General features: G+C 37.8%; 1 protein-coding gene and 1 long non-coding RNA gene across 2 annotated transcripts; both read right to left on the bottom strand.

Annotated features, from left to right (window-relative positions):
* Positions 1-36,963: 36,963 nt before the first annotated feature.
* Positions 36,964-104,617, bottom strand: SLC7A11 (solute carrier family 7 member 11). Its single transcript, XM_070949119.1, has 12 exons — positions 104,305-104,617; positions 100,634-100,760; positions 97,655-97,770; positions 85,526-85,651; positions 83,813-83,912; positions 80,689-80,733; positions 47,555-47,678; positions 47,293-47,396; positions 46,223-46,319; positions 44,510-44,659; positions 41,515-41,692; positions 36,964-37,178 (listed from the first exon to the last, which is right to left on the bottom strand). The coding sequence occupies exons 1-12, from the start codon at positions 104,573-104,575 to the stop codon at positions 37,111-37,113; spliced, it is 1,506 nt and encodes a 501-aa protein (XP_070805220.1). The 5' UTR covers positions 104,576-104,617; the 3' UTR covers positions 36,964-37,110.
* A 5,007-nt stretch (positions 104,618-109,624) lies between these two features.
* LOC139320676 (uncharacterized) lies at positions 109,625-229,931 on the bottom strand. The gene is made up of 3 exons (XR_011600716.1): positions 229,874-229,931; positions 115,650-115,683; positions 109,625-110,065 (listed from the first exon to the last, which is right to left on the bottom strand). It is a non-coding gene; the product is annotated as an uncharacterized lncRNA (long non-coding RNA).
* Positions 229,932-288,358: the final 58,427 nt, after the last annotated feature.

Consider the following 288,358-nt stretch of genomic DNA (forward strand, 5'->3'; position numbering starts at 1 on the left):
CACTCACCGGGGCGCATTCAAATGCAACCGCCTCCAATTTGGAGCCAGCGCTGCCCCAGGCATCTTCCAATCAATGATGGAACACCTTCTGCAAGGCATTCCAGGGGTGGTGCCATACTTCGATGACATCTTGGTCTCCGGCCACTCGGAAGCCCAACTACTGGAACGGCTCAGGCTTGCCCTGCAGCGGTTTCAGGTGAAGGGTTTAAGAGTCAGGAGAGACAAGTGCATCATTGGGGTCCAGGAGGTCGAGTTCCTGGGCTACCTAATTGATAGCAAAGGCATCCACCCCAGCAAAAGTAAAGTAAAAGCAATTCATGAAGCTCCAGCCCCCAAAAACAAAGCAGAGCTTCAGGCTTTCTTGGGACTACTGAACTTTTACAGTGTCTTTTTAAAACAGAAAGCTACAGTTGCTGAGCTGCTCCATTGACTTTTAGGGAAGGCGACCCCTTGGAAATGGGGAGAGGAAGTAGAGTCAGCTTTCCAGAACATCAAAAGACTACTCTCTTCAGAAAGCGTCCTCATGCAGTACCATGAGACACTACCCCTGTTTCTGACCTGTGATGCCTCGCCATATGGAGTTGGGGCTGTCCTCAGCCACCAACTTCCCAACGGATCAGAAGCTCCCATTGTGTTCTTTTCTAAAACAATGTCCATGACTGAGCGCAACTACAGTCAGCTGGACAAGAAAGCCTTGGTCATCGTAGCTGGCATCAAGTGCTTCCATGAATACCTATTCGGAAGAGCGTTCACCATCATGACAGACCACAAGCCGCTGCTGGGACTCCTCGCAGGAGACAAACAAACACCCACCTACATGTCGCCCAGGATAACATGCTGGGCCATCTTCCTCTCTGGCTACTCGTATAAACTGATACACAGACCAGGCAAGACCATCTGCAACGCCAATGCCCTCAGCAGATGCCCCATCCAAGAGCCAGTGGAAGACCCGGCACCAACTCTCGGACTGTTCCATATTGATGATGACCAGTTGTGCCCAGTTTCATCCACCACCATGGCGAAGCATACCCAAAGAGAAAAAACCCTCAAGCAAGTCATGTCCCGGATCTTGAGGGGCTGGCCAACTGGGAGAGTGGGCGAAGAGTTCAGTCTGTTCCTTCAGAAACAACAAGAACTCTCCACAATGAAAGGATGCCTCCTCTGGGGCGACAGGGTGGTGATTCCCCACACCCTACAGAAGAAGACCTTAGAGACACTGCACAGCGGGCATCCTGGCATCGTCAGGATGAAGGCCCTAGCACGGAGCTATGTCTGGTGGCCAACGCTGGACAAGGACATTGAGGAATGGATCGCCAGATGTGACCTGTGCCAGGAGGTGAGACTGGCGCCACCGCAAGCTCAGCCAACAGAGTGGGAGACGCTCAGCAGCCCCTGGTCGAGAATACACATTGATTTTACAGGATCAATAGATGGCAAGTCTCTCCTTATCGTGGTGGATGCTTTCTCAAAATGGCTGGAAGTAATCGCTTTGCCCACCAACACGACAGAGTCCACCATCAGGGCACTCCGCTGGCTGTTCGCCATGCACGGCCTTCCAGACATCCTGGTCTCGGACAACAGCCCCCAGCTCACTTCCAAGACCATGGAAGCCTTCTTAGCAGAATTGGGCATTAGGCACACCCTCATCGCCCCTTACAGGCCGGCAGGAAACGGGCAAGCAGAGAAAACGATGAGACTCACCAAAGACACTCGCCAAAATGGGTGCAGGAGACTGGCAGGAGAAAATTGATAAGTTCCTGTTCGCCCAGCACATCACTCCACACATCACCACAAAGAAGAGCCCGGCAGAGCTCCTGATGGGGAGAAGCCTACGATCACCTTTGGATCGGCTACACCCCCAGTACAATCCGCAGTGCCAACAAAACAATTCCCAGCCACCGCGGACTCTCGAAATCGGAGATCCGGTCTTCGCGCTAAATTTCCAGGGCCCTCCGAGGTGGCTGAAAGGACTGATTGGGAGAGTGACTGGCCCGAGGTCATATGGAATGGAGCTGGACGACGGATGAACCTGCAGACGTCACATCGATCAGCTCCAGAAAAGTTTGAGGGGAGTTAAAGAAGACCAGCCAGACGAGGTAGGTCTACACAACCCCGGCGAGGTAGACTTCCACCACCCCAGCGAGGTAGACTGCCACCACCCTGACGAAGTAGGCCTACACCACCCGACCGAGTCAACCCTTGCCAACCCGATGAGGAGGGCCGCCTCTGCAGTGAGAGGGACCTGCACCCGCCAGGCGAGGGAAACCCGCACACCACCCCAAGGACACCAGCGACCACCGCCAAAGCGAAGAGAGTCCCCACCACCCCCATGAGGGTGGCCACCACCACCCAGACGAGGTAGGCCTATGCCACCTCAACAGGGTCGGCCACCGCCACCCAGACGAGGTAGGCCTACACCACCCCAGCAGGGTCAACCACCACTACCACAGCAGGGTTGGCCAGCAACAAACACCACATCAACCATAACCACAGCCGCAAGGATGACCCGCCACGACAGTCCGCCAGGGGCCCAGAGCTCAAGCCGAAGAAAGGAAAGAACCCAAGGACCTATCGCGGTTCAGCTGCCCAGCCCAGGTCCAAGGCAAACTTCAGCGGCCGAGTCTCCATCATCCTGGCCAGGGACAGGGACTTTGCCACCCGCAGGACAATCCAACAAACCCAGCCGGAAGCGCTAGGCAGGACCCAGCGCACTCGATGGCCAAGTTCCAGGCAATTCCACGTCGGAAACTGGAGAGGGCAGGAGCCTGATCCATCCGGATCAATAACGAAGCAAGAACTGAACTGTGCAGGTCAAGAAGGGCCTACCTGCGCGACTACGTGATCTACGTCAGCCATGGATTGACAGACTGAGAACTAGGAGGGAAGGGGTGTTGTGTCCTTATATGGGCATCCACCGGTGGTTGGCTAATCCACCGGCGGGAAGTTTAAATGGATGTCATTGGCCAGCTAGCTTGCCGGAGCTGTGTAGAAGGAGGGCTTGGCAGCTCAGCCAGCAATTCCGCATGAGATGAATAAAGTGCTGAACGGACCTCTGCTGAGTCGCGTCTTCTTTTCCCTGCGCCAATCAAACACAATCTACATAGCATATGGCAATCAAATATATCAAATATTTCTGTCAGGCCCAAAATGATCAGTACTCTGCTACTGTGAAGAATTGTAGGAAGGATGTGAATAGGTCACTAGAAATACGCAATGAAGACATAGAAGAACAGTCCACTGGCAGTTTATCTTATATATAAACACTCAACCCAAATGGCAAGAAATCTGGTATGATACTTTTTATATCATTCAAAGAGACTCCTCGTTAATGAGCTCATTATAAATGAGAGTTGGAAATTCTTCTTGCAGTTTCCAATGCCCTATAATGCTAGACAGATTAAGGAAGAAAGAATTACACAGGCTTCAGTAACATATTTTTAATGCTAGTCCTGGGGTAAATTCAGATTTTTTTAAAAAAAAATGAAAGACACAACAGGTGCTTTGAAGATAGCATTATAAAGTCTGCAAAGACTTCACCTTAGGAAACACTTTCAGTTATAAACATATTTTCCACTTCCTTTTAAGACCTTAATAATTTTCTCCTCAAACTCATGCTATAGCATTCAACTTTATTCATCCAAAGCAGCTGTAAAAGCAAGCTTCAAAACTGCAAAATTCAGGCTACAAACACAACCAATTATCAGCAGCAACTGAAATAAAATTCTAAACTGAAAATAGTCTTCAACAAGAGGTTGAAAAAAAGTCCAGACTCAAATAATTTGTATGTGATAAATGAAAAAAATAAAAGGACTATAACAAGATAGATTCATAGCCTTCCTCATTGCTACGCTATGAGGAAGGTTTCCTCATTACGGAAGTGTTACTTTAGAGAAATCAGATTACCACTCTGAATGGTGCAACTTGCTTACTTTATAAGAATGGAATCCATTAAAGTACCTATTCTTCATCAGTACTCAGATAGTAATGGTGATGGTTATAATTATGAAGATCTGTTAGATTTATATCTTGTCTTTCCTCAGGTAAGCCAGGTGGCACCTACTTTCACTTTATTGTAAGGACAGACCTGAGAAGTAGATTGGACTGAGAAAATGCCTTCAGGCCAAAGAGCTTCAATTAGTTTCTATGGAATAAGTGTTGGATTTCTAAGACCTAGTACAACATATTAACCATTACATCAAGTCTATTATGAATAGACTAAGCATATACGAATAACACATAAACATCTAAACTCTGTTTTTTTACTGCACAATATACTAAATAGACACATCATAGTAGAACAACTCAAACTGAAGTATCTGTCACAGAATTTAAATCTTTTGAAAACTCTTCTATCTGAAACATACACATCATAGTAAGTATGCCATTGTAAAAGTAAACAAAGAAATAAGTCATGCATCTGAAACCATGGTCTCTTACAGCAATAGCTAATAAAAAGGGAAAAATCAATTGAAACAGGTGTACCAGCCACATATTCCCATTGTAGGAAGAAATTATAGATTTAAGGCTTCTATCTCCATCAGCCCATTCACTGTGGGAAAAATACAATTTGCAGTCCAGGCAGCCTTCATGCTTCACTCCTCTTGTTATTCCTCAAACAAATGTATTTTGTGGATCAAGGCAATATACCTCCATCACTGCTTTTAACTCCGACCGCTCAGCATGCAGTTTGCACAAAGACAAGTTTCACTAGAAATTTAGCAATTTTAGCCGTTTATTGAATAATATCTTGAACTGCAATAGCATGACACATGACCAATTAAGCATCTTCTCTGCAACAGTCATTGAAAGAGAAACTCAATATGACAACAAAAGGTTGAGTTTTAAAATCAATATTAACCTTGACCTTATGTTTGTCTTTGCCTACTTAAAATTTGTGGCAGTGAACTGAAAAATGGTCCCTGTGCTGAATCAGCAAACTGTGCTTGTACTGTGGGAAGAAGACTGCTTGGGTTATTCTTGAAAAAAGAGCATGTCATCTTCATTAATACAATCAAATTGCCTCATGGGTCTTTTCAACAGCTTTATTATGCCGTGCTACAGGAAAGACCAACGTTCAATATTTTGTTGATGTTAATACAGTGGTCCCCAACCTTTGCAGCTTGGCGGTCTGTCAGGTGGAGAGGGAAACAGGGACACATGAGTGGTGGGCTGGCACACATGTGAATACAGCTCAATTTGCATGAGCAGTGGGCCACTGTGCATGTGCATACACGCAAAGTTTGACTTGCAAGTTGAGCTGCCATTCACAGGCGTGCATGCCGGCCCACTTCTCGCACAGCCTGATTGCGAATAGGCCACGGCCGGGTAATGGCCATGGCCCAGGGGTTGGGGACCCTTGTTTTAATAGCTTGGTTCATTAACTTGGAGCTTCAATCATTTTCTGAGTTCAGCTATAATGAGAGCCAGATTAAGACTTTGTCTCTAGAGCGTCTTATCCTGGCCTGTTATAAAATTGAGGAAATTCTTCTAGAGGACTGAAATTTAAGTTGCATAAAACCAGGCAAGCTAGCCACAACCAACTTTATTAGCAAAAATATTTCCAATTCTATGTTACTAATAAAAAGCATGAATAACAATTAATAACATTAATCATACACAAGGGAAACATCATCAAGCTCCACATTGGCATAAAAATAAGGATATTTATAGTCAAAGCAAAAGAAAAGGTCTCACCTGTTTTCATGAAAGTAGATGAGTCTATCATTAAACTGTATGTTGTGCAAGAGGCCATTCTGCAGGTGCTGAACTCCAAATGAAATATATTCAAATTGTGGAATAGCTGGCAATTGACTAGTCAACCAAGCACCTAGTTTTATTCTAGAAATAGCAGAATGGGAAGCTATTGATATTTAATGACTTGGTCAAGAAAGCTGGCACTGGTGTATTGGAATTGGCAGGTAGGAATTGGCATCTCTACTACTAGGAATATTTTTTATAGTTGTAAGACAATTCATTTCTGTTTATAATGCTAGCACAAATTAGAAGACTGATGAGGATGATCACTGTATGTTTGTATCATTTAGTAACAAATAAATTCTGGGCAATAATTAGTTAAAATGTATAAAATAATACAAGTGTAAAAAGAACCAATATTTATCAGTGTCATATACACTGTAAGATAAGTTTCATTTATCCAAATGGATTCATTTTGAATAGTTCTATGCATTTTTCTTAGTAACAGAATGAAAGTCTTCCTCTGGGCTATTAGAATTAAAAAGAATAAAAATCATATAACAACATTGTGAACAGTACCCTGCCCTAAGTTGATATAAGACTCCAAGTCACTTGAGGCTCCAATAATAGTACCAGATCCAAAAGAACCCAATCTATACTTCAGATCATTTTGGAGTACTGCAGCCCCCTTAAAAAAGCATTAATTTAATTAGGATTTCATTTGACAAATATACCATTTGAGTACTTCTCGTAACTTCTATTCAAGTAACATTTTCATCTCCCAGGCTTACAAAACTAATTAAAGCCAAACAACTTCAACAACTTCAACATTATTTGTAGACAACTTGATTTCAGAATGCAGAGAATACTTTTTTTCTAACCTGTTGACCAATAGAAGAGTTCATTTTCATTCAAATGCCATTTCACTAAAAGCTATCAAAAAAAGTTCTCCTACCTTCATTCTACAAAATACAATTCAATAAGTTGATCACAACACTTCCATGTTGTTCATATGTATACATATTTATATACATATACAGTCTTGAAAAAATACTTATTGTTTTTAAAAATATAAAGAAAAGCACTGAAATCTCCAGAAATTTTCTTTAAAGCTCTAGTGGTACTTAAAATTAAAATGATAGCATACAATCAATTTTGCACCCATGCGTATTTCCCAATAGCATATCTATTATGTGTTGCTATGGAATATGGATTTGCAAGGAGGTAAAGAATAAGATGCTGAGAGAAAATGAGTAATAGCTAGTATGAGCCTAGAAGCAGGAATTCTCACCAATGGAAAAAGAGACCAGTTGTAAGAACTGCAGAATTGCAAGGCTTTTAAATCATAGCGTCCATTTCAAAAAGACAGCAGAATCAGAAATCTGCTAAATCTCTTTGGTTCTTATCTAATCCATCACTATCTTAACTGATCAGGAAAATTAGGCAGTGATTAGAGAGAGCAGCAATGAGATACAAAATTCTACATTACCATCTATTGGTTATCCAGCTTTCAAGTGCCTGAACTGGGATTTCCAGAGAAGAGCGGGCATGAGTGATGTGTTGTGGCCCACCGGGGGCCAGCAGAGCTGCCAGCAGAGTCAGACAGTGAGGAGGTTGGGGAGGAACATGGGCCAGTCCTGAGGATTGGGGAAAGCTCGGACAGGGGCTCTGCATCAGAGGCAGAGAGGGAGATAGACAGCAGTGCGGCAGAGGAAAAGCTGGAGCTTGTTCCTAGTGTGCGCATGCGCAGAGCTGCCAGGAGACAAGAACAACTCAGAAAGTAGGGTCGACTTGGGAGTAAAGCCACACCTTGTAGATGATTGGCCCCTCCCATAGGAAACCAAAGAGGAGAAAATGGTCATGGGTCTTTTGCAAGAAACAATTTGTTCGGTTGGTCGGTCGTTTCAAGAGTGGAAAGTTCTGTTCGTGACTCTAAGAGACTCCGTGCCAAGTTTTGCTTTACTCTGCGTTTGGAAACAAGTAACGTAGCAGCTTGCCAAGCGAGATAAGGTGTGTTGATAAATATTCCTTTGAAAAACTGTTTGGACAAGGCTTGCTGACTGTGAATGAAAGTAATTCATAGTTGTGTAAATAAAAGAGGTTTTGGGACTAAAACCCTGCTTCCTGCTTTTTAAGGTAGCCTAGGTCAGAACATGATGCTTGCATGTGCAGCTATGTTTTGATGGAGTGAAATGGTGAAGGACAATATACTTTAGGTCAGGGGTCTCCAACCTTGGCAACTTTAAAACCTGTGGACTTCAAGTCCCAAAATTCTGGGAGTTGGAGACCACAAGTCTTAAAGTTGCCAAGGTTGGAGCCCCCTGCTTTAGGTGACTGAGGAATTTCAGGGAGTTTTGCAAGATGCAGGCCTGTGTTTAGCCCTCCTTTTTCTTTTATTTGCTTGCCCATCTGAGAGATTTACCTCAGTACCTGAAGAACTCTACTGTCACACCAGTTTCTTTTTTCGTGTATGCAATTTATAGCTTATTTAGAGTGCATTCTGTTAAGTTTGTTTACTGACAGGATTACTTAGATCAGGGGTGGGCAAATGTGGCCCTTTTACAACCTGTGGACTTCAACTCTGTCTCAGGAATTCTGGGAGTTGAAGTCCACAGGTTGTAAAAAGGGCCACATTTGCTCACCCCGGCTTAGATACAAAGGACCTAAAAATCCCAAAATTCCTAACAACATGTTTCTGCCTCCATGAAGTGAAAGAGTTAAGATCAAGTTCAATATTGTGGTTAAGGCACCAGGTTAGAGACCAGGAGGCCCACTTTAAGCACAAAACCAGCTGGGTGATCTTGAGCCAGTCATTCTTTCTCAGTCCTGGGAAGAAAGCAATGGCAAATCCCTTCTGAAATCTTGTGAAGAAAACTGCAAGGATTCTTTACAGTTAAATTAAAGTAGTATTGAGATTATTTAGCAAAGAAAAGAAATCCTGGAAATTATTCTTAAGAATTTATGCCAATAAATATGGATATATTGGAAACACAGAGAGAACATGAATAAATATTACCAGGTTTTCTGACCCCTATCAGATGAATATGAATTCCTTTTGAAAACCTACTAATGTGACACTTGATTATTTATAGCAAAATCAGCTGCAATAGAGTTGCTGTAATCAATACCTACAATAACAGTCTCATAAATCAAAACGAAAGCAAATCAAGGCTATGTTTTGTTAATAAAGAGAATGACGTTTCTACAATATAGAATGTTAATGTAAAATCCATAACAAACTTACTTCACAAGCCACTTTTACAGGAAGAGAATCTGTGGATATATTTAATATGCAGGAAAAGTGGGAAATGCAACTTATCTTTACACTAAAATCTGTTACTGAAAACACTGCTAGACTATTATAATTGTTGCTTTAGTATTTTGTTCCTTATTATCAGAATCAGTATTATGTATACTTAGTAAAGGAAGATTTTAGAACATATTTGCCATAATCTTCATTAGCCAAAGCTATTAGCAATAACATCTGACAGGATATAAAATTCTAATCAGGCAGATTATCTTGTCTGCAATTCACCCACTGATGTGGATCACCAAATCCCATAGAAAGGGGTAGGATTCTTGGCCACTTTGCCAGACTCATAAACATAATACCAAACTCTCTTACCTGATTCCATCCAACCAGCTATGTTGAAGTATAAGAAATTAAAAAGTTTAAATAATTTTATACTAGTATTTTAAAGAATAAAAACAAAAACAAAATATTAACATGTTGTTCTTTCTGTATGTTTTTCCCTATATTCCTCCCTTATAGACATATGAAATTAGAACAATAGGCAAGAAAATATTACATGCCAAAGTGCTTTCACTTGTGTTAGATGTGGACACATAAAGAAATTATGCAGTCAAAAGTATAAAAGAATCAAAAATAACCATTAACCATGAAAATTGAATTGAAAACTTCTCACCAGAAACTTGCAGCACCTTTATCATTTCTTTCTTTCTTTAATTAATACTAAATTTATTCAAATTTAGTATTTAAATTCAATTTATACTAAAAGTATAAATCACTGGTGAAGAAATAACTAAGGAAACCTATTCAAAATCAGCGTACTGAGGATATTTTCAGAAGATGTTTCAAGAATAGGATCCTTCCATAGAAATATGATGTGTTTGTGTGTGTGTGTGTATGTGTGTATTACATTCTAAAACAACTTGAGTGAATGTAAATATATTGATTTTAACTACAACATTATCTACATGTTGGGAAGCAGTTTTCACCTTAAAAATAATGCACAAATATTAATATGTGCAGTCAGTTAAACTATGTTTACATATGCATGTTCTGTGAGAAAAAAAGGATATTAATACTGGATTATACACAAAGATACCTGGTGGTAAATCCCAATGAGCGTAATGTGATTAACTTTTAAGTAGGTATACATAAAATGAATAGAAAAATTTATTGCACATTATGGAAGAAATGAGATAAAACAAACTTATCAACATATGCAAAATTGACACACTGGGAAAAAATGATCCATCATATCTGCTGTTACTGAATTTTGCATATGGAAAATGATATAACCTTCCTTTTTTTCTTTTCTTTTTTCTTTCTTTTTGTCAAAAACTGTTAGTAGTTCCTATCTAATATATACAGGCTGAATATACATAGAAGTTTTGAGAGAGCAGTATTTGTTCATTAGGCAAACATAAATTAAAAGTAACAGTTTTACTTACTAAAATACATTAAATAAAACAATTCTAGTTCAAAATAAACATACTATTCTGACTTCTTCATCTTATCCAACATTTCATTTACTCTTTGTTCTTTTTCAGTTTTGCTTACTTTCAATCCTGCCGAAGAATATTGATGAACTCTGAAGCTTGCCAACTTCTTTATAACCTTTTCTTAGTGTGCAGATCTAGTTTCACCCAAGAGTTCAAGAGGTCATGTGTTAATTTTTCCACTAAAAAGAATAACTGACTTCAGCAGTGCCATCTCAGAAGCCACAGAAGAATCTCAGAAGCAAATTCATTGATAATAGAGCTTTCAGATGAAAGTTAGATGGTGCAGTTCTCTAGCGAGATGCCATTATTCATTCCCTTTAGAGAATAGCTTTCAGCCTAGAATTAGTGTATGCAATGTTATTCATTGTACATTTACCTCACCAGAGAACTATTTTCTCCTGTCTATATATTCTATTCTGCTAGAGAAAGATGTTTTATAACTCATTGGAGAGTTCTATTTTATTTTTGAATGTTGGCAGTCCTGCTTCTAAAATATCCATATAATCTAGAAAAAGAGACATTTTAATGCAAAAGCATATTTCAGCTTCCCAAATAACATTTCTCCTTTCCCTGCAGAAATTGTTTTTATTGATTCTGAATCTCAGAGAGCTTAGTATTCATAAAAAGAGGCCAAACAGCTACTTGTGAGGACTAAAGGCCCGCACTTAAGTACATAACATATTTAGGGCAGGCAGGACGAAGTAATAATTCCCAATGCTGTCCATTCTCCAAATACGCCTCCTCTATCTTTTCTTTTATAGTCTGGTAAGAGGAAAAATCCTCCAAACAGTGTTTTGACAATGAATATGGTCTTCTTCAATAACTTCAATCATCCCTGGAAAAATAAAAGGAAGATAGCCAGGATTATGAATGTTTGTTGTGTGTAAAAATAAAAGCTCCTGAACAATTTTATGTGTGCTGTAGTATGCACAGAATTCTCATTCAGACAACTCTTTTGTGCATTCAACGTTAGGATAAGCAACAGACTCACATTGTCCCCGAAGGACTTTAAATCATCTTTTATGAAAAGCAAACTTCTGCAGCTCCCATCTCTTACAGAAGTAGATCTATTAAGACCAATAAAAAGTTTCTTCTTTGGGGCAGCTCCTTCCTTATGGAATAATCTTCCCCAGAGATAAGAATGTCCCCCAACCTTGATACTTTTGTGGAAGGTCTGAAGATATGGTTCCGTCAGCAGGCACCCCAAGTTGATGTGAAGCCGATCAAATGCTTGGTGGGATGGTATTTGTTGTCACTATGGAGGGATGGGAGAGTCTATGGGTTACTCTAATGTGAATATTTAGTTTTTGAGCCATCCAGAATCACCTTATGTGAATTGGATGGGCATATGAATTTGTTTAATTAATAAAATGAATAAATAGAGTCAAGACAATGTTGGTTGTTATGTGTATGAAATATTCTTTCATTTGTTGGATCTGCTCAGAGGAAGAGTGAGACTATTCTCTATGAGTCTATTAAACATGCAAGCTAAATTCTTCAGTAAAGCCACAGCCAAAATTTGTACTGTCACTAATTGTCTCAGAACAGGACATTCCTATTCCACAAACCTTATAGTCAAACTAGATAAAATGTAGATAACAAATCAACAGCACTTTGACTTAGTTTAGTGTTTAGTCTTGACTGCCACGGAGATGACTCAGGTTCAAGTCCATTCTCTGCCATGGAAATTTACAGATGACTTGGATTACTGTATTTTTCCAAGTATAAGATGCTACTTTTTCTTAAAAATATTTACTTGAAAATGGAGGGGAGTCTTATACATAGGAGGCAGAGGCAGAGAAGAAAAGGCTATACCGGATGAGCATCTATCTTATATGCAGCTCTATCATTCCTCTCTATTGTATTTATTTATTTATTTATTTTATTGGACTTATATGCCGCCCTTTCTCTACAAGGACTCAGGGCGGCTCACAACAATAAGCAGCAACAAGTCCAGATTAAAATTCAAACAATCAAAGAAACTAAAATTCCCATTAAAACCCCATTCGGTCCAAGCCAGCCTAGCGAAACAACCATGTTTTAAGGTCACGGAGGAAAGAGCGAAGGTTAGGGGCCAGCCGGAGCTCCAAGGGGAGCTGATTCCAGAGAGTAGGTGCACCTACAGAGAAGGCTCGCTCTCTAGGGGCCGTCAGCCGGCATTGCTTGGCCGATGGGACCCCAAGTAGGCCCTCTCTGTGTGAGCGCACTGGGCGATGGGGAGCTGTTGCTGGCTGCAGATGATCCACCAAATACCCCGGGCCTAAGCCATGTAGGGCTTTATAGGTGATCACCAACACCTTGAACCTCACCCGGAGGGCAACCGGTAGCCAATGCAGGTCACGCAGGAGGGGTGTGACATGGGAACATCGGGACATTCCCATCCCATCACGCAGCCGCATTCTGCACCAGCTGAAGCCTCCAAGTGGTTTTCAAGGGCAGCCCCATGTAGAGAGTGTTGCAACAGTCGATCTGGGAAGTGATGAGTGCAGGGGTGATCATGCATAAGGCATCTCAGTCCAGGTAGGGGTGCAACTGGCACACCAGATGAATCTAGGAAAATGCCCCCCCGGTCACGGTCGTGACATGGTCTTCTAAGTGCATCCAGGAGGACACCTAAGTTGCGCGCCCTATCCACAGGAGGCAACACCTCTCCCCCTATGACCAAAGATGTAATATTCCCTTGGAACCGAGACGCCGGTACCCACAGCCACTCCGTCTTGGCAGGGTTGAGTCGGAGCCTGTTCCTCCCCATCCAAAGCCGCACCGCCTCCAGGCATCGGGACATCACGTCGAGGGCATCACTGGGCTGATTCGGGGTGGATATAAAAAGTTGGGTATCATCAGCATACTGATGATACCCCAGCCCAAAACCACGGATGATCTCCCCCAGCAGCTTCATATAGATGTTAAACAGCAGGGGAGAGAGAACTGACCCCTGGGGAACCCCACATGTGAGGGGCCTCGGGGTCGACCTCTGCCCCCCCCACCAACACCGCTTGCGAGCATCCAGAGAGGTAGGAGGAGAACCACCATAAAACAGTGCCTCCCACTCCCAACCTCTCAAGGCACCGCAGCAAGATACCATGGTCGATGGTATCAAAAGCCACCAAGAGATCTAACAGGACCAGGGCAGAGGAATATCTTCTGTCCCTAGCCCTCCAGAGATCATCCACCAGTGCGACCAATGCAGTCTCTGTGCTGTACCCGGGCCTGAAGCCCGACTGGTACGGGTCTAGGTATGATGCTTCATCCAGGACCAGCGAGAGCTGATGTGCCACCACACTCTCAACAACCTTCGCAATAAAGCGAAGGTTGGAGACAGGACAAAAATTGTTTAAAATAACTGGATCCAACTGTAGTTGTTTCCTGTATCACATTGCCACTCTAGATTTCATCTCTATTGTTCCTGTAGTGCATTTACTGTTCTTGTTATATTAGTCACCCTAACAAGATGGCTTTTGCACAGTGATGGCTTGTAATGTGCTTACTACAAGAAACTACCCGTGTTTTCCCCAAAATAAGACCCTGTCTTATATTTTTTGATCCCCGAAATAAGCGCTTGGCCTTATTTTCGGGGAGGTCTTATTATATTGGGGCGCGTTGAGCAAGACAGGACTCCTCTTGCCATCTTACCTGATTTCCAGCTCTGTCTCCCTAACCCTAACCAGAGGAAATGGCGGGGACCGGCTGCGCATGCATTTAAATATTTTCGGGGAAGGCTTATTTTCAGGGAGAGCTTATTTTAAAGCATGCACTCAAAAGCCCAACTGGGCTTATTATCAGGGGATGTCTTATTTTCAGGGAAACAGAGTACATAAAACATGGAGGCGTCTTATAAATGGAAAAATGTGGCACTTACTCTTCCTTAACCCAAACTACCTCAGAGTGGCTGTGAGACATAACAGGTGAAGGAAATTGTATCTATTCCACTTTGAACTCCAGAATGAAAAGTGTGATGCAAATATAAATCTATAAACAAATACTTTAATTTAATTTAATTATTCAATTACTTATAAAATTTATGCAGCTGTCCACCTTAAAACCAACTTTGGGCAACCTACAACTAATAAAACAGTATAAAACAGTATAAAATCAACAACAATGCTAGAAATAGGAAAAACCTTGCAAACAGCCACTCTTCTCTAAGGCCCTAACTTTCTGTCCTGTCCTGGTCTCATTCACTCTTTGCCAATGCCTAAGATATATAGATTTGTATAGCAGGAGAAAGGCCATTTTGATTATTCTGGCTGGGATGATGGCAGTACTGAAGTACTCAACTCCCCAAATCTTCCCAGTGAGAAACATTGTCCCAACAAAATTATTTCTTAAGTGGCAAAACATATCAATATTTTTAAGACTGCATCACCTCTAACTTAGTTCTTAAGTAGAATGGCCAGGAGCGATAGGCAGAAAAATCATCTATCTGGGAACTGCAAATTATAATTTATTCTCTTTCACAAAAACTTTCATATCAATTTTTATGATCACAAGTCAGTAAATGCTTTTATTGTCAATTCTTCGTGGCTTTTTTAATGCTTCGTGATGATATATCCTAGACCAAAACAGATTTAATATTAAACATAGCTTTGTGTACAGAATGGAAATAAAAAAAAACCCAAGGATCTAATAATGAATGCTCAGAAAATAATGATGAATGTCAATCATTATTTTTCAGCCTAGCATACCTTGTTTATAAGTTCCGATGATAAAATGAGGTAGGGGAAGAAGCAGAGTTCCTGGAGGGAAGGCTGGATATAAATCTAAAAATAAATATCTGAACTGTCAAAATTTCACAGATGAAGAAACAGTATTTAATAGTAAACTTGTGCAGATTCTTCAGCAAGATGAAGCATCCTTCTGGATCCACATCATAAAGCTTCAAAGCAGCTGCATGGAGATTTTGGGTGGTTGCTCCAAGGCACTCCCGAGACCCTGCATGATAAGCAGAAGTCACTTTCAGTCTAGACAGCTATGGCAGAAATGTGTTCCCAATGCATACAGATATACGCATATACAAAAACCTAAGCTTCAAAATAACCACACAAAACCTGAATGATAGATGTGAAGTTTTCTCCTTCTTCGTGGGGTGAATCCACAGGGACAAAGCTTTCACATTCACATAACTCTATGTAATAGGAATTAAATGTAGGATTATTTCAACATAAGCTTAAGCTGAACCATGGTTCACTGAATTAATTCAATTGCCTGAATTCACACATCATTTTTGACCTTAAATTACTCAGTTGGAGTCACAAATCAAGGTAGCCAAATTCATCCTAGGATGCTGTGTAGAGCCACTCACAGTCACATAGAAATCAAATTATCTTTTATATTAACTACTTATAAATTAGTAAATACACACATAGGAAAAGGGCAGAAAAATAGTGTAGATTAACCTGAAAATGCTTAAAGGAAATATTAGAGAAGTGAGTAGTTAACTGTTTTCATACTGTTAGTATGAAAAACATATTAACAATACAACCTTCACACACTGAATTTCCAAAAGAAAAAAATATCATGTAAAAAATACAAGCTACTTTGCATGTTTATAATTCCATGTGGCCTTCCAGGAAACACGTCCAAAACTATGCATAGGTACTTAACGTTAAAAGTATTTGAGTGACAATTACAGTCTAAACTGCCCATCTTTCTTCCCATACTGTTATCATTTTATTCCTTTAACCTCCATCTGCCCTTTTCTGGTTGCTAATGGAAAATGTCTCTGACTGAGTAATGAATGAGCCATAGAGGAATATAAGATTTTCAGAACTTATTCATGAAATGAATGAAACAAATAATCCTCATTGGTTTCAATTTTTCGTTTGTTATAAAGTGAAGGCGTATTCCTGATTACCATTAAACCATCACTTACTGAATTCAAGCTTCAAACAGTTACTGGCACTGACGAAATATATAATAGGATTCAGTGCAGATTTTCAACATTCTTCATGCATATAATATCAGGGACTTCCTTTAGCCATAAATTTATTTATGTATTTATTTGCTCATATGACTTATATCTGATATAATAATTCTTGGCAGTTAAAGATCTGATGATCTGCATTGCAAGTTCTATCAAGTTTATACATAAACATGCATATACTGTACATAGCATGTTTCTCTTGATAAACTTCCTTAATTCTTATGTCTCTTTTCACTCAGAGAAATCAGAGACTCAGAGAAGTCAGAGGTTGAAGAATATGCTTCAGCAGATTGCCAGCCTTGGGATTTGGTCAATCACCTGAGGCTGACAACTGGAGCAGGTGCAAGAAAAATCAGATGACAAGGACCCTGATTCTGAATATCAACCCAACCTGACATATTTCAAGAACTCCAAAGAGTTTTTATAAGATATGATTGCATATAGGCATGTCTGCAGAAAAAGCCCAAAACTGAAGGTGGTGAACACAACCACGCAAAGACCTGTCCTTTTATTTTTATATGTATATGTATTAGTGGAAAAAAAATTCTGCTACAAGACTCTTAGTGAAGTATGAAGGAATTTCTAATGCTAGAAACTGGACTTATCCTTGGTAATGGGAAGTAACATGTGTTCCTTATAAATCACCTTTTTCATGTAGGTCAAAGCTGAATCCAATAGTATGTCACTTTGCTTCTTCAGTATTGTTGTGTCATAAATGAATAACATGATATAATATATATAATACAAGTCAGGGTCTTTCTACTACAGGATAATCTCTGACCTGAACTTGATTTTGTGTTCCATCAGATTTCAGTTTTGGTTCTCTTCCATTGTTGCTGTATTCATAGCTTCTATTCCATATTTCCTAACCCAAGAAGTCAAGAGAGACCATCAAACAAAGAAATGTCATTAAGGAACAATCACTTCAAAAGCTCAGGTTACTTCCTATTGCCAGTGGAACATTAGTCCAACAACAGAACTGGCTAATGATCAATGGGAAATTCTCCAAATTGCCACCAGAATCCCACCTGATTCCATAAGATGCTTAAGGAAGAGCACCATAATGGCCTAGTCATCCACAGAAGGGACAAGCAATAGTCAGTATAATTGTCTTATCATAGAAAGGGCTTAGTGTAATAATCCTCCATATGCATATCATAAAACAATTACTTTGGGCAAAACCCAAGGTGTAATGTATGACTGATTGCATGTGTTAGGCCATGAGCTCCTGAGCTGTTCCAGGCTCTCAGGGAATAGGAGGTTCAAATTTCCTAGTGACAATTGAAGAATAATTTTAATACCACCCTGAGATTATTTATTTATCCATTCAATTTCCAGGCCACACAACTCCCAAAATTAAAAAGATTTTTAAAAACTATTAAAAATCACAATTACCTCAAAGAAATAATAAAGAAGAAACAACCTTCCACATAACTCTAACCTAGAGGAGACAAGTGTGAGAGAAAGCCTATGTTTTGGGTAGGGTAGAACTCAAGCAAATCTCTGGGAAGATCGTGTTCCAGAGAGCAGAACCCCCAAAAAAGCATATCTACAAAAGACACTATTTATCATATTTAGATAGTTTTTTGCTTGTACCTAGCTGAAGTAGGCCAAATCTCTATGGTCATCAACCACCAGTTTGGATACTAGCAAGTTTTATTACAAGCAGATCTGGCAATAACCAGAGACCAAGGTCACCAATGAACTGGACATTAGTATCCAGGACATCACTTGAGGTCAGGGCTATCTCCCTGCTTCACATTCAGATAAGCCAGCAAGCCAGGCACTTTATGGAGAAATAAGATAGTCCTGGATCAGGTTCTAGTGTTTCAGGCACCAGGCTAGAAAACAGGAAACCATATGTACAAGTTCCACCTTAGCTGCGAAAGCTGCCTGGGTGACTTTGGGTTGGTCATTGTCTCTCAGCCCAACTCACCTCACAGGATTGTTATTGTAAGGAAAATAAAAGGGGGAAGATGTGTTGGATATGTTCGCCTCCTTGGGATATTTGTCAACATAATAAAAATGGAAAATAAACAAATAAACTCTGGTCATTCAAATCAGAATCAATTTACTCAAGCTTTCTCACACTACTCAAGCTTTCTCACACTACTTTCTCACCCTACTAGCTTTCTCACCCTACTAGCATCAGTACTGTATGGCAGGGGTCGCCAACCTCCAGACTGTGTACCGGCCCCAGGACGCAGCATGCCAGAAACTGGGCCATGCAAACAAGCGAAACCCCATCCACAGGATACAGGCAGCATGCAAAACCACACCCTCTCCAGTCCATGGAAAAATGTCTTTCCATGGAACCAGTCCCTAATGCCCAAAAGATTGGGAGCCACTACTCTACGAACTGCCTTGCAAGTCAACATGCTGCATCCAACAGTTAGTAGGTATAGACACTATACTAATAACATTAAGGGTCAGTAAATAAAAGTAACTTTTCTATATAGTAAATATGTATTTAAAGCAAAAGCAAAGTCACTATCTTTTTAGGAAATACATCAACAACCCTTCTGAAGAAATTTTCTACAAAGTTATTCTCACAAAAGCTTTTTTTATCCTTTCTACTACATTTTAATCAATGCATTTTTACAACCATGATAATCCCTTCTTTCAATTGCACATCCAATTTAATGGATAATCCCTGCAGAAGGACTGTTTGGTGTGTGTGTGTGTGTGTGTGTGTGTGTGTGTGTGTGTGTGTGTGTGTGTGTTTTAAAAAAAGAATTATAACCTATGTTTGTTTATTGTATATTGGATCGGCTTTTCTTTTGTGCTTAAGCATTCATTTATTTATTTCAGTATTGCTGTGAAGCACTTGCTATAATTGAACAAATCATCAAAAATTAAGATAGAGAAAATATTTGAAGCTATAATTCCTCTTCTAGCCATTCCAGTAGAGAGCAAAATGCTGCTTTATCTTTTAAGTGCTTAATTCTGGAGAAGGCGTCAATGCTAGCAATCAAACAGCAATATAATAAAACCTAATTGCATATTTATTGCACAGTTACAGGCAGAAAAATTGATCCCATCAGAATTAGGAAGCATGTTTCATCCATCTGTTGAACCACTGAATTAGGCTGTTCTTTCGTTAAATTAGAAATTCTACAGGCCTGAATATTACCTGAATATTTCATTACATTTTATATATTTACTTTAATTCTCATGCTTGGGAAAGAGATCTTTACCAAGTTCTTATTTAACTTAGGGTTAAAAAAAAAAAGAAATGGGGTGAATGATTACTTGTATAATATAATTATCATCAGAAGTTTCTAAAAGTGATGCAGGGTACTTATATATTGCTCAAGTGAACAACTTTCATTAGTAGAAAACAAACAACTGCAATCAATTGTGATAATGAGTAGGGATTATTCCATCAATAGAAGTTTATATTTCTTTAAGAAGCTTCAGAATTCATTATCAAGTTTATAATTTTTAAAATGTGCATAGTGTTACAGCGCTGTCATGAAAATCAGATGGATTTTAACTTTTGTGCAATACTTCCCTAGCCATGTATCTCCTAGATGTGTTGTTTACACTTGACTACTGCAGACTTATTTCTTCTTTATTTTTCCCTCTCTTTGCTTTTTGTAGTATCTTGCATTATAAGGAAAGCTAAAGATCAGAAATATTCAGCCACACCATTGTATATTTATTTATTTTATTTATTTATTTTATTTTTGAATTTGTATACCGCCCTTCTCCCTGAGGACTCAGGGCGGTGAACAGCCAGATAAAAACATCAGATACAAATATTAAAACACATTTAAAAATATATATAGATTTGGCCCCATTAATTAAAACGATAAGCAAAACAGAACAATTAAAAAAACCCTTAAAAAGAAATTAAGCCAGCCCGGCTTGTTGAAAAAAGAAAGTTTTAAGGGCACGGCGGAAGGCACTGAGGTCATGGATTCTCCTTATCTCAGGGGGCAACTGATTCCAGAGGGTAGGTGCCCCCACAGAGAAGGCCCTCCCCCTGGGGGTCACCAGCCTGCATTGTTTGGCTGATGGCACCCCGAGGAGGCCCTCTCTGTGGGAGCGCACGGGTCGGTGGGAGGTCGTCGGTGGCAGTAGGCGGTCTCGAAGATAGCTAGGCCCTATGCCATGGAGCGCTTTAAAGGTGATAACCAACACCTTGAAGCGCACCCGGAAGACCACCGGGAGCCAGTGCAGTTCACGCAGGAGCGGTGTTACATGGGAGCGCCACGCTGCTCCCGTCACTACCCGCGCTGCTGCGTTCTGGACCAGTTGGAGCCTCCGGGTGCTCCTCAAGGGGAGCCCCATGTAGAGAGCATTGCAGTAATCAAGGCGAGAGGTTACGAGGGCATGAGTGACTGTGCACAAGGAATCCCGATCAAGAAAGGGCCGCAACTGGCGGATCAGGCGAACCTGATAAAAGGTCCCCCTGGTTACAGCCGTCAGATGTTCCTCCAAGGACAGCTGCGTATCCAGGAGGACTCCCAGATTGCGAGCCCTCTCTGTGGGGGCCAAAGACTCGCCCCCAATAGTCAGTGATGGAGTCAACTGACTATATCGGGATGCCGGGAACCACAGCCACTCAGTCTTGGAAGGGTTGAGCTTGAGCCTGTTCCTCCCCATCCAGATCCGTACAGCCTCCAGGCACTGGGACATCACTTCAAGGGCATCGTTGGGGTGGCCTGGGGTGGAGATGTACAGCTGAGTATCATCAGCGTACTGATGGTATCTCACCCCAAAGCCACGGATGATCTCGCCCAGCAGCTTCACATAAATGTTGAACAGGAGGGACGAGAGGACTGACCCCTGAGGCACTCCACAGACGAGAGGCCTCGAGGTCGACCTCTGCCCCCCTGCCAACACGAACTGCGACCGGTCGGAGAGAAAGGAGGAGAACCACCGTAACACGGTGCCCCCCATCCCCAACTCTTCCAACCGGTGCAGCATGATACCATGGTCGATGGTATCAAAAGCCGCTGAGAGGTCTAACAGGACCAGAACAGAGGAGCAACCCCTGTCCCAAGCCCTCCAGAGATCATCAACCAACGCGACCAATGCCGTTTCCGTGCTGTGCCCAGGCCTGAAACCAGACTGGAACGGATCCAGATAGGATGTTTCCTCCAGGAATTGCGGGAACTGTCGCGCGACCACACTCTCAACAACCTTCGCCAGGAAGCGAAGGTTGGAGACAGGACGGTAGTTGGCCAATATTGCTGGATCCAGGGATGGCTTCTTGAGGAGAGGCCTCACCACCGCCTCCTTCAAGGCCGCGGGGAAGTAACCCTCACTCAACGAAGCGTTGATAACACCCTGGAGCCAGCCTCGTGTAACCTCCCGGGAGGCAAGTACCAACCAGGAGGGACACGGGTCCAGTAAACATGTGGCCGCACTAAGTCTCCCCAAAATCCTGTCCACATCATCGGGAGTCACAGCATCAAACTCCTCCCAGATAACATTCTCAAGACTATTCCTCGTCACCCTGCCCTGATCTACCCAGTCAGAGTCCAAGTCCCCCCGGATCTGAGCAATTTTGTCATGCAGGTATTGTCCGAAATCCTCCGCCCTGCCTTCCAAGGGATCCTCCCGCGCTCCCAGATGGAGCAGGGAGCGGGTTACCCTGAACAGGGCGGCCGGATGATTCCCTGATGACGCAATAGAGGCGGAAAAGTAATTAAACTTTGCCGTCTTTATCGCCACTAGGTAGGTCTTAATATGCGACCTTACCAGTGTTCGGTCAGATTCAGCGCGACTGGCCCTCCAACCGCTCTCTAGGCGTCTTTTCCGGCGTTTCATCTCCCTCAGTTCTTCGGTGAACCAAGGAGCCGCGAGGGATCGACACCGGGTCAGAGGCCGCAAAGGCACGACTCGATCCAAGGCTCCACCAGCCGCCCGGTCCCAGGCAGCTACTAGGTCCTCGGCCGAGTCGTGTGCCAGATCATCAGGAATTGGCCCAAGCTCCGTCTGGAACCTATCAGGATCCATCAGGCGCCTGGGGCGGACCCATCTAATTGGGTCCGCCTCCCTGCGGCGGGGTGTAGCGGTACGAAGGTCCAGACGAAGGAGTGAGTGATCTGACCATGACAAGGGTTCCATATCTATATCCCCTATAACAAGATCACTCAACCACTGGCCAGAGACAAAAATCAAGTCTAGAATGTGTCCCCCCCCGTGAGTGGGGCCATGAACTAACTGGGTCAGGTCCATGGCCGTCATGGAAGCCATGAACTCCCGAGCCATCCCAGACGTTTCACCAACGGATGGCAAGTTGAAATCACCCATGACCATAAGCCTGGGTGTATCAACTGCCACCGCGGCTATCACGTCGAGTAGCTCAGGCAGGGCTGCTGCCACGCGGCAGGGAGCCAGGTACGCAAGCAGCAAGCCCATCTGAACCCCATGACCCCATCTCACGAAGAGGGACTCACATCCGACAATCTGAGGCACAGTGGTCTCCCTCGAACCAAGACCTTCTTTAATAATAACCGCCACCCCCCCCCCGCCCCTCCCCTGGGCTCTCGGTTGATGGTATGCTCTGAAACCTGGTGGGCACATCTCGACCAGAGGGACACTTCCCTCCAGTCCCAACCAGGTCTCCGTAATACCTGCCAGGTCCGCTCCCCCCTCCTGGATAAGATCGTGAATGAGGGGGGCCTTATTTACCACAGACCTAGCGTTGCACAGCATCAATCGCAGGCCCAGGTCCTGAGTATCTAAGCCACCTAGTATCCGAGGGGAGCCTTGGGGGCCGGGGCGCGCAATTGCTCTCAGACAGCGAGTGCGCGTCCCCAACACATGATGTGGCCCCCTGCTCCCGCCATATCTGCCCCTCCCAGCCACCGTGCAGATGGTATTTCCCTCCGCTCCCTCCCCATTCCCTCGTGCAATGTCCTCCAAACCGTTACCCAGTGCCGGGCTCGGCTCTGACCTTGGTGGATTACCCCCCCATCCCCTTTGGTCGTCCTCCCGGTTCCCCTTAAAAAATTATTAAAAACCCTAATTAAAAAACCCCTTAATCCCCACTTTGAAACATGCCACCTCTCAGGGCTCCAAAGCCTGTCCTTAAGGTAGGCCTTTGATAATGTGGAAGGCCATCGCCGCGAGAGGGGGGCATCTCGCAGCGCAAGCAGGTTTGTCGTGGTATAAGCCATACATAGATGAGAGGTAAAAAAGTCTGGTCAGGAGTTTGATAAATAGTCTAAGATGTTGGAGCAAGATGGATCTCAAAGCCGGTAGCTGGACTCCACTGCCCTCTCACTGCAGTGGGAGGAGTCCCGTGTCGTTTCATCAAGATTGGAGGTAAGAATCCAAGCCACCCTCTCACGGTGGCTAGCCCAGATGGAAAGGGCTTAGGAAAGTTAGATGGTCTATTCCTCCATTGGTGAAAGGCAGCAACTCCCTCAGCTCCCGCATGACAATTGCCCAGACACCCTCCAGCTTGGGGCTCAAGATGAAAAAGGAGCCAGACCATAGAGGCATGATGTTATTAAACCCGAGGGAGAGAAGATGTTCAAAGGGAGGGATAACATACAGCTGGATACAATCTGGAGGCGGGGAGCCGAAGACCAAGTCAAGGGCATGGGGGAGGGGGGGAGAGATCAATCGAGGCGACCAGATGACCAGTTTTTTGGTCGCACTGCAGCCTCTCCAACCCCCAGGACTTCATAACACCCCCTGATTGTATCTCCCGCCTCCAGTCTCCAGCCCCCAGGTCAGATAGTCTATTCCAGATATTAATGGTAAGGCCAGAAACAAAGCGGCCATATCTCCCCCCCTTCTTCGCTGCTAAGCAACAGGCCGCTGCCGCCATCGTCTCGCCATCGAGCCACAGCCGCCATTGCCGCCTCAGCTGCCATCGTCGATGCCGTCTGGAACCCGGCCCCTCGGCACATCCCAGGACCACCGGGACAACATCCAGGGCCTGGGAGGGGAGGGCCTGCTCCATGCCACCACCGCCGCGCCCACAGCCGCCGCCGCTCCGGCCTCCGCGGCCTCCGGCGCAGAAGAAGGCTGCCATCCTCCGGCGGCGCCTCCCGCGTCGGCTCCGCCCAGCCGCAATATTCCGGAGGGCGAAAAAAGCCCTCAGCAGGCTGGGCAGGGCTCCCACGACTGGGGCCGGGGCCGCCCCGGCCTCCGCGGCCTCCGCCGAAGAAGACTGCTGTACCCAGGCCGCCATCCTCCCGCAGCGCCTCTCGCGTCGGCTCCGCCCAGCCGCAATGCTCCGGAGGGCGAAAAAGCCCTCAACAGGCTGGGCAGAGGCTCCCACAGCTGGGGCTGGGGCTGCAGATGGTCAAGTCAGCTCCCCAGACCCCCAAATGACCAGAAACCGTCCCATCATCAGGCGGATCTCACACGGACAGCACCATCTTGGGGCATGCGCAGAAGATCAAATCTTTTAAACCATCCTGGCTGGGGAATGGGGTATATACTGATTAGTCCCACTAAAGATATTGCTAGATTGTAAATTTGTAAATTTTGAAATCAGATTCAATAACTTGTTCTCAGATATGGTTAAATCCTTAAAAATAATATGTTCTAATGTCAATGGACAGAAAATAAATTTCACACTGTTGTAAAGTAAGGATAGTTTTCAAAATAGTTTGATTTTTATAATATGGTTAGAGTTTTAAGATGATATAGAAGCTACTTTTAATAAAATAATTATCACCTCCATTTAAATTTACTTGTTCTAATGTCATTGTTTACTATGCTTTCTGAGGTGTAAGAGGTGTAAATATATTCCTATTTAATATCACATTTTATGTATCTAATTAAATGGATGTAACCTGTGAAAGTATATGTTATAATAAATGTGTTAGCCCTAAAAGTTCCACAAAACCCTGAAGGTGTTTCCAGTGCCTAACTCCAAAACTACTATTCAAATAGCACCTTAAAGATATTCCATCATTTTCTCCTTAATGTATTTTTCTGAAAAGAAAATACCCTGAAAGAAGATTAAAAGTGGTGGACCTTGGGTAATGAATAACTAAGAGTGATGGTTTCAAAATGGATTACACTTCGCTAAATACACAGATGACCCCCTACAAACGATAACACAGTAAAGTGGTATCTCCACTTTTTCCCTGCTTTGCAATATTTTCTAATATTTTTTTCCTCAACCATTTTCTTTAAAAATATGGAAAATCAAGCAAGCAGTCACAAAGGTTTATATGAAAGAAAAATGAAAGCAGATATCCCAGTATACCATCAAGAGTTGTGTGTCAGAAAGACTAATGGAGAAAACTCTGCTGGAACCTTAGTATAATGATGATGATTGGATAAGGGACTTTGTTTATAGGACATAAAAATACAGTTGTCAATATCTGTCATCTGCACAAAGTTCAATTTTATTTGTAAAATAGATAAAGAAACAATATTATTTTATCTCCTATTTATATAATAAGTGTGTGTGTGTGTGTGTGTGTGTGTGTGTGCGTGTGTTGTAAAATCAACATTTCTTAACAGCCTAATAATTGTCTTTTCTATTCTTTTCTTTGACCCAAGCTAATTCTTCCTGAGCAGCCACATGATAGGGATAATGCAGCACATAATCTGCTGAAGCATATGATCTTCCTCCATTCCATTGTAAGGGCTATGCAAATTTCATGATTTACTCTGGTCAGCATTTTGCCTAAGGCAATGTATTACTTCAGAACAGTTTCAGTTGAAACTGACAGAATCAAAAATGGCTGAAATGCAAGTATCTTGAGAAATACAGTATTTTGCAATGATTTTAAAATTATAAATTTTATAAATTATTATAATACTATATAGTTGATTCCATTGACCTGTATAGACCTACACAAATATAAAATTGTAATGAAAATTGCAATATGTACAGTATTTTCATATGTATAAAACACACAGTTCTTTCAATAATTCCATTTGATTTTAAAATTATATGGTTGATATCGTTGAGCTGTACAGACCTACACAAATATAAAATTGTATTTTATTCTATGTATTTTATCATAAGTATATAATATATATAACTACACACAGAACATATGCAAAATACATAATTAACATTAATTTTAGCTTAATTTGTAATGTACCAAATGTACTTTATCTAATGTATGAATGTAATGTACTTTAAAGTTAGGAAGAATTGCTTTTGATCATAGAAAAGTGTATTCTCTATTCTTCATTAGAGTAATCCCTTCTTTTTCATGCTTCTTTATCATCCTGGTACAGTTTTAAGAATCATATTATCTTTGGTTAATTGAGACTGAAAGTATCTACCACCAATCCATGCTATCTCACAATCTGAAAAAAAAATGAGTAGTAGAGACTGGCTACTTATGCATCTTCTAAATCATTTTCGAAGTACAGTATATGGCAGCTGGTGTGGTTTAAATCTGAAGAGTCAGATTTAATCTTTCCTTATTCACGAAGACTGACTAGGTATCTTTGCACCAGTCGTTCTTAACCCTAGGGAGGAAGTTAAAAAAAACCTTATATCTACCAAACCACACCGGTCCATAATCTTCAGTCATACCTTCCTCCTGCAGTGAATTAATTCAAGCTGAATATACAGTATATGCATATACATGTGGACACAGACTTTATATTAAGGGGAGTTAATTTTTCAACAAATTTCTTTTAAATCAATACATAAACTGATTAATAGTTTATCCATTCTGTATAAGATCTGTATACTGTAAACTTATACATTATAATTGTCCTATAATTAAAATCCAATACATATTTTCCATGGGAGAAAAGTGTGCAGGATTTAGATCTGTCCTAGGTTCCTCTTAAAACCCAATAATAGCCATTTAGCCATTAACACTTGTAGCTAATATTCACAGAAGTGGTGAAATCCAATTTTTTTTACTCCTGGTTCTGTGGGCGTAGCTTGGTGGGCGTGGTGTGGCTTGGTGGGCATGTCTTGGTGGGCGTGGCAGGAGAAGGATACTGCAAAATCTCCATTCCCACCTCACTCCAGGGGAAAGATTCTGCAAAATCTCCATGCTCTCCCCACTCCTGGGGGAAGGATACTACAAAATCTCCTTTCCCATCCCACTCTGGGGCCAGCAAGATGTGGTATTTGCTGGTTCTCTGAACTACTGAAAATTACCGCTATCAGTTCTCTGAACTGCTCAAAATTTCTGTTACCAGTTCTCCAGAACCTGTCAGAACCTGCTGGATTTCACCCCTGATTCACAGTCTAACTTTTATAATTATGTAATCCCAACAGGGTTAGTTTTGTACCAATGCTTTATGTAGAGTTTTTGGAAAAAAAAAAGCAAATATATATCTGAAGAAAATTAGTCAAAGAAGTTGTTGAGACTTCATCTTGGTAGTGGAAGATAATTCCAGTGGTGATTTGATTCAATAAAATCACCATTGGTGATTTAAAATGTATGTGTGTGTTATGTGTTGTGCATGCACGTACATATGCACACTGTGTAATACAAAGTATATAGAAAAGAATCATTAGTAGATAGCATTGTCAGTTCTTACCACACTTATTCAGAAAACAATTTCTAGCAGATTGGACTCTAAGGCCATGTCAATACAAACTGTAGCTTCTTCTTGCCTTAGGAAGATTATATCTCTATTTACTTAGTTCTAAGTAAAATGTGACATAAAATGAGGAACAACAGATGAGAGAGTGCAACTAATTGGTTATTCTCCTCCCGCCTCAGCATAATAGAAAAGGCTACTAAGTCCTACCAAGACTGATCAGGTGTAAAGAACAAGAAGGGCATTGTAAGTGTTGCATACACTGCACCTCACCATACCATCCTTCCTTCTTAAATCACATCTTTTGCATCTTCAATCTTCATGCCAGTAGCAGAGTAATCCATGCTGCATTGTGTTGCAATAGTTAGAGATCTGGACCTTTTGTCTTTAGTCAGTGGTCGTCACTATCCATTTATTTACCAGACAATGTTATTTATCTCTTGGGTTTCATTCAGCTATACATATCTTTGCAAACTATTCTCCTTTGGTACCTCATTAATATAGTTTTGTATTATTATGATGATTGTAAATTTTCATGTGATGGAATTATTAATTAGAATAATAAGCCTCCTGTGTGCCTTTCTAAAAGTCACACTATTACTTTACAAATAATTCAATGTGCGCAGAATATAAAAGTGCATAATTAATGAAGAAGGGAATCTCTCTAAGGACATAGAGACTGTTTTGGGACCACTAACCTTACATAAAAAAAGTGTTGCCTGAAACTATTTTTCTTAATGCAGTGTTGCTAAATGAAAAAAAAAACAGAAAGATATCGAACAGAATGCTATCAACTTCAATAAAGTTGCCTTGAACAACTTCCTGTTTCAAATATTAAAGCAAAGAAAGGAAAAGACAAAAGAGCCAGCCAGAATCGTTGAGATTTACAACTTTAGAAAATTTTGAATAAATAAAAATTTTGCTACCAACCTGCCTTCCATTGAAAATCTGTATACTACATGAGTCAAAAAGTGGGCTGAGAAAATATCTACGGACCCCTCACATCCTGGATATAAATTGTTTCAACTTCTACTCTCAAAATGACGCTATAGGGCACTGCACACCAGAACAACTAGACACAAGGACATTTTTTCCTGAATGCCATCACTCTGCTAAACAACTAATTCCCATGACACTGGCAAACTATTTACTAAGACTGTATTACTATTATTCTTCCCTTCCTTCCTATTACCTATCTCCTCCCACTTATGACTAATAACCATGTTGCTTGTATTTTTACGATTTATATTGTTCTGTTTGTTTCCTAGTATGATTTGATTGCTTATTAGTAAGCAACATTAGTAACTTATGACTAAGTGTTGTATCTTATGATTCTTGATTAATGTTTTTTTTTCCTTTTATGTACACTGAGAGCATATGAACCAAAGACAAATTCCTTGTGTGTCCAATCTTGGCCAATAAAGAATTCTGTTGTGTTGTGTTGTGTTGTGTTGTGTTGTGTTGTGTTCTGTTCTGTTCTGTTCTGTTCTGTTCTGTTCTGTTCTGTTTTATAAATGAGGACTCAGATTGTTGAAAGCAAAATGCTGATGTTGTAAACCAGAGAGTGCTGTAAAGCACTAGGGGGCAGTATATAAGCCTAAATACTATTGCTACTATTGCTAATGTACCAACAATAGTAGATTTGCCATACTATTTTAAATGGTTTAGTGCAGAGCTGTCAAACTCTCAGCCCATGGGCCAGATACATCACATACTGGCCATGTCCACACCCAGTTTAGAGAAGCGGGGAAAAGTTCCAATACTTCATGTGACACAGCCATGACAATGTGAGTTTGACACTCCTGGCTTAGTGTATTGAAAGCATACTTATTGCAAAGTTATTTTTAACTTTTTCTCCATTAAAAACAATATTTGACTGTGGAACACACTAGTTTAAAACCTCTTCAGATGCTCATAATTAAGATTTTGGGTCCTGGACAAAATTCCAAGTTTTTTTTTGAATGCTAAAGAACTAAAGCTTATTTCCAGCCATGATGGCACAGTGGCTTAATGATAATGGATCTGCTGTCCAGAAATGGTCTGCACTCCAGGAGTTTCAGCCCAGCTCTGCAGACAGAACTCCCATAGCTTAGTTTCTAGTTCCGGCCCACCCTGCAGTTCAAAAGCATGTAATATTGCAAGTAGATAAATGGATCGCACTTTGGTGGGGAAAAAAAACTAACTGCTTTTGTGGGTGCAGAAAGTGGAAGCTGGTGCTAGACCTGGCTGGACATGAGGCAACACAACATGAAGCGAGACAAGACCAGCAGAGGAGCCTGGAAGAGCCAGCAAGCTGAGCGTTGTTAGTCAGCTAGTGTAAGCTAGTTTTCCCCCTGCAGTGCACCAAGTGTTAGGATATGGTTTGAGCCTAACTATGTTGTCCAGGCAATATAAGTGTACTGTTACTTTATCTGTACATGTATTCTGTGGCTTTAATGCTGAGTCATGCTGTAATCACATAATTACTGATTGTAAGAATATTTAAGCAAAGCTTCTGCAACGTGTTCAGTTGCTGCTATGATATGCTGTTGAGAGGTTGCTGCTATGATGCTGCCATTGTGTATGAAGCTGTGATGATAAGCTATCATTGAGAGAAGTTGTTATCTGCTAATTATCATTGGATGGATCTGCAACCATCGTGGTTTGTGAACCAGAGTGAGTTTGTTATTCTAACCAACTACTGTTTGTTGAGTAAGAAGATTCTGTAACTACTGGACTGATTTACTGGCAAAGACTTGGAATTTGTTTAAAGACTATGAGACTGTTTTTCCACTATAAAGTAAGCTTTTGATAAACCAGTTTGCATATCTCTTATTCATTGCTCTCAGCAACGTTTCTCTGTGCAATCCACTCTGCTGGTTGGTAACACAACAACAATAACCTTAACACCAAGAATGGGCATGCAAGTGCTGAACAGAATGAACTAGCAGTTTAGACTGTCAGGACTGCATTACATCTAGCATTTGCAGATTTCCCTATCCTAAATAATAATAATAACTGAAGCTTTGATAGGAAATATACAGTTAGGCTAAACAGCATTAGATAACAGCAATGAATGTATTCTGGAGGAAATAAACCCTTCCCTCCTTCTACAGTAGGAGGAGTGGGATTGCCCATATCTGCTTTGGTTGATTTAAAAGTACCATCAACAATTCAAAATACTTCTAGATACACAGTACTTAGGACTACCAATAGCAATAGCATTTAGACTTATATACTGCTTCACAGTGCTTTATTGCTCTCTCTAAGAGGTTTACAGAGTCAGCATTTTGTTCCCAACAATCTGTGTCCTCATTTTACCGACCTCAGAAGGTTGGAAGGTTGAGTCAACTTGAGCCTGGTGAGATTTGAACTGCCAAATTGCAGGCAGCCAGCAGTCAACAGAAGTAACCTGCAGTACTGCATTCTAACCACTGCACCACCACGGCTCAGTTAAGAAGATATTGTAGAATTCCTTCTATTTCAAATATTTTTGTGGAAAAATAATAGAAAAGTAGAGGGAAAACACAAAAGCCATAAACTTTCTATAGTACCTAAGTAGAAGATAATGTATCTGTCTGCCCATTTTTGTAAAACAGGGTAGAGTAACTCCATCATGAGAGCTGGAGTAGATAACATGATGTCCAGATTTTTTAAATAAAACCCTTACAAGCCCTTATCATTTGCCAGAACAGTTGATTTGAGTTTTAATACAAAATTCCTAGCCCAAATCATATTGCTTTTTACCAGGAGTCGACACAGAATTTAGATAGGGCACCCGTCCCTTTAGAGAAGGCCAATTTCATGTGTGATGACACCTCAAGCCATTGCAACAACCATACAACTTCGCTTTGTATAAATCAAATTTCCTGATGAGATGCAAAAGAGGATCCCATCTCCATCATAACCTGGAATATAGCAGGTTGGACTGTTCCATCAAAAGACCAACTTTTTTTGGACTATGTATCACAATTTGACATTCTCTTCTTACAGGAAACCTGGGCCTCCACAGAGATACAGGGTTTTTGTTTTTGTTTTTGTTTTTTTGCTTTAATTTATATGCCGCCCTTCTCCGGAGACTCAGGGCGGCTTACAATGCGTTAAGCAATAGCCTTCATACTTTTGTATAGTTATATACAAAGTCAGCTTATTGCCTCCACAATCTGGGTCCTTATTTCACCTACCTTTGAAAGGATGGAAGGCTGAGTCAACCTTGAGCCTGGTGAGATTTGAATTTGCAGTAATTGCAAGCAGCAGATGTTAATCTGTTAATAACAGTGCTTTAGTCCACTGTACAGTTAGATGGTTATCGGGTTAACTCTATCCCAGCTGTCCCAAGTAAGGTGGGTGGGAGAGCTAAAGGGGTATTGCGACATTAGTGAATACATCCTTGCAATTTAAATGTGTATCACTGCCATTTTTGCAGCCATGGGTTGTGACTACCCTACTCCTATTTAAACAGGTGGAGATTTTGCTTTTTAATACCTACATTCCCCCACTCAATACGAATAATTTGATCAACAAGATTTGGGACGGCATAGAAGATTTTATCCTGGGCTGCTTAGATAAATACCCTACAGCAGCAATAATTATTGGGGGGGGGACTTAAATGCTAGGATGGGCCCAAACGATCAAGCATTATTTAATCAATTTAAGATCCATTATGATGAGAATGTACCAGGAGAACCCCTGCATCCCAGACAATTTAAAGATACTAAGGCAAATTGGGCAGCACTATGTATAAGACAGATGACTGTAAGGCTTGGACCTTTGTATCCTGAACGGTTCCACTTGGGGTGACTACCCAGCAGACTATACTTATCAGGGAGCAGGAAGAAAATCCACAGTTGATTATTGGATAATATCATACGACCTCCTGAAGTTCTTGCAGAAGATGGAGGTAGACTCGCGACTGGAAAGTGATCACGATTCACTTATCCTTACTCTTACATTACATCTTAGTAAATTACTAAGGGTTGGCTCACTCTACCTACCCAGATTAGAGACCCAAAATACCCAGGTAAAAATTAAATGGACCGAGAAAAATGCAAAGGAATTTACTAAATGGATGTTAGTTCCAGAAACCATAGAATTACATACATCTCTACTAAGAAATAAGATTGAAGGACCATACTTAGAGGAGTTTTAAACTTTAATTTCAAATCTGAAATTGGTTCTCACTAACAGAATACTAGCTCGCTACAAAAAGCCGGTTTTAAAGAACAAAAAATGGTTTGATAGAGATTGCGTGCAATTAAAAAGGATATATAATAACGAGTACAGAAGAAGTAAAAATGACCCTTCTGAGGATCACACTCACTTCGTAAAACAGTTGAAGGCACAATATAAGACCCTCCTAAAAGAAAAGAAAAGTGCAGCTTTGAAAGATTCTTGGCAGAGATTAATTACATCAATCAGGACAAAAAATACATCCCTTTTTTGGTACATTACCAGAGGATTGGGGAAATCCCCCCTACCCCCAATTAATCAGGTACCGATTCAGGCCTGGCAAGAATATTTTAGAGAGTTATATACAGACACCAACTATGTAACTAAGGAGAGCCAAATTAGTTTGGACCAAACTGCTTACTGGGCCCCTGTTACACCAGAAGATCCTGGTTGATCAGAGCCCTGGTGCTAATAATGTCCTTCCAGAAATAATCAAAAAGAACACCAGTTTGTGGGCCCCACTTTTAGCATCGCTGTTTACATTTATAGATAAAACGGGCCATATGCCAAGAGATTGGGGATTAGCAATTATTATACCAATCTATTAAAAGGGTAATAGAAATGATCCAGGAAATTACAGACCCATTAGTCTTCTGAGTGTTATTAGTAAATTGTATGCTAAACACCTAAACTATAAATTCCAGGTTTGGATAATTTCAGGGGAGATAATCAAAGATGAACAAGCCAGCTTTAGAGAAGGAAGCTCTATGGTGGATCATATCCTGATACTTCACCATCTGATGCAAAAATATACGTACAAAAAAAATTCTCTCTCTATGTGGCTTTCCTTGAATTTAAGCAGGCCTTTGATTCAATATCCAGGAACACCCTATGGGAGAAATTAAAATGCACTACAATCAATAAACATCTCCTTTTCCTCATACAAAAATTGTATGCCAATTCCACCTTGAAAGTGAGGTGTAATCCTCCAAGGACTTTAACCGGCCCAGTAAGGGTTCAAAAAGGGTATGGCAGGGCTACATCCTGTCCCCCTCCCTTTTTAACTTCTATATTAACCCCCTGATTGATCTCTTATAGAACCCTGATCTACATCCTCCTAAAACTTTTTGAGGCCAAAACCTTGGTGCAAATTCTTTATGGGGCACAAACAGGAATCCTTGCAAAGAAAAACTTGCTGGAAACTACACAAGCCAAATTCCTGCAAGCCATCTTAGCTGCACCCAAAGGAACTCCAAATGCCCAGCTAAGAATTGTGACAGGTATGCCTTAGGTAAAAGCCTGGAAGATGATGATCATTTATTGGCTAAAACTTCATTTCTTTCCAGAGGGACTGTCCCTGCTAGTGCTGACTGACAACTTCCCCTGCCCCTCGAAACAGGCGATAGATCACAAGCTGGGCTCTTATGGGCTGTCATCGGTATTCTTAATGTCCCTCGGCTTTGACAAAGCAAAGCAAGTAGTAATTGATAGAATGAAGGACACGGAGTTCCAAGAAGAACTACCATATTTTTCGGAGTATAAGACGCACCTTTTTATGCCCCAAAAGGGGGTGAAAATTTAGGTGTGTCTTATACACCGAATGTAACCCTGCCCACCCACTGGCCCCCACCCTTTGGCCTGTGCCTCGCAGCAGTTACCTTCTTGCAAGCAAACAGCAAGAAAAAACAGCCCCTTTCAGCTTCAGCATAGGTTAATTAGCACAAGTTGATTAGATCGGCCTCCTGGCTCTCAGCTGATTTGCTCTCAGCTGTTTTGTGCAGGTCTATCCTGCTTGCTGCAGAGTGCTGGAGCAGATTTTTTTTTCCTAGCTATGCTGAAAAAATAAAACTGTAAGTAAAGGCTCTTTGCTGCAACGTGACAAAATGAGGCAGAGAGAGATTTCATTTTCTTTTTCCTCACCAAAAAAGGTAGGTGCAAACAATGGGAAATTTAGGGCAAAAGAGGAGAGTTCAAGATTTTAAAACACAAAAGAAAAAAAGCTCTATTTAACTAGGGAATTGTAATAATTGAGATACTATTAATTGTATATTGTGTTGAAAGCAGAAATGGTTAAATTGTGGTTTGGAGGAATATATGGGGAAAATTATTTGGTTTATTATTATTGGTAAATATAATTAATTGATTTGTAAGAAATTGGATTGCATGGAAATAATTGGAATATTCATGTTCATATTTATTAATATACAAAAAAGATAGTTATAACTAATTTATTTATATAAAAATGTTGAATTTGTATTAAACAATTGTAATACTAAATAATTAACCAATGTGAGGATGGATATAAAAATAGATGACAATGGGAAGGGGTATAATATAGAATAGAAGGGAAAAATTGAATTTGATTAAGATTAGAGATGAGAATGAAGGGTAATATTGGTTTTTTTTAAAAAAATAGATGAGGAATAAATATGGCAAAAAGGAAATATAGAAATTGTAAATTTAATTGAAATGACTAAACACTGTTTAAATTTGTAAACCAGCCAAATACTCTGTTCAAAGAAAATACATTGTATGTTTGTATGTGTGTTTGTCTAAAAAATAAAAAATAAACTTAAAAAAAAACAACCAAAAAAGGTAGGTGCATCTTATACTCCGGTGCATCTTATACTCCAAAAAATACGGTAAATAGGTTGCCTCTCCACAGGAGGGACAGAATCAAGCAGGGTGTGTGGGAATCAGCAAGATATCTAAATGATCTGATCTTCCCAAAACAAAGAATAGCTTTCTTCAGAGCCAGATTTAATATTCTCCCCTCAGCACTTCTCCAGGGTAGGTACAAGAGAACACCAATAGCAGAATGGGTATGCAAATGTGGAAAAGAAGAAGTCGAAGATATTTTACATGTTTTATTGTACTGTGAGTTATACAGAGTATGTAGGTCAATATACATTCTCCCTTACTAGAGAGATTGCCAGGGAGGACAGACAACTTTTATGTAGGCTTTCTCCTCCAAGATTCAAATCCGGCTACCACGCGGGCAGTGGCAAAATTCTGTGCCGCTGCAATGTCCACAAGAAAAAAACTGGTTACAGAATTATAGATGTCAACTGGTGCCAATTTTTTGGAGATATCTATAACAATTATTGGAAAAATACATTTACTCACATATTTATCGGCTCTCCACTCATGTAAATTAGGGAGTGACCTTAATGGTTTGAGATTAAGTATTTTCTTAACAGGGATCTTATTATTCATGATTAGTGTCAGTATTATTTTTAATTTATTGTATGTCTATTGCTGGTCGATGACCGTAATAAAGTTTTTATTCATTCATTCATGTTGCTTTTCCTTGATCAAATGCTAATCTGGAAGCTCTTCAAATGAATGGTGTATTCATGCTGATTTTCAATAACAAGACTGTAAAATGGAGAACCTCAAATAAATAGTGAATTTGGGTTGATTTGCAATAAAGAGACAGTAAAATGAAGCAAACCTGCCTAAAGCACTTAGAATGGAAGTTACATTTGTTATGTGTAAGTATTGACAAAGAATGTTCCCTGTCCATCATTTAGTATATTTTTTAGTATGTCAGAACAATTCAGCAGTCTTAACCACAACTGATTAAAGGGAAATAAGAGTTGTTTTTAATGCAGTAGTGTCCCCAATGAACCATAAAGTGTTGCTTTAAAAAAAGAATAAATAATGAAATAATTTTGTATTAATACAATTCTTTTACTGTTGTTTTACATCAGGTCCAGCATGGAGAATTCACATATAATCCACTCTAATATTTCCAGCTATGATGAACATTTTTAAAACAAATGTTCTTAGTAAATATCAGTATGAAAAATTGGACATTTATACATTTAAAATATAGAAAATACCATATCAACTCCATTTGCAAAGCAGAAGATAAACACTATTTTACAACAGTTTTAAGACAGTTGCCTACAAAACTGTTGATACAGTATCAGATAACTTTTTTGTGTATGTATATACATACATACATAACAATTCTATTTAAAGTTTTCATCAAGTATCAGGTTAAAACTGATGCCCCAATATAACTTCTTCCAGTAAAACTTTTTTAAAAGCCATTTTGGCAGAAAAAAAAAAAAGTTCATTCAATCAATGAAGAACTTGGGTGTTTGTCCAACAATGCAGATTCATCTAGCTGAAGATCACAAATCTGGATTATCTTCTGTTGGAACAACTTCTAAGATTATTTGCAATGTTGATGTCATGTTGCCTGTGAAAGAACAATATATGAGAGTCAGTTCATGTTTACTCAGATGTAGGGTTTTTTTTCAGAACATTTGGAATAGGACTATAGACAGAGAAAGAGATAATAGAGACATAGAAATTCAAATGAAGCAATTGACAGTTTGATTCAAATCCAAAATATGTGTTGCATAAAATGTATATAAAATCAGTCTGGTGATTCATTTTTTGAATCTTATTAAAAGTTTTAAGAAGATTGCCTTTACAAAGTAATAGAAAAATAAATTAAATAAATTAAAAAATAACCTGGCAAATTCTTACTCTCAACAGTACATTAGATGTATTGCAATTATAATTACCTGTTCCTGTTAGATTTATTTCATATGTAGTGTCTTTGGGACAGTTGTTTTCTCTCATTCTAAACTACCACATAGGATTGTTCTTAGAATAAAAAATAGTATTGTCCCTACATACTATTTGGCATTCCTTAAAGCAAAAGTAAGATGTAAATGTAAACAAATATTTTTTTAAAAAAAAGCTGTTATTGGAATTTAGGGCAGAACTTCCTACTCTATCTGTCTAATAGCTCCTTCTGTTCCTTAAAATCAGATTTTTACATGCATACACTAAAAATCCAATGCAAAAAAAGCATTAAAGTATGCCAAGGCATTTCAATATATTTTGGTTCTATCATGTTCATTTGGTTTTAAAGTTGAAATAAATTTATTTACCGTATATTGCAATTTTGCATCTGTGAATGGTTTTAAAGTTGAAATAAATTGATTTATATTGCAATTTTGCATCTGTGAATGTCCCACTCAACTAGTTCATTCTCTTCCTTACTTAAAACCATTTAATTATTCCTAAAAACTATGTTTTAGAAAAATCAGGAAACCTTTTTGACCAAATTAATTTACCCTACAGAAGGGAGTGATGACTATCTGTTTTTAAATAATATATCTTGAGATCAAAACCACTGATGCCTTAAGAAGGAACAAATGTTTATGGTTGCTTCATATAAGATTATTGATATCTATGAATATATACACACACACACACACACACACACACACACACACACACACATAGTGTTTACCGAGACACCTGGTCTACACCAACATGTGGGAGGGGGCATTCTGCTCCCTTTTGCCTTTCAGCTCCAATCCAGGAGCCCTCAAGCAGTCACATTCACGACAAACCATTTTATACCAAATTTATATTTTGCTGATAAAGAAATAAAGGGAGACTAGTATAGATCTATTTCAAGCTTTTTAGCTTTCATCAGTTAGCCATACCCTTACTTGGATTCGAACTTGGGCTTCCTGCATGTTAGGTAGTTGAATTAATCTTTTGAGCCACAAGTTCTCCTCCCTTCATCAGCTTGAACCAGGGGAAAGATTAAGTGTTTACCGAGACACCTGGTCTACCCCGACATGTGGGAGGGGGCATTCTGCTTCAAGCTGCACGCGCACACACACACACACACACACACACACACACATTGTTTTCTCCTTAACTGTTAGATTGCCAAAGATGATGTCCATGAGATGGAAGCATAGCATTCTAATTACAAACTATTTTGTATAACGAATTTAAACTGGGTTTTCAGAGTCTGTGTGTTTCATTTATGGTACTTATATTTTCTCCTGCCAGGAAACAATAATAGTCACAGCGCTCAAAATATCACTGCATTGAGCAGAAATCTCAAAAGTATTGTGCTTTTTACTTAAATGTAATGGTTCAACACTGGCATCCTGTGGCCAAACTGATTTATGAAACTACAACTCAACAGCTTGTGAAATTGTAACTACCTGATGAAAGAATAAAATACAAAGACTCTTCTGAGGCAGAGAGAAATAACTACAGAATCCTATAGACATAAGGTTAGATAAGTAACAGTGATTCCCAACACACAAGTTTTGTTTTATATTTCTTATGTTTATATCAATTCTTTGAAGAAAACAATACTTGTGAAGACATATACAGTAAGTAGATAAATAAAGCAATAAAGAAAAAAAAACGATTAAGATATTTTGACTATCATACAGTGATTTATTTATTGTAGGTATTGAAAACATTAAAAAGATGCAACTTTAGACATATATTTATATATAATAACTTTATACATTGATATAATTTAGTAACTATCTTTTAATTATCATTTTTGATATATGGTAAATATTCCATTTCATATTCTTGAAAAATAGCGTGTTAGCCTGTATACTCCCCACCCTCTCTCTCTCACACACACACACGTGCAAAAACACCATTACACAGATTGTAGATTTTTCTTTCTGCAGAAGCAGCAACAACTGTGTGTGTTAAAGCATAGCTAATTAAAATTAATTGCAGCTACATTAAGGGATTTCTTTTTAGAAGAATCACAGGTACTGGGATTTTCATTAGGACTGCAATACATAGGAAGAAATGATATGGATTATACATTCCTACCCATTATAAATCTGACATTGTCCCCCAGGCCAAAATTAGCTTTGTGGTATAAAAGATTCCTAATGGTCTCAGCTGAAAATGTTTCCTAAAATTAATTGAAATGCTAGACGCTGAGATTTTCACAGGAATTTCAATTGAAAAGATAAAGCCCTTCAAGCCCAACATCCTCTTCTGTGCAGGAGTGCAAATTAAAGGATCCCTGACAGAAGACTACCTGGCTTCTGTCTCAGCCCAGGTAAAAGGAATTTACCTTTCTTGGAAACTGGCTGTATAGAACTGACATTCTGCTCCTAAAAATTTCTTTTTAATGTTCAACTAGCATCTGTGCTCATCAACTTAAACATAATGCCATAACCTACACCAAAAAGGTCTTAACATAAAACTAGAGAGAGAGTTTTGAACTAATTAAAATGTACCTGCTAAGTTTCAATTATGACCAAAGGGTCCTGCACTGAGTAAGATATATAAACCACAGAAATCTATACTGAAATAGTCTTCTATCTTGGTGGCATTATCATGGAATTAAGAGTCCAGAAAAATTAGTACATACTTATAGATTGTCTATATCAGGGGTGTCAAACTGGATTTCTTCGAGTGTCAGATCTGCATTGTAGTCCTCCTCTGGGGGCAGGAAGCAGGGGGGGGAGACGGAACAGATGCTTCCTGCAGCACCCTGGCCAAAATGGGGCGTGGGGGAGGCGCCATTTTCAGCATTAATGGCCTCCTGCAACACATTACCAGCCAAAAGGGGGCGCGAGGGCACTTCTGCCCTCCATGGCCTCCTGCAACACTCTGCTGGCCAAATATGGGCCACATAGAGGCCCCACATGGCCTGTACATGGCCCATTTTCAGCCTCCCTGGCATCCAGTAGCACTCTGCCAGCCAAAAATGGGCCGGGCAGGGGCCGGATGTGGCCCGCAGGCCTTCAGTTTGATATTTTCAGGCCAGCTCCATGGGCCAGATTTAAGAACCCAGCAGGCCGGATGTGGCCCGCAGGCCTTCAGTTTTACACCCCTGGCCTATATCCTTACTGTCAGTCTTTGGCAACCAATGTCATTGTTGTTTATAAAATCTGGAGCATTACATAAAATCATTGGACTAACTCCCAATAGTGGGTTTTGAACTCCATAAGATCTGATATTAATATAATGGCTATCTGTACCTGACAAATCCTAGTAAGGCTGAAGTTATTTGTAGATTTATTCCTGGTGGCCAATAATACATAAAGCCACTGATATTAATTCAAAAATCAATTATATTATTAACAGGCAGAAAAGGAATTGTGAGTTTGAAGTCATAAATGTGAGGAAATGTCTGGTTTGTTCTCTACAATTCATATAAAAATAATGTATTGCTATAGACTCAAAAGAAATTTCCATACAATTATTTAGTTGTTGTCATATTATAATCTCTTATATACTTGGGAAAAGACACTATCTTTGAGAAAGTGCAGAAGAATTCTTACAGGAACATGTACCTACCAAATGAATTGTCTCCTTTCTCAACAAATTTTAGGAATTACCAGCCAGCATTCATATTTCATTTGGTAGACACACATGAAGATGGTTTCATGGGCATAGGACAGACAACTAGAGAGCCACATTTTTTTATGGAAAGAGAATTAGAAAGGGGAATGTAGTTGTGTTCCAAATTATAAATTGTGTGATGAGTTCTATTACTAAAACCTACTCTCTGATTAAACTAGTGCAACAATTTATCCAGTACATCAGATTAAAAAAGATGATGACTTGTGTGATATAAGAATAGCAAAGTATGAAAAAATTAAGTTCTCTGCTGTAAAGTTATACTTTTTATATAAAAATAACATAAAAATAAGAGTTACCTTGAGGTAAGATGGGCAGCTTATAAATAAAAATACAAAAAAAATCAGTTTTGCTCAAAATTCACTCACCTAAAAATCGCCTAAACCATGTTGGCTTCTTGTCCCAAATAATAAAGAGGTAATAGGCAGGGACTCCTGTCATTGTAATTGCAAAACCAATGCCAGTATTAATTGGATCAGCATAAAGTGACAGTGCAACCATGAAGAGACAAGTGAAGGAAAACAGAGCAGGAATAAACAGCGGCACCTGGAAAACATTCCAAACAATTTCTATTATAATCTAAATTTAGCTATTAAATGTCAGTAGTATTCAACATTCCATAACAATTAAAATATAGTGACACTCTATAACTTTGAAAAAACGTGGATATTCAGGAAGGCCAATGCAAATGCAAGTGGCTATTAAAAGAAAAGGAAATTAAATGCATTTTTATTCAACATGCATCCAAGTGGTGGTTTAATTAATAACAAGTTCTACACCATTGTCACTTTTCTTAGTGGAAGTAGTTGATGTGGTTAAAAATCAGAAGGATATCTTTAAACCGGTAAATGGTACATCTATGTAAACAAATACTTTCAAAGCTATGCTGGCCATCAACCGCTGAATACAATTCCAGGTACTGGTAGTCATCTATAAAGCCTTCCATGATAGAGGATCTAGGTATTTGCAAGACCTTCTCTTTTCAATTGTCTATTTAAGACTTGTCTGAGTTGGCATGTTCTGGATCCCATTGATTAAAGCAATGTCATCTCACATGACTGAAAGTATTCTTTGTAGTTACATCTGCCTTTTGGAACAGCATTTGCCCTGAAATCTATATGTCTTTGACCTTGCTGTCTTTCAGGAAGGCATTTCAGACCAAGGTGTTCACACAGGGACTGGGCTAGGCAAAGTGTGGCACCACTGATTGCTATGTAATTGTAACGGTTTATGTATTGTATATTTTGGTTTTTTCTTCATGGTGCAGTTCTCTTTTAATATTGTTTTGAATGAACTTAAGTCACTTACAGTCATTTATGGGTGAACAATCTTAGAAATTGGTTAAATAAATAAAAAATAAAAGGGAATTGCATCAATTTATGAAGACCAGTTCTGTCAATGGCTATTAGTTTTGAGACTCTGTGTTATCTCTACACCTGAAGCCACAAGTTCAACGGTGTGATAGAAACAACAGTGGAAGAGAGGTTGCTTGCTCGCAAACACCACAAAGGCATCTGCATTGTGAAAAACAAAATGCTTAGTCCCATACAGTAAAGCCAATCAGATGATTTCACAAATCTGTGCAGACTGTACCTTGAGAGGCTTGTATAATTTTTTTCCCAGCATTTTTTTTTTTTTGCTTTGCTAGTCTACCATCATTTTAAATGATAATGCACAAGCAATGGCAATCAGAATGTAATATTTTAGAATTGTCTATTTGAATCAGTCTTATTATGAAACAAGATTTTCAGGGTATGGTCTATGATTTAAAACTCTTCACTATATATTGATTAACTTCCCAGCTTCCCCAAATCAATAAATAATCAGGCAAAAGACTGCCAGGTTAAATGACATTTTAGAAATGAATAACAAGTTCTGATAGCAAGGTGTGCTTGTAATATTCCATACTTCTTTATTCACAGAAATAAAAAATATTTTAAAATTTAAAAAAAAACGGAATTTATTTTAAAATAAAGCAAAACCTACAATATGTAATTAAACACTTCAGTTTTCAAGAATGATACAGTGCTCCTTATTGGCAAAACAAAAACAATTTTTTAAGATTTTATTTTAGCATTTTTTAATTTTTTTAGCTTATTTTTTTATTTTTATGTTTAGCTTTATTATTTTTATAAATAACTCAAGGCTGAAAACATACCTAATATTTCTTCCTCCTATTTTCTTCACAACAACCACCTGTAAGGTGAGTTGGACTGACAGAGAGTGATTGGCCCAAAGTAACCCAGCTGGCTTTCATGCCTATGGCAGGATTTATATTCTCTTAACTTCTAATCTTGTGATGTACCACTAGACCATTAACAATAAAATCCCAATGAACTACTGAAAATAAAACTAAAATTAAATTAAGGGGAAAATAATTCCTGTATCATGGAGCAATATAAAACAATGATCAAGATATTACTGTATCAAGTACCGTGTTTCCCCGAAAATAAGACCCTGTCTAATATTTTTTTGAATCCTGAAATAAGCGCTTGGTCTTATTGCCTTGTGCTCAAAAGCCCGATTGGGCTTATTATCAGGGGATGTCTTATTTTGGGGAAAACAGGGTAATATTGAGCAAAATATATTCTTTGACTGGAAGGACTGCAAGCTGTGTTCTTTAACCAACACTGAAATCATTTAAGGTCTAGCTGTGATACATAATCCCTAAAAGAAGCAGAACCAATTCAGGCAACTGCCATATGACACAATGACTGAAGAACTGTCAATATTTTTTAACAACTGAGTTCCTCAGTTTGATGTTGAAGAATGTGGCTACATTTGCCACAAAACCTGTTTGGCTCCCAAACTTGATTTCTACCATAATTGTGTTGGACACTGTTGAAGATAAGAAAGTATTGTGCTGTTGGATTGGTGACATAAGGCCTCAGAACAGTGGTGGAATTCAATTTTTTTTACTACCAGTTCTGTGGGTATGGCTTGGTAGGCATGGTGTGGCTTGGTAAACTTGGCTTGGTGGGCATGGCAGGGGAAGGATACTGTAAAATCTCCATTCCCACCCCACTCCAGGAGAAGGATACTGCAAAATCCCCATTCCCTCTCCACTCCTGGGGGAAGGATATTACAAAACCTCTATTTCCACCCCACTCTAGGGCCAGCCAGAGGTGGTATTTGCCGATTCTCCGAACTATTCAAAATTTCCGCTACCGGTTCTCCAGAATCTGTCAGAAACTGCTGAATCTCACCCCTGTCTCAGGAGATATTTTCAGAGAACAGATAAATTCATATAAATGTATGAGCAACCAGAAAAGAGGATAATTTCACTAGGTGATCTCTTTTTAAATACAGGGCTTGGTTTGAACAAAACCTGTTTATGGAAAACAGTCATGTAACCATGGTTACCTTGAAAGGACGAGGCATATCAGGACGTTTATATCTGAGATAGATCATCCCGGCAACTGCCAATCCTATAAAAAGCCATCTGGCAAAACTGAGGAAATTCAAGAGGCTGTAGAGATCACTGGTGAAGAGCATGACCATAGTGAGCGGGTACTGAAAAACAATTTAAAAATTAAAAAGCTTCATTGGTGCACAAGTTGTTGCTTATTACATTGTATTGGATACACCATAAACCACATTGAATTTTCTCTCCCCCCCCCATTTTACTGAGAAAAAAAATCAGTTAATCCACTTCTTTGAGACACTTGTAGTTGGAGTTCTAACATTTTCTCCAAAATCTTTGCCACAGAAGGACTATTGTACACTAGACAATTGGTATCCGAAATGACTGGATATAGAGATGGCTTCACGAAGAGAAGAGCATTAGCAATCTCACTGAACTTGATCCAATCATCCCAAAGGAGACTGGCTGAGTGTGAATACAGCCCATACATGATGAAACTCATACTGTCCAGCACCCAATCCAAGTCCTTAGAATTCATGAAATAAAATTGATGCCACATAAGTTTGCAAGATTCTATCTTTGTCATGTCTCATATACTGCCCATATGGAGTCTAAACCTCAGTAAATTTGATCAATGATATTAGTGAAAAGTTGTCAAATTATTCAATGGCCTGTAGATAGCTCTTGTTTGTCACTTTCTAATAGGGAATAAATCACACTAAAATGACTCGTGAGGCACAGACTACTGATGTAAAGAACAGAAATATTTACTGGCCTAATCACAATATACACTTGGGTGTGAGCTTGTACCCATGTCCATTTCTGATCTCTCTCCACTGACTAGAAATGAATAATTAATTTTCTAATATTATACTGTTTCTGCAATGAGATGCCATACAGTGGGTATAAGAGCATCTGACCCTATTCTCTTCAGTCAATTCACTCTCTCTTTATAAAGTCATGAAAGAAGACATTTGTGCTACAACCTGATTAACTTATACATAAAGTATAAGTGCTTATTAAATTGACCAAAACTATTGTATTAGTGAAAGGTTAGAGCTATCCAGCTTGACAGGACTTTTGTATTGTTCATTGGATTTTATAGTTGTGACAGTGAGAAAACAGTGTGTGTTCCTCCACTTTATCCAATTGCAGGTTCTGTAATACATTTTCATTGTCATCAATAAAATTGCGGTCCTTTATCCAACGTGCCACCTCATTTCAGCATTGCAGATTGGTGATATAAAAAAGGCAGTTATATACATATGTATATAAATTACCTAGAATTAGCACCATGAGAGGAGGGGTAATGCTGTTTATCTATCACTGCTGTTTACATTTTTCTTCAAAATATTTAGAATGTAACTTCAGCTGTTCAAAGCAGCACATTAGCATATAGTCTGTTTTTAGAATTTCACTGGTCTGCCTCCTATCTAGGAAGAATCATTCCATTGAGAGTTTAACTAATCACTCTCATTCAACCTTCAAATAAAATACAGCAGCCTGATTTAAATGCTAGCCATGAGAGTTAAGGGCAACTAGCAGAAAGTTCTTGAATACATCATCTCATTATTTATTTTCCACCCCTCCAAACATAGTGAAACAGAAATAAATAACCACATTTCAAGTAGTGTTTAAGTTACATCTGAATGCTTCCGAGCAGGACCATGTTATACAGTGTTGATAAAGAGCCATTTGTTTATATGATTTACCAAAACAATGACAGCTGGTAGAGGAGTGTGCTTGCGAACATGAATCATGGAGAGAATTTCTGGAAGGTGACCCTCACGGGATGCAACGTAGAACATCCTGATGGGAAAATAAATTTGGACAGCTTTTAAAGATGCTCATTACCAAGATTAATTGAAGCAGTTCACCAGAGATGCACAATACGTTCAAAGTTATCCTCAATAGTACTATTTGTTTCTATGCAATGCAAGCATCAGAAGCTGAATTAAAGAATTTTAGAAAGCACATTTAGAAGCTTATGAAAAAAACCTTCTAAAACCTATTTTGAACCTACATCTTTGTCAGCGTTCAAAAATAGGAATAGTTTTAGCATTGCTTTATTTTACTTTTGCAGTTAATTTGTACAAGTATCAGTGAAATTGTACCAGGCAATGGGAACAATAATAATAAAAAATCTATTTAAAATACTGTATTTTTCGGAGTATAAGACACACTTTTTCCCTCCTAAAAGAGGCTGAAAATTTGGGTGCGTCTTGTATTCTGAATGTAGCTTTTTCAAAGCTTTGTTTCAGACTAACGAGGTGCTAACGACTGAAGCGATCTCTGTTGTTTGCCTGCTTTTCTCATTGCTTCTCTCTCCAAAGATCAGTTGTGCTTTAGAAACTGTTATTTATCCCCAAGCAGGAAATAAAAACCAGCAAACTAATGTGCTGAAGCTGACCAGACTAAGGATGCTAGCCAGATGAATACCTGGTAGACAGATTTTTTTTCCTATTTTCCTCCCCAAAAACTAAGCTGCGTCTTATACTCTGGTGTGTCTTATACTCTGAAAAATATGGTAGATTTTCTGCAATATTGTACAATGTTCTATTGCTTTCACTCATTTTACTATTAGACTGTGTTCAATGTCAGCTAAAAACTAAAGGAAAAGTACAATATTTTCTCTGTATTTATTCAATTATTAGACTGTCAGTGGTATTTACATATGAAGAAATAAATCTAGTAAGTATGCATGTGTGTATATGAATATACAGTATATTTCTATGTTCCATTCACTTGTATTTTACCTTTCATTAGCAAAAGAATAACTTACCTTGATACTGCAAATATACCACCATTCATAGATCCAAAGCAAGAAAGTGCAACAAAAATAGGAACAGCTAAGGAAAAATTTCCCAGTAGACGTTCAGAAAAAGTCTAACAAAAAAAACAGAAAACATTACTAATATATATATATTCTTTAATATAAAAATATAGATCCTATAAATTCAGTTCTTCCCTTATAGTCAAAGGATTCATTTTCAATATATTATAAGGCTCCCTAATTTCCTATATGCATTTTTACCACTACTTACCACTGCCACTGCCTTGGAGATTAGCATATCCTCAGGGCTGAGAGTTGTAAAATAGGCCACGTTAGTTAAGACGTAGCCAAGTGTGACAATAACCATTGATGAGCAAATGGCGAGTGGCACATTTCTGAAAAACAGAAAGGAACTGAGCATTATCCATCTGCACATAAAATTAAATCAATTTGGTTAGGAAATATATATGATTCATGCTATATTGTTTTCATTGTAACTACTGCTTTTATACATAAGATAAATCTTGTTACATGAAACCTGATTGCTTACAATATTATACCTCAGGTCAGAGTAACTTATCTCTTGCATTATAAATAATTGCTAACTAGGTAAATTGCAAACAGTAGGAAAGTTCTGTCCCATCCCTGTTTACAAAGTGAAAAATGATGCCTCCATTGCTTACATTAAAAAAAAAAAAGAACTATTTTAAGCCAATATTGTAAGCAAGCTTTATTAGCCAAGGCATTTACTATTCAAACATATGCTGAAATGCTGAAAGTTGAATTTATCCTCTCCACTTTCTAATTTCCAGTTGCATAGAATTTGTTTGAGTCAGTGGGATACACTATATTCTGAGCCATTCTGGAGAATTATCATCAAATTGTAACTTAACATATATTCTGAGATCAATGTGGATCACTGGTTTTTCTTAGGCAAAAGAGTGATGGGTGGAAATCTAGATAATCCAAGATAGATTGTCACCACAAATCTGAATATAACCTATTCAAATAAGGAATTACAATTTGACACGTTCTTTTGTGATCATCAGTATCTCACAGGTAGATATTACAAGACACTATTATCTTAAGAGATAAAAGGGAATGTAACTGGGAATGTTTCCAAACAAATAGAATTCTAGCCTCTTATTTTTGAAATGAATAAATTAATTTCATATATGAAATTTTTGAAAGAAAGGTAAATGTATTCTTTAAATACATTTAAAGAAACATTTTTAGACATAGCATGCCCCATTTTAATGGCTCAGAAGAGTGACAATGATATTTTAAAAACAGGGTGATATCAATCAACCATTAGATCTTTTTTTTAGTCTTTCAATTCACCAAATTCTCAGTCAGTGTTGTCTTGCTTCATAGTACATTTTGGGGTTTATATTTCACACACACCTGGTTGTAGAGAGTCACCCTACCAAATACCGTAATTAAAACTTAATTATTATGATTCACACCACAAGAGCTAGCCTTTAATAATGGCATAATTACACCGATTAGAATTGTTAAATTACAATCTGATTGAGAGAGCAGAAAAACAAATGCTGTACCTCCTTACTTGTCCTAACTGGTAATTTTTCCCTTCTTCATCCAACTTGCTGTAATAAAATTCTAGCTAAATCCAGCAGGAGATGAAAAAGGATAAACAGCTGAAGGGATTGATACATAGGATAGTTTTTCTACCCTAGATAGCGTGGGTAGATAGGGTGAGGTATGAGAGTGGAAAGGCTGATAGATAGGGTAGCCTAACCCTAACCCAGTTTCCTCAGAGATTAGAACAATCATAACAAGATTATTCAATCATTTTCAGGTGTAGGCTTTTTGAGTGAGTAGTAAATATTCACTTGCCTGGAAAATACTCTTTGGCGATCTCACAACAAATCCAATACAATGTCTTGAAATATTTCACTTGAAAAAAGACAAGAGAAAAATGGCTATAAAATATCTTTTTACTCCATTAGTTAAAAGTTAGCCCCCTCTTCAAGAGAGTCCAGATTCAAGAATCACCTTTTTTCCTGGATATTGGGCAAGCAGTAGCAAGAACAAAGAAAAAAGGATATGCTGCCGCTATCCAGTTTAGTACTTAATAACATTGCTATTTATCTATGGAGATTCTCAGTCATCCAGGTCATGGTTGTCCCAAAGGTGCTTTTTTCAAGATGCAACTGGACTTTCTGGTTTTTCTTTCTTTTCTTTTCTTTCTTTTCTTTGGAGACATTTTGCTTCTCATCCAAGAAGCTTCATCTTCACTTCAGAAAAGTGAAACGTTTTCAAAGCACCCTGTTATTAAGCTTATTAAGACCAGCTGCCTGCAATTACTGCAGGGTTCGAATCTCGCCAAGGCTCAAGGTTGACTCAGCCTTCCATCCTTTCTAAGGTAGGTGAAATGAGGACCCAGTTGTGGGGGCAATAAGCTGACTTTGTATAAATATACAAAAGGATGAAGGCTATTGCTGAGCACATTGTAAGCCGCCCTGAGTCTTCGGAGAAGGGCGGCATATAAATCAAATTAAAAAAAAAAAGAAAAAAGAAAAATCAAAGACTCCAGCTGCCTCTTGAAAAGGCACCTTTGAAATTGCTATTTATCATCACTCTCATCCAGTAAATTTACTAAGGCTTTGGAAATGAGTGGCACCATTTCCACTTTAAAAGGCCTAACACATCCCAGATATTAACAGGCATCAAGCTGGTCACATATATCCCAATTCCAAAGTAGCACTGCAGATAAATGCTACACTGAGATAGAGCCCAAAGACATTTAAGTATTTAGCTTTCACAGCTAAATACTTTTTCTGTCCATATGCTATCACTAAACTTGTCCATCTTCAAGACACATGTCTACTGATCATTTGATAGCAATAGCCACCTAAAGTTTACTAAGGCTATCCTTTTAGCTTCATCATCACAGGCCCTGTGCTCTGCCTTGATAGTATTTTTAAAAAATCCAAGGCATCTCTTATATATAAATTAATGTACTCTTTTATAAAACCAAATGTGAATATATAAGCCAACCAGTGAGAAAGCATTCTTAAGCCTATATGTATCTGGCAGGTGAAATACTGTCATATTATGCTAAGCTGCATGTCCCTTTGAGGACAATAAAAATAATAATGATAAAAATAAATTGCTGCTCTACACTGTCATGCATACAGCCAAGATATCATAAATGAAATTAGGACTGGACAAATGTGTCACTATCAAACAGGAAAAATAGTGAAAAACTGTAGGAATCAAAATGCCCTTTGGAAATAACATTGAGAGTCTGGATGAAGAAGATCACTACAAATACATAGATATCCTTTAAACTGACAACATCAAGCACACTGAAGTCAAGAAAAGGGTTAGAAATGAATGCATCATCATGAGAGTAAAGATGATCTAAAAGTTCAAACTCAATGCAGGAAATATGATCAAGGCAATTAACACTTGGGCAATTCCTGTCATTAGATACACTACTAGAATAGAAAGCAGAACTAAAAGCACAGGATAGGCAAACCAGAAAAATAATGACAATGAATCATGCCCTTCGTCTACGTAGTGATGTTGATAGACTCTACTTGCCAAGGAAAATAGGTGGGCACAGAATGTTGCAAGTATATCAGAGAGTTGCAAAAGTAAAAAGGGCATTGGAAAAATATCTGATGGGTAGTGAAGGCAATACACTGAAGCTAGTATACCAGGAAGGTGTTTGTGGTCTGCCAGCAGCCTGCAGAGCTGGCAGCGGAGTCGGACAGTAAGAAGGCTGGGGAAGAACATGGGCCAGTCCTAGAGTCTGGGGAAGATTCTGACGAGGACTCTGCATCGGAAGCAGAGATGGGGCCAGGGCCATCTGGGAGTTATGCACGGATTCCGGAGCCTCCAGAGTCAGACATCAGAGAGGCAAAGGAACAGGAGGAGCCTGTTCCTAGTGCACGCATGCGCAGGACTGCCAGAAGGCAAGAACAGTTAAAACTAGAGGGATGACTCAGGAGTAAGGCCTGGAGATGATTGGCCCCTCCCATAAGGCTTAAAAGAGGAGCAAAGCCACATCAGCCCTTTGCAGGAAAGCAACATTGTTAATTCTGTTCCCAGTCAGCATCTCTGTTTGATTCTGGACTCCGTGTGGCTTTGCCAAGTAGGTCTTTGGCAGCGTGTCAAGGGAGATAAAGGTTGGTGATTATCCCGAAGGACTTTTCCCGAAGGACTTTTTGCAACTAATTGGGACTCACTTGTGAATGAATGTAATTCACAGCTGTTGCAATAAAAGAGGTTTTTGGGACTACTCGTGTGTTTTAATGACTCAGGCAGCCTAGGTCACAACAGAAGGTTTACTGAGTACTGAAAAAACCAAACAGGCCTACATGAAAAACCAAACAGAGAACAGAAAACAGACAAAGGGAGAACAGAAAGGGAAGACAAAGTATTATTTGGCCAGTACATTAAATTTAAAAAAAATGGCAAAGCAGAAAATAACAAGGTCTGTCAATGGCTAAGAGCAGGAAAACTGTAGAAAGAAACAGAGGTGTCAATTCAAATGCATATTAAAGCTAAACGAGGTCAAGCCTTAAGAACAAATGCATACAAAGCCAGAATTGAGAAGACAGTGACAGACAGCAAGTGCTGCCTCTAAAAAGATGCTGAAGAAACAGTGGACCGCCTGGTTAGCTGCTGCAAAAAGATTGCACAGACTGACTACAAACAACAGCACAACTAAATAGCAACAATGCAAGAAATACCATTTGCCTGCAAGCAAGAATTGGTAGGACCATAAAATATAGAAAATAAATAAGCTAAAGTACTCTGGGACTTTAGAATTCAAACTGACAGGTATCTGCCACATTATACCTCAGATTTAACAATTATCGATAAGAAAGAAAAAAAAGGCTGGGTCGTGGATGTGACAGTACTTGGAGATGGCAGAATAGAAAAGAAAGTGCTGGAGGACAAAATACAAAGACCTGCAAATAGATGTCTATAGAGATTCTCAGTCATCCAGGTCATGGTTGTCCCAAAGGTGCTTTTTCAAGAGACAACTGAACTTTCTTGTTTTTCTTTGAAGACGTTTTGTTTCTCATCCAAGAAGCTTCTTCAGCTGACTGGATGGTGGGAAATGGAAGGATTTATACTCCTTGCAGACAACTGGTCATCTGCAATCTTTTAGAGAGTCATTGAGAACATCATCTATCTGCAGTCTACAACACAATCCTTTCAACAGTTTGGAGAAGGCTCCACAGCCATTTGCACTACTTCAAGTGACCCTCAAGACACAGATAAACCTCCAGGTGGCCTCAACAAGTCTTTAAAAGAATGCAGATAACCATCTGTCTGCAAGGAGTATGAATCCATTTCAGAGCTGAAGAAGCTTCTTGGATGAGAAGCGAAATGTCTTCAAAGAAAAACAAGACAGTCCAGTTGCCTCTTGTAAAAGCACCTTTGGAACCTATAGAAAGTCTGTGGAAATAGAAAGCAAAGGTAGTAACAATAGCAATAAGTGTCTTGGATGCAATCCCAAAACAACTGGAGCATCACTTGTACACCACTGGCATTGACAAAAACAACACCAGTCAATTGCAAAAGGCAGCTTTACTCTGAACACCTAAGACAATACTTTTAATATCATCAAATATCCATATCTGCCTATTCCAGGTCCTTTGGAAGGACTTGATAGGTGGATAAAAATGCTAAATCCAGTCGGAACATCTGGCTGCCTATGTGACAAACTATAATAGTAATAATAATAAAAACTAGCAGATACTATTCATTACCTTGCTGAAAGCTTGGAACTCTCCATGATCCTAGAAGCCTGAAGCAGAATAAGAGGTTTTCTGTCATCCCCCCAAGTACAATTGGCCCCTTAGGGAACTGCAATCCATTAGCATGTAACACCAGCAAGTGTTACTTGTTAGTTGATGGCTTGCAGTGACAAGAGTTCACATAAAATGAAAAAAACACCATATGAAATATCTGGTTTAATGATTCCAGCAATAAGCTATTCAATCCATATCCATTTTTAACCAAAAAGTTAGATTTTCTGCTATCACTGTGCAGCACGTAAGCCCACAGTTCACACCTTTTGCTACATTGCCATCTAACACTTAGAAACAGAAACACAATTTCGTTCTCTGAGGCAGTAAATTAGGTTTTTTGCTATAAATTAATTGGCACATATAAACTTCATGTATTGATATGGCTATTGCAACTGAGAAACCCTTTTCTATTGAATGACTCCTAAATTAATTATTCATAAAGTCATGTTTGAAAATGGAAAAACTCCAAAATACATAGTAAGAAAGAGACCTGTATTTTATTATTATTAAAAATTGAACATATTTTCTAAGCTGTAAAAAAAAGCTGATGAGAAGAAAGGTGAAAAAAAAATTCTAAGGTTGAAGAAGGATATATGGAATTCTCTTTATAAAAGGTGGAAAGACTAAAAAGTTAGGATTATCAAACTGAAAGTCCAAGCCAAGAAAAGGTAACTGTTAGGTAATTGCAAATCACATTGAAATCAGTGGACTAAATAACAGTTTAGTCCACTGATTTCAATGTGATTTGCAATTATTTTCTACTTAAATACACTGAAGTTTTCAAAAGCCTTAATGTATGCTTCTTTTCTGTAGTAATTTCCTCATTTGCACATTTTTTTCTTATTTCTTAGATGTACAGTAGTGGCCAAAATTGTGGAAACCTTTTGTGAAAAATGTATTTTTGAGATTTGATGACTAATAACACCACTTTTCTTTGGAGTTTCAAATTAATCATACTCCACTGCTGGAATGTCCTGGGAATAGCCCAGTCCTTAACCCAATTGAAAATCTATGGAGCCGACTAAAGAAACTTGTTAGTCAGAAGTGACCCAGCAATAAAACCCAGTTAATAGAAGCAATTATTCAATCTTGGTTTCACATTATAACAGCTGCAGAACTAAAAGACTTGCTTCACTCCATGGGAAGACGTTGTAAGGCCGTAATTCATGCTAATAACTACCCTGTTTCCCCCAAAATAAGACATATCCTGATAATAAGCCCAATCGGGCTTTTGAGCACGTGGCAATAAGGCCAAGCACTTATTTCAGGGCACAAAAAAATATAAGACAGGATCTTATTTTCGGGGAAACACAGTCAGTATTAACTGACATGGTGATAATTTTTGTATAACTCGTTTTTTCTATGTGTTTCACTTTTCTTCTTTATACTGTAAATTTTAATAGCAAATCCTTCATAAAAGTTATTGCATTCTTGATTAAATTATTTTTCCATTGATATATAATTCTATGGTACTACTCAAAAAAAAAACCAGTGGTGTTATTTGCTAGTTTTAGAAAATACACTTTTCCAAAAAGGTTTCCTCAATTTTGGTCACTACTGTATATGCCACAATTATGTTTGTATAAGCATTACATATATATTTTTCATATGAGAAATGTATTGAGAAATCATCATGGCCTTATACAATACTTTTTCATGGACAGAAACTCTAGCCTCAACCTTTGTGTCATATACAGGGAGTCCTTGACTTGAGCCCAAAATTTCTGTTTTTAAGTGAAATATTTGTTGAGTTTTATGATCTTGCTTGCAACAGTTGTTAAGTGAATCATGGCAGTTGTTAAGTGACTAATATGGTTGCTAACAGAATCCGGTTTTTCCATTGACTTTGCTGGTCAGAAGGTTGCAAAAAAGGATCACATGACTCTGGGACATTTAACTATCTTAAATATGTGTCAGTTGCCAGGGGTCTGGATTTTGGTCATGTGTCCATAAGGATGCTGCAACGGTTGTTAAGTGTGAAAAACAGTCATAAATCACTTTTTTCAGTGCCATTATAACTTTTAACAGTCACTAAATAAACTGTTGCAAGTCGAAGACTACCTGCATAGAATGTTCCTTGATATCCATGCTAAATATCTGCCAGGGATCCCCTACAGCTCAACAAATGTTAATAGATAAGGATTGCACAATTTAGAAGCCAACCTTTCGATCAACAAGCTCAGCGTCTTAGCCACTGCACCACCATGTGCTCATGTGTAGGAGTTGCTATAAAGTATTAGCCTGGGTTTTTTGAGATTAGTTGAAAGTTGAACTTCTCCTGAATTTGTGATTCATATATGATGACTCAACTGTAACTTAGAAAGCCAAATATGAAACAAACACAAGCCACTATCATTGTTTCAAAGCACTGCAAGATAAAATCCGGAAGACAACCAATACATTAATAATACATTTCCCAAGTCTGTTATATAGCATAAACATCTGCCACTTGTTATTAGGAGATATACTTCAAGAATCACCTCTCACCAGTGTTTGCAAAATATCCTGCATTTTAAGATAATTGAAACATGGAAGACATACAAACAATATGTATTATTTTGTACTGTCATCAATACTGTAAACAACAACTACCTGCAGAAACCCTAAAGTCAACAAGAAGATTAAGAGTTGAAGGAAAACAATAACCTCTGAGTTCTGATTTGGTTGGGTGTATTAGTTGGGATCATGACAGTCTGTGCATATTGTTTTATTTATTTATTTTATTTTTTATTTTGTCAAGTACATATTAGATAATATATATAAGTATAAGCATGAATCGAATACATAAAATGAATACAATTAAAGGGAACATTAGGACAGGGATGGTAGGCATGCTGGTGCTCTTATGCATGTCTCTTACAGACCTCTTAGCAATGGGTAAGGTCAATGGTAGACAGTCTTAGGTTAAAGTTTTGTGGGTTTTCGGATGAGACCACAGAGTCTGATAGTGCATTCCAGGCATAAACCACTCTGTTACCAAAGTCATATTTTCTGCAATCGAGTTTGAAGCGGTTCACTTTAAATTTGTATCTATTGTGTGCTTGTGTATTGTTGTGGTTGAAGCTGAAGTAGTCATTGACAGGTAGGATATTGTAGCAGATGATTTTATGAGCTATGCTTAGGTCATACCGAAGGGGGCATAGTTCTAAATTTTCTAAACCCAGAATTTCAAGTCTGGTGGCAAAGGTATTTTGTTGCGAGCAGAGGAGTGGAGGACTCTTTTTGTGAAATATTTTGTAATATTGTAAATCCTTAGAGTTATTTTATAGATGTAATCCATCTCAAAGGTAACAAATTAGGCTCATTCCAGATAATATTAATACTGTATAAACCATATAACCTCAATAAATTTTAATAATGACATTGCATAATTATGCAATCAATATTAGCCACAATATCATCAGCATATAAAAGTGTTTATTTTCATTGTTAAGTGCCTTTAATATCTTGACACACTCTAAGAAAGAAACCAATGATAGAAACACCAAAATGAAAATTAACAGAAACAAAGCATTATCAGGCTTTTGAGTTAGATCCAGACTGGGAAACCAAGGTTATAAATACTAGTATACTTTTTTATTATAATATTACAGTAACAAGTAATCTTGCAGGAATGTGTCTCCCTCTTTTACCTTGAATAAAAGTAGGGAAGGTCAAGTCTGAGATGTTTTCTAACATTACATTTCTGCCTTGACTCAAATATTTTTCTTCATGCATGAGGCTTGGTGTTCTTCCTCTAAGAACTTCTTTATTGGGTAGATCATATTGGCTCAGTCAAGTGGAAAACCAACTCTAAATGTTTCCTGTGGTTTCAGTATAATTAAAATAGAAAATAACTCCCTCCCCAAAAGTTACAGGTCACATTTGCCAATTAGGTTAATTGGTGGGCTTTCCAGGCACTCCTCCCCGTCTCTATCCACCACCGGCAGAGATGACTTTGGTTCCCACAAGAAAGTTATGTGTTTTGCCTAGCAACATATTTCATCCTCCTTCCCCCTCCCTATGCGTGGCAACTGAGGAGTCTCTATCCACCACCTGTAGAGATGACTTTGGTTCCCACAAGAAAGTTATGTGTTTTGCCTAGCAGCATATTTCATCCTCCTTCCCCCTCCCTCTGTGTGGCAACTGAGGAATAGAAAAATGGGTTCTGGCAGGTTCAATTCAAAGTTGACACAGACTTCATAAAGTACCTAGGTTTATTATTTTCTAGAATATACCAAGTATGTTGAATTAAATATGTTTAAACAAACAGGTGAAATTTGAGTAGATATATGTCAATGTCTATACCTTCCATTAAGTATTTGAGGCACAATTAAGATTATCAAAATGAACTTTTCCTCAAGATTAATGTCATATTATAAGAGGAAATCCAATGTAAATTCCAATTAGATGCTTTACACAGATAGGTAAGTTAATGAGAAAATTTTTATGGCTGGCTAAAGCCTCTAGAATAACTTTGGCCAAATTGAGGTTACTTTACAATGATGATAACTGCAGTCTACAAATTTTTGGCTGTATCACTAGATTTTTAACATTTTTATTAGATTCCTTATTATTATTCCTCCTTTTGGGCCCATTTGGTGAAACAAGTGTGTAACATGTCTAAGTCTTGAAAAATGTGAGAGTCCAGGTGTACCAATAAGAGATTTTAATTTCCAGCTTTGAAAGTTGCAAGGCACGTTTGCTTATTAATAGATAAACAGTTATCTTTTAATCCCATATCACCTGATAAACTGATGCTGAAGGATAAAACAAATACACAAATGTAAAAACAGTGAAGACGTTTCATTGGAATGCTTGGATTAGACAAGGCATCAACATTCTAAATCAATTAAATTTTAAGTTTTTGGCGGATTTTATCCTGAATCTGACTTACTTACAATATCAGCTTTGACTATATATAATTGAAACATGCAATATGGCCCAGACATAGCAACCAATCATTTTGGAAATGTTATTCTGAGTCATTCTTGAGATGATTACAGACTAAAATAAAATGAACTCCTCCATGTGTGCATCTCACTCCCTTCCTTTCCATCTTTGTAAATTTTAAACCACTTTTTAATATTACTACTTATTGTTTTAGTGCTTATATTATGGTCTTAATCTATTGTAAACTGCCTAGAATATCCTAGATGGGTGAGATGGGTGACATATAAGTTTAATAAATGAATAAACAAACTTCCAGCATGCCTTCAATTTTAGGATTTTTATCAAATGTAATTCTTAAATAGAAATCCACAGTTCAATTTTATAAGTAAAAAGTAAAATCACACTATTAACTGTATATTGAATTGTGGAATGAAGTATTGGAATATCTAGTTTTGGAAATCAGTGGATCTAGGTATTAAGGAATATGAAACAGACATGGAAGTAATTCATCCAATAATATTATTCTGAGTTTAGCAAATCCTCTCAGATAGCACTTAAACATTGTTAAAAATTAAGTTCTTCTTTATGATGGCATATAATGTTCTAATAATGTGGTGTTGTCCAGTAATAGCCCTATTTGAATTTCAAAACACTACATAAATCAATAGAATTCTGGGAGGAAATATTATAGTTAAGAATCTTGTGATTTTGCATGATATTGCTAAACATGGAATTTTTCATTTCATAAAGAACTTTGCTGCATCAAACCTAGAATATGACAAACAGGATAAATGTACGTAACTAGAAATGAATTTATTTCAAGTAATGGATCTAGGATATGAGGTTTTTTTTTTTAAAGTCTCTATGCCTAAAAATGAAATGATGCTGCAGTATGTTTCTATACAGCCTAGATTTAATGTTAAGCTTCAGTTAGTACTATGTTGTTATCTATATTTGTTATACAGATCTTTTTCTATTAATTAGGGTTTTTTCCCTTATTTTTAGTTTATATTAATCACAATTATATAACTTCTTTTTCCTTCATCATGTATAATCATTGTACAACTTTCAGTTGGTGTTGAAGGTCTTTTTCGTTTGTTAGGAAAAGTGAATATTGTAATAAATGTTAATGTTATTTGAGAAGAGATTAACATAATTTAAATATGTTCTGGAACTCTTTGTAATCGAGAAGATCAAACAATTCCTCAATGTGGCTGTTCATTAAGTTAGATCTCATTAGCTTCCAGTTATCTGTTTGTATTATTGTGCAGCAGCTGCTGTGTAAAGTATAAAGTCCCTGAATGAGATGCAACCTCAGACATTGCACAGGATACAAATAGATGGGGAGTTGCCAATGTAACTGCCTTTTTTGCCTTTTATAGAAAAAGCTAACATTCAACATTTGAGAAGATGTCCTCTTCCAGGAAAGGAAATGACAACATTCAGTGTTTCTCTCCCCCAAATTCTCTATCCACAAATAGAATGAGAATTTGGGGAAGCCAACCCACAGAGAACCACACATATTGCTAATTATCACAATATTTAAGTGTTGTTACTGCGTATTCTTGCCTCCAAATGCTAACAAAAAAGTAGTAGCTTTTTAATCATTAAATACAATGATTTTATTCCCTAATTTTAATTTTTATCTGATTACTCATTAAAAATAATTAAAACATTCTCTCAAATCTAAATAAAATAAATCCAGAATAAACTGAGACAATATCATTTAAATTTTCCAGTAATGCCCAAAAGTTAATATCACTATCAAATTTTATCAGCTGGTAAATTTCTAATGCTCTTGTCATACAATTACAGTACAATGACAAAAAGATAAATCACGTTTCCATTATTCTTTGTTTCCACACAGCAAAAAACTATCACCAAAGGAATTTCAAGTTGCATCTCTTTATTGCCCTTCAAGAAATTACATGAAATTTTTATCATCTTTTAAAAGACTGAAGCAATCATTTTCATAAGCACAAGAAAAAGCAAATCCATGGGGGGAAGGGGTGTTACAATTTAAACATGACATCCAAATGATTAAAAAAAATCCATCTTTATTGCACAAAGTGTGAAAATGAATTTTCAGTTAAAGCTACAGTATGTATGAGAGATCCTTGCTGCTCTCTAAGCTTGGTTGTTTTTAACAGATATTTTGTTACTCAAATTAGTACCATCATCAGTGTTAGCATATAGCATTAGACCTAAGCCAGGAGTGTCAAACCTGCATCATCACAGCAGCATCACATGACCTATCACGAATTCTTCCCCTTTGCTAAACCGGGCATGGCCGTATCCAGCACGTGAGGCATCCAACCTGCAAGCCACAAATTTGACAACCCTGGCATAAGCAAACCAAAAGACCCCAGAATTAAAAACAGGAGTCATCTACAATATACAATGTAAGAACTGCAACAACATTATGTAGGACAAATAGGCAGAAGACTGGCAGAACACATCCATAAACACCAACTGGCAGTCAGAATGCATGACGAAAATTCTTTAATTTCACAACATATAGACAGATTTAACCATAGTTTCAATTGGGAAAATGTGACAATCCTAGACCATGCCAAGTCCAAAAATGCAGGGGAATTTCTAGAAGCCTGACGCTCTGACAAATCATCTATCAATAGACACATAGACATTAACAACATCTATAAACTATGCTGGGTTACGTATAAGCTGGGTTAACAAAAATCACAAATGAGGAGGTGACAAGTTGCCTGGGAAAGCAAAGGGAACTAATCAAAGCCATTAAAAAGCGAAAGTTAGAATATTTTGGAAATGTGATACGACACCCAGAAAAATACAGGATCCTTCACTTAATCTTCCAGGGAAACATTGAAGGCAAATGAGGTCCAGGCAGAAGAAGAACGTCATGGCTTCAAAACCTTAGGGACTGGTTTGGACAAAACTCAACAGCACTTTTTCATATGGCTGTTGACAAAAATAGGATTGCCAACATGATCGCCAATGTCCGATGACGGATATGGAACAAGAAGAAGAAGAAGAAGATAAACTATGTAAAAGAGATACTCAACCAGCCCAAAGGAGAAAAATACTTCAGCACCTCTCCACCAGTAATCAGCACTCATATCAGCATAGATTATGCAAGATCAACTTCAGACCAACAATCAAGTAAGCAATACCCCAATCAAGAAACTGCCAAAGAGCCATCAATAAACAGCCCAACCAAAGAATCCCTAAGACAACCTCCACCCACACAGACAGGCAAGACACCAGAATATAAACTGACAGCAAATAGCACTCCTTACTAGCACTGATGATGTTACCTAGTTAGGGTAATGAAATGTCAGCAAGAAAACAAGCAAGCTCAGAGAGCCCCAAGGGCCCCTCATTTCAATCCTGAGCTACAAATATTCTCCTTTATTGAAATCAGTCTGTATCTGAAGCTTGTTTCAGAGGCACCAGTGTGTTCCTATCTGGATATTATCTAAATTCATCCAAATTATACTTTTACTAGGATTGCCAAATCAGATGGCCATTGTAATTTACCTGATTGATTGTTCATTTGGTTAAATTTGCATTTGATTAAAATATTTCTGATTGAATTAAACTAGTTTTAATATGCACATACACTGTTATAAGCATAATCTTAAAAGAGGCATTGCATTTTTGCACTTGCATTCAAGGTCCAACAGCTGCCATCTGCAATTTTTAGATTATAGCTGTCACTTGATTATTCAATTAAACAAGTGAATGTGTAATGTACTTTTTGAGGAATGTAAAGAACATTTGCTCTTAAACTGCTGTTGTATCACTGAAGCTAAGAATGTATTTATGAAATGAATATATGTATAAGGAAACCTTGTTAATGTCTGCTAGTTTGCCTACAATTTTTTTTTTAATCTGGAACCATTCAGATAATTACATATTATATTTAGCATTAAAAAGTGTCCTCTTCCTTTCACCTTTTCCAAACCAAATTTATTTTATTTTTTTATTTATTTTATTTAAATTTGTATATCGCCCTTCTCCTAGTGGACTCAGGGCGGTGCACAGCCAAGTAAAAAACATCCAATACAAAAGTTAAAAATTTAAAAGAATTATACCCTTTGGGCAAAAATTAAGAACCTTACGACTAAAACCCATTAAACAATTAAAAAATCTAATATCTCAAAAACGGGGGGGGAGTTCACGCCAGCCCTGCTTGATGGAAGAAAAAAGTTTTTAGGGCGTGGCGAAAAGCCCGGAGATCTGATATCCTCTATATCTCCAGGGGCAAATCGTTCCAGAGGGCAGGTGCTGCCACAGAGAAGGCCCTCCCCCTGTGGGTCTCCAGCCGACACTGCTTGGCTGATGGCACCCTGAGGAGTCCCTCTCTGTGGGAGCGTACTGGCCGGTGGGAGGCTATTGGCAGCAGAAGGCAGTCCCGCAAATACCCAGGTCCAATGTCATGGAGCGCTTTAAATGTGGTAACCAGTACCTTGAAGCGCACCCGGAAGTCCACCGGAAGCCAATGCAGCTCGCGCAGGAGAGGTGTCACATGGGAGCGCCCTCTCGCTCCCATAATCCCCTGCGCAGCCGCATTCTGCACCAGCTGGAGCCTCCGGGTGCTCCTCAAGGGGAGCCCCATGTAGAGAGCATTGCAGTAGTCCAGGCGGGAAATGACGAGTACCTGAGTGACTGTGCGTAAGGAGTCCCGATCCAAAAAGGGTGGTGGTGAATCTGGTGAATCAGGCGAACCTGATGAAAAGCCCCCTGGCCACGGCCGTCATATGCTCTTCTAAAGACAGCTGTGCATCCAGGAGGACACCCAAGTTGTGAGCCCTCTCCGTGGGGGCCAATAACTCGCCCCCAATAGCCAGCTGGCTATATCAGGACGCTGGAAGCCACAGCCACTCGGTCTTGGAGGGGTTGAGTCCAAGCCTGTTACTCCCCATCCAGATCTGCATGGCCTCCAAGCACCGGGACATCACTTCAAGGGCATCGTTGGGATGGCCTGGGGTGGAGATGTACAGCTGAGTATCGTCAGCGTACTGATGGAATTCCACCCCGAAGCCACGGATGATCTCGCCCAGCGGCTTCACATAAATGTTGAACAGAAGGGGTGAGAGGACCGATCCCTGCGGCACCCCACACACAAAGCGCCTCAGGGTCGACCTCTTCCCCCCTGCCAACACTGACTGCGTCCAGTCGGAGAGATAGGAGGAGAATCACCGTAGAACCGTGCCCCCCACTCCCAGCCCCTCCAACCAGCGCAGCATGATACCATGGTCGATGGTATCAAAAGCCGCTGAGAGATCTAATAGGACCAGGATAGAGGAGCAACCCCTATCCCGAGCCCTCCAGAGATCATCCATAAAACGCGACCAATGCCGTTTCCGTGCTGTACCCAGGCCTGAAGCCAGACTGGCGTGGATCCAGATAGACAAATTAAATGGAATACGAGAATGTATTTATTTATTAGATTTATATCCCATCTTTTATATAGAAACTATGTGTGCTGCTGCCTTTCACTTGTTGTGCACTTCTTAAATTATTTTCTGATGCTCCTGACCATTTTTGTGCATATTTGAAATTCTAATGAATAGAAAATCCTGCAGTTTTCATTTTAGAAATGTTAAGTAGTGAATTATTATTATGCTTTTTTAACAGCTTTATGAAAAGAAATAATATTTTCCATCTTCTTTAGCATCAATGATAGATGTTTATGATCTTTTCATACTATTATTCCATTCATTTCAAGAGACACTTTCTTTTCATCATACCTCACCAAACCGCCTTAGGATAGTGTGAAGTAGGAAGATAAAAATTACTTCCTTTTCTTTCTTTTGGAAGGAACCTGCATGATTCTTGGTTAAATTTTGCGAGATTATTTGAGTACCTTGTTAAAAAAACGGTTAACAAGATTGTTTAACTTTTGAAGATGATAGTCAAAAAAAGCAATATTGGCTTTTCTTTGCTAAAAATGGAGCCAAAAGGAAAAATTTAACTCCACTTTTTCTAGTTATTAAACAAGATTTAAGATTCATAATGACTAAAATCCAATGTTATTAATTTTTAATAATTGCTTCTTTCTTGTATCAAATCAAATTATTTTCCTCTTGGCTCCATTCTGCAGTCTAACAACCCTCCAGAAAATAAGATGAGAAAAAAATAAAAATACATGGCCGAGTCAGGATTATAAAATAATAAAGTTTCATCCAAAACATTTCTACCAATTGCTGATTCTATTGCCAAGGTTCCTGGAATTCTGCATTAGTAAAAAAAAAATCTCTGCACATACATATTTAGGCAGCATGTCCTAAGGGTGTATATTATCATTTATTCAATATCAAAACCCCTAAAAGCACATCATATGGCTCCAGTTTTCAATATAAAATATGTATCATCAAAGCAAATAATTTGGTATCAGTTTCTAAGGTAATATATGCTTAACAAAACCAATTATAATGCTATGGCTGCATTATGTAGCTAGAACTTTTTTAATTATATTGTATCATAATTGAAAGCAAATTTCAATGTAAGATGACCTTCAAAATCTTTAAATATGGTGACACTTAGCTTGAAGTATAGATATACAGTATGAAGTATAAATATACGGTATGTATCTATACAGTAGATATACTGTACAAGTACAATATGAAGTATAGACATACAGTCCAATACTGGAGTGGCCTGAATTTATTTGAATTATAGTGCTTTGCATCATGATAGCAAGATAAGGGAACATTAAAATAGATGATGTTAGAATAAAATGTTGTTGTTTCAATATAACAATAGTCTTGTTGTTGTTGTTGTTGTTAGTCGTGAAGTCATATCCAACCCATTGCGACCCCATGGACAATGTTCCTTAGGCCTTCCTGTCCTCTATCATCCCCTGTAGTCCATTTAAGCTCACACCGACTGCTTCAGTGACTCCATCCAGCCACCTCATTCTCTGTCATCTCTGTTAAATTGGGTGAATGAGGACACAGCAAGCCAGGCAGTGAGTGACAACAGCTCTTTATTGTAGAGTGAGAACCCAGCGACTGACCTGAGGAAACAGCTCCCCTTATATACCTTGCAGCTGTGGTGGTCAGCCAATCAGCTGATGGCTAGTTCAACTTCCCGCCAAAACCTATATACATAACAGTCTCCTTGTTCTTTTGCCCTCAATCGTTCCCAGCATTAGGCTCTTCTCCAGTAAGTCCTTCCTTCTCATTATGTGGCCAAAGAATTTGAGTTTCATCTTCAGGATCTGGCCTTCTAAACAGCAGTCAGGGTTAATCTCCTCTAGTACTGACCTGTTTGATTGCCTTGCAATCTAAGGGACTCACAGGAGTCTTTTCAGCACCATAGTTCAAAGGCCTCAATTCTTTGGCATTCAGCCTTCCTTATGGTACAATTGCATTTACATGGTATTTTTTCCTAGTTATGAACTTACACTTACAAAATCAGGATTTTAACTTTAGTATCTGCATTATAACAGGAAATTAAAATAAATTCATATTGAGGGGGAAATATGGCAACTTTCCAAGATTTGTTAAAGAGGTATGAAAAATAATAATTATCACTTCTAGTTTTTGTACAATAAATATTCCAAGATATGCTTTCAAGCAACTATATTCCAAGACCTAAAAATAAACAAACCTGAACTGGTACAGTCATAAAAAATGAAGGGTAAAAGGATTTAAATTGCCATATGAATTTAGATGATTAAATTATAATAATCTGATTTATGAGCAAGAATTAACAATGTTCTGATGTTATTAGCGATGTATTGCAGAAATCAAAGCATGAAGTTTAATATCATATTGCAAACCTCTTATAATTACAACTAAATAGTGAATTAATAGTCACTCTTGTGGGAATATATAGAGGAAAATATAAATCTCACAGCATAAGAAATTTTGGTATCATATAAAAAACTACCGTATTTTCCGGCATATAAAACGACTTTTTAACACATGAAAATCTTCTCAAAAGTCGGGGGTCGTCTTATACGCCGGGTGTCGTTCTCCTGTAACCAGGCAGATCAGCCCGAAAGGCTCTAACGAGCCAAGCTCTGACCATCCCAGCTGAGTTGCCTGCTAATCAGGCAACTCAGCTTGGATCGCCAGAGCCATGTAAAAGAAAAAAAGTTTTCCCCCTCCAGCTTGCTTACCTTAGCTGCTAGTCGCAACGCTTGCCTTGCTTCTCTTGCCTGAATCCATTCCATCAGCAAGCAACTCCCTGCCTGCAATCAAGTAGGCAGGGAGTTGTGGACTTCAACTCCCAGAATTCCTCAGCCAGCAAAGCAAAGCTGGCTGAGGAATTCTGGGAGTTGAAGTCTACAAGTCTTAAAGTTGCCAAGGTTGGAGACCCCTGTTCTATTGGGTAAGTTTTTTTCCCCTTTGGGAGCTTTAAAAAAAATAGTTAATTGGGGGTTTTTTTAGTTGTTCTTTTTTAGACCTAGCCATTTAAAGTTTAGGAAGTTTTAAATTTAGCTTTCATATAAAAATTAAAATAAAATAAAATAAAATAATACTTGTGCAGCTTTAGTGTGTTTCTGTAGTGTTTCACTCTAACTACACAAACACACAAAATCTCACAAAGCTATATGTGGAATTTTGTTTGTGTGAAGTGTGAAAGTTGGTTTTTTGGGCTTTTTGTGGCTGTGTGAGGTTCCTGCTTCTTGCAGGGGCCATTTTGGGTCTAGCACAGCTGCTTTTACATTGTGGGTGAGCAGTTGTGTTGTGTTGTGTTGTGTTGTGTTGTGTTGTGTTGTGTTGTGTGTGTGTAAAGTGTGAAAGTTGTTTTTTTGGGCTTTTTGTGGCTGTGTGAAGTTCCTGCTTGTTGCAGGGGCCATTTTGGGTCTAGCACAGCTGCTTTTACATTGTGGGTGAGCCAGTTGATGTTTTTTAATTTTTATTTGGTGTGCATTGGAAGAGGGGTAGTCTTATATGACGAGTATAGCCCAAACCCTATATTTTTTAACAGGAAAAGTCGGGGGTCATCTTATACACCCAGTCGTCTTATACGCTGGAAAATATGGTATATACAGCATAATCTCACTTTGAAATAAGATAGTCTGTCAGTAATTTTTGAAAGCCCTTGAGATCTATCCCTTGTAGATAATTTTTTGATGTAAACAGTGACTCATGCTCTTGTCATCTCTTAGTTGCATTACACTGTATATGGAGCTACTCTTGAAGATGACCTGGAAGTTACAGGTGTCATGGAATCTAATTGTCCACCTACTGATTGTATTATGAATATAGCAAAGTAACCCCTACTGTAAATTGTAAAAATGGCACTTGCTGCCAATAGATTTTTGGACTCAGTGCAAGAGGCAGTTTTTTACCTTTAAAGTATATTATACTATCTTGAGTCTTTGCTATATTCATAGTACAATCCATTCCAGACAGAATCTACCCATTCATATGTAATGGATGGTAATTATATGTTAAACAGCATGGAACTATGCTGATCTCCTTTCCCTGACAGATAGGCCTGCTTAAGAGACTGCCTCTTTTGTAGCAAGCTTCTCAGTCTAGAACAGCTTATGTCCTCAAGTTAGAGTGGCCCTCAGCCTATTAATGTTTAGGAAGGCTCTGTGCTCTTTCTATAGAATCTTTGATGAAGAGAGTCCAATTAGGTAGACAGCAGTATAATAGGTTTCTGAAATATTTTTCTCTGTTTAACTGATTATTACTGCATTTTTACCATCATGTATTGCCTTGAACTCAAATTATAGCAGCATACAAATAGCTGTATAAATACTCACTTAGAAGCAGATTGAAAGAGTTGCCAACAGATCTGTCTGCTCGTGATGCTTTGCATACCCAATAAAAGTTCTTATTTCAACACAGTTGTATTTGTATAATCACTGTAATGACCTGATCATGGATTGTTGGAAAGAACTGTGATCCTTCATTTCAAACTATGGAACTTAAATGCCTCTGAATATATCAGTCTGAACAGAATCATGTTAGCATAGCAGAGACCTGTTCCAGATGACCAGGCTCTTGCTTTGATCTAGGATTAATTTACACTGTGTTGACTAGCCTGCAGATCTGTTATGCCATCAAGATATTATATACACGTTTGTAGGTTTACAGCTCAGAGAATTACCAGCCATCCGCTATTGTTCTTTTTGACTTACAAGTAAGCATAGGGAAATGACAGCCAATCAGTGTTTCCTTGCTATGCCCTCAAGCTGGTCAAATTTCATTAGTATCTTGCATGTCTACTTAAGTTTCACCATGAATTTTTAAAATTACTTCTTTTCCCTTCCCTTCTATTCCCTTCCCTTCCCAACTCACAGGGCCCTACATTTTAAATATATTTTAAATAGTCAAAGTTTGTCCAGTATTTTTCAAACACTGTTGTTCACAGTTTGAAGTGATGTAAGAAGAGGGCAATTCTTAAAATAATTAATACATACAGTGAAACTCAGTCATCTTGGCAGGAAGCTTCCTTACCTTTCCCATCCCTGCATCTTGTAACCCTGGCATGCCAGCAATTCTGCAATAATTCCATGCCAGCATAATTGGGTTAATTCTTACTGTGTAATGACAGGAGTAGAGATAACCCCTTGAAGCCAGCAATATGTTGCCATTTCTGAAACAACATTCTCTGGGCTTTAATTGGATTTTTGCAATCAGAGATGCAATAGCATTGGCACACAAAGTTACCCTGTAGCTGTTTGTCTGGTTATGGCACATTGTGTTCATCAGAGGATTTCTACAATCCTTACTGAGACTGCACCTTTTCTAGAAGTCCTCAGCAGGAACAAATTAAAGGGGGGGGAAAGGGATAGGAGGTTACTTGAAATCCAAGCTATTTGTCTTGGATTGCCTGATGTCAGATCACGTGCTGAAGATATATAAACTTTTGTCACTCAGGATCTACTTTGCCCTGAACGGTTTCACAGAAAAGAGATTTCTTTTTAGCAGCTACAGTCTTCTTCCTGTCTGATAAGTTATGCTTGGAAAAATATCTATATATCTATTAGTAAAAAACAGGAGGACCCTCTTTGTATTTCATTAGTCTAGCAGGATCATTTAAGTTTTTTAAAATTATTTTTAAAGCAATTCCAAAATGACGATCAGTAATAAAATACATATTTTTGTAATCCATCCAGAGTCACTGAAAATAACTCTGTAGTTGGGTAGCCATATACCTTTTCTAAATAATTAAACCTAGGTTGTCACAGAGAATACCTTTCAACAGTGAATCTAACTGAATATTTCATATTTTTAAAATAATGAGGGGTTTTTTTTTTCAAATAAAATACAGGTGTCTGAGAAGATTCGGCTTTGCACTTACTTTGATCTAAGGAAGGGAAAATATACTTTGTTTTTATATTTGGTATTATTTGTATATATTAATATTGTATACTTATGAATGTTATTTTTTCTAAATACATATTCTATATTATTATGCACAAAAATACTTTATCTACTATTAATATAACAGCTAAAATAAATACACCCAGACTGTAATTCAATATAATGCTCACTTCACACCGAGTAAGCTTGAGCCCTGCAGAATGATAATTGTAACCTTAGATAGACTCTTCTCCACTTTTTTCATAGCTAACAATATCAGACAAAGTATTCATTAAAAATGCTTATCTCCTATTTAAAATACAAAGATAATAGTGTTCAAATACTGTTGAAGCTGGAAACTGAACTTTGAAACTAATTTTAAAGTGCTTTTTGGCTTTAAAAAAAAAACTTGAAAAAGAAAGTTTGACAAATCCCTCTATTGTTTGAGATTACTAACATTTTAAAGCTTTGGCTAGTCATAATTTCATGGTGCTATTACAGCATGGTGCCCAACAAATCCAAAAAGAAAAACAAGAGATAAGATAGAAGAACAGAAAACCTAACCCAAACATGAAGACAAATGTATTAATGAATGCCATAAATATTTTGCAATTCAGACTGACAATTATTGCTATGAGGCCCAGTGGACACCCATAAAGTATATATTGTTTTTTTGTGTCAGACATTTCATGCATATTTTCATTAGCAGATGGTTGCTAAATCATAGTGGCAACATTTCTTAGTAGGTGAACAGTAATACAAACAACGAAACAGTAAAAGAACAGTTCTAAGGTAATTTTTCTATTTGAATACATCCATCTTCCAACCCATATGCTATATGGGTCCAGTTGTAAATGAGCTGGTGACCACATCATCGGAGAAACTGCCTCCAGACTACATCCAAAATACAGCTCTAGATATTTATGAAATCTATTGGATCCTCAATAGCTGACATGCATGAAACAATGACACTTGTTCTGTAGCAATCTGAGGGGATTTGGATGGATAGTTATTTCCCAAACAGGAGATTTCCCAAATGGGAACACTTCAACATATACTTTCTAGTTAAATGAATAAAATAAAAATGCACAAGTGTCCACTGCTATTTCATGTCATTGCCAATCCCTTATAATATTAATTGCTCTGTCTGCCTTGGTTTACACTATCTGACATTAACACCAATTTGTGCCACATTGAGTTCCACTCTAGTGCAAATTGCTATCATGCACAAGCATAACTGCACACCTTGTACTGTGCTAAGGCAGGGATGGAATCATATTAGTACATTTGGAAGAGATATCGCAAGTAATTTAGTCCAATCCTAGAAAATCCCTAACAAGAACTCCTGTAACAGGTTACAGACATGACATTGCCTGATTATGAGATTATCATATCACAGTCCTATATAACAGGTCCCATTGTCAAAGTTGTGAAAAATTCCTATCCCAAACCACATGAGGCTTATCCTTTTATAACTTAATCATAATGGTTGAATTAACTTTAGAATCTCATTTGTAGTCTAAGTTTCTGTCTTAAAAATCAATAATCTTGGAAATCTGCAGCGTGCACAGCCATAACTAGCCATGTCCAATATAATGTCAACATTACAACATACCAAAGCTCTAAACAAGTGCAATGATTGTTTCCAGAGTGGTTGCATAAAAGCATTGCAACACTGAATTGCTGTGCTGTCTTACACAGTGGTTTATACGGAACGATACGCCGAGAGGTAGACTCCCCAAAACTTGTGTTAACAAGACTGCCTCAATATATTTTGATACCTGCAGGGAAGATATCTGGTGTTGCATCTGAATCTTCCTTTGACAGTAATATGATATCAACTACAACAGTGATGTATTGTACAACTGTAATGTTGTGTCAACTAAGGAAACTGTATACTAAGATAAGGAGCACCCATAGGTTTCCTGGCCTTCTAGCACTTAGAAGCCAGTTTCAGATTTGTTGCCTGAAATAAACACCTCAATTTGCTTAAATAGTAAGGCTAGCACTAAGGATTAGCTCCTGTTGCCCCAAAGCTATACAACTCTGATATTTTGCCTGACATTTCCTGCTTCCTCTTATCTTTTGTTTTTCCAAATAAAGACACTATCTATGGAATTTCTTTCCTGTTTATTGCCCAATGCCTTTAAAAATGCCAGCCACAGTTACTGGCAAAATACCAGGAAATCTGTTTTCTAGATCACAGTCATTACATTCTGAAGCTTAACATTCTGGCTCATCAGATTTGAAAGCCTATACCAGTAATTCATGGATAGCATATGACACCAAGCAAGGAAATGGCCTTTTATTAAACTTGTCCTTTTAATAAAACAATTATATGTTTGAAAATAATACATAATCCTGCTTCTTAAGTAGTAATTTTGTGTGATCAAAGTTGAAAGAAGTGTTTAAAATTTGTTTGCCTTCATATATCTTTGTTGGTTTCTTTTTCCTGCTCGATTTGTGTGTTTGTATGTTAGTTTTGTTGCTGTTTTTCTGGATTTTATGATTTTAAAAAATAGGTTAACTATCTTTTAGGTTGAAAAAGTGTTTATTGCTCTAAGCAATTAGCTTTATTAGCTTTAATGAATGACCGTGGACTATGACAAAGAAGTAAAAATTTTCTTGTACATTTACTTAATACAAACTTAAAACTTTCATTATTAAAACCAAATTATAGATCAGTTCATATTTCAGAATTATTATTCAGTGGGGTTTTGTATGCGTGCACAAATGTGTGTGCTAAGCATTGCCTTGACTAATCATATATTAAAGTTATACATTTATAAACAGAATTTATTTAAATATTGTTAGTACTGTATATTTTGCCATCTGAAATATTTTTGTCCTTACTACTATTAACCCATAGTCCCAATTTTTCAAAAACCTTATTGGACTATTAAAAATATCACTTATTTCTCCTCATGATGTTGCCAAAAGCAAACCATTTTATCTTGTCATAAGCAAGGTTGACACTCTATCTTTGTGAAGGAATGTTTCTTCACAGCAGGTATTACCTTCTAAAGAAGCTACAGTCGCACAATTCATATTCCAAAACAAACAAATTAAAAAATAACAATAATAAAAGTGAACCAACTTTCTCAAGGCCAATTGTTATAATTTATACTGTAATGTTGTTACATAAAGCACAACACCCCAACACGTTGTATTTTGTAAGTACAAATATATATCAACTATTCAATACAAGAAAAGAAAGTTAGAACAAAAGCATCAATACTTTTTTGTCTTTATTGCATCCATGGACTGCCATCCCATGACCTTGCTCCAAGTGATCCATGCTCTTTTGGGCATAAAAGACTTGTAGATTCATTCAAATTCATGTAGGAATTTTCAGAACATCTATTAAACAAAGTTGCTGAAATTCATTCCGAATTTCATGCCTCCCTGGTCCAAGTCCTATAGAGATGCCTGGGACACTCTTGTCCTGCTATCTGGAGGAATGATTTGAACTTGTTGATCCTGGGAAAGTGGACAATATTGTGAGTTTGACCATGTGTCAACTTTCAAAGCTTCCAAGTTGCTATGAACAGGAGAGAAGGAGAACTGATGGAGCTGCACCATGCACCTTCTAGTTGGCTAAGGCTTGGACTAAGGCTATCTAAGGGGTGAAATATGGGTAGGTTCCAGCAATGTTAAATCCTTGAAAAAGGTGGTTATCCCATTACATCTTTGGGAGGTGTTGATTCACTCATTCCTCAAGAAGCCATCACTGGATACCACCATATTTGACAATTTTTGTCCAGTGTCCAATTTAGCTTTTTAAAGGAAGATGATGGAAAATGTGGATACCCTGCAGTTTCAGGAGACCCTGGATGAAGCACATTCCCCAACCTTTGCAGACCAGCCAGGGGGAAGAGGAGATAGTTCCAGCAAGCAGAGGCAAGCACACATGCCCCGCAGCTCCATTTGTGGTGGGCAAGGGAGCTACTGCTTGTGCAAGTGGAGTGTGCGTGCTTTCCGCTGCTCATGCAAGTGGCAATGAACGTGCACTCGCCTGACACTTCCAAAGTCCAGTTCCAAAGGGCTCAAGCAGGGGTGGTATTCACTTACTTTCCCTACCGGTTCGCAAATGTGAGCGTGCGCATGTGCGGGCTCACTTCACTCGCATGCACCCCATCCATGCATGCACCTGACCTTCTGCGCATGCGCCTGGCCTCAAAAATGTGCCTAAATAGGATGGCATAGAGCTGGGGTGGGTGGGTGGGTCCACCCGCGATTTCCACTACCGGTTCAGGTGAACTGGTCCAAACCGGCTGAATACCACCTCTGGGCTCAAGTATGGACTGTGGCCTGGGGTTGGGGACCCCTGATCTATATTCCTTTTTATCAAGATTCAGGACTGCACTTGGTACAGAAAAGCATTGGTCACATCTTGACAGCTTTCAATATCACCAGCCATATCTTTCTGGACCAGCTTCAGTTGGTGCAAAATGCAGCACACACACTCCACCTCTGCTGCTGAGCTGCATTGGTTATCAGTTTGTTTCCATGTTTTTTTGGTTTTTAAAGCCTTACGATATGAATTTTCTGAGAGACCAACCCTCCCAATTAAATCTATCCATCTCATCAGATCCAGCAGGATAATCATGCTCCAGGTGCCATCTGCTAAGGTGTTTCATCTGATGGGACCCAGGAGGCAAGCCTAATTTCTTAATTTAACCCTTTTGCAATCTTGTTTTTATTCATGTTACTTAACTGATTTAACAGGTTTTTATATTTTTTTTTTTTTTTAATTTGATTTATATGCCGCCCTTCTCCGGAGACTCAGGGTGGCTTACAGTGCGTTAAGCAATAGCCTTCATACTTTTGTATATTTATACAAAGTCAGCTTATTGCCCCCACAAACTGGGTCCTCATTTAACCTACCTTAGAAAGGATGGAAGGCTGAGTCAACCTTGAGCCTTGGAGAGATTCGAACCAGCAGTAAATTGCAGGCAGCTGTGTTAATAACAGGGTGCTTTAAACCACTGTAGTACCAAGGCTCTTGGGTTAATTGTTGATTTATTGTATGTCACCCAGAATCACCTTGTGTGAGATGCACAGTCATATAAATTTGATAACTAATTAATTAATAAAATTAGGTATGTTCGAATTACTCTTTAAAGCATCATGAGAACTAGTGATTTAACTAGGTGCATTAGAATATGGCATTCAAAATTTTTGAAAGTGTTAGAATTTACAATGTGTTAAGTTAATATATAAATTAAATTAATATATTTTTCAATATTCTTAAAACTGGAAATATATTCACTATTTTGCTTTGTGTTTCCATTTCTCATTGACTTCAGATGTTAAGACTTTCAGGCATTAATTAATATACTGTAAATAGGAAGAAGACAGTATATAAATTAAATATAACAGTCAGATTATTTAAACCTTTTTTTAAAAAAAAATGTAAAAGATTATGGGGGCTAGTCTGATATTTTGCTTTTCCAAAATGACTAATGACATGAAACCCTGGCAACAAATCTGCAGCATCCCTGCTTCCAAGAACAGAAGGAATAAATGAAGTGAGAAGTACACTGCAGTAAGTCTAATAGACAAACTGACTAATCTAAGACCCCTCAAGGTTATAACAAAGCAATTCATTCTTTGGATTTCTACAGGCACTAGACATGATTTATCAACCCAAGAGCAGGCTTACAAATACGATACATCTCAATAATACATTACTTTCACAGTGTAACTTTTTAAACAATGATAAATTGATAGAACGGCCTCAAACTTATTTAACAAGCAGAAACAGACCATTTCGAAACTTCCGAAAGGTCCATTTCATATGTAAATAAAGAATTCTGATATATATATATATATATATATAAAGAAATAAATATTTGACCTCTACAGGGAGGAGTCATAAAATATGGGTGTGTCTGGCTGAAGAGGTCCAAGAAGGCCGAAATAGTGCTATCCCAGTCTCCCATAAGTTTCAGAAGAAACAACATAAAATGTCTGACAGGCCTGAAAGCGATGAATAGAGATTTCATCCCACCATGGCCATTTAACATCTTTCAACATAGGAAAAAAAAACCCTGATTGCAAAAATATCACACATTTATACCTATGAATTAAAAGAAATATATATATATATATATATATATATATATATATATATATATATATATATATATATATATATATATATATATATATACTGTATATAGAAAAACACAGACTTCAGAGGATAATTAGAACTGCAGAAAAAACAATTGCTACCAACCTGCCTTCCATTGAGGACCTGTATACTGCACAAGTCAAAAAGAAGGCTGTGAAAATATTTACAGACCCCTCCCATCCTGGACATAAACTGTTTCAACTCCTACCCTCAAAACAATGCTATAGAGCACTGCATACCAGAACAACTAGACACAAGAGCAGTTTTTTCCCAAACGCCATCACTCTGCTAAACAAATAATTCCCTCAGCACTGTCAAACTAGTTACTAAGTCTGCATTACTATTAATCTTCTCATTGTTATTATCACCCATCTCCTCCCACTTATGACTGTAACCTTGTTGCTGGTATCCTTAAGATTTATATTGACTGTTTCCCTATGACTATCATTAAGTCTTGTACCTTATGATTCTTGACGAATGTATCTTTTCTTTTATGTACTCCAAGAGTGTATGCACCAAGACAAATTCCTTGTGTGTCCAATCACACTTGGCCAATAAAGAATTCTATTCTACTCTATTCTATATTTCTTTAACAGAGTTCCTAGCATAGCAATATCTATGTTTCTGGTCATTCTGGCTGTTAAACAATGTTGCCCTTAAGTGTTGTTGTTTTCATTTATTTGCATGCTTTTCATTTGGAGCCAAAAACTTTAGAAGCAGTTCCTGATACCAAATATCTAAATCAATTTGTTTGGATGTCCATATTTATAGCCTAACATCACATTTTAATTCACCTAGATCTTTTTTTAAAATGCTTTAAAATATATAGAAGATAGATGTTTTACTGGGTTGGGATTTAATGTCCTAATTACTGTATATCGCTTGATAGTTTATTTTCAGGTAGTACAACCACAACTGAGTGGTTGTACTCAGTGACGTGTTTGTTTGGGATGTATTCTTTTTCCAGGTGAGGTGTTGACTCATGAGCATTGAGGATTAAGACAGAATGACTAACCCAAAATCAGCCAGCTGACTTCCTGCCTATTGCTGGACCAGAACCCATAATCTCAAAGTCTCTAGCCTGATGCCTTTAACTGCTGGATCAAACTGGCCATCAATTATTGTTCTACAATTCATTTAATTAAATTATTCTATACTATCTCATTCTTTTCCATCATCTTGTTTCTAATTAAATGGTTGCTTAATTATCCTTTACCAGATGAGCAATAATATCAGTGTTTGCTCCAAACCAAAGGAAGAAAAAAAGAATATTGTAGTCTGGGATGGGAGTGGGAGGCTTGAAAAGATGTTACATAAATCAATCTTTAAAGGATTCAGTTTAACTGAATGACTTAATTAGCTCAATTAGAGCTAAGAGCCTTGGTGGCGCAGCAGACTAAAGTGCTGTTAAGTAGCACCAGCTGCCTGCAATTACTACAAGTTCAAATCTCACCAGGCTCAAAGTTGACTCAGCCTTCCATCCTTTCGAGGTAGGTAAAATGAGGGCCCAGATTGTGGAGGCAATAAGCTGACTTTGTATAAAAAAGAACACCACTTAGTGGGGCCTGAAAGCCCTACTAAGCAGGTATATACAAAAGTATTAAGGCTATTGCTTAACGCATTGTAAGCTGCCCTGAGTCTCCGGAGAAGGGCGGCATATAAATCGAACCAATAAATAAATATATGCCTTCTGTTACAGAAATTTATTTATTCAGGTGCAAATATTAGTCTTGGCCATATAATTATTTTCCAGCATACAGTCATTGTAATATTAAAGGTAATTACTACTGTTTGGGCATGAACTAGTGATAGGAATACAAATCTGCCATTCTTCTGGATCATGGAGTGCAGTTAGGAAACATAACTGTGACTAATTTTGGAGCAAGCATTCATTTTGGCAAAACATAGATAGACAAAATATTTATGCACTTCTATGTTCCAGGAAGTGTTTTGCATATATAGTTTGCCACAATATATTACCAATTTTACATCTGGAACAATTACAGAACTGATGTCGTTCATGGCAATAGTAATTATTCTAGGTGGAAAATCCACTGTCAAAGAAACTCTGCAGCAATTTTGAAGTTGAACATCAACTCTGACAGAAGATTTAAATAAAAAGCCCACAGCAAAGCAAGCTAGAGTACAATAATACAATAATCTAATCCTCGGAGCCCAAAATCTTCTTTGGCTGCTTAGTTAGTTAATCTATATATCTCTTCACAGTGAGGTTATATAGTTATTCAACATGATAAGTATGATCCCCAAAATTGTAAAGTCTACAAAAAGATATTATTTGATCTTAGGGTGCTTTAAGGTGAAAGTTTTTTCCAAGCACTTCAACCTTTCTTGCCTCTGAAACAATGTCTACTTCCTGGATGCCAGAGCAGCTAGCAGCTGAGAGTTTGCTGATCAGATGCCCTTCCTGACACCAAACAGAATTCACAGCAGATATTTTTTCTTTGTGCCCTAGGATAAAAATATCTGCTGCCACCTACGATTGAACTCTCAACCTTCCAGGTGGAGAGTGAGGAGGTCTTCACCAATAGGCCACCATGCTCTATCAATGGTCTTCCGGGTGCGCTTCAAGGTTTTGGTTACTATCTTTAGAGCGCTCCATGGCTCAGGACCAGGGTACTTACGAGACCGCCTCCTGCCACCAATAACCTCTCACCGACCAGTTCGCTCCCATAGAGAGGGACTCCTCAGGGTGCCGTCGGCCAAACAATGTCGACTGACGGTCCCCAGGGGGAGAGCCTTTTCTGTGGGGGCACCTACCATCTGGAACGGGCTTCCCCCGGAGTTACGAAACATCCAAGACTTACACATTTTCCGCCGAGCCCTGAAAACATTTCTATTCCAACAAGCTGGTCTGGCCTAACTCTCCCTTTTTAATTGGCTTTTAAACTGTCTTTTAAATTGGGTGTTAAACCTCTTTAGATAAATTTGGATGTTTTTTAATCTTTGAGCCTAAATTACTTAATCTGTTTCTTAATAGTTTTTAACTTCTATATGTATTTGTATTTATTATGGCTGTTCACCGCCCTGAGTCCTTCGGGAATAGGGCGGTATACAAATATGAAAAATAAATAAATAAATAAATAAATACAGGTGTTAATGATGTTAAAATATGTTAATTTTGTCAAGTTTCTTATTTTCCACATGTTATCTTTATTTTAATTTGTTTCCAACAATTTGCAAACTTGGGCTACAAAGTCTAAAAGGTTGGGCTAAAAAATCCAAAAAATGAATATTTTTTCACCTTTCTTCCAAGAAATGTGTAGCATGCATTTTTTAATTTGGTATGTATACATAATTAATAGAAGTATACAATTGTGAAGTTGTTGAGTAATGTAAGCAACATCCAGTCCAATTCTCTGCACTGTGCAAGAAAATCAGTTTAATCACTCTCAAAAATGATAGTTTGGTTTCAAAGCCTCTAGAGATGGAACAATCATAAATTCTGTGTGTAAATTATTCTACTGTTGTAAGATCTTACTGTCAAAGGATTTTTCTTTTTTTTTTAAATGAAATAAAATTAGCTGCCAATTTTATCTGTTAATTTTGGTTTCACTTTCTGTGGCAAAAAAAAAAAACCAGTTTCTAATCATCTTCCCTTTCTCTGTCCTTTTCTCTGTCCTTTTCTCTGAGTCCTTTGCTCAGATTTTGCAAGTACTCATTTTTCCAAACAAAAGAATTACAGAGAAAGATGGGGCTTCCCCACTTTGTACATAGAAGTCTATATCTGTATTGACTCACGATGCACCTATGACAAAATAAATCAAATCTGGAAGTGGTAGTGGATAATAAGCAAATAGTCTACTGTTTAGGACTGAATAACCAAAGTTTGAAACATTCTTTGGAACCAATTCAAATGAGTTGAAAATTACATATCTGTGCAAAACAGATGGCAACAACTGTTATTCCCAAAGAAAATAAGCAAAATGCAATCTGCTATCATTTCTGTGTCTAATAAGACAAATTTGCCTGGGTAGAGACTTCCTCCATGGCTCATTTCAGTGTGCTAGTTTTTATGGATAGCACTTAAACATACTGGCCATATTTTCCATCTTTCTCCTTGTTTCAAGTTTTTTTCAATATCTTGCAAAATGAAGAGTTTTAGAAGTTTCTATCATTTAGTTTGGAAAGCTATGCTGTATATTATTTTGTAGTCTTTTGTAAATCTTAAGTTTTCCTGACAAAAGTATCCCCTGCTGCTCTTGGATCTCCATTCAGCTATATAATACTTCAACCTACATCACATGACTTCAAATTTCTGGGATCAGGCATATAGTTAGTATTTCTGAAGGATCAGACAATAATTAAAATTGGTATGTGGGTGGGATTATTTTTTTCTGTTTCTTTTTCCAATTTTAAGGTAATGGAGAAGGCTTTTCCTACAGTTTGAACCAGGTAAAATACATTTAGGGATCTTAAATATTCATGTTGGCCACCTCAAAGTTATATGAAAACATTTTGCAAATTTTCAACCATCATACCAATATGTTGAACTTCAGGGATTGCAAAAAGGGGGGAAAGGACAGCCTGTGGCTCTGCAATTGCAAGTTGCCAAACTTGAATTTATTATCTGTCCCAGAATACATAACAACATTACTACATAGCACTGGTAGTAAAGTTCCATCTCAATTCCAAAATCTTTAGATAATCCCCAATTAGATTTAAACACCAGACATTAATGGTGGACGGAGGCATATAAATATTCAATATACCCCAACTCTACCCCAAATTAAATGATTATAGAGTCATAAAAAGGGAGTCTTTATTGAAAAATTCTGATGTATCTAATGGAAAATTTACAAACAATGCCAAAAGTCTAGCAAAACATTCTCATAGAAATCAGTTTTTTAACATATTAAGCCTGCACATAAATGGTTTAATTGTATGCTGCTGTTTAAAGCATCAACGGTTTACATGAATGTTGTCCACAGGGTCCTTCCTTATTTAAATTGGGTCTTAGTAGGATGAAATCACAAAACAACTTGGCTGACTTATATTCAAGATATAACATCTGTTATAAAATCTTCATTAAGAATGTTAACTCTCCCTTAGGGCCCTGGCACTGAAATGATCTCATATTATTAAAAGGAAGATTACAGATCTACTTGCTTATTAACTCAGGACAAGTCAAACCAAAAATAGCAAAGTTTGAAGCAACAACATGTTTGGACTCTGCAAAACAAAAAACAATCTGACCTTCGTGAAAGATAATCTTAAACACAATATAGGATTTGTATATTAACCTTTTTCCACTTTTGAATCAGCAATATAAATTTTAAAAGTTTAAGAATTTTGCTAAAAGTTAAGAAGGGTAGGTACATACCTTTCAGGATTTTCCACTTCTTCAGTAACAAAATTGAGGTAAAACCTATAAAAACAAAGTTGCTGTTAACGCCATCATTTTTATAACTATTTCTATATACTACTTGAATAGCTTGTCTTAATATGCGCTTGCAATAAATGTGGTACAGGGGGAGAAGCAGGGGTGAAATGCTCCCGGTTCGGACCAGCTCTGGCGAATAGGTAGCGATGGCGGTGGGCAATTCGGAGAACTCAGCTGGGCCCCCCATGCCCAGCTGAGCCACGCGATCATCAGAGCCTTTTTTTTCTTTTAAATGGCTCTGACCAGCCAAGCTCTGACGATCCCAGCTGAGTTGCCTGCTAATCAGGCAACTTAGCTTGGATCGCCAGAGCCATGTAAAAGAAAAAAACTTTTTTCCTTTTAAATGGCTCTGACGATCCCTCCCCCTCCCCCCCCTCAGCTTGCTTACCTTAGCTGCTGGTCGCAACGCCTTGCTGTAATCCCTGCAATCGATTGCATCAGCAAGCAACTGAATCTCCCTGCCTGCAATCAAGCAGGCAGGGAGTTGTCGACTTCAGCTCCCAGAATTCCTCAGCCAGCAAAGCAAAGCTGGCTGAGGAATTCTGGGAATTGAAGTCTACAAGTCTTAAAGTTGCCAAGGTTGGAGACCCCTACTCTATTGGGTAAGTTTTTTTCCCCTTTGGGAGCTTTAAAAAAATAGTTAATTGGGGTTTTTTTTAGTTGTTCTTTATTTATTTATCTAGCCATTTAAAGTTTAGGAAGTTTTAAATTTAGCTGCTTTTATATAAAAATAATAAATAAATAAAAATAAAATAATATTTGTGCAGCTTTCTGTAGTGTTTCACTCTAACTACACAAACACACAAAATCTCACAAAGCTGTATGTGGAATTTTGTGTGTGTAAAGTGTGAAAGTTGGTTTTTTGGGCTTTTTGTGGCTGTGTGAGGTTCCTGCTTGTTGCAGGGGCCATTTTGGGTCTAGCACAGCTGCTTTTACATTGTGGATGAGCAGTTGTGTTGTGTTGTGTTGTGTGTGTGTAAAGTGTGAAAGTTGTTTTTTTGGGCTTTTTGTGGCTGCGTGAGGTTCCTGCTTGTTGCAGGGGCCATTTTGGGTCTAGCACAGCTGCTTTTATATTGTGGGTGAGCCAGTTGTGTTGTGTTGTGTTTTGTAGGTTAAAAAAGGGCAAAGAAGTGACATTGACCTGGCCACGCTCACCTGACCACCAAGCCACGCCCTCCCAGTCACCTTACCACAAAGCCACGCCCACTAATTAAGCCACGCCCACAGAACCATAGCAAAAAAAATTAGATTTCACCCCTGGGGAAAAGCGTAACCAGATTTATGGTATAGGACCAACTACAAAATTGGAAGTAAGTCTCCAATGTGAAGCCTGTTTTATATTACATCAAAATATCATCTCACAGTATAAGTGTTGTTAAAAGTGATTAGACTATCCACAGTTTCTAAAACTCTGTCTTTGAAATAGCTAAACTGTATAGCAGTTAGTGTCTTGCCTGACACTGATATGATTTAGATTGTAGCCCACTTTCACCATGGAAGCCCACTGGGGACTTTGGGTAGGTTTACCAAGGCAGGTAGTCCCAACCAGAGGTGGGTTCCAGCAGGTTCTGACCAGTTCTGGAGAACCGGTAGTGGAAATTTTGAGTAGCTCGGAGAACCGGTAGTAAAAATTGTGACTGGCCCCACCTCCATCTATTCTCTGCCTCCCAATCCCAGCTGATCAGGAGGAAATGGGGATTTTGCAGTAACCTTCCCCTGGATTGGAGTGGGAATGGAGATTTTACAGTATCCTTCCCCTGCCATGCCCACCAAGCCACACCCACCAAGCCATTCCACGCCCACCAAGCCACACCCAACAGAACCGGTAGCAAAAAAAATTTTTGAAACCCACCATTTGTCCCAACTACCTCACAAGGTTCTTTCTGTGGTGAAAAATAGGAAGGGATAGCTTTCTACGTGCCATCTTAAGCTCCTGAACAAAACACAGAATATAATTCTAAAAAACAAAGCGAAAGCTGCAAGTAATCTTGAAATAGCAGGAATTACTAAACTCTAATCTGCTAGCAATAAAGGAGAATATTTGTAGCTCAGGGTTGAAATGAAGGGGTCATGGTGCTCTCTGATTTTGCTTGTTCTCTTGCCAACATCAGTTTATATTCTGGTGTCTGTGTGAGGATGTGGGAGAGGGGAAGTCTTAGGGATTCTTTAGTTGGGCTGTTTACAAATGGCTCTTTAGCAGTTTCTTGACTGAGATATTGCTTACTTGATTTTTGGTCTGAAGTTGATAAGTAAGCAATACCCCAATCAAGAACTGCTAAAGACCCATTAGTAAACAGCCCAACCAAACAATCCCTAAAACTCCCCCCCCACACACACCTTCAAACAGACAGGTAATATAAACAGCACTCCTTACTAGCACTGATGATGTTACCTAGTTAGGGTAAGGAAACATCAGCAAGAAAACAAGCAAGCTGAGAGAACACCAAACACCCCTCTAATCTGCTATATCACAAGAGTGCAAAATACCATTTTGAAGTTTGGATGGACTTATATCTCAAAGTAAGCTATATATCTACTTAGGCAGATGCCTTGCCTAAATCAAAAGAAGTTGTTTTAAAATAAACAAAGGCATTTACTATTGGCAGGATTCTCATAGTATTTTTTATACTCAAACCAAAAAAGCCACCTTATGACCGAGTATAATTGAGAATCCAGAGTAGCAAAACTAATTCAAATGAAACCAGTATAATCTTATCTATTGTAGCACTTGAAACCCTGATAGCACCATTTCCCTTGGTTCCTCCTATGGAATCAAGGAAATTAAACACTGTCATTTATAGTGACAGTTTTCCTGGAACTTTTCTTGTGCACCCTGAAATTGCAGATAACTCTGGAATCTGTCTCTGAAACTTCCTCTGTTTTGGAGTTCAAAAGTTCAAAAAAGTTCAAAAAGTTTCACTAGGACAGGATCTCTTTCCACCCCATGTTTAGCTTCAAAGAGCCACTAAAAGAAAACTTCAGGCAATGTCTCCGTGGGTTAGAATTTATTTCGCAAGAAGGTTCTTAATCAAAAGCCATTCAGTAAATCAGCAGTATAACTTACCAACCAGAGTAAGCATACATTCCAGAATAAAAAGCTAGAGGCAATCCTTTGACACTAGCTGCATTTCCAAAAAATGCATCTTTAAAGTGTTCAGTTTCTCCTGGGAAAGAAAAAAAAAACATACCAAAGTTGATTTCAATTTTATTAAGGTTAAAATATTACTAACATCAACAATCCAGAGATAAATCCATATACAGTAATTTTTTTCAGTTCAGTTTTATCTACCCCAATCGTTTAGATAAATCCAAAATAGTTTCTTTGTTCCTGCATGCCAGGTGTAATACCCCTTATAATATCTTCCATTAGGAATGCCTTCAGAGCACAATCTGCATTTTTAGATTAATTTAAATTTCAGAAAAAAACTGAAACAATCAATAGCCTACATTTTTAAATATATTTTTTTATTTCCCCATGCCATTTTTGTAACATTTTGCACTTATTGCAATGGAACTTATTGCAATGTGTAGTCCAAGAATTGCTGCCCAATTTTTGTATCAACATCTTGAGAAGTTCTTGAGTGATGCAAAGGTGCTGCTGAAAATAAAACATTAACTTTTTTTACTTCTGATAAGCTTACCAGTTAGGAAGTTACTCTTAATTGTATCCTTTTAAGGTTTCCCAATTTTATTGTGGGGCCATCCTTGAAATTACAATTTTTTAAAATTCAAGAACACAGACTCAGCTTGAACTCATCACTGCCTGTTTTAAAGTGTAGACGTGTGTGCACATATAGACATAATGTACACACCATGCTATAATATTTTGGCACTTATTTTTTTGTTTTTCTATGTTTTCTTAAAATCTGGAGCAAGTAAATTTAAATATTTTATTCATAGTTGGCTTTCCACTATTAAACATCTGACTATGAGAAAATATGGTTTGAACAGTTAGTCATCACCTAATTTCAGATCCTGGTTCATTAATTGGCCATAGCCTGGACAAATTACAGTTCTTATGTTGGAAACTAACTGAAACTGTGATTTAATTTAAACTGTATTTGGTTCCCCTTCACACATACAGAAAGAGAAAGGAGAAGTCAGGAACCAAAATCCTTATCATATAGCTGAATTAGATCATGATGAAAAAATGTTTTCATAATGAAGAAACAGTGTTGGAATAATGGTAATAAAATATTATTTTTGTAGTAAATATACACCATTACAGATTTTACATTATGACCAGCATCTGCTACAAGCAAAATATTACAGCAGCCAACAGCAGTCTAAAGGAATAGAACTCACTCATCTACTTAAAGAACTTTAAACACTCTACTTAAGAAACATTTTAAGAGTGAACACCAATTAGTGGGAGTGGTGCTTTATACAAGAACGTTTCCAATAAAGAGAAAAGCTATAAAGTTGTATTACAAATACACTGCACTGTTCTATATAAAACACATAGTATAGAAGCTTGAGTCTTTCATCGTTATAAGAATCTTTGACACCCTATTTGCTTGTTTTTGATTTTGCTGCAAGAAACAATCTTTTGGTCCAAGATTTAAATATGATAGATGGAGACTCAGTATGATCTCATAGCCAGATGCTGCAGTGTAAGTTTTACTTCCAGTTATTTACCTGACAGTATGGAACTTAAATTGAACAAGCAGAGACTAATTAAAAGATTTTTGCTGGCATAAGCAGTCTTTGGTAGGGGCAAAACTGGGAAGGAGGGAGATGAAAGCACATAAAATAGCATTTACTTTTCAGTTCATACCTCTAATTAGCTGCATAACTCCAGGGACTATAATTATCAAAATTGCTACAAGCTTGCAAAAGGTTAGGAAAATCTGAAGGCGGGCACTCCAGCTGACACTCATACTATTCAGGACCATTACAACTGCTGGAGAAAAAGAAAAAGAAAAGTTAAAAGGAAGTATTTCTCATCCATCCAAAAGCATCATAAAAGCTTCCGTTAGGCAAAACCTCTCCTACCATGCATCCCGGGCATTAGTAGAACAACTCACATTACCCTTGCTAACCTTTAATGAGCAGCCTTCTTATAGCTTATTTTAAAAAAACTTTTAAGTATCATCAACTAAAAATCTTTTCCATCTTCCAAAGTATCAATTATCGTGTTCTGTTAGCCTTCCAGTAAACATAATTAAGCTTGGTCCTCATTGTAGAACTAGTTTTGATAATAGATGGGTTGCTGTAACTCAAAATTTAAACCAGACTTAATTTTACTTATAAAAAAAAAATATCTGTAGCTCAGATGAGAAGTCCTTGGTGCTCTCTGAGCTTGCTTATTTTCTTGCAGACATTTCATTACCCAAGCTAAGTAATGACTAGCACTGATGATGTTACCTAGTTTGGGTAACATCCAAGAATGTCCAAGAAAACAAACAAGCTCAGAAAGCACCAAGGATTCCCCCCCCCCCCTTGATTTTACTTTCCTATTCAGATTCATTTCCTTTTTGGTTTAATTAAACTTTGGTATATATATTTTTTTAATGTTCAGGATTACTATATACAATAGTTCTTCAGTTGTGGGCTTTACCAAATTATAAATTCATGCTATATCTCTGCACACTCATAAACAACTGTCTGCAGTTTTTTGTGTGTGAAGAAATGGAAAATGGATAATGTAAAAACTCTCCTAACTCTTTCAAGGAGAACCAGTTATTTGGAGTATACTATTACAATAGTACAGTAGCATGTCTGACCACATGAAATGGGGCTAGCAGTGCTGCAAAGTTTTATACCAATTTCTCAAAAAACAAAACCAAGAATATTGATTATACCAAGAATTCCTTATTAGGATTCCTCATAGACCGGTATTCAGTAAAAAACAAATAAAATCAGTAATAAATATAAATAACAATAGACAACATCCTAGTCCATGAACATATAATCAAATATTATTTATTCAAATATGAGGACCCAGTTTGTGGGGGCAATAAGCTGACTTTGTATAAATATACAAAAGGATGAAGGCTATTGCTGAGCACATTGTAAGCCGCCCTGAGTCTTCGGAGAAGGGCGGCATATAAATCAAATTAAAAAAATAAAAATAAAAAATAAAAAAAATATGCACACATTTTATGCAGTGACTTTTTGTTTGAGCAATGCTCACTTTTTAATTCCCAGATCATGTTGTGGAGTTCAAGGAGTGCTTACAATACAATGAGAAGAATACAACTTTATTGAGTATATTTATACAAAGTTATTTCCTTGAATAACTTTAAGGTGTTATGATCTTATCAAGTTTGCTGAAATCAATGAGAAAAGGTGCCTCAAAATAATTCCTAATGGTAAATGACCAAATGAAAAAACAATTGCAGTTTGTCTTTTATTATCATTACAAAGATTTCAATATACACTGAGGCTTAACAAGTAGTAAGGCTCAGGTTTGCCACTTGATTACTTTGTCTCTGTCTCAGTTAGTGGTGACAAGCAAAATGCTTTTCTGAATTATGGGCTCTTTCTGTCCAGTCCTCTATTCTTCTGTCTCAATCCACTTATTTCATTTTGTTAAATAATCTAGTATAATTTGTGAGTCTTGAAGAAGTGGATAAAACTGTCTGCATTGATAGACCTGTCATTTCTGAATTGGACTCCTGCTCCTTATGTTTGATTAAAGTCTCTCATAGGATGGAAGGAAATAGATCCAAGCAATAAATTGACTTGGATTTGAGTCCAGAGCAGTGGTGAAATCCTCCGCGGGTTGCTACCAGTTCACTGCCTGCGCATGAGCGGTGAACATCAAACACACGCTACTAGTGAACATAAACAGTGTGCACCAAATTCATGCTGCATACCCATGCGCAGTACGCACCAAACGTGCACGTTGCAAGGAAAAAGGAGCATTTTGAAAGTAAGTAGAACAGCAAGGGGGGAACAGCTGTGCCGCACCATTTAGATTCGCTAGAAAGCAGGATTTCCTGCAAATATAGATTGTGTGGCACAGCTGATCATTGAAAATACCAGTTCGGATGAATCAGTAGTATTTTTTACCATCAGTTCGCCCGAACCAGTGCGAACCGGTGTAGCATTTCACCCCTGGTTCAGAGTATTTCTTTTGAAGAAAGCTATGTTCCAGCTCAAGAAGCTTTTGCTTGATCCAATTGCCTTGATAATTATTTTGGAAAGATTGCACAGAAAGTGGTAATTTTATAAGAACTCTAGAAGAAACAGACTGGGTCTTTGGAAGATAGGATTCAACCTGGGCTACACAGGTAGTCCTCTATTTATGACCACAATTGAGCCCAAAGTTTATGTTGTTAAGCGAGACATTTGTTAAGTCAGTTTATGATCTTGCTTGTCACAATTGCTAAGTGAATCCCTGCAGTTAAGTTAGTAGCACAGTTGTTAAGTGAACCTGACTTCCCCATGGACTTTGCTTATCAGAAATTTGCAAAAGATGATCACCTGACCTGGGACATTGCAACCATCACAAATACAAGTCAGTTGCCAAGCATCTGAATTTTGATCACATGACCATGGGAATGCTACAATGGTCACAAGTGTGAAAAATGGTCATAATTCACTTTTTTCAGTGCCATTGTAACTTTGAATGGTCACTAAGTGAACTGTTGTAAGTTGAGGACTACCTGTAGTATGGAACCTGCATTGGTGATGCTTGTATATGACTTTTCGAGGGATCAGAATTGGCAGAGTGCAATCCTCATGGTCTTCTTTAGCATCTCAGAAGGTTTTGATATGGAACACAGCATCCTTCAAAACTAGCTCTAAAAGGCTTTCTTATTCCTGAAAGATTGATTCCAATCAGTGGTGGAGAAAGAGGACATCTCTACTGTATCTGGACACCTCTAATCTTCTATTGGAAGATTATTGGATTATTGAGGGACTCTACTGGAGTCCCTCAATAATCTTTTCTCCATCTACTCCTGTTTCACATTGTCATGAAGCTGCTGAAGGAGGGCATTGCTGACAAGGGGGGTTGTTATCATTAATAGGCGGATGATTTATTTATTTATTTATTTATTTTATCAAATTTTTATACCGCCCTTCTCCCAAAGGGACTCAGGGCGGTGTACAGCCAAGATAAAAAGCAACAATATAAAAGTTAAAAACAATTTAAAATTATTAGATGTTGATACCCAATTATACATCTTGTCTTTTGGCCATATAGGTATTGATATTTTTTTTTTAATTTGATTTATATGCCACCCTTCTCCGGAGATTCAGGGCGGCTTACAATGTGCTCAGCAATAGCCTTCATCCTTTTGTATATTTATACAAAGTCAGTTTATTTCCCCCACAACTGGGTCCTCAATTTACCTACCTTAGAAAGGATGGAAGGCTGAGTCAACCTTGAGCCTTGGAGAGATTCAAACCTGCAGTAATTGCAGGCAGCTGGTCTTAATAACCAGCTTAATAACAGGGTGCCTTAGACCACTGTACTACCAAGGCTCTATCAATATAGGTATTGATGAAGAATGATGAATCTCTCCAAGGAAGAATGGCTTTAGATTGGTGGTTGGAATGATTCCAGGGAATTTCCATCTTTCACTCTGAAAGGGGGCTCCACTTCCCTATTCTATAGTGGTTAATTATTTGGAAATTTCCATGACTCACAAGGTACAGCTTGAAGAAGAGAGGTGGCAGAGGGTGTTAAGCAGTTGTAGAAAGTGTGTGTACCTTTTAATACATAGATATTAATTTTAATGTACAATATAGATAATATATAGTAGCTTGAGACAGCACTATATTTACTGACCTACATTCCTGTAGAAATAAACTGAACTTGGGTATATCATTTTTAGCAGCCTATACACGGTTTTGCTTGTACAAAAGACAAATGGACAAATATTAGCATTCATAGTTTTCTGCAGTTTTTATCCTTCAGTTTCATATTCAAGATCCAGTAGGAACCATAAAGGGCATGGAACTTTTCTTAATCCTACTAGTGTTCACTGACCAGCATATAAAGAGAATTAAGTACTAAATTAAATAAATAAAACACATTTATTGTTTTCTTGCCGCATTGGATTCCTAATTCTCTTAGTCTCTAGGCTAAGAGAAAAAAAAAAATCAGGCAGAGACCAATGGACACCCATATGGATCCTATATAAATTATATACCAAATAAACTGATCTGAGAGACGCAACATATCTTGCATATTTTCCTTAGAATTGTTATAATCAAAATATTAGATGGTATATATGGCCAGAGATTTTGTTATTTATTGTCATTCAATATGTTGTAAAATTTATAAAACATATATAGGTTAATATTTTATAGCAGCTTCCTATACATTTTTGCTGTGCAGCAGTTCTAAAGTGCTTCATTAACCTCAGCTGTGCTCACAAACCACATGATATATGCCTAAAGTGGCATACCAGTTATTAAAACTTCATGACTGCATCTCTTTCCCCAAGTGAAAAGGCCACCTTTTCCCTAGTAAAATGACCATTTGCAGGATCCTTATAAAAGAGAGTGCTAAATTCTTTATTAATTAAAAGAGGCAGTAAAGCTTTCCCCAAAACAACCTAAATGTTTCACAACAGTAAAGGCTCTTAGCTGCATTTCTGTTGTCCATGGAGATCATTTAATGACAATCAAACCAATATTTCTTCTTGTCTCAATCAGAGCAAGCCTCCAAATAATTCACTTTGCAATCTTCTTAGAACAAAGAAATGGAATTTGTAATAGAATAGAGACCAGTAGCTTTTATGTCCATATCCCAAGTGAATTTTAACTGCTAGTGGGGGTGTGAGCTGATTGGGTGGGGACTTGGCTGTGCTCTGATTGGATGGGGGGTTGGTTGTGCTCTGATTGGCTGGGGGTGTGTTCTGTTTGGGTGGGGGCTTGGTTGTGCTCAGCTTAGTCTGAGTTGCAGGGGGATTTGAGCTGGTGAGCTGCGTTGTTGTTGTTTGGCTTCGTGTTTGTGGCCGTGCGAGCTCTTCATGGTGGGTGTCAGTCTGCTTCATGTATGGATTGGAGGGGTTTAAAGTGGCTAATGATGCAGCTGCGGTCTGGCTTCTGGTCCTTGGTCGTGGCTCATTATCAGTGTGGGTTTGAGTCTGCTTTCTGCGTGGATGTGTGGTGGTGACATCCTGTGTGGCTCTCATGAGTGTGGGTCTGGTGTCATTCGTCGTGTTAGGGACTCGTTTGTCAATAAGGGCGGGTTTCCAAATGGCTGGTAGGCGGGAGGTATCGTCTCGTTTGTTCATGCTGTGTGGGCGTTTTTCTATCTCGATGGCTTCTCTGATTATTCTGTTGTTAAAGTGTTCAGTTTTGGCGATAGTTCTGGTCTTTTTAAAGTCAATATCATGTCCTGTGGCTTTAAGGTGTTGGACCAGGGAAGAAGTTGGTTCTTCTTTTCTGACTGAGTTCTTGTGTTCTTCTATGCGTGCACTTATTCGTCTGTTGGTTTGTCCGATGTATGTGGTGGGGCAGGCGGTGCATGGGATTTCATATACTCCTTGATTTTCTAATTCAGTTTTGTCTTTGGGGTTCCTTAGGATGGTGGATATTTTTCGGTTTGTGCAGAATGCTGTCTTGATGTTATGTTTGTGGAGGATTTTGCTTATTCTGTCTGTGGTGCCTTTTATGTATGGGAGGAGGGCTTTGCCGTTTTCTTGTTCTCTGTCTTGGATTTTAGTGGGGGTTTCTTTTTGGATTAGGTTGGTGATCTTATTTCTTTGGAATCCATTGGATGTTAGTACGTTAGTGAGAGTGTGTAGTTCGGTTTTTAGGTGTTGTTCGTCAGCTAAGCGTTTTGTTCTGGAAATGAGTGTCTTGGCTACAGAGTTGATCTGGGCAGGGTGGTGGTGTGAGAGTGCGTGCAGATAGCGGTTTGTGTGTGTTTTCTTCTGGTAGATAGTGTGTCCTAGGGAGCCATTGGATTTTCTGTAGACTAAGACATCCAGGAAGGGAAGTTGGTTGTTCGCTTCTGTTTCCATGGTGAACTGTATTTTGGGGTGTAGGCTGTTGAGGTGTGTGAGGAAGTTGTCCAGTTTTTCTTTCCCATGTGGCCAGATTATGAAGGTGTCGTCTACATATCTGAGCCAGAGTTTGAGTTTGTGATCAGATTTTTCTAGAGCTTGGGTTTCAAAGTATTCCATATAGAGGTTGGCAATGACAGGTGAGAGGGGTGATCCCATGGGTGCTCCTTCTATTTGTTTGTATTTCTGTCCATTATAGATGAAGTATGTGTTGGATAGGCAGTGGTTGGTCAGATCTAAGATGTGCTTGGGGGGGTTATATTTGTTTTGGATAACTGTCAAGGCTTCTTTGATTGGTACTTGGGTGAAGAGGGATATGACATCGAAGCTCACGAGTAGGTCACTGGGCTGTAAGTTTTGTTGCTTTATGATGTCTATGAACTGGAATGAGTTTTTTACGTATGAGGTGATGGATTCTGCATAGGGCTGTAGTTGTTTGGCGAGAAATTTGGCTAGGTTTTGTAGAGGTGAGCCTATGGAGCTGACTATGGGTCTAAGTGGGGTTCCTTCTTTGTGTATCTTGGGGAGACCATAAAGCTTAGGGCATCTGGATGATTTCTCTCTGGGAATGATTCTTTGCTGAATCTCTTCGCTGATGGGGGAGGCTTTTATTTTGGATCTGGTGGTTTTTTCAGGTAGGTGGTGGGGTCTGTGTTTAGGGGTTTGTATATGGAGTCTTAGAGTAGGTTGGTTAATTTGGTTTGGTAGTCAGAAGTGTTCATAACCACCGTGGCATTGCCCTTGTCTGCTGGTAGGATTATTATGCTGGTGTCTTCTTTCAGGTTAAGTAGTGCTGTCTGTTCCTCTTTGGGTAAGTTACTTTTGGGTGGCTTGCTGGTGCAGAGGATGTTGGTGATTTCGAGTCTGATTCTGTTTGCGTCGTCGGGGTTGATTTTGGTCAGGCTGGTTTCAACTCCGCATATAATGGTTTCAGTGGGGATGCTTTTGGGAGCGACTGCAAAGTTGAATCCTTTGGAAAGGACATTGGTTTCGGCTTTGGTGAGGATCCTATCTGAGATGTTATGCACTGTTTGTTTCATGTGTGGCTGTGAGGGTGGAGGGGATTGTTTCTGGCGTTCTTGTAGTCTTCGGAGTTTGTTGGTGTGTGTGTCTGTCTTGAGGGTGGTCTGTGTTTCAGCTCTCCAGACGGCAAGTTGTTTGGATTTGTCCCAAAGTGCGGGGTGGATCTTGTTGCTGAGTTTGAGGTGAAGTGTGAGGAGATCCTTGTTGATTCGGTCTAGGAGGAATCTTTTTCTGTGGAGTTCATTTCTGATTAGGGCTAGTTCTGTTCTTTTCAGAATGCGTTTGGTGGCTGCAGAGTTGGAGTGGAATTTTAGTTGGAAGCCTATGGGGATTAAATTTTGATCTCGGCAGTTGCGTAGGAATGCAAGGTCACATAAAATGGAAGCTCTTTGGACTTCGAGTTTTTCATAGGTCCTGGTCGGATGGTGGATTTCCTCCCCCCAGAAGCCAGACCGCAGCTGCATCATTAGCCACTTTAAACCCCTCCAATCCATACATGAAGCAGACTGACACCCACCATGAAGAGCTCGCACGGCCACAAACACGAAGCCAAACAACAACAACGCAGCTCACCAGCTCAAATCCCCCTGCAACTCAGACTAAGCTGAGCACAACCAAGCCCCCACCCAAACAGAACACACCCCCAGCCAATCAGAGCACAACCAACCCCCCATCCAATCAGAGCACAGCCAAGTCCCCACCCAATCAGCTCACACCCCCACTAGCAGTTAAAAGGAAGAGACAGCTGCAATCTCACATTGCTCCTGGAAGCACGAAGCCGAGAACACCAGCCTGAAGATGACGAATGAGACTTCGTCGAAACGTCACCAAGAAACCTTCAATTTACGTGGGAGAAGATCCGAATAACCAAAGACCTACATACAAACACCCGCGAAAACCTGAGAAAACATATATATATATATAATCTACCCATACCCATATATAACACATACACACACACACACACACACACACACACACACAGTTACAGGGAGGAGTCATAAGATGAGGGTGTGGCTAACTGATGAAGACAAATAAGTCAGAAATAGATCTATTTTAGTGTCCCTTAAGTCTTACAACAGACAGCAAAATCCTGGTTAATGTCTGATAAAGCCTAGAAAATAGTGAATTGGGATTTCACTGAACTATGGCTATATAAACATCTTGATTTACATAGGAAAAACCCTGGCTAAAACAATAATACATACATACATACATACATACATACATACATACATACATAGTGTTTTTCTATCGAGACACCTGGTCTACCCCAGCTTGTGGGAGGGAGCATACTGCAACCCTTTCACCTTTCAGCTCCAATCCAGGAGCCCTCAAGCAGTCACATTCACGACTGCCTAGCATGCAGGCAGCCCAAGTTCGAATCCAAGTAAGGGTATGGCTAGCTGATGAGACTAAATAGCTTGAAATAGTTCTATACTAGTCTCCCTTTATTTCTTTATCAGTGAAATATAAATTACACACACACACACCTACACACACACATATATATTACATAGCAGAAAGAGGAAACTTGAGAGTTCACTAGGTTGATGCTCTATGGAACAAAACTGTGACTGAATCTTCTGCTTGAATACCATGAAGATTCCTCCCAGAAGGTAAGAAGGAAACCAGGTCATGAAGAGGATGTGCAGTGTCCCAAACAATACTGTGGACAGTTGTGGGACTCAAATAATTTAACAACCGGTTTTCTGCCCTAATGACTGGCTGGGTGGGCGTGGCCCTGGTGGGCATAGCCAGGGGGTGTGACAGGCAGCACTCGGCCTCCTGCAGTCTCCTGGGAGCAAAAACGGGCCATTTTGGGCCTAGTAGGCCTCCTGGACTTACCTGGGAGCCAAAATGGAGTATGTGAGGGGACTCCTGGAAGGGGTGGGGAGGGGATGGGCCAGCCAACAATTTAACTACTGGTTCACCCAAACCAACCCAAACTGGCTGAATCCCACCACTGACTGCGGACTCTGCATCAATTATATGCTATGTCCTGGATAGAAGGAAGTGAACTACAAATAATACTTTCTGCCATCCTCACCATCCTGTACTGCCTACTTATATCCTACCCTAGGATATATCCCACCCTAGGCCACTATATCTGGTCTATAAAACAAATCTCCACATGATCACAAAGAATTAGTATCTTTTATATTTTTCTGCTATTATCCAGTAGTTATCTATATTTTGGAATATATTTCTTATTTAAATCAGAGAGATATGGTATTTCGGTCAGAGATATCATTACCCAGAAAAGTTGATTATTAATACTGGGATGCATTAAATTGAGGTATAAACATGTCATCTATAATAAATGTTCTCTATTCTCAAATCATAAATGTATTTGCTAGATAAGTATTAGAATTAATTAAGTACCGAAAAACAAATGTTACAAAATGTTTAACATTCCTTCAAATTTATAGGAAAATTCGAATAAAATATGATAAAGGTGAGATTACTAAGTGCAGAATATATAGACCATGGCTATAATGTATATAGCCTGTGTCCTGCTCCTCAAGAACTTTTGTAGAACTCAAAGCATCTCCTCAACTGCTTTTTTGGGGGAGGGATGGAAGCGAAGATTAAATTAAATTTAGTAGTTTCAAAACAGAATAAATGGGTGACTGGAATTAGAAAACTGGCCTTAAGGAAAAAGCAGATGAGTTAATGAGACCTAATGAGTAAGTGTTTCATTTGTATTTTCTTTTCAGGGTTACATTTAGGTAAAGCAGAGCTAACGCCCTAGCTAGAAATGTTTTTGTTTTATTTTAATACCTAGCCATCAGTATTTTTCCATTTTAATAGCAAAAATCCATTGCCAACATCTCATCAGTGGATCTGAATTCTGAACCCATTAATATTTCTGTTTTCTGTGATTTCTGTTATAGACAACTATCCAGTTCCATGGTTTGATGATGTTTCTGTGTAATTACTTTTTTCTTGTGGAACACTCAAGGCAGGGTAAAATATTTCAATCATTAACATTTAGTGGTCTGCCAAAATGATGCAACTTATCTGTCTTCTAAGGTGGAAATACAACCTCTGAAGGAATACATTCCATAGCCTGGAGCAAGGGAAGAAAAGTCTGTCTTCCAAATGCTCAATATATGAGCCTCTGAAAGCAGAGATACCACAGTATTCAGAATGGCAGAGATGGTCTAGATACCTGATAACCAAGTACTAAAACACTACACGATTAAAAATTAAATTTCGGAAGTCTTCCGGTTTGTCTGCCTCTGGTGAAAGACGGTCCCTCTTTAAGGACCGCCAGCCCCGCCGCCTGTAGAGCCGCTTCAATTCCGAGAGTAAACTAGGAAGTATCAAATAGCTTTTTACTGAAAGTATTATATAAAAATAGAAATATTTGAATTTTGTGAAGATGAAAAATTATATGGGGGTTGGAGGGGTTCAGGTTTTATAAAAAGGGGATTTTGATGGGATTATATTCTGTGGAAGTCAGGGGGAAGGGGGGGTTAGGTTGGGGGGCTTGGGGGGGAAAATGGGGTGAAAATGTAATTGTAAAACTTTTGCAATTAAAAAAAAATTAAATTCCAATGCTTAACAACTAAAGCTTCACTTAAATACTTTGCAACTTTGCAATTCTCAACATCTTAAAATTTTGAGAATCCTATTACAGGTTCCAGATTTTTCCTCATATTATAACTTCAATTTGTTATGTTTTGCATTCTTTAATTTGTAATATGTTATCTGATTAGATATCTCACTGAAATATCTAATCCAATGGGTACTTTTACTTCTGAAAAACTGAACTTCAAAAGGAGAATGGTTTTCCCATTTCTCCTTATCGCACAGTGTATTTGTGTGTAGGTTTATAACAGCCGTCTTTCCCGTTGAACATACACCCACATAGAGTTACTCATATATTGCTTAATTTTAAGCAATGTATTTTAACCCACATAGAGTTACTCATATATTGCTTAATTTTAAGCAATTTATTAATATAAAACAAATAATTTGTTGTTCCAAATAATTTCCAGTGACTTAATCTGATATTATTAATATTCTTTTTATAATATTATTGAAAACTATATGTAGATCTAAAACTAATACAAACTATAATGAGGAAAGGTAAAAAGAAAAGGTAAAGATAAAGGTGAAAAGAAAAGAAAAGAAAACTTTCTCCTTTGTCCTAGCAAGTATAAACAATTTTAACAATGTGTTACTGTATCTTTACAGCAACAAACAATCCCTTCATCCCATATCTCGCTTCATTCTCTACAAGCAAATTTTTAAAACCTCATCCTCCATCCTAATCAGCAAAAGTCCCTTAAGGGTTACCAGAAATAACAACGTATCTTCTGTAAACTTGGTCTAATAAACCCACTTGAATTCCTTCCTTTTATAGTTGTGTCTTGTTGACGACACCGAAACCTGACAGTTTTCTATTTTTAAAACAAGCCTAATACATCAACATTCAATACAACCTATAAAAATCCAGTAGAAGTTACCACACATCATTTTATTCTATTAGAGTTCACATTTTAATTTGCTTCTAATAAATACAGTCGTGGTAACTCCCACGATATGAAACATTAAGTTGATTAGCACTGAATAAATTTTGCTTCAGATATTTGATTCCAAGGTGATCTGAGTGAATTAACTTTATGAATCAAATTGGAAAATCAAAACAAATAATTGTATTGAATGCCTTTGAATCAAATGATTTGGATGCTTCTGAGCATGTACAGAAAGATCTTTTCCAAATTAATTTACATACCCCAAATCAAACCAATTTTTCAACTTGATTCAAATTGTCAAGTTGGATAGATTCTCTGCAATGCACTTGATTTCCATATCCCACCATTAAATAAAGAATTGGTTTTAATGATCTGTTACTTATCATCTGCCTAATCCCTTTTCTATCAAAATTCAGTACTTACTGATTCCTACAGCTGTAATGAGTTTAATAGCGAGGTCAGGGATTTCACATTGTATAAAAAATGGTTCCAATATGTACTGTCCAAATGCCAGAGAGATTACTGCTGTGGCAGCAGGGCTGGAAGAAAAAAGAAGAGATTATTTTTCTAAGGAATGCCAAAACCACTATCTTGTGCCTATATTAAATATAAATATGTATCAAAAAATGTGGATATCAAATTTCCAGAATGCATTTATATCCCTAATGGATCCTAAATAATAACTTGATAGCTCAACCATTACCACAAGTAAAACAGAAAAATTAAACCTTGTACAGTACTCCTTTTAATTTTTTTTTTAAATGAAGTATCAAAACAGCAAGTCAAGTTAAAACAATTAAAAGTTAACTCACACTGATTTTATCTGTTGTCATTAAGAATTATTACTACTAGTAGTAGTTATTAGATAAAGTTAATGTTTTTAATTTTGCAATCTCTGAATCTTACTACTGATTAGCAGGTATTCTGGTTGGATCTTTAGAAAATTAATCTGAGACCTTCTATTAAATTTTAGCTAATTTTAGCAGTATATAAACTGTTATAAACAGTTTAACTGTTAAATTGTTATAACTGTTTTTGGTATATAAACAGTACTAATTGATTTACAACAGTAGTTAGAAATATATTTTATGTATGTTGTTCTTTCGGCGGAGGACAAAATCATCCTATGATAGTCATTGGTTTGAACAAGCATTTTTCTTCACACTAACGGTAATAATTTAAAAATGATTTTCCATTATTTATTTTAAGTCTCAGATTTGGATCAGTGCTAATTCATTCAGTACTCCCAGAAATTTCCGGGAGAGTCAAGAAATCAAAACATTCATGGTGACTTAGCATTTTAAACGACTGTGGTCATGTTAAAAATCCAATTCTTTGTTGTTTGCTGAATGACATTGGGTATATGTAGCAATAAGATAAATAGAAAAGAGATATCTAGAGTGAGGCCTGAAAGAGAAAGTAAGAAAGCATTTTAGTTTCACAGAAATGAAATCCTTTCAGAATGTGAACCTGTCACTAAGTAAATGAATCAAGGGACTGAACTTTCTACACATAAACTGATTAGCAATTTAGCATTTGTATGCTGCATTTTTAAAAAACATAACACAGTAAACAATAAGTATTTTACTATTAAAAAGTCTTTATAGGTAATTTTTTCAATAAGTTCAGGAAGGATCCAGACAAACAACTCTTCTTCAGGTAACATGTCAAGTCATCTTCTGCTCATGCCTCAAAAATATAACAGAATACCTTTTCCCACAAATAAAACCATCTGCAATGTCAGATGAAACTTTATTACTTCAACAATGGTAGTAAATTAGTGTCTCCACCACACCTAAAGCATCAGGAATGACAGATTGCATGCCAATACACACACAAAAAAACCCCATGCTATAAGTAATTTTCAGAGAACAAGAAGTCATTTTAAAATATCTGCAGCTCAAAATGATCTGTTCATTTCTGCCAATATAACCCTTCCCAATAATAAGACCAATGCTGATACTTGATTTATCCACCTACAAGATTCCATCAACTGGTATATGGTAGTCCTCAACTATCATAATTAGGGCTGGAATTTCTGTTGTTAAGCAAGGCAGTTGTTGAGTGAGTCATGCCTGATTTTTTGCCATGGTTGTTAAGCAAACCATTCTCATTGCCAAGGGAATCACATGATCAGTAAGTGAATTCAGCTTCCCTCATTTACTTTGCTTGTCAGAAACTAATTAGGAAGGTTGCAAATGCAAACGGTGATCACCTCACACAAGAATGCTGAAATTGCCAGGCACCCGAATTTTAATCATGTGACCATGGGGATGCTGCGACAATCATAAGTGTAATAGCCAATTATAAGTCTCTTTTGTCAGTACTGTTGCAATTTTGAATGCTTGCCAAATGACTGGTTCTAGGTTAGGGACTACCTGTGTTCAATCTCCAGAAGTCTATAGCTTTCCAATTTATTTTTATCAGAAAAATCAGAACATTAATGTTAACTACATAAAAATAAAAACCTCTGTAGAGGCCTTATGCTAAATATATAAATAACTACAAATTACCTATGTATCTTAACTTGGACCATACCCAAACGTACAGTGCTTGAAATTAATCACATCAATCGAAACTAAAATGTCTAAGACATTTTAATCTTTCATATTTCTAATTGTGTTGCCAATGTTATTTTGTTAGTCTAAGTAAGCCTTCTGAAGGTAAAGGTAACGTTCTGGATTGCTACCATTGAATATTGGCTAAACTTGAATTTAACTCTTTTGGCCTTGGAAGCCAGCATGTTACTTATTTAATACAGCAGTGGGCTTTTACTTTAACTCTGCTTTATCTCCAATAGTTCTTTTTGGAATATAATATACATGAAAGTCCATATTGCATGCACTGTTTCAGAATGGCAGACTGAATCTTTACACACATCCTATTATTGTATATTTTATCATTGCAGATCTTTTATTGCCCCACTCACAATGTCATCAATATATAATCCTTTTTCTTTCAGCATGCTTCAGGAAAAGCTACATCATCTATATCTATATCTATATCTACATCTCACCAATTTTATATATATTATGTGGCTTATAAGACCACAGAGCACAAATATATTGTCTCTTGATACAAAGCAGCTTTTCTAATTTCTTTTAAGTATACTATGTTTGTGAGTTTAAGATGGGAGTTTATTATATATGTGAATATTTATCACGTGTGTGTGTACAATCTGGTAACCTAATCATAATAAACTAAATTCTCTATATCTTATATCTGTTTATAAAAGTACATCAGATACTCTTATAAAATCTGAGAAAGCAAGCATGCGAAGGAAAACTTAAGAAAGAAAAACCAATAGATTGTGTCAACTGTTATCATATTTATAATTGTTCTTTTATTTTCAAAGCACATAAGGAGTAAAATGACAACAAACCAAAAGTTATGTTTACTTACCGTATGATAAGTAGTTCTACCCAAACTCTTACAAAGGCAGGAAGTGGACCGAAAGCTTCAAGGATATATGTATAATGCCCACCAGATTTCTTAATACTTGTGCCTAATTCTGCATAACAGAGAGCACCTGTAAAAACAGAGTTAATTTTAAACTATTGTTTTGGCAAGGTTTATCAAAAATGTTCATAATCAGAGGACAGATGTTCATTTGTTATCAATAAGCAGATTTATATTTCAATGGTGTCTAAAATACTCACGTAATAAAATTACAATTATTTACATTTCTTTTTCCTCCAGAAACCTATCAATCATTAACACAAGGTCAGTTCAGGTGAGCATATAGGGAAATGTTTTTTAAAAAAATTAAACTAATCTGCCAATGAGAAAAACCATAGTGTTACAAATGAAAGTCTGAAAAATAAGGATTAATATAGGATCTTATCATGGATCATGTTGGGAGCCAATGTAGGGGTATGATTGTAGCAGATTATACCATAGTGATAAAAATGCAAGTCATTATGAAGTTGAGCTACTGTTTTTCTTTTCTACAATAGAAGAAAAGACGTGAGATATACTACATGAGGTTTCAATTGGACTTCCTCTCTATTGTATTGTATTTCAGAGTTGGGAAGCCTTAAGATAGAATCCTCTTATCTTTCAAAGAACCCAGAATGGCTTGCTGTAGGCACCCTGATTTTTAAAATTATTATGGTTGGTTTCACAGTAACCCAAATAATTAGACTGGATTGCACATCATTGTCCACCTATCAATCATTCCTTTTTTCCTTTTTTTCAATACATGTTATATTAATCATTGCAAATAGCAAATTATTGTTATGAGTTCACAACAATGTGGAGTCATAGCTGCTAGTTCTTTAGCTGTGCTGGCCTTCATAGGCATCAGGTTCTTCCCAAAAACCTAGGATGTCATAATGTATCTTCATAGTATATGTGCCAATCCAAGCCATACATTATGTATCTTTTGAACTGACAAATGTCAATTTTGTCAATGCAATGATTTTTTAAGTGTCATAGAAGATTTTCCGCTATGGGACCAATTCATCATTATAATTATGCCATATCATAAAATTTAGAAATTATGCATACCTTTTGATACCACCATACAATATTGTGAGTTTTCCAGTAGAATTGTAGTCAAACATTTACATGCTCATTTGATATATTAAACACCTATCCCTAGACAGTATAAAATTAGCCCTGACTATTGATCTTCAATGTAAAAACTCCATTGTTACCCAAGGCAAAAAGTTACATTGTTCATACAACCAGTTATGCATGTTCTAAACTATTAAACTCTGCACATTTCAAACTCTACTTTAAAATTCTTAACAATTTAATTGTCCTTCACTTCTTCTCAACAGAGGGTACAAAATATTTCCATAGAAGGAACAATGTAAAAACATTTTTCTGATAAATATTGTCTGGGAGGGTATCCCAGACATTGTATAGGGTATCAATAACCAACAACCATTCTAAAATTATTGTGGAATTTCACTGGCTATTCATATGGACATATTTTAAAGTTGTAGCCTTCTCCCTCTTGTATTTTTCTGTTCAAACATCAGTCTATTATAGCCAATTTTGGGACAGTAATTTCCTTTCTCAGAAGTTTTATTGTGGAAATAGAGGAGAGGATCCTGCATGTGCGCCATCTTGAACTCCTCCACAAAGGTAAGAAGTAAATGAATAAAATCTAAACTCCATGTTTCTTTACATTTAATCAAATCAGTACATCTCTTGGCCTGTTCTCTAAATCATTCTCAATAGAAATAACAAGACAAACCTAGAGAAATTTATCAATAATTCAAAATAAACATTAGCCCAATTCCTAAGAAAATGTTCAATTCTCTAAAATAAGCATCTGCAGAACTATCTTCATTTTTTTTTCAGTAGGCCTTATTGGATTAATAGATTAATTTTGTTTAATTTAATAATTAAAGTCTTAAAACCCCATAAAAAACAAAAATGGAAAATGGAATAGTTTGGAGACAGTGTTAATCATACTGAATAGTAGCAAGAAGGATTTACTGCTGAACTCATTCTCACTGAATTTATCAGAAAATATTTGTGCATTGCAAATTTCAAAGAATAAAAATTATTTATGTTCCTTTAATCATTCCACAATAAAAATAAGCAGTATAAATGAAACAATATCATCGTAAGAAGTTCAGAATATGGATGTATCTTATGGATAATCCTTGGATTGTCCATGTTAATCCTTGGATTGTCCATGTTAGTTAACCAATATGAATATTGCAAAAATTGTGGACTATACTGTTTATCTTGTTCCTACCTGAACCAGTCTCACTACCTGGGCATTATAGAATAAGACATCTGGAATTTATAAGAACTCCAAGGGAATCAACGTTAGCTTCTTCATTCTAGCTGTTTTCCATATCTTCAGCTCCTAGAATGTTTGATAACCATATCTAAGAATTCTGAAAATCTGAAATCCAGATATCCAGGAAGAACTAGATTGAAGGAAGCAACCATAAATTATTCTTGATGTGTCTGTTCTACATCCTACTTTTAACCCAGTTTGTATATGTAAAGCAACTTGTTTATCCAGCGTGTATTAAACCTCACCTCTGCTCTTTAACATGTAGAATATATTGACAGAGAGCAACCTTCATTCCACTTCTTGGCTGGATATTTGATACTCAATCTAGTTTATCCACTGTTCCTAATGCTAGAAAAAAGTAGTATGGACTATAATAATTACTCTACTCATATGGCTTATCCCCTTCTTAGCTGATTAAGGCAATCAATGAATTAATTGTTTGGACAGTTTAAGAAGGACAGATAATTCTAATATCAATGATACATTGTGCTCCCAATATAATTATTAATATTTAGAGAAATCGAAAATCTTTAAGCAATGCCATTTTGTACATTGCAAAATTGTCAGGCAGATTATTAATGCTGCTCCTCAAAATTGCACTCATATATAGAACTGCTGAGAAGAAATTTACATTGCTCAATAATGAAAATGCATACCACAAAAGTTTAAATTTAAAAACTCTAGAACTTTAAGTTGCAGTAGGGGCCAACATTACAAGAATGCTTGCACACATTACAAGACTGCTTCTGAGCATGCACTGGGGATTTTACTTTTGCCAAATAATCTTCCCTATCAGTTAGGATTAGAAGTAAGAAACTCCAGTTCAGTATCTACAATTCCAGAAAAACTTTAGTCTCATTTAATTAAAAAAAAAGTAATTTAAGTCTATATTGCTATATGTTGGAGACCAGCAAATAATTCAGCTAAAATTTATTCCATTAATAATTATCTTTATATAACATTGAGTTAGGTATTTTTTATTTGCTGCACATTTTCAAAACTGAGAAACTCCTCTCCAGCTGGAACATTATGCAAGCCTGCTGCAACTTGTTTTTAGAGTGTGTACAGAAATAACACAAATTTTATGATTTAGGAAACTCCTTTCTTATCTATTTTTGGAAGCCCCATCTATTTTAAAAGCAAAAACTTAAATCCATCCAGTACAAAAGGCACATTAACCAAACATTTGATCTTCAGACTTTGTGTGTATCTGTGTGGATAGATAGATGGATGGATGGAGAGATAGATAGATAGCATCATCAGTACAGCTAGCCACCCCAAGGATCAATTAAAAACTTTCAAAACTTACCAAAGAGTGAAAGAATTCCACAGACAGTCCAGACAATCAAGGACATTCCCACTGTGCCAGTGTTCTGGAGAATTCCTTTTGGAGAGATAAAGATTCCAGCTCCAATTATAGTGCCAGTTATAATGGATATTCCTCTCAGCAAAGTTATTTTCTTCTTCAGCACCACTTTGTCTCCTGGTTCTACCTTGATGTCATATGTTGAAGGCAACTTAGATTGTCCCTGGGGGTAGCTCCCATTGGAATATGACGAGACCGGAGACTTCCTAAACATGCTTTAGAGCAGCTCACACAATTTACAAAGATTAAAACAAAAACCTTCTCTGTTCTTTTTTTCTTCTCTTTGTCTTTTCCTAGCTAAAAGCTATTGCACATGCTCCCTTACTGTCTCTAGCTTTTAAACCTGCTTGTGCCAACAGGTATAAAGCTCCTCGGGTGTCTTTTAACTTTTCAGTGATATCAAACTGCTACTGAAAAACACCTGCTTCTTCTCTCAGCTACCTCGGTGTTGTTCTGTCATTGGAAGCCAGCTCCACTTCAGTATGGTATTGTGTTTAAGCTTCCTTGTCATACCAAGTTAGCTTTGCTGAATGATGATGCAAATTCCACAGGTTTGCATCAGCCATACGAGCTAGTTCAAGCATTACTCAGCACTTTTTTGGTCTTTTTTTTCAGAGTAGCAGGATGTTGCACAACTAACTCAAACTCTTGCAGAAAATACGAACACACGCTCCCCAGGGCTAACCAAATCTTAGTTAAAAGATTGTATTACTGGCATATTTCCAAATATTTAAACGCACTCCTAATGTGAAAAAACATCTGTTTCGAAGAACAAAGTCCTGAAGCTAACAAGTGGGAAAAGCAAATCAAATATAAGGTGTGTCATCTTATTATTAGTGTAACTAGCTTTTCCTACATTATAAAAAAGATTCTAAGTTTTTATTTGTTTTATATAGACCATGAATTTTTTCCTTAAAGATTTTATACATTTATGGGGAGTGGAGGGAATCCATGCCCACCTCTTTTCTTCTTTGAGTTGCCTATCAACTCAGACAATCCAGATGGTTTGATTCTTGCTGTTTACTTGATTACTCCTTGATGAAAACATTCGTTCAACCAAAGCAATAAGTTTATTGGAAGCTAAAGCCCTGATTTCCAAAGAAATATATTACAGAACTCAACAAAAGTCATTGTCATTGTCAGGTATGCTTCCTTCAGTATCCAGGAAAGAAAACCCCAAACTCAAGCATTTTGAAGAATTTGGTACTTTTACTGAATATGAAAAGATTAACATCCCAGTGAAAAGCTGGAAGTGACCAAAACGCGCGAAATGCATCTACTAAGCTTCTTCCCCCCCTCGTGTTTATATTTTCTCAGCCAATCTAAAGGTCTTCCAAAGGTCAGGTGGCAACACGTCTGGCAGCGTCATCCATCAGGAATGTCGAGACAGTTGGTCGCTCATCCCCTTCTGAAATCCAGTTTCGATTCCCACGAAGTCCCCTCCTACAAAGACAAACCCCCTCCTGCTCTCTTCCCCCCCTTTGCTCCATACCTAATCCCTCCCCGTTTCTTATGGCAGCTAAAGCAGGAAAGCTGATGCTGACAGTCATGTTGTTGCCATCTTTTTTTAAAGAAATTAAATTTGCTTTTGTTTCCTGCCTTGTATGTTTTTCATGCACCTCATAAATCCCAAGTACATTAAAAGGTGGCAAGATCATGCTGGATGATCCTGACTCTGATATCTGTGACAGTAGTAGATCTTATAAAAGAAGTGCTACAAGTTTTTCTACATGATCGGAAACTCTGTATAATTTATTTGAGTGTCTGATTTGTAGTGATTGGCCAATTCAGTTTTTCAGAGGTACAGTGCTACCCTGAAAATTGTTTCAACACATCAAAAAGTAACAAACTGAGAAAGACTGTTACACAGTTCAATATGACGCAATGATATGAATGCTTTAAATTAGCACTGAAATTTTCATTGACATTATTAGGTAAGTTCTTTTACAGCCTCCTCCAAGTTTACAGTGAGTCCTACTGACTCAAGTTTTCTTTTCCACTCCACAAATTGCCAATTACCTATCTCTAGCCTAGCATAAACAAAGCAGGCAAAAATTATGTAAATGAATTCTTCAACAGATATTGTATTGAAAACAATCATTCCCATAAAATATTCATCTAGAGCATAAAAGAATATGATGGAGTTCTCTGAGGGACAAAGGAATTTCTTTTGCACAGTAATCCTAAATCAGTCACAGTCAAAATCAGAGATTTTGCAGATATGCTGTGCTTTGGGCTGGTGCTGCCCATGCTAATCCTGTTTAGGAGCATTCACTGCCTCTTCCTGATAAGTACTTAACTTGCCTGTCAGATTAACCTGGAACATTATGTATTAATAATTAAAGAAAAGGCAAATATTCTTCCTACTGAATGTTGACAAAAGTTCTTTCTCAGTACTTCTCCTTTTATGAAAGGAGACTTGATATGATTATTATAAGACTTTATTAATTAAACAAATTGTTTAATTAGTCTTAGTAATCAGCTATAAGGAAATGTATTTTTACTTTGTTAGAGTATACCACTGGGGGAGGGGGGGAAACTGGATGGATATAATGAGCATTTTATATATTCTGGACTGTGATAGATAGAGTTAGTGGATAAGTGCTTTTGTATTAAGGGTTAAATTCACTTTTCTTTAATCTAGCAACCTGATGTGCCTGGGTTTGGTGCTTATTCTGGGATTAAGTGATTATTGTTATTGGCAAAATACTACTTATATAACTGAAGTCAGATTTCATCACTGTCTTCCATAACTGTTCCTACCAGAAGTCGTTCTAGGCTTTCTTTGTAGGAATCTTAAGTTAGCTAATTTATGTCATAATCACTGTCTGAAAAACTATCATGACTATGTCCATGCTGTCCTACGTATATGCTTCCATGAAAAATAAAATGACTGCCACTATAAAATTTGGCTAGATTCCATTCATTAGGGTAAGGTCAAATAAGGATTGACATAATAGCAAAAGTGACCAACCCTGAACAAATCCAATTTATGGAGTGGCTTCGTTTAAGAAAATTTGTAAGAGATTTTTTTTCCCCAAAAAGAGGTATAAATGAAAGCCAAAAACCTGTATTTCATACATGAGAAAAAGCAATGGAAAGTAAAAACTTTATCTAGACTCATTGATGTGGGAAGAATGATATGCAAGTTGTTATACCAGTTATGATGTAACCTTGCAGAAAAACTACAAGTATTAAACTATGATAGAAAAAGTTATTTTTCCAAATAATCCTCACTGTCCATAGACCCAGTAGATTTCTTCAAAGGGTTCAGAATTATATTCACTTTTTGCCTTTTTTCTTTCTCAGTTATTTTTTTTCTTTAAGTGTGAAATTATTTTTTACATAAAAATGTAAAGTGAAAGCAGCTCAGGAAAACCACAATTTAAATAAAGTCAATGAAAATTCAAATAGTTGTCTAAAAAACAAAAAGGCAAAATAGAGTTTAATGCACCTACTTAAAAATTAAACATAAAAAACCCTTGACAATAAATGATACAAATGCGATAATATCACTGATAAAAAACCTTCCAGTAAGGCTTAATTCCCAATAAATGCCAAATATTAAACATTGATACAGATTCATATGTTTAAAAATGAATATATTTTCCTTATATTTTAGCTTAAAAATACTTTTACTAAAATATGCAGGGTAATATTAATCTTTCAATATGAATATATGAGAATATTCATCATTGCCCAAAACTGGAGATAGAACTTCTGATAGTGAAAATAGGTGGGGTTTCTTGCAAAATAATGTGTCCTGAAATATATTATCCAGAGGTGGTATTCAGCAGGTTCTGACCAGTTCTGGAAAACCGGAAATTTTAAGTAGTTCGTATACTTAAATACCAACTCTGGTATTTAAATAGTTAAATAGTTCGGATACTGGTAAATACCGCCTCTGACTGCCCCCGTCCCCATCTATTCTCTGCCTCCCAAGTCATAGATGATTGAGAGGAAATGGGGATTTTGCAGTAACCTTCCCCTGGAGTGGGGTGGGAATGGAGATTTTACAGTATCCTTCCCCTGCCATACCCACCAAGCCATGCCATGCCCACCAAGCACACACCCACAGAACCGGTAGTAAAGAAATTTGAATCCCACCACTGATATTATCAGACTTTTAACTGACACATAATATGTGGCTGTACAATTTTAACATACTTGGATCAATAGATTTAATATTGACCTTAAAAAAAAAGCCAACTATCTGAGAAACTATCTCCTTAAAAGCTTATAAGGTGTTTCCTAGATTGACAAGCAGGCAGAATTGTGTAAATCAGACACAGTAAATGAGTAGGCTTGGTCCAATGAGACAAATTCTATAAATGTGGTAATTTAAAAGCTCATAATTAATTGGCATGCCAGTACAAGAATATAATCATTCTTAGTGATTTATAAGAATTGCTTCAGCTTTTATATTATGCAAAGAAGCTCAAATTAAAACAAATTAAAATTCAGAGCAGCTGAACTGTGGGTTTTAAGGAGAATATTTTTTTTATTTTCAGGAGAGAATTAAAATTTAAGGAAAGTTGTTTTATAATACTTTTCATGACAGAAAGTTGTTTTATAATACTTTTCATGACAGTATTGTTTAAATAGTAGCCAAGTTTTTCCAGCATAAGCCAGAAATGTTAGCCAGAAGAGTGGCTAAACCAGGGGTCCTCAAGCTTGGCAGCTTTAAGACTTATGGACTTCAACTCCCAGAATTCCAGAATTCTGGAAGTTGAAATCCACAAGTCTTAAAACTGCCAAGTTTGAAGACTTCTGGGCTAAACAATTCATGGCAAACAAATAAGGCCGTGCTGGTCTCCAAAACTTTAAATTTTGCTTTTGTTTCAAACAATTGGAGGGGATTTTAAAAAATCATCTTGTCATTTTGAGAATCCCCTATTTTACTCTGACAATAAACTCATGAGGCAAATTTCATTGAGGAATAGTAACTGAGTATTTGGTCAATCAGTGAATTAGCATTATACCTAAGTTGGGCTTTGAACTTATTCTGTATTTTACACATTTGTTTCTAACAGAAAATCTGTTTCTATTCTATGTACCCTTTTCACCTAAAGATTCTTCTTCATTGTATTTATGAAAGCTATGCATAAATATGATTTGGAACTAATCAATATTTTTCTAATGGCATATTATTTATGCAAGATGAATCAGGGTTTGGAAGAAAACTTTCAGGTAACAAATATACTAATTTAAATCTGCATTTCAAACACAGAATCCAAATTGAAACTTAGATATAAGGCATTTTATTCAATATGATTTCTTTCGCATGATGTACACATGAGAAAATTGTTTTAATTTTTATTTTAAGTTTACATTTGTTGTTATTTGCGAAGTCATGTCCGACCCATCGCGACCCCATGGACAACGTTCCTCCAGGTCTTCCTGTCCTCTACTATCCTCTGGAGTCCATTTAAGCTCATGCCTACTGCTTCAGTTACTTCATCCAGCCACCTTGTTCTCTGTCGTCCCTTTCTTCTTTTGCCCTCAATCTTTCCCAGCATTAGGCTCTTCTCCAGTGAGACCGTCCGTCTCATTAGGTGGCCAAAGTATTTGACTTTCATCTTCAGGATCTGGCCTTCTAAAGAGCAGTCAGGGTTGATCTCTAGGACTGACCAGTTTGATCGCCTTGCAGTCTGAGGGAATCGCAGGAGTCTTCTCTAGCACCATAGTTGAAAAGGCCTCAATTCTTTATGTAAAAAAAGTTTTATATAAAGGAGTACAAAAAGAGAAAGACAAGAAAATGAATAACTATAAAAAACCAACTATAAACAACCAACTATAAAAACCAACAAGGAACTTAACAAAAGTACAAAAGAAACCAATCAAATTTATTAAAGATAATTATTTTTAAAAAAATAAAAAAAAATATGTTTTCCTGTTTAGGATGGCACTGTGAATACACCTCTTTCACACACACTCACACTCTCTTCTGATTAAAGTGCTTTCAAACTTCTATCGTATTGGACTATATCCAAACATTCAGGAATTGCTTTAATTTTAGCTGCAAGAAGACATTGGAAGATTCTTCTACTAATTTCTTAAAAGAGATCCTGACTTGAGTACAAATATTAAAGTAATCCAACAAGATCTGGCCAAGCTTAAATGTAATTTAAAACTGATTTGTTTAAAAATGGCTCATTTTGAAAATCAACTAAATGGCTCTGGGTCAGTTATTCAAGCTAGTAGCAGTATTTTAAATAAGCACATTACTGTTGTGGCTCCGTCCTCCGAGCCTATCTTATCGGAGGAAGAAGGCTCCGAACATGAAGGAGAGGAGACGGCCAGGCCTCCCTCTCCAGGACCCTCCTCTCTGGCAATGCCTCAGGTGTCTCCCGAAGGAGAAGAGATTGGCCAGGAGCCAGGTGTTTCCGAGCCGTCGGATAGTGACGAAGAAACATTGTGGTTGGACCCATGCCAGCGTCGGAGAGACAAGCGTGAGCAACAGAAAAGGAGGCGTGCCAGAGATTAAGCTGAGTCACTGGACCACACCCCACAGGCTATAAAAGGGAGTGTGGTGGCCATTCGGATTCTGTGACGGACAAAGCTAATCTCTGGTGAGGCACTTGCACCTTCGGACACAACATCTATTTGCCGTGGATTTAATTACAAACTGGACTATTCAAACTGTGTGTATTTTTGTCTGTGTTATCGGAGTAAAAGCTCTTGGCAGGCAGCCACGGAGTTGCTGCCAAGTTCCTTATCACTGACGTTGTGTGTTTGAAGAGTTTATTTAACCCTCGGCTGTCTGGTTGGGTGTGTGCATGGTACGAGGACAGAACAATTACTTACTTAGAGTTACTATTGTATAGGAAAGATCTACATATGATGGGCATTGAAAACCTTACAAGTCAATCAAAACTGGGTGAATTTATGGAGGACTTTTTTTTTTTAAAAAAAAAAAAGCCTCCTTCCTTTTGGAACAGATTTTCCTGTCAGAATTGAACATGAGATTAAAATTCCTTTAATGAGGAGAAAGTCTGGAACTGCTTCTAATATTATTGTGCCGTTATCACTAGAAGTGAGATTTTATGTATATATTGCCAGGAAACAGTCAAATCTCCTTTGAACAGAGGTTCTAGCCAATGTAAGACATCAATTTTTCCTGATTTGGAAGTTTCCAAAAAAGTGAAAGCTGTTTACAGAAGTATGACGTCTTACCAGATCAATACAACTTCCGCATTTCATGTGTTTCCCAACTACCTTCTGTGTTAATCATCAAGACCAGTTTCACAAGTTCTATTGTCCTTTGAATGAAGAGACCTTTATTTTACTTTAAAATCTGCTAATGGACAAGCCTGATCATATTTCATTCCTTGAATCTGTTGGATCTGTTGCAGAAAAGTTGAATTTGCTTACAGCTCCTCTGCAAAAGCATTATTTTATAAGCCTCTATGCTTGCTTTTTTTTTTTTTTTTACTGAATTCTTTTTTGTTTGTATTATGGTTAATTTAAAATAGAATGTCTGGGCATGTTGCCAATACTGCAATCTATTTTTAATACATAGCATCCCAAGCCATTGTTATATCTGTACCCTTATTAAGATTGTTATCAAAAACTTCTTTTAACTTTTTTCCACAATTTTCCATCACTTCTTCTTTCTGCAACTACGCTTCATTTAATCTTCATCTGAAAGATCTGGTTTTCCTTTTAACACTGAATTGATGTATGGGGGAAAATATCTTTGGTAGTATCTCTGTTTTGTGAACAGCAGTAGTCAAATTGTAAAATATTCAAAACATGATCTGGGTCTTTCTTAAAAATAAAGGTATTTTTATGCATCACTTAACATGTCTCCATGGATCTACAAGTTCAAGATTGTCTATCCTGTCAAATAACAAACACACTTTTTTGGACACTTTTTTGTCCTCCTTTTTTGAGGACAAATTAATCCATTCCAATCTCTCATTAAGTACCAATTTTCATATGGTAACCATTAATTTGTCCATAAATCCTTTGCAAAAAGTTACACTATCCTCATTTGGAACATATATTCCCAGTATCAAAGTCTTGGTCATGTCAAACACCAGGGAAATCAGGAGATTCAGGCAGTTCATATGTATATAAAGATTTATTGTAATCTTAAAATCTGTAGAAGAATCTGAACTACTAACGGTCAAGGGAAATTAGTAGAAGAAAAGAATAGAAAGGAATTCAAGGTGGGCTGGACTTGTAAGCGTGAAGGGACTCATGATATATTTGACCTTCTTTCGGGCTCAACCTGGGCATCTCCTACAGACTATATATAAAGTACTTCCACCATCACATATCTACCATAACCATCATTCAATTTCAGTTTGGTTGCAATTGGGGATTTATATACAAAACAGTTACTTTTTTTTCTTTTTAACTTACTTACAAGAGTTAGCAAAACGATTGGAAGCTGTTTCTTTATAATCTTTTTTCTTTTATATTTCTATTTCTTTTTATACATTTTTTTAGTTATGGTATTGTTCCTTATTTTTCTTGTTTCTTTTCTAATTCTTTTCTAACAATATTCATCTTGTTTTATCTTGTTAAAAATTTATCCAATAAATGTATATTACAAATGCCTAGAGCCTGTCAATAGCAGTGTCAATTGTTCATTTTACTGTATGACTTCATTTCTGCTGGTTGTAATTTCAGATAAATGCATGCATTAAGTAAACTTATGTTTAAATATTCTATCTACTTCTCTCCTTCACTGTATTGCTGGTTTTCTATTTATTTTCCTTCACTGTAGTTCTATACAGAAAATAATGATCTTTTTATTAAGGAAAACATATATAATGTTAATTATAAAATGTGCTAGTTTGTGTTTCCCTTTCTTTTATATCAAACTAACATAATTTTGGAAATTAGAATAGAATAGAATTCTTTATTGACCAAGTGTGAATGGACACACAAGTAATTTGTCTTTGGTGCATATGCTCTCAGTGTACATAAAAGGAAAAAAAGAAAAAAGAAAAAATACATTAATCAAGAATCATAAGATATAACACTTAGTGATAGTCATAGGTTACTAATAAGCAATCAAATCATACTAGGAAACAAACAGAACAATATAAATCATAAAAATACAAGCAACATGGTTATAGTCATGGGAGGAGATACAGGAGGTAATCCTAAAATATAACACTTACCCCTGACCTGGATGATTGAGAATCTCCATAGACAAAACTATGGAAGAACCATTATAGGAATATTATGGAACATGTCGTCCAAATATCTGGGAGGAGATGAACCTAAATCCATACGCTCTTAAAGTTGGGGGTTCATAAATTCATTTTTTTCCCCTCTTTCTACTTATCATCTGATTTTCATGGATTTAAGAAGGCTTCCATGAAGGAAAGTAGCCACTTATTTCAAAGTTTAATAGCAATCACAGGGTTTAGTGTAATCACCAACAAAACAGCAAAGTTCAACTGCAAAGCCAGCAAAATGAGCTCCTCAGATAAATTGCTATATTCTGGAAGCATCAGGGTGTATTGATTAAGCTCCAGAGTATTTCACTTCAGTGGGATAGAATTGAAAAAAAAAAAAAAACAATTCTTAACTGAAGAAGTTTTCCCAATATAGCACAAAGTTACTCCTTTATCAAGAAGTATAACTTTCTGACCATAAAAACACAACTTCCTGATAACTACGACAGAAAACATATATTAGACTTGGTCAATTTTTATTTTTCAGAATTGCAAAGTGGCAGGCCAGCCACAAAGTCATCCTTGCTTTGTTTCATAAAGCTACAGATTAACTGATGTTTGCAAACATTACCAGTGTCTAAAACATTAAATCTACAATAATCTTGAGACTGTCACTAATTTGATAACCTTATGGTTGCAACAATAGCTAACCTAATTTTCAAACATTATCTGCTTCTTCCATATTTTCTCCTTTTTGTAGCACTTTGCTTTATGAAGTATCTAGAAACAGTAAAAGAGGCATACTTTTTGGTATTAAGAATATTGTCTAGCTATGGATTTTGATATTATTTCTCTCCTTGCCCACTTAATTGATTTTCTCTTTGCCCTATTTAGTTATATTGTTATTCACCTTGCAATATTAAGCAAGGTCTTTTGTTATTAAACTCTACAATGTCAGGAATGGTAAAATTATTAATAATAAACCTAACCTTCCTAAAAATATATTTTCAGAACTAAATAGTAATGTAATATTTACTTAAACTAATAGTATTTAGCCATGAGTCTCTCCAGCACAAAGGATCATGTAATTTTATTCTACTGTTTGCTTTCAACTATACACAAACTTGTTAGACTAGCTATTCAAATTTAATTATAGGACAAAAGCTTGACAAATTCCCTTGTAGTCATTCATCGAGTCATATGTTTCTAAAATTAATGAGTAATCCAAATGGAATTCCAATTTCCAAGGAAATTAAAGCCTTTGCTAGAAAATGCATCTCTCAGCTTATGAAGGAAATGCAAGATCAGCAAATCAATAATACTGAACTTTTCAAACGAGCTCAGTGACAAATAAATAACAACATTGACAGGCACATTTATATGTCAGGACAATTCAAAACAGGCTACATGGTAGCATTGGATTTTTTAAATACTTACAGTTAATGAACAGAAAAATAAACCAATGACTTAGTATTATGTGATTTTGGAAATGTCAGTTCCTTAAAATGAGATATAATGTAATCCAATATAGGCACTATTATTTACACAGAGATAAATAGCAGCAATTCCAATAAGAACCATTGCCTTTATAATATCATGGCATTAATCATTAAGTGGTGAATGTAAGAATAGTATGAGCACTGAAAATATTTGGATAATATCTAAGCAATGGGTATTGTGTAAAGTTATCTTTTCCCAATGTAGTATTTCTATTATGACTTTGGCTTTCAATTTCCATAATTTCCAGATAACATGGCTGGGTATTCTGAACATTAAAGTCCAACTTGGACTTGTAAAACATTAGTTTGTGATAATCTCCTATACTCAGTACCGTTGTTGTTAGCGGTTTAATTCTGTATTGATAAATAAACTAGGTTTTGCCTGTGTAAATATAATGGTTAAATTATATGTAACTCATTGTAAATAATAAAGTAGAAAGTCAAGCTACTATGCCATTTCTACATGTTCTTAGAGTCTATGCAGCTCCTTCATGACTGTTATTTCTGTTATATAGCAAAACACTGTATAGTATAAGTTTTTGGAATTTAAGAAAGAAATTCCTGTATTATAGTAATGAAGCAGTAATTTAAATATCTAATTTGATGGGCTTATTAAAATATGTTTATTATAAAAGAATTCAAGGAGAATTACCTGCTATTGTCACTTCTGTCTGTTTTCTTAGGAACTAAGAATTGGATAAGAAAAGGGAAAGAGAAATAAATTCAAGTACACATCACAAGAGACTCTTACCAGTATTTTAGGATTAAGGAAATTATGTTGCCCAGAATTACTTTCAGTGAAATGGGTGGTCATATAAATTTGATAGATAGGAACATAAATTAAAAAATAATAGACTAAAATAAAGAGAAAGACAAAAACAATAAGAAATTGTTACTGTGTGGAAATAAAGTATTGTATTGTTATCTTCTTTTTCCTCTCAGAATCACATCAAAGCAATCTGTAAAAATAAGTAAACAGATAAAAAAATGGACAATTAATGACACTTTTAAATACCCACCTGTGTATTTGTGTCTCAATACTTTTGTCATACTCACATTCAAAGCTAATGAGTGAAAAAAATGTAAACGTTTGTCTTGGAGATCTGGTAATAGGAATTTATTTAAGACATATTGACATAATAATAAAGACAATCTATCATCAACTCTCTATTTCTTGTCTTGTTTGGCCTTCTGACCTTTTTGTTCACAATTTTTAAAGGCATTTCCACATATTCCTTCTGGGGTCCAAAACTCTTTAATAAGAAAAAAGTAAGGAGTTTCTTTGCTTAGCAAGATTCACACAACCATACTTCACAGCCAGATGGAGAGTCAAAAGGCCATTGTAAGTTATTGATTATATTTTAGCAAAATCTTTCCAGCACAGCTCAAATGTCAGGATAGATTCTGCCAGGTCTAATTAACTGACGTTGCAACTTCTTTCTTTATGACACATTCTAAGTAATTACTTATAAGTACTATTTTAAAAGCAAAATAATAATAATAGACCAGGCTTAGAAAAATGTATTTTTCCATTTAAATACTAATATTTAAAACATCTCTTAAAAAAGCATTATCTTCAAAATGAAGAATAATCAGAATTTTGATTTGCTTCTTGTATCTTCTACCATATCTGAACAGTACCTACACTCTCAAGCCAAAACTGATGCATATATTGCATACATAAAGCACTGGAATATCCACAAGTTCATTTTAAAGGAATGTATTTAAAGTTATCATATATGCAAACCAAATGTTTTTAGTATTTTAATTATAATACGTTTTTTTGAATTGTAAGCTGCCCAGAGTCATTGAATGAGACGAGCATTGAATGAGATGAGCAGCTATAGAAACTGAATAAAGATAGAAAGATAGAAAGATGAAATAGATGACAGATAGATAGATAGATAGATAGATAGATAGATAGATAGATAGATAGATAGATAGATAGATAGATGAAAGGGGGGAGAGAGAGGGAGAGAGAGGGAGGGAGAGAAAGAGGGAGATGATAGCTATGTAGGAAGGTAGATAGACAGATGGTAAACTGTTGCAGTAGAACTGCAAAATAAGAAAGAATGGCACAAAATTGCCAGAAATTGCCAAAATAAGGAAGCGATTCTGGTACTAACAGTCTGGTTTCATAGGTCCATAATTGAACAAAGTCAGAAGCAGAGAAAATTGGATGGTGAGAGATACTAAAGGAAGTGGAGGGGGAGATGTAAGATAGTGATAAGAAGCTTATTTTTTAAGCTGCTTGGGCCAATAAGGAAATCAGAATTGGAGTCTGGGACATTGCAGTAAAGCAAGAAATATGAGTTGAAGATAGAAAAGGTATAAAAAAAGTGTGGAGCTTTGGCTACGTAGTCACACTGAAACAGGAACACAGGTGCACAGACACATGGGGGGAGGAGAAGGAATAGAGCAAAACAAGTTTAGCTAATTGTAATGAAAAACAGGAATGGGGAAAAGCTTTGACCATAAATGCAGCCTAGGGAAATAGAAGAGGTGAGGTAGAAGATAAAAGGAAAATACATCCATTCATTCATTCATTCATTTAACAAGGGCTTTTCTCCTTGCATCACTTTGCTCAGCTGAGATTTCACTCCTTGTAACTAACAAAGGCAGAGGCCCAGCTGGGGAAATGCAAAGGCTTAGAAGGTTGATTGACATATTTGGCCAGCATGTGGTGAAAAAGATGTTGGCCAATTTTAACAGCTAGAAAATCCTCCAGTGGATCATTGAGGAACATTAGGCTTAGAGAACTGAAAAGAAAGAAAGCTGATGGAGATCTGATCCAAAAGAAGGAATCATATAGCCAGAAAACTACCTACATGAGATTTTTACAGAGGCAGATGTGACAATGAAATTTATTGTCAAAGAAGGGAGGCAAATCAATTTGTTTAAATATGTTTTGTTTTGTTGGTTTTGTTTTGTTTTGTTTTGTTTTGTTTTGTTTTGTTTTGTTTGTTTTGTTTTGTCTAACATAATTAGATGTCTTCTAGTTCCCACTCCCTGCTCAAGCAGGAAACTGTGAAACATTTCAGATAAAGGGTTGTCTAATCTCTTCTTAAAAACTTGCACTGTTGGAGCACCCATAACTTTTGGAGGCAACTCATTCTACTAATTAATTGTTCTAACTGTCAGGAAATTTCTCCTTAGTTTTAGTCCCCTTGATTAGGTTCCATCCATTGTCCTTGTCCTGCCTTCAAGTGTTTTGGAAAAATACATTGATCCCCTCTTCTTTATGGCAGCCACTTAGATATTGGAATATTGCTATCATGTCAGCCCTTCTTCTTCCTTTCATTAAACTAAATGTATTCAATTCTGCAATTGTTCTTCATATATTGTAGTCTCCAGTCCCTGCAGTCTTTCTATAGTCTCAACATCTTTTTTATATTGTGGCGACCAAAACTAGATGCAATATTCCAAGTAAGGTTTTACCAAGGCATTATAAAGTGATACTAACCCTTGATTCTATCCCTTTGTTAATGCAGCCTAGGACTGTGTTGGCTTTTTTGGCAGCTGTTTGTTTTGTGTTTTGTTTTGTTTTGTTTTGTTTGTCTTTGACTCAGTGTTTGGCTTCTGGTGACTGCCTGGATTTTAGAAGTGGTTTGCTATGAATTTCTTCCTATTGTTTAACATCAAATTCTTGTTTCTCCAAAATCATATTAACATATATATTGACTTCAAACCAAATTAAGGCTGTAGCCAAACAGGACCAAATCATTTGAGTTAAAGAACTTCAAATTCTTACACTCTCAATCTAAAAAATCTGATATTCATTTTTTTTTATGACAAGTACATAAAATACAAAATCATATTTTCTATAAAATCATTCTGTAAAAGTAGAATAATATAGTATAGCTGGATCACAAAATTTGCCAAAATTTCAGAGGTATTATAGATTTACTTTGCAAGTGGGAGATAATGAACAGATCATTGCCATTGTATTCTACATATTTCAATAAGTGAAAACTGGTCATTGAAAGATAAAGCTTCTTACATCTTATCACTTTCTATTATGTCTGCCCACATTTATTTTAATGCTATTTTAAATTCAAGCACCTATATTTTTTCTATGTTGTATCTTTTCATTTTCTCTATACATTAGGCTGTCAGAGTTCCAGAAAACTCCTGACTCCCAGTAAAGACGCGGAAGCAGGCATTTTCCAAAGTTCTCTTTACTAGCAATAGGTAAACTGGCACATCTGGGAAATCCAGAAACTGAAAAACCTGGGCTTTCCTTCAATAATACAAAGCTCCCAAAACCAACCCTTTCTCCCCTTTCGGTCACATGCTCCAATCACCATCGGTTTCGCCTCAGCCCAGCCCCTGACCACTCCTCGTCCAGATGCTGGACCGCCCTGACCTTGACCGATAGGAAAAAAATGCTATTATGTCTACTAACTCTTGTAGGGCTTGGTGGGTTCAGCCACAGTCTGAAGAAGGCCAGGGGCTTCCCTGGTCGGTATTTCATGGTGGCGCAGGTGGCACAGCTCCTCACATAGTCTTCCACTTCAGTTTTCATTTTTGGCCACCAGAATTGCCTCCTAGTCAAATGGAGGGTTTTTAAATACCCAAAGTGGACCCCCAGGCGAGAATCATGACTTCTCTTCAGTACCAGGAGCTGTAGGCTGTGGGGTACGTAAAGTTTATTCCCCTTCCATGCCAACCAGTCCCTTAGGGTGAAGTCCACCTTGTGCTCTTTGAACCAGGAATCATTAGAAAGTGCTGCTTTTAGCTCCGCTGTCAACTTGTCTTTGGGGAGGTTGGAACCCTGGCGCGTTTGTGCTCTGGTGCAAGCTTGGGCGGCTGGCTGAGACTCTGAAATCATGGCATGAACTATCTCTTCCCATCAGCTGTCAAATTGGGGTTTGCGGGAGAGAGCATCAGCCAGAAGGTTCTTACCCCCCCCCCCCCCCGGATATATTTCAGGTTAAAGTTAAAGTGTTTGAAATACTGAGCCCAACGAACTTGCTTTGGAGAAAGCTTCCTCGGGGTCTTCAGTGCCTCGAGGTTCTTGGGTCAGTCCAAAACTCAATAGGCTCCTCCACCCCCTCCAGGAAATGTCTCCAGGACAAGAGAACCCATCGCACCACAAACGCCTCTTTTTCCCATACCGCCCATCTGCACTCAGTGTCAGTTAACTTCCTTGATACATAAGTACACAGCATTAGATTGTTACATGGGTCCCTTTGTAGTAGAACAGCCGCCACCGCCACATCACTTGCATCAGCCTGAACCACGAAGGGCTTATTCAAGTCAGGATGCTGTAGGATTGGCTCCACCGCAAATAGGCGTTTTAACCATTCAAAAGATTTTTGGCAGTCCATTGTCCAAGCTAAAGGCTGGCTAAAGTTTTGGCCTGGTGGGAGACTGGCCAGTTTTAATAGTTCTGTCAAAAGGAGTGTGACCTCAGCGAAGGAAGTGATGAATTGTCTGTAAAAGTTTGCAAACCCTAGGAAGCTCTGGAGTTGCTTACAGGTGTGTGGGGGCTGCCAGTCCAGTACTGCCCTCACCTTCTCTGGGTCCATTTCGATCCCCTTATTTGATACTCTGTATTCCAAGTAGTCAAGGGCTTCCTTATGGAACTCGCATTTGGACAATTTTATCCCAAATCTCATTTTTATAAAAACCTAACGGCACCCTATAAGGGGCTGTCAGGGGTGCTGAGCCCCAGCATCTACCTAAACCTGGGTGGTGCAAAGACTCAGCGAAGATGGAAGAGAAAGAGGGAGCTGTCGGGGCCTGTGGACTCAAGGAAGTACCGACCCCTTGCTTTCTTCCCCTGAAGAGTTGGAATGGGCCATGAAGGCTGCAGAGGAAGTCCTTCAGCTTGGGGCTCAGCCCAAGGCATCAGAATCCTGGAAGAGTTGCCAGTCCGACCCAACTTCAGGAGGAGATTTGAAGTCACTGAGTGAAAGTGACTGGAGGATGGGGGCCACTGTGAGCTCCGGCGACTCCCAGGACTGGGACCGGCCCCACCCCACGCAGAGCCAGTCCTTGTCTGGACTTCCTGACTGCTTTGAATGGATGGAAGTGGGGAGTTACGCACCCTCTTCAAAACCCTTTGAGGTGAGATGGCAGCTAGCACAACCTACTTTCACTTTCCCTGGCCCGGGACAAGGATAGGGGGGTTAGTGGAGTGCAGCCCACCCCACCCAGCCAGGAGTGAATTGGAAGGATTGATGCCCCATGGCCAGCCTGCAACAGTGGGATTCCAAAATCCCCCTTTTTGGGCCCCACGCCAGCTTGCATTAGCATTACCACCGGCGGAGAGCATACCACCTGGATGGGCTTTTTACCCAGGCCAGGGATGGATCCAGTGACAGTGGTATCCTGCACTGCCTGTCCTAAGCTCACAGGGATCCCCCTGGCCCCCCTCCTATGCCTCAATGCTCCTGGCACCACAGGGAGCCCTAATCCAGCAGCCGGCTGCAATGCCCCCCCTCCAGTGCAGCAAGCAGCTCAGCAGCCAGATGAGGGCACCATTGAACTTTATGATATAAAAGGCTTTATCACACTGCTACAGCCTCGCTTTGACGACCCAGACCAAATAAACAAAAATGAAGCCATGCTAAAACTCATGAAGGAAGGTAATTGACCAATGAAAGACTTTGTATGGGACTTTAGGAGAGTCACAGGCACTCTGAGCCATTGGCCTGATCGCATACTCCTGCACTACTTCAGGGAAGCCATCAACCCAGAAGTCAGAAAAGCCTGTGGGATCTGGGGAGTACCTGAGCGTCTCCACCACTATTATACCATGTCCATTGCTCTGGACAGAGAAGTACACCCCCCCAGCCAACCACCACTCAGCAGCCACCTTGTAGGCCGTTAGCAAAAAAGCCCATTTCAAAACCTGCATACCGCACCCCCCCCCTTCACAAGGGAGGTGATTAAATGCTATCACTGTGGACAAACAGGACATCAAGCTTCTGAGTGCTTGGCCCCTGTCCCAGTTCCACAACAATGACCCGCCACAGCTGCACGAGGGAGGAGGGCTCCAAAGAAAACCCCAGACACCAGCCAATTTGCCAAACTAGCCATGGAGATTCCCCTCCCCACTGAAGAGAGGGGGAGGCCTCCAGCTACAGGAGCACCTTCCGACAGCCCAGTGGGGATGAAGACCCCATCGTGAGTACCCCATCACCCCTTTCTCAATTAAAGTAAGACTAGAAACAGGGAAAGAAACAGAACTCCCAGCAGTAATAGACACAGGCTGCACCAGATGTCTAATCGCCCAAAAAAATGTAGAACACCTGGGCATCAAAACAACACCCTTAAAACAACCAATTAAATTTTACCAGGTTGATGGCATGCTAATTGGGGGAGTCCCTTCCACTCATGTTACTGAACTGATTAGATTAGAAATGGGGAAACATCATGAACTCATACGATTTATAGTAACCCCAAAATGTCAGAATCTATCATACTAGGCCTGGCTTGGCTAGATAAATGGGCCCCACCATCACATGGGAAGATGGATACCGAAAAATCAGGATAGGAGTTGGCCCAACACTCCCTGCTCCTCCCCCCCCAATACCAACCTACCCAAAATGACCAGTAGCCAGAAACAGCAGCAGCTTGTTCAAACGGGCCTCCAGGCGAACACCAAATCCCTAAGGTATATGCAGACTTAGCCAAAGTTTTCAGCAAAGAGGAATGTAATCTCCTCCCGTCCCCCCCACCGGCCCACAGACTGCGCCATTGAATTACAACTGAGGGCTAAATTGCCAAAGCCTAGAATGTACTCCATGACACCTGCTGAGATGACTGAATTGAGAAGTACATTGACACCAATGCACCAATGAAATCCAGCATGGCCACCCCAGTACTGTTTAAAGAAAAAAAGGATGGTACTTTAAGATTATGTATTGATTTTCGATCTATCAATTCCCACTGATGAAAGACTTACTAAACCACCTATCGAGAAGAAAAATCTTCACCAAGCTAGATCTAAGAGAAGCCTACTACCGCATTCGCATAAAGGAGGGAGACGAATGGAAGACTGCTTTTAACTGCCCTTTGGACAGCTTCCAATTCCGGGTCATGCCTTTTGGACTCCAGGGAGCCCCAGGGGTCTTCATGCAACTGATCAATGAAGTTTAGCATGAGCATTTATATCAGGGGGTTCTTGTTTATCTCGATGACATTCTTATATTCAGCGAAAATATGGAAGACAATGTCAAATTGGTTAGACAAGTGCTGAAAAAACTTCTAGCAGCCAAACTTTATACAAAATTGTCGAAATGTCAGCATTCCAGAAAATCCCTGACTCCCAGTAAAGACGTTGAAGCAGGCATTTTCCAAAGTTCTCTTTACTAGCAATAGGTAAACTAGCACATCTGGGAAATCCCAAATCTGAAAAACCCGGGCTTTCCTTCAATAATACAAAGCTCCCAAAACCAACCCCTTTCTCCCCTTTTGGTCACATGCTCCAATCACTGTCAGTTTCACCTCGGCCCAGCCCCTGACCACTCCTCCTCCAGATGCTGGACCACCCTGACCTTGACCGATAGGAAAAAATGCTATTATCTCTACTAACTCTCCTCTCCTAAATCCCCCCTCCTACTTTCCTACACATGAGGAGGTGGCAGCATTGAAGCTTCTGGCCTAATATGGTTTCCAAGGCTGACATAGGCTTTGGAATAGTAAATGATCCAAAAGTGGAGAAGAAATTAGGATGGGACCAAATTTAATAATCTGAGGATCGTATCAATAGATTGGCTCCATTTTCAGTAGCTTCAGCCTTTATCCAGCACTAGTAACAGTTTACACAGAAAATCAGTTCTTCATATCTGTTCTTAAAAAGGAGATATGGTACTTTCTTAATTTTGGCCTGGGACCACAGCACCATCTAAAGGATCTGATAAATTTATTCAATATTGCTTTGCCACAAAAGAAGGAATTCAAGTTTTGTTTTCCAGAAGATCTTTTCCCTTATAATTATATAAAGAGAGAATCAGTGAAAACCAGACTGTTCATATAATAATGCCACTAAGGATTGTTAGGAAGGCAAGTTTAATGCCTAAATAATTTCTTATTTCCAATTTGAAACAAAAATGTGTTGGAAAGGTCAAATAGGACAGAGAATGATCTTGCTCATCAATGAAACAGAGAAATGCATCCAGCCAAAAAGAACGAATGGAAGATTTTTTCAAAAAAATTTTTGCAAATAATACCAAATGTAAGTATATGATCTTCAAAATACTTCTACCAATTTAAAGGCCTAAGTATTAGGAAATGAATGCTATGTAAAGGCAATACTTCTCCCTAGCATTTCTTAGTATTAAATTAATGCTTCCCAGAGGGAAATGAACACCACTGTATAAGGTTAATTTAAATTTTCATGCCCTTATATAAACCATTGTATGTCAGCCATTTAAAGAGCCTTGGGAACCTGGTGGAAAGAGATGGTCCTATTGTAGGTTTAAAAGAAGAGGCCAATTTGAAGCAAAGACAATACTAAGCAGTAATTCTTCCCAAGGGAGATATAACATAAGCAGCATTGTTCACACATTTTAATAATGATTTTTAAAAGGATCCTCTTATTCAAATTCCTCTAACATAATTTGCTTGTTTCTGAAAACTAGTGTAGTTTATAAGAAAATCCCCATGGATCTATGAACCCATAAAAAAGGAGAAAAAAAATATGGGCAATAAAAGTCTATATAAGCAAAATTAAATGGGAACAAGCAGCAGTTATAAACTACACAAGTAATTTGTCATGATCCTTCCTTAGTATATACTATAAATTGTGATGGGGGCACAAATATATCACATGTATAAATTGAATTTTTGAATCAGGACAGCCAGGGTCTTTCTTCTAATTCTCACTAGATGCAACCCAAATTGCAATTCTGGCAGATCCCATTATAGCAATGAGATGTGGCCTCTCTAAAAAGACAAGTCCGTGGCTATGTAATAACTCTTATAACCCTCATTACCATATGATAGAAAACCAATGTTCATGGATATGCGTGACACAGGCTGAATGTGTGTTTGTGCAAATGTTAAAAAAAAGTTTAAAAAGGGGTGCTTAGGTAATATTTAATTCCAGTGTTCAATTTACTAGGTGTGGGCATACACTGACAGTGAAAGGGAGCAAGCTTACTCAGTAAAGAGCTGTCTTATCAGGGAGATGGGTGGCATATAAATTTAATAAGTAAAAATAAACGTTCAATTGACAATCAAATATTTTGATATTTCAGAAGGATAAAACAGTGACTTGAAATATTGGAGCATACGTAAGAAAGATCTATAATTTAGGGCTAATTTTGAGAGGAAAATTCCTACCTGAGTAGAAGCAAAATGGAAAAGCAGAGATTAAAAATACAACTGTCCGGAATCTGAACAGCATTATTAAGAACTGATAATAAAATGCTCAGCAGAACCTCACACAATTAAATTACACAGCCTATTCAGATAGGTAAGGAGTGGGACTCTGACTAGAGGTGCCAGGTGGAGATCAGTGGCAGACAGCATGAAAATGAACCCTTCATGGAGCAACTGCTTTTATTGCTTAGATCAAAAGCAGCTTCTCCCATTCCCATTTATTTGATCCATCCTGAAATTGTTGAATAATATGCTGGAACTTTTCCTTTACTGAAACATTTCTAAGATCCTTTCATAGGAGAGCTACCAAATTGTCTCATATTTCAGTTTCCCAAAAATAAAGGTTACAGTTTTATAGTTATGGCAGATTTTTTTTTTAATAGATCCCTTTTAGTTGAATTCTTCTGCTGTGCTAGTTTTGATTATGGCTTTTTTTTTAATTAATGTCCCATTATCTCAGGATGAGTACTGTTGGGAATCTGAACTCAACTCTCCTTTTTCTAATATGCCTAAGTCTCCATGTACATTTTTAAGAATTTTTTAAACTCCAAATACACACAATCATATGAATTGTTCCATTTTTCATTATCTATATATAAGAATTGCAAGTGTATCAGTGTGAACAGAACACCACTGTTCTCCACATCAGTTCCCATCAGGATACAACAGGACACAATATAAACAAGAAAAGGTACATAATTATTCCACATTCCACCTGCAGTTCTATTGGCATTTATTGAAAAATGAACCAGTGACAGTTACTTCTCAGTAACAATTCGGAGAAATCCAGTGTGAGCCTGAAATCAATCATTTTTTTTTTCTTGAACAGACAGTTCCTGCAGCAAATGCTGGCATGCCATCTTTTTGACTAAGAAGCACTTTGCTTTCTTCAGGCATCCTTTTCTTACTGGCATCTGATCTCAGATCCCTATTGAAGTATATTTCACAGCACTAAAACACTCCATTGTGCTTGAATATGGAATGAAGATGTAACATAGACAACTGATGCCAGCAGCAATTTCATCAAAGCTAAATAATTATACCCATCTATCTAAATTCAATGCATGCTTTGCAAAGCCATAAACTAAGCCCTAGAATACAAAAATGTATTCAAAATCTATAACTAGTGTACGAGTAGACACTTTTCAGCTAATTATATCAATAGTTTAAGAGTATCTAATTTCATGTTTGTTTTATGGTCACAAAATTGAATAAAATAACTTAAAAATAAAAAGTTCCAACATAGTATCAACATAGTATCAAAACAGAAAACAGAAAAGAAAAAATATTTTAACCTTTCCAGCCCAAACCTTTTTGTTTAAGAAATCATATCAAACTTTAATCAAAACATATAGAAGTCCAGATAAAAGCTAGCCTCTAATAAAGCCATAATAAATTCTAAAAGAAGTAAAGTTTTTCAATTTTAATTTATTTTAACAATTCTTTATTGCTTTGAATTTTTGCTTGAAGGACAATAGCTAAAATTAGAACAAATATCTGAGCTTAGATAACAATTATATGCAAATTTTATGTCATTCTGGCACAATTTCTGAATTCAGATTGTACTGAAGCTTGAAAAAGCAGTGAGGACTAAAACTCATTATTTAATCTGGCAAATTTTAATTCCTTGGTGTTAATGTCAGAGTAAGTTGATTTTATGTTATAACATTTTCAACTATAGTTCTGAATTTATCAGTAATTGAAATTTTTCAGTAATGTGTTTTAGGGGTGAGATTCAACAAACAACATAAATTCATCTATTATGTCAAATTATTAAAATTAAGGACAAGACCAGCTATCTGTACAGTATATTTGTCCATATCCAGTTAAAAGAAAACTAAGCTCTACAGAGATGATGCTTTTGGGACATTAATGCTTTGCCGTTTCAGGAATCAACAGACTCACACACTCCTTGTATTCCCTGTTTATTTCTAGAATATTTATATTATAATTTTTGACATACATTTGAACTGACTTATCAAATCACAATTATAAATTATACTTTCCCTGATTTGCATTGGTATTAATGGATTGGTTTACCCCATTGAGATACTCATGCCATGGGGTTGACACCATTCACCTTATGAAGCAGAAGCTTCTGTCAGTTATTGAAACTGAAATTGTCTGAGGAAGCAATTAGAGTAGACAATCAATCCATCTAAGAATCAGTAATTCATGGTAGATCCACTCTATTTAACTGGTGCTGGGTTATAATTCCAGTCTAACAAATTGTTTTACCAACTATTGTTCAATAGGTGGTATGATCACTAAGGTAAAAAAAAAAATCAGCCTCAATTCCATCCCTGGGGCATTGAAAATGTTTGTTACTGTAATTCAGAGGCAAAAGCGCCAATTTTTAAAATAAAATAATTATCATTCTATTTAGGACTTTGGGATTTTTTTTTTAAATAAATACAATTATTTACCATTTTAAAAATCCCTGAAGGCCTGGGACTGCACTGAATGTTCCTCTCTATCCATCTATGTTCCACTCTTAACTCTATTATCTTTCTCATTCTTGAGAGGAAGAATGTGTTAGATATGTTTTGTTATTTATTCTTTTTTAAAGAATAAATAGGCCCACTAGAAGCCTCACAAACTGTGAAGAAATATAAGCAAATGTTCTGTATAACTGTCCAGTTTTTGATGCAATCCAAGACAATTAACGACAGAGAAAGACGATGGACACAATAATCCAATAGGAGATGAACAGATCTCATCCTGGCCATATCAGCAACCATATCTTTGATGAGGCCTGCTAGAGTTTAACTGTGGTTAAAAAAAAAAAAATTGGGAGAAAACATTGTGTTAAAATGGAACATTGTGTTAAAATTGATGACAAATATTTTAGCTGCCACAGTGATCATCTTTGGATAAAATAAAGATAACATAATAAAGGTGGGACCAAAAAACCACCAATTATAGACAATTTTCATACCACACATGATGATGAGCTCTTAGTTCCTCATAGTATTTATCTTGTTCATTTCTCAAATTTAACTTCAACAAGATCTGTGCCAGAACTGTTTTGATACTTTTTTCCTACTAAGTATTAATTATTAATTAAATTTAAATAACAGTAAAACTCTAATCTTAACATTTGAAGGGTTTTATTATTTATTAGTGTTAATGAATTTTGCTTTAAACTTTGCTGGATGAGAATTCACGTTAAGGTTTTCAAACTAATTTTAAAAAGAAAGCAATGTCTGGGAAGAGTTTTCACATAAGCTTACTACTCCAGGCAACATAAAAATGCCATCAGCATAAAGCCATGTGACTGGCGAATGAATGACCAAACAGAGTGAGGGCATAATTTTAACCAACAAATCTTAAAAGAATATGAATGTGCTGTAAATGCCTGTTGGTGCTTTGCTTCCAGGAATTTAAGGATTTGGATTACAATATAATTGTCCCAACATGCTTTACTGACCTACTTTACAGCTTTCCTTAAGCAAGCCTTGGGAGATTGGTGATCTCTTTTGTATGTTTTAACATTAATTCATCTTGGCAAGTCCAGAATAAGAAAGAAAGTATGAAAGTCACACCATGGACATATTTTTATATATATATAAAAATTTAGGATAGGAAAACTGAAAGCTTCACTACAGTAATAAAATCAAACTTGAAAGGGAAGGCTTTCTTATATGTCTACTCTATAAAGTTTGGAAAATCTAGTTTTATATGTAAGTGTTTCTAAAAACCTGGTAAACAAATTGTTTTGGCAATAGAATTTGATTTCAGTTGGCCTCTTTCTCAGTTACCTTCATTTTTTCCAGAAAATCTAAATCTCACTCAGTGATGTTTACATTCATATTATGTGACCCAAATATTTAAATTTTAGCTTCCTTATTACTGTTTTCAGTCTGATTTTACTTATTGAATTATTTATTATTTTGTGATCCAAGATATTATTAACAATTTTCTTTATTCTATAATATAAAATTTATGTGATTTTAGATACCCAGTTTGGTGTAATGATTAAAATGCTGGCCTAGAAACCAGGAGACTATGAGTTCCTTAGGCACGAAAACCAGTTGCTTGAACTTGGACACATTACTCTCTCTCTCTCAATCCAAATCACCTCACAGTCAGTGGTGGGTTGCCCCTGGTTCGGACCGGTTCACAAGAACCAGTAGTAAAACCGGTGGAAGGCCCCACCCACCACCCCGGATGTTATCATCAGTGATCTGCGCATGCGCAGAAGCAAGGTACACGCATGAACAAAGTGCATGCATGCATGATCCTGTTGCAAACCGGTAGTAAAGGTAAGTAGAGCCCACCCCTGTTCACAATATCAGAGTTATGAGCAAAATAGAAGGAGAAAGGAGTGTTACAAATGTTCTGTGCCATGGATCACTTATAAAGCAGTAAAGGCAATAAAAAATTAAATAAATATATACAATAGCAATAGCACTTAGAGTTATATACTACTCCATGGTGCTTTACAGTACTTTCTGAGTGGTTTACAGCGTCAGAATATTGCCCCCAACAATCTGGGTCCTGATTTACCGATCTCAAAAGGATGGAAGACTGAGTCAACCTTGGCTAGGCAGGATCAAACTCCTGGTTGTGGACAGAGTTTGCCTGCAATACTGCATTCTAACCACTGCGCCACCACAGCTCCTACAAAATTAAAGCATCACAATACAAATATGTGCAAACACAACCACCGCCTTAAAATAAAATGCCACTCTTACACTCTGCCTTACCTTTCTTGGTGAAAAATGATAATAAACTATATATTTTAATAAAAGTTCAGTGGGAAAAAAGAGATACCATATTTTTCAGAGTACAAGATGCACTGGACTATAAGACGCACCTTCATTTTTGGGGAGGAAAATAGGGGGAAAAATTCTGCCTACCAGGTATTCATCTGGCTACCATCCTTAGCCTGGTCAGCTTCAGCACATTAGTTCTTTCACTGGTTTTGAGATTGGGGCTGGTTGGGGCTAAAAAACTGCTTCTAAAGTACAGCTGATCATCGGAGGGAAAAGCAATTAGAAAATTGCTCACATTGGGGCTGAAAAACAGCTTTAAAAACACAGCTGATCATCAGAGGGAGCTTCATTGACTAAAGCAGGCGAAGCGCAGAAGGGGTAAGAGAAGGCAGCAGCTGTTCTGGGTAGCCATTTTGGGCACCACACATCGCATTTTTGGGCAGCAATCAGCGGCGATGTGCTTTGGCGATCCACGCAGCCTTGAAGGGCTCTCAAACGGAGCATTTGGAGGCTGAAAATGCGATGCGTGGAGCCCAAAAACACAAGCCATTGTCGGTTGCAATCTCTGCAGCCAGGAATAGGATGCATAGAGGCCAAAGAATGGGGGCCTGGCAGGTGGGCAGGGTTACATTTGGTGTATAAGATGCACCCAAATTTTCAGCCTCCTTTAGGAGGGAAAAAAGTGCATCTTATAATTAGAAAAATACGATATTTCAGAAAAAAGAATGTAGCTATTAAAAACAATATTACTGACAGTATTGAATAATACACTATGTGAGCTTTCAAAATGCTAAGAAAAGATCATAGCCACTTTGTTTCTTCAGCATTGCTGGTAAAGGAAGATACAGAAGTGAATAAAGTGCATAGTAAGCAATGACTCCTTTGAAAGGTGTTCTTTTTTCTACAAAATATTCAGTGAGTTATTGGTGCTAATCTGCAGTCTATCTCACCAGAAAGATACTCAATTGTACTTCAAAAGTGGAGCAGAAGAGCTCACCTGGAAGTCACTTTCATAGTGAGCAGAAGATTAATAGAGGGCAACAACAGTCATTTCTTTCTGCCTTCTAGAAATGGTGCTTGCTGCTTCTAGTAACGAGGCAATTGGGCAGTGCGGATAAGCACTAAATGTAGATCTATATTTAGATTTCTTTCTCCATGATGGAGAAAGAGCAATTTGACAGGTCTAAAAGGTTCATTAGTTGTTCTCCAATCACAGTGTACTGCCTACAATTAATATTGTATAATGTATTTCCCATCCTTATTCTGCTTTCAATGTTACCAGCATTTTCTAATTGTTTCTCTTTACAGTCATAATTTAAAGCTGCATATTTCCAAACAATATGCTACTCTGTAATTTGTCAGACTTCTTAACAATAGAGAAATCTATGATATCAGGTATTCCATAGTAATTTTGCACTAAAAAAATAGAGTAAATATTATCTATTTGTTTAGATTTATTAAGCTCTCAACTCCAATGGAGTTGGGCTATATTTTTACCCAAGGTCTTTGCATTCCTGTCAATGAGGAAGCCTAGGTAGCATATGTGTGTTATGCCTAAGAACAGGGGTGTCAAACTCAAGGCCCGTGATCCGATCCACGGGGAGTTTAGATCTGGCCCACTGGCCCACGGGGCCACCCTGAAAGCAGCAAAGGACTGGCCTGCAGTGCCTCTGCCAGGGAAAATGGAGCCCAGGGGGCCGCACACAGTCCTCCCGGGCTCCATTTTTGCCCACGACAGCCTCCTGCAGCCCGCTGCCAGCAAAAACAGCAAAATAAAACAAAAGGAGAAATGTTTCCCCTTATGCATTTGAACATCCAAGAAGGGACAAGAAGGAAGGAAGGAAGGGAAAAAGGAAAGACAAAGAAAAAGAAGGAAAGGTGGGAAGAGAGCAAGGAAGGAAAAAGAAGAAAAGAGAGCAAGGGAGAAGAAAGGAGAATGAAGAGGGAAGGAAAAAGAAGAAAGGGAAGGAAGGAAGGAAGGGAGGGAGGGAGGGAGGGAGGGAGGGAGGAAGGATCCCCCCCACCCTTGCCCAGGCCCCCACAGCAGAGGTGGATTTCAGCAGGTTTTGATCAGTTCTGGAGAACTAGTAGCGGAAATTTTGAGTAGTTCAGAGAACCATTAGTAAAAATTCTGACTGGCCCCGCCCACATCTATTCTCTGCCTCCCAAGTCCCAGATGATAGGGAGGAAATGGAGATTTTGCAGTAACCTTTCCCTGGATTGGGGATGGCATGGAGATTTTACAGTATCCTTCCCCTGCCACGTCCACCATGCCATGCCCACCAAGCCCGTCCACAGAACTGGTAGTAAAAAATTTTGAAACCCACCACTGCACCACAGGTGCCACCGACATGTGTGACATCAAGCTGACCATGCCCACCCTAGCCTACTCTGCCCACCCCAAGGTCAAACGCAACCCTGATGCAGCCCGCAATGAAATTGAGTTTGACACCCCTGCCTAAGAAGGTAATCATGTCAGTGGTGGGTTTCAAAAATTTTTGCTACCGGTTCTGTGGGTGTGGCTTGGTGGGCATGGCATGGCTTGGTGGGCATGGCTTGGTGGGCATGGCTTGGTGGGCATGGCAGGGAAAGGATACTGTAAAATCTCCATTCCGTCCCCAATCCAGGGGAAGGTTACTGCAAAATCCCCATTTCCTCTCAATCATCTGGGACTTGGGAAGCAGAGAATAGATGTGGGCGGCGCCAGTCAGAATTTTTACTACCAGTTCTCCGAACTACTCAAAATTTCCACTACCGGTTCTCCAGAACTGGTCAGAACCTGCTGAAACCCACCTCTGGTCCAGTAGAAATTACTTTCTACTTCCAGTAGAGGTGACCTTGTTAATGCATGGAAACAGCTGTGGTCCAAACTTAAAATATGCTCAAAATTATTCTGAAAACAAGGGCTTTAGGATTCTAGCTCCATTTATAACACTGATTCATTTGTACTTCCTTTCCTCCATAATGAAACATAATATTCAACATTTATGACTTTGGGGAAAGGGGAGCTGATAGCACAACTTCTTGAGGATGGGATGTTTTCAGATCCTGACATGTGGAAATGTGTGAATATAGTGTCACATTTGGTTGAAGGATTACTTGAACTAAGACATAAGTATCTATCTCATTTTTTCCCAGCTAAGAAAAACTCATGAAAGATTTCACAGTAGACTCAGGGGAAGCATTGAGAAAAACAAGTCAATCAGAATTCTGAGGTTATTATTCTAATGCTGTTTCCAAGCAAATCACTAAAAGAAGAAAAAAAAATTCTTAACAATAATCAGGCTTTTTAAAATACATTAATGACAAAAATGTTATGAAGCACATACATAGCAGTTGTCAAATCAGAACTGTTTCCTGAAGAAAAGAAAAGTTAATATGGTTCTCTTTTATTTATAAGTATCTCCTAAGCACACATGCCTACGCACATTTTATAAATGCTCCCTGTACTACTGGATTTTCCTTATTTGAAATTCTAGTTTAAGCCAAAGTTCCAACTCTGTTCAATAACTCAGGGACCTGCCTCTAGGCATAATTATACCAACTTTGTGCATTCCATACTTTGCCAAGTGACAGTAGCTATAAATTATCAGGAGGGGGAAAATAATCAACAACATTTTTAAGGTTCACTGAAACAGATTATAAGTATATCCATTGACATTTTCTATCTGGAAAACCAGAGCAAGAGGTCAAAATCATGACTGACTAACAAGGCAAAGCTCAGGGAATAAAGGTTAGACAGAGGTTAACATCATGTCAACGCTAACACCAGCTGTTAATAATGCAACAGGAAAAAAATATAGTCAGGTACAATATATGAATAGAAACTAGGCCAGGAAAAATGAAGTTGAACAGGGGTTATTTACAGAGTAACTACAGACATATATTTTCATGTTATAAAAGACGTAGAAAATTGATTAAATATCAATTTAGTATTTCACTGTGTCATATACAAATATTTCATGGAGATAATTTTTTTAAATCATGGGTAAGGTGACCAGATTTTAACATTGATAAAGAGGGACATTGTGGGTGTGGCTTATTTTGTGGGCGTGGCTAGCTGGTCATGTGACTGGGTGGGCGTGGCTAGCTGGTCATGTGACCGGGTGGCCATGGCTTTGTGTATAGGGACTACTCAGAGGGCTGGAAAGTCATTTCTGACAGGTCCTCACACTTTTGACTGGTCCTCACACTTATGACCATCCTCACATTTATGCCCGTGCAGCATTCTTAACAACCATGTCACTCATTTCACAACTGCTTCTCTTCACCATGATGACAAGATAGGGCAAAAACGTAAAATGTGAGGACAGTCGTAAGTTTGAGGACTGGTCAAAAGTGCGAGGACCAGTCAAAAATAACTTTTTCAGCCCTCTGAGTAGTCCATATGCACGAAAGGACTAACCAGAGGGCTGAAAAAAGTCATTTCTGACAGGTCCTCGCACTTTTGACTGGTTCTCACACTTATGACCATCCTCACATTTATGCCCATGCAGCATTCTTAACAACCATGTCACTCATTTCACAACTGCTTCTCTTCACCATGATGACAAGATAGGGCAAAAATGTAAAATGTGAGGACAGTCGTAAGTTCGAAGACTGGTCAAAAATGTGAGGACCAGTCAAAAATAACTTTTTCAGCCCTCTGAGTAGTCCATATGCATAAAAGGATACAGTAATAGAGAGGGATGAAGGAAGGGAAGGAAAATTAGAGTAGGAGTGACGGTAAGAGAGGGAGGAAGAGAGGAGGAGAAGGAGAAAGGAAGAGGAAATAGGGAGGAGAAGAAGAGGGTGGGGGGAAGAGAAAGTAAGAAGGAAAGAAAAGAGGGGTGGTAGGTTTGAGGAGAAAGATTGCTGTACAATAAAAAAGATGAAAGGGAAGAAAGCCAACCCCAAACAAATATAAAGATATTAAGATAAAGAATGAATTGTTAAACTTTAAAGAATAAAAGAGAACAAATATGAATAAATAGCAATAATTAGAAACACACATACAAACACACAATGTATTTTCTTTGAACAGAATATTTGGCTGGTTCACAAATTTAAACAGTGTTTAGTCATTTCAATTAAATTTACAATTTCTATATTTCCTTTTTGCCATATTTATTCCTCATCTATTTTTTTAAAAAAACAATATTACCCTTCATCCTCATCTCTAATCTTAATCAAATTCAATTTTTCCCTTCTATTCTATATTATACCCCTTCCCATTGTCATCTATTTTTATATCCATCCTCACATTGGTTAATTATGTAATTATGTAATACAGTTGTTTAATACAAATTCAACATTTTAATATAAATCAATTAGTTATATAACTATCTTTTTTGTATATTAATCAATATGAACATGAATATTCCAATTATTTCCATGCAATCCAATTTCTTACAAATCAATTAATTATACTTACCAATAATAATAAACCAAATAATTTCCCCCATATATTCCTCCAAACCACAACTTAACCATTTCTGCTTTCAACACAGTATACAATTAATAGTATCTCAATTATTACAATTCCCTAGTTAAAAAGAGCTTTTTTTTTCTTTTGTGTTTTAAAATCTTGAACTCTCCTCTTTTGCCCTAAATAATTTCCCATTGTTTGCACCTACCTTTTTTGGTGAGGAAAAGGAAAATAAATCTGCTGCCTAATTTTCCAACGTTGCAAGCAAACAGCAAAGCCAATAGCCTGTTTTACTTTCAGTTTCGTTTTGAGCTTGGTTTGCACAAAGAGAAAAAAAAACTGCTGAGCAATTTAGCAAGAGCAGAGCCCTGCGCAAATCAGCTGAGAGGGGGAAGCCGAGCTAATCAACGTAGGGCGGCCCTTTGAAGCCCCGCGGCAAGAGTTTAAACAGGTTTTTTCCCTCTAGCCATCAGCTGGGACTCAGGAGGCAGCCGGGACTCAGGAGGCAGAATGAAAAATCGGGACTTTTTTAAAATGCCGCGGGACGCGGGACAAATTGCTCAAAAGCGGGACTGTCCCGCCAAAAGCGGGACATCTGGTCACCTTAATCATGGGTGCCAAAGGTTAAATGGAATCCAGCACAAATCCAAAAGCTCAGAAGGCAAAACCTTTGGTCCCGGTGACCGACCCAGATTGGATCTTGCCGCATTAAATGGAAGGATTCAAAATCCATTTCTAGAAGCATAGTTATTTTTTGTAGATAGAGTCATGAACAACTCTGCATGCTAGACTCTCCTGAAGCCTGATCTGTGAGCAGGGGTTAAAATTCTAGCCATGGTCTCCTTCTAGCATTTTCTATAGAGGTTCAGTGTATTTTTTTAAAGATTGTAATCACCTAAGTAAAGAAGGGCTTTGTGTTTACCTTAGTATCTATATACCACTAAAATTCTCATTGTGTTTATGTTTTTCTGTTTGTACCTTCAACGCATTATATCACAATAATTTTTGAACTAAGGTACCTAAATTCTATTTACTTAAAGAATGCATAAAAAATCCAGAAACCATTACTCCTCTAGAATTCTATTATGTTCAGACTAGTTTTATTTGCAAACCTGGGCCCTTTGCAATATCCCTATGGGCACGTGGTTATGATTTTCATCATTCCCTGCCAGCTTTCCACAAGTAAAGTCATGGGGAATCCAGCTAGAAGTTGGAAGTTGCCTCCTCTTCCTCTGCTTTATTGCCTACTCGTGGTTTTAATGTTTATCTGTTTAAATAAATATTGACTTTATTATTTAAGTTTGTCATTACTATTATTTTTCTATTTATGCTATATATTCTTCTTAGATGGTTGCTGGATCATCCAGCATTAGGGTAAAATAAATGTGAATAGTCCAGAGTTGAAATCCAGCAGGTTCTGACAGGTTCTGGAGAACCGGTAGCGGAAATTTTGAGCAGTTCAGAGAACCAGCAAATACCACCTCTGGCTGGCCCCAGAGTGGGGTGGGAATGGAGATTTTGTAATATCCTTCCCCCAGGAGTGGGGTGGGAATGGAGATTTTGCCGTATCCTTTCCCTGCCAAGCCCACCAAGCCACGCCCACCAAGCCGCACCACACCCACCAAGCCACGCCCACAGAATCAGTAGTAGAAAAAATTGAATTTCACCACTGGAACAGCCTAAAATTTATGTTCATCAAATCAGGCTGTACTACCTTTCTCTCTCAAAGAACGATCCAACAGGTCATAGGGTTGACAACTCTAAATAAATATTTCTGCTAGTTGATTGCAGGGTAGAATATCTTTACTTAAAATTGGATCTCTTTATTATTATTGTGTTTGTGTATCTCCGTTAATACATCATGAGTGAACAATTAATGTAGAGGTTACACAACAAAATTTGTAAGAAATTAAGCTTATAAAACTAGATCTGTGTTCCAATTGTAAAATATATATATACATACAGAAAAACATTTTATGAATCTATCAGATATCAAAGAAAGCAGTATGCCTTATCTAAATGTATTTCATGAATTATCACTGGGCATAGTAATCTTAGAATTTTATTCTATTTATATCATAGAATTCAAGTTTACAGTCACTTGACAAGATGTAAGCTATTCTTTCACATTTATAGATCCCAATAATGCAACAAAATGCTTCTACTGCATGACACACAAATCAGAATCAGAATAAGGAAGAGTTATCAGAAAATCATTAAACAGTTAAATTATTTTCACTGTTGAGCTAATTTTAGCAATTGTTCACCAAAAACACTGAAATATTGCAGATGCCAAACTTTATTCTTCACAGCTTGGCTATTTTGTGAAAGGTATTCACCATTGTTAGGCAGTATGATGAATATTTTAAAATGCTGCAAATCAAATATTAATGTCAACTTCAACTGCAAACATGCATCTAAATAGAAAAATGCTAATAATGCCCTGTGTCCCTTTTGCCTTCCATGTTGTCTTTCATTCTAGTAGATGCCCCTCTCTCCACCAAAAACACTGTTTTGCAAGGCTGGAGTCTTTAAACTACATGAACCAAACGTGACAGGACACAAAGGAGCCACATCTTGTTTGGTTTGCAAACAGACATCTGTGTAAACTAATATGACTCATTGTTTCTGGGAAGGAAATGCAAGGAGCGGGAAGGAGAGAGAATAATAGGAGAGAACACTGGTTCTCCTGGCAGGATTTCATACAGCTCCACAGGAAGGGAAGGCCAGGTCATAAATAGCTTTGGTTCTCATTCAAATGCTGCTGACTATTAGCATCAGTCTTCCATCTGGACTACACTAAAACGAAATCTGCACCAGTCATTGCTAAATTTGTAACAGTGGTACAGGAGTGACTGAAGGCAATCTGACAAAGATAAGTGATAGCTTTGGAGTTAGGGAGTCCTGCTACATGCTCCATCAGTCGGAAACTGGAATCATTCAAGTGAAAATTAACTTCCTCTCATCTGGCCTGTAGGAAAAAGAAAAGGCTGGCTAAGAAATGATTGTGCTATTAATCAAATCATCTTCAAATGGGATAGAACTTGTGGGGATAGTTCAATCGAACTGTTTATTAGAAGAAGTGGTGATTCACTCTTTGTTATATAGTTAAATCTGTAAGACAGAAAAGTGCCAGACAAGAAGGATGCAAAAGAAAACAGAGTTTGCTGATGCTTTTCTCAGCCCTGGAAGCATCAAAAGATTGCTTAGCATTTACCTAGTAATTGTGTGTATTCTCCATTGGTGGCAAGAAACGGCCTCGAGCAAGTTTTGTATCAAGCAACTGACAGGTTGTCTCTGCAAGAGAAACAAATAATGGCCTTATCAAGGATACCCAGGCATTGAACAGATTCAATCCGTCCTGTACTTCTTTACAAACATTACTTCCACCTACATTCCTGTTCCTTGACTGTATGGAGAAGGGAAATAAAAAAAAGAAAAGAAAGTCAATGGGGTCTTTCCTCCCCAGAATCAGATTTTCAAAACTGATTGGACTTAGGCAAAAACAAATATATAATAAAGCAACACATGCTACAGGAAAACGAGAAGCTGCATCTTTTTAAAGATTAGTTACTGTGGTTCAAACTTCTGTAGATAAAAATCCACTATGTCAGGAGTGGATTCAGATTTCATGAAGTGTTATCCCTCTCAAATAACCATGATTGACATACACAAACAGAGACTTGAACTAGGACTGGATCCAGTAAAAAGATAACCCCCTTCTGATGGTTCAAATGTCAGACATTACAGGATGCCCTTAGATGTACTTCCAAACTCAGCTGGGGAAACATCTAAGCATATTTCTGATAATTAAAAACAACACAATTCTTTTGATAATTTTCAAAGTCTTCCTTCGTTTCTATTAAAGAGCTCACCTTAACATTTTTCTCATAGTGTCATCTTTAACGATCACCTAAAGCAAGAAGATAAGGCCATGCCTAAGCACAGAGTAGCAGCATCTACTGCTGGCCAGTTAAGTAATGATGGTAGTTGCAGCAGTGAAATCAAACTCTTCCCATTTTATACATGCTTTCCTTTTCTTTGCAATAATTTTACTGACAATTATATTACACAGAATAATTTTGTATTAAATTATTATTATTATTATTATTATTATTATTATTATTATTAACTGCTGTATTATTCAACCCCCCAATTATTATTTTTTACAAATATCATAGTTAAAACTTCTTTTTTAAAAAATACTGAAGAAAACTTATCCAGTGAATTAAATAAAGTTTGCCATTCTGATGGTTTCCAGTCTTTAAGAAACTGTTTTAGAAAGTATTGTATCCAAACGTAAGAAGCTTAAGAAGTGAATCTCAAGAACCCAAAGGCTCCATTAACAGCTATAAGGTCAATGGCATCTTGGTGATTCCCAACCAATTGCAATTCAGCTGCAAAAAGTCATTTCCTGCTGTTTGCTCACAAAAAAAAAAGTTGTCCAGAGTTCATGTGGTAATCTTGAAATATCTCCATTTTATAGAGAGACTTTGGTGGTTTGGATTTAACATCCAGATGCTGCTTTTAATCCTAATGTTGTCCCAATATTTAGGAATATCAATTTGCTTCCTGTGAGTTGTAGCATTCACTGTGTGTCCCCATTTTGTGCATTCATCAATAATACATATATACACAACAAGCAGGTCTTCCATCACAGTGCTAACTTGACTTTATTTGATCTCCCTTCATCTCCCTTGAGTATTGCTAGCAAAGGCCAAAGTTTGCTACTGTATGTTCCATAGGTAGAAATATTTTAACTTGAAAATATTCTGATTTTATTTGTTGATCAGTAATTCCACCAAATGCATGTAAATATATGAAACCTAAGGTACTAAAAAGCATTTTATCAACACTTCCTTCAACACTTCCTTGAATAAAAACAATGTCATTATTAATGCTTCTTCAACTAAAGGTTATGAAATGTTTATCAATAGTTACAAATCAGATTTATAGAAAGGAACACACATGAGGATGCCAAGTTGTTTCTACAAAGCTTCTTTATTGATTTCAGGAAGAAGGATTCAACATATATTTATTTTACTTCTTATGTAAAGATAACATTACATCAGAGCTTCAGCAGGAATAACAAAGCTGGCACTTGATAGTTGTGTTAAGGTGATATCCCCCAGTCCTTCAGTTAGCAGAAAGAAAATCAGTGTAAATTGTTTGCTCCCATAGCCAAAACTTTTTTTTTCTGACAACAAAATAGTGGTGTCCTTATGGGTTTACTGCAAGACCAGTTAAGGAAATAATTGATAGATTGTTTTGTCATCCATTGAGTGACATTTGCTGGCATAAAAAGCATGTATCAATCAGTCTCCTTAAGGTATGGGGGGAGGAGAGGGGGTGTTGGATTGCACAAGTATAAGTAGGTGTCTAGGATAGAGGATTTAGTTCCCTTTCAAGTTGGTCAGATGACAGCTCAGTGGCACAAAGGGCTATTTTTGAATGTAATCTAATGCTATTTTAAAAGAGTGGTAGACCCATGTTCAGAAACAGCCTAGCTGGTTCCAGACACAAAAAAATCAGTTATTCATTTGTTTGATAATAACCTGTATATCCTGCCTTTTATACAGTAGCTCAAGATAATTTAGATATCCTCCCGTCTCCTTATCTTTCTCCATAAGAACAAAGTATTTAGAATTTAGAATAACAGAGCTGGAAGGGACCTTGAAGGTTTTCTAGTCCAACCCCTGCTTAGGAAGGAAACCCTACACTACTTCAGACAAATGGTTATCCAACATCTTCTTAAAAACTTCCAGTGTTGGAGCATTCACAATTTATGGAGGCAAGTTGTTCCACTGATTAATTGTTCTAACTGTCAGGAAATTTCTCCTTAGTTTTAGGTTGCTTCTCTCCTTGATTAGTTTCCACACATTGCTTCTTGTCAGGTGCTTTGGAAAATAGCTTGACTCCCCCTTCTTTGTGGCAGCTCCTGAGATATTGGAACACTGCTATCATGTCAGCCCTAGTCCTTCTTTTCATTAAACTAGACATACCCAGTTCCTGCAGTCGTTCTTCATATGTTTTAGCTTCCAGTTTCCTAATCATTTTTGTTGCTCTTCTCTGCACTCTTTCTAGAGTAAACATCTTTTTTACATCATGGTGACCAAAACCGAATGCAGTATTCCAAGTGTGGCCTTACCAAGGCATTATAAAGTGATATTAACACTACTTCATGTGATCTTGATTCTATCCCTGTTTATGCAGCCTAAAACCATGTTGGCTTTTTTGGCAGCTGCTGCACACTGCTGGCTCACATTTAAATATGTTTTGCTGAGGGATAGAAACTGGCCCAAAGTGAATTTCTGTGATTGCAGATGAGTTAAAACCTGGCTCTCCCTTGTGAAAAACACTTTGAGAGACCTTATGTCCATTTCATCCAAGACCTGCCTACATTTCTGAAATTCACTCAGTCTAAAAAGCAAACATGAAAGAGAGGCAAAGAGTGAAAAACAAAGGAGAAATCAAATAAGTATTTCAAGAAATGGCAGTACGAGCAGTGAAAGCTATGATTGACAACACTCAGAAATAAACTGCCAGATAGAAGATCTCCACCACTTCTCACCAAAGTATAAAAAAAACAAAAACAATCACCAGTACAGCCATTATTTTGTATAAGCTCAACATAAATTATCAAACGAGAACATTATTTGTAAAACCAGAAATCCATTCACTGGTCACAGTGCCAAAAACACATATCTGGCAAAACCTAGCACTCTTTCTAGATTCACACAGACCATCTGTTCAGCACAGGATTAGTACAGCATATATATTTATATGGTACAAGCTGACAAAGCGAGGAGAATCTGTGGCTTAGAGGTTAATACATCTGCCTAATATACAAGCAAGCCCATGTTTGAATCCCAGAAGGGTATGGCTAGCTGATGAGAGCTAAATAGCTTGAAATAGATCTATACTTGTCTATATATATGTGTGTGTGTGTGTGCACAGTTAATATTTTGGGTTTCTTCCCGTGTAATTGTGAACATATCCCTAAAAGGGTAGAAGCGACATTTCGACAGAATATCATCTGCCATCATCAGGCTTATGTGAGGGGTCTTTTGCAGTAACTGCCGTTACTATTTCAAATCTGGTTGATATTTCAAAGTTGTCTTGGTTTGGTAGAATTGCAATGTGTAAGATGATGTTGTTGCCAAAGTTTAATTTTTTATTTGAGATGTTACCGTTAAACTTGACAGAGAAAGATATTGAAGGATATCAGAAGAAATCGGATAAATTTTGCAATGGTGGGAAAAGACCTAGATTAGTGAAGAAAATGTGGTATCAAAATCAAAAGGAAGGTGGATTGGGAATCCCCAAACTACTCAATTATTATTGGGCTTATGCTATTCGGACTGTGGTAAAAATATTTAAAGGTGAAGATAGTCATTGGAGAGATTTAGAATTAAAAGACATCAAGAGATTTGGCTCAACATGGTTTTTAGATAAAGCAAAATCAAAATGTGTAATTAATAGCTATTGGTTAAAGGGACTGAGTAAAATTTGGAATAAATTTGTTAAAATTTTAATTCCAGATATAATTTTCTTAGGGAAGACAATTGAAAATTGGCCGATTAAAACTAATATAAGTCGTGATAGGGTAATGGAAGATGAAAATATACAATTATAATAGATTGGTTAAAAACTTCAGAAAATGAAAGGAGGAAAAAAGAAATAATTGAAAAATTGGGTTTAGGCTGGTTTGAAAAAATACAGATAGAAAAATGGACTAAGAAAGTAAGGGACAATTGTTCGATAAGTAGAAGTAAAACTGAATTTGAACATTTAGTATTCCAAATTATGAAAGATGAAATTAGGCTAAAGGGACTCGTTAGTAAGATATATAAGATTATAAATTTTGATGGAAAACCACAAAAGGTGATGAAGATGAATTGGGAAAAAGAACTTAATATTAAAATATCAGATTTAGATTGGAATGTGAATTGGAAGAGTAGAATTATGAAGACTTTATCTGTAAGGATTAAAGAGCATAATTATAAGGTTGTTTGGAAATGGTATTTGACTCCATTAAGATTGTCATTGATGGATAAAAAAATTAGTAAACAATGTTGGAGATGTGATATGGAATTAGGGATTTATGAACATATGTGGTACAAATGTGATAAAGTTAAAAAGTTTTGGCAACAATTGGAGAAAATGATATTTGAAATGATGGGGAAAGCAATAATATTGAGACCAGAAACTATATTACTGTTGATAATTAAGGAAATAGAACCAACAAAATATGAGAAAGAATTGATTAGAATTATGATTATAATGGGTAGAATTATAATAGCCAGATATTGGAAATTAGATGTGAATTTTAGAATAGAAGAATGGTATTGTGAAATGTGGAAATTAGCTTTAAACGATAAAATGACATGCGATATTAAAATTAGAAATGGTGACTATAAAGAAGATATTTTCTGGAAAATTTGGAAACCATTCGTGGACTATGCGTTGGGAAAATTGGATGCTTCGGTACCTGTACCCCGAGAACGTGGATTTTGGCGATCATGAGGATATATCCGAAGAACCAAATCTTCCTTTCTTATGTATAGCACAGGGTGAAGTATTGTATATGTTGTTTGTAATGTTATTTTAATAATAAAATATTATAAAAATAAAAAAAAAAAATCAAATCTGGTGCTGGTAGTCTGCGATGGCTCCACCTTTTCATTCTGATTGGTTGGGAGTCCCAGTCTGTGTTTATTGGCTTGGCTTCGGGTGTATGGTCAGTTTTTCTCCACCAGGTGGCAGGGCTTCATCTTTGTGGCTGGCTGGAATGTGATTTGGCTGGAAGATTTGAAATAGTAACGGCAGTTACTGCAAAAGACCCCTCACATAAGCCTGATGATGGCAGATGAGATTCTGTCGAAACGTCGCTTCTACCCTTTTAGGGATATGTTCACAATTACACGGGAAGAAACCCAAAATATTAACTGTACACACATATATACCCGTGAAAACTTACATATATATATATATATATATATATATATATATATATATATATATATATATATAATATATATATATAATATATATATATATATATATATATATATATATATATATATATATATATATATATATCCGAAATAGATCTATCTTAGTCTCCTTAGTCTCCCATTGGGCAGCAGAGTGTTTGCTGGCTGCCAGAAAAAAAAGCCTAGAAACTAGTAGATTGTGATTTCACTGAACTAGGGCTGCATAAAAATCTTGGTTTACATAGGAAGAACCTGGCTAAAGAGAAATACATATAAAGCCTACAAAAAGGAAAGAAAACAAATACTGTACCTTTACAGGGATGATACATGGAATGAGGGTGGGGCTAACTGATGAGGACTTATAAATCCGAAATAGATCTGTCTTAATCTCCTTCTCCCAATGGACAGCAGAATGTTTGCTGACTGCCAGAAAAAAAAGCCTAGAAACTAGTGGATTGTGATTTCACTGAACTAGGGCTGCATAAAAATCTTGGTTTACGTAGGAAGAACCTGGCTAAAGTTTCCCAGTGCCAGTCAATATTTGTGGGTAGACATGCCGTTAAAGAGTAGATTTTTGTTTTCCCTGCAATTGAAGAGAAAACAGCTGTGAATGAGAGCACTAACAACTGGCTCTCTAGCTTGCAGTAGAGTATAATGGCCAATAAGACCTGGCTAGATCTCACCCCTGACTGTACATCTACCATTTTGGCACTAAAATATTCTAAATCAAGTCCTCAGCAAAAAAAAAAAAAAAAAATTCTTTGGAAAGAGGAAAGCATATTTTAAATTTTTAAAGTAAATAAATGATTTATATTCATTACCTTCTTCCAACCTTCAAGCTTGTACCATTTTTTTTTCTCCATATTTTCCCATCACTAGAAAATATAAGTCATTATCAATCTGGTTGTTGTCATATTATTGGGTTTTTTAATTAAACTTCCTATAAACCTCCAGGTATATTAGATCAATGCATGGCAGGTGCCAGACTGGGGCAGCTGGTAGGATCACACATCATATCATATATCAAATAATCTGATACAGTAAATTAAATAAAAATTAAATAAAAAAATTACTGCAGTAAATATAACTTCTCACTCATTTTGTATAATCTCAACATAAATTATCAAATAAGAACAATATACAAAAATCCAAAGCATCCTGGACTAATTAATGACAGTGAAACAATGCCTTATTCTTCAGTTAATGTTTTCTTACTTTTCTTTGTGCTCTAATCAATCTGCTAGTAGGAGCAGAAGTACTTTGCTCAGAGGCTGAAACATGATGATTCAGTTATTTACCATTTATTTAATGGAAAAGATATAATTTAGGGATTTGTTGCAGAAAAGACAAAACTATACTGAATTTTTCATTCTAGCATTTTGCTAAACATCCTTGCAGTCTCAATTGCAGTGCAAATCACTATCCATACCAGTTTCCCCAGCTTTTTGGCACACTGGACTAGAGCAGGGGGAGGGGTCAAACTCAAGGCCCAGGGTCTGGATCCACACCACAGGGTACTTAGATCTAGCCCGCGGGGTCACCCTGGAAACAGCAAAGGGTTGGCCCACAGTGCTTCTGCCAGCGAAAACGGGCTCCCAAGCTCCATTTTCAGCTGCCATGGCCTCCTGCAAACCTCTGCCAGTGAAAATGGAGTTCGGGAGGGCCACACGCTGGCAGAGCACTCAGGCCACCACAAGTGCCCCGGACAGGAGTGATGTTAATCTGGCCACCCCACCCTAGCCACTGCCACCCTCCCACCCCTCCCGAGGTCAAATACAACCCAGATGCAACCCTCAATGAAATCAAGTTTGACACCCCTGGACTAGGCTATCCTGAGCTAGCATGGCCATAACTTGGAACTGCAGTTTAACCTACTGAAGGCCATTTGGCTGAGATAAATTGGCCATACTATACATTTTTTTCGCCAGAATAATGATAATATAATATTATTAAACTACACCTTAACCCATTTCTGCCTTTCCCAAATATCTATTCCATAAATAAGGGATAGCAATAGCAATAGCATCTAGACTTATATACCATTTTATAGTGCTTTACAGCACTCTCTAAGTGGTTTACAGTGTCAACATATTGCACCCAACATCAGGGTCCTCATTTTACAGACTTCAGAAAGATGAAAAATGAATCAATCTTGAGCCAGTCAGGATCAAACTCCTGGCTGAGGGGAGAGTCGGCCTGCAGTACTGAATTCTAACCACTGTGCCATAAGTGTTCTGTGTTTTATTGGTCCTGTGACAATCATTTCTCAGTAGTCTTTCATTGACTTAACACAACTGATTTAAAACAAGATAAGCAAGAGCAAGAATAGAAAGAACAGGGGAAAATCACAAAATATAAAGACCCATATTATAGTGCATCATTTTACCAACATCCTGGCTTGTTATTGGCTGCCTCTAAATGTATCCCTTTTCCCTTGTCTTCAAAAAGCTCAAAGCAGGACATCTGGTTTGCTTCAGGGTTGTGTGGGAAACTAAACATGGATCTTCTTGATTCTATTTCATCACTAAAGAAATTTTTCATTTTATAATATAAAAACAAGAATCAGTAATTGTGGAAAGAATCCAGACAGATAGGAATCCTCAGCAGGCAGCCTTCCCATAAGCTGCAACTAAGCTAATTTACTATGTATGTGTTTCTTACAAAACAAATTGTTTCAATGCCAAGTGTGTATTTTTCATCCTCACAGCTGCACAAACTACACAGCATTTTCATCCTGTTCCAATGCTGTTGCTCACTTCCCATTCATCACAGCAAGCTGATCCATTTCTACCTATCTATTGTAACTTTTGGAAGTGCTTTATGGTGTCTCAAGCTGAGTTACATGCATCCCAGTGTTTTTCTTTGGAAGAATCAAATCGGTTTCCCTCCTGAGCACCAGAGTGAACTGCTTTGCCTCAGATAAATATTTGACAACATAAAAGTGTTAGAACAATACCAGATTGTAATGGGACTTCTGACTTGCAATAGGGCCCAAACAAACAAGTTTGGAAAATTTGCACATATACTGGGAGGATGGAATTGTTCTTAACTTGATACATTTATACATAGATTTATTTATATGTATTTGTAGATTAAATAAACTCATCTGATTCCCACAACCTGCAGGACTTCATTCCACATATCTCTTTAATTAACAGTAGCTCTCTTAAGTAGAGACCAAGCACCTCAGGACTATTTTATATGATGACAGCATGGTCATTAGTGCATGTAATACAGTGGTGAAATCTGAACCGGTTTACTACCGGTTTGCTGGCTGTGCATGCACGCTGCAGCCCAATGCGTGCTGTGCGTGCGCATGCGCAGTGCCCGCCACACACCAAAGGCAAGGTGTGTGCACACATGGACATGCAGTGCACACCAAAGGAAGCATGGGGTAGGTAGAACAGCACACGGAGGGGTGATCAGCTGTGGCGCGTGATCTTCAGAGCCTTTTTTTTTTTTTTACTTTTAGAAGCATTTTTTTTACAATCTATTCAGGCGAATAGGTTGTAAAAAATGCTTTTAAAAGGCAAAAAAAAAAGGCTCTGATAATCGCGCGGCACAGCTGTGATTGCCAGAGCCTTTTTTTTAAAAAAGCATTTTTAACTAAAAATGCTTTAAAAGTTTTTTAAAAAGTTCCGATGATCGTGCCTCACTCAGCTGATCATTGGAACTTTTTTTTTTACATTTTTTACTACCAGTTCGGGCGAACCGGACCAAACTGGGAGCATTTCACCCCTGATTTAATAGCAGATGAAACATCAGAGAAAGAAGTAAATTTTAAATACATTGGGATGAAGCAGTGGGAGAAAGAAAGCTGAGACAAGATAGGAGCTTATGCAGATAAAAATTCATGTAGACAGGTTATAAGTAATTTGTGAATTAATATGTGTAATGAATTAAAAACCCATTGTGATTGTTCAGACATTTTAAAATAGCCGAAATCCAAGATACATGGATTCCAGCTATTTGAAGTTCAGTTGGGCTGGCATAGTCTTTTTATTCAAAAACTGGGATGTGTAATGGAATGTTCTGGCAGATTAAAATGTTCCACTATTACTTTCATCTTGTTATATTTTTGATGTCAAATTTGTGTCCGTTAATTGTTTTTCACAAGGTTTAGCCTGGTTGTCCTGTGTAGAATCCAGATGATGGGCAAATAATGGCATATGTTACATCAAAGGAAAAACATGTGAAGGCCCTGCTAGGTTGTGTGTGAAGTTGTTGAGGTCCATGATAGTGCTGCTGATGCAAATATGAGGTTAAATGGACAGTTGAGCTTGTTGCAATAGGGATCTGATACCTAATACCTGAAAATATGCATTGTCATTGTCTAGTAAGAGTTGTAGCTTATTAATAAATGTGTTTGAGATGCTTATCCTGTTGTTCGATTTTTGTAGTACAAAGTCCTTTTCAATTTCCTTATCATTATCAACTTTATTCATAGTAATTGCCCTCCCTTTTCAGATTGTTTGGTTATTGTATCATTTTCATTCTTAATGCACTGGATGGCATCTCATTCTGCGTTAAGATTATTGCAAAATGATATCTTTTATTAATAATTGTAGTTGAGCTTGTTGGTGAAAACATTCATTTTACAATTAGGGTCATCTGGGAGTGTCTATGACAATCTTCATTTTTTTTTTATTATTTTTTTTTTATTATTTTTTATTTGATTTATATGCCGCCCTTCTCCGGAGACTCAGGGCGGCTTACAATGCGTTAAGCAATAGCCTTCATACTTTTGTATATTTTATACAAAGTCAGTTTATTGCCCCCACAAACTGGGTCCTCATTTAACCTACCTTAGAAAGGATGGAAGGCTGAGTCAACCTTGAGCCTTGGAGAGATTCGAACCAGCAGTAATTGCAGGGTGCTTAGACCACTGTACCATCAAGTACAGTGTACCATACAAGTACTTCATAAAGTACTGAAAGCAAAGATCTCCCATCAGTCTATATATTTCACAGATTACAGCAAAGATTATGCTACGCAATCTCCAAGAATTTCCTAAAACATCTAATCAACATTCTCTATATTAAGCAAAACAATCATACATCATCTCATGTTCTGGTGCATGCAGGAATATGGTTTCCATCATTTGCTTATATATCAACAATAATATGAAAAGTAATAAAAGTTCCAGTTTTAATCCTAATCAAAATCCATCAACTTGAAAATTGACACTGAACTATCTCTCTTATATATGCTAATTTGGTTGAGAATTTCTTTAAATTTCTTAAAAGATATGACTTTTTTTTAAAAGTGATGTCAGATTGGCATTTTTCCAACATGTAAAATTTCTGGATATAAACTTCCCTAGTAGATTTTTTGCAAAATAAATTTGATTGGCTTATATTTTTATACATATTTTTCCAGTATCCTTTTATGTAAAATATAGCTCTCTGATTCAGGATTTTTAAAATATAATTTTTTACTGATGCAGTTCTTAAAAGTACCTCCCAAAATATTTACTATTTAAAAATACAGTATATTTATCCTGCTTCAAATACAGCTTTCATATATAGAAAATTTTGTAGAATTTCTACCAGAGCAAGAAAGTCTCCATTTAGTACTATTTTTTATGTTGTAACAGAGTCAATCTTGGTGGCTCTTATACATTCATTCATATTGGAGTCCACATTAGATTGTTTGCTTATTGATCAATTTATTATTTTTACATTCCTAACATGAATAGTTTTGCCTGCCATTTATAAGATGGACCATGTACACAAATTATAGAGTTGCAGTGGAAATATTTATGTGAATTGTATCATTTATGCAGTTTAGCTCATTATATACATGGTTGTGGCCACAGGCATATTCCTATTCTTCCATACTATGAACATTGTAGTTGACTAATTTACTGTCTTAAATAGGTCTAAAACTGAACCATTCACCAGATTAATTTTCTTTCTTGTTTGTCTGATATAAAACTGTGGATAATACTTTTTGTTTAAGAGAGAAAGAATACTGCTGTGCAATTCAGCATTTGTAGCAAGGAGAGATAACAAGATCGGACAGAAAAGCTTGCCAAATGGCAGAGACCCCAGTTTTGAAGGAGGCAGCTGTAGATGAAAAGGTCAAACAGCTACATTGTTGAGGTCAATTCAAATCTCATAAAAATGCTAACTGTAATGTATGTGAACTCAGCATGCTGAATGTAGAATAATTGCTTTCATATAGATGGGACACAATAGTTTTAAATGATACCAGATCCAGCACTGCTTGCGATTAGAGCTATTGGTGAAAGTAAACTTAGCATTTTCTTTTCTAGGTCAAAGGAGATTTTTTACCTTTTTAATAGACATGGAAATACATTCTAACTATTGTAACAAATGCTTTAAATCCATGGTCAGCTTTAATCAGATATTTGTTGGGGGGAAAATATCTAAATGTAGAATTGCCACAGCACAATTTAGCCAGTGTGGGAATACTTGGAAATATTGATTTGCATGATTTTGGCTAATCTTACCAACTCTCTCAACTTTTCTCAACAAACTATTTGTCTTTTTCAACAGTCACGTGACGTTCCAACAAAAGTTCATTTGGAATTTGAGACTGCTTCTCTTTTGATCAACTGGTGCAAAGGATGCCAGACAAGAATTGGATATAAGCTAAAAAATGGAGAATTGATTGACAAAAGTTAGATACACTCTTCAATAAAAGAATCAAACCAGAACTGAGGATATACAATAGTCTGTTCTGAATTAAGATCCATTAGTCTTTAAAAAAAATAGCCTTATATTTGTGATATACTTCTGAGTTTTTCATTGCTTTTCAAAGGTCAGGATCTAAGCTGGCCTCAACTGATAAACTAGTTCTGACTCGTTCTTTAAAAAAGTACTTCCTCATATCCTATTTTGATTAACTGCAGCGTATATTAATGTAACAATGACAACTAGTGGAAAATGTACCTTTCAGATTGCTTTCTGATATCTATTTTGCTTTCTGATATGTGTTTTGTTGACCATATTACAATATCTGTGCATCAGCTGGATTGGCAGAGTATAGTTCAAGATGTTGGTTATTATCTATAGAGTTCTAGTTGAATTATGATTAGGATAGACCACTTCCTCCTCTACCAAACTGCCTGTACCATAAGATCTACTTCAGAGACTGTACTGTATGTTCCATCACCAACAGGCCAAGAGAGTACAAACTCAGAACAAGATTTTCTCTATATTTGGAACAATCTGAAATCTGTTTCTAGTTACAATACATAAGAAATGTTGGGTGTAAATTGCAAATAAATTTAAGGTAATATGTGTAGGTCAGATTCAACAACAGCTTTGATTTTTCCATTATTTCTGGAGAATAACTCTATGGCACAAATGAATTTGCTTCTAATAAGAGTTACTCTATCTCTATTTCCATTGTCTAAGATCACATTCACAATTCATACATTGACTAGAGAGCTGCTACTATCAGAGCTGTGTTGGGAAATGGAGCATTAAAAACCTGTTGGAGAAAAGAGCCTTGTGCCATATGACCTGTCTACAACTACCTAAACAAGCAGGTTGCCGTCAGATGAAGTAATGGATACCAATATTTTCCAAATTTCATTCAGATCAACTTTTGTATGTGGAACATAAGAAAATGCAATTACATTTTTATCTTATTCAGGAAAAATATAGCAGTTTTCACTAAAGGTACAGGTAAAGTTTTCTCCTGTCCAGTGATGTCCAATTCTAGACAGTGATGCTCATTTCCATTTCTTACCCAGGGAAGCCAACATTGTCCAAAGACATTTCCATGGTCATGTGGCCAGCATGAATATACACCAAGGTGCAAAGACACTGTTACCTTCCCACCAAAGTGGTATCTATTTATCTAGTTGCATTTTCATGATTTCAAGTATTAAAAAAAACTCTAGGTTTAAAGAACAGATTAGAGCTGATATCTATATAAAAGGAGCTTCTGAAAGTATACTGGGATTTAGTAATAATGACCATTTTAAATGGAGCAAATAATCAATTATAACAACTGACATGAATAACTGAAAACAGTTTTAGCAAACTGTCACATTAATAAGGAAGAAAGTAAAGAAATTGACATGTCTTAAAACGTTTCTCACATATCTTCTTTAATACTTTTTATATCTTCTTTAATCATTGTGGTTTTAAAATGAAGCACCCTAACAAGTAGACATTATCTCAAACTGAGTATGACCTCTAGTTACAATATGACCTCAGATTTATAAATGGTATCTGATTCAAGTATGAACATGCTTAGAATATTGAAACAGCAAAGGTGAACTAAGTGCACTGTTTGGGAGCTGGAAGTAAAATTTTTCTACCACAAGGGACTTGAAAAATCATAAAAGCATGAAACTGCACCAGTGGACTTGTTTAAAAACAGCAAAGTAGCTCAAAGAAAGCAACTTTCAAAAGTTTCTGCTGAGTTTTAAATTGGCAAGCTCTGCATGTCAAGTAGGTAGTAGAATCACTATACCACAGAGAAAGACCAGTACTAGAAGTTGCAGCAGACCTTCTTGAGAAAAAACCTGGGAAAATCAGATACTGCTGTCACTGGGTTTTTCCTAGAACAAAGTAGGCAGCAGACGAACAAGACAATAAAACCTGAACTGATACAAGTCAGAAAACACTCTTTTAAACTTGAAGCAAAAAAGCAGTGACAGGATTCACATTTGCAGATGGCTGGAGGTGAGTACAAAATGTCATCTATTCCTGACCTCCAAAACCTTTAGTGGTCCATACTCTATTCAGGCAACCTGGAAGTGTGAATATATCTTTGTCTCTTATACCTTATATAGCCATTAATTCTCAAGGAGAGATAAACAGGGATAGGCTATTTAAAATGCAATTGAATATATGTATTTTTAAAATGCAATTGTATATGTGCATTTTTCCACCCTTACTTTACTTCTAAACTGCTGATCAACAAACCTATTCAAGTAGACTCAGATCCTCTTTGGCAAGATGAGATGGATATATCCCTGGAGGGCCATTGTGAGGATTATGTTAGGTATCTGTCAGGTATAATCACTCAGATTTGTTCCAATTCCTATGGAGTTGTTAGAGGAAGGTGGTTCAGAAGGTGGCTTTGCTAAAGCTTCAAAGATACCTAGGGGAAGTGACTTATCTGGATCCCTTCTGGGCAGGTTTTAGACCAAGATATGGAGCTAGGATAGTATTGATCACACTTATGGATAACCTCTGGCAGGAACAGGATGGGGGTTATGAATATCTTCTTGCTCCCCTTCCACTTTCAGTAGGTTTTGATATCACCCATCTGGACTAGGTTAGAGGCTAGGATTGGGGAACACAGTACTGCAGAGGTTCTTATCCTTCATCTATGGTCAGTTCCAGTCACCATATAGCCAAAAGAACCCTGTCCATTTCCTCAGGACTAATAGATTAGTGTTGATAAGATATAAGAGATCTAGTCCAAGATTCCTTCTATGTGGGATCCCCAGGGCTCAGTTTTTACCATAATATCCACCATCCACCTGATGAGATGAGCATAAATCTACATAAGGAAATAAACAAAATTCCATCAAAATTCTAACCTGATCAAGAAACATTTTATAAGAGAAACATACCCTACAATAGAAACGATTATAAGAGAAACATTCATGAAAATGGACATCTGTTTTAAGACTGGAGGTATTGACTTAAGCACACATTAGTACCATTCCAAAACTTAATTCTGATTGGACAATTTGCATTCAGATTGCTTATTTTCCTCTATGGAGAACAGAATTCTTTGGGGCTAATCAAAGGTGTCACAGAATGCTAAGTGAAGTCTGAATACTGCAAATAAATAAATTAGATGTGTCAAAGAATCTTCAGAAGGCAACAACAAAAGAAGTCAACAACAAAAACCTTAAATAAACAGGACCTTGGAAAGCTCTTGTTAAAATATTCTGTTTAGAACAGTAGAGCAGATTGTCTCACCAATAGTCTAAAGCCAACTGAAATCAACATGAGTAGATGTGGCCTGTAATGCCTTTCTCTGTGGGAGCCAATTGATGGTGTTGATGGTTGTTGATGCATTATTTTCCACTCTCAGACTTTTGGAAGGCTCGGGATAAAGCATTTTAGATGGAATTCATTCTCTTACTCAGATTCAACTGTATTTTGTTATACTGTTTTGTCACCTACTGTTGAGATACATAAGACAAAGGTTGGCTTGAGCAGTCAGTTCTAATTGTGGTGCACTTTAGATCTTGGCAGATTAGTGATCATAACCCAGGATCAAAGTGTAGTGTTGTACAGGGACAAATGCAGAGAAAAAGGACACCTGCATCTTTCCTCTGAACTTTGTATTATTAGATCTTCTTCTGTCCAGAAATGAAGACCTGATTATTTAATATAGAGGTGGGGAGGCCTGGGGAAAGAAAAAAGCAAGTTCTTTGGCTTGAAAAGAATTTGGCTGAACAAGCACACCAACAAGTCCAGTCACTGTGAAGGTACTACCATCCAGATGGAATAAGCAAAAACATAGGCACATTTTACCTCCTGGATACAGCAAAACAAAGACACCATTTGCTAATACCTTTAGGGCAACCAGTGATAAGGCAAAATGGTAGCGAAGCAGGCAGACCAACAGAAGATAGGAAACCTGAACGATGTTTGACAAAGGAATGATCCTTCCTCCAGCATGCCATAAGCCATAGCATTTAACAGCACAGCAGAAAGATAAAAGCTGAAATAAAGGGCTCACAGCATTCATTCATCTCACAGCAATGGCATCCAGGGATCCCCAAAAATATCAACTGAGCTTCATTGTCAGGACCGGGACTGTGCCATCCCCATTTCTGCTGCTTGCATCTGTTGTAATTTAAATCAAGTATATTCAGCACAGATTTTAATATTAAACGCATGGTTACATTATTGAAACTAAAAAATAAAATCTATAGTACATAGAATTCTATTACTTTGAAAAAATTGATCTGTGCTCCCTGGCAGGATTTTCAAGTGGCAGCAAAATAGATTGAATCGTTTTCCCTGACAAGAAAGCTCCAGGTTGGAGTGGGCGGGATAGATAGTGTCTCTCACAAAAACCCTGCAGTCCTTTTCCTTAAAACATTAGATAAGGGGAGAGAATCACTAAATGGGCTCTGGTGGTGGAGAAAAGGCATTTTGGTCCCACAACTTGTAGGCAGCAGTAACTCCAAGAATCCCAGCTAACATGGTCTTTGGCAACAGCGGCTGAATGTTTTGGAAGCTGAAGTCCAGTATTTCTGAAAGGCACCAGATTGGGGAAGACTGTTCCAAATGATCAGCAAAACCATTTTCCAAAGACTGTGTATAATATCTAACACTGGCATTTAATTCCAGGATATGAAAAGGTTATTTCTAATGTTCTGTGCTATGAAATAACCTTTCCAAAATGAGAGGGTACTTTACAATTTTTTTAAAAAACAAAAAATCCATTGAGAGTCAGCCAAAAAAAAAAGACCAAATATGGAGAAGTCAGCAAGTCTGCATAGAATGGGTAACAAAGGGTTTAACATCTTTCTGAGGCTGAGCAATTTGTTCTCTCCAGGATATTTCTCAGTAGAAGTCCAGTTCATATTACAAGTGACAGAACACCTGCAGAGCAAGTAATAAGTGCACCTAAAATCAATCAAAACTGATTATTTTATTGTGTTTTCTATTGTATTTTCAAAAGAGGACAACATTTTATTGTATTAGGTATGCGGCTGCCCTAAAGTTGCTTTATAGAACATGCTGATCGCATATACTGTACAATCACATCACATTATCATTATTTTCTCCATCCTCCTTATCGCTTTGCTGTGGAGGGTCCTATGCCTCTTAGATTTGTAGCAAGATTGACTATTGGAGCTTATTGATCCTTAAGCAAAGTCTGCATTGTATGAGACTCTGCAACAATGAGGCAGCACATAAATTGACCAACAGAATGCAAACGCACACACACATACACATACTTGTGTGTGTGTGTGTGTGTGTGTATGAAAGAATACACACACATGCGACAATAATATGCTGAGACAGAAAATTAAGAATTAATTAAAGTTATAAAATCTAGCAGAATCCTTTCTTTAAGTTCTTAGAGAAATAGAGATACAGAGGTTACATTATGTTCTTCCCCCAAGTTTTAGATTTTACATGAATTCCAATTCCTGTTTTGATCAGGGATAAGATATTTATTTTTACAGAGTATTTCCTATTTGGGTTTTTCAGTTATACTGACCACAAGGTGCCTGTATTTATTGTAACCAATTCACTCCTTATTAGGAATCATCAGATCTACATAGCTGATCTTATTTTGAAATGGACTCCCACAGGATGTGGAGGATGAGCTCGCCAGGGTTTATGTGAGCTTTCAAGTCTTAAATTTTATTCTATTTACCCGTTTTTTGGAGCATAAACTCTAAAGCAATTACTTATGATACTTTATCTTGGACTGCTCTGAGAGAGGAAAGAGTAAAAGAAATAAAAAAAACCTTGTAAATTATTTTAAATCTCTAGAAATCAATCTAGTTATAGTACCCTATTGGTGTATCTGAAGGTTCTACCAAAATGTGTAGGGTTTAATACTCCATTTGAAGATTACAACTTGACATAAAGAAATTGAAAAATTGCATAATTTGCTATATAAACTAGGCAGTGTTGTGGGAATAGTATGAAGAAAGAATTTTCAGTTTCCAACTATACTTTTTTTTTTTTATTGCAAAAGTTTTACAATTACATTTTCACCCCTTTTTTCACCCCCCCACCTCCCTCCCCAAACTTCCCATCCTCCCTAACCCTCCCTAACCCTCCCCCCCCCAGACTTCCCTATTACATACTCATAACTAATAACACTAATATATAAACCTGAACCCATCCCTCCCCCTCTATAATTTTTCCTCTTTGTCTCTTTACATTAAAATATTTCTAATACATTATTTTCAAATAAAAGCTATTTGATACTTTCTAGTTTGGTATTTGTTCTGAACATATTCTATCCACCTTTTCCATTCCCATTCATAAGTCTCTTGTGAACAGTCTTTTAAATACGCTGAAATCTTCGCCATCTCTGCAAAACTAGCCATCTTCAAAGTCCATTCCTCGATAGTAGGCAAAGCTTCATTCTTCCAATATTTACCTATCAACAATCTTGCTGCTGTTATCATATACAATATTAGTTTTATTTCACCCCGTGTAAAACCCTTAACTATACCCAATAAAAACAATTGTGGAGAAAATTGAATTTTTTTCTTCAAAACATTCTGCATGACCCACCAAATTTTTATCCAAAAAGCCTTAACTTTCCTACAGGTCCACCATACATGATAATACGTAGCATCCAAACATTCGCATCTCCAACATTTTGGCTGAACATTAGGGTACATACATGACAACTTTTTAGGATCCAAATGCCATCTATAAAACATTTTATAAAAATTTTCCCTCAAATTCTGCGACTGTGTGAACTTAACATTCTGAACCCAAATTTTTTCCCATGTTTCCAACATCACTGGTTCTTCAAAATTTTGTGCCCACTTAATCATACAATCTTTAACTAATTCAGTTTCTGAGTCCCTTTCTAACAAAACATTATAAAGCCTTTTAATATGCATTGGACCTTTCTCTCTTATATGTCTAACTAATTCTTCCTCATGTAGTATAATACCAGTTTTTTGGTCCTCTTTCCATCTCGATTGTAATTGATTATATTGTAACCAGGTTAAATTAATCCCTTCGTCCAACAGTGTCTGCAATGTCTTCAGCTGCCATCTGCCCGCATCTGTAAAAAGAACCTCTTTGTATAAAAACCCCCCGAGTGACATTATATTTGTATTCCACAAGGTATGACCAAGATCCAGCCATAGTGGTATTTTATAATCCCATTTGAGTCGGTGTTTCTTCCAAACTCTCATCAAAGAATCTCTGAGTATATGACTTTTAAATACTTTATCAACTTTATCATCATAAAATAAGTAAGCATGCCATCCAAATTCAAGATCAAAACTTTCTGCATTCAATATTCCAGCCTTCTTATTTCCAAACCAGTCGCTTGTTAAAGTTAAAGCTGCTGCATCATAATATAACTGTAGGTTTGGAAGTTTAAGACCTCCTCTTTCTGGAACATCTTGCATAATTTTCAATTTCACTCTCGGCTTTTTCTCGTTCCAGACAAACTTATTCACGCCAGACTGCCAGACTTTCAGTTGTTTATCACTTTTAAGCACCGGAATCATTTGAAACAAAAACAGAAATCTTGGCAAAATATTCATCTTAACTGCTGCTATTCTTCCAAGTAAAGACAGTTGCAGCTTTTTCCAAGTCTCCATATCTTTCTGAACCTCTCGCCACAACACCTCATAATTATTTTGAAACAATTTCATATTTGATTCTGCAACCTGAACTCCAAGATATTTTACCTTAGGTACAATTTCAAAACCTGCCCTCCTTTCAAGCTCGTATTTACGATCTTGTGTCATATTCTTAACTATCATTTTAGTCTTTTTTGAATTCAGTCTAAAACCTGAAACTCTACCATAGTCTTGTATAATGTCGTTCATCAGGATTGTTGATTCCATTGGTTGTGATAGGGTAACAACCAGATCATCTGCAAATGCCTTTATTCTATAATCCTCTTGCCTTATCACTATGCCTTTCAGAATTTTTGAGTCCCGTATTGTATTTAGCAAGACTTCCAATGTTAAAATAAATAAAAGTGGGGACAACGGACATCCCTGTCTTGTTCCTTTTTCAATTTTAAACTCTGTCGTCAAACTTCCATTAATAATAATCTGTGCTTTTTGCTCTTGATAAATTGCTGAGATCGCCTGTATAAATTGGTCCCCAAAGCCCATCTTTTTTAAAGTCTTTAGTAGAAAATTCCAATCCACTCTATCAAAGGCCTTCTCCGCATCCAAAAAAACCAGCACTGCAGAAATCTGTTTATTCTTATCAAGATATTCCAATAAGTCTATTACTTGCCTTACATTGTCCTTCATGTATCTGCCCTCAATAAATCCCGCTTGGTCCTCATGAATCACTTTTTGGATTACTGGCATCAACCTGTTGGCTAATACCTTCGCATAAATTTTATAGTCTGTGTTCAAAAGAGATATTGGTCTGTAGTTCTCTGGTTTTTTAGGACCAACTTGTTCCTTTGGTATCAAAGATATATAAGCAGTTGTCCAAGATGGGGGTATTCTACCCCCTTGTTGAATATTGCAAAATAAATCTCTAAGTTGTCCCACCATTTCAGCTTGTAAAGTTTTGTAATACACTGCAGTCAAACCATCCGTGCCAGGAGCTTTGGCTGTTTTTAGCTGCTTAATTGCTGCTATTATCTCCTCCTCTGTTATAGGATAATTCATTCTTTCCTTTTGTTGATCAGTAATTTTTGTAACTCTCTTATCCTTTAAATATTTTTCTATAAGTCCATTCTGCACCTCTTCTTTGGCATATAATTTAGTATAATAATCCACAAAAGCTTCTTTAATTAATTTTTGTTGAAAAATTTCTTTCCCTCCAATGTCAATACTATCAATAGTCCGTATACTTTGTTTTTTCCTCAGTGTGTAAGCCAACCATCTGCCCGGTTTGTTAGCGTTGCAAAATGTATTATGCTTCGCGTATTGTAAACTTGTTGCAACTTGTTCCGCCATAAGCATTTGAAATTGGTCTTTCAAAAGTTTTATAGCGCTTCGTATTCTTTCATCTGTTGGGTTTTTAATAAGTAACTGTTCTTTATTCTTTATTTCCATTTCCAACTCAGATCTTTTCTTTTGTCGGAACAGTCTATGTTTAGAATTCATGTAGATAAGTACCCCTCTCATATAAGCTTTACTTGCGTCCCAAACAATTTCAATTGGAGTACCTTTATTCAAATTTATTTCAAAAAATTCTTTCAAATGCTTTTTAAGTTCTATTGTATTTTTTTCATATCTAAACAAGTTCTCATTTAATCTCCAAGAACGTCTCTCAACCTTATCCATCTCGATTTCTATCCATACAGGGCTATGGTCAGTCAAAGTTCTTGGAAAAATCTTTGTTCTTTTTGTCTTAACAAGTAGATCATTTGACAACAGGATAAAATCAATCCTAGAAAAGGATCTATGTCTATCGGAAAAGAAAGTGTAATCCAATTCATTTGGATTATGTATTCTCCAAACATCTTTTAGTTCCATATCTTCTTTCATATCAAAAAAGGTCTGCGGTAGTCTAATTCTAGACTTTGCCAAGCTCTTTTTGTCTAATTTAGAATCAATTACTCCATTCCAATCTCCCATAAGTAAAATAGATCTATAGTCCCATTGCAATATTTTAGTATGTAACATCTTGTAAAAATAATCCTGTTGTTGGTTGGGAGCATAAATTCCAATCAAAAGAATTTGACCATTTGCTGTGAGCAATTCAATTGCTACAAACCTACCATCTTGATCTACTTCTATAACTTTTGCTGTTAATTTTTTATTTACATAAATAACCACACCATTCTTTTTCTGCGAAGTTGAAGATATATAATGTGCTCCTAATTTTGAATTTATCAAATATTTTTGATCTTGAGTTGTAATATGCGTTTCTTGTAAACATATTATATCATTATTAAATTGTTTCAAATATGTAAATAATTTCTTCCTTTTCTGTGCTGAATTCAACCCATTAACATTCCAAGATAGACACTTAAGGGTCATCAGCCTGTTTCTGGAGCGCAGAGCAAAATATTTGAAGTTCATCCAAGAGCTTCGATCTTGCTCCTCCCATAGCTCCACTCTCTTGTGGGGTACTCTTAGCTGCCTTCTTGTCTTGTCTTTCCTGTTGTTGTTGTTGCTTTTGTTTAAGTAACTTGGATTGAGCTCTAGTTATACGTTGATCTTTAACTTCAGTCAACTGAATCAAATCCAAAATTGGAGAAGAATCCAACAAGGGCTCACTCAGAAAACCTCCTTCTGCACCTTGCACTTCTAATTCCTGCTTAGACTGTTCTTCCAATTGCCTCTCTTCACTCTCCTTAATCTCCAAAACTGTAGATGTACGTGGAGATGGTGTTCTTTCCTTAAGAATAGTACTATAAAAATGTTGTGCCTTCTCCACGGTATTCAACCGATATCCTTCTCCCTTATATCTAAAAATTATCCCAGCTGGTGCATCCCACCGGAAGGGTATCTGTAAATCTTTCAATTCCTTAACAAGAAAACCAAATTCTTTTCTAGCTTTCAGCATTTTAGGAGGTAATTCTTTAAAAATTACAAATCGTGAGCCCCCCACTTGTACCGAGGTGTGAAAAGATTTTTGGAGGATTTCATTTCTAATTTCTCTCTCAGTAAAGTATATGACCACATCTCTAGGCAGTTGTCTTTGTCTGGCCACCCAAGAGTTCACTCTGTAAATTTTATCTATTTTATGAAATACCAAATCAGGATTAACTTGTAAAATCTTAGCCAGGGCTTCAGAGCAAACTTGTCTCAAGTCCTGTCTCTCCTCCTCTCGAATTCCCCGAAGCCGTATGGCAAATTCCATCGCCCGGAATTGTATCATGACAATCTCATCTTCAATTCTCTGCATTTTATTGTCTACTTCATCAATTTTATAGTCATTATCTTTCATCCTAACATTAACTTCTGATTTGAATTCTTCAACTTTAAAATCAACTTTCCCAATAAAATTTGCCAGGCCAGACGCCACTTCTGATATTTTTTTGGTCACCATATTTTGATTCTGTTTCACCATGTCTTTAACTTCATTAATTTCCTGCAAAAATTCCTCATGTGATTTTTGAAGTTTATAATCTATTTCCTGTTGAGATTCTTGAAATTTGTCATCCAAAGTTTTAGAAATAAATTCTTTTAAATCTCCCACATCAAGTTCTTTTTTCTGAGTTTGTAGCTGTTGAGCAGGGGGAAGTTGCGTTTGATGTTTGTGTGTGGGGGATCCCCCCCCTGATGCCTTCCCTTCCTGCTTCTTTGAAGCCATCGTGCCACGTAAGCTAGTTTTTCTGAAGAGGGAAGTTCTTTTTCCTTTCCCTCTTCCACAGAAACTTCTAAAAAAGTCCCCCAGATTTAATCAAGTAAAACTGAAGTAAAGCAAAGTCAAATTTTAGCAAAAAAAATTTTTTTTCTTTAGGTAGAACAACTTTGTAGCAACTTTTCAACTTTGTAGCAAAGCAGGGAGGCTTCACAAATCCACTTTCACTAGCTCGTTAACTCAAATGCTGGACGCCATATTTTTTCAGATCACTTTCACTCGCTCACTTTCTCTTTGATTTAAAAAGTCAATAAAGCACTAATACTTGCAATTTTCAGGTTTCTGGATTCAAGTTGATATTTCCGCTATTTGTTAGAATTAGTTCCTCTCACTTTAAAAGTTTGCTGCTATCGGCTTGTTCTGCTGAAGGCAGAATCGTCCCACGCCGCCCGGAGTCTCCGCAGGTTGGAAGGGAGCCGCTCCTGTTTTCACCCCCAGAAGCAATTCCCTGGGGGGGGTTACAGGGGCTCAACCTGTACCCTGCTGTCTCTGCTCCTGCAATCTTCAAGATTTCGGAGTTTTCGAGCTGCTCCTCGTTCGCGGGGCGGCTCTACAGGCGGCGGGGCTGGCGGTCTTTAAAAAATCACCGCCGTCGCCGAAGCTCGCAAACCGGAAGTCCCAACTATACTTTTAAAGTAATACTGTAGCTCCCTCTTTGTAGAGCTTCTGCAAGACAAACTGAACTGATAAAGGAAAAGCTCAGATACTAAAACAATAGTCCTCACTAGAGATGGCTATGAAAATGGGGGTTATACCAGTAGTGGTTTTCACTTACCTTCGCTACCGGTTCAGAACTGTGAACGTGCGTGGTGCTTCTGGGCATGAGCAGAACCTTCTGCGTATGCACAGAGTGTCCGTGATGACATCCGGGTAGGTGGGCAGAGCCTCCCGCCACCGCTGCTACCAGTTTGCCTGAACTGGGGTGAACTGGTAGAAACCCACCACTGGGTTATACCCATAAATGAAGATGTTGATGTATACATTAAATCTCAAAAGCAGTCAAGAATTGATGGCTTTTTCTCCAAGGAATAACCCTAATAAACTCTGGTGACTAAGGCAAGACACAAAAGAAAATGGAAAGGAATATGACATGACATGACATGTGAATGACATTTTGGCTTTATCACTCTTGGGCAGATATTACTACCGTCGTAGATAAGAGATCTCTGATATTCCAAATATTTTTTAAGAAATAGTTATTCCAGACAGCCGTGGAAAAATATATGGACAAAAGCATATTCACAGTACAATTGTGTACAAAAGAATTCAATATGTATCAACAAAGTCCCTAATCAAGGAAACTTCAACCCTTTCCAGCCACGTGGCTTGGGAATCCTTGCTAACAAATGAGACAAATTATTTGAGGGGAAGCATAGGATTTCAGTTTCTAAAATGTTAGAGAAGCATTTGGAGAACAACATGAAGCTTTTAAAATATTTGCCTTGAAGTGTAATCTGATGTATTACTATTGAAAGAATTTGTCTCTGTTTCAAATGATCTACTGATAACTCTTATCAAATTAGTCTCAAATGAGATTGAACCACAAAAATACTGTATTTGATAATGATTCACTAATACACAGCCAGTCCCAAACTCAGACTCATTTTATAAATAAGAGAAAAAACAAAATAAAGTCTCAAATGAAAACTAAGTAAAGAAAAAATAAGGCACAAGTAGAAAACCTAATAAGAAAAAGTAAGAACTCGAAGAGCACTGCTGTTCATAAACCTCATAATGGGTAGCAAACAAATTTGATGAGTAAAAAAACAAAAATAAAACTTAAGTATAATAATCTATTTAAACTTTTGGGAACAGTTATGAAAGAAATAATAGATCAACTAAAAGCCACCTAGAAAGAAGTTAGAAGCAAAGTTCCAAATGAAGCAAATCAGGCATCTAATAAGGTTGGAGAAATCAATGCACATTTAATCCAGCAACGTCCAATAACTGTTGAAGATTTTATTACTGAACAAAATCATCCTGCAAATAACTCAACAATTTTTTTTCTCCATGGAGAACGCTTCCATGCAGGAAGTGATATTTGCAACTAATGAATGTTATGCTGCTATTTGTCAACTTTCTGAAACCTAGAGGCTTCCTCTTACAGATAGAACTAAGATTTGCATTTTGTGCAATCTTGCAACTTTCATCCCACTTAAACTTGTTTCAGAAGATATTTTAAAAGTGGGGTATTACAATTGTGTGACAGCAAGAGCACTGGTAACTTTTGACTGTGTCGCTGTGGCACAAATGATTTATTAATTTGAATATTTCCTCAGGCAAGAAGGTTTGAAGTAAATGTTTTTAAATATTTTTGTAATCCCTCTAGATCAGTGGTTCTCAACCTGTGGGTCACGACTCCTTTGGGGGTCGAACGACCCTTTCCCAGGGGTCGCCTAAGACCATCGGAAAACCGGTTCTGGGGCCCCACCCACCCCCCATGATATTCTTACCTTTAATTTGGCCCCACCCCCAATCTATTGCTGCCATCTGAGTCCCAGCTGATGGCTAGAGGGAAAAAAAACTGTTTAAACTCTTGCCACGGGGCTTCAAAGGGCTGCCCTACAGCTGATCAGTGTTAAAAGAAAACAAATGAGTAGACCGGTGTCTGCAAAAATAAATGGGTAGACCCAGTGGTGGGATTCTACTTTGGTAGAACCGGTTGTTAAGTACTTAAGTAGTTAAGCCAGTGGTTCCCAAAGTGAGTGGTACCATGCCTTAGGGGGCGGTAAGAGGCAAGGGGAGCGGCAGGGGGGTGCTAGAGGCAAAAGGGGGCGACAGGGGGGCGCTAAGTGGCAAGGAGGGTGGCCCCCACCCTTTGGCCTATGCCTCACAGCAGTTACCTCCTTGCAAGCAAACAGCAAGAAAAAACAACTCCTTTCAGTTTCAGCATAGGCTAATTAGCCCGTTGATTAGATCTGCCTCCCGACTCTTTTTTTTTTTTTATTTGATTTATATGCCGCCCTTCTCCGGAGACTTAGGGTGGCTTACAATGCGTTAAACAATAGCCTTCATACTTTTGTATATTTATACAAAGTCAGCTTATTGCCCCCACAAACCGGGTCCTCATTTTACCTACCTTAGAAAGGATGGAAGGCTGAGTCAACCTTGAGCCTGGTGAGATTCGAATTTACAGTAATTGCAGACAGCTGGTGTTAATCACAATGTTTTTAGTCTGCTGAGCCACCAGGCCATCAGACTCTCAGCTGATTTGCTTTCAGCTGTTTTGCGCAGGGCTCTGCAGCTTGCTGCAAAGAACTAAATTTCTGGAGCAGATTTTTTTTTTCTCCTTATGCAAATCAAGCTGCAAACGAAACTGGAAGTAAAGCAGACTTTGGCTGTTACCTTGGAAAATTAGGCAGAGGCAGATTTATTTTCTTTTTCCTCACCAAAAAAAGGTAGGTGCAAACAATGGGAAATTTAGGGCAAAAGAGGAGAATTCAAGATTTTAAAACACAAAAGAAAAAAAGCTCTATTTAACTAGGAAATTGTAATAATTGAGATAGTATTAATTGTATATTGTGTTGAAAGCAGAAATGGTTAAAGTTGTGGGTTGGAGGAATATATGGGGGACAGTATTTGGTTTATTATTATTGGTAAATATAATTAATTGATTTGTAAGAAATTGGATGGTATATAAATAATTGGAATATTCATGTTCATATTGATTAATATACAAAAAAGATAGTTATATAACTAATTGATTTATATTAAAATGTTGAATTTGTATTAAACAACTGTAATATTACATAATTAACCAATGTGAGGATGGATTTAAAAATAGATGACAATGGGAAGGGGTATAATATAGAATAGAAGGGGAAAATTGAATTTGATTAAGATTAGAGATGAGGATGAAGGGTAATATTGGTTTTTTTAAAAAAATAGATGAGGAATAAATATGGCAAAAAGGAAATATAGAAATTGTAAATTTAATTGAAATGATAAACACTGTTTAAATTTGTGAACCAGCCAAATACTCTGTTCAAAGAAAATACATTGTATGTTTGTACGTGTGTTTCTAATTATTGCTATTTATTCATATTTGTTCTCTTTTATTCTTTAAAGTTTAACAATTCATTCTTTATCTTAATATCTTTATATTTGTTTGGGGTTGCCTTTCTTCCCTTTCATCTTTTTTATTGTACAGCAATCTTTCTCCTCAAACCTACCACCTCTCTCTTTTCTTTCCTTCTTACTTTCTCTTCTCCCCCTCTCCTTCTCCTCCTCTCTTCCTCCCTCTCTTACCCTCACTCCTACTCTAATTTCCCTTCCCTTCCTTCCTCCCTTCTCTTCCTTCCCTCTTTGATCTCTCTTCTCCTTCCTTCATCCCTCTCTATTACTGTATTCATTTTCAATTTTATATTTTCCACTATGGAGTCCAGGCAACCCCGGTCTTCCTTTCATTTATCAAGTATATTTCTCAAAATTTCCCCTCATCTTTTTAATTATTAGCAGTATATTTCATCTTATTCCATTTTTTCTATTGAACCCAGTGTAATCATCTTTATCTTTTTTTTCAATTATTTCCTTTTCAATATTATCTCGTTTCTCTTGTTTCTCATTCATCTTTTCTCTTTCTTTTTTTGCAAGATAACCAATTCTCTGCTTCTTTATTTCCCTTAAATGCCTCCCTTACTTTTTGAAACATCTCCCTTAGTGTCTCAAATTCATTCTCCCAATTCTCCATATTTTCAATTTTAAAAGGCTAGAATTTTTCAGCTTATTCTTTTCATTTACATATGTTGGGGGAGGGGATGCTTTTCAAGGAGCCACAAGGGGGGCTGAGAGCAGAGTCATTCTGACAGTGTCTTTTAAAATTGCTTGGAAGACCCATTTTTTCCCTAACAATAATGGTTTGTATACTTTAGAATAAAACATATACCTGGAAAAAGTACTTGCAAAACTTGGACAGAAGGAAAAGAAAGGCAGGACTGGACTCATTATCAGTAGCTAGTTAGTTCATTGTTATCAGTGACTCCCACTGATTCTAAACTCATTTTAAGACTGGGATTGGTGACTACTGAAATTTAAGTATTCACCATTGCTCTCAGAAATCTTTGCGAGGATCTGTCAGAAATCACTTTTTTCAGCCCTCTGGGTAGTCCTTTTGTGCATATGGACTGCTCAGAGGGCTGAAAAAGTTATTTTTGACTGGTTGTCGCACTTTTGACCAGTCCTTGAACTTACGACTGTCCTCACATTTTACATTTTTCTCCCTATCTTGTCACCATGGTGAAGAGAAGCAATTGTGAAATGAGTGACATGGTTGTTAAGAATGCTGCACGGGCATAAATGTGAGGATGGTCATAAGTGTGAGGACCAGTCAAAAGTGTGAGGACCTGTCAGAAATTACTTTTTTCAGCCCTCTGAGTAGTCCCTATATACATAATCATGGCCACCCAGTCACATGACCAGCTAGCCACAACCACCCAATCACATGACATCCAAGCCACACCCACAAAATAAGCCATGCCCACAGAACTGGTAATAAAAAATTTTAGAACCCACCCCTGGTTGGGGGTCACCACAACATGAGGAGCTGTATTAAAGGGCCGCGGCATTAGGAAGATTGAGAACCACTGCTCTAGATAAACCTAATTTACACAACTCAATAATAGACAAAAAAAAATAGCTGAATAAATAGAACTTATAAACTTATAAATACTTTTAATGATTTAAAGGGCCAGTTGCGCCCCTTTCTTGATCGGGATTCCGTGTGCAAAGTCACTCATGCCCTCGTCACCTCTTGCCTGGACTACTGCAACGCTCTCTACATGGGGCTCCCCTTGAGGAGCACCCGGAGGCTCCAACTGGTCCAGAATGCAGCCACGCGGGTAATTATGGGAGCTGCATGGCGCTCCCGCATAACACCGCTCCTGCACGAGCTGCACTGGCTCCCAGTGGCTTCCGGGTGCGCTTCAAGGTGTTGGTTACCACCTTTAAAGCGCTCCATGGCATAGGACCTAGTTATCTTCGAGACCGCCTTCTGCCACCGACGACCTCCCATCGACCCATGCGCTCCCACAGAGAGGGCCTCCTCGGGGTGCCATCAGCCAAGCAATGCAGGCTGGTGACCCCCAGGGGGAGGGCCTTCTTTGTGGGGGCTCCCACTCTCTGGAATCAGCTGCCCCCAGAGATAAGGAGAATCCAAGACCTCCGTGCCTTCCGCCGCGCCCTTAAAACTTACCTTTTCCAACAAGCCGGGCTGGCCTAACAAATTTTTTAAATGATTTTAAATTTGTTTGTCTTTTTAAATTTTGGGCCAAATTGAGATATTTCCTTGTAATCTGTTCTTAATGTATTTATTATGTGTTTTTACTTGGCTATACACCGCCCTGAGTCCCTAGGGAGAAGGGCGGTATATAAATTTGAAGTAAAATAAAAATAAAAAATAAATTTATGCCCTATGAAACAAAATTGTATCAAAATTGTCCTGGTTGAAGAGTTGATTAATAAACAGGTACAGCCACCATCTATACCAGAGGTCTTCAAACTTGGCAGCTGTAAGACTGTGGACTTCAAATTCCAGAATTCTCCAGACAGCTATGCTGGCTATGCTTCAAATCCCAGAATTCTCCAGACAGCTATGCTGTCTGGAGAATTCTGGGAGTTGAGGTCCACAAGTCTTAAAGCTGCCAAGTTTGGGAACCCCTGATCTATACCTTCACCCCCTTCTAATCATAAAGCAGTCAGCGTGAGCTTAAATGGACTCCGGGGGATGGTAGCGGACAGGAAGGCCTGGAGAAATGTTGTCCATGGTGTCATGATGGGTCGGACACAACTTCGCGACTAACAACAACAACGATCATAAAAGCTGTGAAAAGGAGAGATAAATCCATGACATAATGGCAAATGTAAAAGAAGGGGAAAGAACAAATGTAAGACCTGCAGCATGGAACAATGCAGCCAAAAACATAATGAACAGTCTCTTCAGAAAGATACAAATCTTACAATGTTTGTACAATAATGTTAAATGTATATATGCCTCCCAGATGTGCTAAATCTAAAAATCAGGACCACTATACTTGGGTCATACTTACATTCATACAAAATACAAATATGCTCCAGAGAACAAATTTCCACTGGACACTATTGATTGAATTCTTTATTTGGCCATATGTGATTAGACTATCATATAGGTGATTTTAATGCAACAAAAAAAGGGTCGTAAGTGCAAAATAGCAAAACAGTTGACACCTTACTCACTTTCCTTTATACTTTGAAGGACTCTAAACTTGACAGTACTTAAACTTCTAAATTTATTTTGTAGACAGAATTTTCGAATTCTGAATGGTTTTTGTCCCAGAAATTTTTCATACTTATCAACTAAGGGATATTTATGAAATTTCTCCATACAGTATTTGTACTGTATTTTCCAACAGTTTTTGGTAATAACAATAGCATTAATATTGAAAATGCCCAGTAGGATAAGTTCTTTCATAATCCTTTCCTTCATATTTAATTGAATTATGAAAAGGTAGGAAGGCCTTTTCAAAGGCTGAAGACCACTTGGGAGATCAATGAAAAACAAGCTATTCACACACAAGTCTTGAACACCTTATAACTACTGTATTTCTACAAATTTTTCAATGTTCCTATAACAATTTCCTTGGAATGTTTTTCCAAAAGAAAATCTAAAGCAAATTTTCTTCCATCAAATTGGTTAGAAAAATGCAGGAAAATTTCCATGTTGGGAATTAACATAATACTGCCGGTGCACACATTAAAAGATCTCTGTGCAATAAACTGAAAATAGGAACATATTCCTTGTAGCTGGCAATTCTGTCATCAATGATAGGCACTTCAATAGTCCTGCTCTATTTAAAGTCTAGGTATTAAACACAAAAGTCTGGAGGCATTTGCCTATATGTAGAACAGCTCATAAATAATTGGGAAGGTTTCTAATTTGATTTTCTAGTAGCAATTACCTTTTATTATGGAAGTGTCCTTAAAGGCTTTGAATGTACATTTGCAAAATGCTATTTGTATGGGGGACACTTCCATCAGGACCCCTGGGTGAAATTTATGTGCTTTAAAAAAGCTATGTTCATGCAATTAACATCACATTCAGTTTGATTCTCCCTTCCTCCTTGGTCATAGGCCCCTGTAGTATTACTCTTCCATGTCTGGCAGCTGTAGGTCTGTATCTGTACTGCATACAAATGGGAGGAACATGACTAAGTGAAGGTGCATACTCAAACTGAGTAACCTGATGTTCTTTGGATATTATTGACCTTATACCTCGAGCTGAGACCTGGGAGCTTTAATTCAACATTTCTGGAAGGCCATGAGGTACTTGCTGTAATGCATTATGGAGAATCTTAACATTGCCAGTATCCTAATAAAACTAAATGTTTTACAGGCAAACATTACTATACCAATAAACATTTGGATAAAAGGGAGAAAGTGACTTCCTCTACATTCCACATAAGACTGGTCTAAAGAGAAAACTTCCAGTGTCTAATCCATCCTTCCTTCCTTCCTTCCTTCCTTCCTTCCTTCCTTCCTTCCTTCCTTCCTTCCTTCCTTCCTTCCTTCCTTCCTTCCTTCCTTCCCTGTCACATCAGGTATGAAGTAGAGACTTCTTTCTCTTTATTTCTGTAGTTACTATTGGAAAAGGTAGATACTATACAGTGTGTAAAAGGAAACACAAAATATATTTCCTATTTTTTCTCAGTTCAAATATGACTGAATATGATGCATCTCGTTATTTCCCTAACACAATATCTGGGCAGCAATAACATTCTTGGCCATTCGTGTTGGTTTCCAAAAATTGATACCTAAAGGCATACAAGTTTATCCCACAAAAGTCCACCTATATTCAGAAAGTTTTACTACTAAAATATGTAGCGTTCCTAAACTGAAGCCAAGTAGCTCAAAGATGAATGACCAAAATGGCTAGAGTTCAGTCAACTAAATTATTTATGACCAGTTTCTGTTTAGCTTACTTCTGGTTTGCAGGGATTTGGATGTAGTGTAACTAATTTCCCCCTGGCCTCACTTTTTTCTACCCACTCTTTTAGCTCTTCTGCTGGCATAGCTTGATTAGCAGGGCAGTTCTGCTGGCATAGCTCTATGCAAGCATTTATCTGCAAGAACAGGAATTTCTGCCAAAAGAGAGTTCTTTCTTACTCTATCTCCCACCAGCCAAGACACATTTGAGTTAGAATTGTACTATTAGTGTAAATTTTGGATTAAGAGTCAAGAGTACAACATTTTCCATTAAGTTTTTGCGTATATTGCCTGCAAAACCTTACTGCTCTGGCAATTTTATGTTCCTCAACCCTCTAATCACTCACACAGATGCTTTCTCTCTTGTTAAAGCTTTTTTTTAACTTACCACATAAACTATCCTTGGCTTTATTCATATTGTGAAACTTTTGGCACTGATCATTAGTCACTGATTGCACTCACTACCAGCTGTTTTTCTGCCTATTGGGCCTGTTTTTATAAACTTCAAAGGCACTTTTGAATTTAAAACATCTGTTTTAAAAGTGTTAAACAATTTTCTTTGCCTTGATTCACACTATGGGTCATGAAATGTTGCTTCGAGGCAAGTTGAACTTTCTGTATTTTATGGTAGGTTATGGACTAAAGACAGAAGGGAAGTTTGGAGTGTTCCCATTTTAGAAATATTATAATATTAAAATAAATTTCACCAGGTGCTAGTGACAGTTTTAAAAGAATTAAATGCTATTCATGGGTATAACCACCTGCAGAAGATTACAATACAAAGATAAGCCTCTGCTTCTTTTCTATCTTGACCCAATCCCAAATTGTATGAAGATTTCTTCTTCCAACTTTTTTTGCCCTCTCATTCCTTAGTTCTATTCCCTTTCTCAAACAACTCCATGCTTCAAATTGCTTTTTCACTTTATTTTTCACCATCTTAGCTGTAATTTTTAAACAGTTTTACCTAAAATATCCTCTCCTCATCAGCTAATTGCTCAATTTGTTCAATAAGTAGGGATCACATTATTGTTTGTCAATTGAAGCAAAAAAAAATAAACTCCTACAAAAAAATAAACTCCACAAAATGTAGCGCTTGTCTGATTTCTCAAACAATTGGATCAGTGCATGGAAATCCTTGGGAGTGAGAGTTGGTATCAGTGTGACTGCTTCTGAAGACCTTCTGCTGGAAGATTATATTGTTAATAGCTGTGCCGCACAATCGTCGAAACTTCTTTTTTTACCGTTTTAAAGCATTTTTTACTACATATTCGCCCAAACCAGTAGTAAAAAAATGTTTTTAAAAAAGGGGGGGAGTTGGCCACGCCCACCCAGTCACATGACCCACCACCACACCCACCAAGCCATGCCCATAGAACCAGTAGCAACAAATTTTATATTTCACCACTGCTCTACATGGGCTACCCTTGAAGAGTATTCAGAAGCTAAAATTGCCATAATGTGGCAACATGGACAGTTTTGGATGCTCCTACAGCAGGGGTGTTAAACTCGCTGCCCCCGGATCAGATGCATCACACTCTGGTCATGCCCACCTCCAGTTTAACGAAGGAGAAAAAAATTGTGATACATCACATGACGATGTGCCATCACGAGTTTGACACCCCTGCCCTAGGGTAGCCCTGATGTAACATTAGGGTTATCCTAGGGGCCTCCAAAACTGTCTACATTGTAACATCAGGGTTATGGGAGAGCATCAGGGGTGGGTTCTACTTACTTTTACTACCGGTTCACAGCAGGGCTGCACGCGCAGTCTCACTTCGCTTGCGCGTGTCCACGCTCTTCTGCACACACACACACTCTTCTACGCATGCACAGATGCTTCTGTGCATGGGCAGAAGTGTTTTGATGATGTCAGGGTTGGTGGGTGGAGCCTCCTGCCGGTATTACTACCGGTTCTATAGAACCGGTGAGAACCGGGGGCAACCCACCACTGGAGATAATCTGCTTCTGGATTCAATTCAAGGTGTTGGTTATCATCTTAAAGCCTTCTATGGCATTCATACAGGATATTAGTCTTCAACTAATGAGATTAGTCCACCCCACTTGTTCTAGCAGAAGAGACCTACTGAGGATCCAACAAGTCAAGGAATTTTGGCTGAAGTCTGGAGAAGAGCCTTTTTTGCCTCTGTTGCCGCACATTGGAACATCTTATTTAATTATTTATTTATTTATTTATTTATTTATTTATTTATTTATTTATTGGTTCAATTTATATGCCGTCCTTCTCTGAAGACTCAGGGCGTCTTACAATGCATTAAGCAATAGCCTTCATACTTTTGTATATACCTGCTTAGTAGGGCTTTCGGCCCCCCTAAGCGGTGTTCTTTTTTATACAAAGTCAGCTTATTGCCCCCACAATCTGGGTCCTCATGCTACCAGAGATGAGATCTGCCCCCTCTCTTCTGATCTTCAGGAAAAACCTTAAAACCTAGTTAGATTGTACATTGAGTGGGCGGTTGGACTAGATGACCTATAAGGTCCCTTCCAACTCTGTTAATCTGTTAAATCTGTTAAATATTTACATGATAGGTAATCTTTAAATTTATAGATTATTTTTTCTTCTTAGCTCTCATAAATTTGTTTAAATTTGTGGAGAGGACAAACTGCATAGAGTGAAGTCCACAAACACATTTTCTCTAATTCCTACCAGGGAGATTTATAAGGGATGCATTTGTGTAGATTTGAATACTACTGCAGCTCTGCCTACAATCCAAGCCTCTAACTCAACTCTGGACCATGCAGAAAGCTATACTGGTATTGTTTTCAGTATGTGAAGGTCAACTAAAGAAAATAGAACATTGAGTCTCTCACACTTTTAGCATATACTAAAAGAAAGTTGTTTCTGAGATAGCTGACAAAGTTAGCAGGAAGAAGGTAGCTATTTTATACCAGGAAGTTACATTTAGTATTTCAATAAAACCTAAATTACATTTTCTTCATAATAAATTGGTTCTCTTTGTCTACATTCCAAGCCCCACATAAAAAAAATGACAAAGCATCTTTATTAATATGATTTAAAATTGGGGCTAACATAAATTCTAGAGTATGATAAAAATTATTTAAGCACTATTCTAGCTTCTATTTGAGATAATTTATCTCCACACTGGGAATACTGGAGGGATTAGAAATAAGAAAAATAACTGAAGTAGTTCTGATTACTTATTTTAATGGTAGAAAAGTAACCCTTCATTATTGGGAAGAGGATGAATACCTTACAAAAGGAACCATCAGGCTGCAACCACTTACTATTAGTACCAATACAGATAGTCTTCAATTTATGATCACAATTGAGCCCACAATTTATGTTGCTAAGTGAGACATTTTTAAATGAGTTTTAGCCCATTTTGATGACCTTTCTTGCCACACTTGTTAAGTTGTGTCAACCCTGAAGTGAACCTGAGGCCATCTTGGAGGCTTCAGGGTTGCCACAAAGCAGAAGAAGGGGCAGGGAGGGGGGAAATAGCTAAATGGGAGGTTGTAGTCAAAATAAGAAAGTTTTCCTGTGGGAACCAAGGACATTCCGACAGGTGACTGGAGTGAAGTAACCAAGCAACCGGCCAGCACCTTGATTGGACAGTGTGACCAGTGACTTGAAGGAAAGGGGAAACTTTTACTTTTTGATTAGGTGAAAGCTGCAGGAACTTTCAGAGTCAGCTTTCACCAGTTGTGCCAATATGATGTATCCAATAAATTGTTCTTTGAGGAACTTGCCTGCCTCAGAGTTCTGCTTTCTTTGGGTGTGTTACTTGGAACTCTGACCCATAGCAGTTGTTGAGTTAATAATATGGTTGTTAAGTGAATCTGGCTTCCCCATTGACTTTGCTTGTCAGAAGGTCACAAAAGGTAATCACATGACCCTGGGAGACTATAACAGTCATGAGTCAATTTGCCAAGTGTCTGAATTTTGATCATATGACCATGGGGATGCTACAACAGTCATAAGTGTGAAAAATGGTCATAAGTCGCTTTTTTCAATGCTGTTGTAACTACAAACGGTGACTAAATGAACTGTTGTAAGTCGAGGACTACCCATAGCAAAAAAAAATCCTTAGGGGACTCATATAAGCTTCATAAACATTGGAAATAAAAGCATGTTGCAATTTGCATGACACAATATCTTCTCGTTTTCTTAATTTTAATCAAAATCTTTTTTTTTCTTTTATTCTGGTGGAAAAAGGAGTTTAACTGGTACTGGCGTTTCCACAGACACATCAAACATGAGAACACTATATTAGGGAAATAATTTGCATTAGATCAGTGAGTTTTTAGTGATAAACATATTGCAAGTGGAAAGAAGGTTAAATTACACAAATACAGTGGAATCCGTTTATGTATGAGGAGAAAACTTCCATAATTTTGAAAAGGGATGAGCAACCATGTGGGATGGCCAATTGTAGGAGACCTTTTAGGGATACTGTGACATTTCTAGAAGGGCAGCCATTTTATTAGGTCATAAACAAATCTAAATATGCAGCATGTTTGGCTTTCTGAAATCTTTGTCTCCATCTTCTAGAATACCCATATGACAAAAACATTGGAAGGAGACATAGAACATATTCAGAAAATAAAGTATTTTATGGCTACATTCTTAAGCAATATATAAGAAAGGGAAAACAGGTTGATAGTGCTATTTTTTTCCTTTCATTAACATGTAGAAGTTGGGTGTAGTTTGTAAATAGCACAAATAAAGGTTTTCTGCAGGAATGAGAATCCTGATTTTCCAGTATTTTCAATCCATGTTCTTCACTTAAATCACCTATCCAGAAGAGAACAAAAGGATTGGAGGAAAAACATTGCCCATACACTTTAAAATCACTGATGTAAGGTTTACTTTATGGTTTTTTTCATCAATATATAAAATTCAGAAATAGAGAAAATATATCTAAAATGATCAATTCATAATTTGTCTACCTCAGGTTAAACTGCTGTATCAAGGAAGACACTCTGTAATCAGATTTTTGTTAGATTTCTTTTCAACAGTGCTAAGCCTTGTCAGCAAAAAGAATAACTGTTGAGAAAATGCTAACATAAAGCATTTTGTAGTCAATTTGGATACTCTTATTTGATTTAGATTTTGCTATGTCCAACCTTGCACTTCTTGTAAGATATGAGCCAAGCAAGAGTAAGGCAACCTTGAAAGTGTAATTTTAAGAGTTTTAAAAGAAAGTCTTTTCTTTAAAAAATCACTTAAAATGTGTACTAGAATGTGAACAAATTAGATTCTAAATCTATTCAAAGTGTTGAAGTCTAATCTCCAATAGAACAGAATATATGTAGCTGACTGTTAAACTGTAGAGTCCTTGCTACTATCTGAGCTCTGTTATTTGCTTGCAGATATTTCATTACTCAACTAGGAAACATCATCTATGTAAGTGTGGGTTTGTTCCCTTTATATATGCAATAATTTGCCCTGTCAATTTTGGTGGCTATGTGGTTTTTTTCTTGGTAGTTCCTTGATTAGGATATTGTTTTCTGCTTGATTGTTTGCCTGGTGATTAAACTGGAAAGCTGTTAGTCCTAGACCAGGAGTCTCCATCCTTGGCAACTTTATGACTTGTAGACTTCAACTGTCAGAATTTCTCAACCAGAATGGCTGGCTTAGGAATTCTGGGACATGAAGTGCAAGAGTCATAAAATTGCCAAAGTTGGAGACCCTTGCCCTAAACCAAACTAAATTGAATCATGGTAGGGAATTCCTGGAAGCTTGACATTCAGACAAATCAGAAATTAATAGACACATAATAATAAACCATATTTATACACCATTCAAAAGATACAGCAAAAAGATAAGAAGGAAAAAAAGACCAGAACACATCTTCTCTAGCAGCTAAATCCAGATAATCAGGGATTAACACCAAGAGCTTGAGCTGTTTCCTCAGGGAAGGGCAACTAATGAAGGCAACATTACATCATTGTAATTCAAGTTTGTCTGAATTCAAGTTTGCCTTTTGTCTGTAGGCTGTGATATCAGATGTACCTATAAGAAGGGTAGAACTTCTGTCAAGCTGTTGTGATGCTGCTTTCATTATTTTGATGAAATCATTGGATCTTTCAGATTCTTCTCCTCATATTGTTCTAGGAAGAAATGAAATATACCCAAAGACAGATTACAATCAACTAAGATAATAGTAACGTGTAAAAAGTGAATAGGTCATTATTTTAAAATATGCCTGAACAACAAAAACAACCCACCTTAAACCCCTTTCCAAATTGTGACATGCTACATGAATTGTCATGAAATGTTGTTTTGAAAAGTTCATTAATGGCCTTTTTAGCCATTCTTGCAGAACCTATTAACAAGACTATCCTGAGTTAGTCACATGTGGCTGTTCTTTGATATTTCACATGTTTGTCATACTGTCCATTTTCACAGATCGAAATCTACTGAACAGTATACATCTGAACTGACAGTTTCAAATTGTCTCTTGTAAACATGCTGTAAAGGAACATCTATAATCAGATTTTATTTTTCTCCAAAGTAGTGAAAGATTCTGAAGTATAAATAATGCATAGCCCTTCAAGCTCTGAGAATAAATGTTTTTTTCTTCTGCTTCAGTTTCTTCCAAGATACAACAATTTAGAAAAGAGAGTTAGGAGGAAAATATTCTCTGCTTCCACAGATATAAACAAACTTAGCATCTCAAGCCCCTCTGGAACATTTCTTAAATTCAGCTGACAGAAACTCAAAACTATTCCCCGGTGGCAGGTGCTACACTATCTCTTTCAAAGATGTAATTGCAGAAAGATTCACACACACACAAAAAGAAAAAGTGTTAAATTTATTCTGAGCAGGCCAAATTAACACAGGGAAAAAACCATAAACATTTCTAACATGAACTTAATTGAACCTGATCTAATCACTAGTTGCGTAAAGAACAACTATTTATGTTTCTCTTCTTTTTGCAGAAGTTGGGTTACAGTCCCAAAGAAGAAGAAAATGGAATTGATGACCTTTATAACAGCAGTCTTTTAGAAGAAGTGAATCCTTTACAAAGAAAAATATACTGAAAATTTGGTCGCAATTTATGACAAAGTACCTTTGTTATCATTGGTAACATAGATAGGCTGTTGTTTATGTTAAAACTATACTCTTAAATTTGATATATCTGGTAAATAGCCTATTGGGCTGTATATGTTTTTCACTTTGTTAACCAAAGCAACAACAACAAAAAGATACATTGGAATGTATTGCCCAATTAATAAAACATTATTCCTTAAACTATAACTGGACTTGTCCACATTGCATTTCTCCACTGTAACATAAACTGGAAATGCCAAAAGCAAAATCTTGAAGAACCTCACAATTCATACATAACTTGGAAACTGAGGTATTTACCAAAATAATGGATGTGCAGTGGTAGGCAACCTATTGCTAACTGCTAATTGCTAATTGCTAACTGAATGTAGCCCCTAAGACAAAATCTTCGCAAAATCCAGGAAAGGAAAACCAAAAATACATCTCACCAACTCCACCCCAAAGATATATATGCCCTTCAGTTGCCAACACTGAACAACAGCATTCTTCATATACATAGCTCTAAATCCTAGGTAAATTCTAAAGGGTAAAAATGGAAATTTGAAATATTTCCTCATTGGATAAAGCCAAAATTAGCATGCAAATCATGAAATGCAAATCAGAAAAATTATAGCATTTTTCAGGTGCCCTATTAGGTTGGAAAAAAGATTCTAACTTGGAAAGAGAAGTCTAATAAAGATCACATCTAAATCCTGTATTAAGGATGACCATTTGAAGGGCATTTCCATATGGCACAAGCTTTTTCTCTCTCATCATAGCTAAAGCCACCTGACTTCAGGTGGAAATAGTATTTTCCCATCTCTCTCAAAAATGCCTTCCTGAATGCACAATTTGTGCTGCTTTTGAATCTGCCCAGTTCTTAACAGTTGCTTTCAGCCACACCCAGCATTCTCTCTCCTTGGTGATCATTGTTGACTTCCTTCCATGGGTTTATCCTACTGGATTTTCACAACAGTAGAAGAGGAACATCAACACCAACTTCACTACAGAAAGTGGTAGAACAGACTTCTGTGTTGTGACTCCGACCCCCGAGCCCATCTTATCGGAGGGAGAAGGCTCTGAAAGTGAAGGAGAGGAGTTGGCCAGGCCTCCCTCTCCAGGACCCTCCTCTCTGGCAATGCCTCAGGTGTCTCCCGAAGGAGAAGAGATTGGCCAGGAGCCAGGTATCACCGAGCAGTCGCAGTCAGACAGTGATGGAGATAAGTCTTGGCTGGATCCACGCCAGCGTCGGAGAGACAAGCGCAGGCAGCAGAAAAGGAGGCATGCCAGAGATTAAGCTGAGTCACTGGACCACACCCCACAGGGGATAAAAGGGGGTGTGGTGGCCATTCAGGCTCTGTGACGGACAAAACTAAAAAACTAGCAAGTCGCATTGTATCTCTGAAACTACTTATCTGCCTGCCTTGGATTTAATACAGACTGGACTTGACAATTCTGTGGCTTTGTGTATTTGTTTTGGTTTATCTGACGGAAGAGGAACACCTCCCTCTGTGAGTAAAGTTCTTGGCAAGCAGCCACTGGGTTGCTGCCAATCCTGTTATTGAAGGAATTTATTGTCTGCAAGTTTTATTTAACCCCTGGCTGACTGTTTGTGTGCGTGTGTGAGATGGGGACAGAACATTCTGTAGGTGCTTTTTCTACCAGTGTTGCAGTAGTGGGATTCAAATCCCATCACTACCAGTTTGCTTGTGAGCATGCGCGTACACGCATAACATTTCTGTGCATTTGCAGAAGCTTCTGCGCAAGTGCAGAGACGTCTGGGCAGGTGGGCGGAAGCTTCCCTGCCACTGCTACCAGTTCGCCCGATCCGGGGCGAACCAGTAGCAACCCACCATTGCTATTGTTGCTATTATTATTAGAAGGGTGATACACTGCTAGAAAAAGAGTCTACCAGGACTTCTCTAAGCACTTCCAAGGTTCTTGTTTGCCTTCCTATCTAGTGATACCAAAATTGGTAGAGAAAATCAGACTTGCCTACTGCTTTCTCTAGCAATATCCAGATCCATACAACTCTCATTGCTTACAAATGTCTTGGTCAATTGGTGCCAGGAATATCACACCAAGATTCCTAGTGGGGAGGAAAAGCTTCTCTAAAGTGAATTGTTAAGGTTCTGACAGGTGACAAAAGCTACCTCTCTAGCTAGCTGTTAGAACATACCTCTTCCTCAAGCCTTGGCTCACATTAGGGATAACAGTTGGCAGATATTTTCTTTGCTTACTGACAAATCTACCAGTCACTGCATCTCACCTTGTCCTGCAATAAACTGTTAAGGAAAGCATGCTTGTTGTCCTCATTGAAGCAGAGTAGAAACTGGCAAGATAGTCAGAGCAAATTTAGCCAGGCATACCTGAGTGGACTATAGGCTGCAACAAACCACATTAAATTGGCTGTCTAGATTTGCCATTAGAAATAACCCCTCAGCTACAGCAAAAACATCTATAGAATGCAAAAACATCTATAGAATGCAAAAACATCTATAGAATGTTTTTGCTGTAGAATGATCAGGGGATGCATTAGGATCACATTATCAACTGATCCCTTGTTCTGGAATCAAATGCTCAAGGGGAACAGGGGTAGATTTATGCTGCCACTATATCAGACACAAAATAGACCTACATAACTACAATAGGCCTACATATCATGTAAAACTACAGAAAACTACAAAATAACAGCCAAAAGTCTACTCTATTTCTGTGATGCCATCCAGTGGACTTTTGCAACCCAGCTACAGAAAGAAAATTGCTGCCAGTTCTTCCAGAAGGCAATGGAAGGGAGGAAAGTATTTCTGCCAGCATGTACCCAAGGCTTGACTTGGCTTTGACTTTATCAAGACTTTTGATGACGTTAAAAACATGTCTTTAAACATATAAAACTTGCTCTTTTAAATGTCAGCATAATTACAGAACAGTTTTGTTCCCTCCTAACAAGCTTTTCATCTTAACAATAGCCATAGCACTTAGATTTATATATCACTTCATAGAGCTTTACAGCACTCTCTAACTGCTTACAAAGTCAGCATATTGCCCCCAATAATCTGGATCCTCATTTTACTGATCTTTGAAGGATGGAAGGCTGAGTCAACCTTTAGCCAATCAAGATTGAACTTCTGGCAATGGGCAGAGTTGGCCTGCAATACTGCATTCTAACCACTGTGCTACAATGACTCCTAATACATATGATTATGAAGGCATTCTACCTTAACTGCTGAAGCAACAATTAAGCTGCATTTATCTTAAAATTCAGAAGGGCTGTCTTTAAAACGACCTAGTTTATTTTCTCATCTTTATTCTCCACCAAATTTTATGGATCCAGAGAAGGATGCAACTTCCCTGAACTGATTTTATTCCCAAAGCAAATCAAGATAACCAAGTCCACTGTGTGAGATATTTTTGGGAGAAACAGAGGTCTTGGTCCTTTCTTCAATTCTTGATCTCTTTCTCTTGCCCTGTATTTTGATGTTGATCCTTTATTTAAATTGTCAATTTTATGCTTTCAATATTTCTCAGCTTCACATCTGTACTTAAGAATGTATATTCATTTTTATTCATGTACTCAACTTCAGCAGATCCATGCCTTTTTTTCATAGCCAGATTTGGTGTGTGTGTGTGTGTGTGTGTGTGTGTGTGTGTGTGTGTGTGTGTGTGTGTGTATACACATACACACCAGTGGTGGGTTGCTCCTGGTTCTCTCCGGTTCTTTAGAACTGGTAGTAAAAGCAGTGTGAGGCTCCGCCCACCCAGCTGGACGTCATAATTGACAATCTGCACATGCGCAGAAGCTTCTGCGCATGCGTAGAAGCATGCATGCGCTCCCATTGCGAACCAGTAGTAAAGGTAAGTAGAACCCACCTCTGATACACACATACACGCACACATGCACGGGCTCACACACACACACACACACACACACACACACATATATAATGCACATAAGAGTATACTTTGTTCTAAATTAACTGTTTACAGATTTAAATAGAAGCTGTTCCTAAACCATGTGTCCTTATTATTTTTAATTTTACAAAAGATTTTTACAATATTATTTTTTAAAATTCTGATTTTATAATTTTGTTAGATTTGATCTTTAAAGAAATGACATTTTTAATTTCATCTTTCTTCTCAGGTACGAACTAGTCTTTTAAATATTGCTTGTTTGGTTCTGTAATATTTCTATTATTTATCACTTCAAGGAACACCAATTAAAAACCAAGGGACATAACTGTCATAATTTCCACTTACAAAATGTAAAGAAAGAGATTCAGAAGCAATTATTAAATCTAAACAAAACAAAAAGAATCATATATCGAAGGGAAAGAAATGTCATTGGCCCAGGAAGCACAAATACTACAAAATGAATAAAAATTATTTGCTATCAATTTGACAAAGTTCTTTAACAATTACATATTATGTTGGATATTGCAGTGTATAAAAAATGTTAGGCCTACTTTCAAAATGAATACATTCAGTGTCATCTTTTTCAGAGGCACACTTTTTAAAAAAAAAAAACCAATGAAAGAAACCAATTTGTTATAGATACATAATTGTTTGCTATCTATTGTCTCATTTTTCTTACGAAGCATTTTGCACATGAGTATGTTGCTAGTTAGGCATCCAACCTTTAATAAGGGAAATAATGATTAAGAGTAGGGTATTAGTTGCCACAGAATCCTGAAATTTACATGGACAATAAAGATAGAAGAGAAAAATTTTTGACATTTTTTTTTAGGAATGTAGAGGCTAAATCTAATGTCATATATTATTGGGTCAAATGATAAAATGGTATTCTGGAGATAATTTAAATCAAAATTGACTTAAATTTAAAGCTAGATATATACAAATTACTTTCTTGACTCAGCAAGTCTCCAATAAATTACCAGTTATTTTCACTATTATTTTATTCAAACCAGACTATAATCTTCATTCTCTAATTTCTCTTGCATCGCTTTGACTCTTTGTGTTTATCCAAATTCTGCATCAGCACCCAAATTCTGCTCAGCTCATTGATTTGTAATTTCAATCAAAAGTGGTGTCCTATTTAGATAGCAATAGCAATAGCACTTAGACTTATATACTGCTTCGCAGTGCTTTACAGCCTTCTCTAAGTGGTTGACAGAGTCAGTATATTGCCCCCCAAAATCTGGGTCCTCATTTTACCCACCTCAGAAGGATGGAAGGCTGAGTCAAATTTGAGCCTGGTGAGATTTGAACTGCCAAACTGAAGGCAGCCAGCAGTCAGCAGAAGTAGCCTGCAATACTGCACTCTAACTACTGCTGCACCACCGTGGCTGAACAGTCTAATCTAAAAAATGTCATTATATTAGTAAACTTCCTAGCCTTGGGAAATCCCACTTATTCCAATTTAGGCAAGATTAAATGCTAATGCAAGCAATTTATGTAAGTGAATAAAGTAGTAGTGGAGATTTGAACTCACAGCCACAGAGAAGTATAGCGTTTATTCTGTAAAAGACAAGCTCATGTTTCATCACCTGTTTGTATGAAAATTCAGAAATGATAAAATCTAGTATGTTTTAATATAATTCATACTTAAATTAGTAATATGCATTATAAGCAAGAAGCCCAACCCACAGAATGAAATGAATATAAATAATAAGAGTTACACTTATAAGTACAGATCTTTAAGTCATATAATATCCATAATCAGGAAAAGAAGTACAGCCAAGTTATTTCAGCCATTCCATTTTAGTTTACTAATTATGTTCTTAGTTTGATAACCACTGACAGAAATTTAGTTGCTGCAACAGGCACATTGTAACTTCTATCAAAGGCTGTTGGATCTGCCCGGCATCCAGTTAAGTCTCAACATGCTTTCACATGGAAATTACAAACAGAAGAACATGTCCTTATTATTACAATGACATGGTCTTGATGCAAAAGGAATCTCTTCAAATGTGTCTTTTACTATGCATGAAAGAAGAATTTTTAATTTAGCTTTGATAAAAGCAATCTAGTCTTTAATCTACTGTTAGTTGAAGCAAACAAGGAGACAACTGAAAGGAACAGTTATAATTGATGCCTTAATTCCATTGTGAGCAAAACAATTTAACCTTACCTATAGGTGCTTGCCCAGAGAATTGCATACTGGTAATCTCTATCTATTTAAAAGCACGGCAGGTATATGGACACTTTGGAATAAATAATCCAATTCAGAACATTTTTTAAATAATCTAGACCTAGTGAAACAATTGCTTAAATGTTTGAATAATAACTATTGGCATTTTAAAGCCATAGATTTTACAGGACAGCTTTACTATTGGCTTACCATGCTTTGATTTCAGGGAACATTGTCCAAACTTAAACAGAACAACAGCAAAAAAAAAAATTAAGCTTCCATTTTTTTAAAAAAGACACCTAAATTTTTGTCTGTAAACAGTCTGCATGTTTGAAAGCTGACTTAATCCAGATTTTGACCCCGTGCAAAAGTTCCCAGTGGAAAACTTTTTTTTAACCACTGAGTGTGTGTGTATGTATGTGTATGTGCATCCCATCTCCATTTTACACTTTTTTTCTCAATTTATTTTCTTAGGTTTACTTGGAAAACATTCCTTGCAATAATCTGCAAGGTGTTGAAAAGTCCACCTCTAGTTTCTGGGGGAAAAAAAGAACAAATTAAAGATGATTTCATGGAAAGTGAGTGGATGATTGTAGCAAGATGAAAAGCCGATGACTGGCCAAAAAAAAAACCTTGAGATTGCCCATACATGCTCCAGACAGTTACTCCTCACAAGGAGACTGCAAAACAGCAGGCTCCAACAAGTTAGAGCCCTGAGAGAATAGCCATCTTACTCAAAATGTAGTTGGTGGCTTTAAAAGGTCACTAAATTTGCTTAATTTCTTATCTAATCACTTTTGGAAATTACTTGTTGCATTGACAAGTGTTATAGAAACAGGTGAGTTTTCTCCAATCCTTAGTGAAAATACTACTAACTACATGATTAGTTAGCTACTACTAAATATTACTAACTTTATGAAAACTTGAAAATATTTTTAGAATAAATAGCAAAAGGATAAATAAAACTTTGAGTTTAGAAAATTACAAATGGACTAAGGGTCCAGGATAAATTTGAAATAAGATTTTGGAATTAATTAAGGATTAATTATTTGTATTAAAGAATCCTTCCTACAGGAAAATGCTTTTGCTTTGAAAGTTAAAAAAACATAGTAAGACAAGAGTTTTAAAATTCACTGGAGGGAACTAGACAAAACTATATATTATAATTAAAGGAAAAGTACATTTAAATTTGACTTACTAATGCAGAATGAAGCTTCATTTTAACATTGGACATTTAACATATTGAAGGAATTTTTTCAACAATAGATCTGCAAGTTTATTTTAATAATATCTGCGTCAGTAGATTTTTGTGTTTAAAAGATATTATGAAAGATGGATGAATTTTACCTGACAAGATTGAGACTGATTTGAAAGTGGATTTTAAAATTACAGACTAGATGGCTCAGTGGCTAAGACACTGAGCTTGTCGATCAGCAATGTCAGCAGTTCGACGGTTCGAATCCCTAGTACAGATCTCCTGCGTGAGCAGGGGGTTGGACTAGAGTCCTCCAACCTCCCTTCCAACTCTGTTACTGTTACTGACTAGAAGAATGTCATGGAAAAATATGTATTGTACCGAATATTAAGTTATTAAGGTACTACTTATAGGCATGTATGTTATTTGTTTTGTTGTTCTGTTTGTCATTTATTCTTTTTTAATGATAAATGTAAATAAAGATTATTATTTTTTTAAAAAAGAAAAATATGTTACACTGGATATATAAAAGATATATGGTATGTGAAAATGATCTTGAGGGATGTCAGGAAGGGCTATTGCCTAAGAAATGATCGGGATCCCACAATTGCTTAAGACTCAAAGAAAGAAACTCGGGAAAGATCTTACCCTATCAGATCAGTCAGTTAAGTTATGGCAGGAGATTTGTACTTTTAGACTTGCAAGATTCTGTTAATGTAGCAATACATTGTAAATACTTTGCAATAAAATACAATTAATTCAAGCTGATATTCTCTATCTGGCTTACTTGAGAGGGCTGACCAAGTGATATCTCATAATTAAAATGAATATACAAATAACAAACCAAGAGATAATTTTCCAATATTGTAATTACAAAAGATGATTAAGAATTTTAAGAATTTTGTGAAAAAGGACAAAGAAAAAAAGTTATTTTAAAAATATCTACAAAGTTATTTGAAAAGTTTATAGATCAAAGTTGTTAGAACTAAAATAATATAAAATGAAAAATTAAGTTCAACAAAATAATTTGAAAAGTTTATAGATCTAAATGTCTGAATATAAAGAATATAAATTGGATTATTTGACCAGGATTTAAATAAATAATGGACCTTTGCTGACCAGGGCTAAATGACAAGATTAGAAATATCTATTTTATAGATATAGGATGAAGAGACATTTGTTATATTTTAAGAAAAGGTGATAATGTGTTACAATTATTTATATTCATTGTGACAAATGGAAGACATTTCTTTCTAAACATTGCCTTTTCTTTGCTTTATTTTTACTTTTCTTTTAATATATGTGTGTGTGTGTGTGTGTGTATTCTGAACTGTCTTTTCTCTTTATTATTTTATTTTTTTTACTATGCATTAGTTTTTTCTGTGTAGCTGACAGCAGGGGGTGAAATGGGACAACTCACCACAGCCAATTTGCTTTAGGCAACTCACCGTGGCCCACTCACTGCAGGCCAGCTCAACATGGCCAATATGCCATGGGACAACTCGCTGTAGGACAATTCAACAATTCTATTTAATTATTAAAAATAATTTAAAATTTATTTTAATTGTTGTCATTCAAATTTCATTTTGTCACTCCTTTGGTATCCTTTCTTTAATGATTCTATTCTACTATTTCTTTGATATTAGTGTAACTCTTGTTCTGTGGCGAGTAGTCCCACCGTGAGTTGGCCACAGCAAGTTGGCTATGACAAGTTGGCTGTGGCAAGCTGGCCATGTTGTTGTATGCCCGCAAAGGGCAGCATCAGTGTTGACAGAGTTACGGTCAGGGTTAGAGTTGGCAGGATAGGTGGCATGGGGGCTGGGATGATGGCAGCCCTCCATAGCAATCTCAGTTTCTCATGTGGCCCATTGGGAAAACTAATTGCCGTTCCCCCCCCCCTATAATGCTTAAGACAATTATTATTTTAAAAAACAAATGATTGTCACTTTCTCTGATGAAAAACTATTTGATTGGCTTCAAGTTGACTCAGCCTTCCATCCTTTCTAAGGTAGGTGAAATGAGGACCCAGTTTGTGGGGGGCAATAAGCTGACTTTGTATAAATATACAAAAGTATGAAGGCTATTGCTTAACACATTGTAAGCCGCCCTGAGTTTCCGGAGAAGGGCGGCATATAAATCAAATTAAAAAAAAAAAGTTATATTCTTATGTGAATTATTAATTTAAAGTTAACATTTAAATAAATCCTGTTTTATTATAACAGAAATAATAATTAAGCAAATGTATATGAGGATGATAACAGTTTAAACAGTGAAAAATTGATTTTTATTTATTTTAGAATTTATTTATTCAGCGCTATTTCTATAGTTTTAAAACTTAGTGCAAACAGAAATAGATTGAAGAGGATTTTGCAATGAATTAATTAGAAGAAGACAAATATATTTTGTCCCTACATGCTATGTATCGTGACTACCATCGCATTTTCAATTTCCAACTGGCTAAAATCTTCGTTGTAATCCAATTTACAGCAATCCGTGAATTAATGCACTATTTCCATTTTACAGAAGAATAAATAATAGATCGGCCATTTCAATTTTAATAACACCAATGATAAGAGAAACTTACATGCCCAAAAGCCATTCTTCAGGTTCATAACACAGGTGGGAATAATTAGCTGTTCAGTTTTATGAACTATTCTTAAAACATGTCAAATCCTGCCTGGATATTGACTCAGAGCTGCACTATTGAGATATCATTTCGTTTCCATTTTATTCCTGTTTTGTTACCTTGGAGGCCAGTGAACACACATTCCAGCGTGATTCATTGCCAGATATAAAGCTTCTTTTTTATTGTAGCTAATAAACCAAATAGAGAGCATTCATTTATTTCATAAAATGCAGCTGTTTCTCTACTTCTGCTTGTCCTCAGAGTTCAGTTGCATTCTGATTGGATCCTTGTATCTTTCCCTCATGAGTGAGAAAAAATATTCCTGTTGAGACAGAGGAATTTTACCTTAAAAGATGCAGAGGATGAGGAGAGTTAGCCTATAATCTCCAATTCTTTCTCTACTCACATCTTTAGCTTGATAAGATTATTCTTGGATTTTTAAAAAAAAAAAAAAAGCAAAAGAAGGAAATACAGAATGTCTAAACTGGGCCCCAAGTTGAACATTTCCTGTTCCTGATTTACTAATTCATTTTGCATCCTTCCTGATGACTAAAAATTGCTATGAAGCTTCAATACACCATTTTTATTTTCAGTAATATTCCAGGGAGTAAATCAAATTATCAGTAAAACACCTCATAAATGAAAATTGAACACTTCTGTAGACTTTAAATATGTTCTTCTACCTTTTACTAGTCCTCTTATAGTCATATAGCTGAATTCAAACTCTGCTCTGCACAGTTGCTCTCAACTTAGGTCATCCATGAGAAAAGTTATCCAGCCTTCGCCCCAACACATTCAAAGAAGAGAAATTCACCATCTTCCTTGGTGACAGATGTCAGCCAGAATATGCCCAATGAAACATAGAATTTATTTTGGGATGATAGCTGAACTTGACGTAATCTAGGGCATCCTTGCAGCTATTTAAGAATGCTGTCATATCACTCTATATTTACAACTTAATATACCAAGTTTCTTCTATTCTACTAATAGTACATACTTTCTAATCCCCCACTCACCCTTGTTAACCTTTTTTGCATAAACTGCATTTTGTATGGATCCTTCACATTTGCTGCTCCAAACTGAACGCTGTGTTAGAATAGAATGGAATATAATTTCCTGTAATTTGGAAGCAGTGCCAACATTATGTGGTATTTCCTTATAACCATGTCACATTACCTCAGCACCCTCTATATATCTATCTGTTCTGTCAACTCCATTGCCTTCCATCAAATTCTCATACTTCAGAATGATGACTGGTGATTATATGCTTAAAAATGGGGGACTATAAACAGCAATGAAATGGACTAAGTCAATGAATTCGACTACTTTGCTAAAATATTCACTAAATAAGGGAAACTGGATGAAGAAATATTTAAAATATGTGAAATCCAGTAGAATGAGTAATTCTACTAATACTCTGTAATATTTCCAACAGAAGAGAATGTATGTAGTTCAGAGAGCACCAAGGACTCCATAAATTAATGTTTATTCAAAAAGTTTAAATATGTGTGTACAACAAGCAGGCTTCTGCTCAGTTTGATATATGGAAATGAAAATTGTATAAATCAGGAAAATATAAAAGTAAATTGTGAATGCAGTAGAAACGAGCTGTTAAGGCTCATATGTAAAAAAACAAGAATATATGGGTTAAAAATACATGAGTGTTGAATGAGAATTTTATTTTCTTTTTATTACCTCATGCTTTTACTTATTTGCTTACTATTTCTAGTCCAATTCATACAGAAAAATAATAGCTTAATGGCTATGTGCAGTATCTATCTATCTCAGTGGTAGAAATACTAATGAGATACTAAAGAGTGATATTATATAAAAGTATTTCACTGTGACTGGCTTGGTTGAACATCAATAAGAAGAAAACATATTGACTCAAGAATGGAGCTAAAGCTGCCTTTATAAATATCCTGCCAGACAACTAATGGTTCTCAATGGATTTTGAGGAATGCACAGTTTAAAAGAAATGCTATATTGCCAAGAGGCTCAAAGAAAACTGCCATCACAGTACAGTGAGTTGAATAATAGGATTTCAGTTTATCTTTCCCACCCTCAAAATTCACAAAAGACTCAGCGGGTCCTATTGAATGACGTTTGATCAGATTCACTGAAATGCTAAAAAATCTCTAGGTAGAATGCTGCAGATAAATAAATTGTGGAAAGTTTGAGGGCAATATTTCAACACAAAAGTAGAGCAAAGAAAAATATTTTTCCAGCCATAAACTTACTAATAATTAAAAATACATTTCCTTTGAACCATATAAGACAATTGCAATGGTAGGTTTCCCTTTTTTTTTTCCTTCCACATCTTCCCTGCTACATCTTTTATCCTTCTGTTCCAGAAAGCAACTACCAGTCAATTTCTTTGCTATGGGTGAATCTTCTTATATGAACATTTTTATATGTTTATAAAAATATATACCCATACAAAGTGGGTACACACACAAATTAAAAACATCAAAATTCATATGCGTGCAGGAACAATAATTTGCTTTTTTTTCAAAAAAAATCATTTCTTATTGTTCCTGCATGCTTTTTTCAAATTTCTTTTAGGGTAGTATATCACTTCATAATCTTTTGAGTCGCCCAAGGTAGAAACATTTTACTCCCAGCTCTTAAATAGCCCAAAATAATCTACGGGCCTTCAAAGAAGGAAGGAAATAAAACCTGTTCATTCAGATGACTTGAAAACTATGAAACAATACACCACTGGATTTCTAAAGAAGCTAAAGAAAAGTAATAACATAATAAGTACGTATTTTGCTGGATTTTAAAACAGCTGCATTCTTTTTACAATTCGAGAGAATAACCATTATGAAACTTCACCAATTATGAAACTTCACCAATTATGATAACACTACATCTAAAATACATTAAAAAGTTTGCTAAGCATTTATTATTTGAAAGAGGATTGTCTCTCAGGAAAGTAGCCCATGGAGTGTTGGGATTAACCTCTAACCAGTGGTGGGATCATCCTGGTTTAACAACCAGTTCAGTGATCGCGCACTTCGCAATCGGTGATAGCTGTGCACATCTGCGCAGTTTGAAGAAATCTTCACTTCTCTGTTTTTACAGATGAGAAATACAGCTGAGGTGTGGCAATCTGCTCTGCCACGTGAATCAGCTGAGAAGATAAAGTTAGGAAAATAGCACAGGTGAATGGGAAGCCCCATCTGATCATCGGGGCGAACTGGTTCACTCCCAGCTGATTGTCGGACCTACCAGTTTGCCTGAACTGGTCCGAACCGGTAGAATCCCACCCCTGCCTCTAACAAATTCCTGGGATTAGCTTCAACAAACTAACAAACTAGTACCTTGTCCAAATAGGCAAGTGACATAACATGGAAATATGTGTTTCAACATGGAGTTGGAAGGTTTTATGTGTCACTGGTTTCCTTATGTTTAGTTAATGGAAAAATTTAAGCTTAATGAGAAAAGGTATGAATTTGAAAATGGTAAGACTGAATTTGATGTGGAGCTGTATACAAATGATGGTCATATTATTGCTAAATTGAACCAAAGGGTGAACAAGTTAAAGACTGTACGATAAAATGGGCAAAAAGAATAGATATACTATAACATACAGTTAGACCAATGGAGAATACACAGGAGAAAGAGTTGAAATATACATTGAATTATAACCTTAAATAGAATTAAGGCATTAAGGAATAAGAGCCCTGGTGGCGGAGCAGACTAAAGCACTGTTATTAACATCAGCTGCCTGCAATTACTGCAAGTTCAAATCTCACCAGGCTCAAGGCTGACTCAGCCTTCCATCCTTTCTAAAGTTGGTAAAATGAGGACCCAGATTGTGGGGGCAATAAACTGACTTTGTATAAAATATACAAAAGTATGAAGGCTATTGCTTAATGCATTGTAAGCCGCCCTGAGTCTCTGGAGAACGGCGGCATATAAATCAATTAAAAAAAAAAAAGGAACAGGAAGAGTATATGAGTGAAGGGATCAGTTCCTGGAATGCTTTCTTTACCTCTATTAGTCTTGAACAATTCATATTAGGAAATACACTAAGTAGAAAGATTCATAAAGTAGAAATGTTGGAAATGTGACTTCAATGAAACTGATTTCAGCAATTCATAGTCTAGCATCGCAAAATGTAGTATAGTTACAGATTTATGTTCCTTCTTTGTCTATAACTTTCTCTGCTTTTTTCTTCAGGTTGCTAATCTCAGGTCTCTTCCTACTGCGTTGTCCCTGGCACACAACCCAGCGTTTGTTTTCATACTTTCATCTTGGTAGACACCAGGGTGTGCAGGAGGACAGACTGAGAAGGAAAACATTATGGTATTGTGATGTAATCCCATTTCTTTTGTACCTTGCAGCAAAAACAACAACATTGGTTTTGACATTCTAAGAAAAGCAGAGAGACCTATAGACACCACTTGCTGACATAATGTAGTTTCTGCAATGTTTTGCCTAGCACTATAATGTATTTTTAAAAAAACAAATCTTCGATCTATAACAGTTAGGAAACATGATTCACAAGTCATTGTTGAGGTCAGGTTTCTGCTCTGAAGTATATTCAAACACACGCACAAACACTTCCACCTTCAACAAAAAAAGATCAATGAAAATATTCTTTCAGTACAATCTCTCAGTATGCTCCAATTAACAGTATTTCAAGACTGAGAGGACAAACAGTATTTTTCTGATTAGCTGAGATTATCCATGCAAGCTATGCAGAAAAAACAACCTCTCTTGAACTCATACTTATTGTTGCTACGTTTCTGCATGATCCTTGATCTGGTAGATTCACTCAAGGAAGAAATTATGGAACCGGATGAAACAGCAGCAGTTCTGAATAATAACAGCTGTGAACAACTATAAACATTGATTTTTTTATTTACAAATTTAAAGAGATGAACAAGGTATTTCTTAAGAAATGTTCACTTCTGACCAATGGCCTATGGAGATTCTCAGTCATCCAGGTCATGGTTGTCCCAAAGGTGCTTTTTCAAGAGACAACTGCACTTTCTGGTTTTTCTTTGAAGACATTTCACTTTTCATCCAAGTAGCTTTTTCAGTTCTGACTGGACAGTGGGGAATGTTCTGGGACTTCTGACCAATGAATTCTGCTGCTTGTTTAAGAAGATTCAATATTCAAGATTCAGTTTGACAGGTTTTAAATAATGTCAGGCTTCTTTATTTAAATACACAGTAGATTTTAAGTTCTCATCATTAACATTCAGACTGATTCTAATTAATCAGTTTTCCAGAACTCATAGTATAGTATGTGAAATCACAGTATGTTATTTCTTTCCAAAACAAATCTTAACTCTCTTTCTCTGACACCAATTTTATCATAGCCTGACTTTCTACATTTCATAAAAATCTTACTTGTCCTCTGTCCTTGATTACTCAGGGGAGAAAGATTACATATTCATCGATCAAGTATTACATCTATTGAAACATTTGGCTGAATACTTTAAGTTGATAGTTGTCCTTTGACAGTTTTTAAGATATACTGGTTCAGAGCATCTATTTAGACAATACGGGGATTGTACAGCCAAACAGTACCATTGAGAAGAGACCTTGTGGATTCATTCTGACCAACCACCATAATAATAGATAAACATGCACTGAAACCAAAAAAATTTCAACATTCTGGCAGTTTAGGTGTATATTTCTAATCCCCAGGATTTGGAAAAAATAATTAATTCAGAGTAACTAAAGATTTTGTATAAAATATATAATTATAACATGTTTTGCCCATACCTATTATGGCATATGTTTTTAGTGGCCTGACATGGCTGCCATTATGCTGACATAAATCAGGAAACAGAGAGAGTAAAGAGGAGAAGAAATGCAGTTCTAGCCTTGAAATGCAACCAGACTATCAGGAGGGCTAACAAGCTGACATGGCTAATTGCCCAGGCTATTGTGGGCAAAGGTAAAGAGCTTTCCCATTCATGCAGGATGTATATCAGTGGTGGGTTGCCCTCGGTTTGGACCAGTTCACAAGAACCTGTAGTAAAACTGACTGGAGACCCCCCACCACCACCCCGGATGTCATCATCAGTGATCTGCGCATGTGTGAAGTGTTGCAAACAGGTAGTAAAGTAAGTAGAACCCACCCCTGATGTATATATGTGCCTAGATTAAAGTCCTGGAAGGGACACTCACCTCCTCAGTTGCTGGGGAGATACGTTGTCAATCTGATCCAAAATTGGAGACATGGGGGAAAGAGAGAGGGAAGAAGAGGAAAAGAAAGAGAAGAATAAACAAAAAGAGAAAAAGACTGTGTAAAACAGAATGGCTGGAAAGAAAAATTGGAGAGTGAAGTTGTGTGAGTTGTCAGTCCCAGTTGGGGAGGAAGAAGAAAATCTACAAGAACTTTGCCTGGAGGAAGATAAGTAAAATTCCAGAGAGATAACATTTTTCAGCCAAGACTCAAGACAGGAAGGAGGGAGTTGATTGGCTATCAGTAGATGGCATTTTCATGCAAGACCCAAAACAGAAGTAAGTGAAAAAGCTACTTTCAGGAATGCCCTAGTCCTGTGATGGCAAATATATGGCATGCGTGCCAAGGTGGCATGCAGAGCCCTCTCTGTGAGCACATGTGCCGTTGCCAGATGCTCTTCGGGTTTCTGATGAGCGCATGCTCACCAGCCAATTGGTCTTTGCATGCGCCTGAGCACCAGAAAACTGAAGAACAGCTGGCCAGTGTGCATGTAGGCTGGTCTTCAGGTTTCCGACAGCCAGCTGGTCTTCAGGTTTCTGGTGCTCAGGTGAGCATGAAGATCAGCTGGTGTACCAGAAACCCAAAGACCAGCTGGCCAGCACATACATGTGCACCAGCCAGCTGGTCTTTGGGTTTCCAGTGCTCTGGCATGCGCACGCATTCCGGTTTGGGCACTCAGTGCCGAAAAGGTTCGCCATCATTCCCCTAGTCTCTGTGGAAAGACTGAGTGGAAGACCACAAGAGAGGTTCTTTCCCTAGTGAAAGAAAAGATGGTTTGGCTGAGCAGATTCAAAAAAGAAAATGAACAGTGCTGAACATACTAATCATAAATCCAGCATATTCCTTTGTCTTTACTCTCTTTTCATTAACCCAGAAACTGGGAGAGGAGATGGTGTGAAAGGGCAGCAAATGAAACAGGAGAAGAGTTAGATGAGAATAATTTCTGATAGATTTAGGAGGAAAAGGTACCAGGTAAAAGTTAGAATCTTGTTGTCAATAGTTGCATTATATATAATTTTTAAAAATCCATAAAAGTATCTACCATCTTTGTTTCTCTGTGTCAGATACCTTCTTGCAAGCCAATATATACGTCCATTTCTATAAGAACCCACTCACAGTATGACACCTATCATTTATAATAGGTATAGACTTATTGTAGCATATTGCAATTTTATATATCTGGAATCAGCTAGATCAGAAGAGTAACTGAAGAAGCAGCCCTGTTAAGAAAGGTTTGTATTCAAAAGACATTCATTACTAGAAGATAATCTGATTTTTTATGTCCTGTATTATATTTGGGTGTAGAATGTCAGGCTGCTTTTCTGATTATGATCTTAACTCTGCACTGGGTTTGCCCTGCTGGGTGAAGATCAGATTAGTTGATTTCAGTATCACTTCCAGGATGACTTGATCTCCATGTTGGAGGAAGATACTGGTATATAGTGCCTCAAACAGTGTTGTCACATAGTTTGGCTAGGAAGTTGAGTTTTCTTAGGAACTTACCTTCTTCCTCTAAGGTAATATATGCCATCATCCACCAACAATGCTCCTCCAGATTTTATGCAGGACAAACGGGACAAACTTTGCATAAAATAAATTAATGGACATAAATCTGACATTCAGGGCACAAAACATGGTCAAAGTATTATCAAAGCATTTCAACATTCTATGGCAGACTTCAAAGTGACTGTTTCAAAGAATGGAACTTTAAAGCCATTGTTAATGAACAGTTGTGAATTTACATACATTAAAAGGTTTCAGGTTATCTTAGAACATCTCTAAATATATTGCAATTGTTAACTGATAAGACAATGTTTCACGTATAACTTGTATCTGCATAACCCCGCCCCAATTCAGTTGTAACAGTTCAACCACTCCTGTATCTGATGATGTGAGGTACAGCTAAATACCGCCTTTCTCTATCTGACCCAGGTTTATCCTCAGCACAGCCTGTAAAGTCATTTAATAATCTTGCGGTACTCTGTCAACAAAGCCTGGCTCACAGGGTTGTTAAGATGAAGAAAAACAGGAAGACAAAGTCTGTATATATTGCTTTGAGCTCATGAATAAAAATAAATAAAAAATCTTCTCTCAAAAGCCCTTTGCTTTTTCACTTTAGCACAGGTCCTATCTTGGTCTAGCATTATAGGGTTGCCAGGTGTCCACTTTTTGAGCGGACAGTCCACTTTTTTCACATTATGTTCACTATTTTTTTTCACAAAATAGTGGACATTTTTTTTTATTCAAAAGCTTTATGATGAAATGGTACGTAAGTTTTGCGAGTCAGAATTCCATGAAGTTTTGTGCCATGTTCCAACACGTTGGTTAAGTTTGTTTAAAGCAGTCAAAAGACTTCTTTTAAACTGGATACCTCTAAAATCGTATTTTATTTCTCTTGGATCTGATGAGTGCCATAAGGTTATCTGGAACCTTATTTCGGATCAGGAAAATGAACTCGCAAAGGACGATGAACCAACAATTTCAGAATTGTATTTATATTTCATGCACTTCTTCATGTCAATAATGCAAGACACCCTACTGAAGCTGGAAAGCAAGAAAATTCTTGCATGTGATCTTCACATTATCATGTGTAAGCTGCGTGATTCTTTGCAAAAAAAATACGATGAGCAGTTTTTTGGAATGAAAGTTTTATTTGCATTACGTAAAAAACATTTGCCTGAGAATGCCGTGCAAAAGTTCAAGAAAGAAGCCATCAACGTGTATCAAAGAGCCATTGCGTACCTAGAAAAGTGGTATAATTTCACCGATTCAGTATATGAGACGCTAAGTTGTTTCAATCTAATTGATCGCAATAATCCTCCAACTTTAGAAGAAATGACGAACATCTGGTTATTATCACCATGGCGAGAAGAACTTCCACCTAACACTCTCTTCGATGAAATTTCTGCCTTAGAAGAAGTTTATGTTCATCTGCAGGGCAATTCATCCCTTGATAAGTGGACGTACTTTTTCAAGAAAGAGCCAGCTCCGAGTTTACTGAAACGGTTCCAGTATTGTGCATCAATTCCGGTATCAAATGCAAACGTTGAATGAATTTTCAGCGTCATGGGAAATTTGTGGACTGACGAACGTAACCGACTGCTTGTGCCATCAGTTCGAAGTGAACTTTGTATATTTTTTAATATTTCTCAATGTTGTACTGAAATTAAAGAATTATTCCTTAAACACAAAGAATTGATCAAAGCTGCGCAGTCAAATAAAAAATACACACGACAGCAAAGTAAAATGTAATTTAATATTTTACATATTATTATAATATATTTGATGTTTTCAATTTTAAGTAAAGTTTTGAAGTGATTATTTTAATACGTGTTAAAATGTTTGTAAGAAAATATATAATTTAATTGTAATTTTTTTTTATTTTTTTACTACTTAACCCCCCCCCCCCCCGCTTGTCCGCTGTTTTTTGGAAGCAGACCTAGCAACCCTACCTAGCAACTCATGAATTACTGCTACTACTATCTGTTTTCCAGAGAGATATTATCCTGAATCTCTGCCACCATATCTATCTTCCAGAAGAATCTTTCCCAGAGTATTTCAAGGATTCTACCATAACAGGGTTCCACAAGTGGTAGGAAAGCAGGCTATTGTCTCAGGTTGTGGCAGGAAAGAAGAATCACACAAACTATGTAAACTACTATGTAAAATACAAGGGGGGGGGAATGGAAGGGAAAAATTATGTAGCACCATCTCTGAGCCGGTGTACAGGGTGCACTAGGCACATGAAAATGAAGATCAAGTCCACTCCCCCTTTGAGAGATGGAGCAATCTCATGGGTATGAATAGAATCAAGCTTTATTTTTAAAAAGAAAAAGGGGAGAACATATTTGCAGTCACATTTAAAACAGGACAATATAAAAATACGGAGCTGCTAAATTACAGACTGCATCATTTTAAAAAAATATCCAATAAGAACAAACTTTAAAGGAAAATATAAAGTTCTAGCAGACCATGTAATAATAGTCGTCTTCCAGTTAGAGACAACACTAAGATAAAGAGATTCCAGCTGCACACAAAATTTACTGAGCATGTTCAAAAAAACAAATAGAGATAATAAACTTTAAAGAGAAATATGAATAGTCAAAACTGAAGTGCCCATTACTTTGTCTTCTTCATCTAGAAAGCAATCAAGTCTTGAACCAAATTCTCTCTTAAACTTCACTGTTATCCCAGGAATTCCTTTTGCTTGGAAGTTTTACTTTAAACAAAGGTACTTTAATGAAGCTTTCTCATTCTGTCCGCCAACCATGGCACAAATCTTTCTGCTTCTTTTCTTCCAGAGTTCTGGGCAACAAAATCTCTTCCAGCTATAAAAGGAGGAGTTTGGGAAATCTATTTTTGCTATGTGCTAAGATAATCATCTCTTCTTCAAGAAGAGGTTGATTTGAATGTCTGAGTTGGCACCTTGACTCTGGCATGCAGAACTGGCAGACAAGCTCTGAGGGTCCAGTTTTCTATCTTGCCCATTCATTAGAAGCAATATTAGAATCAATCATATTTAAGCTAGATTCTGACCCTTCTTGGCAAAATATACTTCTTGGCTGAAGCCTCGTTTACTTTGTTAGAGTTTACTCTGTTGTGATAATAGTTGGCATTAAAAGTGATTATTGGAGGAAGTGGGAGAGCTTTAGTTTATTGGATAAATGACAAAAGGAATTGCCAGAAGCACTTATATAAAGATGTCCTCCAGCTGTAGAGAGAGGCTCCATTCCAGCTTAGCAAAAGCATTAGAGAGGTCAAGCAAGATTCTTCCAAAACGTATGTGAGATTTGGCAAGCATTCCCATTCTCCATGAGCTCTCTTAATATATCCCATTTTCTAAGTATGGTATAAAGCAGGCGCTGTTTTAACAGGCAAGAGCCATAGAAATGGAAGTGTGCATGGGTGGGTGGGGAGATAGATGGATGGGTAGGTAATAGGTAGGTAGGTAGGTAGGTAGGTAGGTGGGTGGGTGGGTGGGTGGGTTGGATGGACGGACGGACGGACGGACGGATGGACGGACAGACAGACAGACAGGTAGATAGGTAGATGAATAGATAGATGTATTAGCAACACAGCAAGAGAAGGAGAATATTTTCTGATGTTAAAGTGAAAGAGATACTCTTTCTTCAGATATTCAATAATCGATCATTCTAGTATTTGAATTGTCATGTCTACTGATGATGATCATTTCAGTGAGGCCCTTTGTTTTGAGTTATTTTTGTCAATATCTCTTCCCTTTAATATATAATTATAAGGCATTAGTTCAAAATATTTTTGGTGCTAAATTCCCCACAAATTGTTGATATATTATTTGATTTTCATTGATACTATTGGTCTCAAATATTTAATACATTATTAATTATAGTTTAATTTTTGGACTTTTAGAACACGTAAATTTGTTTAATAATTTAGAGGGTTATGATCCCATCAGAATTGAGACTTTGGGAGGCCACAGTTCCTAGTACTTTTCAGTTCCTGTTTTTAATTGGCTCTATTTAGGAAATCTTTAAATCTGGTTTCTGGTCTGATTACAAGTTGCTAGGTATTGATTCTGACCATTTTTTTTTCTGCAAAAAAAGATTTTCTGCCGTTGACAGAACAGAAAATCAGAGACAGTGAAAAATATTTTAAGCAAGTCCCAAAGTTTCCTACTTTGTACTTTGTACTTTAACTTTGTACTTAAAAATTAACTACCGTATATTCTGCCAGTCAAGAAACAAATGATGCACTTCTGATACAAATCTTATGAATAGAATTTGCATCTGCTTGTCGGAACACCTGGCAATACCAACACTGCATATACAGAAAGCAGAAGAGAATTCAGTCTCTTTCCCAGTTTTAATGATTTATAATTAAAACAGTTCCTAACATAGAAATTTCTAACACTATTTCTAATTAAGAATGGACAGAGGCAACACTACAGCTTGCATCAATCTCACCACTGCATGTAAGCAATCTGAAGTGTCATTAAGATTTATTTCTACCATATAAAGTTATTTTTAAAGTGTCCAAGTTGAATGTCATAACTCCTTTATCTGATGTAAACGTGTTTGCTTGTAATATTTGAATCTGAATATTTGCTTCACTGATATAGATGGAGGAAGGAATGTGCCTGAACTACAATTCCTAGCAGTCTTGGCCAGTGTTAGATTGGATTGCAGTTTAACTGCATCTAAAAGCCCAGAGCTTTTACTTTCCTATCTTGGCTGCCACAATTATGCACAAATTATATCCCATTACGCACAACTAAATAGACATACAGTAGAATAGATATACAGTATCTGTTTTGGGTCTAGTATTGTTTTTAGCATTCCCAGTTTAAACTAAATTTCCAAACACCTTAAGGTTTTTTGCTTGCCAGATTATGCCTATATGCAAACACAATAGCATATACAGTAGAAATCCAAAATCAGGACTTTAATCAGTGTGTGCCTTCATGAGATATCTATATGGTGGTTTTGGAGACCTAATTAGTATAGCTCATCTTTACTTTTTCCTATGAAAGAGAATCAGTTGTAATCCACTTCAAGGAATTGCTCTAAAGGCAAATTCATTGTTTTTTAATGCAATAAAGTTTGCACAGTCCATACTAGCGATGTTGTACAACAAGAAGTAAACTCCTTGAAAAGAAGCCTAGTACAAATTGACCAACAATACTTACATTGACTCTTTTTCAGGCTTTTAAGATGTTTCAAAGACACAGGAGGAAAATATTAAAAATGAAAGCATTTACATGTCTGGATTCTCCTTGAAGACCATCGTTGACAAACGAGACTTGGAGGACTACCACGGAGTTTGGCATAAAATGAGACAAAGTTGAGTAATTCTTCACAGCCCTGCCCTATTTCTCTAGCACGTCTTGACAATCAGTAAGACAGCACTTGCTGCAACTGTTAAAAATAAATTAGGAGCACAAGTCATGTTTATTTTAGCAGTTTAAACATGTTATGGAAACCAGCCCAGCTGTCTGATTTCTACAAACAGACAGAAAGGAATCAAAACAGACAGCAGGAAATCTTGACTAAAAACCTAAATCTGTAACAATAGTTCCCTCTAAGAGAGCACCTTATGCACCTCTATAGCATGCCCTGGAGTATTCTATTATTTAATGATAAAACCAATGTATCATATATTAAGCTTGCTCCGTGTAGCAAAGCTTTTCTTTCATTCTCTTTATCCTGGTCAATGATTTCTCTTTGAAGGAACGGATGAGGAAAGAAAGCCGAGTCATTTTCCTACATTTCAGCAACAGGATTACATGAATACATGAACAAATTGAATTGTGATGCAATGCTGCCCTCTGGCGTTAAAAGTGTGTCAAACCTTTTTTTGTTTTGTTCTTGCTAGTAACGGCCATTTCAGAACAGGATTTTTAGTTTTGTAAACAAACTCATTTTCGCTTTTTCAAGGAATAATGAGAGTTTGGTCTGCAGTCTACAATGATCATTATTATTTTTTCAAACAGCAGGCTCTAGAAAATTGGAAAGAATTCCATTTTAAGATGAAAATTGTAGGAGGTGACCAGGCAGAGCCGGAAGGTGGGGTCAAACGCATCATCAGTTTGGAGTTGATAAATTCCCACAAAAGACCTAAGTGCAGGCCCGCCCCCGTGAATTCCCTTGACTCTTATCTAGTGCTAATTTGCCTTGATTGTTAAAGGTTTAGTTTACTTTGTTATCTTTGCACCTCGTACAATGAAATTATAAAAAATAAAACAAAAACACCATCCTTCACATTCTATACAATTGAATTGAAAACCCCTGATACTGTATTAATATTACATTATACAGTAGAATTCAATATAGTTACTGCTCTGGGTGTTGTGGCCCCGCCCTCTGAGCCTGTCCCATCGGAGGAAGAAAGCTCCGAGCATGAGGAAGAGGAGTCAGCCAGGCCTCCCTCTCCAGGCCCCTCCCCTCTGGCATTGTCTCAAGTGCCGGCCGAGGGAGAGGAGACAGCTGATTCGAATCAGAGTGATGAAGAAACATCATTCCTGGACGCACGCCTCCGAAGGCGTGATAAACGTTTGCAGCAGTTTAGGAGGCGTGCTAGGGATTAGAACTGAGTCACTGGACCACACCCCAGAGACTATATAATAGAGGGTAGTGGTCAAGGATCCTTGTGACGAACAAAGCAAACCCTGGATAGTCACTAAAGCCTCATCCGGAACTGCTGAGAGAAAGATTTAAAGTGTCGGACATTTGGACTCTTGAGTATTTATCTTTCTGTTTTACTTTGAAAATAAAGTCACTTGGCAGATGGTGTGTCTATCGCTGCCAAGTGGGAGATAAGACCTGGGTGCGTTCCAAAGTGTTTCCTTAACCCTCGACTGGTTGTGTTTGTGTGTGTGTGGGTACGGGGACAGATCACTGGGATAGAAGTTGTTTTTCAGCCTATTTGTCCTTGTTTTTATTGTCCTGTACTGTCTGCCAGATGGTAATAGTTCAAAAAAAAGGGTGCCCAGCATGACATGGATCTTTAAGAATGTTTTGAACTTTCTTAAGGCAGCGGGAGCTATAAAGCTCTTCCAAAGAGGGGAGAGGGCAACCAATGATCCTCTGGGCAATGATATTAACCTTCTGGAGCGCTGTCCTATCTGGCACTGTGCAATTAGCAAACCATACACAGGTGCAGTAAGTTAAAATATTCTCTATAGTGCAGCGGTAGAAGGTCACCAGCAGTTTTTCATTCAGTTGTTGTTTCCTAAGAAGTCTCAGGTAGTATAATCTCTGCTGGGCCCTTTTGACCAGTGCTGCAATGTGAGCACCCAAGGTCATGTTCTCTTTTATGATTACACCCAAAAACTTAAAACTGGCTCACTTGGTCTCCATTGATAACTAAGGGTTAGATGTCTGATCTATTCTAATGGTGGGTTTCGAAAATTTTTACTACCAGTTCTGTGGGTGTGGCTTGGTGGGCATGGCATGGCTTGGTACGCGTGGCATGGGAAGGATACTGTAAAATCTCCATTCCCACCCCACTCCAGGGGAAGGATACTGCAAAATCCCCATTTCCTCCTGATCAGCTGGGACTTGGGAGGCAGAGAATAGATAGGAGTGGGGCCAATCAGAATTTTTACTACCGGTTCTCCGAACAACTCAAAATTTCCGCTACCGGTTCTAAAACTGGTCAGAACCTTCTGAAACCCACCTCAGATCTATTCCTTCTGTAGTCCATTATAAGCTCCTTAGTCTTATTGATGTTGAGGACCAAATTCTTATCTCCACACCACAAAAGCAACTGGTCCACCTCATCTCAATAGGCAGACTCATCCCCCCCCAGAGATGAGTCCCACCACTGTTGTATCATCTGCAAATTTAACAGTATTACTGGCATGAGTGGGAATGCAGTAGACAGATCAGATTCTTGTGTATTAGTAACATGTAATAAACTTGAAGTGCTTTGAACGAAAGTCTTTTTCCTGGTTACTTGCACCTGAAAAAAATAACATATTCCTGCTTGACATTTTAAAAAAATCCACCTCCACTTGAAAAGTATTGTTGAATACATAGTAGCATTAATTAATTTGACTGTAGGTTGTCTTTAATCCTGACCCAGCAAGCAGGGCTTTGACATATAACCCCAGAATTTAATGATATACAACATCAGTGTCTTCTTTTTAAGCATGGATATACCAATCTAAGGTGTGACTAAAAGTGGAAGTGCTTGATTGGTTAATAAAAGAAGCAAATGGTACTCAAAAATCAGAGAGTCTGGTAATATCTTTTTAGTCTAATAAATTTTATTTAAAAGTGTAAGCTTTCATGACCCGTAACTACCTTCATCAGATATAACATCATCAAATGATATTAGATTTAATTTAAGATGAGATGAGATCGGGAAAGGGAGAAGACAGGTGATATGTAGGTGTGGATTAAATATGAAATAGATACGAAATATCGTGTTTCCCCAAAAATAAGGCCCTCTCTTATATTTTTTTGAACCCCGAAATAAGACTCTGTCTTATATTTTTTTGAACCCCGAAATAAGACTCTGTCTTATATTTTTTTGAACCCCGAAATAAGCACTTGACCTTATTTTCGGGGAGGTCTTATTATTTTGGGGTGCTTGGAGCAAGACGGGACTCTTCTTGCCCTTTTACCTGATTTCCAGCTTTGTGTTTAAATATTTTCAGGGAGGGCTTATTTTTAGGGGGAGGCTTATTTTAGCACATGCACTCAAAAGCCCAATTGGGCTTATTATCAGGGGATGTCTTATTTTTGTGGAAACAGGGTAGCTTAACAATCAACAAATATAATCAGTAAAAATCCGTTGTGTTTGTTGAGAATTTCAGAAATAGCCTGAAACCTTTTTATCAATACAGCAGTCTATCAATTATCCTGTTAAAGCCCCCCCCCCCCTTGCTATTCATGCAATGGCCACTTGTAGAGAACTGTAATGGAGTACCCTGGAAAGTTGAAATATTCTAATAATATTTTGTTCTTCTTTTGAGTTCTGATGACAAACGTATGCCCATTAAGTCTTTTCCCAAAAATTGCCAAAGTTTGGACTTCAAAAATAGAATCCATATGATGGCATATGTCATGTTAGAAGAAAAGCATGTGAAGATACCACTAATATTGTTGGGGTGGTATCAGTGCTGAAATCCAAATTTTTTTACTACCAGTTCTGTGGGCATGGCTTGGTGGGCGTGGCAGGGGAAGAATACTGCAAAATCCCCATTCCCTCCCCACTCCTGGGGGAAGGATATTGCAAAATCTCCATTCCCACCCCATTCTGGGGCCAGCCAGAGGTGGTATTTGCCGATTCTCCGAACTACTCAGAATTTCCGCTACAGGTTCTCCGAACTACTTAAAATTTCCACTACCGGTTCTCCAGAACCTGTCAGAATCTGCTGGATTTCACCCCAGGTGGTATAATGATGTTGTTTGTGTAAATATAGAAAAAGATCCTTGTTTTTATGTCTGGTTCCCATATTAGCTTTCAATGTCCTGTTGTTGTTTGTAATCTGCTTCAGGTTGGAGGTTTTTGCATGCAGGTATGGGTCTGCCTCTCAGGGCCTGAGAAAGTGCAATGTTGTTGTTCTCTATAAACTGTATTAATGTAATGTAATGTAATGTACTTGAATGACAACTAATGGTATTCTGGTGATCTGTTTTTATTGCCTATCTTATCATAAGTCTTCTCTGAGAATAAATTTGGTTCTATTGATTTATCTACTGATCTTGTTTGGGGGTAAGTTCAGTCTCTTGAATACCTGGTTTAATTCTAGTGATTTAATATCTTAAATGGGTCGGAACCTTGCCGCTATAGCAAAGAGTGTTTCTATAGATGACAGATTTGGTGCCATGTTTTGAAAGTATATAATCATATATGGCAATTTATAGGTTTCCTGAATAAGATCAAATTTATCAAGTTTAGAAGCTGTGGTGGTGCAGTAGAGGCTGCTGTAAAGCACTGTGAAGCAGTATATAAGTTTAAGTGCTATTACTATTGTGCATCCATTATATAGTTTTATCTTGAAATCAAACAAACTTATTATGTAGATAGATTGAAGATAAAGTTGATGGTGAAATGTACGTTACTGAAGTCATGATTGAGCCGCGCTGGCGCAGTGGATAGAGTGCAGTACTGCAGGCTACTTCTGCTGATCCCTGGTTGCCAGCAGTTTGGCAGATCGAATCTCACCAGGCTCAAGGTTGACTCAGCCTTCCATCCTTCCGAGGTCGGTAAAATTAAGACCCAGATTGTTGGGGACAATATGCTGACTCTGTAATACACTTAGAGAGGGCTGTAAAGCACTATGAAGCGGTATATAAGTCTAAGTGCTATTGCTATTGTTATGATGAAATCTGATGAAAGATGCATTTCTATGTGTCAGACAATGAAAATGTCATAAGTAAATCTCATATCAAGGAATGGCTTCAGGGGATAAGAGTTTAAAAAGCAATGTTCTAATTCAACCATGAAGATTTTTACATACTGTAGAGGCATGCATGAGCCCATGATTTCACCACGGATTTATAAGTATAGGTTACTGCCAAAGGTGAGTACAGAGCAGTCTGTTGGCAAAGGGTGCTCAGTGATATTCCTGATGGCCTGAAATCCAGATTTGTGGAGGATATTGCTATGTAGATCTAAATTGATCAGTTTTTTAATTTCTTTTTTTAAAGCACAGAGGAACTGCAGTCTTTCTGAATTGCATCATTTCATCCAATTTAAGCATAGTGACTTAAAGGCCAAATATAACCCTAAGAGATTCACAAGTCATTTAGAAAGACCATTCCCTTATATAAAGTCTTCATGCTACCTTATCCTATCCTTTTCCTTTCCAGAACTCCTTCATCTTCTGCCTCCAGAAAAGAGCTCTATTTAATAAGCCTTAGAAGAAAGCTGCTCCACATCCAGCATTTCCACTTATTGCTAGGAAAGTGGTTTTCTGACATTCTATAGAGTCATTGTCAATCTATGTATACTCGATCAGGCAACATTTCTGCAACCTTCTAGGTCACCAAAGACTTAATACACATATTAAGGAGATAAGGAGAATCCAAGACCTCAGTGCCTTCCGTCGTGCCCTTAAAACCCATTTTTTCAAGCAAGCCGGGCTGGCTTAAGAAGAAATTTTTAAATGTTTTTAAATGTTTTAAATGTTTTAATTGGTAGTGAGTTTTAATGGGGCCAAATTTATATATTTTTTAATTGTTTTTTAATATTTGTCCTGTATGTTTTTTAATTCTGGCTGTACACCGCCCTGAGTCCTCAGGGAGAAGGGCGGTATAGAAATTCAATAATAAATAAATAAATAAATAAATAAATAAATAAATAAATAAATAAATAAATAAATAAATATTTGGTTCAACGTGTGAACGGTAGAACCACTCAGGCCTTTGTGTCATGGATTTATATCTTGCCACAAAGGCTGGTTTTTTAAAAGATTTACCAAAAATGTGACTTAGGCATAAATCAATGTTATCCATGCATATCTGAGTGACAGGTTCTTAGGGCACAACTCTCTTCAACATGATACATGAATTTGACAGTGCTGAAAAATTGAATTCTTTTTATAAAGCCAATTCATACAAAAATAGGAACACTAATGATTCATCCCAGTAGAATGTCAATTTTTTTGCTTGAGTAATGCAGCTGCTAAACTATATAACAATTTTTTCACTAGTTCTCTTCATAAACCTTCCATGCCTTTTCTATTAGTTATATGACCTTTAACAAAAATATGGAATAGTTAAAATTTGCCTATAGCAGATCCACAAATCATCCAACACAAATGTACTTAGTAAATCATAGTTAACATATAGGAAGTAGTCATCGCTCTCATTTTTCATCCTAAAGCTTATTGACATTTACAGCTGAAAGAGAAAAATTCCTGAAAGGCGGTGGAGATAGTAGTAGTATTGGTGGCATTATTATTATGGCTGATCACACAGTCAGCAAGATGTTTAGATTGGATTTGGCATTTTTGTCCACTTATTGAGACCTTCCCCAAGAAGCTGAGATAAGATGGATGTTGTTGTTGGATGATGTTAAAGGTGTCTTTGCAGAGTCTAAGCAGTGGTGGGTTTCAAAAACTTTTAGTACCAGTTCTGTGGGTGTGGTTTAGTGGGTGTGGCATGGCTTGGTGGGCATGGCAGGGGAAGGATACTGTAAAATCTCCATTCCCTCCCCAATCCAGGGGAAGGTTACTGTTAAAACTCCACTCCCACCCCATTCCAGGGAATGGTTACTGTAAAAGCTCCATTTCCACCACTCCAGGGTAAGGTTACTGCAAAATCCCCATTTCCTCCTGATCAGCTGGAACTTGGGAGGCAGCAAATAGATGGGGGGAAGGGTTAATCAGAATTTTTACTACCGGTTCTCCGAACTACTCAAAATTTCCACTACCAGTTCTCCAGAACTAGTCAGAATCTGCTGAAACCCACCTCTGAATCTAAGCTGTTCCAAGTAAAGCTGCTTTTTGCAATTGACTGGTAGTTATTTTTTTTCAACACTGATGGTGTTCAAGGGGTGCTCCAGATATTTTGGGATTGTATTCAAAGCTCCTATTACTACCTTTGCTTTCTTTTGCCACAGTCATGTCATTTGCATGCCATGTCTGAGCAGTAGTGGCAAGTGTTGCAGGCTAACTCTGCCCATTGCCAGGAGTTCAAACCTGACTGGCTCAAGGTTGACTCATCCCTCAACCTTCAGAAGTTGGTAAAATGAGGACCCAGATTGTTAGGGACAATATGCAGACTTTGTAAACCACTTATAGACTGCTTAAAGCACTAGGAAACAGTATATAAGTGCTATTGCTATTGCTAGAGCTAGGTGTATGTCTCTACATTTTGTAATTTTCTCTACTTCTTTCTCTTAACATAATCAGTCTGTGTGATATTGCAGCAGCTAACTGGGTGGTCCCCTTTTTTTCAGCTTGTTTGCAGAGGTGGCATTGATGCCTATTGCAGTCTTCTCAATTTTGGCTTTATATGTATTTGTTCTTAAGGCTTGGTCTAGTGCAGCCAGAAGTAGCCCCTCTGTACCTTTCTTCAACTATCTTGCTCTCAGTTATTGCCAGTCTTGTTATTTAATTTTCCTGCCAGTTTTGGAAATTCTAGTAATACTTTTCTTGCCATGTTTAGTCTGTAATTGGTCTTTCATACAGGCCAGTTTGGTCTCTTTAGTATTCATTAAGCCTTCATGGTATACTAGCATCTTCTCCCCTTTCCTAGAGATATTCTTCCAACACCCACATCCACTTATAATCCTTGTTAAATAGAATTTGTCAATATTGCTGCACAGATAAAGGGCATGATTCATTGTCATCATTTTTCTTCCTATCCAAGTTCTTATACTTTGGTTTGAGTCCAGTCCACTGTTTCAGCTGTATGTGTAATGACTGGAATTGCTCAAGTGTTAATTGTCTTGATTGCAGTGGTGGGTTTCAAAAAATGTTATTATCTGTTCTGTGGGTGTGGTTTAGTGGGCGTGGCATTGCTTGGTGGGCATGGCTTAGTGGGCATGGCAGGGGAAGGTTACTGCAAAATCCCCATTTTCTCTGATTAGCTGGGACTTGGGAGACAGAGAATAGATGGGGGCGGGGCCAGTCAGAATTTTTACTACCGGTTCTTCGAACTATTCAAAATTTCCACTACCAGTTTTCCAGAACTGGTCAGAATCTGCTGAAACCCAACTCTGCTTGATTGTATTTCTGCCACTGAGTTTGGATTTTAAGTTCTTCTTCCCTTTTCTGAGTTATTCATTATTAACCTTCTTGACTTCAGCTTAATTGTTGTTTCCCAGGCCTTTGTAATGAACTTCTTTATGCAGGTGTCATTTCCATAAGTCATTTTGATTCCTTAAGTTTTCACTATTTTCCCCTGTTGTTGGTAAGATTCAGATATGTTCAATATTGATGACAGAGAAATCAGTGCAATAACAAATAGTAGTGGTGATTGTGAGTTTCCTGTAAAGATTCCTCTCTTGGTGTTAACCTCTGGAGTCTATCACCATTGACCAGCAACTGTGTCTTTCATTGTGACACTGATTTTTGCACAAAGCTTCTCATGTCTCATGACTCCTGTTATTTCTAGGCACTTGATAACCCAAACTTGTGACAGGGAGTTGAATACCTTCCTGTAGTCAAGCAAAGCTACATTCAAATTGATCTTCCTTCTCTTACAGTTTTCCAAAAATCATCTGATCGTTAAGAGTTATTTTTTTGTTTGAAGGAAAAAGCTTGTTTTCAACTAGTAGTTTTTAGGTACTGCAACAGTTCGCAATTTGAAAGTTGTTGGCAAGCAGGTAATTAGCCTGTGGTTACCTGGTGCTACTCCTTTTGTTGGAGCTTTCATTATCAGATAGGTTTTTCCAGATATTAATCAATCTTCAAGTTCACTTCCTTCCAATATATTGTTAAATTGGTTGGCCTAATGAGCAGGTTTAGACCAGTCAGGCATTTCAACCAAAAAACACACAGATCTTTTATCGTAGTACTGATTTCTTGATTTTGCTTGCTTAATTGGTTGGTTAGAAGATTTTATAGTGCTTTTCCTCAGGAAGAACCATTTTTCTTTTAACATGCCTGAAGTGAGAATACAATGTGAAAAAAGCAAATATTTTTTTAAAAAAATGCTTGCCCCTGGCAACCTGAGCTTTCCAACTGGCCCTCAGATAAATTTATTTCTACTTTTGTAGTGTGCAACAGTTCCATTTATTCCCATAGGAAATATGGAACAAGCCTGAAAGTCAACTAATCAAAGCTTTTGAAAGAAACTGCTGATGCATGGCATGAGAGCCTACTATTAAAATCAAAGATCACACTGGCAATGCTCAAGGACCTGAGTTGTTATCTGGATCTGATACATCACTTAAAACCTAAATTTAAGGTGTAAAACTTATCAGACCTATTTTTTCATATACTTGTCTCTAGAAGAATATTATAGCAAGGAACAATTCACCTCAAGAAATATCTCACATGTTTCCATAATTACACTGTTAATTCCTCTTAGTTTGCCTGTGGCATTCAGCAACGAGAGGCAGAAGTGAGGAAATGCACAGCAGAAGAGCAGGTGGTGTGCTGTATTCCATATTTTAGAGAAAATGAAGAAAGCTGCTATTTTCACCAAAAGCCATGTGTTTCTTCTAGAATTTTCTTCTAAGAGAAAATTTTATGCTGTGAATTAATTGGTATGGGATTTGTCTTGAAAGCTGTAATCCTACCATATCTAAATGTTGTTTATACAAACATTCCCAGTATGAAGAGAGAGCAACCAAATTCTTTAGAGATTTCCCACTCAAAGAAACTATTCAAGTGATACAGGAACATTGAGTTCAACAGCAAAAGCTTTTATTTCAACCAAACCTGAGAAACCTTTTTTTATTTTTATAAAGCTATTTAGAAAAATAGATGCATTCCTATCAGTTGAAGTAGTGATGAGATTTAGGGTTCAATAGCACAGTCTCTGATTAGTCCATGGCAAGTAGTATACTGGCTCAAAAATAGTCCAGTAAAGAACAATCTCTTTTGGAGGTCTCTAAAACAAACCAATCAGAATCCATAAACACCAAAAACCAATCAGCAAACCGCCTCTGTATGACATTCATCAATCAAAGAGCAGCTTGCCAGGTTCAAATGCAAAAGTCTAATCAGCCAGTTCAGTTTCCTGTGAGCTGCTGAGAACTACACCACTCTGCCCCTGACCATGCCAACCAGAGGTGGGTTTCAGCAGGTTCTGACCAGTTCTGGAGAACTGGTAGTGAAAATTTTGAGTAGTTCAGAGAACTGGTAGAAAAAATTCTGATTGGCCCCGCCCCCATCTATTCTTTGCTTCCTGAGTCCCAGCTGATCGGGGGGAAATGGGGATTTTGCAGTAACCTTCCCCTGGAGTGGGGTGGAAATGGAGATTTTACAGTATCCTTCCCATGCCATGCCCACCAAGCCGTGCCATGTCCACCAAGCCACACCCACAGAACCGGTAGCAAAAAAAATTTGAAACCCACCACTGATGCCAACCATATCTATTGTGGCAAAATATCAGAAGAAAATAAAACTAGACCACAGACATTCAGCCTGAGAGCTCATTACTCTTTTATTGATAACAGCATGAAAGCCTATTCCAGTATATCATTCCTAGCAATGTTTTTGAAATTGTCACAGACATAAGAACAACCAAGTTTTCAAAAAAAAAAGTTCTTTATTAATAATACTAGAAGCTTTATTGCATGTCAGTATCCCCCAACAAGTTCATCTTGCTAATGGTTTAATATGTAGTGCAGAATTAAGCAAACATTTATGTTAGTCATTAAAGGGTCATACTTTGATCATTTTTGTTTTGCCCTATCTTTGGTGAGACACCTATGTAGAGTAGGATGTTCTTACTCATCTTCAATATAATTAATCCTGAGAAACATTAACATTAAGTTAATTAACATTAACTAACATTAAGGATATACTCCTTAATGTTGACATGGTCTCATAAACACCTGATATAAACAAAGACTTCTTATCTCAAAACCTTGAACCTTGATAGTTTCATTCTTAACAGGGGTAAAGACATTCCCAGATAGGATGGACTTCCCTCTTTGTCTTTGATAAAGTCCAATGCGATGATATCATTGAAAAGCAAATGTTCTTAATTGATGTTCAACCCCTATAACCTATAAACCAGTCAAAAATCTCCATGGAATGTAACTTCAATGAAAGCTTTACTAGGAAGGTGCTTCATTGTTTGATGGCTTTAAGGGGATCTGTCCATCACCAACTTTCTAGAGTTCCCTAACTGGCAGAAGGTGTCTTTCTTTGCCTTCTTCACTATTTTGTTCTGTATTCCTGTATATTCTTTAATAGCTATTCTATTGTTATTGGTATTCCAGAACAGCTTTGCAATAAGACCTTAAGTACTCATGCTGGGAGTTGGAGCATGGTGACTCACAAGATTAGAACACTGGCTGATGATCAGCAGGACCACATTCAACACCTGTTGCTGCCGTGGGATGGGTGACCTCCCATCACGCACTCCAGCTCCTCCCAACCTAGCAGTTCAAAAGGGGGCGACTGCGAATAGATCAATGAATACCACTCTGGTGGGCAACTTCATGGGGACATGAAATGACCCCCTATCTGAGAGTTCCCTGGGCAATGGTTATATCACTGGCAAATCCTTTTGCCACAGAAGCACTTTGATGCTTCTGACACAGAAGAAAAAGCCTTATACTAGTTTGGTAATTATTTCTAAACCCAAAATAACCTGAAACCCAACATTCTGGTGACAGAGCAATACAGGCAGATAAATATATAGAGAGAAGCAAAAATTTTGGCCACTGGTCATGAAGTGCAATATACTTAGACATAGGTGAAATATGCACTATTCTATTAATACTATTATTACAAACTAAAACTAAATATTAGAGTAAAATAATAAACTATAGTATAAAGAACTATATTTGAATTTGAATCTAAGTATTTAGTTTATAGTGTAGTGAATTAAAAATATAGGGGGGGAAATTTATGTGACCAGAAAAGTTCTTGTGAGTTCTGACTTATATCCTCTGAAGTTTAAGTAAATCTCAAACCATAACCTTAGATACCAATGGAACAGACTTCTGCTGTTGATAAATTGTCTCCTTTAAGACATAGAAAATGTAATAAGTACAACTGAATTAGAGCAAGGAAACAACTGTGCACATGCTAGACAAATTATATGCCATACAATCAAGGACTGTATCTTGAAATCAAATATTATTGAAGTGACAAAACTACCAAATTGTGGCATCAATTAATAAATGTATTAAAGTGAATTTTTCATCTGTCTTTCCCATCCTGAAAGAGATATCACCTCAAGGTTATTTGCAAAATAAATATTACATACAGAAGGTGGGGTGCCTTTGGGAAGTTTTTTTCCCCTTTATTTTCATTATACCCTAAATAACATTTGACACCTACCAAAACTGTCTCCAGCACAGCAGCATAAATCAAGCTGCAGAAATACATCAAGGACAAATTATTTTTGATTACACTGGGCCATCACTTGATCAAGGCTTAAAGATAGTTCCCAATCAAATTAATAGGTAGAGATCTCTTAAAGGTAGAAAGAAAAGTCTGTGTTTAAATAGAAAGCAACAAAGGCAAGCAAGTATTACTGGCATACATCAGCATTAAAGTGACATAATGGGTATCTTATTTCTTCTACTGAAGTATCTTTTAAGTATACCTATATAACTCTTAGGAATAAGTTGGCTCTATTTGTGAAAATTAAATTTTGTTTTTGTTATTTTTTTCAAGTGGGCTAAGCTCAGCAGCATTTAGCTGAATGTGGCTGATCCTGAGAAACTAAATAAAATTAGTTCTGGCTAGTCCTTGCCTAAGAAACCGTCAGACAGCCCAAGGCTATAGGCTAGATGTGAAGTCAGGAAAAAAAATTCTGAAGAAAGCAGTGGCAAGAAAGTTCAGTCTTATTACCCAGACAACTACACGGATGCATTTTCCCAAAATCTTTATCCTTTAACAGTAGGATAAGTGGTATCCTACAGAAAGAGCAATGCAGCAAGTGATAAAACATGTCATAATGCAAACTTGAACATTTTGTGAGACATCATAATACAAGCACAAAATGGCAGAGTTTGCATTGTGACACCAGAATGCACATTTTATTCTTTTGTTTCCATTGAGGTTAGATTCAAATCCGTAACCGTCCCCTACATACACATGGCCAACCTCCACAGGCTACATATGCATATATCCCATAACTACCTTGGAATTGTAGAAAACATGTATAGATACATTTCAAGTAGTAAAGAGACTTTCAATATAAAATACAATAAAGGAAAATTAATTCTAAAACAAAATAAAAGCCATTTCACGACCACTTCATAAGATTTTAAAAGGAATTCATATAATCCAGATAAAATAGATTTAGATCTTTAACTCAAAGGAAAGTATCATTCTCCAAGCACAGAGAACAGCATAGCAACCTACACACTACACTATATTGGTTTTTCTTATTAGATAATGATCAGCTAAAATGGTATTTGTAACATTAATCTGACTTGCTTGGAATCCTAACTAAAAGACAGCCAATAAAAACTTTACAAAAAGCTCTAAAAAATAGACAAGTACCTGCTCTACTGTCTAAACCAGGGGTGTCAAACTCAATTTCATTGAGGGCCACATCAGGGTTGTGTTTGACCTCGGTGGGCCAGAATGGGCGTGGCCAGGATCAGTCTTGTCGGGGATGCCCAAAGCAGCCTGAGCGCTTTGCCAGAGAAAATGGGCTCCCGAGCTCCATTTTCGGCTGTGATGGCCTCCTGCAATCCTCTGCCAGCGAAAACAGGTCAGGAGGACCCACGTGTGGCCCTCCCGTGCTCCATTTTCACTGGCAGAGGCACCGCAAGCCAGTCCTTCACTATTTCCAGGGCAGTCCCATGGGCCAGATCTAAGCACCCCGCGGGCCGGATCTGGCCCCCGGGCCTTGAGTTTGACACCCCTGGTCTAAACTAAACCTAACTTGCACAAGCAAATAAACTTGAGAATGGAATTTCCCCCTCTTACATTGACAATAAGGCAAAGCGGAGAGCATTAAAATGATCCAGAATGAGGGCCTTGATGTGACTAAGACTATTACCATAAACTAGAAAGCTATCTTGCAGGTAGATTATAGATATAAGCAGGCGGACTCTTATTATAATGTCTTTTATAATCAGTATCTGTTATCCTTTGACTTATTGTTGTCTTTGCCTTTAGGAGTCCATGAGAGTCACAAATTTTGAGGAGCTCTCAATCTGATAAGTTTCCTCACCACAGTTCTCTTTCAATTTAAATAATAATTATCTTGATTAATCAATGGAACCAATGCAAACAAAAGAATTATTAATAGAAAATAAAGGGCTGATAAATGCTTAACCCTTTGAGTTCCACCTTAATGCAGAGTAATACATTTTACACTTTTAAGAAATCAGCCTTAAATTTTTGTTTACACTCTTTTTAAAGGGCCAAATCTCGAAAAAGAAATATCTGTGAACAGAAGTCCAAGCATAGCTTTCTCATAAACATTTTGTCATTGAAATGTCACATCCCCTTTTTGAATTGAAGGGCCTAAAGATGATATATACAATGCCCTTATGCATTTGCTGTCATATATTTGAAGTTGCTTTCTAGGGTAGCTATAAGATTTACAGAAAAAAGGTCTCCAGTGCCTCATATGAATAAAAGCATTATTGGGAAAGAACTATTAAATTTTTAGTCTCTACTTGAGATTCCAACAAAAATAAGAAATCCCAGAAATTTCTGTGAGAAGAAACATAGCTCCTACATACATAGTTAAATGCTTTGTAGGTTAGGGTTCTTTGTAAACTGGAACTATGGAACTTTCCATTCTTTCCATAAAATATGCCTTTGTTTCAGAGAATTCAATGACAAGTTGTCAGCCTTTGCAAGCTCTTTTCCTTCTATTTTTTGCCAGCCTTTGCAAGCACTTTTTCCTCTCTTAGAATACGGTAAACTTGAAAATCCTTTCTGAAAAAAATTACTAATACTTTATTCTACTTGTATTTTTAGAGTTGTAAAATAGTATTTTGTGTTAAGGAATGTGTATGTATGTGTACACATCATTTTAGCCATTCTATACACTGCAGGATGAAGGCCTGTTCCAATATATAGAATCATAAATTAAAAATTTTCAAGCATAACTTAACTGAAAAGTTTTGATGTACATCTGATATTAGAAAGACCATGAAAATGGCAGCTCATGAAATTTTGGGAAAGGCAGTTTCGAAGAGTAAGTATCATTATTATTTTTTTAAAAAAAGGCTTCTCCAGTGGTCACCTGCCATTATAAGTTCATTTGGGGAAGGATTTTTAGGCCATCTACTGCTAAACTTTAGAATTAGGTCTTTGAAGATTTAAATCAGCAATTCAAATATGGCATGAAACTAAATTGGGAAAAAGAATGTAGCAGCAAAGGCAATATAGAAGGAGGAGGAAGTAGGAGAGACAGAATGGGAAGAAAAGGAGGAAGTTGTTCAAAATTTTCAGTCTCAGTTATATTGTTACTCTGTTCTGAACCATTGAGTTTTTGAAAAAAATCTTTAAAGTCAGACCAATTGCAATACTTTGCAATACTGCTGTTGATTGCATATTTCTTAAATTTATGTAAAACATATTTTATTTGCTCCTCCCATAAAAAAGTCAGTGGACAGCAATAATTTCTTTACATTTGCAGGAATATGCTATAGATCACTCCCTATGCTATTAGCATAAGGTCTGCCCCAAAATGCATTTTTGCTTGTATAAAGAATATGAAATAGGCCACAATCTGTTACACTGTCCATTAATTCACAAACCGTATATAACCCTTACAGATGTAATAGATTTTCTGTTTTTAAAATGGGTAATGATGCATGGAATGGATGTCTGCATCTTGAGATGATATCCTGGCTAGCAGTCTTTAAAAAAATATCCAGCACAAAACAAATGAAGCAACAACTCTTTACTTAGAATTGTTCATTTGTTATTTCTTCATTTAAAAAAAATGTTCTTTTTTTTTTAAGCTAAGGCAAAGGAACAGTTACAGAAGGTTTGTTGAGTTCATTTGATTTTATTTACTAGGAAGTCTATAAAACCTTAATAGTTTCTTTAATTTGTTTATTATACAAGATCCTCTGCATTCTCCTTATTGTCCAATCTCTTACATTTAACTCTACATCAGAATGTTTGCAATGTTTCCAGATTCTTTTTATTGTATAATCATGAGGCCTCATACTCATAAAAGGATAGAGAGAGAAACTAAGATGTTTTTTCCATGTTCCACTGATCATCTTAACAGGCTTATTCCATTTTTTTGCTTACAAGGAAAAAAAACTTATTCAGATGAAATAGAGGGACTAGGAGCACAATTGCTTTTGATTGGTAGAAGTCTTCTATCTGGAATCACCCTTGCTGTAAATTATTACAGTAAGAAACATTCTTCAAATGGAGGAAAGTTAGCTGAAGAGCAACTGTTGATATTAATAAATATATGCAAATATTCTACAGAAGAAAACATTGATTTATTAGGTATTGTGAGAAGACTGGCTCCCGCTTGCCACAATAAAATATTTTACAGAATATTAAAAGAGGCAGATAGAAATTTTTCCCTAAAAGAGAAGAGGAGAAAAATCTCCTTAACAAAGGCTGAAAGCAGTCCCAGTCTTTCTGCTATAGGAAAATAGCCTCAAGCAGAAATATGAAGAGGCTAGGCTTTATAATGGACATTTTGTATCCATTCCAGGGGTGGGTTCTACTTACCTTTACTACCGGTTTGCAACAGGGCCGCGCACATGCAGAATGAGGACGTCGGGGTCGGTGGGCAAAGCCTCCCATCGGTTTTACTACCGGATCTATAGAACCGGTGCAAACCGGGGGCAACCCACCACTGATCCATTCATAAAGCCAGGTAACTCTATTCATAAACAAAGGGCAGCCAGCAGCTCCAAATAAGTAGCACAATAGACAAGGGGCCAAAACTGACAAGATTAGCTCAGATAAACAAAACACCTAGGATTTGCATTTCCCCTTTTTCCGACAGAGCCAATCATGGCCCCTACATGACCCCATAGGAATATGGCAACAGCCAATAAAATATTAAAAGACATATTCTTGCACAGAAAAAGGCATCTCAATTACAAAGCCCCCAAAATTGTATAAAAGCTCATCTACTCTCAACCCCAATTTGTCAGCCACCCCAAACATGCTGTTTTCACTAATGTTTCTGGCTACCAAATAAATAGAGAGCTCCTTTCCAACTGCAGCCAGACTCCAATTCATTTCTCCTGCATCTTTCTCAAAGCTTGGAATAAGAACCGGACCAGATTTAACTTCCAACAGTATACTAACTATCTAGCATGTAGAATTATGTGTTACTTCTAAATGCTCTTAACATTGTGATAGAAAATTAAGATGCTTGAGGGAACTAACATTTGCTAACTTAAATATAGAAAAGTAGTCACAGGAAAAACAAAGCAGAATTTAGGATCAGTATCTCAGAAGAAAGTTCTATAAAATATACAAGTGCAGAAATGGTAGATCACAACAATAGAAAAATGAAGGGAAAGAGGATCTAATCTTCTACAGTCTTCAAAACCTGGAAGGAAAGAGTCCTATATGGAAGAGATAGAGAGTTATATCCATCTGTGTTAAAGAACCAGCTACTTTTTTCACCTAATGATAAGGGTGCTCATGTGCAGTGAAGAAAAACAACTTCAGAAAAAAAACCTTTTAACTCATATGTTTTATGAGTTTTAACTGCATAATAAATGTTAAGTGTACAATAAATGTCCTGGGCATTGTTATTCTCTGTTGCTGTTAAATTCCTAAACTGCAGAATTTTATTCTTCATAAAATAAAGTGCCATCAGGAAGTAAATCATACTGAGGTAGAAAGGTAGAAAGGTTACATGTAAAGCAGGGGTAAAATGCTCCTGGTTCGGACTGGATCACCTGATCCAGTAGCGATGGAGGCGGGTGGTTTGGAGAACCAGTAGCAAAAATCCCTGCCACCCGCCACATGCCCAGCTGAGCTGCACAATCATCAGAGGCTTTTTTTTTTACTTTTAAAAGCATTTTTTCTACAACCTCTTCGGCCGAAAAAATGCTTTTAAAAGTAAAAAAAAAAAATAGCCTCTGAGGATTACGCGGCTCAGCTGGGATCGTCAAAGGCTTTTAAAAGAAAAAAACCCTTTTTTCCTTTTAAATGCCTCTGACGATCCCAGCTGAGTTTTTTTAAAAAGCCTCTGCCGATCAGGCAACTCAGCTGGGATCGTCAGAGCCTTTTGAAAGCATTTTTTTACAACCTCTTCCCCGAAGAGGTTGTAGAAAAAATGGTTTTAAAAGTAAAAAAAAAATTGCCCACGCCCACCCAGTCACATTACACCCCCCCCCCAACCAAGCCATGTTTGGGCATGTTTTAGAACAGAAGGTTCATATTGCAGTTTCCAAGATTCTGTACCAGTACTGGGTTACACTTATCTTCACTACTGGTTCGGAACTGTGAGCACTCATGCATGCCACTTCTGCACATGAGCAGAGCGTCAGTGATGATGTTTGGGTGGGTGGGCAGAGCATCCCGCCGCCACCACTATCAGTTCGCCTGAACTGGGGCGATCCAGTAGAAACCCACAACATCATTGTGTTCTGTACTTATTCTTGCATTACAACTCCTTACTAATCATGTATTTATTTATACACTGCTTATTTTTAAAAGAGTTCATGATAATAGAAGAAGTTGGTCAGGCACTTTATACAGTTTATACACTTTTATATAACTGGAGAGTTTTTAAAATCTGAATTCCAGCTTAACCTAGTGATATTTTCCTTAATCTGGGTATCCCCAGAGGTTTTCATTTGTACTTTGGTTACCTTTGGCCATGGATAGAGTTAATTTGATTCATGGGAGCTATAACTAAAAACAGCTGGTAATTAGCAAACTGGGAATGCTGTTTTAGCCTTTTTCTAAACCTAACAACTGCAAGCATAACTTTTAAATAAAAATATTTCTAAGGTAAGATTTGTCAGTATAAAAGAATGACTTTTTTCTCCAATCAAAATAGATGACATTTATTGGTACTAATGTTAATATCTTTCTTTTGTTCCTCCAGGCAGTATTGTCACATTGTGTTTATGGATTTACATGGCAAGCTCTAAATACATATTGTGGAAGCCATTAAAACAACTACTAAATAGTCAGAAGAAGCAGGGTTTTTTTTGTTAAGGTGTGGCAAAACAAGCTGTTCACTTGTTAAGATGGTTTTCAGCCTTATTTTACAAAAGGCGATAAACTGGACAAATCACAAAACTGGCCATTCAATCACAAAATAGAAGGTTCCAAAACCCTAATCTTAGATTTACCCAAATACTGAAAGTGGAAATTTAGGTTCAGGTTTTATAGAGTTTTTTTTCAAGATATTTTAGACCAAGTTCAAAGGGAATGTAAGAAATAGATGACAGATTTCGTCCCGTTGACAGGCAAAACAAATTGTATCTTCAGTGTGAAATAACCAAAAACAAAGCACATTGATTTTTCATAGAAATGCCATATGGAGGTTTATATAAAGACAATGGAAATTGTATGCGCTTGTATAGTATCTTGACATAGCCTACCTTGTGAACAACAGGAATCAGAAAATATCAATACAATTTTATTGAATAAAATAATAGTGCCAAGAGAGAGAAAGAGAGATGTGTTCCATGCCATTGTGTTTGCAATGTCCAGCTATATTTTCTGTGGAATATAACTGCATGGGTTATTAAAAGTTTGAAACCTAAGGGGAAATCACTTGATTAGGTTATATAAATTACACTACAGTTCACTAAACAGTAACAGTTTTGCTATCTTTTTTAAATGGTCCTGAAGGGTATTGCATTTCTGCCACTCTAATGTTGCATGAAGCAAAGTAAATGCAATCACCTAGAAGCAGTGGGTCAACATTGTCTGGGAGACTGAGACATTGCCTCAATTTCTACAGCCAGAGCAAAAATCCTATAAAGATGTGTCCTAGAATAAAAATCTCTCCTGAGACATTTTTAGTTATTATTTTTTTTCTTTCAGTAATTTATGCCCTTGTAAATTGTGGTATCCACTTTTTATTCCTTAAATAACTTTAAAAAGAGAGCCATTTTGTGGGTAAATTATTATACAGTCATCAGCACAAAAGCTAATGAGAGAACAATCCTGAAGACTGGATAAAGGCTCAGCTTTTATAAAGTTTGAACTAAAGTTTGAAATGATTGCCTCAGCCCAGTTCGGGTCAGTTTCAGATAGTCATGACAAAATTGCATTTTGTACACTAACGAAAAACTGAGATGGTAGATAAAGTGCACAAATAATAGATAAATTTGTTAATATTTTCCAGAAGAAATTAATGTGACTATTATCTAAAATACTGCATGTATGACATAAGGAGAGCTTTCCAGGTAAGTTTAGTGTTGCATGTATAAAAGTCTTTCTCTCCACCCTTACCCCTATTATTTTCACAGTTAACTATGAGGTAGGTTAATGACTGACTGAAGATAAAATTCTGGATCCAGTGGCTGAAAATATCCTGATTACTACCTTAACTTGGACTTGAACCTAATGAGAAGGAAGGACTCACTGGAAAAGAGCCTAATGCTGGGAAAGATTTAGGGCAAAAGAAGAACGGAACAACAGAGAATGAGGTCTCTGGATGGAGTCACTGAAGCAGTAGTGTGAGCTTAAATGGACTCCAGAGGATGGTAGAGGACAGGAAGGCCTAGAGGAACGTTGTCCATGGGGTCGCGATGGGTCAGACACGACTTCACAACTAACAACAACAACAAAACATTATTAAAGTCTCCCGTTCTTTTTCTAAAATTCTGCTTCAAGTTCTTCAAGTCTCTGCATCTCATCAACTGTTTTGCTCTTTATCTGTGTCATATTTCCTCTTTTGCACCCTAGTCCCATGGCACCCCTCCAGAGTCCATCTGCAACTTTGCTAGCAACAATGTTTATATCTGTATTTGCCTGGATTATGTGGTCCTGAATTAAATTCATTATCTGTTTTTTAACATTATTATATGCTATTTATAAAGTTCTGAAGTTGTTTGTCTCCGGCTTAACCAATCATACATTCTACAAAATTCTCCTCTTCTTACTTTTTTTCCCCTCTCTGATTTTTAAAATCCAATTCTGGGGTTTGGTTAACATCATTCCCAGAAAAATAGAATAAAAAGTTGACAAGAGGCCAATATGGATGAATTGTATGAAATAGATTTATGAAATTAATTATAGAGTGTAAAATACCATTTGTATCAGAACTGATATCTGCTTACCAAAGAGTTATTGGACCAAGTATCCATAGTATTGTACTGCAAAATGTGTTTTGCATGTTTGGTCCAACTTCAGTGGTTCATCATTGTGTGGGTCACGTTTTAAGTCTCATTAATGCAGAAAGATTGAAAATTCAGAAAGGTTTCACAAATATTTAAGCACCGATGAACAACTGAAGTGTTCACAATTGGTCTCTTTATCAGAAAGGTTTAATGCTGGGAAGCATTACTAGCAGAAAGCTAGGTCTCTATGTTACCTTTGCTTTTCAATAAATACTGTTTGTTGTTGTTTTATGAACAAATGATACATAATATTTATTTTTGTGTGTTTGGGATCTGAGTAGTGAAACAGAGTTCTATATGTTTTCTGAGGTTTTTGCGGGTATTTGTATGTAGGTCTTTGGTTATTCGGGTTTTCTTCCGCGTAAAATTGGAAGTGTTTTGGCGACATTTCGATGAAGTCGAAAGTTCTATAGAGTTCTATATGTATATATCTTTTTATATATGGGATTCCCTCTAGATCTATGCAAAATAGACTCTGAAGCTTACATGATGTGGGTTTGGAGACATCCATGGCCCTGGGGTTTAGACTGCTTGTCACATCTAGGATCTCATTTTTATTCCGACGCAAGATGTATAAAGAATGAATACTGAACTGTCTGAGGAGCCTTAAATGGTATCAGTGGAGCCAATCAACTTTTTAAATTGATTCGAAACTGCAGCCAGTCTTGAATTGTAGTAATAAAATACTGCAGAAGCCATTCTTTGGGACCATTATTGTGCAAGGACAGTATTCAAGGCCACACATAAAAAATAAAGTGGCAACCGATTAAATGCCACTGAGCACTTAAAGCCTATAAGAAGAACCCCTTTATATATTTAAAAAAAAACTAGACAGTAAGTTATCATTGCATCTATTCACCACACTACAAAAGTGTTCCATGCATAGTACACTACTTACAAATGAATTCTTAGAATAACTAGGAAAACATATTTTGGGGGTCTAAAAATCTCATTTTAGGTTAATGAAGTCATGGTTGCAGGAATATACTTATAATTTAGCTAGTGGGATCTATAATAGTCTTGGATTCTAACTTAGACAAGGTGAAAAAGTTTCCCACTGTATGAATTCTTTCTCCCAAGGCTTGGGTGTGTCCTTTGGCCAACTCATTCATTCTTAGAGTTTCAAGTCATTTATTTTGACATTTCCCTTTTGTTCTCTTTGATCAGAAATTGGTGTCTAGGGCTTCAGCAGAAAACACTGAAATTCTCATTCTCTGACCCCTAGCGGACTTGCAATGGTGATGTTGGTGGCAAAATGGAAATAAACAAATGGAATAAATTGCTATTCAGCAATTCATGTGGAATCCCAATGTTCTTTTCTTCTCTTCATGAAATGAATGCAAGCAACTAATAAGAGAATGATCTACAAAATTATAGATGAAGGAAACATTGAACAGATTCACTATCATATCATTTTGGCAACTGTATGTGTTCCTTCCCCAAAAAAATTACTAAAATTAACTAGGTAGCACTTGCTTTCACTTACATTTGCATTAAACCATATATTATTCATAAGATTGGGGATAATGTGTTTATATTGAAAGATCCAAACATATTTTGGATACCCTAAAGCGTTTAGTTCTATCAAGATTTTTGGGATGGCTTCTATGTCAGCAGTTATCTTTTTTTTTCTTTTTGGTTCATCTCCAGTTCTATCATCTCATATGTATATATATTTTTAATATATTAAATTGCAGATTTGTAGAAGCTCTGCTGAAAAAAGAAAGACAAAAGTTTTCACTGCTGTTCAGGCTGGCTTGTTATCACAAAGCATTGGAGAAGTAACATGCATCTTTCATTAAATTAGTGGCATTTAGAATGCGAAGGATATGTGTTTCTGTTTTATTTTGATAGTTACAATGTATTTATTTATTTACTTATTTATTTACAAATATTTATATGCCGCCCTTCTTCCAAAGGACTCAAGGCGGCGAACACAAGTTAAAAAAGAATAATAAAGGAAAATCCTTTTGTACATTGAATATGACATTTAATTTCGTTGTACGAGGTGCAATGACAATAAAGTAAACTAAATTTACAGGTAAAACTCAAAAAATTAGAATATCATGCAAAAGTTCATTTATTTCAGTAATGCAACTTAAAAGTTGAAACTAATATATGAGATAGACTCATTACATGCAAAGCGAGATAGTTCAAGCCTTGATTTGTCATAATTTTGATGATTATGGCTTACAGCTCATGAAAACCCCAAATTCACAATCTCAGAAAATTAGAATATTACATGAAATCAATAAAACAAGGATTGTACATAGAACAATATCGGACCTCTGAAAAGTATAAGCATGCATATGTACTCAGTACTTGGTTTGGGCCCCTTTTTCCTCAATTACTGCCTCAATGCGGCGTGGCATGGATGCTATCAGCCTGTGGCACTGCTGAGATGTTATGGAAGACCAGGATGCTTCAATAGCGGCCTTCAGCTCTTCTGCGTTGTTCAGTCTCATGTTTCTCATCTTCCTCTTGGCAATGCCCCATAGATTCTCCATGGGGTTCAGGTCAGGCAAATTTGCTGGCCAATCAAGCACAGTAATCCCATGGTCATTGAACCAGGTTTTGGTACTTTTGGCAGTGTGGGCAGGTGCCAAGTCCTGCTGGAAAATGAAGTCAGCATCCCCATAAAGCTTGTCTGCGGAAGGAAGCATGAAGTGCTCCAAAATCTCCTGGTAGATGGCTGCGTTGACCCTGGATTTAATGAAGCACAGTGGACCAACACCAGCAGATGACATGGCTCCCCAAATCAACACAGACTGTGGAAACTTCACACTGGACATCAAGCATCTTGCAGTGTGTACCTGTCCTTTCTTCCTCCAGACTCTGGGTCCTTGGTTTCCAGATGAGATGCAAAAGTTGCTCTCATCAGAAAAGAGGACTTTGGACCACTGAGCAACAGACCAGTTCTTTGTTTCTTTAGCCAAGGTAAGACGCTTCTGACGTTGTTTGTTGCTCAGGAGTGGCTTGACAAGAGGAATATGACATTTGAAGCCCATGTCCAGGATCTGTCTGTGTGTGGTGGCTCTTGATGCACTGACTCCAGCCTCAGTCCACTCCTTGTGAAAGTCCCCAACACTTTTGAATGGCCTTTTCCTGACAATCCTCTCCAGGCTGATTGTGCACCTTTTTCTTCCACACTTTTCCCTTCCACATAGCTTTTTATTAATGTGCTTTGATACAGCACTTTGGGAACATCCAACTTCTTTTGCAATTACCTTTTGAGGCTTTTCCTCCTTACGGAGGGTGTCAATGATGGTTTTCTGCACAACTGTCAGGTCAGCAGTCTTTCCCATGATTGTGATTCCTACTGAAACAGACTGAGAGACCATTTAAAGGCTTAGGAACCCTTTGCAGGTATTATGGCTTAATTAGCTGATTAGAGTGGGACACTTTGAGCCTAGAATATTGAACCTTTTCATAATATTCTAATTTTCTGAAATTGTGAATTTGGGGTTTTCATGAACTGTAAGGCATAATCATCAAAATTATGACAAATCAAGGCTTGAACTATCTCGTTTTGCATGTAATGAGTCTATCTCATATATTAGTTTCACTTTTTAAGTTGCATTGCTGAAATAAATGAACTTTTGCACGATATTCTAATTTTTCGAGTTTCACCTGTAAAATCCTTTTTTAACACCAAAAGAACTTTGTTCAAATACATCAAGGTTCAATGTTTTTTTGTTTTGTTTTGTTTTGTTTTTTGCAAAATCATGTTGTTCTTGGACAAGACTAAGGGGAAAATTTCTCTGGCTCATTTTCTTTTCGATTCCTCTGTTTAACTGAAAGACAACTATAGGCCTCTTGCATTTGAATGTGGGGTTTGATACAAAGTTTACGGTTCAGTGGGAAAAAATGTTTAGCAGAATCCCTGAATCAAAGGGGATTCTTCCTGTTCTATTAATATAACCAACATTATTTATTTCTCTTTAGTCTATTACTCCCTCAGTCCCTGAAGGCAGGGTCAAATTGCTCTCATACCAAATATGTAGCTATGCTTTAAAAGTGCAGTACTTCTGAAGGCTCGGTTCTCATGAGAAAACGCTGTTCTGTTACATTTATCTCTAATTAATCCATTTTCTATCTCTTTGCTAAAACTGAAGAATTAAAAAGACTACAGCTGCTGTCCTTATCACATTAATTGCAATAAATTAACTGAAATCTTTAAAAAGTGGCGAGAGGGGACTTTTACAATAATAATGCTGCAATTCTGCCAGTTCTATATTATTTATCTTGAAATTTGTATGTGTCACTAACAAAGCATTTATGCAAAGCAGCACCAAAATATGTTAAACAGTGTAACAAAGTATACTCCATAAGAAACAATTTTAATAATGCAGGAATGGAAGAGGAAACAAAGAACTGAAAGTTTATTTATTTGATTTTATTATTCATATTTCTATGCCGCCCACTCTCCGAGGACTCTGGATGGCTTACACCAAAGACAGTATACTAAATAGCATATTGCCCCCAACAATCTGGGTCCTCATTTTACCCACCTCGGAAGGATGGAAGGCTGAGTCAACCTTGAGCTGGTGAGATTTGATCCGCTGATCTGCTGAACTAGCAGTCAGCTGAAGTAGCTGCAGTACTGCACCCTAACCACTGCGCCACTCGACGCAGTGGTTAGGATGCAGTTGTAAAAACAAACATCTAACAAATATCTATGTTGCACACACACACACACACACACACACACACACACACATAATGCAGTTTTCAAAACATGTATAAATCTGAGCAATAGGACTAGCTGAACTCTTTATATGTATAAAGCTTCTCTACTGTAATCGTACTAAATTTCAAGTAACATTCATTCCATGTACATTCATTTTTCCATTTGTTCAGGAAAAAAAGTAGTCACACAGCTACTTGTTATACCATATTATATCCATATAAGTATCATGCCTCTCTCTCTCTCTCTCTCCCTCCCTCCCTCCCTCCCTCCTTCCCTCCCTCTCTCTCTCTCTCTCTCTCTCTCTCTCTCTCTCTCTCTCTCTTTCTCTCTCTCTTTCTTTTTGCAAAAAACCCCTCATATTTTGTTTTTGTTTAAGGCATTTCATCTTTTTAAAAAAAATCCAGAACCTTTACTACAATATTTAAATATAATCAGTATACAATTGAGCACTGTGAAAGGAAATGCTAAAACTTCTTAAGGCAAATCCATTCTTTACGTGCATGCAGTGATCTGAAACAATATGTTTCTTGGATTCTTAAAGTCACTTTAGTACAAAAGCATTATTCATGATATAAGTTCTATAATTCTTTCATCATCAGGGTTACTATGCACAGCCATTTAACTACATCTGGGGAGGCACATGTTTCCCAGCCGGCCATTCCTTTTGATGTCTTCTCTTTCCTCTGAATCTCTGCTGCCACTGTCAATTGCCCACTTGGGTAATGAAGCTAAGATTGTTTTCTCCCAGCATGTAAAGTATTGGCCCTATAATTTCTTGAAACACAAAAAAGTCTTGGATGACTTATAGACATCCAAAATTGCTACTAAATTATACTTCTTTAATGTGATAGAAAGGAAATATAATAATTCACTTCACATTATATTACAACCTCAATTAATTTTAAATACAAATCAATTTAAATCAGAATTAATTAGATTTATCCACATGGGTGCTTTCATATATATTGGGACTACGGTTTCTAATTGTAGTGATCCACAAAAACTGGATTAATAGTTAAAACTAGAGTTGTCAGTTGGAATTGTTTCAATCCATCAAAACTGGTATGGCGGGACGAGCTTGTGAATATTTTTATCAAACCACGAGCAGTGATCTCATCTCTAATGCTGATATAATGATTTATGACAGCTTTTCATTCTGTAAACTATTGATATTTGGAATAAATAAACTGATACTACTAATAAATGAAATAATTGTTGCTGTAGCAGAAATGTTACGTTGTACATATAAATTCTAGCAACTAGTATCCTTTTTCTTTTAGTTTTTATTATGGAAGATATATACAGTATATAATCAATCTTAGTCTGAATCATTTAAATGGGACTTTCCCGCCAACTTCCAATTTCTAAAAAGCTATAAAATAATTAGAGCAAACTTGAATAATATCAAATGGGTTCTGAATTGTATCAGAAAGCTGAGATGAGACAAAAGTCATCAGGCAGTATTTATGGTGAAAAATTCCACCAGCAATTGAGGCAGATTCAACAAAGTATCTTTTAGTGGTCTGAACTAGCGATCACTAGGTTATTGGTTACAACATGGGTATCAAACTCACGGAGTCATGTTGCCATCACATGACATTTTGCAATGTTTTTTCCCTTTGTGGAGCTGGGGTGGGCGTTGCCTGAGTGTAACGCATCCACCCCGCGGGCCACCAGTTTGACACCCCTGGGTTATAAGAATGCAATATAGCCCTGAACTAAGGAAAGTTATGGATTATGCACCCCAAGCAGTAATATAGAAAGCAATGTAAATCATACTATGACCTTTAAAGACAGAATTAAAGGGTAAAATCCAGCAGGTTCTACAGAACCAACAGCAGAAATTTTGAGTAGTTTGGAGAACCGGCAAATACCACCTCTAGCTGGCCCCAGAGTGGGGTGGGAATGGAGATTTTGCAATATCTTTTCCCCAGGACTGGGTAGGGAATGGGGATTTTGCAGTATCCTTCCCCTGCCAAGCCCACCAAGTCACACCACGCCGACTAAGCCACGCCCACAGAACCAGTAGTAAAAAAAATTGGATTTCACCACTGGACAGTGTAACATTTGATAATATAAGTAGTCCTTGTTCAGCAACCACAATTTGGACAGCAACTACTGTACATTGCTAAACAAAACAGTTACTAAATGAGAAATCACAGAATCATAACTATGTTTAATGGCCTGAAACTGACAACGGTTTTCATACCTTCTTTTTTGTTTGCCTCCTAACTATTCCTCCACCCTTTAAAATGCTCATCTCTGTACTAGGATAATTATTAAGAAGTATAATTAACCAGAAGGGAATTAATGTTTTTACTTACATGCATTGGACAGAAAGGGGTTAGAAGAGAGTAAGCAATGCAAAAGCAATGCACTGACACTTGCAGCTGCTTGCAAGCTATGCAAACAGCCTGATGTATTCTTTCTAATCTCTCTGCTCTGTGAGTGGGAAAAAAAACAAGGAAAAACAACAAGTCAGGACAGAACATACTGACTGTAATCACCGTCACATGATTGAGGGATAGCACTGTCATGACTTCAAATTTAGTTGCCTAATGAGGCAGTCAGTAAGCTATATACTATGGGATGGTATTACATGTGATTTGACCCAATGTCTCTAAATTCCACATTCCTGCAAAAACTCCAAACTCACCATCTTCTATTTCTAAAATAAACAGCTCCTTTGTTGTAATCATACAGTGTCTCCTTTCACACCATGGAAAGGGCAGTAATCTGATTTTTGTTAGCTATCTCCTTTCCTTTTGGGGTCATCTGTTTGTTTTAAATTCATCTGTTCTGCCTAATATGCATTTCAGAATTTATGAAAATGATAGAGTACTATTTGTGCCCCATGTGGTATTACAAGGTTATTGAGATACTTTATGCTGATAACTGTCAACCAGAATCTATGGGAGGGCAGGTATAATAAACTTGAAATAATAGTATCTAAATAAAATCAATAGCTGAGTTTAAAGAAATGCAGTTCTTTAATGCCTGACTGCTAATCAGTTACTGGATTCATGGTTCTGTTATGCAGATTCATGTTCAAATACTTCTCCTCATTATTCAAATAAAGAAAATGAAAATGAAAAAGCCCATTTCCTCATGTTTATATATGTGCCCTTCCACATTACTGCAATTGACATCTAGAATCACTACATTTGGAATCTTTTGCCCACTATTATATCTCTTTTAAGCTAATTACTGTATATTGGAGAATGTCTGAGCTGGGACATTAGCTCCTCTAGAGACAGAAGATACCATCCCAGAACCTGGAAATGAAACCAATTTCTTTGGGTTGATTGTAGCACTCAATGACTTGTTACTGCTTTTTCCTGAATTGGAGTGGGCAGAATCCTGATCATTTATCAGATTCATATTTCAATCTAGATGTCCCTGGGTGCCTGAATTTCTTGTTGCTTATCAACTTTTGTTCTACACTGAAAAACCAAAGACTACTATGTCTCAATACAGTTGGATCAAAATAAAATTGAATCAATACAAAGATGTTGGAGATTAGCCCTGGACTTCCATTTTATGTAACATTTGGATTATCTGTACATAGTGCAGAGACAGAAGAAGTTATGTCTGATGCCATTTTAAGCTACTAGAGGACATTTTGTCATGTTACTTTGTTATTGTTTTTGAGAAATGTTATTTTAGATAAAAGGTAGGGACCACTTTGACTAACATAATAATGTTCAATTACTCATTTTTTTTCATTTGCTTTAGCTATTTACATTTTCAACAACTGTCTGAAAATGTAGGAAAGAGTTTTATATCACCTGCGTGCATTGCATCCTATGACATTATCTACTTTGCTGCTATGTCTGTCTGGGTAGAGTCAGACCTATTAATTCTCCTCTTCCTGTTAATTTACAACAGTAAATCAAATATGATAGGATTACAGTTTGTACTTTCAGAATGAATTCTGGAAAATGGTAGCAAGAAATCTGATATGGGGCTGCCCTTTTGAAAGAGAAATTATACTGCTGCAATCATTTTTCTTACATAAATTGTGATCTTCTCTAGAATTTCCATGATAAGTTTAACAATTTTTTAACCCTGGCTCCAACTTCCATTTTTCTTCCATATAGTTCATCAAATGTTTACAGAGCATTTCACAAAATGTTGGTGCATGTAAGAGAAAGGCAGGCAGAACATGATGGGAAAAGAAAGCTGAATTACATCAGCCTTCTGCATTGTGTTTGACTGTAACTGTCAGACTTTGTTGGGGACACTGGGAGTTTCAATCCGATGCATCCCAGTGGTATCGAGAGGAGAATCTTGCAGATAAAATGAAAAGAATTTTTTTCTGTTTCTATGATAAATGCAGAATTAACATCACAGCCAACATGTTATAATCGCCCAGTTCTATAAGATTAGCATGAACTAAGTTTAATTGGTTATAAATGTTCTGATACAATTCTTATTCTGTCTCACTTTGGCAACCATTTCACTGGATGCAAAAACCTGCACTATGGGCGAAGTAAGGTAATATTTTATATCTTGTTGGTCTTAAGAAATATCCAACACTGTCTCAGATGCTCCTTTCGAAGGACTTTTAATTTCTGTTGCTGTGCAGTTTCACATGCAAGGCAGATAACTTGTACAAAATTCTTTTCTGCATATTGTGTTATATTTGGGGTTTATTAGCCATCTTGGAACAGTCAACATTTAGGAAATATTATTTATTGTTTGGTAAAAGTTATGTGCAACTTTTGCTCTTGAAGCTAAAGGTTACATTACATAGTCTTGTCTCTTCCCATTATTTTCCCATAATATCCTGTGAAATATGTTGGACTGGGCTCAGCTAGAATAACTGGATCAAAGGCAGTTTACATGACTGAGAATATACTGGTTTCTGTAGTTCTATTCTAGTATAATGATGGAACAGATAATCAGGTCATTTTGATCAGACTGAGTTAATTATGCAGACATAAAACTAAGTTCTCTTTAAAGAATGGATAAATAAACATTTACTGAAACAATTGAACATGAGCATTTCATTCTTCCCAGTTTAGCTTTTTCAATAAACCCTTGTAAATGTTCTTGCTCAGCCACTAAAAATAAGCTGCTATAACAAAACATGTTTATGAATGGAACAGCTTATCTAAATATAGCATCTTGTTCTCAAGAGAGTTAAGTCGATTACCATATCAGTGGATAATAAGACAAAAGCAGTCTCCTTCATGACCTGTATTTGCTCTGAGCTAAGAAATTACTCAGGTGCCATCATAGAGGAAAGCAATATCTATCACTGTCAATCATTCTGGGACCTTTTGAACTTTTCCATTCAGTTATCTTAAGTCTAAACTGATGGTTCTTTTCCGTATGGAGTACAAGAAGTTTGAAGTTTCTAGTGTAAGATTTCCATTTTTTTTAAATAAGCGTTAAAGCAGTGAAGACACAGTTTTCTCCATCAGTCTTCACTAGTGTTGTTGTAAAACACATATAGCAAACATCTGGCTTGTGTTTACTTTTTAAATAAATATTGGGAAGATAGTTCCCATAATAAGGCTTATCTGAACAAATAAGCATTCAATTCACAAAAGAAAGAAAAATCATTTTTCGTTTTTATGTTTTTATGTTTTTGTTTCCTCTTCCAGATTAGGGGAATATTCTAGTCAGTTGTTGTTAATTGTAGGCTCAATAGTAATTGTCAAAGCATGTGGTTCAAGCACTAGCCTTGTGGGCATCCAAAGGGGCAGGTCAAAGTGGCCACAATGGCCAAGCAGTAAAATGTGAATGAAGTCTCTACTTTACAAGTACTGTGCGTGCAGTGTGCATAAAAAGGGCCAGATCTTTAATCATATGATCAGTGACTCCATCTTGACTTTTGACCTTCCTCCTTGCAGGTACCTCTAATGGTCTGCACATATTGAATGGTTTAATTTGGCTGAGGGAGATCTGTATGAAGCTCTAATTGCCTACATGAATCCCAGTTAGATGTTGTAGATCAGCAATGTCCAACCTTTTGGGTACCAGACTTGTTCCATGGAGACAGGTTTTTCCATGGACAGGAGGGGGGTCTTCATGTGTTGCCTGCATCCCACAGATGGGGCTTTGCTTGCTTGCATGGACCATTTTCTGGCATGCTGCCGACCGGTGCCAGTCGATGGCCCGGGGTTTGGGGACCCCTATTGTAGATTGCCCATTGTACCATAGCACAGGCAAGCCAAAGTTGGAGTGTTTCTTATGGTCTCTTAGCAAATTGCAAGTGAAAGCATATTTTGTTCTTTCAGCATTGGCATCCAGTTCTGAGAACTGAGGCAAACCTTCCTGTCTGGAAATAACAGTGGAAGATTCACGGTCTGTGAGGGCCTCCTTCTATAGAAACTTCAGGTATGAATGCTGCTTAGGACAGTGTCCACTACAAAGGATCAAGATCATAGACCACATCATTTTTTATGGTATGGATCTCAGGATGTTCTCCTATGTGTCTTTTTCCCACTTCCTTTCATAGACACCAGATTGCTTCTTTCTAAATGATTTAATGTATGTAGAACAGGGGCTGGCAAGCTTATCAGGTTTAGTCATCAGACATTTGTCCTCCAAAATAGGTCCAAATCTTGCAAGGTTGCCAAACAGTGCAGTATTTCAATGATCTCACCTCCATAATTTATCATAATACCATGGGAATATATATATGAGAATACCAACTTTTCACAGAAATATTTGATCTCATGAGAATAAGCCCTGATTATCTCGTTACCCATAAATATCTTACTATTGATTTCTGGTGTACAAAGAAAATGTATGAGTAAAACATCATTGCAATTATAATTTCACCTCCCTCGTGTATGACATCATAGTATTGTATAATAAAATTGTTATGGGGGAAAAAAAATCTCCATATTCATAAACTCTGCTTTTTCACACAGTGGCCAGAAATATAGAGAAGTACCTCTAAGTAAAACCTCAAATTTTTTCAAACAATACAGGTTTAAATATAATCTCTGCATAACCATGGTCACAGCTGAAGATACAACACAATGGCCATTGTTTTTATTAGTGACTGAACTGGTCATCATAACCTTTGTTACTTCATGGCTTCTCAAAATATTATCCTGTAAGCGTAATGGAAGTAGGGGGTGAGTTTCTACAGAGAGGAAAAGCACCATAGCATGCCAATGAAAGTGTGTATCCAGATCCATTCTTCACTTGAGATTATTTTCCAACCTGTGCATAAAAGCAGAAGCAATCTGCTCACATCGATATGCCTACCTGATGTGCAGGTTGTTAAGAATTTTGCCGTGTGGCACACCATCTGGCATCAGACGCCAGGGAACTGGCAATTCAGCAGAGGCACAGTACACAGGCTTCTTTGTCAAGTTTTCAGAATGTAACCATCTCTTCTCCTATTCCCCTTTAGTTTCTCTGCTTTAGTTGCACAGATGTGGAGGAAGAAAAATAAAAAAGAACCAAAAGGGAGAATAAAGAAAGAAGTTAGAACTTTTCATTGAGGTCCCCTAGAGAGGCATTGAATCCTCCTATCTAATCAAGACAAAACTTTCATACAGCAATTAAAATATGCCTCACCTTCAATGGGAAGATGGGACGAAAAAATGTTGCAATGATAGGTGGTCTAAAACAAACCCAAGATTGGCGTCCTGCTTGTGTTTTGTTTTGTTTTGTTTTGTTTTGTTTTGTTTTTAATTCCCTTCAGGAACAAACCTTTGGGTTGTCCTGTAGGGTAGAAAATGCCACCAAACCTAACAGGCAGAAAACAGAGCAGACTTTCATATTTAAATTGCATTCGGCATGAGAAAGGTGGGGAAATGGTTTGCTTAAACTGCAACTTGTGTTCTGCCTGCATGAGAACAAAAATTAGCATTTTGTGTATTTGCTCATTTATTGCAGTCAGATTAGAAATCAGTATTTACCGTATTGTATTCTTAGCATGCAAAAGGACCCCATTCCTAAATACTACAGGGGAAAGCAACATTTTGAAAGTCAGCACTGGGAAAATAGGAAAGCAGATTTGTTTAAGTAATGAGACCTAAAGCAAGAAAGAGAAAGAGTTAAAGTCACAATCTGATGTGCCTTGATTATACTATTGATGGGACATTCCTTTTAATGTCAACTGTTCTAAACAGCCTGTCGAAGAGCTGTGACTCATTTTTCTTTGCTGTCTCCCTTTTCTTTTTCTTGGCTTTCATTGGCTAACTAGCATAGAAAACTATAATCCAGAAATCCTCCATGATAACAACCAGAAAAGTCCATTAACAAACAAATTCACCACGGTCCCACCATTAGCAGAAAATAAACCTCAAACCCTTGAGGAGTTTGCCTTTTTCCTTAATTTTAAAGGAAAGGTTTAAGCACCACCACTAGTACAGCTAGGTGATATTAGCCGAATGACTTTGTGTTTTAATGATTTTATTGCATTAATACCAGTTTCTCAAGTTTTAAGGCTATCACTGCTAATTTGTTTTTCTGCTGTGATTGATGCCTATATGCACATGTCTATGCATTGTCCTATACCTTAGATCAGGGGTCCCCAACCCCCGTTCCATGGAGCTGCACTGGTCCACAGCATTCCAGAATTCAGGCTATGCAAACAAGCGAAGCCCCATCTACAGAATGCAGGCAGCATGCAAAACCATGGCCCCTCCACTCCATGTAAAAAACTCTCTCCATGGAACCGGTCCCTGGTGCCCAAAAGATTGAGGGTCGCTGCCTTAGATTTATATCTGAACTGAAAAGAAAGCTTTTGAATATGTGAATAACTGCACTGAATTGCTATTCAAATCAGTTAGACCAGCTCAGCTTGCAACATTTTCTTTTCAGCATGGATATTACTGCAGGCCTGTAATTAAGCAGCCCAAAGAGTTGTTAACTGAAGGACAAGTTATTCATTGCAGTTGCACTTTTTTTCATCAAGTTAACTACTTAACAGTCTTTGCATGTCCTCTAGTCAGTCCGTGTCGAAAAGATTGAAGGGAGTGTACAGTGCAGGGCAGTCCATCTTCTGCTTTGCATTTATTACCTCATTGCGCTGGAGCACAGCTGACCCTTAGCGCATCAGAACAATGGCTCACACGTCATTCGGGAAGGAAGGTAGAGAAAGATTATTTCTTTAATGCTGTGTTACAGGCTTGACTTTCAACTGCTAGTACATTTTGATGAGAGCCAATGATTACTGTATTCTACACACACCCTCGTTTCATTAGACTGCAGATGCAGGTGGAAGCATTTTTGCTTCATAAAAGTCAGAAATACAACTATCATATCTGTGACCGTAGACAGCTGCTGATCACAGAATTTTGCAAACCCTGTGCCCAAAGCAAAAAGCATTGACCCTCCAGATTTTGTGCAATTGCAGGCAAATAAGTTCAATTTTAGTGACCATTATACTGTGAAAAATGTTATTTTTAGCAAGCAGTTCACTTCAAGCAGCAAGAAAAGCAGGAGTAGCTTCATTTGGATCAACAGTCCTACTTGGCAATTTTACTGAAATGTACCTTTTCCTGGCTCCAAAACTTAAGCAGGCCTTCCAAACTCTAGTATTTTTCTGCAACAGACATTCAGAAAAAAAAAAAGAAGAAGAAATATTAAAGACCAAATATGAGATAACAATAAGGAAGGAGAAGAAATATGTATTCAATCTGTATTTTCCATTTGCAGTTAAAATACAGTAGAATAGAATAGAATAGAATAGAATAGAATAGAATAGAATAGAATAGAATAGAATAGAATAGAATAGAATAACAGAGTTGGAAGGGACTTTGGAGGTCTTCTAGTCCAACCCCCTGCCCAAGCAGGAAACCCTACACCACTTCAGGCAAATTGTTAACCAACATCTTCTTAAAAATTTCCAGTGTTGGGGCATTCACAACTTCTGCAGGCAAGTTGTTCCACTGATTAATTGTTCTGACTGTCAGGAAATTTTTCCTTAGTTCTAAGTTGCTTCTCTCCTTGATTAGTTTCCACCCATTGCTTCTTGTTCTACCTTCAGGTGCTTTGAAGAATAGCAGTAAAGCAGCTAACAATAAAAGATTGAACAAACTGGAAATTAATAGAAATGCACCAATAAATATATATAAATAAATAAATAATCTTCCAGATTAAAATCTATAAAATTGCAACTCAGCTCAGTGCTAAAGAGCTATCTGAACAAAATAACTGTTTCTGACAGCAAAAAGGTAACAGAGTGGAATCAGCTAGACTTTCTATTGCAGATTTGCAAAGATTGGGAGGTATCAATTTTAAAAATCAGCACTGGGAGAACAGGAAGGCAAGCAAATTCGCTGTCATGTTTCTGTCCAATATACTTCCAATAGATTTTAACAATCATAAAATCTGGTTCATGTGGGAACATATGGCCCTTCAAAGAATCTAATCACAATTCATTAAGTATTGCTAAGTCTTGATCAGCACTTTAAATTGTGCCCAGAAATGGAATGGACTCTGCAAAATAGCACCATCAAAGGTTGTAGTATTTTTATTATTTAAACTCTCTTGTGTCTTCTATATCAATGCCATCTTGAAAGTTTCCTTAGAGTGAAAAGTTCTGATAGAATTTAGAGATTCTTAGATGTAATTTGACCTAGTTATACAAGTGCTACAACTATCTTTTATGGCATTTCAATCATATTTACTAAATTTTATTTATTTATTGTCAGGTATTTATGGCACCTGATTTTATGCCACTTCAATCAATCTTGAGTCTAAGTGGCTCACAGTGACCATCATAGTACAATCAGTAATATAAAAATTATATAATAATCATGCAATCACATCAGATTGATTCGAATCATAACCATTCATCCTAAAAATATAATGCCAAAATCTTGCACATCCCACATCCCATTATATTACAAATGCCTCCATCCCCAAATGCTCTGTTAAAGAGATAAGTGTTCAAGAGCTTTCTAAATGACAGAGATGAGAGTGTTGATCTTATATGTGGTCGAAGAGCTTTCCACAGAAAGGAAACCCTACAGAGAATACTTGTCTACAAATCTTGTGGGGCTTGGCCATTCTCGCAAGCCTTTTTCTTCAGGCACACCTTGTACACATAAAGTATATTTAATATGAGTGGTGTTCCAGGTAATCAACCCTCAAGTTATAATCAACACCTTGAAGTGTACCTAAAAACAAAACAACAACCAATATATTTCCCATAATATTGAAGAATTGTGTCACAATACCAAGTTGCCCTTGTTAATATGTACTTTCTAATGGTCTAAGGCTAATTCCATATAGAGAACATTATAGTGATCCATTCATGAAGTTATGAGAGCATGAATGACTGTTCCTGAAATATCCATAATGGTACATGACCCAAAGTTGGCGAAATTTCCTTCTAACTATAGTTCCAGCCGGAACTGAAGTCCAAGAGCATCTCCAGATTATGTTCCAGTTATTATGATATCACAACCTATTAACTTGGTATTGCTCCAGAATTAGTCAGCTTCCAAACCTATAGCAATTTTTTCTGTCCATCTGTTTCTCCCCTCCAAATTCTTACAGCTTCAATGGGATATAATCCTTTTCTTCCAGAGCACCCTAGAATTGATGCTGTATCAACCTACCCTAAAAAGGGAAAGTTAGTGACTCTGCATAATTGTCCATTTTAGCTAGGAGTTGGCATCTCCTCTTTTTGGAACAGGGTTTCCTGATAACTAGATTCAGCTCCCTGCACTCTCTCTGGCAGCACATATAAGCCAGGTGAAGCAAGGATCAAGTACACAGATGGTAGAACTTATCTCACCAAGAGTTCTGTCACTTCCTCAAGATTAACTGGTTCAAACTTTTGCCAAATAACATTATAAAATGCCTCCATCGGTGTCTCTTCAGTTTATGTACAGCTGGTTTCTAACTCTGAGTTGATATGAGTAATTTTATTTATGAAGTGTTCTACTAACAGCTTCCAGAAGCCTAGTAGCAATAATTCTGGACCATTGTTCCCTGAAAGTGTCCAGATCACTATGAAATGAGCAACTTTATGGCATTCTCCAGATGCAATAAGGGCAGATAAGAAATTCTATTTTACCTACCTTACAGAGTCGGTCTTAACTTTGTGTGTTATTTATGTCCAGTTGGAATCATCCCCTCATCTTCCACCAACATTACTCCAGGCATCTCCTCTGATACTTCATCTCCCAACAATCCTCAGAGACAATCATGAAGTCCAATTGAAGTTTTGGGAGTAGCCATTTGGGAACAATCCACTCAAGAGCTTCATCACCCCAATATTCCAAGGATTAACTAGGTTTTGAAACCACCTCCAGTAGTTACAAAATGTAGCTAAGATTTAAAGTATACTTCCTCTGTCCATTGGACCCATAATGATTTGAGACAAGCCCATGGTCATCATGGCGGCCATGAATTCTTGAATTATCTTCACCATGATCCCTTCTCATATACATCCCAGCTGAGCAAATTGAAATCACCTATTATTATCTGTATGAACTGTCAAATACAAAATGGAATTAAGCAGCTCAAGCAAGGATACAACTGGAGAGTTGGCAAGGTAGAACAACAGAAACAACCCAAGCCTTGGCTACTTGGCTATTTTCAGAACAAAGTTCTAACTTTACTACCCTAAACTCAAGCTGATACAATATCAGAATCTCAGGCATATCTCAGTTAGATCTCTGTTCCCTATCTTCATCTGTCTGGATTTCATATTATATGTCAAACCTGTCTTCTTCTCCAGATTCAGATAAAATGATGCTGGTTTATAGATCAAAACGAATTTAACCTAATGCTTTTATTTTGTCTTAAGCAGTAACAGATGATGTAATGAAATGGTGACATTAAATGATGCCCTTTCTCTGCATACACAACTTTGTTTCTTTGACATTTCATTTTACATTTTTGGAGCTCACCAAAACCGTATTTGTAGAATGTTCCTCTGAACTCTGGGATGCTTATTACATGCAAGGGATATGTTGTTATTAGAAGAAAGAAAAGAAAAAACATTCAAGCATTAAAATGTTTTCTCGAGCAGCTGTGTTTTGAAAATATGATTACACTGAATTGAAGACCATTTCTTTTTAACACAACTGCTTCAGTTATTTGAGAAGTACTTGAACATTGGATTGGCTGCAGAATTCAAAATGACCTTTAGATGGGCACAAAAACATATAGAAATACCTAGCTCTTTGCTATTATCTAGTAGTTACTTAGGGGGGAAATGACTTTGCAGTTAAAGTCACTGAGCTTGTCAGCTGGAATGCTAACAGCTGGACAGCTGACAGCCTGGGTTTGGGGCCTGAGTTCTGCACAATGGTGTGTGCGCCTGTTACTTGCTCCAGCTCCTGCCTACCTAGCAGTTCGAAAGCATGCAAATTGCAAGTAAATTAATAGGTACCACTTCGGTGGGAAGGTAACAGCATTCCATGCCCCTTTGGTGCAGAGCCATGTTGACCAAATGAACACAGAAATTGTCTTTGGATAATACTGTCTCCCTTGGCCAAGAAATGGAAATGAGTACTGTGCCCTAGAATTGGACATGACTGACAGGGATGCTTTTTAGTAATTACTTAGAATTTTGCCACCAAGTTCTTGTACTCCTAATGACATTAACAGCTGAACAAATATTTCACATGTTCTATTCAAGTATCTATAAATATGAATCAGGTATCCACTATAATGGAAAATGTCCACTATAAAGGTAAGTGAATAAAGAAATCATTCTGCCCCAGCAACAGGCACATTTAATTGCTAGCATTCAAAAAGCCCCATGCATCAGATAGCTCTCTAAAGGAAAACAACATGGCAACCACTCTGACTTTTTTCTCTTTAAATAATTTCTTTTGACATAGCTTCTGGCAGTGTTCCAGAAAAACCCCAACTCCAAGTAAAGACACAGAAGCAAACATTTTCCAAAGTTCTCTTTACTAGAATAGGCAAACTGGCACATTTGGGAAAACCCGAATCTGAAAAGCCTAGGTTTTCCTTCAGTATGTCAAAGGTCCCAAAACCATCCCCCCCCCAGTCGGTCACATGCTCCAATCAACATCCATTCCATCTCAATCCAACCCCCAGACCACTCCTTCTCCAGATGCTGGACCACCCTGACCTTGACCGACAGGAAGAATGCTATTATGTCTACTAACAACCCCTCTCCTTAATCCCCCCTCCTACTTTCTCACACATGAGAAGGTGGCAGCTTTGGAGCTTCCAGCCTAATATGGCTTCCAAACCTGACAGCCCCAACAACAGCATCATTTTCAAATCAAATTCAATGTGATGACTGTAGGGTGCCAGATCTGGGCTTCAATAATTCAGATAATCAAGAGTTAAATGCAAAAAGATTCAGAAACTATTTTCTGCTACTTCTAAATCACTTGGATTTTTTTTTAGCCCAGATCTGATAGTCATATGGCTGAAAAACTATTCAGAACGGCTCTACCAAGAAACAAAGACATGAAACAATACCTCTTCTCCATTTATTGCCTATCCGTGCAATTTATTTCTTTGACCTTACATTTTCTTTGGTTGTCAAACTCCTTGGCACCAATAAACCTATATAAGAGCCCATCTTTTCATTTTGGTGTTAATGCACAAGCAGAAACTCATTCAAATGAAAAAGAAACTCCAACAGAATCTTCAGTGAAATGACTCTTGCTTTTCAAAATGAGCAGTCCTGTCATTATTCATTATTGGAAAGTTGCATTACAATCAAATGGAGTTTCACAGAACTCTCAATTCATTATTGGATTGGATTACTTGTTTTGGGGTTCACTGGAGAGTCAACCATGAGAAGCAGTCCTCTGAATATTTTATAGCCATAGAATGCTATTACAATTGAGAAATAAAGTTAAACGCTATTATGGAAACTTTACCTTCTTGGCTCTTGCAAGCTAAACTGCCATGTAAGATTTCAAATAACACTATTCACATTATATGATGGGAAGTCATAAGCGACCTTGAGTGTGCAATAATTCTTCCATGCACAGTTAACTACATGAAACTAAACAGAGCTCTTCCACTGCCAAAGCACTTATGTTCCTAATTCTCAGCCAAGTGCAACCAAATATAGCCCAAGCACAGTTGTCTGACCAGACGCCAATGCCTGATAGTGGTTAACTTTATCATTGTTTATTTGTTTGTTTTACCAAAAGAAGATAAAAGTCTTTTTGTTAGAAGGAGGGTTCTTAGTTCTATGGTCAATCCTTAAGAAAGCATCTCAAAATGCCTAAGATCATTTCACTTAGCAGCCAATCATAAATAAACCCTGTCTTAACAAGGTGATGTTTGCATAGGTACTCCTGGATGATATAAATTTTATATCTAATCCAATCCAATAGCAAGCCTGATTTTTTTTTTAGCATTAAAAAATTGACCAGTCTATGATTTATGCCAGGTAAAGATTTTCATTTAAGAATGTAAAAAAAAAATTGTTCTGTTTCTAGACAACAGTTTTTATGGGATAAGCTTGGTTTTCACATGATTTCAGCTAAACTAAGTTTTTTACTTTTTTAAAGTAAAAAATGTAACTTTAATTAAGTTTGCCTCCAGTGTACAGGTGTCAATCTCATGAATGGTAAGATTGTTTTAACTGCATATTACTATTTTTAACTATATCTGATCAGCTGGTTGAACAGGGATCCTATAGTGACATATCCTGACTGTATCATTTGTCTTGATTGCTTCCGTGTCCTTGTTTATAACTGAACCCGCCGGCAGCTGGCCCAAAGAGAATTCTTCATTTACCAATATGATTGCAAAAGCCTCTAAAGAAGGTTCTATGTCCTTCAGTATCAATGCTGGCATTTCTTTTCAATATTCTCTCTAGATCTCCCTATCATTTATTCTTTTAGTGGTTTCATTTATCTCTAACTTGCTTTGGCGCTCATTTTTCTCACTTTAGCTCATAATTTTTCACAAACAACTCTCACTTGACAGATTTCCATTGTACCGTATGAAAGTCTAGAAAGTAATTTTATGCTACTTAGTACTGCAGTCACATGGACAAAAAGAAAAGAAAACTATAAACAAAACTTTGGGCTCACAGATTTCCAAACTTACAATCTCTTCCAGTCTAAAACCAGCAGCTGTTCTTTGTTTGGATATATGATAATTGAGTCATTTCTTCATCTAAATTTCAGGCAATATCTTTTATACAAACTGCTCAATAAACCAGTTGTTGATATGCACTATAATTTTTTTTTTTTTCCTGATAGGTACTATTAATTATTTAAGAAGTATTGATGGCATACTGTTGACTGCCTAAAGAGTGGATTAACAACATTGAGGTGCAATGTCCTATTTATGAAAAACCAAATTGTATATTGAAAAATGCTACAGGGTGATGTTTTCTATACTGTGTTAATGGTACACAGAGAGAAAATACTATGGGGTACAATTAGGCTTGCAAAGGATCTTCTGTGGTAGAAGGCCTCCTATCCAGGGGTGAAATGCTCCCAGTTCAGACTGGATCGCCCGATCTGGTAGCGAAGGCGGTAGATGATTCGGAGAACCAGTAGCAAAAATCCGTGCCCTTCCCCCATGCCCTGCTGAGCCACTCAATCATCAGAGGCTTTTTTTTACTTTTAAAAGTATTTTTTCTACAACGTCTTCAGCTGATTTTAAAGCAATGCTTTTAAAAGTAAAAAAAAGATTGTGCATCACAGCTGATAACCTCCCCATGCGCTGTTCTACTTACCACATGCCTCCTTTTGGCGTGCACTGTGCGTGATCACCTCACATTTGGTTGTGGTGCGCACTGTGCATGTACAGCCAGCAAACTGGTAGTAAACCGGTTCAGATTTCACCACTGCTCCTATCACTCTCTGTTGATGATTTAAGAATAAATAGGAAGAATATGCTCCAGAGAAGTAAAGTAAAGATAGTTCTCGGGAAATCAGGAATATCACCAAATACTTCACTCATTTCTAGCCAGAACCTAGGAAGAAAGAACCTAGGAAGAACCTAGGAACAAAATAATTATAATTTTCAAGCTATGTAGTAGGCTTAAAGTAACAAACTATAGGTTGTCTTGCAGAAATACTACTAAGAATATTGTATGAATAGTTATTGTGTCTATTTTCTCCTTTAATAGAGCAGCATGACAGTATTGTGGTCCGCCAGAGCTGGCAGCGGAGTTGGACAGTGATGAGGCTGAGGAACAACATGGGCCAGCCCTGGAGGCTGGGGAAGGCCCAGATGAAGGCTCTGCGTCGGAGGCAGAGATGGGGCCAGGGCCATTGGGGAGTGATATGCGGACAGTAGAGAGGCAGAGGAACAGGAGCAGCCTGTTCCTAGTGCATGTATGAGAAGAGCTGCCAGAAGGCAGGAGCAGATAAAGCATAGAGGACAACTCGGGAGTAGGGCCAAGAGATGATTGGCCCCTCCCATAAGGCTTAAAAGACCATCAACGGCTCTTCGCCTCTTTGCTGGAAAACAGCGTTGAGAGAATTGGTTCTTGTTTCACTGTATTCATTTCTTGTTGGTGTCTTCTGCTTCTGAACTTTTGCCAAGAAAAGCCTTTGGCAGTTTGCCTAATTATCCCAAGGTCAGGTGATAAACTGTGGAATGGTGTTTTGAAGAATTTGCTTTAATTTAGTTTGGACTATGCTGAGAATGAGTTAATTCTCAGCTGTTCTAATAAAGTCTGTTTGTTTTTGAACTGTTGGTATTTAATACTAACTACTTGGGCCTGGCTACAACAGACAGGCTATTGGGAATTTTCTCCACAGACTTTTAAACAATATCTTGGAAAGTTCGCCAGCTAAATTCATTGTGTCTTCAAACATACAGCACTTTCACAACTCTTTGATTTTTTTTCAAAAAATAGACAATTTGTGTTAATTGTAAATCACATTACTTTTATTCCTTCTAATATATTTCCTGAAGCATGATTTTTAAAATGCAGATTAACATTCAGTGGTATTCTTTCAGTTCAGAGACTTTTTTAAAGGATTTTTTTAATCGGCAAGAGATGAACAGTAGTGCCTTTGATATTACTATTCACTCAGTAGCAAAGACCATCTGTAGAGGAATAGGTAAATGTACAGTTAATGGAATGTGTGATGGATTGACTATTATTATAGCACTAAAAATGTGCCAGACCTCTAGGGATGCTAATTTGCAGTTTCCATCACTCCAAGCACTAACAGATTAATTTGTTACAGAGAAAATACATATATAACTACTCCACAATTTAAGGTAAGTTCTCTCCAGAGACTATTTTAAATATTTTAAGAATTTCTTCTTTGCTCAAAGACTTACAAAAAGTGCTTCACTGTTTCTACAATTTACAAATGGACTATCTAATCTGGGATTGCATTTTTAAACAGTTTATGTCAATACAGACCAACATCTTTTTCAGTTCAGTGGTACAATAGCTAACAATCATTTCAAATGATTAGTTTATGCAGCATCCTTAGTAGGTTCCTTCATGTTTGAGGCACCATGGAAGTGTTATTTTCTCCTGAAGTGCAGAATGGTTAACATGTGATAAAAGAATATAGTGCTGTAATTTTCTCAGATAAAGAACAGAAGTATCCTTGTGAGAAAAATGGAAAGTACTAGAAGGCTTCCAGGCCTGACACAAGGTGTTTATTATTACCTGCATAGCACTTCATGGCAATAGGCCTTAACTATTTGCGAAATGCCTATTTTCAATTGTGCCTGTTTTTCCCATGAAATCTAATAGTGTGCATGCTTCAAATTCCCTCTATGAAAAAAAAAGTCATCCAAAGGCCATGTATCTTCTTTGTTGTGATGTCTATACTTCGGCATAGCATTCCACCTCCGATTCAGATGGTCCCACCACGGCTGGCTTTCATACCAGGCATTGGGCCAAGATACAGGATGAACCTCTTTTTTTTCAAATGAGTTGGGATATAAAATGTTTTCTGCTTTTGCCTTGGTTTTTGCTGTTTTATGTTGTGTTGTGTGGTTTTTATGTTTGTGTGTGTGTGTGTGTGTGTGTGTGTGTGTGTGTGTGTGTGTGTGTGTGTGTTTTAATCCTGTTAGCTGTTCAGAGCTATGATGTATGAGTTTGGGATGGGGGGTTGAATGAATTACATAAATAAAATAATTGAGGAAAATGTAAGACATACACATCAGATAGGGATTCATAGCTTGGAAACATTACTTCTTAGAAGGACTTGGGTATAGTCCTTGGTATCAAGCTGAACATGTGTCAGTGGTATCAGACAGATTCTGGAAAGACTAATTTATTTCTGGGCAGCTTTAGAAGAAGCATTGTGTCAAAGACAGATGAAGGGGAGAAAAGAAAGAAGATAATAAGAATAAATGTACAATTATGATGATAATACTGATAGATAGAATAAATCTGAAAAGAAATTGAAAGAAAGTATATACTATTAGAATACAGGAGTTGCTCAGATACCAAACAGGGAGAATATTCCACAGCAAAGAAGATAGAAAGGAGAGAGGAGTAGAGGGTAGGAAGAAGAGAGGAAAGGAAGAAAGGGAAAAGGAGAGGAAGGAAGGGTAGGGGACAGGAGTAGGAAGGTGAGAAGGGGGAAAAGAAGAGAGGAGTTGGGGGAAAGGAAGGGGAAGTAGGATGAGGTATGAGAGGAGGAAGGAGAAAGTAGGAAAGGAGAGAAGGGAGGGAAGGGAGAGAGGAAAAGAAGAAGAAGGTTTGTTGCGAAATGAGGGAAGAAAGGGTAGAAGAGCAACTCAGAATGTAATTAAAATGGCTTATTTTAATGCTTTCTTTAAAGAAAACATGTATATGTATGATTAATTATGAATAAGAAAATGTACATTTTATATTATGTGCATAAGAAATAAAACTGAAAAGAAGTCATTATTCCTCCTACATTGATAAGACTACACCTGAAGTACTGCATACAATTCAGGGTATCACACTTCCTGAAAGATGTTGTCATATTAAACAGAATTCAAAGGGAATCAAGAAAGATGATTCAGAAATTTGAGGATTTGCCCTATGAACTTAGACTTTGGTATGTTCAGTATGGAAACAGAGTGGATGGTTTAATTGTTTTCCTGCGCAATGCTGAAAATTACACAAGATATGCTTCTACATTCTTTTCAGCTATACAGTTCTTCAATTATGAAGCGCAGTATGCAGTATGTGTCTAATAGGTACTGATTTTCTTTATTAAGAAAGTAATTATACAAATTATCTTTTGTATATGTTCCATTCCTTTATATTTCAAAAGCCATTTAAGAAATTCAGCAATTCCATGCCATTAATCTTTTCCATCCTAGAGTGTTAAAAATTCTTACTGATGCAAATAATTATTTCCTAGTCTGATCTCACTTACATTCTTTGCTTCTTTTTTCTTTTTATCACCATTTAGCAGCATTTTCACACTATTCAGATGTGCTGCTTCAGATTAACTTCTACCCTTTGCCTCCTATCATTTATCCATTCTTATCAAGAATCTAAAAGACAACGAGATAGCATTACCTTCAATCAAGAACCATACTAAAGTGGAACATAAAGACTAAACAGGAAAAGAAGAGATATCTGCATAATATATTTTCTTGTTGGCAAGAACGCTATCAAAACCCCTAAGAACCTTATTCAGGCATTCAGCAGCCAACTGAATTTAAACCATCCATATTACTTTATCAGAGATATCAGTAGAACAGATGGAAAAATGCTGATTAGAAACAAGAGTCTTCTCAATTGTTCAATACATATTTTAATTATTTTAAATGTTTAGTTTTCATTTACATATAACATAAAAGAAAAATAACCCTATCATCATCACAGCTATATGTTATGGAAAAATAAATGACAGTTATTAACTTTCTGCTTTGACAAAAATATTTCATTTACAAAACATATTTGACAGCTCAAGTTTGTTTGCAATGCAGAACTATCCTCCTAAATCCTATGTGTCCCTGTGAACCTCAATTACTTCTTTGATTTTGGTTCTTCCACAGAGACCCTTTAAAAGGGAAGTGATGGATAAGTTCCTGTCAGGCTTCTGTCCCTCAGTGGCCTTGAATCCATCCCATTATCTGTTACACTGCCAACTGCGACAATGATGAACACAAGGCAGGCAGCTGACGACATTCTTATCCATTACTCAAAAAGTACAGAAAAAGGATTAAGCCTGCTAGCCTTCACCCAGATCTACAGAATTTTCAGGGCTTGCTGGAGAAAATGTCTGGTTATATATTTGAGGAAGAAGTAGAAGAAATTGTGAATTCCTTAGACAATTTCAAAGGAGAAAAAACAACATTATGCAAATTTCTCAATTATGAGATTCAGAAGAAATAAATATAAAAATGACTATTTTTATGTCTATGGAGATTGTCAGTCATCCAGGTTATGGTTGCCCCAAAGATGTATTTTCAAGAGGCAACTGGACTCTCTTGATTTTCCTTGAAGATGCTTCTTTTCTCATCCAAGCAGCTTCTACAGGTCTGAGAAGAAGAAAAACAAGAAAGTCTAGTTGCCTCTTTAAAAAGCACCTTAGGTATGACTAGTTTTATGTGGAACAGAATATCCTATGTTTCCTCTTCCTTCTCCTCCTCCTCTTAAAGGGTATTCGTTAGTCTATCCTCCATGATTAGACCCTTCTAGCTTGTTCTCTGTGAAAAACAAAATAAAATTGTTTGCAGTGGCACAGTGGTTAGAATACAGTACTGCCGACTATTTCTGCTGATCACTGGCTGCTAGAAGTTTGGCAGTTCGGGTCTCACCGGCTCAAGGTTGACTCAGCCTTCCATCCTTCCAAGGTCAGTAAAATGAGGACCCAGATTGTTGGGGAAAATATTCTGACTCTGTAAACCACTTAGAGAGGGCTGTAAAGCACTGTGAAGCGGTATATAAGTCTAAGTGCTATTGCTATTGCTAAATTGTCCAGATTACCCTACTAGTGTGTCTCAAAACAGGGAATTTATCAATAAGAATATATTGCTTCTAGAAAAGTCAATAAGAAAGAATAATTCATTTATGGAAACAGGATAATCCTGGCATACGAAGCCTGGTTGATTTCTCCTTATCTCTTACTTCAAGTTTGCATATAATATTTTAGCTCTGAGATCCTGAAAGACAATATTGCTATATACTTCATTGAAAATTCCAGTATGTTTTTTCCTTCTATTTATTTGTTATTCATTGGATTGCATATAATACATGTAAGTTTCTATGTGTATGCATCATGAAATAAGTGTTACAGAAATCTTGATATGTTTTGATTTATAAAGATTTATGAATAACTCTCATCAGATATCTCACTTAATTCTTTGATATTTTTTCTCTCTCTACATTAAATGCCTATGTTTCAAAAAGTTTTTTTACATCTACAAATACCCCTTTTTACAAGCAATTAATTATTTGGATTCATTATATGCTAATAATATTTTGGTAGACAGTTTGAGCTAAAATATTGATTCTGCAGCATATATCTCTGCTATCATTACCACCATCATAAACACAACACCAACCAAATTCTCAAACTACTTTTGTAGTTCTATAGCAGGGGAGTCAAACTTGATTTCATTGAGGGCCGCATCAGGGTTGTGTTTGACCTCAGGGAGTGGGGTGGGCATGGCCAGGGTGTGCGTGGCCAGCTCAACATCACTCATGTTGGGGGCACCTGTGATGGTCCAAATGCTCTGCCAGCAAAAACAGGCTCCCAAGCTCTGTTTTCGGCTGCGATTATGACTTCCTGCAAGCCTCTGCCAGAGAACATGGAGCTATGGAAGGCCGCCCACAGCCCTTGCGAGCTCCATGTTCACTGGCAGAGGCACAGCAGGCCGGTCCTTTGCTGTTTCCAGGGCAGCCCCGTGGGCCAGATCTAAGCACCCACGGGCCAAATCTGGCCCACAGCCCCTGAGTTTGACACCACTGTTCTATAGTTTTCTCAGCAATTTTCTCCTCAGCAATTTGCATTTGTGAGGAGTAATCCATGAAAAAGATTACATTTTCAAATATAATATAGAATTCAACTTCATCATTTCAATAGTTTCTCCTCAAAATACTTTTAAGAGCAGATTACCGAAAGTAATTAGATGAAGTCACGTGTTCTACCCATTCATACTTCCATATACCTGGTATACACCAAGCAAGGAGTAATCATTAAAAATGGGCAAAATACTGCCATAGAAATTATGATCAAGGGAATATAAATTTGACCAATTTTTCCAATTTTTCATACAATAATCTTGGGCAATGATATAGCTAAAATACCAATATGCAATGAAACTGCACTGTAGGAAAATAAATTAATCCTAGTCAAAGTTCAACAGCAAAGAATTTGAGTATGTAGCTTAGTTGTGAATGATTAATGTTATCATCAACTGAACAATCAAAAATCAGGATTTGTTTTAAGGCTCACTTCTTTTCCTATTTTTCATTTCACTTTTAAAAGGTGATTAATCTGAGTCCATTTTCATTCTTCTTTTACTGATACCTATAACTTTCTATATTTTCAGACTTTCACTAAACAGACAAAAATTACTGCAGCTATTGCTGGTGAAGCAAACTATTCACTACTACAGTTATTGTAATTCTTATATAAACTAATCAAAGGGAAATTACATCTATAATTCCAAGAAATTCCCTCCAATGTTGGTGGACCTTCCTGAGAAAGAATTCTAATCTAAGGTCCAAACTGAAAGGACTGAAGGAGGTGAAGAGATCTCCTTAAATTCATTTACAAGGATGATTCACTTCAGAGTGAAAGATACCTTAAAGTGGAAATAATTCAGGCAAAGTAGAAGGGTGGGGAAGACAAGTTTCCAATGTTAAAAAAAGATTGGTATAACCAATTAAAAAGCATTTATTTATTACTCTCCCTTCCTCAATTTTTTAATATCATTCCACCTAGGATTAGATTAGTCCTGACCTTGCTGGCCTTTCATAAGATCTTAAAATGTTGATTTGGGGCCTGGACCTGAGTTTGTGGAACTGTGATAAGGTTCATCTCTTAATAGTTATTTATAATGCTTGGTTGCTAGGTGTTTTTATTTCACATTGTGCATTTTATCTGTTTTAATCTATTTTATTGTAAGTTGCGCAGAGTCACTTATGTAATATAGGTAACTGTATAAATCAAATAAACAAATAAACTATTGAATGATAACCCAAATTTCAATTTGATGGATAAAAAAACATGAGACAGCTGAAAAAAAGCACACATTATCAAATAGGTGCAAATCAGTGGTGGGTTTCTACTGGTTCTCCCCGGTTCTGGGGAAACGGTAGTGGCAGCAGCAGGCTGCCAACCCACCCGGACATCATCATGGATGCTCTGCGCATGTGCAGAAGGTTCTGTGCATGCGCAGAAGGGCTGCATGGTAGCAAAACTAGCACACACATGTGCACACTCCCGGTTCTGAACTGATAGCAAAAGTAAGTGGAACCCACAACTGGTGAAATATCAAATATGTTGGGGGGGCGGAATTTAGAAAATGAAAAAGGAGCACTTGCCAAGAGGATAGTACCATCCTACCTCATTAATTCTTTAGACAATGTGCTGCAATTTGAGAACAACCAAGATTTTGTAGAGTATCTGAAATCCAACGTTCCCCAATCTAAAAATCTATACATATATAGGACTATAAGTCCCATCATCCTCAGGCAGCTTTGCCTGCGTAGGCAACACTAACAGAAATTGTAGTCCAATATTATTGAACACCACCAGGTTTAGGTGAGCAGATGCAATGTATACCACCTATAGCAGGAATGTGATAATAAAAGACTGAAATAAGAATCATATCATCAGTTCATTAAAAGCAAGAGGAAACAACAAAAACTGTACAAATCTATTGGGAGTGTTCTGGACATCTTTTTGATTAAAGTTTGAGAGTGATTTGTTATGGTGGAGGCAGCCTTTCCTGAAATGAAAACAGAAAAAGAAAAAACACAATAGGGCTGCTTCAGAACAAGAACGCACAAAGTCGCCTCTATTTTTCTTTTTTCCCTTTCGTTTTTATTTATTGTTTTACATTTTTGTACATGCCGTCTGTATCTATAGCTTTTAAATATTCATTTGACAAGAACTGTCATTTTCAATAAGTCCATATCTGCCAACTTTGCCCACAGAGAGGCAGAAAAGGAAGTTTTCAGTCCATCAAGATTATTTTTAATAAAAAGTGAAAGATCATATGGGCTCCTCTGGGTACATGGTGGATACATGAGTTTACATAGATTAAGAACCTTATTATATTCATTTGTTAAATTAAACTTTCACTCTTCCTCTAAGGACTTGAAAATGGAATTCATAGTTCTCTGACACTCTAAGTAAAGCTGAACAGGAATTTGAATGTGGGTCGGTCCCAAATGACACTTCTAGTTATTCAGTCTTTCCATACCTGATATTTCCAAAATCATATTAAAGCTTACCTAAAATTCAACAAAGCTATTCTGATTATTTGCAGAATGTTTTCACTAAAATACTAAAAGATTGGGCACATTTACAGTATATACAGTAGTTAGTAAATGTAGAAACATGCAGAGAACAGTAAACCAATAAGCATTTTCCTTTTGTGACTAATAGCTGAACACAGAAACGCAGCAAATTAACGCTTGAGCAAACTATTACTTCCAAACTATTGATTCTGAATAGTTGTGCTTCTATGATAGCACTCAAGGATCGTTGAAACTGAATCTAAAGGTAGTATTATTTTCCCATTTTAAGACTGGTATACAATAACTTGAAATAACTTTTTGCTCTTCATTAAAAACTATTTATTAGAACTTATAGAATAACAAATTGAGTCCACATTTCCAGAGATCTTATCAACAAATCACCAAGGTCATCTTGCAAAGGATTCAGAACAGCAGTTTCATCTAGAATTCTAGCTCTCAAGTTAGACATAACAGAATAGCCATATATGATAATATAAAAACACTTGTCGTATATGAAAAGGAATATTTGGGGAAAGTAATACAAATATTTCCCACCATGTGTCACTGCAATAACTTAATTTCAGCATTGTTCCAGATCAGGTATATTGTAGGATCTGGCGAGTAGAGATTTGGGATGCATTAGAATTGGATGCTGCCATTTCAAGTCTCCATCACATGCAGGTTTTCCAAGCTTCAAACAGTAACATCATCAAGGAAGGCAGAAGCAGAAATACTAGCCTCTGTTAAGTTTTATGGGAGATTGTGGTAAGAGTTAAAACACAATGAATTAAGGCAAATTTATGTGTCCCAGGATAATGTTGCAGGAGCCAATCTGGGTCGGTCACCGGGGCCAGAGGTTTTGTCTTCTGAGCTTTCGGATTCATGCTAGACCCCATCTTCAGGGAACTTCTCTCTTCCTGAAGATGGCCTCCAGCATGAGTCTGAAAGCTCGGAAGACAAAACCTCTGGTCCTGGTGACTGATCCAGATTGGCTCCTTAAAACACAATGCCTACATGAATCACTGCAGAAAGGTTATGTGTCTATTACATTTTTTTCTTTTATTTAAAAATAGGCTGGAAAAAGTCATGTTCCCAACGCATCTTGATGGTATAAACTTGAGTTTCTTGGAATGCAAGTTTGCCTTTTCTGCTTCAGAACAACATTTGTTGGCCTTAGAAAACCAGGAAACTAAGCCATGTTTCTGCTTCATTTTCTCTCTTTGTTTTAAAAAACTAGCTAGTTTTTATTTAAAACAAAATATGAAGTAGGTGTGTGTGTGTGTGTGTGTGTGTGTGTGTGTGTGTTACTGTATATCTGTGTGCTTTACAAAGGAGTTTTGTCTGCTTTGTTGTTCTTGTGTTGTTCTCTGCTAGGAAAAGGACATGATCTGCCTATACATTGTATCCTAAACTGAAGGGTCATTTCCATTACCTCATGTGTGTCTAGTTTACATTTTTCAATTAAAAGATAATCATTATGCTATTATGACTAAAAAGGAGTGAAATGACCTTTTGCTGCATTTGTTACATGTTGAATCCTCATGGGGTGACTTGAATGAAAGCTTGACAGAAGAATCAGTTGTCTTAGCCTAGTGATAAATAAGAACAATTATCATACTTATTCATCTGATATTTTATGATATTCCATTAATCCATCACAGAACACCTTTCTGAGAAAAGCCTGAAACCCACATTCCTTTTTGTTCCTTCTGTATTCAGGTCATCAATGTATGCTAACAGAATATTAAAAAAACATTTATTCAGTTTAAAATGAGAATTTTCTTTTGCATATGTGATCATTTCAAGCAATGCAGATGAATAACCTTTCATACACAAACAACAAATTTCCCATTGCATTTTTACAGTGCATTTGACAAAGGATAAAAATAAATGCTGTTTGGTTATGTATCTTAGCCCTCCAGAAAAAAAAAAAAAGACCAATCCACTTGAAGTGTTTATTTTGTTTTGTTTTTTGTTTTGTTTTCTGTTTTGTTTTGTTTTGTAATGTTTGGGGAACTTTGCATTTGCATCTATAAGGGACTGTACATATTTTGTTCCCTTTTTAGGACTGTAAAATCCCTTGCTTTGGAGAGACTGAATGGAGCTGAGCATTTACTGGCTGGATGCCATTCCTGATATCTATGCAGAGTTCACAACAGATATTTTCTCTTTGCGCCCTGATAGAGAAACAACTGTCACTGCCTAGGATTGAAATCTCAACCTTCCGAGTGGGAGGCAAGCATCTTCACTACCATGCTGCTCAAACTATACATATTAGCATTGTATAAAATATTTGAAATTTAAATTTAAAAAACTATTTGTGTTGTGATTTAAAAAACAACATATTGTGGGTGTTCATGTTTGTAAACTTGTACAGGTGAGGAACTGTTAGCAGATTCTAAAGCAGATTCCCAATTATGCAGTGGGTAGATAAAAATTGATGGAGAAGATAGTCCAGGAGTTATTTCAAAACTAAGACTTGTAAAGTTGTAAAGAGCAAAATCAGACTTTGAACACGGACGTGGAAACTAATAGGAAGTCAATGCAGAACCTGAAGCACAGATGTACATTGGTGACTACTTTCCAAAATCTGGACCAATGCATTCTGAACTAATTATAGTTTCCATGCATTTTTTTAGAACTTTCCCAATACCTTTATGTAGATATCGAAAAGGACAGAAGACAGGACTGAAACCTGTGCCATGCCAATGGAGCTTCAGTTTGGCTGATCTCGCCTATTCCACAATCATAGTAGAAACTGCCCACTGAGAACAGAAACCACTGCAACACAAGTATCTTCAACTTCCAGCATCTACATTTCATGTGAAGCTTTCAGACTTCTACATAAAACTCAGACTTCTACATATAACTCAGCCATTCTGGTTAGCAATAAACTGAAGACTCTTCATCAATACAATAATTCAATCAAGATTTCTATAATCATTGTCAAGTTTGTCAATTCTCACCTTCCTTGCCCCCATCCCAACATTATTACAGATATTCCATATGCCTTTCAAAAGATTACTCCCTCTTGCCATACAACTGTTTCAGTGGTGGGTTGCTCCCGGTTCGGACTGGTTCGCAAGAAGCGGTAATAAAATCGGTGGGAGGCTCCACCCACTGACCCGGACATCATCATAGGTAATCTGCATGTGCGCACAGGCACGATGTGAACCAGTAGTAAAGGTAAGTAGAACCCACCCCTGAACTGTTTCCTAAAATTCAAAACCATTTTTAATCTTTGAAATAAAAAACAATGTTGCACTATTTTCAATATAATAAAAACCTTGAGTAGAAGGGCAACAATATGGCAGACAGTGATCTCTGACAAAGAATTAGAAATTGAAATACTATTCATCTAGCTATAAAATAGAACTTGGATTACAAAGGACTAAAGCTATTGGCCAACAATTTTGGAACAATAACATAATTAAAGCAGTTCTTTTAGGAAAACAGAGGAGTTTATAAACTGTCAGATGATAATATGATGTGTGTCTGTGTGTGTTCACTGGGGAAAGAAATCTTCATTAAACACAAATATAAGGATTAGATTAACTGTTTTAAAAAGATTTGCTAAAATTGGAAGGAAATGAAGAAAGGCAAAAAGATCATTGGACACCATGTATTCTGAGCAAGAAAATTACAAAAGTTTGGAGATATACAAAATGAGAAAAGTAGAAAGGAGATGCTTAAGGGAGAATATGATAGAACCCAATATATAAAATTGCTTTTGTCAAAAATCTGGCTAAGAGGCTTTGACCCAAATGGCCAGGAGACTGAGGTTGGCAGTTATATTAGAACAATGGGATTCTGGCTGAGATAATCGTATAGCCCTGAGCTGGGTTTCATTTCTGGTGATGTAGCAAAGGTGAAATGAAAAAAGCAATGAACCAGAGTAAACAACAAACACAGCAACAAGCAAAACTAATCATGATCAGAAGTATTTACAAATTTGTCATAAATACTGGGGTGTCGTCAGTCTATAATTATCTTCCCCTCTAGTAACTATGCATGAATAAATCTATTCCATTTTCAGTAATGATAGCCTTCTTTTTTAACTACATGTTTATTCTTATCGTCAGTACAGTTATTTTTAGTTCACAAAAAATTGTATTATATTTATTTACTACTTGAAAGCTATTTTGTCTAATATACCTGTATTTTCAAGCAAATCTCTTTAATGCATGATTTGTGAATACAGCTTTCAGTAATATCTGCATTTTATAGACAAGTTTTGATTGGACAATTGCACCATAACATGCATATGATAATAAACTAAAGTCACACATGGTTTATTCCTGGATCATTAAGCCACAAATGACTATGTTCATATATCAAGCCAACAATAATAAAATATATGAGTTCTTCATATAAACACCAACCATATTGCTCTAAATTCTGATATCCATGAAGATTCTTGTGGCTTATAAATGACTCAATGCAAATAATTCAACCTAAGAAATAAACAAATGGAAGCAGATGGAAATTGTGGTCAGGGAGCCTTTGCCAGCTTCAGCTGGTGCACCAGTTGCAGCGTTACTTGGGATAGGAGGATGTGGCTACAATGGTTCATGCTCTTATTACCACTCAAATAGCTTATTGCAACACTCTCTACATGGAGCTGCCAGTGAAGACCATTTGAAAGCTTTAGTTAATACCAACTGCCATAAGTCCACATTCTCATGGGTGTGGACCATTGAGCACGAATTCCACCTGATTTACAGGCCCTGCATTGTCATCTTGTTCATTTCCAGGTGTAATGTAAAGGCAGGGGTGGGATTCAGCCTATTTGGTCCAGTTCAGGCGAGGTGGTTGCTCTGACGATCAGCTGAGACACAACCAGTTCACTCCAACCATCAGCTGGGCCCACCACCCACCCCTGCGCTATACCTACCTTTATTTCATTCGTTTGAAGCTCAGTTGATAGGCATGGAAGAGCGGATTGCCGCACCTCAGCTGTTTTTAGTGCTTTTAACACTGCTTTTAATGGTGTTTTCTAATGGACTGCCCATGCTCAGCAAACCGGTTGTTACACCAGTTGAATCCCACCACTGTGTAAAGGGCTAGGTTTGAGAAATCCTTGGTGCTCTCTGACATTGGTTGTTTCCTTGCAGACATTTTACTACCTGAACTAGGAAAAATCTGACTCCCTACCAGCATTGATGATGTTACTAGATTAGGCAATGAAACATTGCAAGAAAACAACCAACGTCAGAGAGCACCAAGGACCCGTTATTTCAACCCTGAGTTACAAATATTCTCTTCTAGAGAGCCAAGTTTAACCTACAATGCCATTTAGGGTTTGGGACCGGGTTATCTGCAGGACTACATCTTCTTACTATAGTCAGTCCACAGCTCAGTTCATGCCAAAAGAAACATCAGGTTGTCTCCCACTCTGAGACATAAGAGGAGGGTGACTCCTGGAAACATGGTTTTTCAGTGATAGAAACTGGAATAATCTGACCTTCAGAATTCACATTTTAAGAAGATACTTGGTTGATACCTAGGATGCTGACAGCAACCCGTATGAACCATCAGCAATGATATTTGTGATACATTTTTAAATGTTCAGTTGACTGAGTTTCATGTTTAATGAATAAAAGAGATAATAGTAATAGTAATAGTAGTAATAGTTAATAGAGTCGGAAAAAAAGAACTGGAAAAAACCGTGAAATATCGCGACCTGGCCATCGAAACTACATGGCTATGGATAAAACATGTAACAGTGATACCCATTGTCAGCGGGGCACTTGGTACCAAGAATTTTATAAGATACATCAACAAATTGCAGCTTCCTGCAATAACACCAGCGGAACTGCAAAAAACTGTGCTACTTGGAACATCGTACATCTTAAGAAGGTACTTGGTTGATACCTAGGACGCTGGCAGCAGCCCGTATAAACCATTAGCACCAGTCAATGGTATTTGAGATGCATTTTTGAATGTTCAGTTGACTGAGTTTCATGTTTAACGATAGTAATAGTAATAATAGTAATAAAAATTTGTGTTCATTAAATTAGACAGATACAGATAGCAATAGCAACAGCACTTAGACTTATATACCGCTTTACACTGCTTTATAGCCCTCTCTAAGCAGTTCACAGAGTCAGCATATGGCCCTCAAAATCTGGGTCCTCATTTTATCCACCTCGGAAGGATGGAAGGCTGAGTCAACCTTGAGCCTGGTGTGATTTGAACTGCCAAATTGCAGGTAGCCGGCAGCCGGCAGACAGCAGAAGTAACCTCAGTACTGCACTCTAATCATTGCACCACCACGGCTCGGTGGTAGTCCTCAGCTTACAACAATTGACCCCAAAATTTATGTTGCTAAGTGAGAAATTTGTTAAGTGTGTTTTGCCCCATTTTATGACTTTTCTTGCCACATTTGTTAAGTGAATCATTGTAGTTGTTAAATTAGTAACACCGTTGTTAAGTGAATCTGGCTTCTCCATTGACTTCACTTGTCAGAAGGTTGCAAAAGGTGAACATATTACCCCGGGACACTGCAACCATCATAAATATGAACCAGTTGTCAAGCATCCGAATGTAAGTTACATGACTATGGGGATGCTCCAATGGCCATAAGTGTGAAAAATGGTCAAAAGTCACTTTTCTCAGTGCTGTTGTAACTTTGAATGGTCATTAAGTGAACTGTTGTAAGTGAAGGACTACCTGTATCTTTCTTGCAATATGGATTGCCAGATTCTCATAGCAGTGCATACAACATGTAGGCACAGAGAACTAAATTCCAGATTCTAAATGGTCAGAGTAATTTGCCTGAAACATGTGATTAAAACGGGGCAGAGAGGTCTGAAACTGCCAAACTAGGATCCATAAAGTTCTAAGGATTCAACAAGAACTGAGAAGAATTGCTCCTAAAACTTTGTGAAGCTGCCAGATGAAGGTTCTGCAAAACGGTGAAGAGTTAGCTGTATTTCTTTTTCCTACATTTCATGCAACTGACTTTATTAATTAATTATTTTTTACTTTTTATATACTTCTCATAATGTTGCCTATCCCAAAAGAAAAACAGCATTACAGGAATCAGTAAGCTAATTAAATAATTAAACTGGATTTTTCCCATAATAATTTTCTGTTTTTACGAATGAGATTTATTTGTCAGAAATTTTTAAATCCTCAAAAAATCTTAAAACATTAAGATGCTCCAATATACTGTATATCCCAGACACTCTAGGTCTCTCAAAGTTAAACATTTATTTTGATTAATTTTACAACAAAGAACTGCTAGTATATAAGAAATGGTGTTTGCTGATCTTTTCACAAATACATGTATGCCATTTCTCTTAAGCATAAATGTAATTACACTGCACACAACTGATTTTCTTGGTGTGATCTTCACTAATAGAAAAGCATGCATGGGAAAAGTTAAACTGTTCTCTCAAGACTTGCTATTTGTTCCAAAATTCCCAAACCCTTGGGGATCACACACACAGACAACAATCCAAACTTCCACTATTACCAACAAACATTTTTTCTCCTTGTAAGCCCCAAGGAATGCAGTAGCTAGGGAAATGTTAAACCTCTCCACCCTGTTCTCACACTGGTTCCAATGCAGCTTGGAACCTCATTTGATCCTTCATATCATTCCCTTTGTACCTAAATATGTAACTCAGGTCCACATTTTTCCTTTTTTTCAGTTTGCAAATAAACATTTAAGTATTCCCGTTGTATATGTAGCACAACTGCTACAGTACATATAAAATCACCCATTTCTTTAATATGATTTTAAAGGTCTGGTGTGCCCAGTCTAATGCAAATCATCCATGTCTGCACAGTAAATTTGATTAGGTAAAATTGTTGTTACCCTAGAATGGTGTTATGATAACGTCTGTATATACTTACTTGGATTAAGAGAATAATGCCTTATTTTAAATTCAGTTGTTCTGCTCTGTTTCTTTTCCCAGAAAAACAAACAAAGATCTCCATACCAACTTACTGGCAATTCATTTGTATCAATCACTGCAACATCGAGATGATGTGGTAAGAAGAACCACTTCTTGAAATGTGTGAACAAATGAAACATAGATTCCCATTACACAAGAATGATCCAAGTATTAATCAGCTTTCTGGTAAGAAAGGGCCAAAAATGGAATAGAATAGAATAACAGAGTTGGAAGGGACCTTGGAGGTCTTCTAGTCCAACTCCCTGCTTGGGCAGGAAACCCTACACCACTTCAGACAAATGGTTATCCAACATCTTCAAAACTTCCAGTGTTGGAGCATTCACAACTTCTGGAGGCAAGTTGTTCCATTAATTAATTGTTCTAACTGTCAAGAAATTTCTCCTTAGTTCTAAGTTGCTTCTCTCCTTGATTACTTTCCATCCATTGCTTCTTGTCCTACTCTCAGGTGCTTTGGAGAATAGCTTGACTCCCTCTTCTTTGTGGCAACCCCTGAGATGTTGGAACACTGCTATCATGTCTCCCCTAGTCGATCAAACCATTCTACATTTTGCCCCTGGCCAAAGCTAGGAGTCAATAATAAACCTCAAAGATGGCTGCTCTAAAGTCACTAGTATCTTTTGTAAACTCCTCTTACCTGAACGTCATATACTGTATCTAAAAATACATATGGCAAAAATTATAGGCACAATATGTTAACCAAAGGATTTATTCTCTTAAAGTTACAAATCTATCATTTGCCACAGATTCAAACACAAAAAACAAATTTACTAAAACAGACAGGAGTCTTATTTCCTGCTTATCATGTCATTTAGGAGAAAGATGAAAACTGTTTTCAGCGCATACAGTTAATCCTCAATTTATAACTACAATATAGCCCAAAATTTACATTGCAATGTAAGATATTTGTTACATGAGTTTTGCGCCATTTTACAATTTCTTGCTACAGTTGTTAAGTGAATCATTGCAATTGTTGAATTAGTAGCATAGTTGTTAAGTGAATCTGGCTTCCCATTGACTTTGCTTGTCATAAGTTTGCAAAAGCTGATCATATGACTCCAGGACATGGCAACTGTTAGAAATATGAACCTGTTGCCAAGCATTCAAATTTTGATCCCGTGACCATGGGGATGCTACAACAGTTATAAGTGTGAAAAACATTCATAAGTCAATTTTTCAGTTGTAACTTTGAACAATCACTAACTGAACTGTTGTAAGTCGAGGACTACCTGTAATTTGAATCTCTGTGTAGTCTGTCACATTTTTCACACTCTTGCAGCAATTTGGATCTTCACAAAGAGGGATCTTGGAGTCCTAGTGGACAACCATTTAGATATGAGCCAGCAGTGTGCAGCAGCTGCCAAAAAAGCCAACACAGTTCTGGGCTGCATAAACAAGGGGATAGAATCAAGATCACGTGAAGTGTTAATACCACTTTATAATGCCTTGGTAAGGCCACGCTTGAAATATTGCATTCAGTTTTTGTCACCACGATGTAAAAAAGATGTTGAGACTCTAGAAAGAGTGCAGAGAAGAGCAACAAAGACGATTAGGGGACTGGAGGCTAAAACATATGAAGAATGGTTGCAGGAACTGGTTATGTCTAGTTTAATCAAAAGAAGGACTAGGGGAGACATGATAGCAGTGTTGCAATATCTCAGAGGTTGCCACAAAGAAGAGGAAGTCAAACTATTCTCCAAAGCACCTGAGAGTAGAACAAGAAGCAATAGGTAGAAACCAGGGGTGAAATCCAGCCGGTTCTGACATGTTCTGGAAAACTGGTAGAGGAAATTTTGAGCAGTTCGGAGAACCGGTAGTGGAAATTTTGAGTAATTTGGAGAACCAGCAAATACCACCTCTGGCTGGCCCCAGAGTGGGGTGGAAATGGAAATTTTGCAATATCCTTCCCCCAGGAGTGGGGAGGGAATGGGGATTTTGCAGTATCCTTCCCCTGGAGTGGAATGGGAATGGAGATTTTGCAGTATCCTTATCTTGCCATGCTCACCAAGCCACGCCCACCAAGCCCAAGCCACACCCACAGAACCAGCAGTAAAAAAAATTGGATTTCACCACTAGTAGAAACTAATCAAGGAGAGAAGCAACTTAGAACTAAGGAAAAATTTCCTGACAGTTAAGACAATTAATAAGTGGAACAACTTGCCTCCAGAAGTTGTGAATACTCCAACACTGGAAATTTTTAAGAAGATGTTAGATAACCATTTGTTTGAAGTGGTGTAGGGTTTCCTGCCTGGGCAGGGGGTTGGACTAGAAGACCTCCAAGGTCCCTTCCAACTCTGTTATTCTACTCTATTCTATTCTAAAAACTTGAGACTAGAACAGTTAGATTTTTTTCAATATCAGGCAGTAGAGCAAATTGACGACTTGTAATTTAAAAACCATGCTGTCTATTCTAGAATAAAACTAGAAAAAAAATAAACATTTTCATTTGTAGTGGTTTTGATTTGTATTGATTAAACAAAGATATTTTGATCCAGTATATGTAAAAACAAAAAAATATTTTGCAAACAAATTAAAATGATTGCAGCTGAGAGAGAGAGAGAGAGAGAGAGAGAGAGAGAGAGAGAGAGAGAGAATTTTTGTCATATTAATGTAAATATGCTGTACTGTACCATGTTTTTCTTTGTAGCCTTGCCAAGACATCTGATACAATATATTATTATTTTACTTGAGATGTGATCTGTGGCAAAGGCCTGCAACAAAAATACCACATGGTATGAAATTGATTCATTTTGGTACTGCAAATTGTGATGAGGTGGAGGCAGGAAATTCATCTTCTCTCATCATGACAATCTTGAGATTGAATCTTGGAGGGGGTTTTTTTTCCTTAGATGTGGAAATAGCGACATCCGTCATTCTTAGTTGAGCAGTGCCTCTCAGGCAACAGACAAAGCCAAAATGTGAGTTGGACTGCTAAAGAAGCATAAAAAGAAAAGGAGAATATTGATTGATAAGCTCAAAATATTGCTCGCTTTCTCTAAGAAAACCCTTCCAGATATTAATTTTTAAAACTATGCAAGTTTAAGAAAGATCCAGAACTAGTAGTGACCAACCATTTTCTTACTGATTTATTCTATAATTATCACTATTTTTAATCTCCTCCAAGTGAGGTAAATAGAGGTTCTTATAGGTTGATTTAGAAAGTTGTGTGCCGTTTGAATCAGAGTGCTGAATGGTTGTGTAACATTAATTGATCATCTTGTATGTGACATGGTTATTTGGTCAAATTCTGTCAATTGTTGCCCATAATGTTTGTTGTAATGGGCTGAGATGCTCCAGGCTATCCCTCCACAAATTTCAAAAATTAGATTTCCAAAATTTAGCTATACAAATCTGTATGAAATTGTAGCTGGCAAACAAAACAATAACATTATCCCACTTAGTAATGTTCTTATAAGTTCAAAGCGAGATGTGAAAGAAATTGAATATCTGAAATGTATTTATAATTCATATCACAGGACTGTGCAGTGTCTATCCAGTAATATTCCATAATATATTAGACATAATTCCTGGACCTAGGCCAGAGAAAGCACTTCACCATAAAGAATATATTGTGACTTCAGCGTTGTGAAAATACTTTTTTCCTCTCCTCAGCATAAATTCTGCCTTGTAGTGTGGTAAGGGAGCATGGAAATATTTGAATACTCTAGTTAAGTTCTGTACTTTTTGATTATACCAGGAGTACCCTTTTATCATCGTGATTTCAATTGCCTAGAGCCAGGACAAAACTGAGAAAAAGCTGGACGTTCTTTGCTTTGTTAATGTGGGGGGAAAACAATCAACACTGTGAACATTAGTGATGATAGCATGCAATGTTGTTTTGTAGGACTCAAAAGGGCAACCATTCATCTGAATTGAATTTCAGCTGGAGACTAAGAGGCCAAATTTAATCATCACCACCAAGCCCAAATTATCACACAAATCAATATACTCCGATTTCATTTGTAGCAAAAAAGGAAATTCTCTGTGTTTTAGTCAAGCAGGTGGCCTAAGGCTATTAACCAGCTGGCTGAAATCTAAATAACTTTGCCAAGACAAAAGCAAGTCAAATGATTGATTATCATCTTATTGTGCTTGAAGAGGCACTTCTTGGCCGATCAGCATTCATCGACCACATACAATTATTGCATAGTGAAATGATTTCTTTGGCTCAGATATTGTATTTGAGAGTTCTTTGTGCTGCAAGTTTAAAGAATCTTTCTGGCATGTTCTGTTATGGCATAATCATCTGCAATTATTCAAGTTTGGATTGCCATGCAATTTTTTTTTCTCCTTATCCACTATACATCACATAAATGAAAACAAACACATTGAGTTGTTCTTCTAGGTAGGAGTGTGACTGAAAAGTAATTATCCATCCTTAGTGATTGCAAAATCATGCCTTCTTCTGAGACTTGATTCCATCCTCTGTGAAGTAGCCTATATTTGTTTTATTAGCGAAGACTTTGCAAAATGAATTCTTGAGCAATATATGGTGAATATTATGCAACAAACCTCTTTTTGTTTTCTGTACTGTAACAACTCTTCTTGATACCTTCTTTGTTAAAAACTATACCACTTGAAAGTAATGACCTTTGGGCTTCAAATTTATTTCTATGGTATTTAAAGGAAAATAAAATGCAATAAAGAATAGCCCTGAATAACTCTTCCTTACAAAGGGACACTCTCAGTATCAGATAAAATGAACCACCATTAATCAGGTGAAGACATAACCAGAAGCTTGTGATTGTGAACAATTCTGATATATCCCTATGCCAGCGGTGTAATATCTGTGGATGGGAAGGTGTTGTTTCAAAGCAATAAATGTTGCTTCAAAATCAGCAGTCTCACTGTTGTGCTTGGAGGGACAGTCTGTTTTCACTGAAAAGGATTTTGGGCTTACCCTCGCCTTTCAGGTCCTATTATAGCAACATGCTGGAATAAGGTAAGAATCAAAATACAGAACTGTCTGCAATCTTGTGTAAGAAAGTTATCACCCACCCATCTCCTAGAAGAATGAAATATTCTAGGAAATATTAAAAGGCAGAATATTATATTTCCCTGAATGAGAAAAGGAGAAACATGTTTTTAAAGACAAAGCATCTCCCTGCACCCCCACTTCAGGGTGATGGGATTAAGACCTTCACCCTCAGGATATGATAGGATTAGCCCTCTACCCATCTCCCCATATGGCACCTGGGAAGATTGCATCACCCAGCAAGGTTCAACCAAGCCTGGGACTCAAAACAGCCTACAAAGTTACCCTGCATGGCCCCATGGGAGTCTGACAACCAATCAGGATACCTTCCCTTACACAGGAACAGGAAGCTCTAAGGCAGGGCCCAAGAGAGGGTATAAATAAATATATAATATAATACTGTATTTATTTATAATTTACTGTATATATTTATACTGTATATATTTATAATACTGTATATATTTATAATTACATATTATGATATTATATGTAATATATATATATATATATATATATATATATATATATATATATATATATATTCCATGTGCTCGATTGCCCAGGACCTCAAACCATGTGGTCCTGTCCACCATTAAACCATCTTTCCAAACAGCTTCCATGTTTCCAGTGCCTTTCTCCCCACTTGGAACTAAACCCAGATGGACATTTCTTCCAACACTTGCATTAGGGATTTAGAAAAGCATGGACGCAGCTGTACCAAGATAAACAGAGATTTCATTACCAAACTAGGTAACATTATTAGGATTAGAAAGGACCTCAGAGTTCAACCCCGAGCTACAAATATTCTCTTCATCAACAGCAGATTCTGTTTAATTTCAGACATGACTGTGAGAGGGTGGCCTAGAAATTTTCTCTCTGAGTGACTGAACTAACTAACTCCTTCCACTACTGTGAGACGGCAGTGGAGCCCGGGGTGCTACCTACCTACATGGAGACTCTTTCTGTCCCGGACTTTTTGGACCCTACCTAGCTGCTTTTCCCATCCTGGTTTCACAGGATGTATTCAGCAGTGGAGCCGTTTGCACTGCGAGACTCTCCCCTTTCGCAGGCCTGGCCCTCCTTGATGACAGGTTTTGGAACCCCGAGAGGTGGCATGTGGCAAAGAGGGGGTTGAGAGGTTTTTTATGTAAATTGTTAGCAACATTTTTAAGGGGTTCCAGGGGGGAGGGTTGGATTAGAACTAGGGCTGGGGGTGTGGGGGATAACCCATCGAGGAGGGGGCCTGGTCCGGCTGAGGGGCGCAGCATGGGGGTGTGGGACTCGGGGAGGGGGGGTTAGAGCTTGTTCTGATGATGGATTTTCCATCAGTACTGTGGGTGAGAAGGGCAGATATGGCGGGAGCAGGGGGCCATATTGTGTTGTGGGAGCACGCGCTCAGTCTTTGAGTGGTGGCACGCTCTGCCCCCCAATGCTCTGCCTGTTCCCCGGGTTGCACAGATCCTCAGGGCCTGGGCCTTCAGTTGATGTTATGCAACACCAGGTCTGTGGTAAATAAAGCCCCCCTCATTTGTGATCTTGTTCAGGAGGGGAGAGCGGACCTGGTGGGTATTACAGAGACCTGGTTGGGCCGGGAGGGGGGGTCCCCCTCGTTGAAATGTGCCCACCCAGTTTTCACGCATTTCATCAGCCGAGGTCACAGGGGAGAGGCGGGGGGTGGCGGTTGTTATCAAAGAAGGTCTTAGGCCGAGGGAGGCCACTGTTCCTCAGACTGCTGGATGTGAGTCCCTCCTTGTGAAGTGGGGTCATGGGGTACAGATGGGCTTGCTGATCACGTACCTGGCTCCCTGCCACGTGGCAGCAGTCCTGCCCAAGCTGCTCAATGTTATAGCCATGGTAGCGGTTGATACCCCCAGGCTCATGGTCATGGGGGATTTTAACCTGCCATCCATGGTGAGACGTCTGAGGCAGCTCAGGAGTTCATGGCTTCCATGACAGCTATGGACCTGACCCAGTTAGTTCATGGCCCTACTCACACGGAGGGAAACACGCTGGACCTGGTTTTTGTCTCTGGTCAGTGAATGAATGATCTTGAGATAGGGGATATAATGATTGAGCCCTTGTCATGGTCGGATCACTCCCTCATTCGCTTTGACCTTTGAACCGCTATACCCCACCGCAGGGAGGCGGAACCGATGAGATGGTTCCGCCCCAGGCGCCTGATAGAACCTGATAGGTTCCAGACGGAGCTTGGGCCATTCCCTGAGGCTCTGGCTCATGCCTCAACTGAAGACCTAGTGGCCACCTGGGATAGGGCGGCCGCTGGAGCTTTGGATCGGGTTGTGCCTTTGCGGCATCTGACCCGGCGCCGGTCTCACCTGGCTCCTTGGTTTACTGAGGAGCTGAGGGAGATGAAGCACCAGAAAAGATGCCTAGAGAACAGTTGGAGGGCCAGCCTTTCTGAATCCGACCGAACACTGGTAAGGTCTCATATTAAGACTTACCTAGTGGCGATAAAAGTGGCAAAATGTAATTATTTTGCTGCTCTTATTGCATCATCAGATAATCATCCAGCCGCCCTGTTTAGGGTGACCCACTCCCTGCTTCACCAGGGAGCGCGGGAGGACCCCTTGGAGGGTAGAGCCGAGGACTTTGTGCAGTATCTGTATGACAAAATTGCTCAGATTCAGGAAGACTTGGACTCTGACTGGGTAGACTCAGGCGGGATGATGGGAGCAGATCTTGTGAACGTTATCTGTGAAGAGTTTGACCCTGTGACTCCTGAAGACATGGACAGGATTCTGGGTAGACTGAGTGCAGCCACATGTTTATTGGACCTGTGTCCCTCCTGGTTGGTGCTGGCTTCTCGGGAGGTGACACGAGGCTGGCTCCAGGGGATTATAAATGCTTCATTGAGTGAGGGTGACTTTTCTGCTGCCTTGAAAGAGGCAGTGATGAGGCCTCTCCTCAAGAAGCCTTCCCTGGACCCGGCAGTGTTAGCAAACTATCATCCAGTCTCCAACCTTCGCTTTGTGGTGAAGGTTGTTGAGAGTGTGGTGACGCGACAGCTTCCCCAGTACCTGGATGAAACAGTGTATCTGGATCCATTCCAGTCAGGCTTCAGGCCTGGGTACAGCATGGAAACGGCATTGGTCGTGTTGGTTGATGATCTCTGGAGGGCTCGGGACAGGGGTTGTTCCTCTGTCCTGGTCCTATTAGATCTCTCAGCGGCTTTTGATACCATTGGCCATGGTATCATGCTGCACCAGTTGGAAGAGTTGGGGGTGGGGGGCACCGTGCTGTGATGGTTCTCCTCCTTTCTCTCCGAACAGTCACAGTCTGTGTTGGCAGGGGGGCAGAGGTCGACCCCGAGGCACCTTATATGTAGGGTGCCCCAGGGGTCGGTCCTCTCGCCCCTTCTGTTCAACATTTATGTGAAGCCACTGGGCAAAATCATCTGTGGTTTCGGGGTGAAGTACCATCAGTATGCTGATGATACTCAGCTGTACATCTCCACCCCGGACCACCCCAATGATGCCCTTGAAGTGATGTCCCAGTGCCTGGAGGCCATGCGGATCTGGATAGGGAGAAACAGACTCAGGCTCAACCCATCCAAGACTGAGTGGCTGTGGTTTCCAGCATCTCGATATAGTCAGTTGGTGCCATCACTGACTATTGGGGTTGAGTCATTGGCCCCCACGGAGAGGGCTCGCAACTTGGGCGTCCTCCTGGATTCCCGGATGTCTTTAGAAGAGCACTTGACGGCTGTGGCCGGGAGGACTTTCTGATAGAAAGTCCGTCTGATACGGCAGTTGCGTCCCTTTCTGGATCGGGACTCCTTACACACAGTCACTCATGCCCTCGTCACTTCCTGCCTGGACTACTGTAATGCTCTCTACATGGGGCTCCCCTTAAAGAGCACCCAGAGGCTCCAGCTGGTTCAGAGTGCAGCCGTGCAGGTGGTTATGGGAGCCACATGGCGTTCCCATGTGACACCTCTCCTGCGCGAGCTGCACTGGCAGCTGCACTGTCTTCCGGGTGCGCTTCAAGGTTTTGGTCACCACCTTTAGAGTGCTCCATGGCTTAGGACCTGGGTACTTATGGGACCGCCTTCTGCCACCAGTAGCCTCTCACCGGCCAGTACACTCATATAGAGAGGGGCTCCTCAGAGAGCCTTCTCTGTGGGGGCTCCTGCTATCTGGAATGAGCTCCCCCCGGAGATACAGAGGATCCTGGATTTACGCACCTTCCACCGTGCCCTCAAGACCTATTTATTTCAACAGGCTGGCCTGGACTAACTTCCCTTTTAATTGTAACTTTTAAAATTGGTTTTAAAACATTAGGGGTATTTTAAATTGTTTTGGGCCAAATTATTTAATGGGTTTTTATATTGTCTTTTACATTTTGTAGTTTTATTTGTGTTTTATTTTTCTGGCTGTTCACTGCCCTGGGTCCTTCAGGAGTAGGGCGGTATATAAATCTAATAAAATGAAAAATGAAAAAATGAAATGTAGACTCATGAAGTCTATGCAACAATAAAGAAGGCATTAAGGAATAAGGTAAGGAAGATGGATCACAACTATACTTTAACATTTTACAAAACTATATTAATATATTTAGTTTGATTTATTCCCAGATAAATATGTACAGACAACAACCAGACCTTTTTTTCTTTTTAACAGATAATAGAACTTATTTCATAACTAAGTATACTGATCCTACAAAAGATGTTAAGAAGAAAGTGTGAGAAGGAAGAACATTTTGAAATGGCCACCATAAAAGAATGTAAAAAAATCTCCAAAATATATGCTATTACACTCCCTATTTTCAGATAAATCATTAAATGTTAGAAAAATAAAGTAATATTGTCGTTATTTAACCAGCATTAATAAGAAAAATCTGATCACAGGAATAGATGTAGGTCAAAATATTCTAGAAAGAGATTAAAATCCTGAATAAATTTCAGCTAATTTATACTTAAAATTCTATTGCTGTTGGAGTCAAATAAACCTAAATAATAATGATAAAAGTTTAAATGACTTATATTCTCCAAACTTAATAATGGCACGAGTTGTAAGTGATATGTCAAATCACACATTATCAGCCTAATGAAGTCTGTAAATATATAATTCAATCAATCTAAAAATGAGTGGGAAAACTTAAAAATCTGCATAATGAGCTAAATCAACTTATCCTGCAAAGTGCCTTTTATATTTATTGTGTAAATATTTCACTAGACTACAAAACTGACAGGGTTGTTATCATAGGTAATTCACAACACCTGATTGCCACTTATACTTAGTTTGAGCTAATGGGTAAGGCAGCATTTCTCAATCTTAATTTTAAGAGGTGTGAACTTCAACTGAATTCAGCATTGGAATTTTGTGTTGAAATCCACATTTCTTAAAGTTGCCAAAATTGAGAAACATTGGGTTAAAAAGGTGAACTTGGAGGAAGGGCCTGGTGGCTCAGCAGACTAAAAAGCATTGTGATTAACACCAGCTGTCTGCAATTACTGTGAGTTTGAATCTCACCAGGCTCAAGGTTGACTCAGCCTTCCATCCTTTCAAAGGTAGGTGAAATGAGGACCCAGTTTGTGGGGGCAATAAGCTGACTTTGTATAAATATACAAAAGGATGAAGGCTATTGCTTAACGCATTGTAAGCCGCCCTGAGTCTCCGGAGAAGGGCAGCATATAAATCATTTTTTTTTTAAAGGAAAGTCAACTGGATGACTTTGGGCTAGTTACTCTCTCAGTCATAAGAAGCAAGAGCCTTGGTAGTACAGGGGTTTAAGGCACCCTGTTATTAAGCTGGTTATTAAGACCAGCTGCCTGCAATTACTGCAGGGTTCGAATCTCGCCAAGGCTCAAGGTTGACTCAGCCTTCCATCCTTTCTAAGGTAGGTGAAATGAGGACCCAGTTTGTGGGGGCAATAAGCTGACTTTGTATAAATATACAAAAGGATGAAGGCTATTGCTGAGCACATTGTAAGCCGCCCTGAGTCTTCAGAGAAGGGCGGCATATAAATCAAATTTAAAAAAAAAAAAAAAAAGAATTGGCAAGTCAGTTATGGAAACGTTATCGAGAAAACAGCAAGTACTTGTTCAGGTAGCTGCCAGGAGTCAAGAAAAATTTGAAACTAAAAAACAAAAGCCATATAACCAGCAGTGAAATCCAAGCTTGCGTGAGGTGGGAGGGCCGACTGCGGGAGGCTCCGCCCACCCACCAGGATGTCATTACATCTTGTTTTTGACCCTCTGTGCATGCGCAGAAGGCTCTGTGCATGCGCAAAAGAGGCACGTGCTCACATTTCCGATCCCGTAGCGAAGCTAAGTGCATTTCACCACTGCATATAACTATATGCTTATACAGAGTAAGTTTAAAACAAAATGGTTAACAAGTTGCTGCCCTGAGTCCCGCAGGAGAAGGGCGGTATAGAAATAAAATAAAATAAATAAATAAATAAAAAATGAAAGTGGTGAGCGTTCATAAATATGATAAATTAATAAACTATTTCATATCTTTAAAAAGGCATGGGATCAGTTAGATTTTACCCCTACTGTTTAAAGTGTGGCATACTTTAGAATATGTGTATAATTATTCTGTTATCAGTTTGCAGTGTATTATTTTACTTGAAAATGATAATTCTTAATAATTCTTTGGAATTTATTTTAGTTTATAATCATAAACTAAAGATGCATAAATATCATGTTCAATATCCATATGTATTTTATTTGTATGATATTTATGGCAGAATAGTTGAGCCCAAACCAAATGAAAGATTATTTTACTTTCTGTCAAATGAAAATTGTGTCTCACTAAAAACAACTATGTTTAAATAATCTGTATGCATGATTGCATGAAGTTAGTAACAGCTAAGGAGAAAGACCTTTCTCTAAGCTAACTTTCTAATTACTACATGTCTGATAGTAATGCTGTCTTACCCACGGACTCACTTGAAATAAAAATAAACTCTGGCTGTGCAGTGAGTAATTTCTACATTAGGGCCACCTATGAAACAAGAGAAGGAAAGTAATCAGTATATTAGGCTGAAGAAATTATAGTCTGGTATACTGTAATCCAAACGGTATTTGCTCTATTACTCAAGTTGTATAACATATTTGGAAGTTCAGCTATATCAATCAAGCTCTTATCAGTACTTTCTGGTGAGTGCTATCATGCTCATTATCACACAATGAATAACTGTATTAACAACAGGTTATTTTAAAGAAGTTAAAAGAAACCAATCTCACTGTTATGTATTTTTTAAAAAATAAAAAAATAATATTGCTATGATTCCGAAATCATCAGCAGAACTTAATTCAGTTCTTTGACATTTGTTAATCCAAACTTTGAAAAGAATGCAATAGGCTTCAGAGCATTCAAAAAGGTATGAATGCTATCGTTAAGATTCTATGTTATCTATACTTTCTTCTATGGATGCTTACAAACAAATTATTATACAATGGAAAAGTTGAATAGCCAGTCATGCAGAAAACTGAGTTATTTAGTGGTTGAGCAACTAGTCATGCAGGAAACTGATTTACTCAGTTTGTTCACGTATTTGCATTATTATTCTATGCAAAAAATTCCCCATCTCATGACCTACTTCCTGATTTCCCTTGGTTTTGTTAAGAAATGGGCAACAAACTGTAATACAGTAATTCAAAATGGATTGAGACCTATACTTCAATTCCTGACTTTGATAATAACTATATAAACAGAATGAAATAAACTTCATGGAATTGCAGAGTTACCATCTGTATAAAATCATAACAAAAGGAAATGTATCTATTTACCAGCTGGTATTCCCTTTCTTTAGTTCATAACACTAGAGTAAAATAAGATCAGAATCTGCCATAAAAGTCAGCAGAAATTTAGAGTCTTGCGCTTCAAAACAAAAATACCTTGTTTAATAAAAATGTACATTTTAATTTTAAAAAATCTGCTTATGTTAAAAATTTAGTTCTAATGAGTTTAATGGGGTGCATGGCAAGACATGTCAGGCAGACATTGAATCATTGACTACTAAAACATTATGAGGACTTATATAAATTATGAATTATATGTTGATCTGTTATTGTTTTGGAAGAACCCTGGCTTATCACGAATTTCAAACTGCCTGTTTATTTCCAATAGATCCTCCTCTTTTCACAAGTAGCTAATTACCACTGTAAAGAAAATGAAAGCTTACCATGATTCCAAATGCGTAATATTTTTGTTGTATCATGTCAAGACTCCTAAGACAAAAATGAAGTTTAAATGTGAAAACAAAAGAACTTGGATCATGAGTTTTAACATCAAGTTTTTCCTATTTTTCTTGGTGACCCTAGAGTCAGTGAGCCAATTTGATGTAGTGGTTAAAACATTAGGCTAGAAATCAGGAAACCCTGAGTTTTTTCCCCATCTTGGCCATGAAACCAGCTGGGTGGCCTTATGCCAGTCACTTGCTCTCAGCCTTAGGAAGAAGGCCAGTGCAAAGCACTTCTGGAATGCCATGTCAAGAAAAATACAGGGACTAGTCCAGGCAGTGGCCAGGAGTGAAAAACTGACTTGAAGGCACATACAGATTAGAGTTAGTATAAGTGAATTAAATACTTGTGTTAGCATTTCTCCTAATGGTAAATTAGATTCATCAGGCGTATCATTTCCTGAAAACTCTGCCCACAAAGTACACAAAGAAATGTTTTGGACAAGTATTTGTTTACAACATGAATTACCATCCCAAAAGTGGGATTCCACAATTGCCGTGGATTGCTGATTTTTGTGTTCGTTAGCAAGTTGACAAACAAATTGCAGGTAACTTGGAATGATGGCATGATATGTCCCTTATGTGTCTTCCACAATTCAAAAGATACTGTCCCCTTTATATGTGATGATGAAGCAGTCTCAGGTAGTAGTGGTTACTACTTCGGGGAGATTTACAACTCAGAACATTGGCTTCCAAAATTCCAAAAAACTCTACTGTTTTCTAAGTCTTCCTTCTTTCCTACCTCTCATTCATTCAATTGTAAAATCTTGGAATATCCACATAAAACTGGTTTTTTTTTCCCAAATGGATCATATTTGTTAAGTTAATTTACTCTGTTAAATTTACTCTGGTTCTTGCCAAATTCATGTTCAGTTGCATAACAGCATTCTCTCACAAGAATGCCTGATTTTATTATAGAAGATTCTACACTGTTAAATTTAAAATCCAAGTATTTGGAACTTCAGAAGGTCTGTTACATCTGCCTGTCAAGTATTCCGTTTAAGTACCTGTTCAACAGGTTCTCTGTTCGATGCAAAAATTGCCTGATCAACTCCCTTTAATGATATACTTGATGACATTCTTGATGGATTTGATGAGCATATTTCTATACTGAATACTTGACAATTGAATACTTTCAATAGTTGTGCATTATAGAGTATCACCCATTGTGAATTTATCACACTGGGCAAAAGACATAAAAAATTAGACTGATGTATTGTTATGCTTACAATTAGAAGAGATTGTGGGTTGGCCATGGTGAATTGGCCGTGGTGAGTTCTCCCATTCTGGAGCCACAGCCAGGGCAAAGTTTGTACAATAGTCCATAAGAAGGAATGTGGGCATAGCAAGTATCTCAGAAAGGACCTTCTCTAGTTTCTTGGGCTGTAAAACAAAGGGAAGGGATAAATGTACTTTCAGACTTGCAAGAGTCTGTTAATGTAATCTTACAATAAAGTGAATTAGTCCATCTAGGTGTGCTTCCTGTCTGGATTACATTGCTGGGCTGACACTTCTGGAAACAAAATCAAATCTAGAATGGAGTTAGAAGTGATTGACTTAGATACTCAGTAATACCTGTCATTTATTTAACACCAGAGATGGGATTATGCAAATATAACTAAAATAAATTGACATATCAAACCTGTCCCTATCTACAAGACATTGAAAACTACATTACTTTCAATGAGATACATACCTTATGAGAAAGACTGCAAGTACTGGGGCTGTATTTCATTTTAAAATGTTCTACCTGTAAAGGATTCTCACCTCAGAAACTGTGCTTGGTTTTTTGCTGTAGCAAATAATCAGCTGCAGAATTACCCCTTTTGAACTATTCTCCACATAACATGGACCATTTTGAAGACCATCACATTAAACTTCAATTTCACTGATGCTTCTGTATACATGCTTCAAAAAATGAAAGTCTATATCAGTGGTGGGTGCTCCCAGTTCGGTCTGGTTCTTGCAAACCAGTAGTAACAGCGGCAGGAGGCTCTGCCTACCCGGCCGGATGTCATCATGGATGATATGCGCATGTGCAGAAGCTTCTGCGCATGCGCAGAAGCGCACATGCACAAGCGCTCCCGTTGTGAACCGGTAGCGGAGGTAAGTAGAACCCACCCCTGGTCTATATACTGTCTTCACTAAGATCAAGAGGCAGGTCAAAGAAAAAGGAATAGAAAGAAGCAGATTCATAGTTGCTGTGCATATCTGCTTCTTTCTGTTCCTTTTTCTTTGACCTGCCTCTTGATCATAGTGAAGACAGTATATAGACCAGGGGTGGGTTCTACTTACCTCCACTACTGGTTCACAACGGGAGCGCTTACGCATGTGCACTTCTGCACATGCGCATATCATCCAGGATGATGTCCGGCCAGGTGGGCAGAGCCTCCTACTGCTGTTACTACTGGTTCGCAAGAACCAGACTGAACTGGGAGCACCCACCACTGATATAGACTCTCATTTTTTGAAGCATCTATACAGAAGCATCAGTGAAATTGAAGTTTAATGTGATGGTCTTCAAAATGGTCCATGTTATGTGGAGAATAGTTCGAAATGGGTAATTCTGCAGCTGATTATTTGCTACAGCAAAAAACCAAGCACATTTTCTGAGGTGAGAATCCTTTACAGGTAGAACATTTTAAAATGAAATACAGCCCCAGTACTTGCAGCCTTTCCTGTTATTATGTGGAATTGAAATGCCAGAGATTAAAGAATCTCCACTCTAATAGTTTAGCTGTAAGATTGTTTTATATGCTGCAATCATTAGAAGGAAAATAGTGTATATGTCCTCATTAAAGAACTCACAAAAGGAGACCAGCCTTTGATGAACATTTTTTCTGACCTTAATGTGAAATCACAATAATTCCACATTTCTCTGTTGGGTAGGAAGCAGTGCCCTGTAAACATAACTCCAAGGCTTCTGTTTGTGTATTTTTAATCCCTTGCAATTCAACTGTTTAACTTTATAAAGATTTTTTTTATAGGCAGTATATTCAATACAAGTTAATTATCAAATGTCAGCTTTTCTTCTTGAAGGAGGTGAATGGGAGAACTGGAACATCCTTGTCTACAGAATGCATTATGAAATCGTTTGGGCATGTGGGATTGATAATCAAGGTCTTTCTCTTCCTCGAAGGTCTTGAAGAAAGTAACATCTTCAGATTTAAGATCAGTTCGGAAGGATTTTTGCAAAAACCTTTTGTGCCATCTAGTGACAATTCTTTGCAACACTTCAAAAATAACTTTATAAAGAATTACAGGTATTATCTTTGATGTGACAGGATAGTGGCTAGTCACACTCACTGCAAGGATGCCAGAGGGAAAATTGTACAAGTGTCTGTATGGTAATGATGGTTTGGGAATTGGGCAGTTTGCTTTTCTATGGACGTTCAGGAGTTTCTGTTTACTGTTTTAAGGAAGAAAAGTCCCAGTAGGTTGCTCTCTTTTTAGCCTTCAAGTGTGCAAAATCATAATTACACTGCCAGGAGGTAGAGTTGTGTGGCTGTTTACTACTTGTTAATATGCATCCCCACATTTTAATGCATATTTCCACATAGGGTAGATTTCAGTACAGCCTGAGTCTCACAGACAAAGCTTCAAATCCCCTTTTTTCCCCCAAGTTGTTGCTGAATTACATGTTTTCATGCCATAGTCTTAAATACACAAGATGTTTGTATTATCCATGATTAATAAATGTTTATTGAAATTAAAGAAAATTGTTGTGACTGTATCTGCAAAACTGCCAGCTCAGATATGTAGCATGCATTTTCACAGGCTAAGATACTTAGTAAACATTTCCACAAGCAGAGTAGCTCTTTATCACTAGACATTGAGGAATACTCCAGTTTGAGTCCTTGAAAAGATAAAAGCAAAACTCCCAGAGGGATCCAAGGAAGAATCTGAGAATTAAGGATGAAAGGCACAGGAACTGCATATCCCATAGTCTGAAATGATTATTATTATTTATTCAATTTATATACCGCCCTTCTCCTCTTGGACTCAGGGCGGTGCACAGCCAAGGATAAAAACATACCAATACAAAATTAAAATCAATTAAAAGAATTATACAGCTTTGGCCCACAATTTAAAACAATCCAATTAAAACCCAATTTACACTTAAAAAGCTAAAAAGCTAAAAAGAGCTTAAAAGGGGGGGGGTTCACACCAGCTCTGCTTGATGGAAAAGTTTTTAGGGCATGGCAAAAGGCCCGGAGATCTGGTATCCTTCATATCTCTGGGGGCAAATCGTTCCAGAGGGCAGGTGCTGCCACAGAGAAGGCCCTCCCCCTGGGGGTCGCCAGCCGACATTGCCTGGCTGACGGCATCCTGAGGAGTCCCTCTCTGTGGGAGCGTACTGGTCGGTGGGAGGCAATCGGCAGCAGAAGGCGGTCTCGCAAATACCCAGGTCCGATGCCATGGAGCGCTTTAAAGGTGGTGACCAACACCTTGAAGCGCACCCGGAAGACCACTGGAAGCCAATGCAGCTCGCGCAGGAGAGGCATCACATGGGAGCGCCCTCTTGCTCCCATAATCCCCCGCGCAGCCGCATTATGCACCAGTTGGAGCCTCTGGGTGCTCCTCAAGGGGAGCCCCATGTAGAGAGCATTGCAGTAGTCCAGGGGGGAAGTGACGAGCGCCTGAGTGACTGTGCATAAGGAGTCCCGATCCAGAAAGGGCCGCAACTGGCGAATCAGGCAGACCTGATGAAAAGCCCCCCTGGCCACGGCCATCATATGCTCTTCCAAAGACAGCCGTGTATCCAGGAGGACGCCCAAGTTGCGAGCCCTCTTCATGGGGGCCAATGATTCACCCCCAATAGCCAGCGTTGGCACCAGCTGGCTATATCGGGATGCCGGAAGCCACAGCCACTCGGTCTTGGAAGGGTTGAGTCGAAGCCTGTTATTCCCCATCCAGATCCGCACGGCCTTCAGGCACCGGGACATCACTTCAAGGGCATCGTTGGGATGGCCTGGGGTGGAGATGTACAGCTGCGTATCATCAGTGTACTGATGAACTCCACCCCAAAGCCACAGATGATCTCGCCCAGCGGCTTCACATAAATGTTGAACAGAAGGGGCGAGAGGACCGACCCTTGTGGCACCCCACAAATGAGGCACCTCGGGGTCGACCTCTGCCCCCCTGCCAACACCGACTGCGACCGGTCAGAGAGATAGGAGGAGAACCACCGCAACCCCCCCCCCACTCCCAACCCCTCCAACCGGTGCAGCAAGATACCATGGTCGATGGTATCAAAAACCACTGAGAGATCTAACAGGACCAGGATAGAGGAGCAACCCCTATCCCGAGCCCTCCAGAGATTATCCACCAATGCGACCAATGCCGTTTCCGTGCTGTACCCCAGAATTAAAGTTTAGAAGAAGGGAAATCCAGAAAAGGAAACAGAAAATTAATTTGTTTCAGAAAGCTTGATATTTTAGGGGAAAAGAAGCGGCAGTCATTCTAGCCATAAGTTATGTAGGTCCTTAATTTATGTTTTAATGTACTTGGGCTAAATCCAGTGTTATGGTCTTATTTTGATGTAGAAAATTGGGTTTTACATCAACCTTGAATCACACTTATAAACACTGATTCATGATCCTATTTCTTTACAGAGAATGTTTTAATGTGTAGCAAACCAACATTATCTTGTTGTCTACCTGAAGCAATTTTTCCATGATCTTTTGTATGACTCTTAATCAGGGTAACCCTGTATCTCCTTTTCTTCAGTGCTCAATGTGTGTTAAAGTTAAATGGGATTCTATAGTTTATTTCTCTTTTTAAAATGTAGTGTTTGATTTTATGTGGTGATGTTGGTCATCCAAACAGCAGAGGAAGGGATGAAATCTGTAATCACACCTCTTTATGCTTGTTCCTAAACTACCACTGAATGGTTTGCCTGATTGCAGAATAAATTTCTCTTCTTCTAAAATGGATAATAACCTTCCGTTAATTCCTTCACGTATTATCATGTAATTAGAGTTCCATGCATTAAAGCAACAGTGTAGCCACAATTGTTAATCTCAGGCCCAAACCATGAATTGAGCCTGACCTGATATCCAGTCACTAAGTGATGGGAAAATCTACACTTGTAGATTTTGTATAGGCCTCAACTGAACATAATACCAAAGCATGCGGTAACATAAGTAAATAGAAGCCTGTAATAGTTATTTTCTCATTTCAGATGAGAAATCAGATACATTAACACCAAGGTCAGAGCTAAGGTCAGCTCTGGGAGGGACAATGACACCTCCTCATAGTCCTTCCAGTATATGAAAGTTCCCGCATATGAGTCTATGGTATTTCCATATCTATATCCGGTTTCTCTTCAGAGTTCATGTAAATCTTTCCACTATGCCTTGTGCTATGTGACGCATAGGGTAGATTGATATTTTGTCATAAACATATGTCAGTTCTTTATTTTTCCAAACTTGACATTTGCTATTTCCCTGGAATTCTGCCTTGGGTTTTTCAATAATCAGAAACTGGAAATACGGGGGGACAAGGTAGGTAATACTGCTGTATACTTGCTATTATTGAGGACTAAACAAATCAGACAGCAAACTCTGAGCATAGAACTCCAAAATAAGACAGAGGTGTTTTTGTTTTTGCTTCAGACCCATCTTGTTCTAGATTACTTGTCCCCATATATTCCCCATATGGGTTTAAACACACACTATGGCAGTGACAACACTTACTATTGCAGTTGCTGTGCCTAGGAGAAGAGAAAGGCAGGGTATCTTACGTTTTCTGAATCACACTTTGGGTTCCAGCATCACATTATCTACTCTTTTCTAGCTGTGCCTGTGCTGTGCAGCATTCACAAACCCTATTTCATGTTTTATAGTTACATAGATTCAACAAGTCAAATGTAACTGCCTTTGCCCCATAAAATCATTTTCACATGGAAGCTTTCAAAGTGGTGCTGTTCAAAGAAGAAGAAATAAATAGAAAAGCATCTTCAAGCTGTCAGGTGAACATGAAATCTGGAACAATTTTCATTAATTTTACAGTGCACATAAGAACAGGAGTCCTTTCCTGATAAGCTAAAACAACCCCTTACTGTGCTTACTTTATCATAGTTGTACAAATAAAGTAAGACCCATTCAGGTTTTTTTCCCCAGTACTATCTTCATATATAAATTCCACCAATCAGAACTATCCTATCCTTGGTAAGGGTCCATAGCTAAGCTAAGTGGCAGCACCTATTTTAACTTTATTTTGTAAAACTCAATAAAGTATCTAATAAAATAAAATAAATATAGTTAATTTGCAGATAAGGCTATTTGGAAATCCCAGGAATTCTTTTTTTAAATCACAGGAGGTAATTTATAATTGTCAAGAAAACTATCTGGTTATCTCCACATAATCAGCAGGATTCAAGTGGAATCTGAGGAAAGCTTTACATATAAAGTTGTACAGAGTCACCGTTCTGAAGCCTCTTGAACCCAGTTCAATATAAGAATAAACGTTGGTATTTGCATTTGCTTTTTCTGTTCTCCTTGCTTGCATTTTTCTTAGTACTAAACCTTGCTTGCTTCTTGAAACCATATTTCCACAATGGATTTCAAATGCTGCAGTCTTTCTCCTTCCCCCATTCATGTGTGTATCCCCAATGAAACTACAGATTGAATTGCTTGTCTTTCAACATGCACCACCTTTCATATAGGACATCGCTGCTTAGTTAGTCTCTCCTTCAAGACTTGCCAGCTTCTTTTGTCTCAGAACTGTGATTCTTTTCCATGAGGGATACAGAGAATTAATTAGAAATTATCTACTGAAGACTCTTTCTACTTTCATTATTTAATTACATAATCAATTCTAAGCATTAAACATTCGCTTCTATCTTTTTGGAAAACAACATCTTTTTCTCTCTGTCTCTCACTCACTGTCACTCTTTTTCTCTCACACACTCCCTTTCTCCCCTCTATTGTAGCATTTGCATCCAAAGTCTACATTTATATATTGGTTTTGGTTCTTTTTAATTTTTAAATATGTGCACAAGTTCAAACATAAAGCAAAGAGAAAATTCACCCTTGAAAAAGTGCAGAAAGCAGCATTTAGGAAAAAAAAAATCCTGTCAGCTGGCAATGTGTGTACAGCCACTATTCTGAGAAGTAAATTGAACCCTCAAGCAATTCAGGTTTTCCTCTTATTGTTTTTCTTCATTTTTTTTTTTAAATTCTTTGTTGGCAATGGGTTATTAGTCCCTATACAGTAAACAGTGGCTTGCAGATCCTGACAAAACAAGCTGCTGAGATAATTATTTATCCCTCCTTAAGACTGCTTTGCGAGTGGATGGCTTACATGGCCTGCAATTTGTGATATGGTCCCTGATGTTTTCTCAGCTCCTTCAAGTATGTCACAATGGACCTTGACACTGAGGGAAAAAAAATAGTGGCAAACCTGAGTGACATTTTAATAGCGTACCATTTGCATTTTTCCTTCTTTTTTTTTCTTTGTCAACAGTCTGCCTTCTTTAACCATGTCCCTTCCATACATGTCCAGATTTTGCTCTTGTCGATCCAGAGAGGTAGAAACTCTTGCTGTTGCCCTTATATGGTGTCCATTTCATGATGTCCCAAGAAGAGTACTCCACTCCTCTGCCCACAACAGAATACCTTATGCCACCAGGCTCGAAATTTTGGAATTGGAAAACCTAGAGTTACGTTGCCTATGGTCTGACCTAAGTGTAGTACAGAAAATTGTCTGCTACAACATCCTACCTGTCAATGGCTACTTCAGTTCAACCGCAATAATACACGGGCAAAAAATAGATACAAACTCAAGGTAAACCGCTCCAAACTCAATTGCAGAAAATACGACTTGAGCAACAGAGTGGTCAATGCCTGGAATGCTCTACCTGACTCTGTTATTACATCTTCTAACCCCCATAGCTTCAACCTTAAACTGTCTACCATGGACCTCACCACATTCCTAGGGGATCCGTAAAGGGGATGTGCATAAGTGCATCAGCATGCCTACCGTCCCTGTCCTACTGTTCCTATTTATTTGTATTCATTTCCTTTGTTCATGTCCATGTTTATACCCTGTTTCCCCAAAAATAAGATAGCCCCTGATAATAAGCCCAATCGGGCTTTTGAGCACATGCGCTAAAATAATCCTCCCCCCGAAAATAAGACCTCCCCAAAAATATTTAAATACAGAGCTGGAAATCAGGTAAGATGGCATGAGGAATCCCATCTTGCTCCATGTGCCCCAAAATAATAAGACCTCCCTGAAAATAAGGCCAAGCGCTTATTTCGGGGTTCAAAAAAATATGACACGGTTTTATTTTCAGTAAAAACACGGTACTTATACCTGTTATCTAGTACAAGTTCGACAAATTAAATAAATAAATAAATAAAGATTGGTTCTAATCTCCCCAATCATATCCAAATATAAGGGTCACACTGATAAATTTTAATTTATTACTTTTTTAGGGATGCTAACCCTACACTTACATATTAGGTAGCCAAATTTCTTCACTGAGTTATACAACTATGCAATTATTTTCCTATTTTTTCACCTTCCCAATAATGACTTGTTGTGTCAAACTATTTCTCTTTTTTATCATAAAGGCTGATCAAAGACCATAATAAAGATATTTATGTATAATTGCCATGAACCCTGCCAACATGCTCTAGGTGATATAGTTTGACTAAGATTGGTGAAGGAATTTATGACCTCCAGATGTTCCTGAACTCCTAGTATCTTGTATGGGATAGGGCTTCAGCAACATCTGGAGAGGCAAAGGTTTCCCATTCATAAGTTAGTTTTCCAAAATGTAACCTGTCCTCTTGAATGCAGAATTTATTTATTTATTTATTTATTATCAAATTTATAGACCACCCTTCTCCTGGAGGACTCAGGGCGGTGTACAGCCAGAGTAAAAAACATAGATACAAACATTAAAAACAATTTAAAAAGATATATATAAGTTTGGCCCCAAGTTAAAAAACAATAACAAAACATATTAAAAACATTTAAAAAGCATTAAGACAGCCCGGTTTGCTGAAAAAGGAAGGTCTTCAGGGCACGGCGGAAGTCACCAAGGTCTTGAATTCTTCGTATCTCTGGGGGCAGTTGATTCCAGAGGGCAGGTGCCCCCACAGAGAAGCCCCCCCACACAGAGAAGGGCCTCCACCAGTCTACATTGCTTGGCTGATGGCACCCTGAGGAGGCCCTCTCTGTGGAAGTGCACCGGTCGGTGGGAGGTCATTGGTGGCAGCAGACGGTCTCGAAGGTATCCAGGTCCTATGCAATGGAGCGCTTTAAAGGTGATAACCAACACCTTGAAGTGCACCTGGAAGACCACTGGGAGCCAGTGCAGCTCACGCAGGAGAGGTGTTATGTGGGAGCGCTATGCAGCTCCCGTCACTACCTGCGCAGCCGCATTCTGGACCAGCTGAAGTCTCCGGGTGCTCTTCAAGGGGAGCCCCATGTAGAGAGCATTGCCGTAGTCCAGGTGAGAGGTGACAAGGGCATGAGTGACCATGCACAAGGAATCCCGATCTAGGAAGGGCCACAACTGGCGGATCAGGCGAACTTGATAAAAAGTCCCCCTGGCCACAGCCATCAGATGTTCCTCCAAGGACAGCTGTGTATCCAGGAGGATGCCCAAGTTGCGAGCCCTCTCCGTGGGGGCCAACGACTCGCCTCCAATAGTCAGTGATGGGGTCAACTGACTATATCGGGATGCCGGGAACCACAGCCACTCAGTCTTGCATGGGTTGAGCCTGAGCCTGTTCCTCCCCATCCAGATCCGCAAGGCCTCCAGGCACTGGGACATCACTTCAAGGGCATCATTGGGGTGGCCCAGGTGGAGATGTATAGCTGGGTGTCGTCAGCGTACTGGTGGTACTTCACCCCGAAGCCACGGATGATCTCACCCAGCGGCTTCACATAGATGTTGAACAAAAGGGGCGAGAGAACCGACCCCTGAGGCACCCCACATATGAGGCGTCTCGAGGTCGACCTCTGCCCCCCTGCCAACACAAACTGCGACCGGTCTGAGAGAAAGAAGGAGAACCACCGTAATACGGTGCCCCCCATCCCCAGCTCTTCCAACCGGCGCAGCATGATACCATGGTTGATGGTATCAAAAGCCGCTAAGAGGTCTAACAGGACCAGAACAAAGGAGCAACCCCTGTCCCGAGCCCTCCAGAGATCATTACCAATGCGACCAATGCCGTTTCCGTGCTGTACCCGGGCCTGAAGCCCGACTGGAATGGATCTAGATAAGACATTTCCTCCAGGTTTTGTGGAAACTGTCATGCAACCACACTCTTAACAACCTTCACAACAAAGCGAAGGTTGGAGACAGGACGATAGTTGGCTAATACTACCGGGTCCAGGGAAGGCTTCTTGAGGAGAGGCCTCACCACCATTTCTTTCAAGGCCGTGGGGAGGTAACCCTCACTCAATGAAGCATTGATAATTCCCTGGAGCCAGCCTCGTGTAACCTCCCAGGAAGCCAGTACTAACCAGGAGGGACACGGGTCCAGTAAACATGTGGCTGCACTAAGTCTCCCCAATGTCCTGTCCACATCATCAGGGATCACAGAGTCAAACTCTTCCCAGATAACATTCTCAAGGCTATTCCTCGCCACCCTGCCTGAATCTACCCAGTTAGAGTCCAAATCCCCCCAAATCTGTGCGATTTTGTCATGCAGATATTGTCCAAATTCCTCAGCCCTGCCTTCCAGGGGGTCCTTGCTCACTCCCAGATGTAACAGGGAGCAGGTCGCCCTGAACAGGGCAGCTGGATGATTATCTGATGACATAATAAGGGCGGAAAAGTAATTAAACTTTGCCGCCTTTATCGCCACTAGGTAGGTCTTAATATGCGACCTAACCAGTGTTCGGTCAGATTCAGTGAGACTGGTCCTCCAACCGCTCTCTAGGCGACTTTTCTGGTGCTTCATCTCCCTCAGCTCCTCGGTAAACCATGGAGCCCCACGGGATCAGCACCAGGTCAGAGGCCGCAAAGGCACAACTCGATCTAGAGCCCCACCAGCCACCCGGTCTCAGGCAGCTACCAGGTCATCGACCGAGTCGTGTGCCAGGTCCTCAGGAAATGGCCCAAGCTCCGTCTGGAACCTATCCGGATCCATCAGGTGCCTGGGGCGGACCCACCTTATTGGTTCCGCCTCCCTGCGGTGGGGTGTAGCGGTTCAAAGGTCCAGGCGAAGGAACGAGTGATCTGTCCATGACAAGGGTTCCATTTCTATATCCCCTATAAGAAGACCACCCAACCACTGGCCAGAGACAAAAATCAAGTCCAGAGTGTGTCCCCCCCTGTGAGTGTGGCCATGAACTAGCTGGGTCAGGTCCATGGCCGTCATGGAAGCCATGAACTCCCGGGCCATCTTGGACGTTTCACCAACGGATGGCAAGTTGAAATCACCCATGACCATAAGCCTGGGTGTATCAACTGCCACCGTGTCTATCACGTTGAGTAGCTCGGGTAGGGCCGTTGCCACGTGGCAGGGAGCCAGGTATGTTAACAACAAGCCCATCTGTACCCCATGACCCCACCTCACAAAGAGGAACTCACATCCGGCAATCTGTGGCACAGTTGTCTCCCTCGGACCAAGACCTTCTTTAATAATAACCACCACACACACACACACCCCTACCCTGGGCCCTCGTCTGATGGAATGCTCTGAAGCCTGGTGGGCACACTCACCCCTCCCTCTGGGCCCAACCAGGTCTCCGTAATACCTGCCAGGTCCGCTCCCCCCTCCTGTATAAGATTGTAAATGAGGGGGGCCTTATTTACCATGGACCTGGTGTTGCACAGCATCAGCCAAAGGCCCAGGTCCTGAGTATCTGTGCAACCTAGTACCCGAGAGGAGCATTGGGGACCGGGGTGTGCAATTGCTCTCAAACAGCGAGTGCGCACCCCCGGCACCTGATATGGCCCCCTGCTCCTGCCGTATCTGCCCCTCCCATCCACCGTGCTGATAGTACAACCCTCATTAGGATGGCCCTCCATCACCTCCCCAGCCCCTCGTCCTGCACCCTCCAAACCGTTACCCCATGCTGGGCTAGGCTCCGACCTTGGTGGATTACCCCCCCCCATCCCCCTTGGTCGCCCTCCCAGTTCCCCTTAAAAGATCGTTAAAAACCCTGATTAAAAAACCCCTCAATCCCCGCTTTAGAACATGCCACCTCTCGGGGCTCCAAAGCCCATCCTTAAGGTAGGCCTTTGATAGAATGGAAGCCACCGCCGTGAGAGGGGAACATCTCGCAGCACAAGCAGATCCGCCGAGGTGTAAGCCATATAAGTGTGTAGAGGTAAGGGAGAGTCACTCTGGGTGTCAGCAATGGTCCTAGAGGTGCGAGATGGCAATACAGTTGGATATGAGCAAAACTGGGGCCCCTCACTCTCTCACAGCGATGGGGCGTCTGGATCAAATAGCTGCAGTGCAGGCAAATGGCCACAGCCATTCTCTCACAGTGGCTGGATGACATAAGGCCAGCAGAGTTCAACTCCTTTCCTGCAGATGGAGCAGCAGCCATTGTCCAGGACTCTCAGTTTCTCCCTCCAAACCTGCAATCTCCCTTCCCCCACGCCAAGGCCAAAAGGCGGTAATCGGGAGGCAGGGATGAAACAAACAGCAGCAATGAGACAATAGAGATCAAACGACACTAAGTCCAAAGAGGGTGGTAGTAAAGTCCCAGAGTCAGAGGTGATGGAAAAAAATGACCCGATCACAAACAGAGAGTCCGGGCAGTAGCAGGGGAAGGCCATTTCACAAGGCAGAGAGTGAATCCAAGGGAGAGACCAGATGGCTATTCATCAATCCCCCTCTATCACTTCAACCTCCTTTAGCTCTTCTGGACCAATTCACCCCCGAGATCATACCCGTCTCTTCAGGCAGACTCTGCCACGCTCTTCCCAGGTCCAGGTCCATTTAGGGGGATTTTAAGCCTCAGCTAACAGCTGGGCCATACACCCCCCAATCCTGAGGTCTGGGCTAAATATTCGTTTGATGCGGCCTAAGAGCCTCTGGGTGCCGATTTCAATGCCATCAGCTCCCCGCACCTTCCTCCATCAGCCAAACACTTTTCCGGCCGCCATAATATCATAGGGGGCTTGGGTGGCTGGAGATGGTTCCCTCGGCTCCCTTGGCTCTCCATCTGACTCTCTTGACCCCCTTAACTCTTTCACCTCCTTTGGTCGGGCCGCAGAGTAGAACGCCCGATCTCCGGGGCATCGCGGCTGCGGAGTCATCCTGGAGGCTGCCACCGCCCTCCTCGTGGCACTCTAATCACAATTTCTCATCGCGGCTCTGCCATCCATGAGCCGATCCTGCCGAGGGATGGCTCATCCAAACCGCCAGACCTTCGGCATGCCGAACGTGGGGCCCAAGATCGTTAAATCGGCCTCCAACATTCCCAAAGTCCTCCGTTCCCTCAT

The sequence above is a fragment of the Pituophis catenifer genome, unplaced genomic scaffold (assembly GCF_029215685.1).
Source record: "Pituophis catenifer annectens isolate HBS135680 unplaced genomic scaffold, rPitCat1.0.hap2 SCAF_8, whole genome shotgun sequence".
Classification (NCBI taxonomy): domain Eukaryota; kingdom Metazoa; phylum Chordata; class Lepidosauria; order Squamata; family Colubridae; genus Pituophis; species Pituophis catenifer.

What these genes read in the sequence shown, in the direction of transcription:
- SLC7A11 (XM_070949119.1), bottom strand. Translation starts at nt 104,575, where the DNA reads ATGTTTAGGAAGTCTCCGGTCTCGTCATATTCCAATGGGAGCTACCCC. An exon ending in GTAGAACTACTTATCATACG is followed by an intron (nt 97,771 to 100,633) that starts GTAAGTAAACAT and finishes TTTTTCTTCCAG; the next exon opens with CCCTGCTGCCACAGCAGTAA. An exon ending in GAAGTGGAAAATCCTGAAAG is followed by an intron (nt 47,679 to 80,688) that starts GTATGTACCTAC and finishes TCTGTTTTTCAG; the next exon opens with AAATGTGCCACTCGCCATTT.